Source organism: Cydia splendana, chromosome 13 (genome assembly GCF_910591565.1).
Source record: "Cydia splendana chromosome 13, ilCydSple1.2, whole genome shotgun sequence".
NCBI classification, from domain to species: Eukaryota; Metazoa; Arthropoda; class Insecta; order Lepidoptera; family Tortricidae; genus Cydia; species Cydia splendana.
Genome location: NC_085972.1, coordinates 14,992,221 through 15,246,151, shown reverse-complemented (window position 1 = coordinate 15,246,151; position 253,931 = coordinate 14,992,221). Strand labels below are relative to the sequence as shown.

The following is a 253,931-nucleotide window of genomic DNA, read 5'->3' as shown; positions in this document are numbered from 1 at the left end:
AAAAAAAAGTTGCGCACATAAGCTGTTATTTTTCATAATACGCTTGATATAATAAGTTGTAGATATAATGAACCTGCACTGTTGGACGAGTGTGAGAGGAAAAAAAAGTTGTTCTAGAGAACTATATATAATAATTACATGTTTGTAATTGTAACAGGATTTTTGGGTCATTTCATGAAAAAGTGCTTACGAAAAACGCTGCTCTTGAGCATTAAAAAGTTGAAGAAAACTATTAGTTACAACGTATTAATGTACCGTGCTCAATACTTTCGTTAAACAATAAGACAGTAAAAGCTGTAAAAACATTAAGATATCTAGAGCCTTGCTGAAACTTTAATTTTAGAATTAGTATGTTTACAATTTCCTTGTAGGTATGTTCAGTCACCTGCTATAATATGTTATTCTCCGAAGGCCGCAAAAATAATTGACGCGATCTTATTTGTAGAGCCATAAGAGCGTGTCACATATTTTTGCGGCCTTCGAAGAGTAACATATTATTGCAGGTGACAGTACAACAGAATTGTAAATGGTTATTTCAAGATGATAATTCTTTACTGTAAATATTCATTCAGGCTGGTTACCTTAATTATGACTGTTGGCAAGTTTTCCTTATTTTGTTTCCTCCGAAACGCTAAATATACATGACAGCATACAAAGGAAATTGACATATATTGGTCATGAATCATGATCGTGGTTATAAATTTGAAACTTATGTGTATGGATAAAATTAGCGATGTTCTACGAAAGCTGTGCTTGTATTGTTTAAATTGTTTGCTAAAATATAATTAGCCTGAAATGTATGAAAATGATGGAAATTTTCAATAATGTTTAACTGAACATACACAAAACAACAGTATATCTAGTTGATTTTTTTTTAAAGTGACCGTTTAGGACTATGAGAGTCATAGTTTTAAACAGTCAGCTTAAAAAAATTCAACTATAGTCATACATATTTCTTAGGCTGGATAGAATATGAGTGTCTTAATGTAAAATTGTGATAATGTTTGTAAACCATTCCTGTCTAACAAATGATCTGTTTTGTACCAATCATAACCTGTAAATATAGTTAAGTAATTGTTAATTATTAATTTTGGTAAATCCCAGTTCATTGATACTACATAACACAAATCTAAAATACCTTGCTGGAAAAAAATCTTCTGTATCCCAAATGTGTAGCAGGAGGTCCCGGGTTCGAATCCCGGTCAGGGCATTTATTTGTGTGTTTATCACGAATCTTTGTTCCTGAGTTATGGATGTTTTCTATGTATCTAAGTTTGTATTTATCTGTATGAGTATTTATATCGTCGCCGTAGGCTGGTACCCATAATACAATTTATGCTTAGTTTGAGGCTAGGTCGATCTATGTAAGACTAACCCCAAATTTAATTAATTTCTTTACTGTCATGGAAGTTGACTTTCCTATCAGCGTGCCTAGCCAAGGTGACAATCACTTGCGCTACGACAAGAAACTCTGTGTCTCTATAATATCACTTCCATATTAGTGCGACAGTGACAGCTGCGTTTCGTTCGCTACAGAGCGTAAACGATTGGCACGTTGACTACGCATCCTGAGGATCCTTATTATTGGAAACGTCATTGCCGTACGAGTAAGATAAATGTGCGAAAGATTGTTTGTGACTGTTTATCTTGTAAGGTTTAAATTACAATAGCTTTAATACCTACTATGTTTACGTGCTTGTTTTATTTCCTGTTTTAAATACGTAATTCTACATTTCCGTTTCTCATTTTCATATTCTCTCAATTATAGTCTGTATTTTTAAGTATTTAAATAAATGTAAACAAAATCTACCCTCAATTGGCTCCTTAAGTCATTTGAGGGTAGATGAAAACATTACACCATCAAATAATGTAGGTTAAAGTCAGGTCGTTCAGTGACAGATCCAGGCGGTTTTGTATTTGAAAATAACTACCCGAAAATGTACAAATTATTTGTTTACTTTTATTTGAATACCTAAAGATACAGAGTATGAGAGTATAGGAAAAAATATATACCTAAGGGTGGTATTCCACCTGCTGTCCAATTTATTTGTCCAATGTCAGTGCGTCTCACTCTCTCATTAAAGCAAAATGTGAGACGCAATACACATTGGACAAAGAAATGGGTGGTATTTCTTAGGCTAGAAAATAGGTCGAAAATCTTCTCGTTTTCTTGTTTCTGACTACTCACGCTTGTATTTGTGTATTCTATCAAAAAAAAAGGCCTGTGCCATCGTATATATTTCTAGCTGTAGAGATAATATTGTATATGAGAGGAATTGAAAACTAAATTTACAAAAAACTTCACTCTGATTTATTAGGGACAAAAAACAAAACAAGAAAAAAAATGTTAGTCTGTGCGGCAGTGGCGGGGCACGTCTAGATTGTTCGTAGGCAAGCCGTAGCTAAGTTGCCCTTCCATTTCTTCATAAGTTTAAAGAAAATGGCCCAAGAGCCTGAATATCAGACAAGCCGATGGGAATCGAGTTCTATGGACGCTCCGCCACTGCTGTGCGGAAAGAGAAGAGTCGTGGAATGTATTGGGCCCAATACATTCCACGACTCTTCTCTTCCCGAACAGACTCTAAGCTATAGTATGAAAAAACAGCAAAACGTTTCAAAAACTCGACTACGTAAAAACATCACCTCTTTCAAACATGGTTGAAAACGTACACAGCCTATGTCCCACGCGTCATAAAAAAACGAATCGATTGACGCCTCAATCAAAATAGACTCATAAGTTTCGACGATGGAATATGCACGTACATATATATTTGCCAAATTAAAATCATAATAGCTATAAGATTCGACATTATTGTCCTATAAATAAGACATAAACAATGAATATCCGGTTCGAAGGACCATTCAATTAATCCTTAATTAAAACCGTGAGTAATTTCATCAAAACTTGTCAACTCCTATAATTGGACGAAATCTAGCACACCTACCCTATTTATTCTTTAATTGTCTTTGCTTTAGATTAGACGAAGCCTAAAGGCGTTAGCTTTCTCAATTATTGGACGTTTTGATTGATTGCTTTTCTACAAGTTCCTTAATGTTGTCTCGCCATTATTAATACTGGCTCAAATTATAATTCGTAGTTCTAATAATACATGTTACCTAATTAATGCCATATACGCAATATTACGTAAAAGAAAAAAATATATATTTAATCGTGGTGATATTGTGGTAAACCCAACAACATAACGCTTCCGTAATTCAAACACTCTTCCAAACTAAACTCTAATGACGAAAGCGAAACTTATGGGCTCCCATAACCATCATGCTTATTTATTGCAACCGGCTAAGGACAGACGCCGCGTTTTTTACAGAGGGTAAAAATGGCGCGAAACAGAGACGCCAACTACCATACGTTCAAAAACGTTCTAAGCACCGTTGGAGTCGAACGTCTATACGACCTTTTCGAAGAGAAAATTCCAGAACCGGTAGTTAAGAGACGCAACGTTAAGCGTTCAAGCATGGACCCTTTTTTGTAGCCGCTTTGTATGAAGCTAGGCCAGCTAGGGGAACGTTTGCGGTAGGTTAGTAGGGGTTAATATCATTGCATAAATAACTCGATGATGTCAATACATTTGATACAATTCCATGCACCTTTAGATGCACATACGATTGAATAATGCGTATGGGGCATCCGAGTTTAATATAGGGAAGCACTGTGAGAAAGATCGTTGAATTTCTTCCCTTGAAAAAACGTTTGACCCAAAAGTTGGGTGCATGTAAAAAATTGGCGTCATTGAATTCCTGTTAATTTTGGACCGTTTAAGTTTTTAGATGCACAAAAAACTTTGGTCAAAATTATTAATAAGTAGTTAAGACTCGAGCGCTTGGAATGCCTGGTCTGTTTAGTAGAGTTTAAATTTACAACTTGTACTTATAGCTCGGACTTATAGCGTCCTTTAAACTTAGAACTTGAACATAATAATTATGAATATATTTACAGAAAATCATTAAATCACCACCACCATTTGCCCTTTGAAGGCAATTTTAGACAAGACATAGATACAGTCATCTGCAATAATATGTTACACAACAAAGGCCGCAAAAATATCTGACACGATCTTAATTATTTGTAGAGCCAGAGCGTGTCACATATTTTTGCGGCCTTCGAAGAGTAACATATTATTGCAGGTGACTGTACCTATTGTAGTACGGGCGATTTTTCCGCAACTCGACGACTGGCGCCTATTTTGCGTGACATTAGGTACCTATCATAAGTCTATCTTCATAAGTGTATGAAGATCATTACATTTAAAAAAATACTGCTTAATCTGAACAATATACTTAACTATATTTTTGATTACTGTAGGTATTATTGTCCAACATATATGTTCATTTTGGATGGTCTCCATTTGTACAGTTATCAAGTTACTCCCGTTACCCGACCAATATTAGAACCTTGTCATAATCAATTAAGAGGAAAAGGGACGTCGTAACGTGACCGCTTTTCCATACAAACGTACTTAACGTACTATTTCCAATTTTTGTCTCTGGATATCAACATTCTACATAATATTTTTACGCGATTTGATGTATTTATATTAACCGCACAGCTATACAGCTATGCCCCTTCAATTGATGTTTTTAATTTTTTTAAGTGAAAACTTCTTTAGCGGCGCTGAGCACTTTTTGAGGTGGGGAAAAAATGATAAACTCGAGACAGCGTAACGCGTAACGCGCTGACGTCATGTGTGACGGACAATGTTATTCACCAAAGAACTTTAGTCATAACGTATCATAATCAGGTCAATTATTTAAAACTTGACTTTTATATTAAGCAATAAAGCTCAATGTTCTAATCTTGTACGGGCTGAAATACGAGGATCTCACAGTTACATAACTTTATATCCCTCCAATATAATTCAATAAAGCTACATCTTAATGAAATCGCTAATAAAAGAGAAACTGTGAAGTGAGTACTGGTGAATAAAACTCAAAATATCATGACCAAATATATTTAGATGCGAGGTCTGCAAGGTAACTTTACAATTTCTATTCGAATTTTAAACAATTAACGCTACAAATTTAAGCTCACTGGCCGCAATTTCGGAACTAAAGTTTTTCAATAGAAAGGAGGATGGGTCAATTATACCTACATAGTGCTGCAGACATTTTGGACTAGTCATTGAGTTTTCACTTCTGTCGGCACTCCCGGAGTGCAACCCGTTGTTTTTTTTATTCCACTAACTCTTGAAGCTTATAATATATTTCTATGGAACTTGTTTTTCGCTCCTAACTCTTAGGGCAGATTTAGAGCGAACTCGGATGCGATTTTAGTTACATTGCGACTTGCGCAATTCAACCGACCGATCAAAACCCGCAATGTAATGAAACTAGCATGCGAGTTATCGCATCGTCTATATGCATGATCCCTTATAATACCTAATCAAAAATTCAAAATATCCAGGGAGGAAAATGGGGACTACGTTCCGAGGGCCTATTAGGCCTCATTCAGAAGCTAACTAAGGGACTCAACTAAATATTAATGCTCCGACACCAAAGGTAACCTCCCCAGTAGGTATTAAGGGGTCCTCTAAGCTAAGTAAACTAAATAAGTTTATTTTCTTAAAGCTTTTTTAGTTTACTTTATTAGTTTGTAAGACTAGTTTTTTTATTATTAAATAATTAAAGGTTTTTTGCATGTAGGTATATTTTTTGCCTAAAAAATAATGTAACTGAAGATAAAAGTAAAACCTCGTATCTCAAGAATCTCAAAGTTGCAACCTAGAGGCATGCCATAATAAGCTCTTTCAAACGCCTCAACTCGACACGGATTCGCTCAAGCAGGTAGTGTTTATTGTTATTCTCTTCCCGGTACATCACGAACGACCCTCGGGCCTTCGGGCCCTATAACGGCGCTACTTTGTCGTACACGTGGGAATAAGGGTGCGATATGCGGCGCATTGTCTTTACTGTAGAATAGTTAGACTATAACCTAGTACAGTGAAACCTGGTTAAGTGGGACCTGGATAAGTGAGAAACCTCTATAGCTGGGACTCATGGTGCGGTCCCGACACTTTAGCACTGAATTACCTCTATTAGTGAGATAAAACGAACCTCTACAGTGTGTGTCTTTCATAACGACGTTGGTTTTAAGTAACGATAGTTTAAAGTGCTGTTAACAGTTTTATCAAAAGAATATAACGATTACCTTTTATTATTAAGAGTAATTAATTTAAAAAAAAATCTCGAGCAGCAATGTAATGCAAACCGCATAACCATCCGTTATATAACTGGGATTAGTTGTTGTGATTTTATAGTCACATTTACCTCTATAATTGAGACAGAGAGTGTATTTTACCTCTTTTACTGAGACAATATTTATAAACTTACATTTTCCTAATTGCTTTTTAAGAATTTTATAGGAATTGACCTCTGTATCTGAGATAACGTCAACCTATGACCTCTCTAACTTGGACTTTATTGATCAATTTCCGTCTTCTTACTAACACTTGGTCTATCCACAAATTCTGCATTTGCTTAATTGTGTCTAAACGACTTCATGTTTCATTTAGTTACTTTATTATGTAGTTAAAACTATCGAAACGAAAGCTGAAATCTTGAAAGTAACACGAATAACAAATTTTCATTTAATAAATGTCTCCGACGCAATGAAGTCCGTATCAAATTTAATTGGAAAAAAAAACTATCCTTTGGAGAATCATTCAAAATAAATCCAAAGAAATATTTAAACAAACATAAAAAATGTTTAGGGACAAGGATTATTTTACCTTATTTATTTTTGAAGATAATTACAAAATACCTTATTAATTAACCACCTCTATAACTGAAATATCCTCTATTCTCACCTCTACTCTATTAATGGGACCCTCTGTAAATAAGACAGAAATTGATGTGTACCTGGCTAACTGAGAGCCTGGGTAAGTGGAATATCTCTTTAAGTGAGACAAATCTGCTTGTCCCTTGAAGTATCACTTATCCAGGTTTCACTGTACCAAAAAAAACATTAAAAAAAAACGTTTTCAGCCCGGGTATATAAATGTTAGGGGGGCGGTTCTTGAATTTCGATCGCTCGATTTCGTCACTCGAAAATTGGTGGAAAACGGCGAAATGCAAATTTTTGAAATACGAGCGATAGAAATTTGGAATCTAGTGGTATTGACCACTCGTTTTCAATTCTATTAGTAGAATTTAAATGCATAGTACTGGAGATATTATTTAACGAAATACACGAAATCGAGCGGTCGAATTTCAAAAATCGGCCCCCAGTGATCGTACATTTTCCAGCATTTTTGGTGCAGCAGAGTGGTGTTAACGGAATTGGTATAGATAATTTCATCTGAAATGGTAAATTAAGGTTAATATTAACGCTAATTAATCGTTAGGGTTGAAATTATTTATACCAATTCCGTAAACACCACTCCGCTGCACCAAATCGATTCGCGTGGTGTTAACGGAATTGGTATAGATAATTTCAACTGAAATGGTAAATTAAGGTTAATATCAACGTAATAAACGCTAATTAATAATTATATTGAAATAATTAGCACTATAGGTAGGACAGTGGGTCTTAGAGAAGGGTATAACCATTTCGAGGAGTACATACCTATACCCAATAAAGGTACACAATCGTGTAACTATAATTCGGTAGTATTCGGTACTCGGCGGGAAGTTGTTAACTCGAGATATATAATTGAAGAAATTTGAACCTAAAATAAAATTACATAAGGTTCAAATTTCTTTAATTTTTTTCCCGCCAGTTATCAACTGATTCCCGCCGTGTACGGAATTATTAGTAGCCTTTGAATAACAGCCCTAACCTGAAGCACTATCACGTCGAATTTTGTATATTGATCCGCCTGTTCCAATCTCTAGCGCACGCACACATACAGGGTGATTCAGTAAATTGTAAGCAACTGCTTCGTATCAGTATTAGTGAGGTACGCTAATTTTCTAGTCGTGTTAAAAGTTAGTGGCCCCGTTCTCAGGAACAGGCTGGTCAATGTACGAAATTCTTCTTAGTGTCCTTAACTTTAAGGTTCCGTCACACAGGCGCCTTTTCAGGGCGGGGCGTGAGCGTTTTATATGAAAAAGCGGCGCGCCCCGCTCACACGCCGCCCGCAAAACGCTCCTGTGTGACGAAGCCTTTATAATCAGTATGTTTTACTCTGTTGAGAATATTGAAATAAACAGTTTAATCTTCTAATTTCACTTTTATTCTTAAATGTATGCCTACATTTATTCTATGAATACAGTGAATACTTGAATCATAAAACATAGAAAAATACTTTCTCAAGTCAAAATAGAAATTTAATCAGTCTCAGAATTTAAAATTATAAAACATAACAACACAAATAATTTTCGACAAATGTGTATTAAAAACATAAAATAGTTGAAATCATAGATCTCATTTTTTTTTCAAATGTTTTTAACATTTACATAGAGTAGGTAAAGAAAATCTTATGGCAGTAGATAGGAAATCATAATCTTTTGTCTTATTAAGTAAAAGTTCTAAATACTTATTTTTGAACAATAAATAATCTTAAATCTAATTCAATACCTATCAAGCATAAACTACTGTAAGGGCTAAATTGGGCGATAAATGTTGAAGTAAAATGGTCATATTGGGTAAAATCTACTCATAATGTAACATACATTTTATATGATATTGTCATCCAAACTAAACACATACTTCAAGCCTATGTTATAATTCCTACAGTTTAGCCAAGAATTCGTCCTTGGAGAAAAGGCAGAGATTAAGGCCGCTTGTAGACGTCCGTTATTTTCGCCGGAAACCGGACTGTGTTATGCGACTACGTCCAGTTTTGTGTGTTACTACCGACAGCTACACCCAAGAAAACAAGACATCGTCGCCGAACCCGGACAATTGTCCGGCGAAAATAACGGACGTCTACAAGCGGCCTAATACTGTTTCTTATAACAGGCATTTTCTTTCTAATGTTACCAATAAATTGGACCAGCCAAACTATATACAAATAACACATGTGTGATACATTAAAATTCGGATGACTACACATATGCCTGGTTACATAGCAAATATATAGCTACCACAAGGATTTCCCTATCGTAATTACCACCTTATGAATATAATTTTGATTATATTTAATGTGATATTATAACTTAATGGTTTAGTATGCCACATAAACAGTTGTGTAATGCATTAAAAAAATACCATTGATTTTTATGCTTGAAAGAGAGCTATAAACTTGTAGTACCTATACATATCTAGGAGTGATTTTGCCAAATCAAAGCTTAGAGGCCAAGAAAGTCCTACACCTCCTGTCCAGTTACGCAGGAAGGACATATAGCAAGATGACAAACTTGGATAGTTGCCTACATTGCCTGTGATAGTAATCCACCCATGTTTACTTGAGCCTATCTTTTTATATTCAAATATTTCATATATTGACTACACATGAAGGATTTTTCATCACTTCCATGGTCCAAATTGATCAGTGATCACACATTTAACCAATATCACATTAACATGCCAACAAAGCAGAATATAATATTGAAGAGAGTACAAAAGAACTTTTTCACTGAAACAGGGCACTGCCAAATGTTTAACTATATTTCTGTCTTACGTTTGTTCCTGTCTGAAAATGGGTTTAGCACTGTTTTTGTTTGGGGGAACTTTCTTCTTTGGTGAGAACAGAGCAATATTCAATGCATTCATTTTTCTCAGGAAACAGGGATAGGATATTTCTTTGTCCTTAATTCCTTCTTTCGCCAAATACATTTTATATCCTAAATACACCTCTTTTCCTGAATTGAAGTTAATGTCAAGGTATTCTTTTTCAGATTTACCATGAAAGTAGTGCGAGGGCAGCTTAGGCAAATTCTTTAAATAAGTTTCAACATGTATCAACTTTTCTCTATTGTATCTTTCTTTGTTATTTTTTCGAACCGGTGTAGAAACAACACCATGTTCATTGGCTTTCTCGATCCAGCCCAAAACTGTTTTTTCCCCGAGACCGAGGGTGTTTAAGAACATCTTTTTACAAACCGGCCAGTGTTGATTATTTATCTTCAGTGAATATTTAATAGTTCTGTGTCTCCGAGACTCACCGTTCGGTACAGTTGTAGTTCTTGTATAATATATGTTTACTAAAGCACTAATGTATGCTTTTCTTTGGGCCCAAGTCATTTCAGACCAAAAGCTGTCAAAGCATTCCTGTCGGGATTCATCATCTAACTGGTCACATTTTCTCTTCGAGCTTTTGTGGCACACGCGTGACATGCAGGCCGGGCCCATGATCCTCTTCTTTCTTTCTTCATAACCTACTTTTACGCCTTTTATCCGTTTCTGGGTCAAATAAGGCTTACCTTGTTCCCTAGCTTTCTTCACCTTATTTATTTCCCAAGTCGACGTATCACGTATTTTTTTCCTAGATCTTTTGAGCTTGGGTAAGCCTGGAGTATCTTGCATAGCCTGCAAACGTTCTGAATCGAAGTATTTACTGTTTTTAACCAATGCCATCATGAGAGAGTAACCTCGATTTGGCTGCTGTTGTTGTATTTGTTGTGGTACTTGTTGTTGTGGTAATTGTTGTTGAGGTATTTGTTGTTGTTGTGGTGGTGGTGGTAAAACTTGCTGATGATGAGGAATTTGCTGAATTTGGGGATGTTGTAGCGGTGGTGGATGTGGATGCGGATTCATCATTTCTACAAAGAAAAACAATCACTTCTAATTAAACGAAACAAAAGACGAACGATATGAAATACGTCAGATTTACTTTGCAAAACTCACCTAAAAATCGTAAAAACAAATGAAAATATAGAGATATTCACGATTTCTCATGAAACACGGCTTTATTAGTATTATCGTCAAGCTACGAGCGTTTCGCGGAGCGACAAGCGACGTGGCGGTGAAAGGCTATGCTATCCCAAGACCGAGCGTCAGCCCGTACAGTCGACATAGTTACATTTTCTATACATTTACTTTGTGGATTCACCGCACCGGGCTGCGTCACCTCCGCTATCGCTTGCGCTCCAAAACCGCTTCGCTTAACTCCACCCCGCCCCCGCCCATACATGCGCTTGTTTTTCGATTCGATTAGCGTTTCCGCCGTCATTTGAAGTTCCATTCGCTGTCAAATGCAGACAATGTGCAGCAGACATGGAGACATGTCTATCTGTGAGTTCTGTGACATGTGTGAATGAGATACATAAAATTATATCTACGTGTCTTGCTCTAGTTTTAATCATAGACTGTTTTAATAGAAATTCAATATTTTCAAGGAATATCTCTGACCAAATCAGCGCCAAATTCAAAGAGTTTTCCTCAAATTGATTTTAATTACTATTCATGTTTTTAGTAAAACAACAACCGGTTCCAATGGTTCCAAAGAAGGAAGAGACCCCCGATTCGTCAAAATATTTTCATAATGCTTATTTTTAGGATTCCGTAATAAACTAGGAACAGAGGCCCTACCGCGAACCACGTTCGACGTGTTGCCTCTCTGTCGCACTTGTAAATTTGTACGTAAGTGTGACAGGGAGGCAACACTTCGAACGTGGTTCGCGGTAGGCCCTCAGGAACCCTAAGCCAAAACCCGCTCCACACTCGTGCACGAATCGAGGCGCGAAGCCGCGAACGCAAGACGCGAGTGTGGAGTCGAGTTCGCAAGATCTGCGAAATTGACTCCACACTCGCGTTCGCAGCTTCGCGCACGAGTGTGTAGGGGGCTTTATATAATTATGTATAGTTGGTCAAGCAGATCTTGTCAGTAGAAAAAGGCGGAAAATTTGAAAAATGTAGGCGCGCGAAAGGATATCGTCTCATAGAAAATTTTTCGCGCATTTTTCTACTGACAAGATTTGCTTGACCATCTTATAGTTTCGCCACGTTCGACGTTCGTATGTTTGTCTGTCCGTCCGACGCTTTGCTCCGTGATCATTATACTGCTAGAAAGAGTGAATAGAATCAGGCGTTACTTTGCGGAAATCCATACTAATTAAAACCAAAATATTACTTTGCTAATCCGCGAAAAGATAACGTGCTAGTCAATCAGTGCTAACCCGTTATACTTACTTGCGTATTTTTACATGCAATTAATATTCCCACCCTCCCACCGCAAAAATAAATACGCAAATAAATATAACAAACCACCACCAAAAGAATAAACCTCGACACGTGTTTCGCCTCTCTACGAGGCATCCTCAGGAGTTGTTGACGGTCTGACGCCCGGCAACGGAATGACCTGTCTAGAATGGTCGGCCATATTTATACCTTGACCACTCCCCCTACCGTGCAAGTGTGAGTGAGATGGAAAAATTCGTAATAAGGGGCTATTCATAAATTACGTCATTTCAAATTAGGGGGGGGGGGGGTCTGGACATCGGATGACGGTAGCATGAAGTAGGAGGAAATGGGGTCATTTGATGCATGATTTTTGGATGATTATAGGGGGGGGGGGTCCAAAATCGTCAAAAATCGATGACGTAATTTATGGACAGCCCCTAACGGCGATGACGCAACATTCAATTGTTCGTTAAGAATCATGCCCCTATTGTTGTACCTAATTATTTCCAGTTGTTCCAGAACACCCAAACGCAATCCCTTTTCGCAAACATGTAAAATATCAAAAGAATGATTCTCAGATAAAGTGTGACCTGTATCTAATAAGTGCTTTGCAAAATTGGACTTCTCTGGATGGTTATGTCTATATGACGCAACATGCTCTTTATACCTAGTAGTGAAACTACGGCCCGTTTGCCCCACATACACTTTATTACAATCGTCACAGGTAAGCTTATAAACTCCAGACTTTTTCCCATTCTCGATCTTATCTTTGCCATTGCAAAGCTTCGAGTGCAAAGTATTATTTGTCTTAAAGGCCACAGGAATGTCGTTAGACTTCAAAATTTTGTAAATTGCATCAGACAACTTGCCAACATAAGTTATGCTCGCTTTATATTTCTTAATCGGTTCAGAGGATCGTGCCGCATACAACATAGTGTTGACCATACTATTCCGCTTTTTCCTGATGATACCATCCACAACAGACTTATCGTAACCATTCGAAACTGCTAAGTGATAAATATTATTTAATTCAATCTGATAGTGTTCATCAGAAAGAGGCACAGTCAACATTCTGTGCACATAACAATGAAAAGCAGCCAACTTATGCTGCCACGGATGCGTGGAAGAAGCCGGGATAACTGTATCGGTATGTGTAGGCTTACGGTAAATTTTGAACTGATGCCTGTTGTTTACTTTAGTGATTGTTAAATCTAGAAAATTCAATGAGTTGTCTTGCTCTAGTTCCTTTTTAAACTTAATTTTTGGATGCTTACCATTAATTTCAGCAATAAATGCATCCAGCAGGCCCATACTACCCGTCCAACAAATAATCAAATCATCCACGTATCTAAAATAGTATAATATATTATTGTTGCCCACAATATGCTGGTTCTCAAAATGGTCCATAAAAATATCAGCCATCAAAGGACTTAGTGGTGAACCCATAGCCAAACCATCACTTTGCAAATAATACTGTCCCCCAAATCTGAAATAATTTTGTTTCATACAAATCGCTGTTAGATCTATCAATTCATCTACTTCCCCTGGATGTAAACGTTGCCTTTCAAAAAGACCCTTAATAATCTCCAAAGTCTCTCCATATGGCACATTTGTAAATAAACTGTCTTAACTGCTTGTCCAGGGTTCCAGAAAGATCTTAGACAAGCAGTTAAGAATTCTTCATTTGTTTTTGAAACCGAACATCAGAAGAGTATGGTTGTGCCTATGAATCCACGAGCTCCTATTCTTTATGGACTTCCCAAAATTCATAAGGATAATATCCCAGTTCGTCCAGTGGTCTCATATTTGGGTGCGCCAACTTATAATCTGGCAAAAAGGTTGAATTCCATTATAAGAGACAAGTCCCAGTTCCAGCCGAAATATTGCTTGAAAAATAGCTTGCAGTTAATAGAAAAGATCCAGGACATTAACATACCAGATAATGCTGTTCTTCTTTCATTGGATGTAGACAGTTTATTTACAAATGTGCCATATGGAGAGACTTTGGAGATTATTAAGGGTCTTTTTGAAAGGCAACGTTTACATCCAGGGGAAGTAGATGAATTGATAGATCTAACAGCGATTTGTATGAAACAAAATTATTTCAGATTTGGGGGACAGTATTATTTGCAAAGTGATGGTTTGGCTATGGGTTCACCACTAAGTCCTTTGATGGCTGATATTTTTATGGACCATTTTGAGAACCAGCATATTGTGGGCAACAATAATATATTATACTATTTTAGATACGTGGATGATTTGATTATTTGTTGGACGGGTAGTATGGGCCTGCTGGATGCATTTATTGCTGAAATTAATGGTAAGCATCCAAAAATTAAGTTTAAAAAGGAACTAGAGCAAGACAACTCATTGAATTTTCTAGATTTAACAATCACTAAAGTAAACAACAGGCATCAGTTCAAAATTTACCGTAAGCCTACACATACCGATACAGTTATCCCGGCTTCTTCCACGCATCCGTGGCAGCATAAGTTGGCTGCTTTTCATTGTTATGTGCACAGAATGTTGACTGTGCCTCTTTCTGATGAACACTATCAGATTGAATTAAATAATATTTATCACTTAGCAGTTTCGAATGGTTACGATAAGTCTGTTGTGGATGGTATCATCAGGAAAAAGCGGAATAGTATGGTCAACACTATGTTGTATGCGGCACGATCCTCTGAACCGATTAAGAAATATAAAGCGAGCATAACTTATGTTGGCAAGTTGTCTGATGCAATTTACAAAATTTTGAAGTCTAACGACATTCCTGTGGCCTTTAAGACAAATAATACTTTGCACTCGAAGCTTTGCAATGGCAAAGATAAGATCGAGAATGGGAAAAAGTCTGGAGTTTATAAGCTTACCTGTGACGATTGTAATAAAGTGTATGTGGGGCAAACGGGCCGTAGTTTCACTACTAGGTATAAAGAGCATGTTGCGTCATATAGACATAACCATCCAGAGAAGTCCAATTTTGCAAAGCACTTATTAGATACAGGTCACACTTTATCTGAGAATCATTCTTTTGATATTTTACATGTTTGCGAAAAGGGATTGCGTTTGGGTGTTCTGGAACAACTGGAAATAATTAGGTACAACAATAGGGGCATGATTCTTAACGAACAATTGAATGTTGCGTCATCGCCGTTATTACGAATTTTTCCATCTCACTCACACTTGCACGGTAGGGGGAGTGGTCAAGGTATAAATATGGCCGACCATTCTAGACAGGTCATTCCGTTGCCGGGCGTCAGACCGTCAACAACTCCTGAGGATGCCTCGTAGAGAGGCGAAACACGTGTCGAGGTTTATTCTTTTGGTGGTGGTTTGTTATATTTATTTGCGTATTTATTTTTGCGGTGGGAGGGTGGGAATATTAATTGCATGTAAAAATACGCAAGTAAGTATAACGGGTTAGCACTGATTGACTAGCACGTTATCTTTTCGCGGATTAGCAAAGTAATATTTTGGTTTTAACTGCTAGAAAGATGCAATTTGGCATCAGGGAAAAATATAGTCTGTCAAGCCATTTTCGTCAGTAGAAAAAAGCGGCAAATTTAAAAAATGTATGCGCGCGCGAAGTATTATCGTCTCATAGAAAATTAGAATTTCGCGCCTTTTTCTTCTGACAAAGTTGTTTGACCGGCTATACATAACCCAGAACACTATTTCAAGGCAGCTTTGGCGATCGAAAAGTAAGGAGAGTGAATCTAAACGAGGAAGACTGGAGGGAGGGTTAATTATGACCATGGGGCAAATGCGCTCTACTACAATACTAGTGATGAACATGAACACGGATAGATGCAATTCCAGCGAGGAAACTTTTTCCCTAGAGAATTGAAAAGACGTCGCGTACGTTTGTACACGACTGACTTTGCATAGGTAAAAAGGCAGAAACATGTTGAGGCCCCCAGTACACAAGGGGCCATCGCCGGCCACTCCAAGGGACGCATTTATGCGTTAGTTAGAGGGAGCAAGTGATATTGCTATCTCATTCTACGGCATGGCTGCGTCCCTTGGAGTGGCCGGCGATGGCCCATTGTGTACTGGGTGGGGCCTTTATGGGTTAATACCGGACTATCTTTCACGGATTTATTTAATAGGGACTTTTTGTCACAACATGTTTTTCTCTTCCATTAATTCTCCTCTATCTTTCGTCACCTCAGCACTCAGTCCTTTATTCTTTCTCATATCCTACTAAAATGGACGGACAAAAGGGGACCGTTCGATTAAGAATATTAAATCGCGTAGTATTCACGTGTCCGGACTTGCCTCCTAGACGATGTTTGTCGAGTAAACTAATTCCTCGGTTTAATCCCACTACACTGTAAGTCATGTCGCAATGTAATACTTTTGACTTTTTCAGTGAATAAAATCTCCTGATTGAGTTAATAATTGACAAGATTATTTTTATTGCCAGGGAGGTTTTGAGATTATACTGAGCAACTTTTGCTATGGAACCAACTTCGAAATCGCGAAAAAAAATTTGGCTCTTTCATACATTTTGGCTGGTCTATTTTCTATGGGAGGGTAATTTTTTAATTCGCGATTTCGGGGTTGGTCCCATATGGGTTGGTTTAGGTTGTACTTGTACCTACTTAGGCTACTTAAGAGCCGACGGGAGTGGTCATTTCTCCATACAAACGTACTCCTCGTTTTCCTCCGTGGTTTTTGAAGCAATGATTTTTTCAACACAGATTAATATTGTCAATATCTGTGTCGGACCGTTTTGCTTTTTTTGATATTTTTGTTTTTTAAGGCGCTAGAGCCCTTCAAAAATGGCCAAAATGGCCTAATTGACTATGCCACAATGAGAGGCGTGACATTCAAAACTGATATCAATTAGCAAAAAAAAGCAAAACGGTCCGACACAGATAATTTCATTATCATTTAGATTTCCAAATTTGGTTACGATTGGTTAAGTTTTGGAGGAGGAAACAGAGGAGTACGAAACCTCGATTTTTGAGATTTTTACGCAGGATTTTTCGCCTTGTCCTTATCGCACTACTTTTAGGTGCCGCTTCCGTTAGCGAGACGGGTATATTTACCTAAAATATTTAAAACTCAGCTCCTGTTTCGTCTTAAGCAAATGTAGTTCATACATAGGTACTTCTTTTCTACCGCAATGATGGTAAGCACACTAAAGCCTATTAGACATCTACAACCTCAGTCAGAGGTGTCACATGTGCGTCGATCCTTTATACGGAGGTTTCGGTGGATTTATATGAAAAATAAATTGTAAGAAATTAATCAATTCTCAATGAGACTTATCGTGGTCTATCTTGTCTTGTAACTTACGTAACTTAACTGTAACTAAAATGTAACTTATAATCCTAGATTCCTATCCTACTAGGAAATCCCAGAGGAGTCCAATGTCCAATCTCACCTAAGTGCTGAGATTGACAGAAACATTTAAACTTAAATGTCTTAAACTACAAGAGTTATAAATTTAATTCGAATACGATACGATACCACTTTGGGTAAACATTCGGCAAGTTAAGATAAGGCCGTAAATTTACAATTGTACGTTTGTATGGGTTTTCTCCATGTTTTCTCATATATCTAGGGCGATAATGCGTTGTCGTTACAGAATCTTGGAGTAAACCAATGTAGGTTACGTACACATTCATCGTAATGTATTACAAATACAACACCCTTATATGCGTTGAAATAAAAACTATTTCATGGTTCCTACGTTCCTACAAAATATCAAATCGTAAACAAACGCATCGCATCTGCCATTCAAGAGCTATGTTTTATTGGCATCTCTTTCTCACCACGTTTGCCGCGCTTTTGGTGTTTTCATAATAAACGTTGGCGGCATTTAAAATGAGGCGCGAGTTAATTTTGGTAGTATGCTGGTAAAGGGATACTCGAAGGACTGGGTCACTTTTTGATGTACTTATAATAATTTTGTTAGAAAAGTGTCAAGGAAAAAATAAATTGTATCGAGTTTCACTGATTCCTTTCGATTTTCGACCAATATAACGCTATATTCCTAACAAAAATGCAGAATAAAATTTCTGAAGTAAATGTATGAAGCACGTTTTGATTAACAATTTCCTGACTTATATGAACACAATAAGGTTGAAATTTCTTAAATCCTATTTTTAAGCCTATCACGGATATACGTAGTACACGATACAATGACGAGCGCGTGCAGTTGGCAGCATTGAATTCGTCAGCCAATCACAGGCGTTGTAGATGGCGCTGTACAGTGACGCGAGCCGACCCCCAAGCTGCCTTGCTCTGGGAACTTTGCTTCGAGCTCCATACATTTTCTTCTGGCTCTCTACAGTCTGCAGTTTGGTTGTGCACCAGTTCAAAAAATATTTCAAAATTTTTGCCATCAGGTAAGTTTAATTATTTTTCTAATCAAAGTTAAGTGTTTTACTATGTTTAGTAGTGTTTATAATCGCGTATTTCTTAAAATTAGATTTCGTTCCACGTTGGAATTCTCGTTCAAACATGGCTATAGGCTTCGCCATACTTTCTTAGTACGCGTGGGTACGGAGGACGCCTCATTTTCAATAATTTATTTCTCTCATCTTTTCCATTGAAGGTCCGAATCACTTCTTCTACAAGTTATAGCTTAATAGTGAATAGATTATTCGGTAATGATGTCATGTACAGTTATTGCGTACTTTCGACATAAAACGTGAAAACAAAATGGCTCGTTCGACCCAAGCTTAGGCCAGTGAACTCGTTATATGGGTGATAACCGATTCAGACGTTTTCTACATTAAATTGTTTAGTAATATAGTGCATTTTGTTGATTTTAGTCGTAATTATCGATTTCTCTCAATAGAGATTGTGTAATTACAGTAATATGAGCCCTTTAAGCGTTTCCCGCCAAAACGACGCCCTTACTGTACCGTGTATGAAGTCGTCGCGTATTTCGCCGCTCGGTTTGTGGAAGGCATGGCCCGGATAACCTGTTGCCTTTCATAAACGAGCCTTTTTTTCTTGATTTTCATTATTTATTTCTTTCTTCGCAGGAAAAAAAATAAAATGACGGACAAGCCCAAGCGTCCTATGTCAGCTTACATGCTGTGGCTCAACAGTGCCAGAGAATCTATTAAGTCCGAAAACCCCGGACTTAAGGTCACCGAAATCGCCAAAAAAGGTGGTGAAATATGGCGGGGGATGAAGGACAAGAGTGTAAGTTCACCTCAACAGTTTTCCATTGTCTCTATGCTTTATACCTAATTACGAATTCCGTTATTTATAATTCTTACTATTTTTTCATTCAGGTGTGGGAAGAGAAGGCGGCAAAGGCAAAGGAGCAGTACACAAAGGACCTAGAGTCATATAATGCGAACGGCGGCGGCGGTGAGGGTGGAGGCAAGAAGGCGCAGAAGCGAGGAAAGAAGGCCGGCAAAAAGGCGGCAGCACCCGTAAGTTAAATCCCTTGTGTTCTATTGAAATTTCCTTTATTTTTTTGTTTATTAAGGTGAAGCTTAATGAACTGTTTTTGTTTGTAGAAAACAAAGAAGAAGAAGGAGGAGTCCGAGGACGAGGATGGTGATGACGATGACGAGGAGGAAGAGGAAAGCGAATGATCTCCCTGCCGCTAAGACTTGTTCATAATGAGTAATTTACTTGGACTTAATTTATTACAAAGTAAAACTGGACTGATTTTCCAAAATCTGTGTTAACACTGATTTGGATTATGCACATGCATTTGTATTTGTCTGGATTATAAATTAGGAAACAAGTATGAATTGTCTTGTATCCTGCTATGTTCGTATGAATTTAAAAACATTGTGTTATAATTTCTAATTGACATTCTATCTTGACTTTAGATTAATTAAAGTGCATTGTAATGCAGAGTTTGGAAAATGTCCAATGGCTAAGGCAAATTTAGGTCTAAGCCTCACAAAAAAAAATAATGTTAAGTGTTAGCATGTATACACTGGGGAATTTGTACAGTTAGCCCTCCCTCGTTAAGTTCGCTGTGACTGGACACCTTTACTTGTACCTCAACTGGTTTTACCCAAACGTGACTTGTAATACTGACTGTAGCTGTGCTTCAATATTATGCCATAACTCAGTGTTAATGTAAATCTTTATTAATAAGTATACATGGACAAGTGGTTTTTGGTCAGATCTTACACAGAAAAGTAAATTTAGAGACTTATTTCATGGAAGGATGTGACAGCTTATTATTAATTAAAACCTACCTCTTCTCATTGTAAATTTCAATGCTGATAATGGTACCAAACTTAAGCTAAGAACAGAAAGCATGGGGCAAGCCTCCATGCCGAGCAATTTAAATAATTTAGGAAATCGATGTGTATGTTGTAATTTTAGTTAGTTAATAGGTAGGTTTTCAATGTGATTTGTCTCTCAAATTTTACATTTGTGTTATTTTGTAAATGAGAATTAGCATTCCTCATGTCAATACGGATTTTACATGTTCAATAAAGTAATTTCATATAAAATACTTCTATTTTTCAATTCGTCTTTTCATTCTTCATGTTCTTGGACCCGGTTTTGACATTTGGCGAGGTAAATTGCAGTCCATATATTACTGGTTTGCAAGTTACTTCGTCAACCTCATTCAGATAGTTGGCGGCATTTGCTTTGCTTGTAAACAGTAGACTCCTTTGGGGGAAGCCAACGGACCTTGTACGAAAACGATCTTGTACTCTTCGCAATAAGGTCGTGGTTTTGTGTGGATTCACCCAATGCCGTGTTCTACTGTAGTACAGTCTACAGCAAATGCCTGCACAGACGAGAGCTCGTCTCAAATATACCGAATTTCTTTTAATGTAACTAATGTTAGAAGGCATTACGCTCATTTTCTTTGTATTATCTGTTGTAAACTGTACATAACTGTTGGCCTACATAAGTCCTCGAAAGTGAATAAAAAATCGACACGATAATGCACCGACATTTATATGAAGCCAAGCCAATGAAACAAAATGGTGACCGCGTCCTCGAGTGATTATTATTACTACGAAGTCACGTGCTATCTTATTGATTATTTTTACGTGAGTGGTGCTCGTGTAGGTAGGCATACAATGATTTGTATTCATGCGTAATCCAATTATAAGATGTGTAGTTTGATTCGTAATAAAAATGTCGAATATGAAAGTTCGAATGCCTAAAATGTATAATAAATTAAAGACAAAGGGAGATATTGTCACGTCATCAAATATGACAAATCATTATATTCCGGATGTCTAGTTTGGCCCATGTTATTAATATTATAGGTTTACAGATATTATTTACATTATGTTTTGACCCAAATTATAAAAGCCATTATCGAATTTACATTATTAAAAAAATAGGGCAGGGCAGAGCAGCCATCTTGAATTAGTGTTGCCAGTAGTAAACCATATTTCTTTCGAGTTTTCATTTCAATCGATACTTTTTTTCTGGTTTTTAAAGGCCTGTCCAGACGAGAACAACTTTTGCCAATCTGAATCTAAATTGTTCGTTCTTTAATTTAATGGTGATATTCGAGCGCTCTAAATTAAAAAAAATGTCCCCAAACGCGAATACTAGCGTCACGAATTGGTATTCTTGCATCCGCACCCCATTTTATCGGTAATATTGGTCATAAACGGCGGTTGAATTCAGCGAGCCAAATTGACGGACTTTTGCGTCCGCACGGCCTGAATTGATCGGACAATTTAATCAGATTGGCGATAAATTGTTCCCGTCTAGACACGCCTTAACGTTATATCCATTCTCATTGTCTAAAATATTAGGAAACAAAGTGTAGTCTAGACCACATTAATATACTTATTATTCTGGATCACGAGAAAGTAATTTAGAAACTATAAACAACAAAACAAAATTAATTATTAAAGGGATAGTTCTTTGATACGGACCCAGCCACGACGATTATGACATTTGAAACGTCAGTTTGACAGCATACCCTGCTTGTCGAGCGTGTGTTTATACTGTTTATATTTTTTCGAAAATAAATATTTCCTTGATGAATAATAATTTACGTATTTACGTACATTCTAAACAAATTGACACTGTGTACATTTGGTTGAATAATTGTTAAAGACATTTTGATGCTCTTAATCTTAATAACCAATAAATAGTTGATTGAAGATGTCGGGAGATGCGGCGGCAGGCGCGTCGCAAGTAGTGCTGGTGACGGGCGGCTACGACCACACCATCAAGCTATGGCAGGCTCACAGCGGCGTTTGCTTGCGGACTATGCAACATCCGGACTCGGTATTTAATAACTATCTCTAATCTTATCTGTTTTCATTTCGCCTTTGTTTATCCACAATAACAAGTACAGACACCTGCAATAACATGTTACTCTTCGAAGACCGCAAAAATATGTGACACGCTCTTATGGCACTACAAATAAAATAAGATCGTGTCAGATATTTATGCGGCCTTCGTTGAGTAGCATATTATTGCAGGTGACTGTACATATGACATCTTTGAAATGTTGGTAAGTACTTCTTACATTTAATAATAGTAGAAAGCGTAAATTAAAATAAATTGCATTGTTTACATCTGTAAGCCTTATTATTTAACCTGGTTCCTGTACTTGTACTTACACCAAAAATGGTGTTGTCAGGTGATGATAATGTAAGTACTGAATGGCATTTTCCTCAGATTAACACATTCACTGCCCCCGACACACATGTGCGTCTACCGTCATACAAGATTGTTCCTAGGCCACGCCCCCTGGCAGTGAATGCGTTAAACATTATCTAATTGTCGTTGCTATAGCCCTGGCCCATAGTCCTCCATTTGACTTTACCCAGAGCTTTTTCATTTTTTACTTACTACCTGTTTTTATTTCCAGCAAATAAATGGCCTAGAAATAAGGCCCGATGGCCAGATGGTAGCCGCATGTGGGTACCAGCACATACGTATGTATGACCTCGCTAGCACTAACCCAGACCCTGTCATGAACTATGAGGGTGTAAGCAAAAATGTTTCTAGAGTTGGATTCTCGGTAAGTTATTAATTTGATCCTTAAATGCATGTAGGACATTGGTTCTAAATTTGGAATTAATTGCCACGTAGGAGGGTAACATTTTTTCATATGTATTAATATGGTGTCTAGATTTACTTGAAATATTTAAAATGGGGGATACAATCAGCCTGCCTATAAGTCTATAGGAAATGGCCTACAAAACAAAAAACTGAAGATTACGTAATGTAGGAATATTTAATTTGTTTTAAAATATGATTTCTCAATTCTATCAACTATAGTTTATGTAACCATTGTCCTTGCAGTCTAGCTATTGTGGGGCAAAATCATGTGAAAATGGAAGTATGTTATGTAGTATTTTCATCGGACTTCTCACTCACAGATGTGCTCTGAAGGCCTGCCATGAAAAACGAAAATTGCACAAATTTGGAAGTGTGATAGAGAGTGATAGAGAGATAACTAATTTTCATACTCATAAGAAAATTTGTCATTAAGAATGAGTATTTTTTGTTTCAGGATGATGGCAAATGGATGTATACGGGAGGTGAAGATTGTACAGCTAAAATTTGGGACATAAGGTAAGCTTGTGAGCATTAGTGGGTCTTCTTCTCAGCACATTTGCATCCACTGCTGAATATATGCCTTCCTCATGGATTGTTCTGTATGCGGCAGTTCTATGCCAATGTAGGCCGTCTTTTTAATGTTTAAAAAAAAAAAATGATATGACCAACTATACTATGTTGTTATTACTTTCATACATCATTTTGGACCGCACAGCATCTTGTTGATCTTTTACAATGCTCTATCTACTCTGAGCATGTGTAAATGGAACTCCTAAAATAATATGCCCATCATGCCATGGAAACCGCATATGTGTATGAAAAAGATAGAGGATGCATGTATAGTTTTCTTAACTTTTGACTCATCATTAATTGGTGTACAATTTTGTACTAAGGTCTTGAAGGGAAATGGTAGCAAGAAACAAATACTGTTTAATTATAAACAAACATATGTTTATTCAAGTTGAATATTAATCTCCACACAAATCCTCCCAGAAATTTAAAAAAAAGTTTAACATCTTATGGATTTTACGATGAACAAACATTCACACGATGTAGATTGTAGAATATAGACCAGTTGTAACAGCGACATCTACCGGGATAATGAGGTACCCGACCGTCGGTAGTCCTCCGACCGTTTTGTACTATTGATTAACCTTTTAACCGCCGTAGACTGATATTTAAGACATGAAAAAGTGGGCTCATTTCGCCGCGGTCTGATAAATAAGGCAAAACTTGGTACCGCCGGCGACACGAGCACGTTCGATGAAAAATTCTATGGCGGTTAAAAGCAGGGCTCGGAACCGCTTTTTATGACAAACCCGAAATAGCCGAATATTTTTAATTATTTTATGCTCTTTACATAGGACTGTATCATGTATTTAGGTAACAACTTTGTATAATTAGATTGTCCCATTAAAAATGAAATAATAAACCAAAGAACGAAAAAGAACATAATAATACCTGTATTTTTGTATGAAGAAAAAACCGGTTCTGAGCCTTGGTTTAAAGGTTAAGTAAATATGAACATTGCAGGGTTGGCCGACAGTTCCAATGCCAGCGAATCTTCCAAGTGCCGGCGCCGGTGAACGCCGTCATCATGCACCCCGACCAGACGCAGATCATGGTCGGCGACCAGAGTGGGATCATCCACGTGTGGGACCTGCGTACCGACCAGAATGAACAGTTGGTGTGTACTATTGCAGGCTAGGTTACTAGTGAAGTAGTCATCATCATCATTACTCGTAGTAGAAGAGATATCACAGTCTAGGAAAAAATCGTGCAGTTACTATACATTATGCGGTAACTAAGTGGCTTTATAGGTTAAGACATTTGGATTTTTCACTGCTGGACAAAGGCCAAGTCTGCAGTCATCTCCGTCTGGATGTATTTCGTTCACGCCTTTTTGTGGCATCCACTTGTGGGCTATGCAAGCCACCGACACCATCCATCCAATCCCTCCGTCCATGACCGTACATCACCGTACATGACGAACTCAGTGATAATTCAGCCCATGAGTTCTTTGGCCTACTTCAGCAAATGCGGATTTTAGCAATCGGTCTTTTTAAATTAAATCCAAAAATGCTACTAGGTTGAATTTAGAGCTTTATTCATTCAAAAATAATGAGACGAGTGTTTCAGATACCGGAAGCGGAAGCATCGATCCAGGACATCGCGATCGACCCGGAGGGCCGCATGATGGCGGCGGTGAACAACAAGGGCAGCTGCTACGTGTGGGCGCTGGGCGGCGCGCCGCCGCGGCCCGTGCCGCGCAAGCACCTCGTCGCGCACAACAAGTACGCGCTGCGCTGCCGGTTCAGCCCCGACTCCACGTGAGTACATAAACTACCTTACTTGCTGTTAGTCATATACTGCGACTAAAAGCATATGCGTTTAGTCGCAGTTGCGATTAGTTGCACTTGCAATAGGGAATATTACGCAAAACTCTGCGTAGGGGGCGCCACTACCACTATCCATCATAATCCGGGGGTCTACCGCGAAACACGAAAATTGAAATTTCATTATCTATTTTCTAATCTCTCTATGACTCTTGCATATTCGAGCGATAAAGAGTCAGATAACAAACCACCTTGATACATCAATGTCATATTTTATTGTCTGTGAAAACTTGTCAACAGTTTAAGGCACAGTATGTATAAGTTACTCTATGGTTTACTAGCTAGCTTAGTGCTGCACTCTGACGGAAGAACATTGCAGTAATACTCCCTATTAGTCGCAGTTTCTCAAGTACCTAATGGCGCACGACCGACTTCACGTGAGTACCTTACCTGCGGTCGGTCGGACCTTCGTTTAGTCTCACATGCGATTATTCTTATTTGCGATTAGTCGTAGTTACGATTATATACGATTTATGATTATCTACCTCATGTTTACCGGCCGTTTCCAGAATGCTGGTGACGACGAGCGGCGACTGCACGGCGCGCGTGTGGCGCACCAGCGACTGGGGGCTGCAGCGCGAGCTGCGCCACGACTCGCAGCGCTGGGTGTGGGACTGCGCCTTCAGCAACGACGAGCGCTACCTCTTCACCGGTAAACATCGGTTTTCCTAGGATAGCGGCCGTCTCCATACTAAATAATACGGCTAAATATGGATGTCGTAGTATTTGTACGACACATACCACGACACCATAATACCATAATGCTTTGTAGAGACCATAATGCTCTGATTTCCTAGGATAGCGGTGCCGTTATATAGCGGCCGTCTCCATACAAATACTTCGTCGTACTACGACATCCATCGTAGTATTTGTATGGAGACGGCCGCTATATGACGGCACCGCTATCCTAGGAAATCAGAGCATAAGCGGCTATACACCCCGTGCATGAACTAGGGGGCAGCATAGGAGCCGTCAGATTTTAGGCGGGAGGCGTAAATGTGTCGTTTATGCTTCCGATGTAGCCCACAAGATGGCAAAACCTACTGTGCACAAGGAAACGTACCGACGAGAACGGTAGATGGTACAGCACTTGCTTTGGCATATGTTTTCGATTCCGGCCAAAGATGGCAGACCCTCCAATGCAAACGGTCCCTATACGCATCCGCGATTGCGATGCTGCATATAGGTATTTACAGATGTAGTGCATAATTGTTTTCCATCGTATTTTCTCGGAAACGTTCGTATTTGTTATAGTTCAGTCAATGTCAGTACTAGTAGTAGTGCCGACACTAACTGAAATAGCAAGTTTCCGTGAAAATACGATGGAAAATAACACACACTACAGGAGTGTGTGGCGTACCAACTGTCGTTTTTAGGGTTCCGTACCCGTAAGGATAAAAACGGGACCCTATTACTAAGACTCCGCTGTCCGTCCGTCCGTCTGTCACCAGGCTGTTGTATCCCATGAACCGTGATAGCTAGGCAGTTGAAATTTTCACAGATGATGTATTTCTGTTGCCGCTATAACAACAAATACTAAAAAGTACGGAACTCTCGGTGGGCGAGTCCGACTCGCACTTGTCCGGTTTTTTTACAGATTAGAAATTTTATAACGTCAAAAATAGTGGTATTTTTTCCTCCAAAATTAAATCTGAGTAACTATGCACAGATTATAGGGTCGTTTACACATTATTGTACTGCAATATAGATATCATAGGAACTAGCATTTCGGAAGAAAAAGTTAATTACATACCACTATTTTTAAGGTTAAAAAAATTCTAATATTAAGTCTTACGGGGTATCTCATTTATGTATTTATTTATTTTAAACTTTATTGCACAATATAACAAATAAAGTACAAATGGCGGACTTAATGCCTAAATGCATTCTCTACCAGTCAACCATCAGTCAACTCATGTGTGTAATTATAATGTAACGTTGCAGGTTCATCGGACAGCTACGCGCGGCTGTGGGATCTCGAGAAGGGCACGCTGGAGCGCGAGTACTGCGGACACCAGAAACCCATCACCGCGCTCGCCTTCCGCGACCAAGCGGTCTAGAATCTAGATAGTCTAGCTAGTATCTAGACTATCCAGATTCTGGATAGTCCAGATACTTACCCGAAGTCTATGGAACGCACGCTCGACGCTGGGTTTCACCAATTTATGATAACTTGTGTAAAAATATGGGTGCACATGAGGGTTGTATTCCACCTATCTAATTTCTTTGTCCAATGTCATTGCGTCTCACTCTCTCATTAAGCAAAATGTGAAACGCAATACACATTGTACAAAGAATTTGGACAGGTGGAATAACCACACTTACACAAAAATATTATATGTCCCATTAGCTCTTATGTCGGCGACTTTACTACTACGCTCATGGACAAATTTAGAGAAACGCAAAAGGTGCTGTAATCCAGTAATTGGACCTTTTATTGCGTTCATCTAAATTTGTCCATGAGTATACAGTAGAGTCCGGTTATAACGACGCCCAAGGGACCGCTGATATTACGTCGTACTAACCGGACGTCGCACTAAACGAACTGCCAATTTTAATATATTTTTTTAATCAAAATAATTACATCATTTTCTATTTATTAATACTTTAAGCGACAATCAAAGAAAAAAAAAAACATTTCAACTAAAATATTTATTTACGTTAGTATTACAACACTTTCGGCGCGATTCGGAAAATGAATTAGATTTCTACTAGACTTCAACAAGTTACGATACGGATAATTTAAAGATATTTGTAAGATAGATATGTCAAATTTGACGTTTCCGCGATTCTGGAGGTCCTCTTGAACGATTTCGACAAGTTATGACTTAGATATCCAAGTCACATCTAGTCGATATCTAATGTAGATCTAGTTGATCTCTAAATCGTCTCAATCTTGTGATTATCTCGAAATCCGAATAGGCCTGCTCTTAAATGCAGAGACTTGTGTGTTTAGAAGAAGCCACTTTTGTAGCTAGGTACGCGTACTCACTCATCATCCGCAAATTACTCGAATATAAAATAAAAAGTCGTAATTCTTAGGGATCTAATTAAGACGACAATCGTACATCGACAATGAAAAAAAGAAATAAGTTTTTTGTCAAACATTTCAATTTTGAGTCAACTGTTACTTTTGTTTCAACAAACAACTTATGCCTACTCAATTGAGACAATTCTTACAAACCGAAACGTCACATGACTATTTCATCTTGCTGCGTATAGGCAAAGGGGGGAGGGAAGTTGGGTGCGCGGGACGGAGTAAGCTTCTTACTAACAATTTATTTGTAAAAACTACGTCGCTCGTCGTTGTAACCGGACTTGACGGACGGATTTTGTGTCAATTTCCGTCGTTAAAAGCGGTCGGTCGTTATAAGCGGAGTCGTAATAAACGGTTGTACTTTCATAGTAGCTAGTACTAAAACCAAACAAGTGCCTATACTTACGTCGCTATAAGCGGTTGGTTGTTATATGCGAAGTCGTACTAACTGGACTCTACTGTATATATAGAAAAAAAAGTATGAATATATAATAGTCTGATTTTTATAATGGAATCAATGAAATAAGATGAATATGAAACAATTGGTGTATTTAAAATTACAATGTAATACTATTTTTCAGTCGATTGTCCGTAGTCTTGTAATAATGTTATATTTGTGTTATTTGATTTCTCTATTTATGAAGTATAGCAAAGAAAGCTATCCACTGCCGATTATGGAAATAATTATGTTGTACAGTCAATGTACATAATTATTTAGATTATTGTGCCATGCACTGACATTGTACATATTTACAATAAGATTGAATTGTTAAGTTTTTTGTAAGTTCCTACATAATAAATGTAATTATCCAATAACACATCTTTGATTTACTATGAATTATTTATTTACAAGCGACCCGCCCGGAATTATACACCTATACTAAACCTTCCTCAAGAATCACTCTATTGATAGGTGAAACCGCATGAAAATTCGTTCAGTAGTTTTCGAGTTGATCTTGAACATACATACGCACAAACAGACAGACGCGGCGGAGGACTTTGTTTTATAAGGTGTAGTCATTAAAAGATTTAGCGGTGACAGTAAAATTAAAATTTAAGGATAAAAGGATAAAAAAAACTTAAGCCTATTTTAGTAAATTTTTTAAGACTGTAAAAGGCTATTTGTTTTCTAAATAAAAAAAATAATAATAATGAAAAAACAAATATATTTCAATACATTTATTTTAAATCAAGATATAATACAACTCACAGTCCACATTATATAAAACTGCTCAAACAATATATATTATACCTATAACCTCCAGCATATCACAAATATTCTTATTCAGACGGCACTAAAATAAATACCTTTGTGACAAAACAGAACATGTAGGGTAAACGCCTCTATTGTCGGCATCTCGGCAATGACTGGCACCTTCAACCATATTATTTTAAGGTAGGAGTGGTGGCTTTCCTGAAAATAAAGTTGCCAGGTACTTTTTAGTGCCAGTCATCGGGTAGTTTACCCTACATATTTAGTAAGATTAGAACACATTTATATTTGTCAATATAGGAATATAAGGAAAGTTCTAGACTAAGCATTATCTCTTTGTGTATATGTAGTTACTGAACAAAGTAATAACAGTTAAGAAACTGATTGACTGTAACTGTTGCTTCTGCGATATTGGTTATCAAAAGATGCAGCCTGGGTAACAGTATATTATCCACTGATTACGCGAAAGTTGTTTGGAAGAGATAATCTGATAACCCACAAGCATTATACTTATCCCAATTTAAAATGACTAAGAAAAAATGTAGGCACATTAATAAAACATTTTAGAAAGCTACAATTTTCTAGCGAAAATAAATATAACCAATAAGGTACTTATCTTAAATTAAATACTCATTTATTACACTAATCGAATACTGCTCCTTAAAGACTTGTGCACACCGGATGCGCGTGCGTAGGCGTGCACGTGCGCGTTGTAGTATACAGATTCTTATGAGAGACGGCACACCGCTTGCGTGACGTGTGCGGGTCCAACATTTTAGTGTATGTCACGTAACGCAGCCGGTATGCACAGGCCTTAAAAATAATTATAAAGCATATACATAAATGCTTCATGGAAAATAAAAACATAATAATTATAAGTACAAACTCATGTTTGGAATTTCATAAATGCATAATTTCAATGGAATTTCGACTAGAACAAAATATACGAATATTTTAAATATTCTCTCACTCAATAATAATATATGCCCCACAGAAATATGAATATATGCCCACTAAACACTAAGTACAGATGTAATGCATAATTCTTTCCATCGTATCAGTTTCTGGGAAACGTACGAACGTGTCTTGCTATTTCAGTCAGTCTCGGTACAAAAAGTACTGAGGTTGACTGAAGTAGCATGACAAATACGAACATTTCCGAGAATATACGATGGAAAACAATTATGCACTACATCTGTATTCGCTAGGCGCACGACGGGTGCTGTCCCCTTTTGTTTTGGTTTGATGAAGACCATCGATATTTAAACTTATAATAATTTGAGACCATAACATATTGCAAATGAAAAAGTTTTAAACACCGTAATTAAATAGAATAATATCTGGGAGACCGAGCTTTGCTCGGAAAACTTATAAAAACTCAAAAATACGCGTTTTCCCAGAGATTAGACCTAGCTAGATCGATTTTTCGCCCCCGAAAACCCCCATAGAGGAAACTTCATCGAAATCGTTAGAGCCGTTTCCGAGATCCCCGAAATCTATATATAAATACAAGAATTGCTCGTTCAAAGGTATAATATTAAGTCATCTCATAAATATGTTAAGCTTAGTTTAAACCATAATCAGATCTTTAATATCTTTATCATCAACTTTAAATAATGAAGCTTATCAAACAGTGTAACTGTTTGTTTTTATTTGCTTTTACTATAATAGGGGAACAAAATAATCTAAAAGCTGAACTTCGAATGCGTCATGGTCATGATCTTATTTCTCTCTCTGGTTTAGGGTGGTATTCCACCTATACAATTTCTATGTCCAATGTGTATTTTGCCTCACATTTTGCTCAATGAAAGAGTGAGACGCAACATTGGACAAAGATATTGGACAGATGGAATATCACGTTCAAGTACTTAATGGATCATTTATCTAGTCTAGAAGATAAACGCATTTCTACCAATACAAAAATGAAAGCACAGCGTTTTTATTTTTTTTTACGTCCATACACATATTTTGTCGTTCCTAGTACAGTCAGCAGCGGAAGTTGCCAAGCTGGCAAAGTGTTCAAATTCCAAATGATCATTGACGCGACTTTATTGTTAAGAGAATAAGAGCGTGTCAATGTAATGTTGAACACCTCACCCGCTTAGCAACTTCTGCTGCTGACTCTACCAAAGAGTTATAAATAAGCCTGAAGCGCAATCTGGCACGACCGTACGCTAAGGTATAATAAGGCCGCGTTAGCACTTGAGTTCTGAGCAAACATTGTTTTGAGCAAATGTATGCCCGTCCATTTACTATTGGAGCAAGTATTTCCATTAACTGGACGAACGAGCAATTAGGTAGGTAGGTAGGTAGCAGTAACTGGCCACTGTAATTGGCCACCCTAAACTAAAAATTAATTCTATTCACCTATAGGGATTTTTGGTTTGGGGTGGCCAGTTACTAAAAGTGGCCAGTTACTGGCGAATTACCCTCAACAGAATTCATTTTAGTATAAGGCGGCTAGTTATTGAGGGCTGGCCAGTTATTGAAACCTTGTACTAAAATGAATTCTGTTTATAGGTAAATAGAATTCATTTTTAGTTTAGGGTGGCCAATTACTAACAGTGGCCAGTTACTGGCGAATTACCCTACTCGCTCCAGAACACCAAGTGCAAATTCGGCTAAGGGCGGTAATTCCACCTGTCCAATTTCATTGTCCAATGTGCATTGCATCTCGCTGTCTCATTACGCAAAATGTGAGACGCAAATAAATATTGGACCAATACTTCGAGCAACACGGAAGGGAGGCGGTATTCGCACTATTTCCCCTCTGCCGAGGTACAAGATTAGCGCGTCAATCTAATCTAGCGCGGGTAATAAAACTAGTTGCACTTGGATTTTTCACTAGACCGAGTCCAGACGCGCGCGTGAACACTGCTGCACAAAAATGCCTGTTTGCTCGGTTTTTTGTTATAAAAAGAGGTCGGGGACATCAAATTTACAAAAAGAAAGTGTTACATTTCACATGTAATATTTTTTTTTACATAGTAGAGTCCGGTTAGTACGACGTCGCATATAACAACCAACCGCTTATTGCGACGTAAGTATAGGCACTTGTTTGGTTTTAGTACAAGCTACTATGAAAGTACAACCGTTTAGAACGACTCCGCTTATAACGACCGACCGCTTTTAACGACGGAAATTGACACAAAATCCGTCCGTCAAGTCCGGTTACAACGACGAGCGACGTAGTTTTTACAAATAAATTGTTGGTAAGAAACTTACTCCGTCCCGCGCACACAACTCCTCTCCCCCTTTGCCTATACGCAGCAAGATGAAATAGTCATGCGACTTTTCGTAATCTTGCAAACAAATTAAAACCCAATTCCCATGTAAGTTGGGTGACAATGCAATATTTCAGTACCTACGAGCTAATCTAATGATGGACTCAGGAGGTGGCCAATGGCCATAGGAACTGTGTGACAAAACGCATCCTAATTGAGTTTGGGATTGTAAGAATTGTCTCAATTGAGTATAAGTTGCTTGTTGAAAAAAAAAGTACACAGTCAGCGATAAGCTTGAGTGAAAATTGAAATATTTTTTGACTTTTTTGATTGTCGATGTACGATTGTCATCTTGATTAGATTCCCAAGAATTACGACTTTTTATTTTACGGGATTCGAGTAATTTGCGGATGATGAGTTTTACGCGTTGCCTACAAAAGTACCTTCTTCTAAACATACAAAAGTCTCTCCATTGAAGACAAAGGGTTGTAATACTAACGTAAATAAATATTTTATTTGAAATGTTTTTTTTTTCTTTGGTTATCGCATATGTATTAATAAATACAAAATGATGTATTATTTTGTTTCAAAAATATATTTAAATTGGCAGTTCGTTTAGTGCGACGTCCGGTTAGTACGACGTAATATCAGCGGTCCCTTGAACGTCGTTATAACCGGACTCTACTGTACGTTTAATTACATTCAAACACAATTATTATATTTTAGTCTCATGTAATTGTTGGATTTATCGATTTTGCTCGCTCAGTACAAATTGCGGATCGGTCGAGCGACAAATCCGACTTATCATCTCTCAGAATACAATAACATACTTCAACGAAAATGTGTTAGTGTGCGTGTTGTGACACTTGTCACTCGTCCGTACACAAAAAGAGATCGAGGTTTGCAAGATTTGTCTTTGACGTGTGTCATTTTCTATGTATGTGTCGTCATTACAGATTGGATTTTGTATGTAAGTGTGTGAGAAGTGCGACTGTGTGCACCTTTCCCCCCGCGAAAAATGGCAGAAAGATTTGTACGGTGAGATATCGCTTGGGCCCCTTCCGATGTGTCGGAAGCCGGTGTTGCTCGAAGGACCAATATATTGGACAGATGGAATACCACTCTAAGACGCGTAGTGCAAAATATGAATAACAGATGGCCCTATATTATGACCCCGTACATTACTGTAACGTAACTATGGGTGGTATTCCATCCGTACAATTTCTTTGTCCAATGTGTATTTTGTCTCACATTTTGCTTAAATGAGAGAGTGAGACGCAATGACATTGGACAGGTAGAATACCCTCCTAAGTTAAACTGCGCCATCAATATAATCTGTCAAAATTGCAGTTAAAACATTTTGCACTACTTTACACGACTCGACTACGTCATATTCGTTTGTCAATGGTTTAAAACTTTAAACTAAGGACCTTACATTCAAATGACATCCAGGCCATCCCGTTGAGGAGCGGAATACTTCCAGACGCGTCTTAGACCAGGGTCCCGTTTCTCAAAAGCTTGTAACTTGTAATACAAGTGGAAGTCCCTTTCTATCAAAAGCTGTCAAAAAGTGACATCCACTTGTATTACAAGTTACAAGCTTTTGAGAAACGGGCCCCAGGCCGCGACGCTCCGTAGCATCGAGATGCACAGTTCAGGAACCCCTGGTCTATATTGTCCAGTTTGATTGTATGGTCCCTAGTTTATATAAAGACCGAAACTATTATATCTCGTCAAGTGGCAACCTAGCGACCTCGCCGATCTCGGAGCAGGGCTCATCCTGAGAAGAGTAGGTGATGACGAACTTGAGGTTGACGGGCGGGTTGGAGGCGGGGCGAGCGATCAGCATGACTTGTTTTAAAGATGGCGTCTCGTACGGGTTGTAGCGGGGCAGAGACGTGCCGGTGGGTTGGAGGAGGCGGACCTTGCAACCCTGAAAATTAAATGTGTTATGATACAATATATGCTACATTTGATGGACGACAGAGAGGTATGAATAAAAACCGTGCTGTCAAAATGAATGACTTTATAACTCATGTAGTTACGTTTCTTTGAAGTTTCTTGCCTCATTACTATTAGCTAAAAAGGGACAAGATCAAGATTAAAATAAACTCGAATTTACCTCAGATGTTTCTAGCGCGACATTACGCCCATGTTATCGAAAACACACTGGCTTTAAATAGACTCCTGTGTTTTTAAAATTATTTACACTTTTTACGGTTCCGTACCCAAAGGGTAAAACGGGACCCTATTACTACTAAGACTCCGCTGTCCGTCCGTCTGTCACCAGACTGTATCTCACGAACCGTGATAGCCTAGAGTCCTAGACAGTTGAAATTTTCACAGATGATGTATTTCTGTTGCCGCTATAACGAATACTAAAAAGTACGGAACCCTCGGTGGACGAGTCCGACTCGCCCTTGTCCGGTTTTTTTATTAACTTTACTTCTATAGGAATACCTATAATCAATAGATTAGGTCGAGTAAACTGATAGCAGTTTACAAAAACATTTTTTTATTGAGCTTGTTTATGCCAAAATACGATTGAGAAGGCAAGGCCTCGCGAGCGTAAATAAAAAGTTATTAAAGTTTATTTAATACTCGATCAAGTCCCGTTTTCGTTACTAATATAACCGTACACGGCGGGAAGAAGTTGATAACTCGAGATATTTCATTAAAGAATTTTGTAACTTAAAATAAAATTACATAAAGTTAATTTCTCCAATTTTTTCTCGCCATTTATCAACTTCTTCCCGCCGTGTACGGATTATTTATTTTAATTAGTGTCAAAAGGGACACTAGGGACATTACCTTTGGCACCACAGGCTGGAACTTATAATCCTCAAACTCATGATGGCTGTTATTGGTAGTCACCACCACAACCACACTAACGTCTCTCCTCGGCTTGTCTTTACAGAACTCCAAAGTCACCGTCACTCCGGCATCCTCTTTATACGCCACCATCGAAGGCACCTGACTCGGTGTGACACTCCCCAAATCTACGTATACATCTGTTAACGGCTCTACCGTCATTGTATCTTTAGTTACTGGACTCTTTAATTCATGTGGTTTCTTAATTTCTACTTGAGCACAAGCAGTCTCTGATATATCTACCATAACATCGTCATTAGGACTTATAGGTTGGTTTTCTGTGCTATTTTTGATTTCTATAGGACTGGGTTTGTTTTCAGGTTTTTTGGTAAAGAAGTCTAAGTCGAAAACGCCGTTCTTTGGTAATTCGCTTTGCTTTGGTGAGAGCTTTTCTAATTCGTTCATTGGGACCTTTTTCACTGGTTTACTGGAACAGAAAAATTAATAAATTAAAGCCGGCGACAAAAAGTACAATTGACAATAACAATAATAAAAACTGAATACGAACTTAAATTATCTCTGCTTCATTTTCACCATTGAGATTAACCCCTCAACTAAAGTATCACTGACTCGATATTCCGTCAACAGAAAAGTTACCTCAATTCCCACGGACAAAATGTAGTGTAGCAAACCAAATTTTAGTGTTATACAAAATATATGAGAAGTCTAATACTGGGACTTAGAGGGTTTTTACGTTGTCTATGTCAGGGACTCGAGAAGTTAAACTATCTATCCCCCGTTACATGTTCATTGTAATGGGGTTGGCCGGTGGAAGTTTTTAGCAGATGGCGCCATCATAGGTTGCCCTGTCAATCCCTAGAATTGTATCAAATTTTTAGGGTTCCGTACCCAAAGGGTAAAACGGGACCCTATTACTAAGACTTCGCTGTCCGTCCGTCCGTCCGTCCGTCCGTCTGTCACCAGGCTGTATCTCACGAACCGTGATAGCTAGACAGTTGAAATTTTCACAGACGATGTATTTCTGTTGCCGCTATAACAACAAATACTAAAAACAGAATAAAATAAAGATTTAAATGGGGCTCCCATACAACAAACGTGATTTTTGACCAAAGTTAAGCAACGTCGGGAGTGGTCAGTACTTGGATGGGTGACCGTTTTTTTTTTGCTTTTTTTTTTATATGGTACGGAACCCTTTGTGCGCGAGTCCGACTCGCACTTGCCCGATTTTTTTGAACACCTCGCCCGCTTAGCAACTTCTGCTGCTGACTGTACGGGACAATAAGCTAGGATACCTGTTAAAATTGTCAACTCGTTTCGCGCTGTCGGGTAACGACTGTCGAAGGAGTTGCGCTCCGAGCGAGTCCAGTTCGTTCCATCCTTCCGTTTTGGCGGGTTTCTCTACGAGATCGACGTCGTCTAACAAACACATGTTATCATTAGTAAAGACGCCATCAGATATATCGGAGCGGCTAAGGGCCACTTGCTCCATTCACTAACCCGGGGTTAACTGGTTAAACCTGGAGTTTCCATGGTTACCAGTACAATTTGACACTGAGTTAACGGGTTAACCGGTTAACCCTGGGTTAGTGGTATGTTGCAAGTGGGCCTAAGGCGCTCACAAATATCTGAACACGCCTCTATTGTCAAGGCGTTAGAGTGCGTGTTCAGATATTGTGAACACCTTGGCCGCTCCGATATATCTGATGTGATGGCGACTGCATCTACAAAACTTTTGTATTCATACGATCAAGACAATGGGTGATAGCTTAAAACATTTGATAGGCTATAATTAAATAATAACCACAACGGAAGCAGATTGTGGAAATTAAATGAATGATAGTTGAGTTCCTTGTTTGTAAATCGCTTTTAATGACGTATGATTCTCGCTCTATGATAACTTAGAGCAGCCATACTCTAAGTGTGTTCCGCGGAACCCTAGGGTTCCGCGACACCCCTGCAGGGGTTCCACAAGAATTTAGAACACTATGCTTTAGAATTTAAAACACACTTCTAGAAACTATTGTTTTATTGTAGGGTTCCATCAAGTATTTCGCTTTCCAAAAGGGTTCCGTAAAAAAAAAAGATTGAGAACCGCTGACTTGTGTAGAGAAATTAGCCTTAATGTACTTTGATTCGAAAGGTTACTTTGATCAACGGTTTTTAACTAAAATACGTTTTGAACATGAGCTTAAGAATACAAAGGATATAGTAACTTTAACTTTAACAAAATACATTGTTAAATGTTAAGGCTCAGATACATGTTCCTTATAGTTAAATTAAACGATGATCAATGTTACCCCATGAATCGAAATAACCCGTTTACAGTACCCACTGCTGTACTTTCGTAGCGTTTGCAACGTATTTAACTTAAAAGACAGATAGTATAAAAAAATGGTAAATACTAACCCCCTTATTCATAAACGCGTTACAAACCTCAATTAGCTAATAATCGTTTGTCCTTATCTGTCATTTTGACTTATGTATTTGAAAGAAAGGGATAAAACATAATTTAACCAAATCAGGCCCGTAAAGGTTAATGTACATGTACATTTAGGTATTCAACTATTAATGTGTAGTAAGTAATAATTACATTTAAGAATACATTCCTATACTGTCTGTCACCGTTAAAGCATTCGCAATATTTTATTGTTTGGGAAGTTTCATAGATTTAGACCAAGAAAAGCCTGCAACGATTTTGCTAACAAGTGTTATTGTTATTTTAAAAAACGTCTATGAAATATGACGTGTAAATAACACTTGCACTGCGTATGCTATCAAAGTCGTTGCAGACTTTTCTTCTCTAGTTCACTGTTGAGTGACAGTCATGAGTCGGCTAATTGTGGTTGGTGCAACTAGCCCTTAGTAAGATACTCACCACTTTCCTTCCCATTAGACATAAGATTCACTGGTTTCAACGGCTCGACGATATTACTGGGTCCATCTTTGGCAGAAAATATATCTCCGAGCTCATCTATAGCCGGGCTTTGGACTATATTGGGCTTATCATCTGTTGGAGCCCCGGCGAAGTCTAGTAGACTGTCATTGGTGGGCTTGTCGTCTGGTTCTTTTTTGGTTTGTTGCTGCATGCATTGCTTGTATTGCTCGCCCACTTCGTCTAAGAGATCAATTGAACTTAGTATGTCATCTGTAACAAGAATTAAAAGATAAATATAAACGCAATTGCAAGTCGTGTTTCAGGGACACCAGTTATGTTTACTTCACCAGCCCTGGGTTTAGACTCTTAACCTTAGAGTCACTCGAAAGTTCCTCGCATTTTCCTTTACAAGGGAGTCGAAAAAATAATAATTAGAACATGTAAAGGGGGACTCCCTTCACATGTTCTAATTATTACTCCACTCACTATAACAAGTTTGAGAACTCTTGGTTTAGAATTTTATTTTTTATTTTATGATATAGGAGGCAAACGAGCAGACGGATTACCTGATGGTAAGCGATTACCGATGTGGTTAAGTCGACCCCATTCAGAGACTTCCTTTAGGGAAGTCTCAATTTCAGACACAAGTTTGTTCCGGCTCTCGATGACGTTTTCCCGAGAGATATTGGTGCGGCCGGTGTAAAAGGCATCACCTGTACTATCATCAGCATAACAATGAATGCCGCTGATTTGCAGCATGTCATTGATATGCAGAAGGAATAGCGTGGGTGATAGCACACAGCCTTGGGGGACACCAGCATTCACAGACATGGGGTCTGAGCATTCACCGTCAACTACGACCTTTATGCTTCTGTCTGCTAGAAAGCTACTGACCCATACACCACGGGCGTAGCCAGGTTTTAGTGTCGGGGGGGGGGGGTTTTCAAGAAAATAAAACGACTAAAAGTACATAAAATAACCCTTACACAAGAAAAATATTAGAGACTAGCTGTGCCCGCGGCTCCGCTCGCGTGGAATTCTGTCTGTGTCAGTAAGCGGCTAATTTCTAATCCTAATTTCTCTCCCTCTCCCCTGGAGGCGGAACTTGAAGTAAAGTTGACAGATGGATATGCTAGAGGACAGTAGACCAGATAAAATATTTTAGGTACCACTAAATAAAACTACACTCCAAAATCAATAGTTTTTTTCGCCCTTATTATAATTTTACACGTGATTTTAACGACAGAGTAGGTGTATATCGGACGATACAGTAAGGTATACGCACGCGAGCGAAAGCGAAGCGGCCTGCCTGGCTAGAGCGCCACTCACCGTGGTCTTCTTCAGACTCCTGAGGAAGAGCGCGTGCCGTTTGTAACCTCAATGCGTTGCGAGACTTTCGCGAATGATTCGATTTTTTTCGGAAAGGCATGGAAATGTGTATAAAATGCGAGTCCCAAATAGGGCTTGCAATTCGAATATTCGAATTTGTCGAATATTCGACCTGTTTTGATATTCGAATATTCGGCCGCTCAGGTTTCGAATATTCGAATATTTTTTATTAGTATAAAAAATCTATTTCATCCGCTGTAGTTACAGTTTCTGTGTATTTTCCGGGTATTTACAGTGAATGAGGAACGATAGGTACCCAAATACGAAGGAAATAATATTTTTACTGTATTCCTCTCGATAGACTTCGTGAATACAGTGAAACTTAACTCAATTTGAAAGAAAACGAAATCAAAAAGTATGTTATTTTTACGGTGCGTAAGTTTTAAGTTATAAAGGTCATTCTGTTTATTCAGTGCAAGCGTGCGTTAAGCGATTTTTTGAAGACTAAACCTTGCCCGCACTTATCGCAATTCTCAAATTTGAAAGAATATATCTTACAAACCTAGGTGTTTGGATGGTTAAAGTTATATTATTTCACGCAACGACGCATTTATAATAAAAGTTTTATCTAGAAATATTGAATACGTCTTATTTTGGCGATTTACTTGTTTTTATAAATGTGGGCATCTCATAGTAGGATGATAAAATCTAGTTAATTTCTGCAAAATATCATTAGTTTTAGCAATATGTGAAAAAAGCTTTTGAATAAAACGATAATAAACCGATTTCTCGTTCTTTTTCTTATTTTTTATAATATTCGAATAATTATTCGAATATTCGAATATGTCGTCAGAAAAAGTCGAATATTCGAATACCTGAAAGTTTCGAATATTTGCAAGCCCTCCCAAATCGTTTGACTCCGCAAACGACCAGTGCCGGATTAAGATATTTTGATGCCCTAAGCATTTCTAGACCATGGTGCCCCCTCGCCCTAGGGTCATCAAGATTACATTGAATTTTTTTGGTAAATTGAGTGACGTTCATTGCCGCATTACAGCTGAGAATGGAAATCAGTCATATCATTTTATCACGAAAATTGACAGTGCCGCAGCAGTAACTTTGCAACAGAGTACCTAATGCTGCTGCAGTCGCCATATCTTAGAATTGAAATGAAAACGCGAGCGGAGCGAGCGCGAAATTTTTTCGATATAAAAACGCAATTTGATAGACAGTTGTACATTTTTACTTTTAGTATGGAAATCAGTCACATAATTTTATCACGAAAATTGACAGTGCTCCAGCAGTAACGTAGCAACAGAGTAATGCTGATGCAGTCGCCACCCGAAAGTCACCTTTGTCATATCTTAGAAAGTAATTGAAAACGCGAGCGAAGCGAGCGCAAAAATTTTTCAATATAAAAAACGCAATTTGATAGACAGTTGTACATTTTTACTTTTAGTATGGAAATCAGTCACATCATTTTATCACGAAAATTGACAGTGCTGCAGCAGTAACGTAGCAACAGAGTAATGCTGCTGCAGTCGCCACCCGAATGTCACCTTTGTCATATCTTAGAAAGTAATTGAAAACGCGAGCGAAGCGAGCGCGAAAATTTATCGATATAAAAAACGCAATTTGATAGACAGTTTTACATTTTTACTTTTAGTATGGAAATCAGACACATCATTTTATCACGAAAATTGACAGTGCTGCAGCAGTAACATTGCAACAGAATAATGCTGCTGCAGTCGCCACACGAATGTCACCTTTATCATATCCAAAAAGAATAGATAGTATAGAGGGGTTCTGTCATTGTAAATTTTGTAGTTACTGTAAATTTACTGCCATCTATCGACACACGACTAAAACTCAAAATGAAAACGTATAAAGTTATCAAAAAATGTATATACATATATGGATAAATGATTTTATTATTTTTATATCATTTTGATCCATGTTCATTCACTGATATCTATGTGTTAAAATTGTTAAATATGAAACGGTGTCGTCACGCCATCTAGCCGAGGATAGGCTAAAGGTGTGTGCGGCATCTATTCGAGAATGACTTTTACTTGAATTCCGAGGCACGTTTTTTCCTTAGACTTTATTCGTCTTATACGAAGTTACATATGTCTTTGTCATATCTTAGAAAGTAATTGATGCGATCCGATAACCGACGATGGCGGAGAAATCCAAAATCCAAACCACCGTATACTATAGGTAATAGTTAGTAATCAATGAAATATGCCGCACGCCTGTTCTTATTGACCGAAGCGTAGCGAAGGTCTACGTTTTGACTCGAGCAATTTGCTTTCGTATGTCCGGATGTTCTCCTCTACAGGTCGCAATTCTTAACTGATTCTCATGAAATTTTGTGACCAGATTCTATGACTAAATAAAATTTTTTTGTCAATCCGGTTTTTGGAAATTTTTAAAAATGGCGGAGTCGTGATACCTGGCGCCTAAACAAATAGTTGTATCGATATCATAAGAGTTTTTTTCTTTTTGAGACATGTTTACAGAGTTAATAGCAAAAACTGCAGAAAAAAATTATCGCTGGTTTAGGCGGTATTTAGATATTTAGTTTTGTATTTCCGGATGTTCTCCTCTACAGGTCGCAATTCTTAACCGATTCTCATGAAATTTTGTGACCAGATTCTATGACTAAATAATTTTTTTTTGTCAATCCGGTTTTTGGAATTTTTTTAAAATGGCGGAGTCGTGATACCTGTCGCCTAAACAAATAGTCGTATCGATATCATAAGAGTTTTTTTCTTTTTGAGACATGTTTACAGAGTTAATAGCAAAAAATGCAGAAAAAAATTATCACTGGTTTAGGCGGTATTTAGATATTTAGTTTTGTATTTCCGGATGTTCTCCTCTACAGGTCGCAATTCTTAACCGATTCTCATGAAATTTTGTGACCAGATTCTATGACTAAATAAAATTTTTTTGTCAATCCGGTTTTTGGAATTTTTTTAAAATGGCGGAGTCGTGATACCTAGCGCTTAAACAAATAATCGTATCGATATCATAAGAGTTTTTTCTTTTTGATATATGTTTATAGATTAAATGTCCAAAAATTCAGAAAATTTGTATCGCTGGTTTTGGCGGTATTTAGATATTTCGTTTTTACTTGAGAATGAGTAGCTAAATTTCGTCAGCTTTAGTAAGAACTATCATGGCGCATTGTGCAAACGTTCGCTTTTTTTGTTTGCATAGGGAGGTCCCTGGTTCCATCCCCAGTAATTGTATGCTGCTACACAACTTTTTGTATTTTTTTATACTTAAATTTCGTATCAATTGTTGTTTTTTATTTTATTATTTTATTTCGAAAAAATGATAAAAATCGTATTTTTTATTTATCAAGCGCGGGCTAAGCGTATTCGTTTAATTTTTGCAAGAGATGATGGCTTTTTGCGCTTTAAAGAAAATTTGATTCTTGAATATACGGCGCCATACCTTTGGCCTCTATGCTCGTCTAGATGGCGACACCATCTTATATTTAACAATTTTTACTCATATCAGTAAAAGAACATGGGTCAAAATCATATGGCGTTCTAAAAATAAAAATAAATCATTTATCCATACATATATACATTTATTGATATTTTTTATTCATTTTCATTTTAATCCTGTATCGAAAGATGGCAGTAAATTTACAGCACTGATTTACAGTGACTACAAAATTTAGTACGACAATAACCCTCTACTATAGGGACCGTGCGCGTTGGAGGGTCTGCCATCTTGTGGTCTGAATCGGAAACATGTACATTGCCAAAGCAAGTTCTACCATCTACCGTTCTTGTAGGTACGTTTCCTTATGCATAGTATAGGTTCTGACATCTTGTGGGCTACATCGGAAGCATAAACGTCACATTTACGCCTCACGCCAAAAATCTGACGGCTCCTATGCCGCCCCCTATAGTTCACGCACGCCCCCTATAGGGACCGTGCGCGTTGGAGGGCCTGCCATCTTGTGGCCTGAATCGGAAACATATGTGCACATGTACATTGCCAAAGCAAGTGCTACCATCAACCGTTCTCGTAGGTACGTTTTCTTGTGCATAGTAGGTTCTGCCATCTTGTGGGCTACATCGGAATCATAAACTACACATCTACGCTTCGCGCCAAAGATCTGACGGCTCCTGTGCTGCCCCCTATAGTTCATGCATGTCCCCTATACAATCTATTCTCTTTAGAATTTAGATTAGTTAGATATTTAAATTCTTACTCGACTAAAATTAAAAGCATGAAACTCCTTCTATTGCGACTCGAGGAGGAACAAAGACTGAAAAGACTGGCAAACCAAACGCGCACGAAGCTTCTCAGTTGCAGTTTACAGGCTAATTAAAAGGTAATGTTGGTTCCCTAACATAAGTAGAGTTAGACCAAGAAAAGTCTGCAGAGATTTTGACACTGGCACAAATAACATTGGCACTGCATGTGCTGTCAAAATCTCTGCAGACTTTTCTTGGTCTAACTCTATCCACTTTTCTATACAATTAGTATGGCGACGTGGATACTTAAGTTGGGGCACCGACCGTACACTGACATCGGAATGATATTTTTATCACGTTATTTAGTAGTCATCGTGCGTCTCGCTTGCGCCAATACATGTACGGACAAGAACCAGCGAAATGCACGATAACTAAATTACATCAGTTAGACGTCATTCTGATATCAGTGTACGTTTGAATTGGCCTGTTAGCCAAAAATTGTTTCGTATGTCCATCTGTTCTACTCTACTGGTCGCATTTCTAAACCAATTCCCGAATTTTGTAAGCAGGTTCGATAGTTAAGGTTTTAATTGTCAAATTAGATTCTCTAAATTCTTCTAAACAACGAAGCCATACATTTACTCAGTTTTAAGCTCAGCTCGCGAGGTCTACAGCTCACAGAGCCACTAGTTTTAATTCTATGAATGTATAATTCTGAACTTTTCGGGGGGGGGGGGGGGGGGTTTGACCCCCAAACCCCCCCCCCCCTGGCTACGCCCGTGCGGCATACACATAATTTCTCGGGAAGCCCATAGGATGGTAGCTTCGAAAGAAGTACTTTCTGACATTGACATTTTAGACAATAGAAAAGGATTGGTTTAGGTGTTTAAATAAGATTGTTGAGAGTTGCTCTTGACTCGAGTCAAATACATACTAACATTTAAATAAGGGGGCGAGTGACTAAAAATACTCGAGTTAACCCGTAAAATTAGCTAAACCCATTACCAGGCTAAGGGATATATATTTCCCACATACGGCATTTCAAACATGTGTTTTATTTTTGATGAGTAAGACTGACATTCGATTGTCATTTTTGAAATGACAGCCTGGTAAAGGGTTAATGATATAGGGTAGATTTATCACGGAAATCAATATTAGGAAGGGATGTCTATTTGAATATGTTTAGATAGCAAGTTACCCAGGTTGTCCTGGCTAGTAGTGGCTGCCGCGAGGCGCTGCAGCGTCGGCCGCAGGCGGGCGCAGCGCGCGAACAGCTCGCGGATGAGCTGTAACTCGTCGGGCGTGGCGGCGTTAGCGTGCCGGAGCATGTCCCGCAGCAGTCCGGCGCTGTCCAGCGCGCACGCCACTTCGTGAGCGCGACGGAAGCTCGCCTCGGTGCGACGCTCCTCCTACAATATAAGGTAAAGCGTATAGGGTAGGGCAGTGGTGGGCAAACTTTCTTCATGGGGGGCCAAAAAGTTTAGAAAATTTAAGCGGATTAGCCAGAATTGTAGCCAAAATTTATTTAGATTTGTGATAAATTGATAATCGTGGGCCAATTCCATATACTAATTATTTCATAGGACCGGATAAAATCCATTCGCGGGCCGGAGATGGCCCGCGGGCCGTACTTTGCCCACCACTGGGGTAGGGCAAAGGGTAACCCATCTCATTATGACTAAGGTTGATGTGCTCTTTCTGTAGCAAGGGTGTATAGTATAGGGGAAGGGTAACTCATCAAATTCTTACCCCCTTATGCATAAACGCGCTACAAACCTCAATTAGCTAATAATCGTTTGTCCTTATCTGTCATTTTGACTTATGTATTTGTAAGAAAGGGATAAAACATAATTTAACTAAATAAGAAAACATAATTTAACTAAATAAGGCCTGTAAAGTTTTATGTTTTATAAGGGGGTTAAGGTTTATTTCTAATTGGTCTCCACAGTGAGCGATATTTTTAAGTGTGTTTGTTACTGTGACTCTCGACAACCATTCATTATAGAGTAATGGATTTCAACATACTTAATTTAAATTTTAGCCGCTATATCATTATTTCAATTTAATAATGTGAGTGTTATCTTATTACAAATATGTATTTGCCACCAGTGTGATAAAAAATACATTTTATTACAATTAAAATCAATGAATGTTTGCCTGTATGTTTGTCCATTAGGCAATTTTATCCAATTTTTATTAATTTCTCAAAAACATCTTTGAAATATGAGACTTTAATTTTTATTCACTTACTGACACTGACCCTTTTTGACTGCGAAATCAAGGTTTTAATCAGTTTATTTCCAAATATCGTCGTTGCGCTTTTCAAAGCTGATATGTGTTCGATTTTTGATTGACAAATTGTTGCCTAGAAACAAGATACATAAGATATTAATTCATTTGATGAAGATCTCGCACATATAAGATTTGGTAAGCGCAACAACGATATATGTTATTTCAATGCTTTGTAACATAGGGTTATTCAACTCAAAATGTTACTTATTTTGGAAAAAAATTTTAATATTTTTGGGGCTTTGTAAAATAGTTTTTAAGAGTTTGAAGGGGATCAATATAGTAGATCAGTTTTAAAGGTTTAAAAATAAAGTCATGGGTGTGGCCAGCTGATGGGTTAGGGGTGGGGCAGATGATTTGGCTGATGGGCTTGGGGGGGACAGTTGATATGGCCAATAGCCAAGGGGAAGGAAAGGGGCATACATTTCCCCTGCCACCCCCATGACACCCTTGAATAAACAACTTACTTCTCTGACCATACTCTTAATGAGCCTATTAGCATGCTGTAAATCCTCAGGCTTCTTGCTCTGCAGCAGCTTCTGTAGCAGCTTAGATTTCTCCTCATTCTCAAATATGGCATTCTTATTCCGAGGGCTAACCACCACATCTTCCGGGGGCAGGGGTGGAGGGGTCTCTTTTACCACCCCTTGGTTTTTCAACATTTCATACGCCACCTTAAATTTAGATTCTTTTGGGTATTCAATTGACCACGCATGAAGTAGCTGGAGTACCTAAAATATCATTTCTGTATGAGGATAATTCATTTCAACATTTATTTTCCTGTATCAGGAACTAATTTAATATATTGCCTTGGGATTTATCTGAGATAAAACATATAGGTATGCAATACTAGTTACATAATTACTCAAATATATAATATTATTTAAATATATTTAATGAAATGGCTCACCTTAGTTTGAACTTCAGGTGCTGTCCTATTAGCAAAGTATTTAGGCGACACTAGTTTTATCATTTCATTCAGGAACCTAAATTTACCAATTTCCGCATGAAAAGCCGGTCCGCATTTGCGCATGCAGCGGTCTACGGTTGAGAGCGCTAGCAGTGCCTCTCGGGCGTTTTGTGTGTGGATGCGATTTGATAGAGTCTGAGCTGCCAACTGCGGGCCCTCTGAGGAGTCCCGCATCACACTGCAGAATGCCTCCAATGCTGGATTGTCCGGACATGGCAGGGATTCGTGCGTAGCTTTTACTAAACAACAAATAAATATTGTAACTTATCTCATATGAATTACGTTAAGTTTGATAAGACGATCTTAGTATACTTACATAGTAATGCCTCCAAGCTCACTAGCGTTACATTCATCTTCAAACCATTACATTCAACACAAACAAAAATATAATAATTATTGAACTATTGCGAAAAACAATACAGTCGAATATTTTCGTTTTCGTTTTGTTGACAACTTGACATTTCGCTGCTTGCTGAAAAATAGTGCTTGACTAAAATTAACTTTAATTACCTTTCAAAAACCGATATTGATATTAATTAACATCGAAAAATTCAATCTACAGAAACAACACTATTGATATGTTTGTCTTGTCTGTGGGTTTTTGTTGTACTGTCATCTGTCATCATCACCATTGTCAATACTGTGTCAGGGAGAGAAGTGCTAAAAATATATCTCGTTTTCTTGCGAGAGACGGTCGGCTTTATTACGTCGCAAGCACGATGTATATCTCACGACTGTCCAGACTTCTCACACAGACCAAGAGTCTCTCGAAGCCAGAGCAGATAGTACAAAAAAGGACGGCAACGACCACCCCGACTGGTGCCATTCTTCCAGAGCCCGAGAAGACCCCATTTGGTCTTCTGGGTATTGTGTGTGCGGTAGTACCTGGTCTACTCATTGGAGCTGCCATTAGCAAAAATATAGCTAATTTCTTGGAAGAGAACGAGCTGTTCGTGCCATCTGACGACGACGACGATGACGACTAGTTTGCGATCGTGCGTGATGTATTTGGCTCGTAGGAATAACTTTTTGTACATACTATCTTCAATTTAATCTATAAACATATTCTCTTCCATTTATAAGTATATTACACCTAAAATGTTAGTGTATAGTAAAAATGCCTTTTAACAGTTTATTTACTTTATTAATAGATTTTTATGATACAATTGTTACAAAAGCTACATTAATTGGGTGATATAATTTGTGCTAAACTGCTTTATTTAAAACTGTTATTGCACATCAATCATGATATTTGAAATTTTACTCTTTAATAAATTAAATCTTATTTACATGATTACAGGATGAAAATTAATTTATATTCAATTCAAAAATATTCCTATGTACATCTAAATTAATTGTTAGAATTTGATACATATGTAAATGCATTATAACAAATGCATACTTGTCACAGAGTACACAAAAAGAAATCTCTTCTATGCTAGTCACTGTTACACCCAGTAGCATTAGGGTATAATCTCAATCTCATACTTGTGCTTAATATTTTAAGTGAAGATGACAAATAAAATGACTTTGTAAAATGGCATGATTCAGTCTTTCATTGCTATCAAATATCTGATTCCTTGCTAATGTCTTTTATGGAAGCCCAGTTGGACATCATAATTGAAAATTGTGCAAATCTCTCATGAAACTTTAAAAATGCTTATATATTATCATTATCAAGGCGATTGTTACATAAAATGAAATCTAATACTGATTCCCAATAAAGATCATAAACATTTGGACGGCAACAAATTCAGGCTTTGCTTTTTCTAGCCAGTCCTTGATAACCATCATGGTATAATAATATACTCCGCCTGGTACTCTATTCCCGTCTTTTCTAGGTCACCTAACTGACACAAGCCTACGTCATCATGCGACAGCGCTATATGATAATATGCGATAGCGCTATATATATAGCGGCCATGTTATTGTGACGTAGGCCTGTGTCACTCTGGGAATAGAAGACCATGTTTTATTAGACCATGATAACCATGATACAATAAAAGTGACCTGATTAGCCAAGTCCACACAGAGTGAGCATACGCACGAGGAAATTGCCTTATATAGCAGTGTTGGCCGAAACGTTAGTGCAATTGAATTTTCTTGACCATTAACCAGTATAAATTCCATCAACTGTAACCGTCTGTTACCGTTTACAGTTCAATTTGTACTGGTTAATGGTCAATTGCAATTAACGTTCGGCCAACACTGTTATATAGTCTAAAATTGTAAAATGACTATCATGAGGAATTAAGTAGTGTCAGTAGAGCATTTAACAAAAGAACTTCTGTGGTATCCTAGGCTGGACAATTGGCACTTTACACTCTGAATATAAGGAACAAGACCAGCTTTTACGATTATTAGGCATAACCAAGCAAAACTTAAAGTACCTAAACTACGAATCATAATATATTGTTGAAATAAATATACATAATGATGTGAAGGAATTAATTATGTGAAAACAAGTTAAAATAAATCGAATTATTTATTATATTCAGAAGGTGGGTTTTCAGGAATAGGGCGTGTAATGAGCCACTCATTTACTGGTTTAATCATTTAATGTCCCTTTCGCAAAACGCCCCACTTATAAAATATACCCCATTCTCAAGATGTCCGCTTTGACCCGTCTAACATTTTTGCTGTAAAATTTAGAAATAAGATAAATTTTAATAGGCATAATGTGAATGTATTGTAATTATTAGGATACAGCTTAATTTTCTTTATTTAAAGGAACAATTTTGAAGATGAGGCATTTAGCGAATGAGACTAAAAGTGAAAGGGATGAACAAAAGGATTCAAATTTGTTTTTCGAATCATCTTATAAGAGTCCTTTTTTTGGCTCTATAGTTCGTTTTTTTAGCATTAGAAATAAGGTAAACAATCTTGATGTGTCTTTTAATTGAAAAACACATTTTAAAAATAAGTTACGGCAAATATGTAACAATTATGAATCTAATACGATCATTTATATTCTTCTGCTTTCATAAGTATTAAATTTTGATTTTTAAAAAGCTTATTTCAATTAAAAGACTTGTCAAACTTACCTTCTTGCAAGTTCTTTCTAATGCTAAAAAAAAACGAACTAGAAGTCAGTAGAATATAATCAGGGAATGAATGGCTATTCAAAATCTTGAACGCCCACAATCATTATAGACCAGTGGTTCTTTACCCATGGCTCGTGGACCATTGATCATACATTACAGCAATCAGTATCTGCAAATTTATAATAAAAAAACCTAACATCATAGGTGTTTTAAAAGTAATTTTGTTGAGTGTTCTCTTATAAAGGTTAAGAACCACTGCTGTAGACCTATTTTGTGTTGTCTCGTACAATTTACTCAGGAGGCCTCTTGTGCTCGCCCCAGCCATGGAAGCACTTGGTGAACCGGCGAGACTCTTTGTTCTTGAGCGTTAGGAACAGCTTGCGCGGGTGCTCGGGCTGCAAGGTCTTCATGTGTTGGATGTATACCTGCCAACATAATGCTGTATCAAACCACAGGTCACTTGGGTCCTACCAGGTGGACTTATCTACAAGTGTAAGACAAATCGTCACTACTTTGAAAAAAATCTCGTATCTCACACTGCTACTCAAAGTTGAAACGCAGTAACTCTGTATGCAATATACATAGTTTTTTAATTATTTTTTATTAAACAAAACCACAGTTGCCACATTTTTATTTTTATTGACAGAATAAGTTACGCTTTTTTCAAAGTAGGTATTGACGAAATGCAAAGTTGCATGCTGCCTGCTTTGCTCCGCTATAACTTAAATGGATAGATTGCTATCACAGGCAGTAAAAATAGACATTTAATAAACACCATTCATTTAAGGATCGACGTGTCAGAAGAACGCTTATTTAATAAATAAATATTAGGGAATATCTTACACAGACTAATCTAGCCCCAAACTAAGCAAAGCTTGTACTATTGGTGGTAGGCGACGATATACATACGTATATAATTGATAAATACATAATACATAGAAAACATCCACGACTCAGGAAAAAAATATCTGTGCTCATCATACAAATACATGCCCTTACCGGGATTCGAACCCAGGACCATCGACTTCACAGGCAGGGTCACTATCACTACCCACTAGGCCAGACCGGTCGTCTCATTTACTTAATAATGTAAAAAATAGTAATAACATTTGTCGCTAGATGTCGCTTTATGCATCCTGAATCGCGCTATCGATGTGCTTCCACAAGTTACATAAAGTCTCTTGATTCCAATGCGCGATATTCGAAGGACCATGAGATTTTTGACGCGCTGTCTCGCAAATACCAGCCAGACGTATGCGTAGTTATACAATACATAACGGCCCGAGGCCCAAATATGACAGCAAAAAAACGATGTTAGTTTTATATTTAGATCTAGTTCTGCCCGCAACTTTGTATGCGTGGAATGATGTTGATGATGATTGATTTCCCCGGGACACTAATACGCGGTGGCTAAAAAATAACTGCATTCCGGTTACCGATTTCGGGGTTTGTCCCATAATAATAGTTGCTCAGTATAATCCCAAAACCTCCCTGGCAACGGGAATGCAGTTATTTTTTAGCCACCATGTACACGAAATTTTATAAAGAGTGAAGAGGTAACAGACAGAAAGAGTTACTTTTGCATTTATATTTGGCTGCTATTTAACTGATCACCAGATTTAGTATAATTTAATACCAAAAAAATCTATTTTACCACCCTAAAATAATGAATGATCACCAAAATTATAACACCATTTTAATGTGAAATGATTACCAATTTTATTACACTTTACTATCCTTTTAACGGAAATGACACCTAACTAATCATTATTAACCCAAAAATACTAAATGATTACCAAATTTCAAACCCCATTTTAATGTGAAATGATAACCAAATTTTTACATCTTGCTATTCTATTAAAGAAAATGACACCAAAATAATCATTGTAAACCCAAAAATAGTAAATGACCACCAAAATTAGAACTCCATTTTAATGTAAAATTATAACCAAATTTTTAAATCTTGATATCATATTAAAGCAAATGACTCCAAAATAATCATTGTAAACCCAAAATTAGTAAATGACCACCAAAATTTTAACCACATTTTAATTAAAAATGTGCAAATATTTAATATAATTATCGTTATCCTATTAAATTAATTAATCCACTTCGTCACCTTTTTCTAGTAGCATTTTATTTCTGTTACAGTCGCAGTTCTAACCTAACCTAACCCACTTTTCTAGTAGCATTTCGTTTCTGTAAGGGTCGCAGTTCAAACCTAACCTAACCTAACCCACTTTTCTAGTAGCATTTCTTTTCTGCAAGGGTCGCAGTTCAAACCTAACCTAACCCGCTTTTCTAGTAGCATTTCTTTTCTGCAAGGTTCGCAGTTCAAACCTAACGTAACCCACTTTTCTAGTAGCATTTCGTTTCTGTGTGGGTCGCAGTTCAAACCTAACCTAGCCCACTTTTGTAGTAGCATTTTTTTTCTGTAAGGGTCGCAGTTCAAACCTAACTTAACCCACTTTTCTAGTAGCATTTCTTTTCTGTAAGGGTCACAGTTCAAACCTAACCTAACCCACTTTTCTAGTAGCATTTCTTTTCTGTAAGGGTCGCAGTTCAAACCTAACCTAACCCACTTTTCTAGTAGCATTTCTTTTCTGTAAGGGTCGCATTTTAAACCCAACCTATCCCACTTTTCTAGTAGCATTTCTTTTCTGTAAGGGTCGCAGTTCAAACCTAACCTAACCCACTTTTCTAGTAGCATTTCTTTTCTGTAAGGGTCGCAGTTCAAACCTAACCTAACCCACTTTTCTAGTAGCATTTCTTTTCTGTAAGGGTCACAGTTCAAACCTAACCTAACCCACTTTTCTAGTAGCATTTCTTTTCTGCAAGGGTCGCAGTTCAAACCTAACCTAACCCACTTTTCTAGTAGCATTTCGTATCTGTATGGGTAGCAGTTGAAACTTAACCTAGCCCACTTTTTTAGTAGCATTTCGGTTCTGTGAGGATCGCAGTTCTAACCTAACCTAACCCACTTTTATAGTAGCATTTCGTTTCTGTAAAGGTCGCAGTTCAAACCTAACCTGACCTACTTTTCTAGTACCATTTCGTTTCTGTAAGGGTCGCAGTGCTAACCTAACCCACTTAACTGATAGCAGTTTGACTTACTTTTCTAGTAGCATAACGAAATGCTACTAGAAAAGTAGATTAGGTAAGGTAGGTATACGGTGCGGGGTACGGGGGGTTGAGCGGGAGGGGCTAGTAATTTTGGCATCAGTTTACTTTATTTGGTAATATGTATACATTTTTTGGTAATCATAGTGGTTTATTTAGGTGAAAATATCGCATTAATTTGGTCTTCAAGATTTGGTGATCATTAATGATTTTTGGTGATCATTCAATATATTTGGTATTTGAATACAATTTGAAGTGCAGTCGTAATTAAAATGGTGGTACTTTTGTATTTTTAGGTCTTATTTTTTTGGTGTTCAGTAATTTTTTTTGGTAAGCATGATTTTTTTATTTAGGGTACCAAAGTATTTTTTGGTGGTCATTATATTTGTAGCCTTCATATTTTGATATTATATAGTGTGGATTGAATATTAATTATTTTGCTGACCCGGTATCGCGTCGGTGGGAAAGCGAGGAGTTAAACTTAATTTAACTTATAACCTTGTTATTTCTACTCATTTTAATATGACAACTGCGCATTTGTTTGAAACATAGAAGGTAGCTATAGAAGTGGTATACGCGTGCCTCCGTGAGGGACAAAACATACGCAATGCGACACTATGATTGGTCGAATTTATTTGTTGCCCACCATAATCCATACTAAATTTACGGTGGGGACAAATAAAATGTGAGACTGTGACAAGGATGTTTGTCTATACACCTCTTTCGCTGCTACTCCTACTGAAAGATACATAAGACTATCCTGTTCGGTCACTTCCCCCCACCTTTCATGCCAGATTCAGTTATATACTAGATTCATGTATTGAAATTACCTGAGCGGACTTGTAGGCGAGCTTGATCTCCACCTCGGAGCACTTGGCGCCGAGCCACAGGAACACCTGGTCGCCGTTGTCCAGGATCATGATGTCGTCGTCCGCCAGGTCGTCCTGACACAACCAAACATAAGTACCATCGCCCACACTGTTAACTGCACATAGGTGGACCTTATGTATTTTGTAATAAGGGTTAAGGTCCACCGATGTACAGTTAGGAGTGTTGCTGTTTGTAAGGTGAATGGAGTTAAAGGTCAGAGCACACCGGCTTTGTGTGTGTATATGTTCACGTGCGCTAAAATGTTGGAGCCGTGCACGCACATGTCACGCAAGCAGTGTGCCGTCTATAATAATGATTGATTTTACCTTGGCATGTCACAGTCGTTGGGTATTGAGGAAGAAGGTATTAGACGGTCGGTGAAGGAGCGCTTTTTCAGTCGGCTCACAAAAGTCCTTAACAGTCTTTTGTCAGGAGGCAACAAAGTGCGCGCCTTCAACGCCTGGGTAATGCCCCTACTCACATACTCCTTTGGCATACTAAGGTGGACTCAGACCGAGCTGGACGCCCTGGATCGGAGGGTCCGGTCACTGCTCACCACACATCGCATGCTACACCCACGCTCGTCAGTTATGAGATTGTACATCCCACGGAAGTGTGGAGGCCGAGGCTTCCTAAACGCCAAGGATCTCCACAACCGCGAGGTGTACAATCTCAGGAATTATTTCCTTAACAACGAGTGTGGGATGCATCGTGATGTGGTGGCAGTAGACAGGAACCTCACGCCGCTCTCCTTGGCAAACGAGAACTGGCGCAAACCTGTGGTACTAAGTACTGCGGATCGCAAGGCGGCATGGGAGAGTAAGGTGCTACACGGGCGGTTCTACAAGGCCCTCACGGGACCCGATGTGGACCTGCTCGCGTCGGTGAACTGGTTACGATTCGGGGACCTCTTCGGAGAAACCGAGGGTTTTGCCTGTGCAATTGCGGACGAAGTGATGATGACGAACAACTATCGGAAATATATCCTGAAGGACGGTACGGTCGACATTTGTCGGGCATGCCGCCGTCCCGGAGAGTCACTCAGGCATATTATCTCCGGTTGTTCTCATCTTGCTAACGGCGAGTACTTGCACAGACATAACCTCGTAGCCAGAATTATTCACCAGCAACTTGCCCTCCTATACGACCTTGTGGACCGCGAAGTGCCGTACTACAAGTACTCACCTGCGCCAGTTCTCGAAAATGGTCGTGCCACGCTCTATTGGGATCGATCTATCATCACTGACAGGACTATTGTAGCCAATAAGCCTGACATCGTGCTGATAGATCGATCGCAGCGCCGGACCGTGCTCGTCGACGTCACCATCCCCCATGATGAGAATCTCGTGAAGGCCGAGAAGGACAAGTCCAGCAAGTACCTAGACTTAGCCCACGAGATAACCGCTATGTGGGATGTTGACTCGACGATCATTGTTCCTATAGTCGTGTCAGCGAACGGTCTCATAGCGAAGAGTCTCGACCAACACCTAGAGAGACTCTCGCTGGGTGGTTGGATCAAGGGTCAGATGCAGAAGGCGGTAATTTTGGACACGGCGCGTATAGTACGTCGATTCCTCACTCTGCGGCCCTGACCACCGGCAGCTTGGACCCTGCCCCGCTGCCGGCGGCACCCTAGGTTAGGTTTTTTATAATGTGTTTATATATTTTTGTTATGTTTTGTAAGTGTTTTTATATTTTACTTTTATACTCACATTGTAAAACCCTAACCTAAGACCCTAATTGAATAAAGAGAATAATTGATTAGTACAACTTACACGTGCACGTCTACGTACACGATTTCGGTGTGCACTGGCCTTAAGAATATAGCCAAAAAATGCTAATGTTTTTGCCTTGAAAAAAATGTTAAGTTTAATTGTACAGAAGTAAAATCTTTGTGAATGTAAAAATGTTGATGTAGAATTCAAGATGCGAAAATTGATAGACACTACGTAGTATATGTATACTACGTAATATTTGTGTCAATGACTTGTAAAATGTATTTTATTTACCAATAAAGATCTGTATAGGTATCTGTAATGGTATATTGTGGAAGATTTGGAAGATTGTACTACAAATCCATTTGTGTTATGTGACTGTTTGTGTTCTAAAAAAAAAAGATCTCACCTGGCAGAAATCAGTGCACTTCTCAGACACCGTGAAGTATCCCTTCTCGTTGGAGCAGCGGAACAGTCTCGTGTAGTTGAGGAAGTCTGCATCCGTATCGTATTCTTTACGGCCTCCAAGCGCCACCCAGAAGAAGTTGTCCGGCTCGCTGCCCTCGGTCAACACCTTCAAAACAACAAGGGGTTAAACAGTGGCGTAGCTAGGGGGGGCGGCGGGGGCGGACCGCCCCGGGTGTCACCCATTTAGGGGTGACACCCGACCGTGAACATCAGTAGTGCCACCTATAAAAATTGGTAAAATGAAAGCGATGGAGTAAATCCTGAGCTATTTAACATAAATTACAATTACTCTTTTTACATTTTTTTATTTTGGGGTGACACACACAATTTCCGCCCAGGGTGCCACACATGCTAGCTACGCCACTGGGGTTAAATAACATGTATAAACTATTATAGATCGTGTCATTCACGAAGACGCGTGCCTTGGTTCGTATTGTCATGCCGTTTAAGGGGCTAACCGAGGTTTTCGTCGATTTTTGACAAGTTTTGAATCGTATCACCTTATTTGCACTACAGATAGAATTATAAGACAAACGGCTATCGGTTCTTTAATATTTTATCTCCGGTTTTGTCTACCGGATTTTGAAAGAAATTAATAATATTTATTTAAGTTTTTTTTAAACATTGTCTAAAAAACACTTTTTTCGTATCTAGTTTGCTGTGAAGGATCTTACATGTACGAAATCTACATATTTGGATTCGTCTTTGACGTCTCGAAAAACGTGTCTAGGGTTTTAATTTTAAACTAATTAACACAAAAGTTATGGCCAGAAAACCAGTTTTTCACCTAAAAAATTTCAACTTTGATGCCAAATATCACGAAGACAATGAACTTTGAAGTAAATATGGGATTCTATATTGCTTAAAGCTGTTGCTGTTAATATAATAAGCTACAAAAAACATTAGAAAACTAAGGGATTCAGATCGAAGGTCATTGGCGTGGGGTAGCCCCTTAAGGTTAGATTTGTCAAATTCGCGCGTCATCGTGAAAAACACTAATACTAATGACACTCCTAAAATATGATTAGGGCGAATTAACTTTTTCTTGTTATCCATTGTCATGGTCGCCTGGGTCACTGTTAAACTCCTAGTTTTATGGTATTAAAAATAACCAACCATACATTTTTATTGCAGTTATAACTTTATAAGCTCTTTCTGTAAGGGGTCATCTTTCATCTACTTTGCATATTACTAGAACGTAGTTTAACGTGTCTTCTAACAAACTATGCTACGGTTGTCGCCTGGCTGACGGGACATAATAACAAAAAAAAGTTGACGAGCCGATAATAATCGTTTGTCCCTTTCCGACGTATTGGTATGATGGAAAGGGACAAACGATTATTATCGGCTTGTCAACTTTAGTAAACGTTTCTGAGTAGGTAAGGGGGTTAGTGTGCAATAAGTAATAACATTTGTCGCTAGATGTCGTTGTTTGCATCCTGAATCGCGCTATTGGTTTGTTCTCTCAAACTAAGTATATATTTTGACTATTTTGAGTCAATTCATCTCATCTCAATCATCTCATACATTCATTTCACGTAAGAATAGAGAAGAACCGATAATATTTTTGATACGCAATCTCGCAAATACCAGCGAGATGTATGCGTGATGATTCTTTAATACCAAACATATTAAATTTAACTAACGTAGTGGTCGTTGTAAATAGTTGTGAAGATTGAAAGCTTGTAGTTGAACTATATCATAGAGAAAAAAATACATAGATTGTTCACTCCATACATCAGTTTTGGTACCAAAAAGACTATTATTTTCATAGTCGACATCTAGCATCGAGTAGCGGAATTATCAGTACTTTAAGTAGCAGTAGTAGTACTGTCAAGTGACAATAGATGTAGCACCGACCGGAAAGTCTTATGTTGTTGAGCATTAGACTTTCCGGTCGGTGCTACATCTATTGTCACTTGACACCAAAACTGATGTATGGAGTGAGCACTCTTGTCTTACTATATTTCTCTATATTTAAAGTTGACGTCAAAGATGTGTTCACATTTTTCGCCTTATTTTATAGGAGTACAGATGTAGTGCATAATTATTTTCCATCGTATTTACACGGAAACTTACGAACGTGTCCTGCTATTTCAGTCAGTCTCGGTACAAAAAGTCCTGACAATTACGGTTGTCCAGTAGTTGTGCTGTGTGGTCCTGGTAATTAGGGTGATATTCCACCTGTCCAATTTCTTTGTCCAATATGTATTTTGTCTCACATATATTTAAATGAGAGATTGAGACGCAATGATATTGAACCAACATATTGGACAGATGGAATACCACCCTGAACCAACATGACAAATACGGACGTTTCCGAGCAAATACGATGGAAAACAAGTATGCACTACATGTGTAAACAAATCTTTGACACCTACTGTACATAACCAAACTTTATAAACCTGTGTATGTGTGATTACCTGCAGGCTGACCCAGGGACTGTTGAACTTGTGTTCGGCGATGTGCTCGATGAGACGGGCGGAGTCCGCGTCGGCTTTGCTGCCGATCCACGCGTATACTATGGCTGATGAAGTGTCGTTAGCGCCCTCTAGCGACACTTTACTGTTGTGATTACCTGCAGGCTGACCCAGGGACTGTTGAACTTTTACTCGGCGATATGCTCGATGAGACGGGCGGAGTCCGCGTCCGCTTTGCTGCCGATCCACGCGTACACTATGGCTGACGAAGTGTCGTTGGAGCCCTCTAGCGGCACGTTACTGTTGTGATTACCTGCAAGCTGACCCAAGGACTGTTGAACTTTTGCTCGGCGATATGCTCGATGAGACGGGCGGAGTCCGCGTCCGCTTTGCTGCCGATCCACGCGTACACTATGGCTGACGAAGTGTCGTTGGAGCCCTCTAGCGGCACGTTACTGTTGTGATTACCTGCAAGCTGACCCAAGGACTGTTGAACTTTTGCTCGGCGATATGCTCGATGAGACGGGCGGAGTCCGCGTCCGCTTTGCTGCCGATCCACGCGTACACTATGGCTGACGAAGTGTCGTCGGAGCCCTCTAGCGGCACGTTTAAGATGTAACTGCCAAACAATATATACGACATTAATAAAATTCTACAGCTGAAAGTTTTAAAGGTTGTAAAATAGGTAAGGAAAACAAGTCGGTAACTGACGTTGATAACAGAGGCCTTCCTTATTGCGATTCTGTTTAGGACCTAAACTGAATTGCTAAAGGACGGAGCTATAGTCGCATAACTCCGTCCCTTAGTAATTCAGTTTAAGTTCTAAACAGAATCGCAATAAGTACATCATGGTAAGGCCCCAAGTGAAAGAAGACATTAAGACAATCCCCAATCCAACATGTAGATCAGTGGGTAGGCCTTTTAGAGATTAGCATCGATTTTCAGTGACTAATTAAAAAAAAATTGTAAGTAAGTGAAATTAATTAGTAAGTGTATTGAAGAAAAACTGTGTCGAATAAAGTCACCACAGGGTTTTTCTGTGCTATCGGGGCCATAGGTTAGGAATTACTGGGAGAAAGGGATGAGTAATGGTGAAAATAAAACAAGTTACCAGAAAGCGCTGTTCAGCTGCGCCGCATCGGCCTTCACTTGGACGAGGCGCGTGCACAGCGCGGACCCGTTACTACGCAGCTCGAACAGTTCCACTGGCTGCTTGCCGCCCTCCTACAGCAAACGGTTACATTAACCCCTTTACTTTTTATAATTCGATGAAATGCTATGGAATGTCAAAATTCTGAAATCAATTGTAATTTCAATATTATTCTATCTATCTATTATCTATCTATTTGGCTTGGCGCGCACGGCTGCAGAACCTTTGCCGACTTTTACACACCAACAGTCGTCTGTTAATCTGTTCACTTTTTGATATTGTTTACCACGTAACTAGTTTACCGCGATCTAAAGCGCCGCGTTCGCCGTTGCGCGTAATGTAGACCCAACGTAAACGTGTAACAATTACTTCTCTAAGACTAGCGAGGAAAAGAATGATTTGATTTGCCATCCTATGTGTAATTAATCGTATTTTGTTTGCCTCAATTTGCCAGAAATTAAATAAATCAATCAGTTGACTCACCGGCGGCGTATTCCTCTTGCCGTCCCGTATGATGAACCGGCGGTGGAAGTGCGACATGAACTTGAGGCTCTCCTGCTGCTGGTGCGTCCGCACCACTTCCAGCCGCTTGCAGAGCTGCTTGAACTTGCGCTCGAGACCGAACGTGAATGTCAGCCAGCCCATGTTGGGCGCTCGGCGGCCCTGAAATTATTTAAAGTTTAGAAGTTGCGTGATACGACAAAATGGCGCGAAAAAATATAGTTTCTTCCCTAGCAGTGAGATATTCTTTGTCAGTCAGTTGCTAAAATAAAGTAATAAGGGTGCAAAATAATACGGAAAAAATGCCGACCTGTCCAAGATATCTACAAATTCAAACAGAACACCGCCATTTTGTTGGATAATTTGACGAAAACTTACATTGGCTTGTACATATCCGTCTTTATTTTCAGACATTCGATGCTGCTTTTAGTATATCAATCTAAATAGAGATTTAGGCGATATTTTTAGCTTCAGCGAATTATTGATTACTTTGCGATGGAATAAAAGATCAATGATATTCATGGCCGTGCAGTCCATCGATTAACAGTGCCACCTACCTGCCAGAAGTACACCACCCACGTGACCGCGTCCGCGTCTCCTTCTTCGTCGCCGTTGGAGCTCTCGCTTTCGTCTTCCGGCTGTGAAACAGAAATAGGCATAAAACGCTACATTCTATTACCAGTAGCAGACCCGTATTTAGAGGCATAGGGCCTGTACACTCTAGTTCCTCATATTAATGAAATAAGAATTGAGACGCCATTTGCAACACAATTAAATTATATTATATTTTAACATGTTTACAGTTCAAAGAATATTGCAAAAATAAAAAGCTTGACAGGCCGCTGCTTTATATAGGTTGCAGGAAACTCGCGTCGCGCGATGTGTGCCGAGCGGCGCCATCTACCAGGAAATAGGGTTTTCGTGCTTGCCGCAACAGGGCCCCTAGGCACTTTGGTATGGCACTTAGAATTTAGGGGAGCCCGGAGCCCTAGGCCCGGGCCTCGTGGGCCTTAGAGAAAATCCGGCCCTGACCAGTACTCATTAAAAACCAAATTGTAATACGTATGTCAAGCATCTGACAATAAAGTTCACTCATTTTAGTCTCTTTGTCTGAATCTATGTTCAGTGGGTGAAGCGGCCCCTCATACTTGGGAACACTTATTGAAAGAAAAGGGCATTCGCTTACGGCTCTAAATCTTTGGTACTACGCCACAATTAATAGTATTGGTTTTATTTATACCAACCGCTGGCAGGATGTACCGGCACAGGAACACGTAGCAGCCCTGCGAGTAGAACACGCCTAGCTCAGAGTCAGGCATGCGTACGAAGTGCCGTCCCTCTAGTACGAACGCCTCCATGGCCTCTTAAATCTTCGTTCCATTCGTCAACGGCTAGATGAGTACATGCTACGCCACTGTCGATATTATTCGATATTTTTTATACTAACCGCTGGCAGGATGTACCGGCACAGGAACACGTAGCAGCCCTGCGAGTAGAACACGCCTAGCTCAGAGTCGGGCAGGCGTACGAAGTGCCGACCCTCTAGTACGAACGCCTCCATGGCCTCTAAGTCTTCGTTCCATTCGTCAACGGCTAGATAAGTCCTTGCTACGCCACTGTCGATATTATTCGATATTTTTTATACTAACCGCTGGCAGGATGTACCGGCACAGGAACACGTAGCAGTCCTGCGAATGGAACACGCCTAGCTCAGAATCAGGTAAGCGTACGAAGTGCCGTCCCTCTAGAACGAACGCCTCCATGGCCTCTAAGTCTTCGTTCCATTCGTCGGCGAGCGTTTTGGCTTCGGTCGCTGGCATTGATGGTTGGCGCGGTGTAAAGAGCGCTGATAGGTCCGCTCTGGTAATACAAACATTTAAGAAAAATGAGAGAAGCTACATAGGTGAAAAACGAGTAAATAAATAGCTTAATGGGTATTTTGCTCTTCAAACAAAAAACCTATACAATATATATTTTTTGAAATCATCTATGGAATACGGATATTGCATAGAATAATTTTCCGGTGTAGACTCTCTTGTTTTTAGTCACTCGCGCGCGAAACATGTTGCGCGAGTGACTAAAACAAGTGAATCTAAACCGTAAAATTATTCAATGTTAGTATGTCTTACAACAGTTTAAATTCGATATTGCATAGGTTGCACGTAGGCTTTCGGTTCTCTCACTTACATTTCGTGGGCCGGATTGTGTATGACGTTTGGCGTTCCTACTTTCATTCCCAGGGTCAAAAGCTAAAGGCCTAAAGCTCGTGACATGACCAGTACAGTGCTAGAGATGAAGTCTATGAACGCGGGACGCCCAAGTTAATATAGTTATCGTTAATAAAGATGGGTTTTGTACAAAATAATCTAAAAATATGGATATAACACCAAAACCCGGTTTGACGGGAGCAAAAATGCACTTTTCCTAGTGCTTAATTAAATATCGACTATTCCATCGACATGCATGCGAAGTGCAGTAGTAATTCATCAACACTATGAATTATTTAGATTTGCCCCTATTACTACAGTAGATTTAGAACGGTCCTTTAGTTGGCTGAAATGGATTTTATCACCAAGGCGAAGGAGTTAAAATCGGAAAATTTAGAAAAAAATTGAATTGTATATTACGAAAATTATATAAAAGAAAAAAAAATACAAACAGTTTATTTTAATTTTGTGTACAACTATAATATTTCTGAATTTCATAACGGTGGTACAGTATATCAAACATCGTGCTTTTTTATCGACATCGACTTATAAAATATGTGTCCTCGCACTATTGAGACGTCAGCACATAATTTCTCCCGTAAAACCGGGCTTTGTATATCACCAGAGACAGAGCGGACGCTCCTAGCGACGTCGTATGAGGAGAGCCGACTCTAAGTGAATGGGATAAGGCTAAGAAGAAGACTTACTTGGTTTCTTGTCGCTTGGCCCAGCTGGCGAGGTCGGCGCCGGTGCGCGCCACCGACTCGGCCGTGCGCGTGAAGTCTACTGCGATCACCTCCTCCCAACCCAAGAAATATGTCTTGAATATCTGCACAGAAATACTAACATTAAAAAACTGGCTACACCACATAAAACGGAAACGTTCGTATTTGTCATGCTACTTCAGTCAACCTCAGTAGTTTTTGTACCGAGAAAATACGATGGAAAATAATTATGCACTACATCTGTACATACTACATATGACATATAACACCGCTTGCATTGCGTGCCCCTACGTGTATGGACTTCTGACAGCAAGCAGGTTCAGCGAGAGCGTAGTACGTGCTTTGGTCGAGGGAAACAGGTCCACGATCGCGGTCGAGCCGTTCGCGGATTGGTTATTGGGTCTATAGTCTGTATCTTTAGGTATTTAAAAGAAACCAAAACAAATACAAAACTGCCTGGATCAGTCACTGAACGACCTCACTTTAACCTACATTATTTGATCATGTAATGTTTTCATCTACCCTCAACTGGCTTAAGGCGCCATTTGAATGTAGATTTTGTTTACTTTTTTTAAATACCTAAAGATACAGAATATAGCTCAAATCTGTTTTCCACGTTCAGTATTGACAAGTAAAGACATAGTTTCGTGGCAACCTCAGATGTCTTTACACATTTTTCTACACAGCTTGAAACTCTATTTCTGAAATGTTAAACCGCTAGTGTACACGAGTCTCAGTCCTATTGCACATTTTGTTATACGACTTTGAACTCTATTTCTTAACCGTTAATCCGCTGTTGTACCTGAGTCTCGGTGCCTTCTTGCAGGCGCGTGACGAGAGCGTACTCCACACGCTCCACCATGTTGAATAACTCCTGCGCTAGCTTGACAGCCGCCGCGCGCACTAATCGGGAAGACTTCTTGCCGAACCTGGTAGGATATTTGTTAAGCTTTAGTAAAATTGCAACACAGATCACCTCAACGACTATCCGGAGCACATAAGACGACAATCGAGGTCACCACACATAAGCGCTCCATCACAAAAGGTTATAGGTCAAAATGTTCTCATAATTAATACTTTCCAAGTCGTTTTATTTCGCATTCTTTTTATTTCTTAGGCGATAATATTACCATGGTCCCACCGCACTGTTTCTTATCAAAAAACATTTAGTTCACAACTTAGCTAAACGGAGCCCCGCTTCGTTTTTTGGGCGATTTGCCCTTCAAGCATCTGAAGCTACCTAACGAACCTAACCTACCTTACCAAGTGGCCCTTAGTTCAACTCACCACACGAACACGTGCATCGTGGCGTCCAGTATGTACTCATTGCGAGTAGCTAGAACGCCTCGCGCCAGTGGAGCTGCCTCGGGTTGGGGTAACTCCAGGTAGCCTATACCGAGCTCAACGCGGTATAGGCGAGGGGGGAGCCAGCTGAAGTCTACTGTCAACTCACCACACGAACACGTGCATCGTGGCGTCCAGTATGTACTCATTGCGAGTAGCTAGAACGCCTCGCGCCAGTGGAGCTGCCTCGGGTTGGGGTAACTCCAGGTAGCCTATACCGAGCTCAACGCGGTATAGGCGAGGGGGGAGCCAGCTGAAGTCTACTGTCAACTCACCACACGAACACGTCGCGATGCGCGTCCAGTATGTACACATTGCGCGTCGCTAGAACGCCTCGCGCTAGCGGAGCTGCCTCGGGTTGGGGTAACTCCAGGTAGCACATACCGTCTCAACGCGGTATAGGCGAGGGGGGAGCCAGCTGAAGTCTACTGTCAACTCACCACACGAACACGTCGCGATGCGCGTCCAGTATGTACACATTGCGAGTAGCTAGAACGCCTCGCGCCAGCGGAGCAGCTGCCTCGGGTTGGGGTAACTCGAGGTAGCCCATACCGAGCTCAACGCGATATAGGCGAGGGGGGAGCCAGCTGAAGTCTACTGTCAACTCACCACACGAACACGTCGCGATGCGCGTCCAGTATGTACACATTGCGAGTAGCTAGAACGCCTCGCGCCAGTGGAGCTGCCTCGGGTTGCGGTAACTCCAAATAGCCCATACCGAGCTCGACGCGGTACAGGCGAGGGGGGAGCCAGCTGAAGTCTACTGGCACGTGCTCCTGTCATCAAAGAGAACTTATATCCCCTGAACAGTATTTAATAAATCTACAAGTTCCAAAAAATATATTCTCCACATTGACCTCAGATATTTTTAGGGTTCCGTACCCAAAGGGTAAAAACGGGACTCTATGACTAAGCCTCCACTATCCGTCTGTCTGTCACCAGGCTGTATCTCATGAGCCGTTATAGCTACACAAGCACGCAGTTGAAATTGACGTATTCCTTTTGCCGCTATAACAACAAATACTAAAAAGTACGGAACCCTCGGGCGGCGGTCCGACTCGAACTTGTCCCTTTTTTTTAAGTGCGCGAATAATACGCATTACTACTATTACTACTATTGTATCTTCAAATTATGTTCAAAGAAAAAAATACTGAAAATCGTAATTCAAGACCAAAAAAAGTAAGACATGTTGCCACTTTTTACTAGCGCGTCTTGTATTTATGTAAAAATAAGTATATAAAAGTAATTTTATAAATCGTAGGAGTAAAATTACCAATAAATAAATTATCTTAGCGTGTTTATTTATAAAAAGGAATTTACTATTTTGCAAACAATGTATTGCAGTGGTAACATTGTCTTACTTTTTTTGGTCTTGAATTACGATTTTCAGTATAGTAGAGAGAATCATCTGGTTTCCTCATACGTATGAGAGATGAAAGCTATCCTACAAAAGCATTATGCGACCAACATCTAAACAAATTAGAAGGCCCTTTACCTTTTAAAGAAAAAGTAGGGGTCGTCTCGTATCAAAAAGTCAAAGACCTGGCGCAAATGAGGGAAAGCTGGAAGATACTCCACCGACAAGAGATTCTTAAGCCCTATCTAAATAGGGCGGTGCGAGAACTCGCATACGAGTTTCATCGTCGGTTGAATTGGACGTAACCAACAGTCCGCAATGTAACTAAAATCGCATACGAGTTCGCGCGCCGTCTAAATCAGCCCTTAAGAATGATGATTAGCTTACCTCTGGTACAAACGCGTCGCCCTCATATCCTAAAGTCTGCCAGAAGGATTTAGGTTCCTTGCCCGGCGGCTCCGCTATCAGCTCGGCTTTGTTCTTCCTCTCTTCTTTGTTTATCTTCTCTGCGAACAGGCGCGCCTTCGACTTGAGGGTGTTCTTCGCTTTTTTACCGTACCTAGGGAAAATACGGTCAAATTAGCGGGTTTATGTCTTCTAGAACATAACACTAAACGTGACTAAACCTTAATCCTTCGTGAAATCAGACTTAATTTTTCTTTTTTAATTGACCATATTTTTGTGCAAATCACTATAAAACAAAGTCCCCAGCCGCGTCTGTCTGTTTGTGTGTATGTATATTCGCCGTAAACTCACAAACTACTGAACGGATTTTTATGCGGTTTTCACCTATTAATAGAGTGATTATTGAGGAAGGTTTAGGTGAATAATTTGTTACGGTTTTGTGATGCGTGCGAAGCCGGGGCGGGTCGCTAGTTAATTACTACATTAGCCTGTTTTGCCTAAACACATATGTGAATTTCCTTGTTTTCTACGTCAAAAAAATAACATACACACAAGGCATGTTAACAAAAGCTAGTTACAAATCTTCGCTCGCTTCCTTCGGGTTTGATTTGGTTGACAGAGCTTCATTGATAGTTACCACAGATATATAATCGAGCGAGGCGGCGGACACTTCGACAGGAACCAAGTGGACGCCGCTGCCGTGCGCGTGCACTCGGTATAGACGGGTCACGTAGCGTCTGGCTTGAGTAGTGACAGTAGTGATAGTTACCACAGGTATATAATGAGGCCGGTGTCCAGTATGAACACGTGGCGAGGATCGAGCGAGGCGGCGGATACTTCGACAGGAACCAAGTGGACGCCGCTGCCGTGCGCGTGCACTCGGTATAGACGGGTCACGTAACGTCTGGCTTGAGTAGTGACAGTAGTGATAGTTACCACAGGTATATAATGAGGCCGGTGTCCAGTATGAACACGTGGCGAGGATCGAGCGAGGCGGCGGATACTTCGACAGGAACCAAGTGGACGCCGCTGCCGTGCGCGTGCACTCGGTATAGACGGGTCACGTAACGTCTGGCTTGAGTAGTGACAGTAGTGATAGTTACCACAGGTATATAATGAGGCCGGTGTCCAGTATGAACACGTGGCGAGGATCGAGCGAGGCGGCGGATACTTCGACAGGAACCAAGTGGACGCCGCTGCCGTGCGCGTGCACTCGGTATAGACGGGTCACGTAACGTCTGGCTTGAGTAGTGACAGTAGTGATAGTTACCACAGGTATATAATGAGGCCGGTGTCCAGTATGAACACGTGGCGAGGATCGAGCGAGGCGGCGGATACTTCGACAGGAACCAAGTGGACGCCGCTGCCGTGCGCGTGCACTCGGTATAGACGGGTCACGTAACGTCTGGCTTGAGTAGTGACAGTAGTGATAGTTACCACAGGTATATAATGAGGCCGGTGTCCAGTATGAACACGTGGCGAGGATCGAGCGAGGCGGCGGATACTTCGACAGGAACCAAGTGGACGCCGCTGCCGTGCGCGTGCACTCGGTATAGACGGGTCACGTAACGTCTGGCTTGAGTAGTGACAGTAGTGATAGTTACCACAGGTATATAATGAGGCCGGTGTCCAGTATGAACACGTGGCGAGGATCGAGCGAGGCGGCGGATACTTCGACAGGAACCAAGTGGACGCCGCTGCCGTGCGCGTGCACTCGGTATAGACGGGTCACGTAACGTCTGGCTTGAGTAGTGACAGTAGTGATAGTTACCACAGGTATATAATGAGGCCGGTGTCCAGTATGAACACGTGGCGAGGATCGAGCGAGGCGGCGGATACTTCGACAGGAACCAAGTGGACGCCGCTGCCGTGCGCGTGCACTCGGTATAGACGGGTCACGTAACGTCTGGCTTGAGTAGTGACAGTAGTGATAGTTACCACAGGTATATAATGAGGCCGGTGTCCAGTATGAACACGTGGCGAGGATCGAGCGAGGCGGCGGATACTTCGACAGGAACCAAGTGGACGCCGCTGCCGTGCGCGTGCACTCGGTATAGACGGGTCACGTAACGTCTGGCTTGAGTAGTGACAGTAGTGATAGTTACCACAGGTATATAATGAGGCCGGTGTCCAGTATGAACACGTGGCGAGGATCGAGCGAGGCGGCGGATACTTCGACAGGAACCAAGTGGACGCCGCTGCCGTGCGCGTGCACTCGGTATAGACGGGTCACGTAGCGTCTGTCCTTGAGTAGTGACAGTAGTGATAGTTACCACAGGTATATAATGAGGCCGGTGTCCAGTATGAACACGTGGCGAGGATCGAGCGAGGCGGCGGATACTTCGACAGGAACCAAGTGGACGCCGCTGCCGTGCGCGTGCACTCGGTATAGACGGGTCACGTAACGTCTGGCTTGAGTAGTGACAGTAGTGATAGTTACCACAGGTATATAATGAGGCCGGTGTCCAGTATGAACACGTGGCGAGGATCGAGCGAGGCGGCGGATACTTCGACAGGAACCAAGTGGACGCCGCTGCCGTGCGCGTGCACTCGGTATAGACGGGTCACGTAACGTCTGGCTTGAGTAGTGACAGTAGTGATAGTTACCACAGGTATATAATGAGGCCGGTGTCCAGTATGAACACGTGGCGAGGATCGAGCGAGGCGGCGGATACTTCGACAGGAACCAAGTGGACGCCGCTGCCGTGCGCGTGCACTCGGTATAGACGGGTCACGTAACGTCTGGCTTGAGTAGTGACAGTAGTGATAGTTACCACAGGTATATAATGAGGCCGGTGTCCAGTATGAACACGTGGCGAGGATCGAGCGAGGCGGCGGATACTTCGACAGGAACCAAGTGGACGCCGCTGCCGTGCGCGTGCACTCGGTATAGACGGGTCACGTAGCGTCTGTCCTTGAGTAGTGACAGTAGTGATAGTTACCACAGGTATATAATGAGGCCGGTGTCCAGTATGAACACGTGGCGAGGATCGAGCGAGGCGGCGGATACTTCGACAGGAACCAAGTGGACGCCGCTGCCGTGCGCGTGCACTCGGTATAGACGGGTCACGTAACGTCTGGCTTGAGTAGTGACAGTAGTGATAGTTACCACAGGTATATAATGAGGCCGGTGTCCAGTATGAACACGTGGCGAGGATCGAGCGAGGCGGCGGATACTTCGACAGGAACCAAGTGGACGCCGCTGCCGTGCGCGTGCACTCGGTATAGACGGGTCACGTAACGTCTGGCTTGAGTAGTGACAGTAGTGATAGTTACCACAGGTATATAATGAGGCCGGTGTCCAGTATGAACACGTGGCGAGGATCGAGCGAGGCGGCGGATACTTCGACAGGAACCAAGTGGACGCCGCTGCCGTGCGCGTGCACTCGGTATAGACGGGTCACGTAGCGTCTGTCCTTGAGTAGTGACAGTAGTGATAGTTACCACAGGTATATAATGAGGCCGGTGTCCAGTATGAACACGTGGCGAGGATCGAGCGAGGCGGCGGATACTTCGACAGGAACCAAGTGGACGCCGCTGCCGTGCGCGTGCACTCGGTATAGACGGGTCACGTAGCGTCTGTCCTTGAGTAGTGACAGTAGTGATAGTTACCACAGGTATATAATGAGGCCGGTGTCCAGTATGAACACGTGGCGAGGATCGAGCGAGGCGGCGGATACTTCGACAGGAACCAAGTGGACGCCGCTGCCGTGCGCGTGCACTCGGTATAGACGGGTCACGTAGCGTCTGTCCTTGAGTAGTGACAGTAGTGATAGTTACCACAGGTATATAATGAGGCCGGTGTCCAGTATGAACACGTGGCGAGGATCGAGCGAGGCGGCGGATACTTCGACAGGAACCAAGTGGACGCCGCTGCCGTGCGCGTGCACTCGGTATAGACGGGTCACGTAACGTCTGGCTTGAGTAGTGACAGTAGTGATAGTTACCACAGGTATATAATGAGGCCGGTGTCCAGTATGAACACGTGGCGAGGATCGAGCGAGGCGGCGGATACTTCGACAGGAACCAAGTGGACGCCGCTGCCGTGCGCGTGCACTCGGTATAGACGGGTCACGTAACGTCTGGCTTGAGTAGTGACAGTAGTGATAGTTACCACAGGTATATAATGAGGCCGGTGTCCAGTATGAACACGTGGCGAGGATCGAGCGAGGCGGCGGATACTTCGACAGGAACCAAGTGGACGCCGCTGCCGTGCGCGTGCACTCGGTATAGACGGGTCACGTAACGTCTGGCTTGAGTAGTGACAGTAGTGATAGTTACCACAGGTATATAATGAGGCCGGTGTCCAGTATGAACACGTGGCGAGGATCGAGCGAGGCGGCGGATACTTCGACAGGAACCAAGTGGACGCCGCTGCCGTGCGCGTGCACTCGGTATAGACGGGTCACGTAACGTCTGGCTTGAGTAGTGACAGTAGTGATAGTTACCACAGGTATATAATGAGGCCGGTGTCCAGTATGAACACGTGGCGAGGATCGAGCGAGGCGGCGGATACTTCGACAGGAACCAAGTGGACGCCGCTGCCGTGCGCGTGCACTCGGTATAGACGGGTCACGTAACGTCTGGCTTGAGTAGTGACAGTAGTGATAGTTACCACAGGTATATAATGAGGCCGGTGTCCAGTATGAACACGTGGCGAGGATCGAGCGAGGCGGCGGATACTTCGACAGGAACCAAGTGGACGCCGCTGCCGTGCGCGTGCACTCGGTATAGACGGGTCACGTAGCGTCTGGCTTGAGTAGTGACAGTAGTGATAGTTACCACAGGTATATAATGAGGCCGGTGTCCAGTATGAACACGTGGCGAGGATCGAGCGAGGCGGCGGATACTTCGACAGGAACCAAGTGGACGCCGCTGCCGTGCGCGTGCACTCGGTATAGACGGGTCACGTAACGTCTGGCTTGAGTAGTGACAGTAGTGATAGTTACCACAGGTATATAATGAGGCCGGTGTCCAGTATGAACACGTGGCGAGGATCGAGCGAGGCGGCGGATACTTCGACAGGAACCAAGTGGACGCCGCTGCCGTGCGCGTGCACTCGGTATAGACGGGTCACGTAACGCTGTAGACAAGCAAGAAAATCAGAACAGGTAGACACCTGTTTAGACTTATGGGACACAATCCATACTAATATTATAAAGGCGAAAGTGTGTATGTCTGTCTGTCTGTTACCTCTTCACGCTTAAGCCGCTGAACCGATTTAGTTGAAATTTGGTATAGAGATAGTTTGAGTCCCGGGGAAAGACATAGGATAGTATTTTATGTCGGAAATCATCCCTGAAGAGAGTGCAAAGGGGGGTGTTGGAATTGAAAGAGTTTGATAATTGCCTAATAATTGAAGTAAGCAATGCGCGAATTGAATGATTGCTATTAGCATTATCCAGGCGCTATACCTACTTTAGCTGCTGTCACTAATTCCACGCAGACGAAGTCGCGGGCAAAAGCTAGTATTTCTTATATGATATATCTTATATCACATGGCGACCCTGTGAATCGTGTTTATACGGCTTCCTCCTTCCTCTGATATCCTTTACCATCTTTGAAGCTTACTCTCGACACAGGAAATTGTAGCGATTCTACTTTGACGCGTGTCAAATTAACTTACCGGTATGGGCGTTTCAAACGCGTTTTGTGGTGTTATTTCAGACCTGTATGAACACGTGTTCATAGGATACGGTGCTTCGGCAAGGTTAAGAATTAAATGTATGTTCACTGACCGGCTCGTCCACGGTGAAGAAGCCGGAAGCGGTGTGCGCGCCCTGGATGTAGACGGGCGGTGTGGGAAAGAGAGCGAGGAACTCCTCGGACTCGTCGCCCTGCTCGTGGCGCTGCGTGCGCTTGGCGCCGAGCAGGTTGCGCAGGTTCACGGCGTGCATGGCGGCGCATGCCCCCTTGTCCAGCTGGATCGAAAAAAAATCGTTAAAAAACCGGATCAGTGTTTTTTAATCCGGCTATAGAACCGTATGAACAAAGGCCTCCTTTTTTGGCCCGTGCCTAAATAGTGGCCTCTAACCTCCTAAGGCCCAAGGTCCTACCTATAGTTTGAAATTTAAATCCTATTCAAATGGAACAGAGTCGCTTTTGCTTTGTTTCGTTCAATTTCGTCCAACAACGAAAAGTCAACTCTATTTCCTACACTGTAGGTTCAAATTTCAGAGGCAAATTTTGGATCTTTCATTGGTATGGCTGGCCCTTAGGAGGCTATAACGCAAGGACTTTAAACGTCTTACGCAACGTTTAAACTGTGGTTTTCCATCACAGAAGGGTCCTTATGCTTCAAGTGCAATAATGACGTTTCCGTCTGAAATTCCAACAGAAATTCTGCTAGAAACTTCTTTATTGCAGATGAAGCATAAATACCCTTCTCTAATGGAAAGCCACAGTTTAAGTAGCTAGTACTAGTACTTTTTCTTACCGTGGCCTTAGATCCAATCCAAAAATGAATATCCCATGTGAGCTGCCCTTGCTCCTCCAACGCGGTCTTCAGAATGATATAACACTCGCCTTCGAAGAACTTGCCTTGCGCCACCTACAACAATGGATGTTGTCACAAGTTGATATCATTATTACGTACGTTACGGCATTACAATAAGTTTTTGGCAAAAATTTCATTTTTGGTACAAGCTTTTATCGCTAACTGTACTTTTCTTACGACAGACAACTAATACTCATCGAGACAATTCTAAAAACCCCTAACACAATTAGGTTGCGTTGTTACATCACAGAGTTCCTATGGCCACCTCCTGTCTCCATCATCAGATCAGTTCGACAGTACCATATTATTGTATTGTCATCAGAACTACATACAGCTGCCAATTTTCATGACGCTACGATCCTTGGAAGATGGTTAAATTAGTTACCTTAGATTCCATTACAGTTAGTTACATTACATACAGGTCGAGAGTTCCTATGGCCACCTCCTGTCTCCATCATCAGATCAGTTCGACAGTACCAAATTATTGTATTGTTATCAGAACTACATACAGCTGCCAATTTTCATGACGCTACGATCCTTGGAAGATGGTTAAATTAGTTACCTTAGATTCCATTACAGTTAGTTACATTACATACAGGTCGAGAGTTCCTATGGCCACCTCCTGTCTCCATCATCAGATCAGTTCGACAGTACCATATTATTGTATTGTCATCAGAACTACATACAGCTGCCAATTTTCATGACGCTATGATCCTTGGAAGATGGTTAAATTAGTTACCTTAGATTCCATTACATAGTTAGTTACATACAGGTCGACCTAATAAAAGCTTGGTAAAAACGAACTGTAGAAAGACATTAGACAGACAGACGGACAGACTGACGGTATGGGTCACTGTTAATACTCGTATCGAATGTTTCCTGTATTTTTCTATGCTTTACAAGCACAATAGCATATGTATGCATAGGACTAATTACAGAGCTTCAAGTATTCGGTAGTTACCTAATTGCTAGAATTGGTGTTAGGTAAAGTTAGTACAGCAAACCGTGCTTTCGGGGCCGCCGGTAGCAGTGCGTTCTTACAACTTCAGACTGTATAATTTGGTTATTTTTGCAATTTATATAGGTTAGGTACGCACATTTCGATGTGATTTTCGCAAAATGTGACAATGACACTTAATGTCTTGGTACCTAACGTCAAATTTAACAAATTATATTTTATAATCTATGTAATTGGTCACATCTTAAACTTTAAGCGCCATCTGACAAGACTAATTGTCAATAATTGGCTGGGTAAAAAGCTACGCTAACGTGGTGAACGCATGTGAATTCCAAACGCAAAACGCAAATCCAAAAGGACGTAACTCCACAAAAAAGAACTACTAGGGTCATCTAGTGAACTGAAAGCAAAGTTAGATTAGAAGCAAACAATCAGTAATGTAGTGTTCGATCGTAGTATCGTACTATAAACAGTTGACGAAATTTCAAATGGCAAAAACTATTTATGTATTATTGTATTTTGAGTATGGATTGTTTAAACTTTTTGTTATGTAGACTTGTACAGTAATCCATAAATGTTAGGAGTGCAAATGCCAAAATATTCGTTTTAAACTTTGTTTGCCAAAGACCTCAACATACGCGCGCGGCTATAGCGCAATAGGCTAGATGACAAATTTTAATTTATGGTATCAATCAATCAGGCGGCTTAGCACGGTCGCGTTTTTATCCCTTGTCACCATGCCTGTCACGTTCTAACAAGTATGTAAGTGCGAAAGGGACGCGCATAGTGATAGTCGATAAAAATGGAACCGTGCTGAGCCCGCTGGTTTGTTTTTAGGATCAAATGTTTATATGGGACCCATTGCATTAAAGTAATACAAAAGTCATAAATGATAGTCAAAGTCCGACAGTGGTATTTCACTCGCGAAACGCCCCTAACAAAACGATAAGTGAACGTGACGTCAAGGTCACTGAGAGTCCATCTTGAAGTATGAACAAAACAAGAAAATTGCGTTTTTATCGGTGAAATATTGCGTTTATGTATATAATTGCAATACAATTTTTTTTGGATAAAATGTGAGGAATCGAATGGTATCCTTATTTATTTAGTTTTTGGAAGTTAAAAAAAAAACTTAAACTTTGAAACTTTCAGGTGCTGTATTTTTGTATTATTTCCATATATTGTTTTAACTTCCTCAATATTGTGATAAATTGCTCATTTGCTATCTATTTTACTAGATTTTGTTATACAATTCAACATGTGTCATCATCCCTATACCAACCTTCGTGCATTCCGACAAAGTTCACGATGACGCGCCGCGCACGATAGGCGTGGGCGGCGTGGCATTCAAAGGGTTATTCCAAGATGGCAATAATTTTCTTTTGTGGAAAATGACAATTCGCTTAACGCTGCGTTTACCTAATGTAAAATGTCATTTTTCCTACAATCCCTTGATAAAGCTTGAACGCATGCGGTTCAACGCTGCGTCTATCGCATAAACCAACCGCGCGCTTTAGGAAGTAACGAAAAAAAATTCAGTTTATAAAATTCCGACTGATGAAAAAACGAAGATCCAAATAGACTTACGGCTCTGAAACGTGGTCTTTCACTATCGGCCTCATCTCAAAACTCAAAGTCGCTCAACGAGCTATGGAGAGGGCTATGCTCGGAGTTTCTCTACGTGATCGAATCAGAAATGAGGAGATCCGTAGACGAACTAAAGTCACCGACATAGCCCACCGGATTAGCAAACTGAAGTGGCAATGGGCAGGCCACATTGCACGCAGAGAAGATGGCCGATGGGGTCGAAAAAGTGCTCGAGTGGAGACCACGGACTAGCAAGCGCAGCGTAGGACGTCCACCCACAAGATGGACAGACGATCTTGTTAAGGTCGCCGGAAGACGCTGGATGCGGGTCGCTTCCAACCGGCACGTATGGAGGTCCAAGGGGGAGGCCTATGTTCAGCAGTGGACGTCTTATGGCTGAGATGATGGTGATCATGATGAAATAGACTTGCTCGAAATAACTATAGTAGTTTGTGTTACAAGGGATCAAAATGATATATTTCCGTCAAGGGCGTACATTGAATCCTGAGCGTAATGAGGGATTCAAGTGTTAACGCCCAAGACGAAATCATTTAAATATCGTGTGACACATACTGCTTTTCACATCAACTATGAGGAAAATAAAAAAATCTTAGTGTTGACACAATTATTATGTTTCAAAATATTATTCAAGCTAAAAAAAGAATGCAAAAAATAACAATAACAGTGTCCTAGAACAGAAAAGTGCCACTTTGATCCGCCCTAGCAGGGAGGAAAAGTGCCACTTTGATCCCTCCTAGCGGGGAAGAAAAAGCCCTTTTCCAAATAGGTGATGTGAAAAATAGTTTAAAAGGCGGCCCATTTTTGTACAATCACAATCGGTACATAACATTACCTCTTCCACGGGCGCGGGTATGAAGTTTTCGATCTCCCAGACCTGCAGCCCGGGCGTCTGTCCCGTATCTTCGTCGAAGAACTCCGAGTAGTCCAGCGGCGGCTTTTCTAAACTCTCGTCCCAGCGTTTAGGCCTAAAATCATACACTCATTATAGGACATAAGATAGGTGTCGTTTTTAGGGTTCCGTACCCAAAGGGTAAAAACGGGACCCTATTACTAAGACTCCACTATCCGTCTGTCTGTCTGTCGGTCACCAGGCTGTATCTCATGAACCGTGATAGCAGACAGTTGAAATTTTCACAGATGATGTATTTCTGTTATCGCTATAATTTTTGAAAAATCGTGGGCTTTTTAGATGATAAATACGGTTGCCAAAAAATATAATAGCAATCTTGGGGCCTTTCTCAAGTAACTTAATCCATTCGAAAAAGACTTCTAAAAATGCATATTTTTTTTTATGTTTCCGCGTCCCAGGCCCGCACGGCTGTCCGCTCAGTGCGCAGCGAGCTGCGTTTGGAGAAGGACCTAAACTCCCGGCGCCTTCGGGGTAAGGGACTGATAATGGCACTCACTTGAGCTCGCTATTGGGAGGTAACTCGACATTGGCTTGTGTGTTAGCCTGCTCCTGCATTCCACGGAGTATCATAGCGGATTCGCGCTCGCCCCCCGTGGCCTCGGTGCGGCCGCGACGCAAACGAAGCTTGCGCGCGATCGGGTCCGATTTTACACCTGGATAAAAATGGATTGTTAAAATATATGGCAGGCAGGCAAACAAAATTGTTCTTCAAAAGTAAATTATTGTACACACTGTATGAGTACCCACTTAAAATGTATGTAAAGTTTGACCAAAAGAAGTACGTAGAGAGTGTATATTATAATAAGCTAAGCCGCCTTCGCGGACTCGCTCGACAGGCTTAGGCGGCATGACCACTACTGGGTTCCTATATATTCACAGGTTCTGATGGTATCTGGTCTTCTCTTCCCAGAGTGACACAGGCCTACGTCACAATAACATTGCCACTTTATTTCAACATAACATGTTACATGGGTACATTATCGCTATGGTTAATAAGTTAAAATATTTCTTTATAATTTTCATTTATATGTATTTTATCTTAAATTTTACAATAACACGTCATTTTTAATTATTCGTTAGCAATATCTTCCGATTCACGAAAGAAATTTCAGACGTTCGGGTAATTCTGTTTACACTACTGGCAACACAGGATAGCGCTGTCACATTTGACAATTCGCCATTTTGTCCCTGACCCACGGATCTAGATAACTTCATGCCCTGACCGTCATCCTTGTCGAACGCGTGTTAATTGTTATTTCCTTCTCGCTCAGTGTCAGCAGTCGCAGTGTTTTCCAAACTTTTCACGTCGTAAGCTTGGTAATTAATGTGTAACTGTGAATTAGTTTTTCAAACGTTTGTCTTGCATAGATAAATAAAGTTTAGTTTAATACATTAGATTTGTTTTATTTTACTATGTTTCTACATGAATAACATAAAATTAATGCCGTTAAAATAATTGTCACCGTTGGTTAAAATTCTCCCACATTTTAAAGTCTGAGAACCTGTAAACAGCATGATGACGTAGGCCTGTGTCAGTTAGGTCATTCGCGAATCTCGGAAGAGAGTACCAGGCGGAGTATATTATTATACCATGTCAACTATAAAACTCACTGCTAGGTGTGACAGGCTCTGACGTAGCGGCCCCGGCCAACTGCAACTTCGCTTGCAGTGACTATATTATAATTATAACAAGCTATATATCCAGAGGTTCTGGTGGTATATCAAGTATAAAACTCACTGCTAGGTGTGACAGGCTCTGACGTAGCCGCCCCGGGCAACTGCAACTGCGCTTGCAGTGAAAAGTCAATGTTGTAATAAGGTAACCCGGACCCGCGGACTCACTCGACAGGCTTGGGCGGCATGACCACTGGGTTCCTATATATCCAGAGGTTCTAATGGTATCTCAAGTATAAAACTCACTGCTAGGTGTGACAGGCTCTGACGTAGCGGCCCCGGCCAACTGCAACTGCGCTTGCAGTGAAAAGTCTATGTTGTAATAAGCTAGCCCGGACCCACGGACTCGCTCGACGGGCTTAGGCGGCATGACCACTGGGTTCCTATATATCCAGAGGTTCTGAAGGTATCTCAATGAAAACTATAACAAAACTCACTGCTAGGTGTGACAGGCTGTGACGTAGCCGCCCCGGCCAACTGCAACTGCGCTTGCAGTGAAAAGTCGATGTTGTAATAAGCTAGCCCGGACCCGCGGACTCGCTCGACGGGCTTGGGCGGCATGACCACTGGGTTCCTATATATCCAGAGGTTCTGAAGGTATCTCAATGAAGACTATAACAAAACTCTATGAAGACTATAACAAAACTCACTGCTAGGTGTGACAGGCTCTGACGTAGCGGCCCCGGCCAACTGCAACTGCGCTTGCAGTGAAAAGTCGATGTTGTAATAAGCTAGCCCGAACCCGCGGACTCGCTCTACGGGCTTGGGCGGCATGACCACTGGGTTCCTATATATCCAGAGGTTCTGAAGGTATCTCAATGAAGACTATAACAAAACTCTATGAAGACTATAACAAAACTCACTGCTAGGTGTGACAGGCTCTGACGTAGCGGCCCCGGCCAACTGCAACTGCGCTTGCAGTGAAAAGTCGATGTTGTAATAAGCTAGCCCGAACCCGCGGACTCGCTCTACGGGCTTAGGCGGCATGACCACTGGGTTCCTATATATCCAGAGGTTCTGAAGGTATCTCAATGAAAACTATAACAAAACTCACTGCTAGGTGTGACAGGCTGTGACGTAGCCGCCCCGGCCAACTGCAACTGCGCTTGCAGTGAAAAGTCGATGTTGTAATAAGCTAGCCCGGACCCGCGGACTCGCTCGACGGGCTTGGGCGGCATGACCACTGGGTTCCTATATATCCAGAGGTTCTGAAGGTATCTCAATGAAGACTATAACAAAACTCTATGAAGACTATAACAAAACTCACTGCTAGGTGTGACAGGCTCTGACGTAGCGGCCCCGGCCAACTGCAACTGCGCTTGCAGTGAAAAGTCGATGTTGTAATAAGCTAGCCCGAACCCGCGGACTCGCTCTACGGGCTTAGGCGGCATGACCACTGCGTTCCTATATATCCAGAGGTCCTGATGGTATCTCAAGTATGAAGACTATAAACAAAACTCACTGCTAGGTGTGACAGGCTCTGACGTAGCCGCCCCGGCCAACTGCAACTGCGCTTGCAGTGAAAAGTCGATGTTGTAATAAGCTAGCCCGGACCCGCGGACTCGCTCGACAGGCTTGGGCGGCATGACCAGGTCTGGGTTCCCGTGGAGCTGGAGGCTTTCGAGGTCGCTGAGGAGGTGGATGGCGTCGGGGAGCGTGATGAGCTTGTTGCAGCTGAGGTTTAGTTTCTTGAGGGAGCCGCATCTGTGGGAAATAAATAATATTTAAGTAAGCATTCGATGAAGTATTAAAAGTAAAAGTGAATAACGGGTTTAAATACAGCGAAATATAAAAACTTGCACGAAGCCACAGTCAAGCCAGCCAAGCTGGGTGGACACTGTAAAGAAGGCCTGGCAGGGATCTACACAGGCGCCTATTATTAGAAAGGCGGAAAATCGTGCAGAATGGAGAGCCTTGGTGCACAAAATAACGACCTCATGTGATCGCAACGAATCGAGGAAGAAGAAGAAGATAAAAACTTCAAATACGAGTTATACCCTTAAATAAATTCAGCGCAATTAATCAAAATTCAGTCGGTATTACGCGTTTGACACTATTTACATGGCCATTTCAATCTTCCAATCCAGTGGTTGGTCGACCAACCACGATTATGTTTTTTATTAAGAATTCATTAGTTTACGATCAATAGAGATAGTCCGATTTACAGCCGGTATTGTGTTTTTCATAACTGTTAAATCGTAGGATGCTAGTTTTTAAAAAGTTATTATTTTGACTATCATTTCAAAATACGAGTATTTAAGTACTCTGCTACACCAAGTGTACTTCTATATGAGAGTAAAACATTACATGTTACGAACGCAATGACCAATATTATTGAGTGACCATTCATTTGTGAAATCATAATATCTTCTTTACGCATCATTGGGCGTACCAACCGGCAAGCGTAACTTTTTATAAGTGTGTGTGGTTTTCCCACTGTTTTTATGCAACATACTGTCGCTGTTATTACTTTATTACGCGATTATTCATCTGTCTTGTCTATTGTGAAAATATAAATCGAATTTTTACTCGTATTATTTATGTTTAATAGATCTCTCCAAGCGATATTAATGCTTTTTGCGCATTCTACTCAATAAGAAAACAAAATGTACATTATCAGATTATCACGAGGGGCAGAGCTGGAGGTACAGAATATGTTTTAAGGGGTCAGATCTCGTACTGCCATGCAAAATTATACTCGTATATACTCGATACTGGTAATATTCGGTGACTGTTCAACAATATTCGATGTATCCCACAGCGGCGCACACTGCGCACGTAGGTCAATGTTTAAAACATACGTATGTCGTATAGGTACTATATAGGCGGCTGATATTTATAAAAAAAAATGAACATTTAAAGTAACTGGGTAGCTCAGTAATGCTCCGAAGTTAATCACCACAGATGGTCACTTAAACATTACTGATAGGTAGCAATTTTTTTGAGCCCTTACTTAAAATCTTACAATTTTTCGATATACTCGTAATGTGGAACTCTAAACGTTTCTTCAGTCACATCCATTAGAAAACCGTTGAAACGAAAAGTGTTTTATAACTTAGCATTATAAATGAGTTAGCGGGAACGCATCGAACTCAATATAGAGCACTAACAGACGTTCAGTGGAGAGAATTCATTGGATATTATGAATTTAAAAAATGCTTTCTTGGGAATCGGAGAACGTACTTTCTTGAATTTTATTGCTTCGTGTTACAATTATGTTTGCATAAATATGTAGTGTAGAATTTCATCAAATGATTATTTACATTATTTTCATCATAGTTTGTGGGATGCGGTTCGGAAACTGCACGCATGTATTACGTGCTAAAGGATGCCTTCCTTACGATGTTTTTTTTTACAAAATGATGTTTAGTATATAAGTTTCGGGAAACTCATGATGATTGGATTAGTCTGATCATTAAAAAAAATATATCTACCGAGTGGCAAGTAAGCAATTACATTGGACGAGCAAATTGGACAGGCGGAATACCACCCTAAGACACGGATGACATTGGGGCATGGGTTTGGTCTGATTTGATAAATTTAACCAATAGAGTGAATCAATTTTGTCTTGTCACTCGTTGCCGTGGTTACCGTCTCCTGGGTCACTTTTAACTGACTTAACTCTAGTTTTTTCGTATTTAAATTAACCGAACATGCGTATTTGTGGTTGTTAAAAGGCCTTTCCAACAGTTCTTCTAACAAACTGTGCTCCATTGTCCTCTGGCTGATGAGATATACTCATAATAACAACAAGAAATAGTTGATCAATACAATAAAATAAACAATGCTATACTATAATATACCTGAATAATCCTTCAGGGATCATCTCCAACAGGTTGTTAGCGGCGGAGAAGACCTATACTAGAGTCTGTGTGGAAAGAGAAGAGTCGTGGAATGTATGGGGCCTAATACATTCCACGAGTTCCACGACTCTTCTCTTTTCGAACAGACTCTACACAGCTTGCCTATTCCCGAAGATATGCACTCGAAGTCCAGTTGGTTGCCACATACAGTCAGTTCAGAGCCGTTTACAGTCTAAGGTTACAACATACCTGCATAATCCTTCAGGGATCATCTCCAACAAGTTGTTAGCGGCGGAGAAGACCTCCATACTACACAGCTTGCCAATTCCCGATGGTATGCCCTCAAAGTCCAGTTGGTTGTCATCTACAGTCACTTCAGAAGAACAGTTTACAGTATGGTTACAACAAACCTGCATAATCCTTCAGGGATCATCTCCAACAAGTTGTTAGCGGCGGAGAACACCTCCATACTACACAGCTTGCCTATTCCCGATGGTATGCCCTCGAAGTCCAGCTGGTTGTCATCCACATGCAATCGCTTTAGATTGAGGAGTTTGCACAGAGTGGCCGGGAGGCTTGTCAGTTTGTTGCGGGATAGGTTCAGGCTTTCTAGCTTCTGCCAGTTGTCGATGGCTGGAAGGAAATTGTTGATGTGAATTTAAAAATGGCGGCAGGCAATAAATAAATTCTACTACCATTGAAAATTATGGGACAAGCTTTTATAAAGCAACTTAATCCCACAGGAAGTTCAGTAAGGCTTGGTTTGCGGGTACTAGTCGACGATATCCTTACTAATATTATGTATGCGCAAGTAACTTTCAGTCTGTCTGTCTGTTACCTCTTCAGGCTTAAACGGCTGAACCTAATTAGATAAATCGTAATTTATAGGAACTGTCTTGTGTAGGTAGTTTTTTTATCATTCAATATACTTTGTCACTTTATTATAAAATAATAACTAAACAATGTTATAAAATTGAATACGTATCAAGGTACCTATTAAAGTAGGCTTTAAAGAAGCGAAGGTCAAGTTTATTTATAGTGTTATTGTAATGTTATCATTCATACTCCAGTTCCTGTCGCGGTTTTCCTGTACAGTTCACAAGCCAATGTTCCAAAATAGTACATTACGATAAAAGTGTGAAAAGTAGGAAATTCGCAACGCGTTGCGATAAATTGAAACACGACCGAAGGGAGTTTAAATCGACACGAGTTGCGAATTACCTTTTCGCACGTGTATTGTACAACGTTTTACAGTACTTATGGCCCTTTAAATGTTTGACATGGGCGCGTATTGTCTTTAATCCGTAGCACAACATGTACTGTAAATATATTTACACGCCTCTAAGCCACTGACAGTAATGTTGTGTAAATATATTATTGGAACGTTGGCTTGTAAAGATGTTTGTGAGTTCAACCGTACGCTCAATAGACCTTATATCTTTGCAATAAGGTTTACGCAGTGTAGACGAAGGTACTACGAGGCTTGCGCTTTTATAACTATGTCTGAGATCCCTCTAAAAGCCAACATTACATCTTTTTAGGGTTCCATACCCAAAGGGTAAACACGGGACCCTATTACTGAGACTCCACTGTCCGTCTGTCTGTCTGCCTGTCACCAGGGTGTATTTCATGAACCGTGATAGCTAGGCAGTTGAAATTTTCACAGATGATGTATTTCTGTTGCCGCTATAACAACAAATACTAAAAACAAAATAAAATAAATATTTAAGTGGAGACTTCCATACAACAAAGGTGGTTTTATGCCGTTTTTTGCGTAATGGTACGAAACCCTTCGTGCGCGAGTTCGACTCGCATTTGGGCGGTTTTTATTCAATAGTTTCACACTGCACATCTTATTCTTTCACTTGACCTTATTTGCTGTAATCTTCAACCACTCTTCATGACCAACCTTTGTTACAAATATTGACAATCTTTATTCTGTACTCGTCTCTAATAGTCAGGGAATAGCATGCGACACGCGCCATATAAATAGTGGCTTGGAGAGAAATTGCTTACATAAGTGTGAAGAATATGTTATCATCCGCACCATCTGTTATGCCGCTTATGATTCTAATGAGCTGGTTGAATCATCATTTATTTTCAAGTGCACTCGCTACTTTTTATGCATGTTTATATATTTTTATAACTGGGTATTTGTATAATTGTATAATCAAAAATCAGTACTACAGTCGACTCTCGTTAATTCGAAACTCAAGGGCCTTTAAAAATATTACGAATTATCGAGAGTTTGAAATATCAAATACATATATGCTTGCCTATACCACTCGTATTTAGTTCACTCTCGACGGACCTTTTCAACTGTTTGGATCCACAAAAATACACCAACATTTTAGTCACTTCACCTGGTAAGGCCTGAAAGGGCTAGATGTAAAATGTTTGAGAACAGTACCTTTTCTCAATTTTTTTTTCAGACATTTAATAGGTGGTGTGGTAAGAAAAGTATTCCCAGGGCTGGTTTATAAAATTTATATTTTCTTACCTTGTGACACCTCTGTGATTTCATTGTCGCTAAGATTAAGCCTTTTCAGCCCAAGCAACGAGTACAGCGCATCGGGTACTTTTGTAAGGGCGTTTTTAGAGAGATCCACGTCAGAGAGGTTTGATAGTGTGTCCAGTGAGGTTGGGAGATTGGCTAGTGTACGCTGCGTGTTCCGCATGTGTAGGGTCTCCAAGCTTTGGAGGGAAGGGAGTTGCCTGTAGAAAAATAAAACGATTTAGATATAAAAACGGAGATTTTTTTTGTTGATAGTAGTTGCACAACAATTAAATTAAAACAAAAATCTAATTCAGGTAATTCAACTAGAATACTCTAGGAGGATAACAAAACTTTAGGAATGAAATGAGGGAAATTTTAAGTCAATAAATAGTAATGTCTAAAGGTAATGTCCATATCTGGCAAATGCATCTAGAAGTTACAGTATTAAAAATGAAAATTTTGAGATATATGCTTAGTGATCAAATAGACTAATTACCGTAGTTGGAAGAGCCCCAATGGGTTGTCGTTAAGTATCAGAGTCTGCAGATTCGCCAGCCTCCTCGTCTGTGGTGGCAGGGTCTCCAGTAAGTTGTCAGATAAGTCAAGAAATAGAAGATCTGTCAGTTGGACAAAAAGTGTAGGCGGTATGCTTTCAATCCTGAAATAAAAATTATATCCTGACAGACTTACTAGGTAGAAAATATGTGTTATAAAATGCTGGGTGAATGATTTAATTATTTTTATACAGTTGAAATACACGCACAGAAGCTATATATAAAATTACTTTATAATAAAATTAAAAACTAAACTAATCTAAATTAAAATACATCTAAATAAGGCCCCCGTGGCATTGTGCCAAAGATGCTGGCAGCATTCCCTTGCTGAATGGCAATACTAATGCGCAGCGAGAGAAAGCTGCCAGCTCTCTGGTCACCAGTAGTATCAACGAGCTTTTTGCACAGTTCTTTAATAGAACATGTGTGCTTGGACCCCACGGCCTCAGTGTCTCGACACTGAATGCCACAAAATAGTATTGAGGGTCGAGTCCTTGATATTTAGAAAACTTTTTGCTTTCAGCTGCCTCTGCAGCTGCCCCAGCCCTTAGCGAAGTTCTTGGTAGAGCCAGTGTATTGACACATGTCTTTTTATTTGCAACTTTACGCAATCTTGATACAACCCCCTAATAAGACAGTGTTAGTAGAGAAGTAGAAAATTATTGTAAGACAGTTGGTTGCTTAAGTTTACAGGCCCCTGAACATAATAAACAAGGCCTATTGTTCTTTTTAAGTTACATTCCCAGTTGTACAGTAAATAAAAAAAAACAATAAAAGTAAAAAAAGATTAAATATCAAAACAATAGTGACTCACTTATTATGGCTGAGATTCAGTACAAGTAATGATTTGGCTTTGTCCAGGCCTTCAGGTACAGCCTTCAGTCTGTTGTGGGACAAGTCCAGTGTAGTCAACTCCTCCAATCGGAACAGTTCCGCAGGAATTCCAGAACTTTTCACTCGGTTTCTCCTCACATTGAGAGATCTCAAACATTTCAACTCAGTCAGCTCACCAAATAACTTTTCCAGATTATTATTCTTCAATGAGAGATTCTCCTATAAATTCAAAAGATTTAAATTATATTTATCAACAAGATTTCAATTTAATAAGTTGATAAAATTGGATATAAAGCTGGACTATATTTATCACTTCATTCAATGATTAATTACCAATTTCATAAGTTTTCCTAATTCCTCCGGCACTTCAGTCAAATTTGTTTTATCTAGCCTCAACCACTGAAGCCCTGTCATATATCGAATAGCATCTGGGAATTTTTCATCCTGAAATAAAGAAGGAAATTAGGACAATAACAAAAATAGTAGGACATAGGTTAGAGATATGATATCATCTTTTTTGTGGACGGCGGTATTTGAAACGTTTAAGAAATACTTACGCTGAAATCATTACATGTGAAGTCTACACCACGTACAAATGGCAATAAGCCTGTATTAGCCATGGTTATTGTAATTTAAATCATGAAAAGACGAATTCAACTCCTTTCGTCCAATTCGAAAAAATAATTGAAAATAATGACTGACTGACATTAGTGACAGTTGACTTGAATGAGTGAGTGATTCATACTGAACGAATGTTTCTTTGAAACCATTCACTCTACCACAGACCTTGGTCGATGATTGAAACGGTAAAAGATTAATAATTAACGGTAATAAATTTGTGTAAAATATGTCTTACATTTTCAGTAGAAGTTTATTATCAAATGCAATAATTCATGTCAAAGATATATCGTCTTTTTATAATTACCATACAAAAATCGATAACAATTTTTTTAGGACATCTCTAGTGTTTTATTTTTCTGAGTTCATGGAGGCTTGGGATCAAAACTTATTCAGACACAAAATCGATTGTGTACAATCGATTCGTTTATATTAGAAGAAATGTTAATGTTACTACGACTATTCGGTTTCAGATTATTACACAATCTCCTGATATAATATAAGCGCATTAGTGCCTTTGTGTAGGTTTCTAGCCATTAGCTTTGCCATTAGTTAGGCCTCATTCGCTTTTTTAACCCATTCAGGGCCAGCGACTCAGCGTATGGGTCATGCTCAAACAGTTCCGCAGGGCCAGTGACTCACATGTGAGTCTTGAATAAATTCTGATTTAAACTTAAACGAAACGTAATTTGATGTAATAACGTAAGTATCATATAAGCTAACAACCATTTCTACAAGGTATATTAGGTTAAAAAATTATAAACACGTATTTTTTAATGAAAACAGGGTCTAGAATATTCAAGTTTGGTTTACCATCAGTGCAATATAGTAAATATACTGAAATTCTAGATACATATGCGATGCAAGCAAACAGAAAAATCCATATTTAAAAAATACAAAAAATATATATATTTCTGAAGTTATTGACATGGCTCAAGGTATGGGTCACCGTGGCCTGGCGCTACTTGTAAAAACTACTAATGTTTCCGTAGCAGGCTAAAATAAACTTTATTGGCTTGTTTTAAAGCTTATTTCATGTTGAAGCTATTTGATATTGTACCATTTTACAACCGATTACTGCTTGGATGATGGTAAGCCACATTTTGTAGGAACCAAACCGTAGTATAATAATATTTTGTTTTGTATAAGGGGTAAGGCAACTAGGATTTTCTCCCACTGTACTTTTATGTCATAATATTTGGTGATCGTTGTATTGTATCTTAGGCAATTACCTACTAACAATTATGTTAAGGTTAATTTTTTTTTCGTTTCAATATAAAACAAGGCGGTTGAAACAGTCATCACTAACTATTAATATGTATTGTATTACAAATAATTTGTGACAAATATTTACAAGTTCTTTAAAACGTCGTGGTTTCTACGGCAGATTAGAAAGTAAGTACTATAATACATTTTAAGTTCTCTATTGTTACTAATATAATGGCGTTTACCAAAACAAAGATAAATGACCGACCAGGTGTAAGCTTATCGGACACACTTGGACAATAAACAAGGAATGCATCCGAGCGGCGGCGGCGGTATTATTTTTCATGTGGTATTTGACGTATTTGTCACAAGAGTTCAAGAAGTGATTCATCCCATCCCCCCTATTAGAGATGTATTTTGGAGTAACATGGGAAATAAATATTATTTAGTCACGATTTATTCGTGGGCGACTTTATACTCCTCCTGTGCTGTTGTGATTTCGTATTTTGTGACCATGGCTATGGATTACCGGAATTTGAACCCGCCTAACCAAGCTGCAATAAGTAATTAGTTTTTTTTGATAGGCACAGAAAAACGGTGGTTAGTGTTTTATTTGTAAAGGAAAGACTTGAATATTAATTGGAGTTCTTTATTTTTAGGAAGCCATCTTCGATAACATTCTATTCCAAATTCTAAAACATATTCTAAACATAGACAATATATAAAAACTATAACACCATAGACAATATGGCCAGTATGAATCATGCCCCTTTTTTAATAAAAAATATAACATCTCGTTGACGTGACAGGTGACATCTGACATGACTGGTCATACTGTAACATAAATTTACAAGTTGTTTTTAATCGAAACAATCTTTATAATTAAATACATCTGTGAATAAATGTTAACACAAGTTAAGTTAAATATGACATCAGTGAAAAAGTGATAAGTGTAAATTGTACCATTGATATTGGACGACAAAGCAATGTTATAAGATGTACGGATTATAGAGTAACCTTGTATGGTTGTAATTCCTATTAAAGTTATAAATCTAATCGTTTTGGTTTAATTACTTGCCTTCCTGTTCTAGTAGTATAGTTACCAGTAGGCACTCTACGTATAACAGTGTCAGTTATAGGAATATTAGGAATATTGGGACTATTGGCACAATTAGGAATATTGGGACTGTTAGGTGCACAATTAGGTGGTGAAGATTGAAATGAATGTTGATTTTTGGAACTATTGGCGTTTGGTGTTGAACATAAAAACGAATGTTGATTTTGATCAGAATTAAAAGCATAAGAATCATGGTTATTATTTTCAAGATCTTTAGTATTATTGTAACTTATACACTCACTGTCAGAATCAAAAGGATAAGAATCATAGTTATCATCATTATTTTCAAAATCTCTAGTATTAGTGCGAGTTACACTTTGACTGTTCTGTGGACAATAAATATGTTGCTGATTGCGTCTATATAAAACATTATCACTATCTTTTATGACATATGAACGAGGATGATCAGCCTTAGATACTATTCTACCTTTATGCCATTTATTATCAGAAGGTTTTTTCTTGAAATAGACAAAATCATTATCATTCAAAGCAACAGACATCCTAGCATGTTGATTGTAGTAAGATCTCGTTTTATCTAAATTTACCTTCTTATGTTCCAAATGTTCTTTAAAGTTTACTATTTTAGGCTTTAAAATGGTGGCTTTAGCCGGTAGCTTTGTTCTTAATTGCCGCGACATTAGTAATTGAGCAGGAGAACTAAGATTTCCTCTCGGGGAATTCCTATACTGTAGTAAACCAATATAGGGATCTGTTCCTGATTCATCACATTTTCTGAATATATTTTTGACAATCCTAACACTAACTTCAGCGAGACCATTAGATCTTGGCAAGTATGGACTTGAGGTAATATGTTCAAATTCCCAATTGATTGAAAAAGCTTTGAAAGCTTGAGAGTTGAATGGTGGACCATTATCGGTAAGAAGTTGTAATGGAACACCATGGCGAGCAAAGATAGACTTTAAGTTAGTAATAACAATGTTACTATCACTGCCTTTCTGTAAATGAGCGACTTCAATGTAATTGGAGTAAAAATCCACAACAAGTAAGTACTTTTTGGACTTATAGTCAAAGAAATCTGCAGCTACCTTTTCCCAAGGATATATAGGTTGCTCATGCGACATCATTGGATCTTTAGGCTTATTATTCATGAACATAAGGCAATGTTCACATTGTTTTATCTTGGACTCTATATCACTATTGATGTTAGGCCAGTAGACTGTACCTCTAGCCTGACCTTTGGTTTTCTCAATACCTAAATGACCTTCATGTAAAATAGAGAGCATTTCAGATCTCAAAGACATGGGAATGACAACACTTTGACCTTTAAAAACTAAGTTATTAATGACATGAATCTCATCTCTGATGTTCCAATATGGGGAGACAATAGGATCAATTTCCTTTTTAGAATTAGGCCATCCATTTTTGAAATAAAGTTTCAGTTTTTGTAAAGATTCATCTTTATTAGTGTGTTCAAGGATTTTATTCAACTTGTCTTTAGTAATAGCCAAATGAGAAGTTAATAAATTGACATGAATTTCTACATCTTTTTCTAAATCATTGAAATTGAATTCACAATTAGACTCATATTATTGATTCATACTGGCCATATTGTCTATGGTGTTATAGTTTTTATATATTGTCTATGTTTAGAATATGTTTTAGAATTTGGAATAGAATGTTGTCGAAGATGGCTTCCTAAAAAATAAAGAACTCCAATTAATATTCAAGTCTTTCCTTTACAAATAAAACATGGTGTCAGAAGATGAGAAGTCGGATAATGAAGAAGATGAACGCCATGCCAAAGATATTTCAATAATTGGATCAATAAAACCTTTGAAAATCGACAGTCAAGTCCCGGAAAGATGGAGAATATGGAAACAAAAATTTGAAATTTACACGGAAGCAAACAAGCTCGACGACTTCCCAGAAAATAGAAAAGTAGCCATATTACTCAACCTACTTGGAGATGAAGGACTCACTATATTTAATTCTTTCTCCATAGATAGAAAAACAGCCACTCTAAAAGAAGTGATAGAAAAATTCGACGGCAAATTCAATCCTCTTAAAAACCTAACCGTGGAAAGGTATAACTTCTTCTCACGACAGCAAAATTCCGACGAGGATTTCGAAGAGTATGTCACGGTAATAACCAACTTGAGTAACTATTGTGAATTTGACAGATTAAAAGATAGTCTCATAAAAGACAAATTTGTAATTGGGATATCGGATAAAAAAGTAAAACAAAGACTGCTACAAGAAGACAACTTAACAATCGAAAAATGCCTCAAAATTGCAAAGAGTATGAAATTATCACAGGAACGATCATCTAAGATAAACAGTAATGAAAATCAAACAGTTGATGCAGTTTCAAAATCATACCGTCAGCAGCATCGTCGTAATAGCTCAACTGGAAGAAGCATGTCACAGTCTCGAAGAACGTCAACGTCAAACGGCAACAACTACCGTCGTGATAACAGAAGTCCCAGCAACAACTACCGTCGTGAAAACAGAAGTCCCAGCAACTCGCGTACGAGCACATGCACACGCTGTGGGCAAATACATCGTTTTAGGTGTCCAGCCAAAGGAGTCACTTGCAGAATTTGCAAGCGAAGTAACCACTATCAAAAATGCTGTTTCTTCAACAAGAATGTCAACATGGTAAGCATCCGCAGGGATAATGATATTTATATCATAGCAAGCATTGATAACCCTTCCTATAAAAGTAAATGGACAATGAACTTAAAAGTAAACAACAAAACTGTGCCATGTAAGATTGACACAGGTGCTGAAATCAATGTTATTTCCAGATTTGTACTAGAAGACTTGGATAAAAATGTACCTATTATTAGTGCTAATCATAAACTTTATTCTTACACAGGTAACAAAATACCCATTGTTGGAGGATGCTACTTAAAATGCACATTTTCCAACAATGAAACAGCAACGGTCTATTTTGTGGTAGCAGATATTGTAAGTCGAACCATTATTGGACAACAAACCATTGATGAATTTGGGATAGTCAAAAGGGTATTAAACATTGAAGAACAAAAGGTCGGTCAAAATCCTAAAAAGTCATGTCTAAAATCTTCAAAATCAAGGTCAGTACCCAATGTCGTTGATAAATATCCAAATTTATTTGAAGGTCTAGGTTGTCTACCCGTAAAAGCTCATTTGGATGTGGATCCTAGTGTCAAACCTAAGATTAGTGCCACTAGAAGAATACCTTTTGCTTTGCAAACGCGTCTAAAAGATGAATTAAATAAAATGGAAAAATTAAATGTCATTGAAAAAATCGAAAAGCCCACTGATTGGGTCAACTCTATTGTCGTAGTCGAAAAAGCAAATGGTACCCTTCGTGTCTGTTTAGATCCACGTAGCTTGAATGAGGCTATAAAAAGACCTCACTATACGTTTCCTACTTTTAACGTTTTGCGATCAAATATAGCTGGAGCGACAGTTTTCAGCAAGTTAGATGCTAGCTCAGGATTCTGGACGATACCTTTAGACGAGGAAAGTAGCGATTTATGTACATTCAATACCCCATTTGGCAGGTACAAATTCCTTCGTTTACCTTTCGGAATTAATTCAAGTTCTGAAATCTTTCATAGAACTATGGTCCAATTATTTGGTGACTTACCTGGTGTTCAGATATTCATAGATGATTTATTAGTTTTTGGTAAAACGCAAGCTGAACATGACGAACGATTAGCCAATCTTTTAAAAAGAGCACAGGAAGTGAACATCAAGTTCAATAGGTCAAAATGTCAATTTAATATGTCTGAAGTGTATTATGTGGGTCATATGTTTAACAAACATGGCATTTCTCCTGATAAGTCAAAAATAAAAGCCATTACCGAAATGCCTAGTCCAACAAATGTCAAGGAACTGCAACGATTCCTAGGAATGGTAAATTACTTAGGTCAATACATTCCAAATTTAGCTGAGGAAACTAGTATTCTTAGAGATTTGGTAAAGAAAGAAAATATTTGGCAATGGTCACAATCTCATGAAAAACAATTTGGTAAGCTAAAGTCATTAATTTGTAAAGCACCAGTCCTTACTCATTTTGATTTAAAGAAGCCCATAAGAATGTCAGTTGATGCTTCAAAGTCTGCCGTCGGTGCTGTGATTTTTCATGGGAGAAATCCAATAGCTTATGCGTCTAAGTCCCTTACCAAGTCTCAAGAAAACTATGCACAAATAGAAAAAGAACTTTTTGCTATCTTATTTGGTGCTAAGAAATTCCATCAGTATTTGTATGGTAACATTGTTCATGTAGAGACTGATCACCAACCGCTGGTGACCTTATTCAAAAAACCATTAGCCGAGGTTCCTGCTAGACTACAACGCATGATGATTGCCTTACAAGCATATCATTTAGTAGTTTCTTATACTAAAGGGTCAGAAATGTATATCTCTGATACCTTATCTCGAGCTCCGGTACAAGATGAGTCTAATTGTGAATTCAATTTCAATGATTTAGAAAAAGATGTAGAAATTCATGTCAATTTATTAACTTCTCATTTGGCTATTACTAAAGACAAGTTGAATAAAATCCTTGAACACACTAATAAAGATGAATCTTTACAAAAACTGAAACTTTATTTCAAAAATGGATGGCCTAATTCTAAAAAGGAAATTGATCCTATTGTCTCCCCATATTGGAACATCAGAGATGAGATTCATGTCATTAATAACTTAGTTTTTAAAGGTCAAAGTGTTGTCATTCCCATGTCTTTGAGATCTGAAATGCTCTCTATTTTACATGAAGGTCATTTAGGTATTGAGAAAACCAAAGGTCAGGCTAGAGGTACAGTCTACTGGCCTAACATCAATAGTGATATAATAAAGAACTCCAATTAATATTCAAGTCTTTCCTTTACAAATAAAACATGGTGTCAGAAGTGGGATAATGAAGAAGATGAACGCCATGCCAAAGATATTTCAATAATTGGATCAATAAAACCTTTGAAAATCGACAGTCAAGTCCCGGAAAGATGGAGAATATGGAAACAAAAATTTGAAATTTACACGGAAGCAAACAAGCTCGACGACTTCCCAGAAAATAGAAAAGTAGCCATATTACTCAACCTACTTGGAGATGAAGGACTCACTATATTTAATTCTTTCTCCATAGATAGAAAAACAGCCACTCTAAAAGAAGTGATAGAAAAATTCGACGCCAAATTCAATCCTCTTAAAAACCTAACCGTGGAAAGGTATAACTTCTTCTCACGACAGCAAAATTCCGACGAGGATTTCGAAGAGTATGTCACGGTAATAACCAACTTGAGTAACTATTGTGAATTTGACAGATTAAAAGATAGTCTCATAAAAGACAAATTTGTAATTGGGATATCGGATAAAAAAGTAAAACAAAGACTGCTACAAGAAGACAACTTAACAATCGAAAAATGCCTCAAAATTGCAAAGAGTATGAAATTATCACAGGAACGATCATCTAAGATAAACAGTAATGAAAATCAAACAGTTGATGCAGTTTCAAAATCATACCGTCAGCAGCATCGTCGTAATAGCTCAACTGGAAGAAGCATGTCACAGTCTCGAAGAACGTCAACGTCAAACGGCAACAACTACCGTCGTGATAACAGAAGTCCCAGCAACAACTACCGTCGTGAAAACAGAAGTCCCAGCAACTCGCGTACGAGCACATGCACACGCTGTGGGCAAATACATCGTTTTAGGTGTCCAGCCAAAGGAGTCACTTGCAGAATTTGCAAGCGAAGTAACCACTACGAAAAATGCTGTTTCTTCAACAAGAATGTCAACATGGTAAGCATCCGCAGGGATAATGATATTTATATCATAGCAAGCATTGATAACCCTTCCTATAAAAGTAAATGGACAATGAACTTAAAAGTAAACAACAAAACTGTGCCATGTAAGATTGACACAGGTGCTGAAATCAATGTTATTTCCAGATTTGTACTAGAAGACTTGGATAAAAATGTACCTATTATTAGTGCTAATCATAAACTTTATTCTTACACAGGTAACAAAATTCCCCATATTGGAACATCAGAGATGAGATTCATGTCATTAATAACTTAGTTTTTAAAGGTCAAAGTGTTGTCATTCCCATGTCTTTGAGATCTGACATGCTCTCTATTTTACATGAAGGTCATTTAGGTATTGAGAAAACCAAAGTTCAGGCTAGAGGTACAGTCTACTGGCCTAACATCAATAGTGATATAGAGTCCAAGATAAAACAATGTGAACATTGCCTTATGTTCATGAATAATAAGCCTAAAGATCCAATGATGTCGCATGAACAACCTATATATCCTTGGGAAAAGGTAGCTGCAGATTTGTTTGACTATAAGTCCAAAAAGTACTTACTTGTTGTGGATTTTTACTCCAATTACATTGAAGTCGCTCATTTACAGAAAGGCAGTGATAGTAACATTGTTATTACTAACTTAAAGTCTATCTTTGCTCGCCATGGTGTTCCATTACAACTTCTTACCGATAATGGTCCACCATTCAACTCTCAAGCTTTCAAAGCTTTTTCAATCAATTGGGAATTTGAACATATTACCTCAAGTCCATACTTGCCAAGATCTAATGGTCTCGCTGAAGTTAGTGTTAGGATTGTCAAAAATATATTCAGAAAATGTGATGAATCAGGAACAGATCCCTATATTGGTTTACTACAGTATAGGAATTCCCCGAGAGGAAATCTTAGTTCTCCTGCTCAATTACTAATGTCGCGGCAATTAAGAACAAAGCTACCGGCTAAAGCCACCATTTTAAAGCCTAAAATAGTAAACTTTAAAGAACATTTGGAACATAAGAAGGTAAATTTAGATAAAACGAGATCTTACTACAATCAACATGCTAGGATGTCTGTTGCTTTGAATGATAATGATTTTGTCTATTTCAAGAAAAAACCTTCTGATAATAAATGGCATAAAGGTAGAATAGTATCTAAGGCTGATCATCCTCGTTCATATGTCATAAAAGATAGTGATAATGTTTTATATAGACGCAATCAGCAACATATTTATTGTCCACAGAACAGTCAAAGTGTAACTCGCACTAATACTAGAGATTTTGAAAATAATGATGATAACTATGATTCTTATCCTTTTGATTCTGACAGTGAGTGTATAAGTCACAATAATACTAAAGATCTTGAAAATAATAACCATGATTCTTATGCTTTTAATTCCGATCAAAATCAACATTCGTTTTTATGTTCAACACCAAACGCCAATAGTTCCAAAAATCAACATTCATTTCAATCTTCACCACCTAATTGTGCACCTAACAGTCCCAATATTCCTAATTGTGCCAATAGTCCCAATATTCCTAATATTCCTATAACTGACACTGTTATACGTAGAGTGCCTACTGGTAACTATACTACTAGAACAGGAAGGCAAGTAATTAAACCAAAACGATTAGATTTATAACTTTAATAGGAATTACAACCATACAGGGTTACTCTATTCGCTGGGTGCGCGATGACAGCGCCAACTAGCGGTTACGATTACGGCGGACTTTGAAATGTCAAATGGCTGGATGTCATTACAAAGAGTAAGTAAACAATCAAATAATTTCAATGAAATATCGTAATTTACATATATTCTATTCGATCATTGACATCTATAGTGTCGATAATAACGTTGACCTTTTTTATTTCCCGTCTAAAATGGCACAATCAATAAATTTCAGGTAGCACACACGGACTTTCTCATGGCGGACTTCACGAGAAGTAAGTGAAGAAATAAACAAATTTAATCGAATAACGCATATCATATATATTGCAGACGATCATTAATGATTGTAATGTCGTTAATAATGCATACTTTTTGTGTATTTTCAGTTAAACATGGCCAAATTAATTATAAAAACTGGATTTCGAGCAATCACTCACGACATCGCTTTCCAACCACAAACAACAATAAAAGGAAAACAATTAGTCTTGGCTCAACATGTGCAAGATGTAAAAGAAGTCAAATGTGAAGATCAAATGAACCACACCATCGGAGCTCGTGTAATTCGTCAAACTTCTGTGACATCGACGCCATACACAACATCCTTGAATGTAAGCTTTTTTTTTCTGTTTTTGCAATCTTTGACGTAGTTACATACATACTATGATGCATTTTAATGTAATAATGTAATAGAAAGTAAAGAAATCATTTATTTTTTACAGATTGATTCTAGTCGATATGTTACGAGCGGAAAGTGTGATTGTGTGTACAATCAGAGTGGCAGATGTAAGCATATTGCGGCTCTGATATATTACATCAACCATGAAGAAAGCTTCTCGAAAACTAGTGAAGAGCAGCAATGGGGTAGACCTAGTGCCAGACAGTTCGCCAAAGAAAAGTACTCAAAAGGGAAATACTTTGATGAAATGTATCCACCGGCAAAGAAAATTAGGTGTGATCCTTTGCCATTAGATGTTTCTGAATTGAAGGGAAAGTCATCATTAAAGCTAATAATGGAAGCTCATGCTTTGTGTTTTAATAAAGAAGAAAATGATGAATGCATTACCGAAGTTGTTAAAAATTTAGTTGACCAGATCGCCTATTCCACCTATCCCTACCGCGATATCCCCCCCAGTGGGGATATGTGGAATATTTTTCCATCTATTTCTACTAGTAGGGATACTTTTCCATCTATCCCTACTAATTGATGCCAAATGGATTTTTTTCCGCATATCCCTACCATTTTCCCCCTGGTAGGGATAAATGGATTTTTATCCTCCCGTCCCTACTGTTTCCCCCCCTGGGGGGGACAGGTGGTATTATTTCTATGTATACCCATTGGTTTCCCCCCCGGTGGGGATAGGTGGATTTTTTTTCACTTATCCCTACAACCTCGCTATTTGGTAGGGATACATGGAAACTTTTCCAATCATCTTAACCTGATTGTATTTTGGTAGGGATACATGGAAACTTTTCCAATCATCTTAACCTGATTGTATTTTGGGTGAAATACATGGAAACTTTTCCAATCATCTTTACCTGATTGTATTTTGATAGGGATACATGGAAGTTTTCTCCAATCATCTTTACCTAATTACATTGGAAAGACTGGCCAAAAAAATTGTGACGAGGCTATCTGAACATATATATGAAAAGGTGCAGGGGCGGGTGGAATAAGTCCATATTATATATCTACTAAACGCCTGTGCAAACCGGCGGAGCGCAGCGCAGATCACTTTAAATTTATCAATGTGTATTCTTCCCTATTTCAATTTCATTCAGGTATAAATTTGAATGCTCTGAGACATGGAGCATCTCGGAGCATCACGGAGGATTGTTACTCCGCGGCATCGAGGAGCACGTTAATCCTCCTGGGTGATCTGCGCTGCGGTCCGCCGGTTTGCGCAGGCCTTAAACAGCTAGGTAGCAGGGCGAGTGGATGAAATTCCATATATATCCCTACTAGGTAGCAGGGACGGGATGACTGGAAGAATTTCCATATATCCCTACTAAACAGCAAGGTAGCAGGGACGAATGGAAGAAATTCCATATAGCCCTACCAAACAGCAAGGTAGCAGGGACGAGTGGAAGAAATTCCATATATCCCTACCAAACAGCAAGGTGGCAGGGACGAGTGGAAAAAATTCCATATATCCCTACCAAACAGCAAGGTAGCAGGGACGAGTGGAAGAGATTCCATATATCCCTACCAAACAAAAAGGCAGTAGGGATAGGTAACATAAAATCCACCTGTCCCCACCTGGGGAGGAAAAAAGAGGTTAAAGTGGAAAAAAAGTTACTTATCCCCACCAGGGGGGAAATCAACAGGTACACGTGGAAAAAAATCCACCTATTTCTACCAGGGGGGAAAGTAGTTGGGAAAAGCGTAATAAATTCCATCTGGCCCTACCATTCAAAAATAGGGGGGATAGATGGACGACTTGATTCCATGTATCACTACCAGTAGAAATAGATGGAAAAATATTCCACATATCCCCACTGGGGGGGATATCGCGGTAGGGATAGGTGGAATAGGCGGACCAGATTGAGATTAATTTTCAAACAGAAGATTGCATTGAATGTTTCAATAACTTTTGTATTTTTAAAGAAGAGTTTGTAGTTTATAAAAGTGATAAGATAGAAATTAACCAAAATCTAAAAGAGTTTTATGAAGCAAATATTGTGATGGAAGATGAGAAAATTATTGATTTATGTTGTAAAACTATCGAACAGTCAAAGTGCAAAGAGTGGTATACTGCCAGGAGATTAAGAATCTCGTCCAGTATCAATGTACATCATATAAAAGTGCGAAAAACAAAATCAATTGATAGTTTAGTGCAAAATATGCTGTTCCCGAAATTAATTGATTGTGAGGCTACTAATTATGGTAAACGTAATGAAAGTCATGCGCTAGAACAATACCAAAAGGTTTACAACTGTCGTGTGATAACCGTAGGAGTAATTGTGAGTAAAATTCAGCCTTGGCTATGCACAAGCATAGACGGGGTTGTCATACACCATGGATGTATTACAAAGCTGGTAGAATTTAAATGTCCAATATCTTGCCAAAAAAAGGCTATTGTAGATTTTGTCAGTAAACTTTGTAATGTGCAATATCTGGAGTTTGTTAATGGTAACATAGAATTAAAGAAAAAACACTCATATTACACCCAAATACAAACACAGATGTATCTCACTGGTATGACAATATGCGATCTTTTTGTTTATTCTCCAGTCGAAAACGGTAGTTGCACAGTAAGAGTAGATAGAGATGAACATTTTATAAAAGATGCCATTTTGAAAAGTGAAGAATTTTATTTTAATCATTATTTACCACGTTTGTATGTGTCGATTGGTAATGAGGAACTAAACGATAAAAATAATAATAACCAAATTCTGCCAAAGCGTAGTTTTACTGGTAAGAACATAATTAATCTATGAAAAATTATAAACGTAGGGCCACTTTTACCATCCCACTAACCCGGGGTTAACCGCTTAAACCTGGAGTTACCATGGTTACCAGTACAATTTGACACTGGGTTAGCGGCTTAACCCCGGGTCAGTGGGATGGTGAAAGCGGGTCTTTAGGCCCACTTGCACCATCTCAATAACCCGGGGTTAAGCGGTTAAACCGTTAACCCAGTGTCAAATTGTCCTGGTAATCAAGATAATTCCAGGTTTAACCGGTTAACCCCAGGTTAGTGGAATGGTGCTAGTGGGCTTTAGGTGATTAATGTGGTTAAACATTCATAATTTATTAGTGTTTGTTACATATAATTAATAAGGGTAGGTAATGTTAATTGTTCACAATATTTATAATAAAACATTTTATTTACTGTTTATGCTATTGTTGTGTTATTAAATAAAAGTAAACTATGGTATGAAATTTTTTATTTAAATTCTATCCTTCATCATTATGAAAATGTAGAAAACAATCCCAAAAACATACATGGGTTTATTTGTTAGAAAATATTGAGGACTGCAAATTTACTAATACACAGCAAATATGCAAAATATCATCAATATGGCAAAACAAGTTTTGAGGAATTTTATTTAATATTTGATAGAGTCTCAGCCGTTGCATTATCCTCTCTACATGAATCCTGACCCGAGCTATACTGTAAGTAGCATCTGTCTCATCTCTTGAAAAATTCATATTATTCTTTAGAAAAGGTGGCATAACAAGTCCTATTTCTTTTCCACTTTCATCTAAAATTTTTTTGATTTGTGGAAATCCTTTGTCAGCCAAAACAATGTCTCCATTTTCTAAAAGATCAACCAATCCTGATTCAACTGTTATTTGCGAATCGCTTTTCCTCCCACCGGCCACTTTAGATTTAAATGAAATAAAGCCTCCTGGTGTAATACCTATGAGCACCTTTGCAGTAAAACCCTTTTTGTAATGTGAATAGCACCACACACGATTATCAACTGTAGATGGCACTTCTATTTGAAACTCTGTGCAATCAATAATCACTCGAGTGTTAGAGTAATTTGGATGAAAGCAGTCGGGCATTGTTCTTTGTACAACACTTTTACTGGGCCAAAAAATCAAATTAGATGTTGCCGATGCTAATTCTTCAAGATACAAATAAAATATTCTTGATACTGTTGTTCGATGTACACCAAACAAGACACTCAGAGCTGAAAATGTCACACCTAGTTTCATTTTCATCAAAAAAATGAGAAGTCTATCTTCTTTGGCAACCATATATTTGTGTTTGTCCACTGTTCGTTTTAATAAAAAACGAAAATTATCAAGAGTAACACCGGCAAGATCAATGAGTTCCTCATCTTCGCCAATTGATCGAAACCCAGTAAAATATTTATTCTCTGTTATGGTTGCTTGATGAGCGTAAATCTTTTCAATAGTATTACATCCTTGGTGTTTCGTCTTCTTGTCATACTTAATAATCTTCGAATTACTTGATATTTCAGTTTGAACTTCACAGTCACATATTTCTTTGTCACTATATATATACCTATTACAAATGAATGTTTTTCCTTCATTTTCAACACTCGAAAATATTTCAATTTGGCATTCTTTATCAATTTTTGTGCTAGGAGTATTTTCTATTATTTCAAATGTACTTGAATCAATATTGGGTACATTTGCTGTATTTCTTTCTTTCTTGTTACTGCGTTCCATATATCGTTGGTATCTTGACATGGCTAAATTTGCATTAACCGTTGCAGAGGTGTATGTAGCAGGAAATATTCTTGGGACGTAACTAGGACTGTTCTGTTCATCAGCTTTTTCGCCTCCAATGAAGTGCGCACTGCAAATCCTGTCATGTGGCTTTGGGTACCATGGCGATCCATCGGCACTGAAATAAAACAACAAATAAATTATAGTAACTTAACCATTGTAACGTGCTACTTTCTACAACATACAAAATATGTATAATATTAAAAATGTTGCTTTATAGGTTAGCTTACTTACTTTTTCCTCTTGACAGCGATTATCCATTTCATTCGTTGTTCTCGTTTCCAACTTGCTTGTGGAAATTTATAGAATTTGTGATCACTGTTTTTGCCGTTGTTCTTGCAGTTAACTACGCAGCAGGTTTCGTGACGCATGTTTATTTATTTTTACTTAAAATTCACCACAAATGCACGGATACGTAAATTTCGCTAGTAAAAAGTGACAGTCGGTCTGCCGAAAGTTCCTTTTTTGGCCACGGTGCGCGCTGCGATCGATTCTTGGTTCCCCCACCTCCTACTTCGCACCCAGCGAATAATCCGTACATCTTATAACATTGCTTTGTCGTCCAATATCAATGGTACAATTTACACTTATCACTTTTTCACTGATGTCATATTTAACTTAACTTGTTTTAACATTTATTCACAGATGTATTTAATTATAAAGATTGTTTCGATTAAAAACAACTTGTAAATTTATGTTACAGTATGACCAGTCATGTCAGATGTCACCTGTCACGTCAACGAGATGTTTTATTTTTTATTAAAAAAGGGGCATGATTCATACTGGCCATATTGTCTATGGTGTTATAGTTTTTATATATTGTCTATGTTTAGAATAGGTTTTAGAATTTGGAATAGAATGTAATCGAAGATGGCTTCCTAAAAATAAAGAACTCCAATTAATATCCAAGTCTTTCCTTTACAAATAAAACATGGTTTAGTAAAAATGTTGCATAATGCTGTTCAACTGGCCGGCTTCATAAGCGGCGATTTATTTACCGTGCGCGCCAGGCTCGAGACCCATAAGCTGAGTCATACGTTTTAGCTAAAAACGGTTTGTATGGTGGCCCGGCGTATTGTGTACGCTCAGCGGTTCGTGGCCATGAATGGGTTAACGCGCGTTGTAAAAGCGCTCGTCCGTATGAGCCCTTAAGCAAGGTCAGCTAATTAAATTAAGGGAAGAAATATATATTTCCTTGAACAATATTTTATTACTATAAGTATTGTTAACAAAACATTATCTACAAATGACTGAAAAAATCATATAACTACATCGATGTACCTAAATATATTAGATTTTATAGGAAATAGGGTATTCCATCAAACCAAAAACCTCTGTGTAGAACATTACTATACTAGTGCAATAACTGCATTTTGATTCACTTTATATGGGTAAATGCATAATTCGTTTCGAATTGTGACAATGACTGAAAAATTGAAAAATAAATACAATATTTATATACTTTTAAGTCAAATCAAAAGAAATTTTTGAAATTTACATAAAGGATTCCTATTTACTCTATTTATAACTAACAACCTAACATTAAAGCATTCAGGGTGACATTTTGACATTATGGATAGAACAATATAATATGACTGAATATTGTTTAGCTTGATTACAAGTATAGTTTATCGCGGCATCGGTGGCATATTTGGCATAGGCCCTGATAAGGCAGTATTGGTTCCCAGTAACACCTGTAAAACAAATAAAACAGATTACATTTTTAAAGAGAGAAACAATTAAAATGATACTTGATCTCTGACCTTAAGACAGAAGACGGCAAATAGTATTAATATATTGTGGTATTGTATTGTTAAGTGGTGGCATGGTGACTAGGGAATGATCCTATGTCTTCTAAATCTAGGACTATATTTTATGCAAGACTCACTTGTTTCTGTTGAGACTTTTGCATCTCCTCTACTTGAGCTCTCTCCACTTCAAAAATGACAGGTGCAAACAGTATTACAGATGAGCTGGCAACAATCCACACCAGTGAACGGGACAAACCATAGAATGCTTTAGCTCCGGACCTGGGCAATAAAGATTTACAATACATTAACATTTGCTTTAACAAATTATGAAATGAGAAGATGACTTAAAAGAAAATTAATTAACAATATTATTTACCACTGAGTGACATATTATGCCACAACATATTTATGATAATATAGGATACCTATATGTAATTTATAATTCATTTTATTTGCATAAGATAGTACAGGCAGGTTCATAGAGGTTTACACATAAGTAGGAATCAACTACCCCATGCTCGTACTTCATATGAAATTCAATAAGAGTGCAGGCATATTTCTGTACACATTGATAACTCGAGATATTTTATTGAAGAAATTTGAACTTAAAATAAAATTACATAAAGTTGAAATTTCTTCAATTTTTTCTCGCCATTTATCAACTTCTTCCCACCGTGTAGGGATTTATAGTTTAGTCTCATGGTAATTTATAGTATTTGTTGCTCAACTCCTGTTATGTCTCTATGGCAAATTAGTTTCATTGACTAAGAAAGATAAAATGATATTCAGAAGTAAAACTTCTTCCAATGCAACAAGTGGACAATTAACAATTAATAAAACGCTGAGCTTAGCCAGGGACAGACAGACAGACAGACATGGCGAAACTATATTATATTTCTGATTGATTACAGAACTCTAAAGTTATTCATATTATGAATTGGGTAGTTCAAATCTTATGAATTACTTACAATGTCTTGGTAGTTAAGGTGTATGTTCCATTTCTGACATATTGTGGAAACATTTCAGTCAGTCCCCATAGTCTTTCAGATAGGGTCTCATCTGGTTCCTAGAAAAAAACAATTAGAATTTTTATTTAAATTACACAATGTTAAGTTAATCAATCAACATAACCTTATGAAAAAATGCTATTCAGATAACGAAAATACTGGAAACATGACAACATGATGAATTACCATAAGGATTTTTTTACAGTAATATAAATATGTTGCGATAGACCAAATAAATATAATTATACTCACATCATCATATTCCTTCAATGCCCCTCCTAACTCTGGCGAAGATCCTAGCTGCAACGAGAAAGTAAACGAACATTAAAAAGTTTGCACACGCTAATTTCCCGATTAGAAATTACGTTTTTTCGTCACCACATACCACGGGCAGGCTGAAATTATCTTCAGGCTTACGCTCAGGGGTATCATCTTTACTTGCTGTCAAAGACTCCATACCGCTATCACTCTGCTCCAGTTCATCGGTCAATTCCATAAGCATGTTATGGATTTATTTCAGAATGAAATAATCGATTGAAATGATCCAGTGGAAGCTGTACACGGACTTTAGGACGGGAATTATATATATTTTACTATTTTTCCCCAGACAAAACCCTCGTGTTGCTACTCTACTTTTGGGTTCGCGTCATAGACAAGATAGATAATTGAGTGAATGTATATTGATGAATGAATAAATTTTATTGTATACAAGCCGTAACAGACTACTACACCGCAGCGTGACCTCTCGCTCTAACTTATAGCTGCATCCTTAACGCACGTACGGCAACGATTCGGGCACCGGCACCGCACCGCACCAAGGTCGCGGTGCGGTAGTCTGTTACGGCTATAACCATGGTATAACCGCGACAGATAAAGAAAATATTTGAACCTAAAGGCCCCAGTACACAATGGGCCATCGCCGGCCACTCCAAGGGACGCATTTATGCGTTAGAGGGAGCAAGTGATATTGCTATCTCATTCTACCGCATGGCTGCGTCCCTTGGAGTGGCCGGCGATGGCCCATTGTGTACTGGGGCCTTTAAGCGCAATTTTTTGAAATTAATGTTGCAGGGCCTCAAAATCCTGGCTTAGGGACTAGAAAAGCATTACTTCTTTCCAATTGTATACTCTACTTATAAGAAGGAGTGACAAATCTATCGTAAAATTACTTCTCAAGGTGACATCGACTAAAGCCCCCCATTCACACTCCTACCGTGTAGGCCGCCTCGTAGGCCGCCTCGTTGGGTAGGATTGTGTATGGGGGTTGCGGACTACGAGCCGTCCTACCGTTTAGCCGTTTGTAGGACGGCTCGTAGTCCGCAACCCCCATACACAATCCTACCCAACGAGGCGGACTACGAGGCGGCCTACACGGTAGGAGTGTGAATGGGGGGCTTAACTATCATTCAATATCAATACGCGCTGGCGTTCGCAACGAGTAGTATATGCACACAAGACTCTTTTGAATCATGAATTCGTGCACTTGAATAAATGGCCAAAATAAAAAATTCTAGTCTAATAATGTACAAGTTATCTGTAACAGGAACCTTAACACTTACCGTCGCTATTTGTTTTGATTTTTGCGCTAAGCATATCGTGGGAGAGCTACAGGCACAAGGACGCTCGATAGACATATTTTGAAATTTAATGGGTCATTTTAATACTCTCTAAAATAGCAGGATTCAATCAAATTTCACTAATATTACGTAGACAGATTCTTATTTCAAATGTGTTTGACAAATTTGACAAAAAATAATAATAATAATATGTTTAACACATAGATGGTAGGATCGTATAGAAGTGGTATAAGCGTGCCTCCGTGAGGGACAAAAGTGACAAAACATACGAAAATGCGACACTGTGATTGGTCGAATTCATTTGTTGCCCACCATAATCCATACTAATAAAAAGGTGGGGAACAAACAAAAAGTGAGACTGTGACAAGGACAAGCGCAATAATACCGCTTTCTCTGCTACTCCTACTGAAAGTTCCATAAGTGCATCTCGTTCGGTCGTTTGGCCCCTCCCCCGTTTCATCTCTATACTATTGTACCTCTATGGTTTAAGATGATTATTCTACTGTTGTATAGTTTGTCAAAGGACTGTCTCATTTCAAACATAGACAGAGAGAATCATACTATCTTTATCTTACACTAGTACATACTAGCACCCAAAAGAAAAGGATGAGTATAGTTTCTGAAGAGTATCTGTGATCCAATCCTACGGTCACGCAGTAGTCCTACGTAATGCGACACTATGATTGATCGAATTTACTTGTTGCCCACCATAATCCATTCTAAATTTATGGTGGGGAAAAAAAATGTGAGACTGTGACAAGGACAAACAATAATAGCGCTTTCGCTGATACTCCTACTGAAAGATACATAAGACTATCCCGTTCGGTTCATTCCCCCCCCCCCCCCCCTCAATCCTCATGCCTGATCCAGTTATATACTAGATTCATGACGGTAACCGAATGGAAATTCCGAACGTAGAGTCTGTTCGGAAAGAGAAGAGCCGTGGTATGTATTGGGCCCCATCCATATCCCACGACTCTTCTCTTTCCGCACAGACTCTATGCGGCCAGGGTTAAAGTCAGTAACACACTATCGCACCGCATCGCGACCCTGTTGCGTCGCAGTCATAAGTGAGAGCGAGTAAGAGATATCTGTTTCTCGCTCTCACTTATGGGTGCGATGCACCAAGGTCGCGGTGCGGTGCGATAGTGTGTTACCACCTTAAAATCTACTCTACTCTTTTTATCTATATTGTCTATGAATGATCGAGTAAAAAAAGGCACCTGTCTTAAATGGATCAAAAATTTGTACTTATTTCCCGAGTTTTATCTTGATTAAAATCCTATACTTTATATGAAATCAATTTATAATTCTCTACAATTCGTTTATGAAGTAAACATTTATAGCGAAACATCATCCGTGTGTTGAAAGAAAAATCCACCGTGAAGTTCTCCGTGTCACTTGTCATTCATATCATTGGTGTATGATAAGATAAAATTTTGAATGTTAAAAACTTTCTCAGCTGTTTGGAGTTTACCTTGAAGCCTACGTCAAATAAGGTAAGCTTTTTATTTTTTGGTTTGCTCTTGAAGTTAGACGTAGGCGCAAAAGAACATGAGGGTTGTTACTTTCATCAAGGGTCTGTTCTTTGGAGTGACTAAGAAGTGAAAATTTACTAGTTTTACGAAATTTACTACAAACAACACGTTATTTCAATGTAATACTAAGCAGATCAAATTTAATATTTTAGTGAAATTATCACTACTGTGTACTTTTAAAACTAAGGCATAAGCTAAGCTTATACTTATGCTTTTAGCTAAACTAACCAATTATGTATAAACATACCTACTCGACATTTAGGTATTATTACTAAAGTAATACTTCCATTCCACTGAAAGAAAAGGTTTAACTTAACCCTTGGGACGCCTAGTGCCATATCCGTACCAGTCCTGTCAACTGCCGGAGGGTCTTCAATTTTTGTACCCGTCAACTGCCTAGTCCCAGATCTGTACAAAGTGTCTCAACTGCCTTGTGCCTTATCAGTCACCAAATTTATTGTATTATATTTTTACAATTTTGAGATCTAAACACTTACAAATAGAGTTTTATATCATTTGCACAATATCACTTTTTTTTGATCGCGGCAGTTGACGGGTACAAAAATTGAAGACCCTCCGGCAGTTGAGGGGGATGGGACGGATCTGGCACTAGGCATCTGACGGGTACAAGTACGTTTGTCGGTTCGGCGTTCCAGGGGTTAAGGGGATCCCATGCCCCAATGACCTTCGATCTGAATCACTTAGTTTTCTAATGTTTTTGTAGCTTATCATATTAACAACAACGGTTTTTATGCAATATAGTATCCCATATTTACCTACTTTGAAGTTCATTGTTTTCTAGATATTTGGCATCAAAGTTGAACAATTTTAGGCCAAAAAACTGGTTTTCTGGCCATAACTTTTGTATTAATTAGTTTAAAATTAAAATGTTTTTAGAGACGTCAAAGACAAGCCCAAATATGGGGATTTCGTATTATGTTAGATCTTTCACAGCAATTGAGATATGAATTTTTTTTGACAATTTTTAAAAGAATCATATGAAAATAAGTATTCATTTCTTTCAAAATCCGGTAGACAAAGATTGGAGATAAAAGATTGACGAACCGATAGCCGTTCGCTTTACAATAATTAGTGCTATCTGCTATCTATCTATCTGTAGTCCAAAAGTAGGAGATACAATTCAAAACTTGTCAAAAATCAATGAAAACCTTGAGTAGCCCCTTAATTGAATGATAGAATGGTGTTCAAAGGCTACACTTTTTACAGTATAAATACCAATAAGACTGAAGAATTGTGAGAACAGTCTAGTCCTAAACCAAGTAAAGATTGTTATATTTTTATTCATTCTGGAATTTGGAAATGCATTATAAATTAATATTTATTGATACAATTTTGTAAAACTTGTAACAGTTAAATGAAAGTTATTATTGTAGATAAGATGAAGACAAGGTTCCTCCATAGGCTTCTGTTCCTCGCCAACTGCATGGCCTTGTGCAGTTTTAATTGCGGTGCAGTAATTTAAGCACACCATTTAGCAGGGGAAGGGCTTGAGGTTTCATGCCTTCAATTTTGCCCGTTATTATGACTCTCTCCAGGCTCCGGTGAGTGACATGAGATTGAGAGGTGTCCTGTCCTAAGTATACATATAAGTGTCTTGTAAAATAAGTTATAAATTTTAACTATAGACTTTAGAAGAATATGGCAAAATGCCCTTATATAGCAAGCAGCTTAATTTAAAGGACTTATTCCTGGTTTGTACTGCTTCTTTTTCCTTAATATGGCAAATGATAGTGACATAATCAGACTATGACCAAAACTACAAAATAAATTGTTGCTAAATATTACTATATATACAAACTATTAATAGCATAAAAGCATGGTTTATGTAGATGATCGGCTAAATGATTTAAAATAGGTACTTATCTCAACTAGCTCTACAATTTGTTAAAGCTAAGAATATGAGTAACCAAAATAACTCATCCCGTTGCCACTGTGAGGTTTAATTATAATCATCTGCAATGCCAAACATACTGGCTAGATTTCTTTGGAACAAACACAATTATTATTTTATTATACACTGGCTGTGTCTGCTGCTCTACTCATGTTAGATTTGATCTGTGATGTTTGCCCTCTTCTCCTGGATTGGATTTTCACAAATTAGGACTTCCCAGGACTTAAGCTCATCTGCATGCCCAATTTTTTCTTTGTTTTTATGTAAATTTCATTCAATAGCGTGACGAGTGTTCGCGTTTGCGTTATGTCTATTTTTGTAGGGGATTTTGAATTGAACAGCACGCCAAGCGGTACGTTCTGGAAACTCAAAATCCCATACAAAATGACACTTAATAGTTAGGGAGGCGAGGTAGCTAAATGGCGTAATTCAACGGCGCCGTCGAGACCTATCAAAATCGAAAGATAAAATAATTTCGAAAAGAAAAGCTCGTATGGCAAAAACCATTTTAGCGGTGGGTTTGGCGTGTACGGTTTTTCAAAAATGTTAAAAAAAACAGTTACTTGGGCATTCTCGAGCGCGTCAGATATTCATACTACGTATGCCCCGAGTGCCTCTGATAACAACGGTATACTAATCTGCCGGTTTGCGTGGTGGGGGTAGGCATATAAAGTAGTCAAAAATGCAAAAAAAAAAAATTTACTCGAGCGCGTCAGATTTTCGGAAGGGGTGTTAAGTAGGCCCCAAGGAAGCTTCCTTTAAAAAAACTGACGATTTCGGCGTGACGATAAGTTACGATGAATTTTTGAAAATGCAAATAAAAAAAGTTTTTTTGAAATACTCGAGCGCGTCAGATTTTCATAGGGGAGGTTTATCTCGGTATCCTGAAAGCATATTTTTTTAATCTGACAAAAATGTTGGTGGGTTCTCTTAATCTGACCGAAAAAAGTTTTTTGGTTTCTTTTTTTTCCTTTCTTTTTCCTTGATAAAACGGGGAATTTAAGAATGACAATAAAATTACCTTTTTTGTTTATTTAAACTTTTTTTTTGTAAAATGTATCGTTCGCGACTTATATGCCGCAACGCGTTCTTAGGAAGACGAAATGGCTCCTCCACACTTCCGGTCATGCGGAAACCGGCAGATTTTGTATTTTTAGTAAGTTTTAGATTATATTCTTCAAAATAAAAAATAAAAAAATCGCGCTCGAGATATGCTGGATTAACGTTTTTTTTTTACAAGTTCGCGACCCTATAACTCGGCGGCGTCAAGGACTTATCGTCAGATTAGTTAAATTTAGTCTTTAAACACTAAAATCAACCCCCAATATCTTAATCTGAGGCGCTCGAGTATTTCAGACTATCCATTTTTTTTTACTAATCTGATCGTCTATCCTAGGCGCGCGTCACTACATATAGAGCTAAATACTTTACAAGGTTGTTCTATTAGGTCTAAGGTATCTCTCATATCTTAAACTGCCACGCTCGAGTATTGCCGAAAATTCCCCTATTCGCCTCCCTAACTATAACGCAAACGCGTACTTCACGTCACGCTATCGAATGAAATTTACACTAGGGTTATGGATGTATTTCTAATACTAAAAGGGTGACTGTTCAAAATGGATCAGTCCAATACTTTTATCTTAAAAGAAGGTCTTCTCTTCTTGTTAAACTTATTCACAATAATATCTTGCAAAATGAGGCGCGCAAAACTGTTAACAGTACCTACACGATCTTATGTACAAAACCAAGAAAATTACTTTCGTACACTCTTTGTTGCATAAGATATTATAATAGCAAGACAACTGTTCTCTGCTACAAAACTTATATTCTCTTATAATCATAAAATTCTAATCTCATGATTAAGCGGAAAAATGTCATGTGTGATATTGATATGCTGTAAGTATATGTATGTATTTATTACTTATTGCGAAAGAGCTAAACTGGGTCATACCATACACACACACAGAAAACAAAAGATTTATTAGGGCGAGCGAAGCGAGCCCTATCACTATTCGACAAACTATGCATTCTTGTGGTACACTTTACGGAAAAACTATCGCACTGTTAGGTTTGAAATTTAACATAGTAATTTAAATGCATGTCTAGATGTGTTATCAAACATAAAAATATAATTTTATAAACCTAAAAAAATAAAATAATGGAATAACATTTTGTATTACTACTAGCGCCATCTGTTAGAAAATTTATGAATTAAAATTCGTGCTAATGTACTATGTGCTAACAACGATGAATACAAAAGTGGGTTAAAATTTTGGATTCTGACCCATATCGCTTCGCTCGGTTTGATTCCCAATTTAGCAATTAAGTTTTTGTAAATACTGGAACATTGAATCTTGCTGTATATTCACTGCGGAGGTCAATTTACTCATATGTTTTGTTCTGTGACGCCGATGAACTGATCAGTCATGTTGTTTTAGCAAACTTAAATCGGGTATTTTCAGTTCGAGAAACAGTTTAGGGCTGATTTACACGGCGCGCGAACTCTCATGCGGTTTTAGTTACATTGCGGACTGTTGGTTAGGTACGTCCAATTCAATCGACCGATCAAAAACCGCAATGTAATGAAATTCGCATACGAGTTCTCGCATCGTCTATATTAGCAAATATTAGGTAATACAAACTTCAGTGACTTAGGGCCGATACAGACGGACTACAACCCGACTGCAACTTGTATGGAAAGTGCACGCCGACTGCACGCCAATTGCAACGTCGGCGTGCAGTTCAACATAATGACCCAGAACCCTGGCAGTACCTAGTGGAACTCAGGTTTGATGCAACATAGGCACACGCTGTTTTAGTAGTTCGACACGTCTTGATGAGCACTTGGGACAGCAGTACCCAAGATAGAACTGATGCTGAACCGTGGCTGTACCTAGCGGAACTCAGGTGTGATGCAACATAGACACACGCTGGGTTGGACATCCGACTCGTCATGATGATTACTTGGTAGAGCAGTACCCAAGATAGCTGATGCTGAATCCTGGCAGTACCTAGTGGAGCTTGGGTTTAATACAACATAGGCACACGCTGTTTTGGTCATCCGACTCGTCTTGATGAGCACTTAGGAGAGTAGTACCCAAGATAGAGCTGATGCTGAACCCTGGTTATACCTAGTGGAACTCAGGTTTGGTGCAACATAGGCACTCGCTGTTTTAGTCATTTGACACGTCTTGATGAGCACTTAGGAGAGTATAGTACCCAAGATAGAGCTGATGCTGAACTCTGGCAGTAACTAGTGGAGCTCGGGTTTGGTGCAACATAGACACACGCTGTTTTGGACATCCGACTCGTCATGATGATCACTTGGTAGAGTAGTACCCAAGATAGCTGATGCTGAACCCTGGCAGTATCTAGTGGAGCTCAGGTTTTATACAACATAGGCACACGCTGTTTTGGTCATCCGACTCGTCTTTTTGAGCACTTGGGAGATACTCAAGATAGAGCTGTAGCTGAACCCTGGCAGTATATAGTGGAACTCACGTTTGTTGCAACATTAGGCACACGCTGTTTTGGGCATCTCACTCGTCTTGATGAGCATTTAAGAGAGCAAATCATACGTAAGTTTATTTGCGGAGCAGCATGATTACCGCCAGTAGGTGTACAGACAGGATAGTTTTACGCTCAATTGTGTGGTGTGGTCGCATAAATAAATTCAAGGGCATTGGCTCGGTGACCCAACATTATGTAGGAAAGCCAGTTGGCTTCCTTACAAAAAGTACTGGGTACTGGGCGACCGTGTAGGATGTAATAAGCGCTTATGAAATTGTATACCTATTACGTGTGGATGATATTGACAATTTGATTTTGTCGTCTGGACACGTTTTTGATGGACAAAGGAAAAGCTGTAACAGACAGGCGTACCGGATAGCGAACGGGGTCCGGTTAGTATATTTATTTCTTGCTCTCACTTATAGCTGCGTCCTTAACGGACTTATTACGTACCCACTCGATCGAACATGGAACAGGCCTCGGACTGGATCAAAGTCGCGGTCCGGTACGTTTAGGTAGAAAAACTGCCGCGACGCGAGCCCTTACAAAGCTCTGCTTTTTGCTAGTCTTATGTTCCCGGTAGTTAACGTATTCTCTGCCAAAGTTTTCGTAGCGCTACGCTCGTAGCCGATCCCAGCGTTTTCCCGCTTTGTAGAGGAAAGCGTCTAACGAACCGAGAACCCGCCAGGTGCCAGGCGGGTTCTCGGCACTCAATGTGTTGATGGTGCCTACTTTCTGGAATTTCTGGTTGAGACTAGAGAGAGCCTTAAACGGACACCGACATACTTTTGGGCTGTTGGGTATACTAAAACTGTGTCTATTTGTTTCACAAAAGTTGCCTTTTGGGTACCTAACACTAACACACACTACTACCCACTTTGTACGTCCCGCTAGTGGACGCAGATCTCAACTTATTTCTCATTTAATTTTTGGTAAAAAAAGCAACGAATTAGAATATAGATAAATCTGTGTATGACCCAACTCAATTTGTTAACTGTTTTGTTGTAGTATCTTGATGTCACGTTTTATACCACACACGGAAAAATAACATTCAAACAGCTGAGTTCAGAGCCCACAAATCCCAGATGGTGTATGTTTATTTACGATCACAATTCTGCGTAGATTTATAAATATACAATTTGTAGAACTAACTCACTCGTGCTATTGTTTTTCTAAATAGATTTCGTTTCTTCTTCGACGATTGAGCAGGTTCAGACTCCAAATTTGGGATTATAAAATGTAAAAGATGAATGAATATATAGGTACCTTACAGTTTCTGAGAAGATGAAACGGTGACATACGGATACGAGTATGAAATTATTATTGTCATTTTTTCCCCGTAATGTTTCCCCAAAATGTAACCCGTTTCTTTGCTGTCCTTTTAGTGAATTAATAGACTTTTCTATTATGTACCTAAAAAGGTACATTATTTAAACAATGTACTTATCAAGCATACAAAAATATTAGCAAATCAGGAATTTTGCCAGGAAATCCCAAATTTGGATCTGGTAACCTAGGCCTCTGAAGTTGGTATTTGGTTGTATTAAAATACTGTTAATTCCCTATCGTAGATTTCTGTTACCCATAATTTCCCTTGAAATTACATTACAGATTACAGTTTCCTTTAACCTTAAAGCCGCGTATTGTTGCTCTTTTCCTTTATGTTTTATTAAATAGATTGAACTTTCCTTCTATAACCAAGTGTGATTATGGATAGGTATATTGATTGTTTAGAACGTCACGATGTTGGATGTATAAAGTAAGATATAATATTTAATGTCGATACATTAACTACACAGGTTAGGTAGCTGGGTAGCGTCGATACCTACACTTGCTACTCTTCATAATACTATTTATACTTTCGCTTACGAAGCGGTAAACAAAGTCAAACCTGTCATTGTCATTGTTGTCATTAGCCGGTGTGGTGGAATGGAAAAGATATCGAAGAAAACTTTTCTTTTTGCTATTTTTAACCACCCTTCCCTAATACCGGCCTAGAGTACCGCGACGCGTAGTGTCGCCATCTAGTAGAATAACAACCTGAAACACCAAATGGAACTACACTCATCAGAGTGTATCGAAATTTGTATACTAAGTGACCGGTTCGATTTGGATACTGACCCATATTTGTTACCCTTGAGTGTAGTTAGAGGTCCCCAAGCAACGGTTTAAGATTAACGGAATTCGCGTACCTACTGTATTATTTATCCAACATGTCTAAAAACAAAGCTGTTGTACAGGTCGATAACACATGATAATGTTTTGATAATACACAAATAACCTACATAACAATAATGTTATTGTTTTTAAAGAATTTTAGGTGCTCGCACTTGGGCCATGACTGTCATGAGCTTTGTAAATAAATAGATATTCAGTAATCTGCTGACTCTTGAACGGAAAAAATTATAACCAAACAAATTTATATCTTTAAAACTCTAGTACCAAGACAATACAAAATGGCTAACCTAACAAGATAGGTAAAGTAGGTAAAGCATATACGTCAGCCCCTTTCAAAAAAGCTCATACCTAACTTGCATTTCGCTTGTTTTATAACTTTTATAAGTTACATGATTTGGTAAGATGGTCCCTAGTTTGTAAATCACAAATTACCTCCCGCAAGAAAATTTCCTTTCCTGGTGGAAGGCGTAACTAACTTATAAAGTAGACGTAAACTGTAGAGACATAAAATCTTAGAAATATTAAGAGCGCTATTACATTTCGGCGTTGAGCGAGTTTAGGTATTTTACGCGCTGCGGCAGGCCGTGCGAGCTCAGTATGCCGATCCCTTCTACCACACTCGCACTACAATGATGGATTAAACATTCTTGATCCTTCGCGAAGCATATTGAAATCAACCATAACAACACTAACTGTACTTAACTTTTAAAGTTCTAAAACTGTTATTTGGTAAGTACGAAAATACTAAATGCAGTGCAAATGTACATAGGGGCTGTTCATAAATTACGTCATCTATTTTTGACGATTTTTGACCCCCCCCCCCCCCCCTCAAATCATCCAAAAATCAAGCTTCGGATGAATCTGTTTCCTCCTACGTCATGTTACCATCATCCGATGTCCAGACCCCCCCCCCCACTCCTCCCATTTGAAACGACGTAATTTATGAATAGCCCCATACTCGTACTTATGAAGGTAATCGCCATCGAGTAATATTCGAAAGAAATTATAGGTACCTACTCGCTTATTTACATGTTTCGTCATTGCATTTGGTACCTATAGGTTGTAAAGTTTGTATCAACGAGGGTTTAAAAACGAACTGGTACTGAGGATCTGATGATGATTAAGGTGGTCACGGATACCAATCAACCATGTAGTAACATGATTAGGCTCGTTTGATTCGTCTCAACAAGATCTTTGACACTGAAGATACACAGGGTCTGATGATGGAGCTGGAAGGTGGCCACGGGTACCAGTCTATCATGTAACTAAACAACTTCGTGTTTGGGCTCGTTTGATTCGTCTCAACAAGATCTCTGACACAAGACAGTACTCAGGGTCTGATAATGGAGCTGGAAGGTACCATTACCAATCAACCATGCAACTAAACCACATCGTGTTTAGGATCGTTTGATTCGTCTCAACAAGATCTTTGACACTAGGTGATACTCAGAGTCTGATGATGGAGCTGGAAGGTGGTCACCGGTACCAATCAACCATGCAACTAAACCACTTCGTGTTTAGGCTCGTTTTATTCGTTTCAACAAGATCTTTGACACAAGATAGTACTCAGGGTCTGATGTTGGAGCCGGAAGGTGGTCACCGGTACCAATCAACCATTCAACTAAACCACTTCGTGTTTAGGCACGTTTTATTCATCTCAACAAGATCTTTGACACAAGGTAGTACTCAGGGTCTGACGATGGAGCGCGAAGGTGGCGACGGGTACCTGTCTATCATCATCAGCTCCATCATCAGACCCTGAGTAGTATCTTATGTCAAACATCTTATTGCGACGAATCAAACGAGCCCAAACACGAAGTGGTTCAGTTACATGGTAGACTGGTACCCGTGGCCACAGTCCAGCTCCATCATCAGACCCTGAGTACTAACTTGTGTCAAAGATCTTGTTGCGACGAATCGAACGAAGCCAAACACGAAGTGGTTTAGTTGCATGGTTGATTGGTACCGGTGACCACCTTCCGGATCCATCATCAGACCCTCAGTACTACCTTGTGTCAAAGATCTTGTTGAGCCGAATCAAACGAGCCCAAACACGAAGTGGTTTAGTTGCATGGTTGATTGGTACCGGTGACCACCTTCCGGCTCCATCATCAGACCCTGAGTACTATCTTGTGTCAAAGATCTTGTTGAGATGAATCAAACGAGCCTAAACACGAAGTGGTTTAGTTGCATGGTTGATTGGTACCGGTGACCACCTTCCGGCTCCATCATCAGACCCTGAGTATTATCTTGTGCCAAAGATCTTGTTGAGACGAATCAAACGAGCCCAAACACGAAGTGGTTTAGTTGCATGGTTGATTGGTACCGGTGACCACCTTCCGGCTCCATCATCAGACCCTGAGTACTATCTTAAGTCAAAGATCTTGTTGAGACGAATAAAACGAGCCTAAACACGAAGTGGTTTAGTTGCATTGTTGATTGGTACTGGTGACCACCTTCCGGCTGCATCATCAGACCCTGAGTACTATCTTAAGTCAAAGATCTTGTTGAGCCGAATCAAACGAGCCCAAACACGAAGTGGTTTAGTTGCATGGTTGATTGGTACCGGTGACCACCTTCCGGCTCCATCATCAGACCCTGAGTACTATCTTGTGTCAAAGATCTTGTTGAGATGAATAAAACGAGCCTAAACACGAAGTGGTTTAGTTGCATGGTTGATTGGTACCGGTGACCACCTTCCGGCTCCATCATCAGACCCTGAGTACTATCTTGAGTCAAATAAATACATATAGAATGTCAGGTCGTTTCAAATATTTTTAATCCTGTCCGGTAGTTTATTAAACTGTACCATTATAAATTATAATACTATAAAAACAGTGCTAGGATCAAAGTCTCTCGTTGCGGTTTACACGCACACAGTATAGCGTTTTACACGGCGCCCGCCGCACACAATGATAAAAAACCTCGTCGTCGCCGTTGAAAATGTGCGGAGCCGACCGACACACGTCCTGCCTCTACAAGCTCTGCCGCGGCACTGAGCTGGCGCAGCGCGCGTCATCGGTAATATAGAGTAGTTTTCAAAAAATTGCCAAAAAATTATAGTAGAATTTCATAAACACTAATGTATACCAACAGTATAAGCAAACGTTGCAGATTGCTTGAGTATGAAAATGACTTCGATATTAAGTAGATTTTCGTAGGAATTGACACTTGTTTCGGAGAGAAAATCGAGTTCGTTTTACTTTGATTTTCTCTTTCTCAAAGGTATGTAGGAAAAATATAGTTTGATATGCCTAAAGTACAGGGTATTAGTAATACAAAATAGCCAGGTTTAGCAGAGTAAAATTCTCAACATTTCCAAATAAGAGCTCGCCATTCAGTGCTTCACGGGGTTTTTCGGAAACGACCATCAGAAAAAAAATCATTACTAATTTAATAAGTCCTTTTTCTAATATTTACAACGATATTTATAAATATAAGAAGACGCTTTTACTGGAACAAGCACTCATTGTTTCTAATAATGAGCGCAAAGTCCTGAATTTCGTCGACTAGTATCATCAATTTTGCATTATTTCGACTTTTCTTGTAAGAGCGCTCTTAATGGCACACAGACATTATACATATACAATGCACCTTGATATTTAGTAGTTAACATATACATATTTACATACTTATAATCCCTTTAATTAAGTACATGTATTCAACCTTCGCCGTTAACGACACTAATCTAATTCTGATGATCACGATCAACGTAATTGAAGCCGTTAATTGCTCCACACGCTCGAGATCGTTAAAGTTGAGCCGTGTCGGTCCTGCAAGGTCTGGGAGGCTCTTCGATAATCGAAGCTTCGTTTACTTCCTTTTCTGTCACTTGCGAACTCAAGCGATAGAGAGGGAGAGAGTCGAAACTTCGCTTTTCGATGTTAGTGTTCATAGCTCTGGAGGGGATCACACCAAATCGAAACCATTTCTTGTTTAATTATTAGTATCTAAATATACAGAAAGGTTGCTAGTTATCAGGTATTTAGCAGATCCAGTATAGCTTGCCTGTCCGGCTATTTGTTAATGTTTTACTTTGAATATTGAGTAAAACAAAACAAAGTGTTTAACTTTGAATATTGAGTAAAACAGTGACCATACCATTTATCCCGAGCAGATCTATAGCTGCCTGCCTATAAGCAAGACCATGGTTACTAGGATTTAAATTTCATCACTCGTTCCCTAATACGCAAAATGTAGACCTGTGAAGTAGGTCTCCAGTTAAAACGCAAGGTTGCATCCTAACATTAGCACCTAATGCACCGCTCACTATTGCAAAAGTATAGACGAGATGCAGTGTGGGCTTACGTAAAGTCCACTTACTCAGTCAAAAACTCAAGATACTAGTAGATTAATAATTTATAATGCCCTTTCGATAACTCTATAGATTCCGTCTAAGCTAACTCTGCACTTACTTTGACAGAACAAAGTGTGAAAAGATTATACACGTGTATTTTCATAGAAATTTGACATTTATGATGACATTTCCACACTTTGTTATTACAAAGTCCGTGCAGAGTTAGCTTGGATTGGATTTTGGCCCGACTTTATCATCAAAAAACCTTTCTTGAAATATATTCCATGATGACGTACCATTCCATATGGTGGTAGGTACCTACTGGTATACAGATAAGTAAAAACTTGATGGATACTTGTTAGTTTTTTCTTCGTATTGCGTTGAATCACGCGATCTAGGTCTCTTTAAAGCAAGAGTGAATTGTTTATCATATACTGATCCTTCAGGCTTCATAATAGTAGGTCCTCGCTTTCCATCAGGTAAATTAATTAATACTCTTGTGAGAATAAGGTCAATTGCCTACTGGTCCGTTTGTAATAAAAAATAATATTAATACCACTAAGTAATCCTTTAAGAACGTTCATTCAAACCTTACGTCAGCTCAGTACCTACATTAACTCCATGGCATAAACAGCACTTGTAAGAATGCCTAGGCATTTCATTAAATTATCTACGTGCCTTACGCAACTTCCGCGTGCTGAATAACGTTTGTTGGCTTTGTTTACGCTCCTTTGTTACTAACAGAAAGGTTAAGGGTTCCTTTGTTACCATGTCAACTAACCCTGTCGATGCAGACAATCATTTTATTCATTCGGTAGTGTTAATGTTTGAGTCTCATTAACACTATCAAACTTTGAGATGCTGGCCTGACTACGAAAAATCCATTACTGTGCGTTTTTGTGCCACTAACTTGAGGAATCTGTGGAATACAGTGCAAGTATTAAATAATCACAATACTATGATTTCCACCCGAAAACCAATACTTACACAATACATAGTCTACGTAAATAGAAAAGACTGACAACCCCCACCCATCCCCATACAACGCCGAGAATCGTCATTGTTATAAGTAACTGAAACTGCTATTTATAATTTCAAAACGAAAAATGGGAGGTTGTCTTGAATTTACTATTAGTCTCTGGTCAAACGTAGTAAAATAGAGTAGTCGGCACTTTTGAATTTTACTTGTCTGAGATAAAAAACGACATCATGCAATTTAACAGAACCAGCAGCATGCAGATTGACGCGCTCTTAAATCGTGCAAGTCTCGACAACCGAGCGATATTCCGGAGCAACTTAATTCACATAGATCGATATAACTGTCATCTCCCCTACAGGGCCTTAAATAACCCGCTTTACTGGTCCACTGGGACAAGTCCGGCTTGGCATATCGCGGCAGTGTGAGGGTTAACGTTTGAATAAGATTTAATTGCTTCCTGCTTGTCAATTGAAGGTCTACGATTCGAAGTGCAGTAATATTCTCATTGAGACGTGTCCCCTCCTTCCATTAGTGGTGCAAGAGGTTGCTTAACATATTTTTCAATTGCTCAATATCGAACTGGTTTTGTTTGACGGCGCGGGGAATTACACAAAAGTGTGAGCGATAAGGGGATTTTATTGTTTTCACGAGCATTGCTGTGACTTATGTTAAATATTTAGGATCTATTCCAAAACAATGATGCCAGCCGTCTAGGAAACGCTTAAGAGTAGGTATAAACAGCAACATTCTTCAACTGTCCATCGGTGGACCGTGTGCCTTTTGTAATAAAGGTTTACAAGCTGTCACTGTCAGTTAACAGTGGGAGCGGTGGTACAACTTTCGAATCGATACGAATTTTCGAATCCTGGATAGTGCCTATACTCGTTTTAAGGGAACTGGTGGGCAACGGTCTCCCTCAAAGAGATTTACGACGACCGTTCTACTAGTCGCCCTTATCCAAAGGTTCTCCGCGATTACGATCGTCGGTCCGCCTTCCTAAGGCCCTTCTCACAGTGTCTCATGCCCTCTACTACCGCTTAAGTAGTTCAAATTAACTTCCCGGATGCTCTTCATTGATTTACAGTTAGTGTTCACCTTGTATTTTGCATAAACTTTACATTAGACATGTTTACCACTTTTCAATACATTTTATTACTACGGAACGTAAACGTGGCATATAGTCGTTTTATCATTCAATGATAACTTCCTCTTGCATTTGTTAGGTAACAGGTCGGTGGTATATGTATAGTCACAGTCAATGTAACCCATTTAAAAAGTTCTAGGAGAGTCTTTAGGCTGATAAGTGCACACTGAAGAGTTCAGTCTTTCGTACTACATATGTTTGGAGCGATATGCAAGTTCCAAATCTGAAAAGATGTTTAATTCTGCTCTTTCATCTTCACCTTGTGTCTGTGTCCTTTAATTTCCGATTCGGTATGCAATTTTGTCAGATGCTAAGAATCAATAGACGCATTGAGAAAACGTCCTATTTTTTCTTCGCCAGAAAATCTTGGAACCACTTTCAGAGCTCTCATGTTCGCGAATCTGTAAGCGACTTAAAAATCCGAGGCGCGGTAAAACCTCAGCTGTAGTGTCATTATACCTACTGTAGTGTCACTTGAACTTGACTTCTCATCACGTCTGTACCTACATTATATTATCAGTCGCCGTGGACGTGAACGCTGCACCAGTGCTTAGCCGTTGAGACTTGATCTGCTTTATCTTATCCACTTTTTACCGGTGTTCATTGCTTTGACAAATCGGGGGTCGACAACTATCAAAACTAATGAACCATATTATTGTTAAGATAACACTGAGAATGCAGTGGAGCGCTGGTGGTCTAGCGGTAAGAGCGTGCGACTTTCTATCTGGAGGTCGCGGGTTCGAACCCCGGCTCGTACCAATGAGTTTTTCGGAACTTATGTACGAAATATCATCTTATATTTAACTGCCGCCTTTCGGTGACGGAAAACATCGTGATGAAACCGGACTAATCTCAATAAGGCCTAGTTTACCCTCTGGGTTTGAAGGTCAGATGGCAGTCGCTTTCGTAAAAACTGGTGCCTACGCCAATTCTTGGGAATAGTTGCTAAGCGGACCGCAAGGCTCCCATCAGCCGTGGCAAAATGCCGGGGGACAACGCGAGGAAGATGATGATAAACTAACTAAAAGATGATGATGAACACTGAGAATGTAGTCATTTGTTTAAAAATAATGATTTTTTTAACATTTTTAACTCTATTATGTATGTTTATTGCCCTCGAAAAGTCAATGAGATTTTGTTTTGACTGAGTGCTAGTCCATAGTATAATTTGAGCTCTAAATCATGCTTACACTTATACTGTTTCTCCCGAAGCGATGTGCTTGACAAGTGTTGCGAACGCTGTGGAGGTTACACAGTCAATGAAATATTTTATGACTATTTACTATCACAAATTGATCGTTTGTCGACAAGAAAGTCATATAGGCGTCTTTCTACTACTTATTTCAGAGATTGCAATCTTAATGTGCGTGCCAAGAAGATAGCAAACAGTTTGCTCTGGCAAATATTTGTGAAATAAAACAGCAATCCTGTTGATGGACGTCAAAGCAAATTATTTTTAAGCACAACTGTATCATATACCCTAGTGCCAACTTTATTATGTTTTGTTTATTTTTATCCTCCTATAATTAAATAAGGATCGAAGACAGTATTTAGATTCTTTATAAACAATATATCATCGACTGCCATATATTATGCTACATTTATATGGTCAAACACTTGACAAGTGTAAGGTAAATGGAATTTCCTTCAACTCTCGTAAGGCGCAGCGCCAAGAAATGCATTCCTGCGACTGAGATATTATACTGAATCATTTCTCTTTGATAATGCCGAGTTGAGCAATCGAGGTCAGCCGATTCTCCGGAGATTCCAGTATTTTCTTGAGTAGTCTGATGAATAGTAATTTGGTAGGAATTCCATTTCAAATCCGTTGAAGGTTACATTTTATTCGTTACAATCAATATGAGTCAACTTGTTGTCCCAATCTTTCGAACGCTTTCCTTTGAATTTTCGCCTACTCGTCCATATTTTGGCGAGTAATCAAGAAATGTGTCCAGGAATCTTCAAGATGGAATTCGGATGCATAAATTTATGAAAGAAATAATTACTAAGCAATTATGGGGTTATCGTGTGCAATTAAAAGGCACGCCATGGCCTGATCTCGTGCTTTCCTCTCACTAATCATGCTGACATGACATGCGCCGTCTTTCCTGAGCTATTAGTTTTTTTTTTATGTTTAAAGGTTGATAGGGTTAATTTATTGCTGGCTAAAGACGAGCGTATGACGAAATGTAAAGTTTAATTGACTTAGATTATATCAGTTATTTCTTTTTAATCTGATTTATTTGAGATTTATATCCGAAATGTTGTACTTTAAAATCCCTTAGCCTTGGTCTTAGGTTAGCGGTGAGATGGTCACGGGCTTTGAGGTTTATTGCCTGTATATATCACAACCAATAAAGGGGCCCACAGATTACCAGTTCGCCGGACGATATCAGCCTGTCTGTTAAACGGTTCCCCTATCTTTGGCATATTTTTTTTGTAATAATTCTATTGTGCATAATAACTTTACGCATAATATACTGTTAGCATAAACTCACTTGGTATTGGTACTGGAGTGTTGCGCATACTTACTCTACGCATAATTTTTATGGATCGAAGTATCTTATGGCATAAATTTAATGTCCGAATAGAGACCTGGTATCTGTTTCATTTCGCATAATTTTATTTGTAATAATTTATTTTTGCATAATTCGCCATTAAGCATAAAGTACTACAAGCATAAAATCTTATGGCATAGAAATGTTTTGCATACTTGCAAGAATCATATATGTTCTAGGCCAAATATTTTTTGGCGGAAATTAATTCGCCGAATTTTTCCCAATTCGCAACTATTATTCTCTCATAATTTCATTTCTGGCAACAGCTTGTTTTCGTGGGGTCGCAGTTCTAACCTAACCTGTCCCACTTTTCTGGCAAGTTTGTTTTCGTGGTGTCGCAGTTCTAACCTAACCTAACCCACTTTTCAGGCGACAGTTTGTTTTCGTGGGGTCGCAGTTCTAACCTAACCTAACCCACTTTTCTGGCAACAGTTTGTTTTCGTGGGGTCGCAGTTCTAACCTAACCTAACCCACTTTTCAGGCAACAGTTCGTTTTCGTGGGGTTCCAGTTCTAACTTAACCTACCCCACTTTTCAGGCAACAGTTTGTTATTGTGGGGTCGCAGTTCTAACCTAACCTAACCCACTTTACTGGCAACAGTTCGTTTTCTTGGGGTTTTCGTTTGTTTTGTGAGCTAAAAATCTGTATACATCTAAAATGCCAATAATATGTTCCCACTCAAAGTTTCAAAAATACAATAATAATGTTTTTTTTACGAATTATAAACGTAGGCAGAGCTTTTAGTTACGGCTCTGCGTTAATGAGTCAGTCAGCCACATATTTAGGTGTTTTATGCATTATTAAATATAAATTAGACTTGGATTTTATACAATCGGACGCTTTCTTTAATTTTAACATTCGTCGAAAAACATTCTGCCAAATGTAGCTTATGACAGATGCGTTTTTGGTCATACAAGTTATACCAAATAGAAAGAATGTAAATACGTATTCTTCGATGTAAATATTCGTCTAAATCCTATTATGCTAAAAAGATTATGCAAATCACATTTCGGACATTTAAACAAACGCAAAATAAAATTATTCGTATCAAAATTCGGCCATGATAGTAGTAGTCTATTTAAGATTCGGACTTGCAAACATTCGGGCTATTGCATATTATACAAACTGAAGCTTTCTGCAAATTTAACATTCGTTGAATAACATTTCTGCCAAATAGGTTATGCCAGATGCGTTTCGGGTCACGGAAGTTATGCCAAATAGACGGAACCCCTGTTAAACGCAAAAGGTGACAATTCCGAACAACTGACAGGCTGACATCGTCTGACGAACTGGTAATCTGTGGGCCCCTTAAGGCTGCTGGGTCTTAACATGCGGGAACGGAAGAAACAACTTGTTTTTCTGCTGGTTGTTTGGTCATCCTTTATGGCTGATTTAGACGGCGCGCGCGATCGCATGTGATTTTAGTTACATTGCGGACTGTTGATTACGTCCATTTCAACCGACCGATCAAACCCCGCAATGTAATGAAACTCGCATCGTCTAAATAAGCCCTTATACTGGTTGAACGCTCACTTGTCCTCGGCATGCGACTGATTTACACTGCCAAGTATTTGATATTCCAGTTCTAGATCCATCATCTCTGAATTATTCATACGCTATCGACCAGTTTAGTTGGCGTCTGATTTGATTGAACGATCTCGAAATAACTGATGAGTTTATTTATCAACCAATTTCCGGATGAAATTGGCGTCCTATTGGCCACTATGGGCTATTACCGCCCTGTTGCTTCTCTAAATACGGTATACGTAGACAGGCAAATGACATTGATGACAGATAATATCTAATAAAAGATTTGGCCTTGGATTTCGACGATTATCTTGTGAAGTTTATTACCAGTTTTGATTTGACATGGCTATTTCAAGTAGCAGTAAAATTATGAAGCTTATTATAATTTGTCCGGAAATTCTAATTCTAAATTAGATTTTTGAATTATTCCCATACGTATTCATTTTTATACCAATATGTAGGTATTTACAATAAGTATGTACTTACGAAAGCAATGTCAGTATGATCCTTGTCACTGTTGAACAGCTATATTGTATTACATGAATTTGGTATTAAAGTAGGTTGTTTCTTGGATAAAGACATATTTATTTACGATAGTTTCAGGGATGAAATAGGGTAGGAATTTGTTCGGGACATTTGCAAAAATAATATAAGACTTAGAGCGTTTATTAAAAGTATACCTATAATAGTTTTGTTTCATAATATATTATATCTTCAAATATCACCAGTCTGAAAACATTATATGTATATGTATCCTCTTAAGTCCCTTTATGTAGGTTTCCGAAATTTTATTTGTACTACATTTATTACCTAAATAAGACAAGATCCCAAATTCAAAAACATAACTTTCTGGGACTTAGGAGGCTAAAAGTATATTAGGTATAATATTTATACATACCTAATATTTTCGTCGCGTTGTAATCAAACAATGGAAACAAAATTAATGTGATTGTCATTTGTTTTTGAATGAATTCTTATCTAAATTCGTTAATCATTTTAATCGTCGTTATCGTAACGGATTTTGTCATTTTGTTTATCACATCGATCAATCGGTTTTTAAGTAGGACATAATTGTTTATAAATTTAGCATTAACGGCGACAGTTTTGTTAAATATTTATACATTGATTGAAAATAATTTGCAACGAAGTATCACAAATTTACACATCATATAGGTACCCTGGTAGGTACCTATGTTCATTTTAGTGACCTTTTAGGGCACATCACCTGCAATGCAATCAAAAACTAATTACGGTAGTCGCCTTCATTAGGTTTAAAAACCTGACACCTCATAACTCATAAGCAACACTCACACGTGAGTATAGCTTATTTTATTATTATTACACTCATTAAATACACGTGGGCAATTTAACACTCGTATCTTCTACAGATGTAAATATCTCTCTATACTTTTTGCTCACGTGTCTGTAACTCTGTAGTCATAGACCACAGAGTGTCATAGACTGACGGCTATATTGGTCGTAAGTCGTAATTGTTATCGGCTCTTGTGGTTTCAACTAGTAAGCATTGGCTCTCGGAGCTTTATAACACAAATCGATCGACTAGGTATCTACTGTTAACCAGAAATTTTATAAATCTATACACATTTTGACATATCGCGACGATTTAAAAAAATCTTTCACATTTTTGTATTGAAATGAATGGCACAGAGTTAAAAATACGCATGTACTTCCAATTTGTCTTGGCCACACCTCACAGTATGAAATGACAGTTAAGTAATTTAAATCGAAGAGATTACTATGTACTATGCCTCAAGAGATAAAATGCTACTTAGCCCACTATTTCTGACGTGCCCAAAATGCGCTCGAGTATTTAGCAAGAAGATAGGGTACGTGAGCCACCTAAGAGCGCATCAGAGAGTGGATCAGCTACACTCTAATAACACGAGCTAAAAATTGCCTAGTCCAGAGCACACAGTCGCTGGGGCCGAAATCGGTCAGGAAAAGCATCATCATCAGCATCATCTAGCAGCATAAAAAAAAACTTTAGCTGTATACCCGAAACCATTGAAACGAGTATAATAATATTATACTATGTATTTATTTACTTGTTGACTTATAACCTTATAGTTCTGAAGGTACGATATACCTATTGATTGACTAAGCTATAGTTCGTTTTTTTTAGCATTAGAAAGAACTTGAAAGAAGGTAAGCGATCTTGACATGTCTTTTAATTGAAAAACGCGTTTGAAAAATCAATAACTATTACTTATGAAAGCAGAAGAATACAAATGATCGTATTAGATTCATAATTTTTACATATTTGTCGTGACTTAAAAAACGAACTATAGGATTGTCATAATAGTGTTCCCACAATGGCTCGAATCACATTGTTATTCACGGGGCCGGCGACAGGCTGGCTGCCATTGCGATCAATGTCGTCACTGTCGTGTCCAATCGTCTACCTCACACAAAAACATAATCAAATGATTAAAGATAATGAGGTTTTTTCCACTTGGATTCTGAATCACAGGATCCGAGTGGTCGAAACCTTGGCTCGAACTTGGAAGGTGATCTCAGAATCGGTCTTAAGACTTCTTAAGTTTTCCTTATGAAGTTATAAATTTCGGGTAAGCAAAAAAATGGCTTTATACATAAGGGTAGTCACTTATTACTCAGAAGTAACTGTAACTAGTTAGTTAGTAAGTTAATAGCTTGGCATGAGCGGTCATCATTGTAAGGTCACCATATTTATCTCATAGAAAATGAATATCTTAATGATTATTTAAATTTAGTCATTTTATAATGCATTTTAATTACATTAATTCGATCGACCCACTAAACAGACCCTATTATGCTGTTATGCAAGGGTGATTATCTTTTTTAATTCCAGTTGATTTATTTGATAGTTTCTCAATCAATGTTATAGGTATGTATTATCAATCATACATTTATCGACTTACCGTGTAATGACTATTAGGTATACATACAAATCAATAACATTACTGAGATCACTTACGTTTGAGCGTGGGCGAAGCTTTTGGCTTGTATTTATTTAATAAAGGTTTTGTCTGATGTTCCACTTGCGTGTCACTGTAGATGATGTCACCGACGCTTTTTCATTAACTATGCATTGTTTAATAAAATAATAAAGAGTTAATTGGTGTAGATATCGGATCCAGAGTTGTGATCACACACAACAACATATATTATTGTTATGACTACGAGTAATGGCAGCGGAATTTTTGAAATTAGTGTTCTTTTATCGATAGGAAGTTCACTCGTTCGTTCATTAGCTAATCTTTTTTTTTGCAATTAGTTTGTGTAAACATTAACCTGCCGACCTGTAGGTATACTTACGCAGTTAAAATTAACTATACACAGTTATTCTGTAATGGAACAATATTAACGAAAATCGGTACGTGAAGGAAGGTTGATGGTGTAGAGTGGTGTAGTGTAGTAACACGCACCCGTTTGACGCAATCGATAAAGTTTACTTAACTGATTGATAACATGATAACCGGTGATGTCCTGTTGCGTGGCGTGATAGCTGATTGATGTTATTCGTTACTGTAGTGATAACTTTGATTATCTACTTGTTTTTTAATAAACTTGATTCTAAGCGGTTTTGTTTGTTATTACGAGTATCATCGTTTCTAATATTAAATGTGTTATTCTGTTCTGGATGAGCTCTTCGGTACACGAGTATTGCTACAAAACAGACACAATTTTGTGTCCTAAATAAAATACGTTGGTTATGTGACAAGTCAGGTTGATGAGCGTCTCTCTACGTGTGGACATATGCATAAGCCCAGTGTTGCCATCTCTTAAAAATGTATCTGCAAAATATGCCTGACAAACGTCTTCAAATTAAAATCAGTTTAGAATGTTATGTGGACGATTTTTGAAAGTAGGAACCACTTAAATTAGATCGTTTTTTTTTGAATACTTACCCTTACTTAATTTACTAAGTTGGTAACACTGCATAAACGAACACATGTAAATCCCCAATCTGAAATCAGTATTATTGTAGGTGTAGGTACTTATGATACGATTAAAATTACTTACTCATGATAGTTAAATGTTCGTGTCGTCCGTGAACCAACCTTGTCCCTAAAGCGGTTAGGTATTTGACCACGTCGCGTGAGTAGGTTAAATTAATATTAGCCTATGTAATATTTGCTGCTAGGTTAGGTCCCTTAGCGATGCTTTGTTCGCCTTATTTGAGTAGGTAAGGTACGTAATTAAGTATTGACACGTGTCATTAATTTATACGCAGTTCGTGTGAGCGTTGTAGAGAATTTAAAGAAAGTCTTAATCAGTAAACATTTGCGTGTTGCATTGTTTGTAGATTGGTTGAGACATACATGGCCATAAAGTAGGTACTTATACATTGTTTGGTCTCGGTTTTTAACACTTAACAGTATGGATTTGATTCTCATACATAAAGTAACATAGGATGCTATACCGCTATATGTTCTTAGTGATTTCTTGTTCGTCTCGTTAGGTCTGTTTCTAGGGCTCGCAGGGAGGCAGGCTGCGAGAGCCGCCCTACTTGGCACAACTCCAAAGTAACGGCGTCGATAATTTGCCGCAGAATTCTATTTAAATTTCTTGCAACCGCTTAAGATGTCTCTGTCTTGCTCCGAAGCCCAGGCACACAACATTTTCTCTTTTACTTCGCACGATCTTAGACTTAGCGGGACCTAGCGTAGGTTGCATACACAAACGTGTGTTTCCTACGTCACATAATTTGCCGGCTTTCGTAAAACGTGACTACCAGTGAAGGCGACACTCTACCAAAATAACGTAGGTACGGACGGTAAATGGCTTAAGATAGTTAGTGATACGGCGTCGATAGCAAATCTATAAGTGGTTGTGTTTTGTTATGATGTCTCTTTAGTAAACATTCACCGGAATGGAATTAGGTGACGCATTGGCTTAAGGGCCACAAGGATACACTTGAAATACATGACTCTGCTAACTGAAATAGATCTAGAAGCAACAGTAGATAATACTTATTAATGTTTTAATTTGAAACAACTTCGACCCATCGGTATATTTTCTACAATGTTAATCTGATCCCTATATGTATTAGTTACTTCTCTGTATTATTGTCAGTCTAGGCCGTCTAGGGGATAGGTACTCGGGGTCGTTACGTAAGGATATGTACCTATTCTTAACGCACGTAGGAGCTTCTGGGTCGGACCTAGATTCGTGGGCGATCTCAATTCTCAATAATATTGTTAACTTGATTCCATGCTTGCCCATAATGTATGAAATGAATCTCTACATTATAGTAAAAATATTATAAAAGCAGGATTTGCTTTTGTGGAAATATTTTAGGACGTAGGTACATATTGGTGTTTATACTTACTTATTATTACTTTCTTCTACTACGAGTACTTACTTATTTTACTTACATTTTAATGGATTATGGTCAGGCCGCTCCGCTTAATATTCCTTTTATTGAAAACAAATGTTTTTATATTATTTTTTACAAATTCACTGCTAGCTGTTCGTAGGTGCTTTTCGCTACAGACCGGAAAATACGCGTTATTATCGGCTATAAGCGTAGCGTCTAGCTTGCGCTAACAGTGAGATTACAATACAAGTTTGATATTTTGGCCTTATTATGATTTTGCCTTTTTCGAACAATGAACTCGTTCCAGTAAACAAACCTAAAGTTATGATCTTATGATTCAGTAGTGCCCTTACACTCCACGTTTGTTGTCCACGTGTGCGCCATTGCAGTATTTGCAGAAGCAAACATTGCATTGTGATACACTTACAACATTATTGTATAATATTCTGCAGGTACCTGTACCTATGCGATTCGTCTTAATAATTATCCACTATGCAAGTTCATGTGATAATACGTTCCTAAGAATTGCAGTTAGCAACTGTTTATGTATGCGGGTGTTGTAATATGATATGTGTCATATTTAAACGCAAGCTTTACTATGTTTCTGCCAGTCAACGAATTAAAAAATAACATTAAATATATAAGCATGCGTCACGCATGAGACTCGTATATATCAAGAGAAGTATCTAATGTATCCTCTAGCCGCCCAGAGACCTATAAAAAGGTCTCCTGTTCCATTCTAATTTGAATCTTTGTTTTGACAAATCAAAATTGCATTGTTCTTGGCAAGTTTTGACGTCTGTTAAAGGATTATTAGAGACTGGGTAATCGGTAAAAATGCACTATTTCCGTCATAACGCTTGCGTTATAACTTTTATAACGGCGACCTGGCGCCCGATACAGCTATTTGTTACATTTCGTTGGACGCACTCCAACTATCTATCGTTCGCGACATCGACACATGCCAAAAGAAAGTCAAAGTTCGATGGCATGCTGCGTGAACGAATCTAATTGGTGCATTTGGGACGCTTATGCGACACTTCATTAAGAGCATGTTCGCCATACGTGCATTTGAAAAGTTGTTCTATTAAGTGACTTCTTACATGAGAACAAGGTGTACAATTGAATGATTTTTTCAAACGCATATACACTGGAAATGCTCAGCGCTGCAACATTTTGTCCATCGTTTGTAATCACCACACCAATACGTAATAAAAGCTTATTTATGGTGATATAAACATCCCACTATAAATCGACCAATTTGATTTACTGTTTAAAATTTGTAAAGCTGAAAAGAACATATCAGAATAAGTGGAGGCCTCATTGGACTTTAGATTTATTGAGTGTATTTATTGTATGCATCGTTGAATACATTGCCAAAAAGTACGGGAAAATCTTTACGAGACATTTTAAATCAAGAAAGAAGCAGATAATTTCAGTTGAGATAATTTACAGTAGCTTCACTGGTTTATTATGAAATCGTAATAATCGTAATGTTATGATGAGAAGTTTTGGAAACCTAGCGCAAGTACCATGTTTAATGTTGCTCGTGTGAGCATAATATTATTGAAACAAGATTCAGAGCTAAAGTTTCTGTAAATAGCGTATACGCTATTAACCAATGATATATCATTGGTTATGTCCAAAGTAAGATCAATTCAACGGAATTTATGTTTGTAACGCTAAGTGCTCCATGTTTTAGTTGCGAAGACCTTAGGTTTATGTTGCCGAGAAATAATGTTTACACGCGCAGTGCGTTCTAAAATAACCTTTAATTTTAATACAACACACTACGCGTTAGGTAACCATAAATAGTTTGGGCAAATCGGGGAATGAGACAGTTCGCAAGTTCGCAACTCGTAAAAGTGGAAGGAGGAGGATGTTAACAGAATGGTGGCCGCTTTCAAATGAAAGAAGCGCCTGGCGTCCGTTGGCTCGTTGGGTGGACGACATCCGGAAAATTGCGGGTCACTTCTGGATGAGATTAGCTCAGGACCGGGACAAGTGGCGTACTAGAAGAGAGGCCTATGCTCAGCAGTGGGCGATAAAGGGCTGATATGATGAAAAGAGGAAGCCACAAGGCTTGCAAGGCTTGGTGTTGGCAAGTGACAACACTTGTGCAGTCGTTTGGAACAGTGTAACAGTCGTGTGTCAAGGAAAACTGTTGACTTATTCCGTTAGCGGCATTGAGGAAGCTAGTGAATGCGGAAGAGGAGAGGTCAGGTCGCCTCCGCCGGCTCTATTATCGTTTAGTCATTCCGAAAAAAGAGGTTCTTAAATTCACGGTTTTGTTTGCGTGAATGAGGTGTCAACTCTTGTTTATGGATCGGGTGACCTAGCAAAGAGAATTTGAAGTAGAGAGTTACTGTCATGGTAAATTATGTAGCTACAGTTCATTTACTGCCATCTTTCGACAGAAGATTAACACTGTTTGAACGCCATTTGACTTTGATCTTTATTCTTTCACTGATATGTGTTACCTTGTTAAATATTAATATTAACGCCATCTACTCGAGCATAGGCTGAAGATTATGGCGCCATCGCTCGAAAACATTGCACCATACCTTTGGCCTATAGTCGAGTAGATGGAGTTAATATTAATATTTAATAAGTTAACACATATCAGTGAAAGAATAAGGATCAATGTCAAATGGCGTTCTAACAGTTTTTTGTTCTGTCGAAAGATGGCAGTAAATTTACAGTGGCTACATAATTTACTTTGACAATCCGTCTCTATAGACTCTATTCTCTTTGCCTAGGCTACATTTTTAACGTACCTACCACTAAAAATAAAAGGACTTCTACGAAAACATTCCGTAATTCATTTAAAGGTTTTAACTTGTTACTTATTGATATAATCTAAATTACCAAACTGGAGAGAACGGAATAGCTTATTCTCTGTTCTCACAAATTTGTTCGGTTTTATCAACTATCCAGTTTCTCGCACGATAAACTTCTTGAGCGTGTTTCAAACATCACGCGAGTAATCGCTGATCGCTCATGTTTGTTGGTAGTGTTGGTCCGAAAATTCATCCATAATAACTAGGTACATATTCCATAACTTTGCCCACTTGCATATTTTCAGTTTAAACCAGTAACTCACATGATTCAATTTATTTGGCGCAGTGTACAGCTGATTTAAAAATTACTCCCGCATGACGGGGACTATTTTTTTTTAATAATAAATTAATTGGAAGTCAACTACAGACTAAACAGCAGTGTTATAAAAGTAAGCTTCTTTCTTTTCTTATGCATATCTTATGCATCAAGTTTGTATGCGCATGTTATCGTACTGTATGTATAATTGGCTGTAAAGCAAGAGATACCTAACAAAATAAATACCAAACACTGGTAATCACCCTTCATCATCATCTTCCTCGCGTTGTCCCGGCATTTTGCCAGGGCTCATGGGAGCCTGGGGTCCGCTTGGCAACTAATCCCAAGAATTGGCGTAGGCACTAGTCTTTACGAAAGCGACTGCCATCTAACCTTGCAACCCAGAGGGTAAACTAGGCCTTATTGGAATTAGTCCGGTTTCCTCACGATGTTTTCCTTCACCGAAAAGCGACTGGTAAATAAATATCAAATGATATTTCGTACATAAGTTCCGAAAAACTCATTGGTACGAGCCGGTGTTCGAACCCGCGACCTCCAGATTGAAAGTCGCAGGCTCTTACCGCTAGGCCACCAGCGCTCCTTACTGGTAATCACCCTTATGTAAATAAATATACGATTTTATATTTATGTTATCATGTCTAGACGAATCCATTTTTCACACAGCCGAAATTGTTACAGCACTGAATGACTTAGGGAAAGCCTTTCAGTGTTGCGTAAGTGGTCCGTAAACATTCGTTATTGACGAAAACATCTTACGCCGGCAAGGTCGCGAGGTGCCCATACCCAAACCCCGCTCCCACAGTCTAGCGTTATCGTCTCCGGATTGAGGGTTCTCACGACCTTAAGGTCAAATTACAGTGGTCTTGCCCGTCAGCAAATCGGAAGGCCGAGGGCACCAGGGCTTTTTCATCTCATAGCTTAACGAGCGCATTGCTAACCACCCCAGCATATAATGACCTGCAGGTCCGTATCAGCTATGTGCAGCCGGATACTGGCTAGAGGTGGCGCGTGGCAAGTGGCCGGAATCACACCCCAGGGTGGAGTGACGTCATCGTCTGCGTGACGCCAGCCCGCCCCCTACGCACCCCTGTACAGGGCCAAGGCTTACCCGCATAGATAACTTATTCGATACTAAAACCTTGACAGTCAAGTGACTTTATTCATAAATAAAAGTGAATTCAATGTCTAAAGAAGCGACGTGAGCTCTTTACAAAACAGGCGATTTTTTGTTTAATTTTCATCACGTATTAATCATCACCTGTTCGCCCCATTGAGGGAAAACAAGCATCGATCGTGGCGACTAGGGCTTCCAATACCGGGATCCCGGGATGCCGCAATACCAGGATCCCGCCTATTTAAACGCATTTGTCAATACCGGTATGTTTTACTGCAATACCGGGATCCCGGTATTTTCAAAAACAAGGAAAATGTGCCGTAATCGGCATAATTACCGTGTAATATCCATTAAAATGATTAAATTCTGCTGTATCAAGAAGATTACTACACGTCAGACGTATTTAACTGGCATCATGACCACATTTAATTGAAACAAGATCTGTGCATTTGCGTTAGATAAATATTTGGTGATGAATTCTGATGTTCAGGATATGATATTATAATATAATTCGTTCTTAAATTTATATCAAAAAGTAAATCAAGGAATTGTAGTATGGCAAACGAATTTTTGGCGTCAAATTTGAATATAGTTGGCTGGTTTATTAGGTTGATCTAAAAATGTGACTGGTGAAGTCAACAAGGCGGATAAAAGATTGCCAACCTGGAGGGTGAAATGATAATTATTGCAGATGGCGATTATTGTTTCATATCCTAATTTAAGGACATACATATCTGGTGTTACAGTGAGCATTTTTTTAATAAAACTCAAAAAATTTAAGCGATTCATAGTCAATACCGGGATCCCGGTATTTATGAAGACAGTTTCGGTATTAATACCGGTATTGAAAGAAGTCCGGTATTTGGAAGCCCTAGTGGCGACCGTCGGCGTCGACGCAAATATCGGATAATTTTCGGATTAATTTTGGTTGGCAGTGTTACAGGACCTCCCTAATACGGACGTAACTTCCAGCAATGTTTAAAAAAAACCTGAATGGAGTACCTCGGGCTTAACGTAACTAGACTAGACCTTGTAGCAGATATCCCTACCGGGAACATAGAAAGTACGAAAGCGCCATATTTGGCGAATATGGATCTTTTATCTTAACTTTGGTCGCCTTGCAACAGCATTTTCTAAATATTATCTCAGTACACGGAACTAAATCGTTATTTGTAGTTATTTGAAGGGCACTACCTCCCGCACATGGTATGGCCTTGGAGTAGATTTATGAGAACCGAGGATACGCCATTTGCGGCGAAAATATCGGGTAATTTGGTTCACATCCAATCCAACAGAGGAATTTTAGTAATACTGATGTATATGAATACGTCGAGCAGAGCCACCATTTGTTAAGTTACTTGAAGGGCACAATCCCGGGAATATCGTAACATGACCTTGGAGCTTTATCGCGGGAGCCAGGGAATGAGGGAACGCAATGCGACACTCCGGGAGCAACCTTGAGTCTGGCCGGCGAGCAACATCCAAATATTTGTACCTACATATTACTCCAGTAAAGATACGGTTACGTTAAACATTAATTAGTAATAGGCAATTCTTTTTTTATTCCTGTTCTTTAGATCATTTTAAGATACTTTATTTTCGAATCCAACCAACTTTCTGTCCGGAAGTAGGTAAAAAAAATAGTTAAAAAAAAGAGCCGTTCTTGTTTGTTAAAAATAGTAATAGTATTTTTAGTTCGTAAACGTGACGAAAATAATATTTATAATGAGTCGACAATGGAATCAGTCAAAATATTAACACGGAAAATAACTCATTCAATAAATGGCGGGGCCTCACGGATATACGTCGTAACTTGATATAAAAAAAAAGTAATAATTAGGTCTTTGATTGAATTACCATAAAACTACCTCATTAAGCTATTTATCCGAGAATCCGACATCAATATTATTTGTATCACTTGTATATATATTTACGCCTTAAACATGCTAGAAAAAATGGTTATAGATATAATTTCTTGCAGACTTTGTTCTGATAACGTTCAAAGTGATATTCAATACATAATCACACAAAAATATGGTCAATGTAATAAATATGTGCATTTTAACAAATTCGCTAAATGAAACTACCAAATTTGAACTCTTTGCGCTAATGCTAAGGATTACATTTCCTTGCGGCGCGCGGGGACAGTTTCAATGCGGGCGGTGGCGGGAGTTCGGGCCAAGGACGCGTGGATAGTATGTACTTACCTACAAGTTGCTACAAGTGCTACAAGTGAGCCAATTCGAACGTGCGCGGGCGTCTCGCTCGCACCAAATATTTGTGCGGCCAAGTCTGAGCAAAATGAACGCGCGCGTGAATGATAGCTGATTAAAAATAACTGATATCATTTCCAATATTATTTTAATATTGGTTGATGTTCAAATTATATTCGTAATTATATACGTCAATTATGACCCAATACAAAAATAAAAATTGCGAATGACTATCTATCGTCTTATTTAATTTCAGAATGGCATAGTGTGGAGTGGCATTATAAAAGGAATACTTATTATCGTAGTCATTTGACAGTTTTGGTGACACTTTCACATTCTGTCACAGCGAAGTGTGTAGGCCCACTCTTTCATTTGATATTAACGTCTATCCAACAACTTTGTCAGTAGAAAAAGGCGCGAAATTCAAATTTTCTATGAGACAATAACCCTTCGCGCCTAAGCGTCTGTAGACTTTTTTTTTCAACAAACGTATTATATTGACTATTTCGTGCTCTTTCTATTCATAGTTTATGTTCCTAAGTTCCATAATAAGTATAACATAGCATAATAAGAGTCGACGTCAAATATATGTTTACACTTTTGCACCTTACTCCTTGCACCATATTCGGAACCTAAGAATAAATAATATTGAGAGTGGCAACACTGTCGTAGGGGGCTATTAATAAATTTAAGTCATTTCAAATTTTGGGGGGGGGGGCGGGTCTGGACATTGGATGATTGTAGCATGACGCAGGAGGAAACGGTGTCATTCGAAGCATGATTTTTGGATGATTTTAGGGGGGGGGGGGACGACAAAAATCGTCAAAAATAGATGACGTCATGTATGGACAGCCCCTAGGTCGTATTGTCTTTTTCTAGCATATACGTCCCTCTCTCCCCCACACTCCTACCGCACAGGCAGGTTGCTTTGTCAGTTATACAAGACAAATTTTCAAGTCATTGTCTCAAAATTATACATACATATTTGCACCATGCAGGATTAAAACTTTAGGTTCCGAATAGAGATGCACCGGATATTCGGTTACTATCCGGTATCCTATCTCGCCCTTATTTTAATATCCGGCCGGATACCGGATAGTAACTATATGCTTGATATCGGAATATAATCGTACTCGATTATTATTTTAAAACAATTTAAACGTTCCATTCACTAGCTCGCGCACTAATTTCGTACCTAGTGATAGACCTATATGAGTCCGCGCGAAAGTTCATTACGAAACAGGTCAAAACTTCCACAATGCGCACCTGAAAAACCGGAATGTAGGTATATTTCCGCCGGCCGAATATTCGGCGGCTGAATACCGAATATTCGGCCTATGGTCAGGCCGTACATCCGGTATCCTGAGGGCCTACCGCGAACCACGTCCGAAGTGTTGCCTCTTTGTCGCACTTATAAATTCGTACGTAAGTGTGACAGGGAGGCAACACGTTAAACGTGGTTCGCGGTAGGCCCTCTGTATGCGGCCAAACAACTATCCGTTGCATTTGTAGTTCCGGATATGATAAGTTATTTAATTAGCGTTTTATTTTTGTGTAAATGCTGTCATTAAACAGCTGTACCGATATTCGGAACCTACGAATAATATTGAAACATGTTTGTTATCGCCTGGTGGTGGGAAGACGCCAAACCAATGTGATTATACATAATATGTATAGGATATTATCCTATGATATACTTATTATGTGTATGTAATATAAAATTATATTATGAGTGTTTAATTAATTATGTAGTACGTACACCCTTTATTGTAACACCTGTGAGGAGAGAGATATTTAGTAAAGTATACAATTTGATAGGTACATTTTGTAAAATTAACATTTATTGTATTTATTTATTTATTTCAAATAACAAATTGCACCTTACAGCTAATGCCAAAACGGCACAATTTGGAACACATTAACAACATAAAGCATTTTTAACATTATTTATAACAATACAATATACAGCTAAGACACATGTATTCATTATGGTATGGTACTCTTAGGCATCTCTCTTTGTAATATCCTCTTGCACTTTCACATCACTATTCCGGATCGTTTTTATTTGCTAGATAATTTAACGGACAACTATAGTACATTGTAGGAGACGACGTAAAACCGCTAAAAGATGGACGAGTGAGTTTGAGGGCCGACACGTTGGTGGAGGCCCTCGAATAATACGACTCCATCTTTAGCGTTTCCGGCCGAGGCATTACATAGTGCTTTTCACGACTACTGCGAGGAAATAAGGAAACATTTGCATAACTATAAGTACTAGCCCGCGATTTCTCTGGTAGCAAATTACTAGCCACTGCCTGTGCTGTCTCTTGAGTTTCGGTAGGCGTCAGCGTAAGAATATCATTTTCTTCACTAGAAGAACTCATTTTTATAGCGAGCGTAGATACGTGTTTCTTATATTTTATAGTACTATCCAATTCAGTGAGAATTTTCCGATCCCGCCTTTTTTCTTTTTTATCACATTTAAGAGGCGTTTTTCTGTTGTTTGCTTCAAACCGACTCTAAACTTAGAAGCGTTTTTGCTAAAAAACCACAAACAGCTACAAAAGTAAAAAACGCCTTAAGCGTGAATCGAATGAACTGACTGAATGAATTAATAGTTTGACATTTCTTTTTTTTTTAACAAGATATTGGTCCTATAAATAACCTAAATTTATTTTTGAAGGAAAAAGTAGCGCCAAAAAAGACCTTTTATTGATTTTTATGTTTTAAATTATACTCATTGCTGTAGCGAACTGTCACCAATGACAGATGATGATAACAATGAAACATTGTAGTAGTGGTGGTTCAGGTGCTACAGCTATTGCCTACTTTCCAGCTTGGTTTTAGACCATCTATTGCCACATTTCCGAACAGTGGCGTGAAAAATTTAATTATTTATTTCGAGCGGCATAAGCCGTTAGAAACTGTTTTTCACCACACCAGCTCGGAAAGGCTTACTTTGCGCTTCAAAAACTGAGAGCAAAGTTTCATTTTATTCAAAAGTGAGGCAAAGGAATCAAATGCAAATTTTGAGTTGTTTTCTTATATTTGCTGGTAGAATTGACTTTTAAATCATAAATATTTAATAACATTCATTTGTATTTGATTTTGTATGATATTTTTACATTTAATATTTGCTTCGGGTTGGTATGGTGAAACATTTTGTGTTTCACTTGGGGCAAATTTTGTTTAACCCTCGTGCTTTGAAACCCTCGCAACGCTCAAGATTCCATGTTTCGAATGTTTTACTTGCTCAAGTATCAATATTAGCACGAGCGGTTAAACAACAACTTTGCCCCCTTGTAAAATAAATAACTATTTCAATATAGTCAGCTAAACTGAGGTACAAATTCAAAAACTCACCAGCAGTTTAGCTTCACGACCTTCCAGATGGAAAAACAGCAAGCCAATGACTTGAAAATTTGCCTTGTATAACTGACAAATCAACCTGCCTGTGTGGTGGGAGTGTAGGAGCGAGGGACGTATATGCTAGAAAAGGGCAATACGACCTACGACAGTGTTGCCACTCTCAATTAGAGATGCAAATGATGCAATGGATAGTTGTTTGGTCAGATACCGGATATTCGGCCTGACCGTCGGCCAAATATTCGGTATCCGACCGCCGAATCTTCGGCCGGCGGAACAATAAAAAAAATAAAAAATCATTTATTTCAGACCTTGGTTCATACACTTACACCAAAAAACTAATTAACTACAAACTAAATTTAACAATATCTACATTTCGGTTTTTAGGTGCGCATTGTGCAGGTTTTAACCTGTTTCGTGGTGAACGTTGGCGCGGACTCATTTCTATGTTCGAAATGAGTAGGTACCTACGCGTGCAAGTGAGTGGATGTTTAAATTGTTTTGAAATAATAAACGAGTAATGTACAATATGACAGTGACTGTTTCTTAAATCCAATTTGTTTACTCTGAAATCAAGCAAAGTTACTATCCGGTATCCGGCCGGGTATATTATTCTGAGGTTCCAAATATCGGTACAGTTGTTTAATTGTTGCTTAATTTGGAGATTGACCCCAATTTCATTTCTGATCAAATCGGTCGATTTGATCATCCCGTCTGGACTTCACTTAACAGCCGTAACACATTACCGCGCCGTTCAGGGTCACGGTGCGCCAAAGCCTGATGTCATGTATAATGTACTTAGTCCAAAATTATGTTATTTACTAATTATGTTATTTATATGCATTAAACGTTAAATCTGAACCAATTCGATTACTATTCTATAGTGAAACACATTCAGCTTGACTAGAAAAAGCGCGGCAAATTTAAAACATGTATAAGTAAAAAGCATTTAATGTTTCAATAGCGCTCAGAGACCTGACTTTTATCTCGATAGCGTAATTTTCTAGCGACAAATCCATTATCTATACAAAACTGTCGCAAAAATGTTATCTCTTGTATATCGTGGTACAGGATAGGATGGAGCCATATACTTTACTACTTGCTTACAAGTATCGTAATTAAACAGTGCTAAGTAGTTAAATACGCGCAATGTATTTTTATGTCATAAATAATGTATTTATTTAATGTTAATTTAGTATTAATTATAGTATGTATATTGTTTTATCCACAAATATGAATAATGGTAGTTAATTTACCAATAAAACATAATTTATACGGCCACAAATAAAATATTAAATGCTTCTAAAGTCTGTTTGGTTATTTCTACATGGAAACGAAGTCATTTCAATTTTAAAAACATTAACTGAACACCTTATTGCCGCCTGCAGTCATCGCTCGCCGCTCAGCTATCCGCTGACGTTAATACCACGGCCTTACGTTTTGTGACACTGAGTCGCGTCAGGGGAGCGACACGGTTCGGTGCGCTTGCGTTCAGTCGAGTTTTGGAATATTACTGCAAATTTTTGTTGTTTGTTAATTTGTTGGTTATTGTTGTTTGTTAATTTGTTGGTTATGGTGTCGACTTTTATTGCCCTAGTCGCCAAATGATGTTACTAGTGAAATTTTAACCGACACCACACGACGGTAAAAATAAGTTTAACAATAATTACTCAATTAATAATCGACTAAAAACGGTATTTCTAATACATAACTTATATTTTTTGCTATTCAATTAAAGAGTACTAACAAAATCCTAACTCAATTAATTAGTGCAAATATTTTAAGGTTTGCGATTCCTGCTCGGCCTTGCGTCGCAAGGTGCCCGGTACCACTGTATTGCAGCAATAACTAGAAATGCTTACTTTAGGGAACATTAGCAACTGTCGTTTTTGATAATTACATTTTAGTGGTGAGGGGTGGTACTTAAATGACCGCTATTGAACCTTAAATGGTTTAAACTTATAGGCGCGAAGATTTGATTTCCCTAAGAAAATTTTAATTTCGCGTCTTTTTCTGCTATCAAATTGGGTGTGTGTCAGTATAATAGCCCTATATAATTGGCCTATTATTGTATTAAATTTAACGCGCACGCAAAGACGGAAAGCCTGCAATTAGGTAAAATTTACTTTCTTATTTAAAGCACTCTTGCCCAGATTAAAGCTGATAATTAGTTCGGATCTAGTCTCCCATATTTTTTACGTTCACTGGTACATATATTTTGACCGAGTAAATAGCAAATATACTAAATACTTTTTTAAATATTCGCGCTCGGGGCGATGGAAGTTTCATCGTTCCGTCGCCCCGCTCCATGCAACGACCAATCGCGTCAGCTCGCTGGCTCGTGCGCGGCAACTTTAAAGCAACGATAATGTTTTTGATGGTTTTTTGTGTTACGAATCATATTTCAAGTCGATTTTTACAGTATTCGACGAAAGAGAACTCATAATGAAAATCCCATATGATATTGATCTATTACCATTTTTAACCAGGCAATTAATGCACAACCCCATAAAACCCACCATACGGTATTATTTAGTGTACGATTAAATTGCAACGCTTGTACTTATTGTAATTTGGAAATAATGAGAGAAAAAATAGCCTATTACCATTTTTGAGGACGGAAATATACTGAATTTAATAATAACCGTAGGTTACTTACTTTAAATGTAGGATACAGAGTTATTTTTTGTGTGATTCATGCTTAATGTCATAAAGCAAATATTTATCTATGAGTATAATTTAAAAAAATGTTATTAATATTTTTTACAAATTTTCTGTGATTTTTTATATTTTTACATTTTTTTTAAAATACCTAAATGTAATATATTTATTTGGATTATGTGTCGACGTAATCACTAGATTTATTATCTGTCCCGTACACCGAAAATTTCAGCTATTACTAATTATTTCCATTCCGCCATACTAGCCGAGCGTACCTTTCTTGGCCTATATGTCTGGGTCCGAGTTACAGCAATCAATATTTACGGTGTTATGAATAAAACCTTTAGAAGCAAAAAAGAGATTCTGGGATGGTACTCTACTCGGATCGGAAGTCTACCAAAACCTCAGTATTTTAATTGAATACGTTCATGGCAACATTTATATTTACATACCTAATTCAACATAAAAGGCTCATATTTCTAAGAATTGAAAAGAAAACGAGAAGAAAATTATATTTGAGGAAAATGCACACATAAATCAATCTAATAAGAATGTCCAGAATGACCTACCATGTCCTGCAGCATCCAAACATATTATGGAAGGCATCATAAAAAATTTTGTTAGTTCAGAAAGAGGTATTTTCTCCTGCATTATCTGGCATGGCGCGTGGTACAAAAGAAACTACTATTCAGTTTAATGGCAAATAAAACTTAAGATCTGAAGCAGGTTTAAACAAATTAATTTATGGGCAATTATTCTTGACTTCAAGTTCAATTCTAAAATAAGAAATATTTGGAATGCTTTAACCCGACCGAAATACCCAATGAGAAGTTCAGTGAACTGACCAAAATAAATCTTTTGTGCCTAAGTAAAGTAAATCAATAATTGAATCGGAACGGTGAAATTGATGAATTGAGCGAGGGACTTGTTTACTTTTACATCAATTTCCGTCGGATTTTCAATAATCCGGCGTCCGTCGAGGAAATTGCTGATAAAAAACGATGCTGACGAATTGAGAACCATCTATCTCGTGAAATCGTTTAATAAACTGGCTAGCTTTTTTAATAAGGAAAATGTCAAGAATTTTAGTCTATTGTTGTATATGTAATGGAAAAACCGGCCAAGTGCGAGTCGGACTCGGGCACAAAGGGTTCCGTACCATTATACAAAAAACGGCAAAAAAAATCACGTTTGTTGTATACTTGTATGGGAGCCTGAGAGCCCCACTTAAATATCTATTTTATTGTGTTTTTGTATTTGTTGTTATAGCGGCAACAGAAATACATCATCTGTAAAATTTCTACTGCCTAGCTATCACGGTTCATGAGATACAGCCTGGTGACAGACAGACGGACAGCGAAGTCTTAGTAATAGCAAAGACATATGTAACTTCGTATAAGACGAATAAAGTCTAAGGAAAAAACGTGCCTCGGAATTCAAGTAAAAGTCATTCTCGAATAGATGGCGCACACACCTTTAGCCTATCCTCGGCTAGATGGCGTGACGACACCGTTTCATATTTAACAATTTTAACACATAGATATCAGTGAATGAACATGGATCAAAATGATATAAAAATAATAAAATCATTCATCCATATATATAAATTTTTTGATAACTCTATACGTTTTCATTTTGAGTTTTAGTCGTGTGTCGATAGATGGCAGTAAATTTACAGTGACTACAAAATTTACAATGACAGGACCCCTCTATACTATCTATTCTTTTTGGTAATAGGGTCCCGTTTTTACTCTTTGGGTACGGAACCCTAAAAATGCATCGTGATCATAGCAAATTGACTGTTACACGAGATCTGTTTTACTAACTTTAATTAAAAAAAAAGTATATGTTTTATAAACAGTAGCTTATTTGAAATGTTATGACTGACTACTAAGCCTGGGCGTTATAAATTTAGTTTATTTTTATGCCAAATTGCGTCATATCCGTGATAATCCGTCGCCTAGACTAATTAGATATAAAAAGGCCAGTAGAGCCCTGGGACGTGCCAGGAATTTAGAATGAAAGCGTGGGTAGTAGAGTAGGGGTGAGCGCGGCCGTGGGCGGCCGGATGGCTCGGCGAGCCGTGGGAGGCTCTGGCGGCATCCCTCGCAATTTAACCCTTGATAAAGTTAGATAGCGCAATTTATGCACCGAATAAAACATCGGCTACCTGCTTTTTGTAAAATGTACGTAAACGCTGTCCGCCATGTAAAAGGATTTGATGTACCCCTCCCCTTACAACATTACGGTCTTTCGTTTAACCTTAGATTTACGAGTTTCAAACAGTAATCATGTAATCAAATGTTTGTTTATTCTTAATTGCAGACAAATTAATCGTAGAAGAATCGGAGAAGGTAGTCTTTATTTTGCGTAATAGCTACACTATAAGTATTTCTTGTCAACCCAAAATATAAAACAACGGGATTCGCCGGCTACCCTGGCAGAAAATTTAAACTTCACTACGGGCGTCAAATAACTAAGTAATATCTCAGATAGCGTTTCTTAATCCGTCCTACAGTCAGTACAGTAGGTACGTAACTTATTCTACAAAAAACTTGAATAACTATCTCCCTAAACCATGAAAACCTCATAAAACTTAAATGTATTCCGTCTCCGTCCCACGCTCTAAGCGCTCGCTGAAATATTTAGGTCTCTCGGGTAAGTGGCGCTTTCAAACTTGCTTTTACACTGCTTATTCAACAAGGGATGCGATATGAAGGTCACGTAGGTAGTAGGTAGTACCTATCCCGGGCCCTGTATGTAATTTTAGCATCGTTGTCGTGTAAACAGTTTTAAATTTTACACCTGTATACCTAACCATTTTCTTGTTGTTGACGATGTTTTGCCTTTAGTGTTGTTAGATTTTGACACCATTGGCCATAAAAGTAAAAAGAGTATGACAGTTTTGAATTCTCGATCAATCCAAAGGACGCATGACTCTTTATAAATTATACTTTAGGTATATTGCTTATAGTAGCAGGTACTTTTTATAAAAACGGAAGCGTTGACGTCAAAGTTGATAAACTTTGAAAATGCGGCGACTGAAATATTGCGCCCGTTTAAAATTACTCCCACACGTACATAAGTCCTGTAAAAACATACAAATCAACAGCAGGGCATTTCTGAAAACAATTTATAACCCCCGGTTGATGACCGCATTATTCGCTAAATATATTTACGTTCAAGGATCTGGAGCTCCAAGCTCCAAATGCTTGGTATATTGTTATTAAAGGGTTTTACAGAGAAAGCTCCTTTATATTGAAACAAAGCGCTCAGTTCTCAACTTCTTAGAATAATTTTATAAATTATCGCGTCACCTTTTCTAACAATGAGTTCACGTGGTCGGGGACACTTTAATTGGTGATTCAAGAGATCTCTGGCAAATCGCCAGCTTGAGAGATTCGCTTCAGGGTTCGGCTTTTGTCAACGGCCTCAATTATTTTAATGGAAGTCAAGCGTTTAGTTAACGCTGATATACCTTTTATCAATGTTACAAATACCTACCTAAGTACTTGGTATTACTTCATTGTTTCCTTACGGTATTCATGCTTCACTGTGTTTTCTTACTATATTTTTTCAAGTTTTTTTCCCTTCAGAGTTTTGAGTAGGTATCTATACATATCGTAAGTTGAGGTATCTATCATGCTTCCATTTTATGCCCAACATAATATCAAAAGTAAATCAAATGTAATGTATTATCAATTTATCAGGTATGAGCATACACTCTGGTTTTAAAAAGGGCCTCAAGCCTCAACGAAACAGAACAATTTTGTACACTTAGGGCCACTTGCACCATTCCCTAAACTGGGGTTAACCGGTTAAACCTGTAGTTACCTTGGGGGCTGTCCATAAATTACGTCATCGATTTTTGACGATTTTGGACCACCCCCCCCCCCTAAAAATCATCCAAAAATCATCCTTCGAATGACCCCATTTCCTCCTACTTCATGCTACCGTCATCCGATGTCCAGACCCCCCCCCCCTAATTTGAAATGACGTAATTTATGAATAGCCCCTTGGTTACAATTTGACACTGGGTTAACGGTTTAACCGGTCATCCCCGGGTTAGTGGGATGGTGCAAGTGGCGCTTAGTTCTTTTTTAACAATATTATATACTTATCTATAATCGTAAAAAGCAAAAGAAACCTGTTCTACAGCGCAGCGTGCCCAAGCGTAATCAACAAGAAATAACAAATAACAAAATAAGCTGTAAATACCACTAGGTATTTCATGTGTTTTGATAAGGACGCAGCACGGCGCGGCGCGCACGCCATTCTATATTTGGTGCTTACTGCTTAGCTTAGCCGATAAGGTGAAGGTTAATTGTATCATTATTATTATTAGGATTTAAGTTGCTATTAACGTCCGCTATGACTGATGACTGACTGCATTCTGACCTTCAAAACTAGACTTCAACTTGAACTTTAGATTTTTTTTCACTGTCATTGTACTGTACTGTTTCATTGTACATTGTAATTCCTGAAGAGGAATCATATGTTGATGATGAAATTGATGAATTAAAATAAGAATAAAAAGAATAAATTTTATTACCAATAAAAACACATAACAGAATATGTCAGGGGACTCAGGGGTCTCCGCACTAGGCTAAAAAAAATCATACATCTTTAGATAACTTAAATATTATATGGCGTATCGTATTATGGGTATAGGTAATAATTATAGATGGTCAAGCAAATCTTGTCAGTAGAAAAAGGCGCGAAATTCAAATTTTCTATGGGACGATAACGTTTCGCGCCTACATTTTTCAAATTTGCCGCCTTTTTCTACTGACAAGATCTGCTTGACCCAGTATATTATGAACTTTAACTAAATTGTCAATGGCAACTATAATACGCATAAAAAAAACTACGTTCTTGAAGAGTTTCTTACTAGCTACATCTGTATCAAAAGTAGCAAATTTACTTTATTTTGCCGGATATAAACACACTAGACTATATATAGACTTCCAAAAATCATGTTGCAAAAGTACATTCGAGGATTAATTTGTCTTCACACAAAAGCCATAACAATATGATTTCCTTTTGTAAAATAGGTATATGAGTTGATACTGTTGATTGATCATTTTATCGACACTCTTCGATGCATTAACAGGTAAGAGGATTACTTTAAACAAATATTTATAAAACTATGGTTTGATTTATAATGGAAATTTTCTTAATCCATCCTGTTATCGTAGGTTGTTGTAGATAACTGGTAATCTAAGCAAAGAGTCGTGTTAACGTAGTGAGAGAAATATTAGCCAGGTTATTCTTGAATAATATACGGTTGCGCTAATATTAGCTTTACGTAGCGTAGGACTAATTTAAACTGCAAACATTTATTAACTTACCACTATGTACATGTCCCCATTCGACGAGGAAAAATAATGTTTAAATAGGGAAAAAGATAGATCGCTAACTGGAATGTTATCAAAGTAGAAATGCCGTGAATTTCCTAATAAGTATATATATAATTAAATTTTGAAATCTTATGAAATCTCAAATATATAGAAAATAATAGATTAATAATAGATGTATTTATAATACACAGAAAACATCCACAACACAGGAACATATCCGTGTCAAACACACAAATAAATGGTAGAGAATGTCTTTAGGCACGAAGTCCGCCATTCGTATTTAATTTTATAGTGCAATGAAGTTTAAATAAATAAATGCCTTTACCAGGATCCTCCTGCTTCGTAGGAAGGATCACTACCGACTACGCCGTTAGGATTATGTAGTCTCAAGTAAATTACTGAAAAAAAAAAATCAATACATAAAATAATTAGATTGTTTCCGAATTATTTTTTTTTATCAAGGATTAACTTGTGGTTTGATTAATTTTATTTATTACTAAGTTCTATATTTATATTTTCTCATAATTTAAAGGGGATTGATAAAATGATAAATTATGTTACTCGTTTGTACTATGAAAAATACTTCAGTAACATGGTTAATTTTCCTTAAACACATTGAAAAGCTCAGGGAAACATACTGGTAAATCTCATTAAATTGTCAATGTATCGGAGCAATGCACTCGAATTAACAGTGGTAACAAAAACAATGTTAGTATTATTCCGTTACAGAAGCTGTCTGTGTATTTTTCACTGAGCGCAAATTCCTCGCGTATTGATAAACAATTAGCCACTCGCCTGCTATACTTATTGTTATCACCAATCAATACTCGGAGGTTGTTTCAGGCCTGCACAGTGTACACAAAGCGTTATCTTATCTGTTAAGTAAGGCTGCAGCGGAGTTTGATGTCATTCTGTAATATGTTGGTCTCAGGTGCGCGCTCGTTCGTGGCTCCGGACAGCCTTGGCTTCGCATCGATCCAGAGCTTCGACGAGGTGAGAACAAAAACAATACTTTCGCCGCCCGCCCTGTAGGATATTTTTTGGCTCATTGAGCTTTTGGTAGATTGTAGCTGTGTTAATTGATTATTCACCTCAGCAGCTAGTAAAAGCTTTTTTTGTAATGTTTTACGGCTACTAATTTCCTCGCGTTGTTGTGGTGAAAATGTTTATTACACTTGTAGCAAAGTTTGTTTGTTTAACCTCGTGCTTTTTCTCTACTCGCTGCCCTCGTGGTGTCTTCTTCTTCTTCTTTGAATATTTCACTTGCTGGGGTATCAATATTAGCACAAGGAGTTAAACAACAACTTAGCCCAAGTATAGGCAAGTGCCCAAGTGGGGGTTATACAAGTGTATAACAACTACTTATTACGTACTCCAAGAAGACTTTTGTCTATGATTCGTCTATTTAATAAGTAGACATGAATCGGAAATCTCAGAATGTACCGATAATCTACCACTGCAGAAAAAAAAGGTTCTTCAAATATTTAGGTTCTATATTCTCGTTACAGGTGATCAGTTATTTGGAAACCTCATTATTAATTCTTGAAAAGTTTCTAATGAGGAGTTTGGTAGGAAGCTTAAGGCAGTAGGAAGAGTTCGTTTATTGCTCGGTATGAAATATATAACGAACGACATACCTACTGTGTTTCTTGTGTTTTGCCGTATGTGTGCCATTCTTGCGTTAAGAGCTTAATTGAGGTGAGATTGAAGGCAAAGAGTATAACAAGCAGGAAATGATTTCTTTTGGCGAAGAAAAACAAATCGCAGGTTGAAAGATAGGTACATCAAAATACAACAGTGAAATATGATCAAAATTAAGTTATTAGAGTCCGTCCGGTCTATCTGCGCCGACATTGACGTGAGAAACTGTGGAAGTGGTATAATAAATAAACGTCATCATAATATAGTCTAACAAGTAACACTTCCACACTTGCACTGTAAAGTTTAATGCAGAGTAAAGGGGCCCACTGATTACCAGTCCGCCGGACGATATCGGCCTGTCAGTTAAACGTAAAATTTGACAGCTACGAACAACGGACAGGCCGATAACGTCCGGCGAACTGGTAATCTGTGGGCCCCTTTAGCTTGGTCCGACTCTACCATAATAATATATTATAGGTAATTGGACCATGTGTAACATCCAATTTTTCCAGAAATCTGGATTTTACCAGAACCATCAGATAATGCTTAATAATAAACTTTGGCCCGCCTATTAACTCATTGTCGACAACAACCACTGACGTCAGAGTCATTATTTTCTCTACCAATATCAGCGTTTAACCAATTTCACGCTTCAATTGGTTTGACTGTTCCAGTCTTCGCTGGTTGACATTTGTTTTTCTCAGATTGGAGCTCTTGCGTCAGAGAGTTTGCTGCATCTCTGTAAACATGAAATTGAGGTTGTTAAGTTGTTATTGTTAGGTTGTTACCTCCTTAACACATCCGGATTATTAGATTGTTTTCTATTGATTTCATAACAGGGAAGAGGCGAGTCATCAACATATTTTTTTTTCAGTAAGATATATTATATGCACCCACACCCACAGGGATGTGTCAAGTAAGAAATGTTTCTGAGACACATTCATGTCCATTACTTTTAAAGGAAAGATCATGTAAAACAAAGTTTTATGAGGTGTACACGTAGTTGACGTAGTGCTTGACTCGTAAAATATGTATTATCTTAATACATTTTTTACAATGGTAATTGTTTGTTTTTTTGTTGTTGAATGATAACAACCTTTTTACTATTGTTTCGACAAACAATGAGTTTGATTGTTACTGAGGCCTAAACGATTTACTTATTGTAAATGTTCTAAAATATCCTTGGAACTTGTGAAGCTCAGTGATGTGTTCAATATCATTGGTCGAGTTTAGGGGTCACTTGAGTAGGGTTCATTCACTGGATGGAACAGGTATGAGGAGCGGGTGAGGTAGGTCCCAGGACAGGACAATGCGTGCCCCGCGGGACTCGCGGGAGTGGGCCTTGTGTGCGCGTCGCTCACAGGCGCAGCGCCGTCCGACGGGCTACGCCGCCGGCACACACGCCCGCGCGCGCAACATTGATTTACTCGCTGGTCGCGCGATCGCGAGACTCGCGAGAGCTCAGTCACTAGTGCGCAACGCTAACAGATACAAGTGTTTCAGCGCTCCAGAGCGCTACTTTTATTTTGCGTTCATTTAGTTCTGCTTCAAACAACAAAAACCTGTTTTGAATTGCCCGTGTTATCTTCTGTGAATATTACTAAAGATCTACGTGTTTTAATTATAAGTTCAGTGTGTTACGCTTGTGGTCTACCTACTTCGGTTCCTGTGTTGAGTAATTCTGTGTCAGTTGTAGTGACTGTGATTGAAGAATCTGAAGATTTCATCGCTAACGTGTGCCCATTTAGGATTTCACCACGAGCGGGCTCAAGGAAGTGTATAGTCAAGTAAGCAGATTAATAATATCTTCTCAAATTCTCAGTTGACCGAGATCCAATCCAACTGTAATTTGACTAATTTGAAAGCCTTGACTTCTTTTACAGCTGGGTGCAGGCGATTTTGATTAACATAAAGTTTTATAATCATATTTAAATATTGTGAAACAGTGGTCATCTAAAATAAGGTTGGTGCCAGAATTCTCCCGGCGTGTCGACTCGACGTATGGTTATTTCATGCATTTTGATGCCGCCGTGTAGAGCTGCCTGTGCCCGCCGACACCACGTCATCTCTACTGACTGCTGATCGCAGACTGGCTCCCGTCGTTCTCAAATCGCTTATCTCGCTCTTACATTTTATCCCCGTTTCAAACGAATTATTGTGTTCTCAAAACTTTTACGTATTTCACTGTTTATATTTGTTTAACATTGTTTATTTGGAAGAAGCACCCATTGTTGCTTCGACCTCGGCACTCGGCAGTAAGGCCTGCGTAGTAACACCTCCATTCAGTCGAATAGGTACTAAGGACAAGTGTTGGAATGTCGACTTCAGTGTCATTTTAAAAAAAATTCTTCCCATTTGCATCTATTTTTATTTCATAAATATTTCTTAATTTTGTCGGTATTCCTTATTAATCATTTAATGATTCAGAAGAGTTATCGTCTGATCACTTTTATTGGTGTTTATTATTAATGTAATGATATGATATCATTTGAATCCGATTTGCGTCATAATTTTGCGTGAAATTCTACAACTCTACAAAAAAATAAATAATATGTATTGGGCATAGGTACCCATTTCAGGCACCTAGCACCTGGGACCAACATATAATTTCAGTAGAAATAAAAATTCCCTAATTCGTACTTGATAACTAAGATTCGTTCGCATCAAAAAACTGATAACAATTAAAAGCCCCTTGAAAAACTTTAGTGGGTTTTATCCTTTGATAAATTTCAAGCAAGTTAGGCCATCCTAGGCTCCTGAAATTTGGCACAAAGATCTACTTTGAACTTTTGAATAGCAGTGGGACTTAATGAGACTAGTCTCAAAACCACCTCAAAATTTACCACAATTTGCCTTCGATTGGATGAAATGGTCTGGTCTGACGGTTAACTGATTACAGCTTGATATTCTGAATGCACTCCAAACTGGATTGGTCGAAAGTGTTAAGGTCGTAACGCATCGTATTATTGTTAACGGTTGCTAACCGAAGCGTTATCGTGCGTAGTGAAAGTGCGTTTGGTTGCAAGATCCGATACGTTGCCCAACGAAAAAGGCGTTATCAGTGTATAAGACCCATACATTTTACTGTCTTTTACTTTTGGTGTTATTGCCACCGCACCACGCCACCGGCAATGCATGTCGCAAGCACACTTGCTTCTAGAAAGCTTTGGAATTTTCCATTGTAAATTGGTCTGCGTTAAATTGAAAACTGTAAACCGTATCTATGCAATGTTATTGGTTGTTTGTATACCGTATTATTTGTTGTTAAATTTAATTAGATGCAAAGTTTCAAATCAATGAATAGTATTGAGTATAACAATCAGTCCAGTCTACATCGAGTCTGTTACTTATAATAGTTTACTTGAATCTACACGGTCTAGATTCAGTATGCTATATTTATTGTTCGCATACTTAAGTAATATAACATTTACTCTATTTATTATCACTTACTTACTAAAATATTTATGAATCAATCTTCCGCCTGCCTCTGTTGTATTACATTGTTCTGTACACTACTTAGTCAATACCTTGTGTGGTAAACAAAGATACTTAGGTACATATCTAGTAGCCATATGCATGAAGTGCCAGTTGGATTTTTTGTAACCATCAATCAATTTAATAATAGTGTGGTATGGTAATTACTGTTAGCTTCCATATTGCAGTTGGCGTGAGTTGTTGCACTGCGTCTTGATCGCTTGCAGCGTCACATGACCATACCTACCTCCTCAAAACTAAGCGTCTGATGACTAAACGCACGTGTAATAAGACTATAACTCTGAATGACTGATTTTACTATCTTTATAGATCTTTGTGAACAGATTTACTGCAAAAAATCTAAACGAGACGTAACATATATGAACATCTTAGACAAATAGCTGTAATTATGATTCGCATTCGAGTTACGTAATCGTTTGTTCGCCAATAGACTGTATTGTTTTGTTATTTGGCTGTTGTCAGGTCAAGCTCAAGGTAAATAAAGTGCCCACTTAGTTTAATCCCCATTGCCGGGTGTGAGTCGTCGCTCGCTCTATAACAGAATCTTCTCCTTGACAGTTACTCCCGATAAATTAGACTTCAGCCTTGATTCTAAATCCAAGACGTTACACTCATTTTATTCACAAAGGTTATTGTCTTACCCTTATTCGACATGACCCTGGGTGCTCTTGGAAACGTTTATGAATGAAAACGGTGAATCAACTTTTTGGCTCTCGTCTAATTTCATTGAGGACTTTCCTATCGCATCATACTCGTGTTCGCCCTTGATGTATAATGATGTTTTCATACATAAAGTTAATAAACCAGATTGACAAATGATAAATGGATTCGTGATTTTACGCATACGCATATTTTTATTTTAGCTCGACCAAGAGTTGTTTTCGCGAAAGCAAAAATAACACAGATTTATAAATGTCTGGCGCCATCATCATGTGACAGCGAAGTGCGAGCAATTTCACGTGAATCATAGTTATTGCATGTTTGGAACGATCCCGGATGCGATGCGGTATATGGGTTGTGATTTGGAATAAATTCGTGTTTAATGAGCAGCGACAGTTGGCAGGCGGTAGTGGGGAGGAGTGATGTAATTAGAAGAGCCTAGAGACTTGGAACGGTCTATGGTTGGCTAGCCGTAAGACGGTGCAGATAGCGAGTGGCACGCACTGCATCCGACCCACTGACCCACTTGATACTAACCCACATTGGACTAATCCGCTCCCTCTCTGGGGTGTCCAGCAAGCTTTATTGTGATATTCCGCATTCTACAGGTTCTACAATAACCTTCTCGCCGTCGCCTAACTGTTCCAACTTGATTGCTACGATATTAGCGCAATTTGCTTTATTTTTAAATGTGCGACACGTCCAATACCTAATTTACAACCGCTAGCGTGCAGAATGCTAGTTCCAGTTACTAACTTGCGTGTAATTTTTCATTTGTATTGCATTGCATGTATCCGCATTCCAGTAACATCTGTTTAGTCTCCGGTCGTCCATAACGAATTTAAAGTACCTATCCTTCTCAAATCCATTTTGTGAATAATGTATACTTAACTATTAGGGCTCTAGGTCACGTTTCGGATAATTAGTTTAACATTGATAGTAGATTTATTTCCTTTGTCGTTTCCTCTTCCGGATAATGTTTTTACGTGCTTCATTTCATTTACTTTGTGCTCGTTGTCTTCGCCGTTGTTATTCACGTGAACATTGTGGTTTGTGTATTCACAGAGCACATGTGGTGTGTAGTGTATCACTACGCAGTTGTAAAGTCAAATGATAAATTTAACTGTTTGGCGATGTCGACTTGTAGCGCTCGTCTTCTTGAAACCGGTTGTGCCCGGTTACCATTTGAGCACGACCTTATTATCTAACATCTCTGCAATCATTCTCTATCGTACTTTGGATTGGAGTGATTTCTCCGTGTAGAGTCGATGATTCATTGACATTGAGTTATACTTAAATGTTATTCTTATCACTAGTTTCAAGGTACCCTCGACTTGAGGAGTTTGTTTGTGCTAACAAATATTTATATTCATTGGTTTCTATAATTAAGTATTCTGCACAATTCGTTGTGTATTCTTGAACAAAATTAGTATATCTAGTTGTTTATATCTGAGCAAAATGTACTACTACATACAAACTGAATTATTTTGGGGTCTTCAGCTTCCTGGCGTATTTTCGCGGCACTTTATTTTAGTCCAGCTCTGTTTTGACGTACGATTGTCGTGTAGATCTGTGGTTCGCTAAAGACGGGCCGATGCTCGATAAAGGCGGGGCTTGCGCGTCACCCAGATTCCCCGCGATGCGCCGGCGACTCGGGGATCGCGTCTAATTTGGTGACGCCGCTCCGCGCCGGTGGCCGCGCGACGCAATCGCCGACGCGCCGCGCCTCTACGGTCTCTACGTCACTATAGGCACTTCGATGAGAGAAAAACATTTCGCGCGATATTGGCAATGAACCTGAAACTCCATGTGTTTGTTGTCCTTTGTCTTCTTCTGAAATAACAAGCGGAAGAAGTGGGCGCGACGCTATCTTTTAAACAAACAGTAAACAATTGCACATATTGATAGAAGCATTAACGTTTAAATAAGCACAGCCATCACTTTGGCATTAGGCATACGTTTCAATTTCAATCGAATCGACATGTTCTCTTTTAAATTCGCATTTCTGTTTATCGTCTTAACTTACTTAAGCCCTCCTTAATTTTGTACAATATTGCTCATATTGCAATTTGCATAATATTGCAAGATTTAGTGCTAAGTATTATTGCATCTACCTACTTGTTAGAGTTGGACTTGATGATACTGAATTGCTGATGCTCTTAAAATGCAACAGCTCATTCATCTTTTTATTTTCATTTCATACTTAACATGCAAACGTGATCGCCTTAAGGTAAAACTGAAGCAAATCAAGAGGCGGGCTCAGTCGATTATCTCGAAGAGCGTGAGGGCATGGACCGGTCAAATGGGTTCCACTCGCGCGCATCAGTTCCTCGAACTCGCGTGCATTGTACCGACTAAAACTAGAACAGGTTGAACACAGTACTGGTGAGACACTGCCTTAAACCACTTAGTCTCTTTGTCATTACTAGATACCAACTGTCCACGCTCTTGAACCCGATATATCTCGTACAAATTCCTACGACCGATAACTGAATTATCAAAAGTTTACCGGTCTTGAATAGATCTTGGTCAGTCGACTAACCGCGTGAAATATTACTCGGTTCTTGCGTCACGCTATCACTGTAGATACGAGTAATTACAGTCGGTAAGGTCGGAGGGGTTTTGTCAATTAATTTGTTTACTAGCTGCTATCTTTACATTTAATGTGACACTATGCTCTACCATGATTATATGTAGGTCAATCAAGTAATGTTTCTTCGACGACTCTACTACTCTATTATTTAAAGTACTTAAAGGGTTTTATGTAATGGTAGCTATATTTTGCTTTGCTAAATATTTGCTGAAACATATTGCTTTGCTAGTAGGTATACATAAGTTATGTCAGTTGCATGTTCTTGTTTACTGACTGCTGATTGAATATGTATTATCGCTTGCAGCACAAATAGATTTACTTTATTTTACTATGTCACCTGACTCATTGTTTTAAACAAAAGCTAAAGACCTTTTGTTGATTCGGAATTATCACTTCAACTAAAAATAGTACAAACGAGTCGTGACAATCTTGTGTCACTGTCACTGCAATCTTGCTCTACAAACAAACCGAACATTTACAATATATTTCTTACTATTCTCTGCTTATCTCTAGTTACGCAAAGATCTACGTAAGATCCATTATAGCCATATAATAGATATCTCGTTTGCGACGATGGCATTACGCAATGAGAATAGATTCGTCCATTAGTGACTAGTGACGTCGTTCCAGATCACTTTGTAATGTTTGTAATGGACTTCTGTGATGGATAGGAAATTAGTCGGAAAATGTTTTGGCAAACGAACGCGGCGTAGCTTTTCAATCTTTGTTTACTTGTGTTCCTTCTAGTCTATAGCAATGCTTTTATTTATTAAGTAGGTACATGATTATACAGTTTGGTCGTCTAACAGGCCTATTCGGATTTCGAGATAATCACAAGATCTTGAGACGATTTAGAGATCAACTAGATCTACATTAGATATCGACTAGATGTGACTTGGATATCTAAATCATAACTTGTCGAAATCGTTCAAGAGGACCTCCAGAATCGCGGAAACGTCAAATTTGACATATCTATCTTACAAATATCTTTAAATAATCGTAACTTGTTGAAGTCTAGTAGAAATCTAATTCATTATCCGAATCGAGCCGATAGTGACGGTTATTTTATGAGAAGATTGGTGTCGCGGCCGAAAGGGCCAGCACATTACCACCCAAGACGAAAAGGAAAGAAAAGTGACAGGAATAAGGATAGACAAAACCAAGAATAGAGAAGAGAAGTTAATATACTTAGAGTCTATATATGCTGTATACTGTGATGAGATGTGCATACCTGTTAGCAACTATATTCCATTTCCAATTGGTATGAGATTATGACGTATAAATATGAAGGAAAAGGCCTAATATATTATGAATGTTTGTGACATTTATTACGAAAGTTACATAATTCAGTTATCAGATATACAGCAGGTATTTTAAGTTATCTTACGTTTACATTATCCGTGCCATATCTATGTTATGCATCAATTTGGTTTAATTGCTGAATTGATTCGGCGACGATGATCAATATTTCAATTTATAAAAATGGATGCGATATTATGGTAGCACCTTAAAAAAACTTTATCCATAATACTTACGCGGGTTGAATTTTGTAGCGTAAACATGAATTTACCAAGTGTTTGTTTGTTACAGGTGGACAGCGGCGGCGGTGGCTCGGCCGAAGTGATGGTGTACTCTCTTGGCTGGGGGATGGGCGAGCCGGAGCGGCGCGGCGCGGACCGCAAGCGCTCGCAGCCCGCGGCGGCGCTGTCGCCCGACGACGGTCACGAGGTGGACGTGTTACCGCTCAACAATCAGGTAAACGTCCGCACTAAACATTACTAATATTTTAGTCGTAAGGCGGCCAAGATACGCATCACAATGTTGATGTTTTAACCACATGTGCCAATCGACACAGCTATAGCTATGTCGGATAAAATGTTGATTTTTAACAAAACTGAATAAGAAATAGTAGGTACTGAATATCCAGAAATAGACGGACTTAGGCACTTATCATCAACAACAATGCGCAGCTTACACAATCAAATCCAGTATGTTCCAGATTTGAACAAAAGGATAGGTAGTCGTGATTGTAATCGAACTGGATCGATACCCTCGACGACTTCGACGAACAACGGTTATGTAAAGAGGACAGAGCTAGCTCATTATGTCGTTAGATAGAAACCAATTATACGTAAATACACACGAATTGTACCTATTCAGTAGATATTAGGTCATTACCTATGAAATTGGCGTTTTGTTCGGAGAATTTCAACGAAACACGAATTTCCATACAATTAATTTTGCGGATATTTTTTTGATGGCTAATTCAAACCAAACAAAATTTTTCCAGTAATTTTTGACACCTTTAAGGTATGTTTTCAATATCTCCATTTCTTGAAAATTGGTACCATTAGAAAAATATAAGTAATTTTAATACTCGAACCGACAGCACATGAAAAGACCTATTTTCAAGGCTTAATTCTGAACACTTAACAATAAAAAATAACAATTAATTGTATGTAAAATCGTTGTTTATTGAGTGCACTGTAGTTTTATTGTAATTGTGTATGTACTTTTGTAAAAAAAAAAAACTAGGATCAGACTTATATCTATGAACAAAAACGCCAATTTCATAGGTAAGGACCCAATATTTTGATGATATTATTGTTATTAATAATCCCCGGGCGGCGAATTCCCACAATACTACCAAGACTAAGGCTACGAAAATGGACACCGATTTGCTTTCTGTTTTGACATACAATGTCCGAACGTTGATGAGGGAAGAACGTCTCGTAGAGTTGGAGCACGCTCTGAAAGACATCAAGTGGGATGTTGTTGGCTTGTCGGAAGTACGAAGAGAGGGAGAACAGACTGTGGAAAGAGATCATAATGTGTTTTACCACTTCGGAACAGCAGGCGGGCTGTACGGAGTAGGTTTTCTGGTAAACAAGAAGTGGATAAACAACATAATTGAATTCAGGGGTTATTCCGAGAGAATTGCTGTATTGAAACTCCGTATAACCAAAAACCACACCATAACCGTTGTCCAAGTTTACGCTCCCACATCTTCCCATTGTAACGGCGAAGTAGAGAGCGTGTGAAGAAAACCGAGGAACGTGGAACATGGTCCTCGGCGACTTCAACGCAAAGGTCGGTATAAAGAGAGAACTGGATAACGACGATGTTATTGGTCAACACCTGTGGTCCACACGGACTTGGTAGTCGGAACGAGTGTACCACTCGCCTTATTCAGTTCGCTTTTGGGCAAACCTTAAAAATCTGCAACACATTCTTTTACAAAAAACCACATCGTCGTTGGACATGGGTTGCACCCGCCGGAAACATTCACAATGAAATAGATTACATTTTATCACCCAATAGTCACATAGTCAAAGACGTATCCGTTCTCAATCAAATACAGTTCAGTTCCGACCACAAACCGTTAAGAGTAAAACTAAGATTCAACGTGAAAATTTACAGACAACAGCTCTTCAAAAAACAAATAAGACACCTTGACAAAGATACCCTTATTTCAAACAAAGACCAATTTAATTTAGAACTAAGAAATCAGTATAGCCTTCTCGATAAAGTCGCAGATGTACATTTGTACAGGCAAGTACTAAAATAAAACAACCCAAACGACACAACAATAAACTAAGACAATCCACTATAAAATTAATAGAGAAAAGAGAAAGGAACAAGCACAATAGCAATCAATACGTAATATTTTCTTTTGTATCTGTTAGGGAGACCTGTTATTGGCTTTATGATTGTATCCTAGTTATAAGTTTACATTGTTTGTTAACGCTGTTGGTCTTCTAATAAAATAAAATAAAATAAAATACTCATTCCTAGATAGACAAGTAAAACGGAACATACGAAAAGATATAAGAGACTTCAATACAAAATTAGTTAAAATTGCCATAGAAACTCATACTTCCCTCAGATCCGGTTAAAAAATGGAAAATCATGGATTATGAGTTTACGAGATGTGGATGGAAGAAAATACAGCAGCAGAGACAAAGTGACCGAAATCTGCACTAACTTTTATTCATCGCTGTATTCGAATCCATCTGCCTCGTACACGAGTGATAACTATTTATGTCCTAGCAACATCCCTCCCATAACAGGTTATGAGGTCAATGCTGCTCTCAAAAGCTTAAAATATATACCAGAGAAGCCCAGGAGAAGATGGTGTAACGACTGAAGCCCTGAAAACGGGAAAAAATACACTAATACCCCACTTGACAAATCTATTTAACTCCATTTTGCACACCGGCGAATTTCCTCAAGATTTCTGTCACTCTAATATTATCCTTCTCCATAAAAAAGGCGACAAATCCGGCATCGGAAACTATAGACCAATTAGCTTAATTTCACATATTTATAAATTATTTATCAAAGTCATCGAAAACCGCATTGCCCCGCACTGCTGGACAAACACCAACCCCCAGAACAAGCAGGCTTCCGACCTAGCTTCTCGACAACAGACCACCTGCAAACCATCAATCAAATAATAGAGAAGTCCAATGAGTTCAAAATAACACTCTACTTTGCATTCGTGGAGGTAAGGCGTTTGACAGTGTTAAACACTCTGCCGTATTTTCTGCTATGCGTGAACAACAAATCGATAATACTTATGTTGAACTCATTGAGACCATTTACCGCAATAGTACCGCAAGTATCAAACTGCATGTTCCCGGCCCTAAATTCCGCATCCAAAAAGGAGTTAAACAACCCGCTGTCTCCAACGTTGTTTACCTCTTGCCTACAAGAAATCTTCCAGAAGCTGGCGACCAAGTGGGAAAAATGGGCATTGACGTCGGCGGAAAAAGGTTGACAAACCTACGTTTCGCTGACGACATTGTATTATTCTCCCACACAGCACCCCATCTACAGAAAATGCTACAAGACCTTAGCACGGCAAGTCTTGAAGTCGGACTCGAAATGAACAGGACGAAAACCCAAATAATGACCAATGGCGCGAAACGTAGGGTCACGGTAGATGGGCAGGATATACAGTATGTTGACGAATACACCTATCTGGGCCAGATAGCATCCTTCGATAACAGGCAGTCCAAGGAAAACGATCGACGCATCGAAAACGCCTGGAAGAGCTTCTGGTTCATGAAGGCGTAAATGACAACACACACCTTCAACCTTCCACTAGCACTAAAACGCAAACTCGTCGACATGTGTATTCTGCCTATCCTAACCTACGGTGCCCAAACTTGGTCATTAACAGAAGCTCAAAAGTCCCGACTCAAGATTTGCCAGCGAGCAATGGAGCGCAGTATACTCGGAGTCCGTAGAATCGATCGGGTAAGGAACACAGAGCTGCGCTCCAAAACTGGAATCGCAGATGTGGGTGTGAAGGCCGCCAAGCTCAAGTGGGATTGGGCGGGACATATCTGTCGGATGCACCCGGACAGATGAGCCAAAATAGCGACCGAATGGGCACCACAGATCACCCGAGGCAGAGGCAGACCAAAAATGAGATGGCGAAACGACCTGGACTCATTCTGTGGCGACTGGCGGGAGCATGCACAAAGCCGTGACGAGTGGCGAAAGACAGCGGAGGCCTTTGCCCAGCAGTGGGACACAACATTGGCTATAAAAAAAAACCATTGATAGAACGCAGCAAAAGTGCAATGCCCTGCTTACGAGTTCCATAAAATAATTTTCTGCAGAGCGGTTGCCAATATGCATAAAGGAAACGTGACTTGCTACATGCAGAGCCCAGTGCTCATAGAATCTGACCGCAATGGAGCTAATATGCACCATTGTATATCGTGTTATATGATCGCTCGCGGAACAAAGAAAAACCGAACCAGTACAACGCAATTACTCTCGATCGTATACATTGTTCAAGCGCGTTGCGGTTGCCACGCGGAAAAAACCATTTGAGCGGAAAATACCTGTATAGCAGAGCAGATACTACACCCTATAGAGCTTTACGGGACATTAGGTTCATACGGTACTATAAATGTTGATTATTCATTCGCGATGTAAGTACGCTCCTTCCCTGTTCGCCCGTTTTAAAGTAGGTACAAATGGTCTTGGTCGGCGCAGTGAAATAAGAGCTTGAATGTGAAACGACCGCGTTCCACCGGCCTTGGTGTAAAGTGTGTGTTGCCACTGTTGCCAGTATTGGATTGGCGAACCTTTTCGGTCGAACTCGTGCTTTATCGGAATCTGAGACTTTACACAAACAAAGCAATAATTACCTCAGTAATAGTTCCTTTTTTTTTAGCATTAGAAAAAAGGTAAACAATCTTGATGTGTCTTTGAATTGAAAAACACGTTTTAAAAATAAGTCACGGCAAATATGTAACAATTATGATTATTATGAATCTAATACGATCATTTATATTCTTCTGCTTTCATAAGTAATAGTTACTGATGTTTAAAAAGCGTTTTTCAATTAAAAGACACGTCAAGATCGCTTACCTTCTTTCTAATGCTAAAAAAAAACGAACTATAGTTGGTTTAATTTGCCTAAATCTTTGTGTTGCATAGCTTTCGCTAGTACATCAATGAGTTGCAGGACCATATTTGCACTGAAATTTCGAGGGGAGTTTCTGGCCCACTTAAATACAGTAAATACCTGCCAAACACTTCATAGACCTAAATCATACACCTGTCACTCTTAATATCCAACACACGTCATTCGTTGTTTAGGAGTTGTCGATCAGGTCGCAAGTAGAAAATTGCTTCTTCGGTCCATTAAATAATTGAAGTAGATTAAAGATTAGCTAGCGGCTCGTGCCCTAAGACTAGGGTTACCAGACGTCTAGATTGTTCCCGAGTGCTCAGGGAGTTTGATATTTTTTTAGGACTGCGGCCGGATTACAAAAGTATACCGGAAAAGTCTAAATTTTTCAAAGATTAAAATAAATACTGTGTTTTTAGAAATACTACACAGTACACTTAACTAAAAAGACTGTGTAAATTGTTTAGTGTGTAGGTTTCGAATTCGAGCGCCTTGCTGCGTGAGAGCCATTGTTTTTGATTGTTTCAAAATAGAAAGTTTGTCAAAACTTTCCAAATGTGAACCCGTGGTAACCCTATTTGAGACTGCGGTCAGCTGCGAGGGTCAACGCCACAGCCCCACGTTTTTTACTTATTGTGCCGCCGCTAGGTGTACGTATATCGGCATCGCGTGTCTGCTTTTATATTGCCTTTTGTGTGCTATATGCGACCTGTTTTGTGACAAAGACGGCATTTATAAAACGCTCACGATTAATGCAGTCGGGTGGTCGAAGGTTGGACATTAAAACAAGATTTAAAGAAAACTGCCTTTGTTTGCTGACAATACCTATTTATCGTGCGTGTTTAGCTGTATTTGGCTGTATAAAGGAAAAACGGCTGTCTAGATTGACAGATAGCAGACGTTAGTACGTAATCCTAACAAGTAACAACCTTATTTGCCGGTGCATCTCATGCATGCCTGACCATAAATGTAGAAAATAGTTATTAGCTACCTACTCTTAAATACCAGATTTATTTTAATGTCGCTCAAAAACGATGCTCTTTCCGATGTTGCGTTAGTTTTATGACGCAATCACCACGTGCATTTGTAGCCCGGTTCTACGGATTAATTATACCTCGTCGTCGCTATTTCTGAATCAGCTCTTTTACCGTTATACATCAAACATGTTTCGCTTTCCTACTAACCTTAGCAGTGGAAAGTTTACTTTGAGATAAGCTAATACTGATTCAGTGCTAGCTCGTAAAAAAGTGGACTGTTTTTAGCACATTGTTCTGTTATCAGATAGAGAATGTTTGGCAACGTTTGAATGGCTCAAGGCTCGCGGATATCAGTCAATACGTATAAATCTATTGTACTAGCAATATTATCGGGTGACGTCACAAATGACGACGAATAAAATTTGGACTAAATCAACAATATCATTGTTATTCTCATTCAAAAGTGAATGAACCAATTGTTTGTAAGACCGAAATAGATACCTAGTTGAAAATACGTTCTAGAGATTAAATAAACACTTGGTAGTGTACGCTAATATTTCAGCACGTACTCGTATGATTCGCTGTCATGGAAAATACCGGCGTTGCACGTTATAATGAGAATTCTAATAATATTTGGCTGCGTGCCTTTGAGGTGTCTGTCGTCAGATGAGGGTGAGGGAAAATTCAATAAGGTTGAGTTAATTATTTTACAGACGATGGGCTATATGAAGGTATGCCTTCCTACCTCAGGTCAGGATCTAACTATTTTTTTTTATCAAATAATGGATTATAGAAAAGTCGAGTAGGTACCTATAACCTTTTACGTGCTGCGCCTTTTCATAATCCATCATAGCGGATTAACTCGCATATAGGTATTCTATTAATGTCATGTTCTTATAGACGAACCGTCTGTGCTCTTTATCGATAAAGGTTAGGTATTAGCCGCATTCATAAAGCTGCACTGTCTCGTGCATAGCATGCTGATTATCACGTATTGATGTGTGTGTAAGTGTGTGTTGTGTGCGCAGGTGGGCGGGCACACGCGGCTGCTGGTGCTCAACGACAGCACCGTCATCAAGCCCCTCAACATCCGCGAACTGCATTTCTACATGAACATTCCCGAGGACATCCAGAGCTTCGTCCCCCGCTACAAAGGTGAGCATCCCCACGATTGACCCATAGACCTGTAATGCCCGGAACGCTTTTAAGATTCGCTGAATGCATCATTATCATTCATTGCATTTCACTTTTTTTTTAATTAATATTAATCAAAACGTTTTGTCTATGCCTCGTTTTTGTTTATACTTCGAATTGTGTTGTTTGATGTTATTTCATTTTGGAGCACTAAGGAAGATATTTTAAAGAGTCGTTCGCAGCTTTACGAGTGCATGATCGGGTCGCGAGTCTCTAGAATTAATCGGGATTCATATTTGAGACGCAATTCGAACATAGCGAATCTAAATATGTTAGTACAAGTGTTCGAATTCTTAGAATTATTTGATTGTCTATTACTGTGTCACGCATTCCGTTTGTGGTATTGCTACAATAGAGTTTAATTTTAATTATTCACAACTGAAGGTGTTCCACTTAAACAGTATTCCCGATGATAATCTAACCTTCGCAATTCGATAGCACCGGAGAGCTGTGAAATAAAGACCGACTACAATATTGTGATTTTTCTTTCCTTATTGCTCGCCTGATCGTGACCATCATTATAAAATGAGTATGAGTCTGAAAGAAGTGCGTGTATGTTGATATAAGCAAACCCGCCACCGCATTATTTTTTCCTAACGACTACTACATTTTTTTATTAATTAAGTTATCAATTTTTATGTTATCGCTAAAGAGTACCTACAGTAGGTATGTAATTTAATTTGTGTATTTTGATTAAAAACAGGTTAGGCACACGTCATGTGGATATGATTAGTTTTTAATGGGGTTTTACATTATTTTATCGTAATGAGTTAGGTTCGATTTTATTCTACATAAATGTAATTTAATGAGTAGGTCGTTAATTATGAATCACTAATAACATAGTGGTTTTATGTAATGACTTATAAACTCGCTAAGGCTAGCCAGCACAAATGTCATAGAAATACCTACGTATAAACATAACTTCGTAGTATTGGCAACTAAGATACGATATAATATAACGTCGTTGATTTTAATACGAATTTGCATGTGTACGAAACGTCATAATAGATATTGACGTCGCAGCGATGAATTGCTGCGATTGAACGATTAAAGGAATCTTGTATGGCTGGCTATGGCTTAGTTAGGGAATGCAATAAACCGGCCAAACTTCATAACCGGTTTCGGTTACGGTTATGCCCGAAAAATAACCGAAAATCTGTTATAATCGGTTACGGTTATTTTCGACAAAAAATGATAAATTTACAATTAAGTAATTTAAAAAATACGAAAATAAAGGTACCTACAGTATTAGGGAATGTGAGTATACAGTCTTCGTTTTTAAATAAAACACACAAAATACAGTAAAGTAGAATATGACCTTGGACGTGGTACACGAATCCAACCAATAACCGAAAATAACCGTAACCGGTTATTCGAGTTTCCAATAATCGGTTATGAAATTTTGTCAAAATAATCGGTTATAACCGAATATTTCGGTTACGGTTATAACCGATTTGCATTCCCTACTATGGCTAGGCGAGCGCGGGCGGGCGGGTTTGCGCGCGAGAGCGGGAGCGTCAGCGGGACTGGGGTCAGGAACACAATATTAGTTTCCTTGTTGTCGCAAGGGCTGCGGCGCAGCGGCGGACGGCGCGGCTCCGGCGGCACTCCACACTACCGCCCCTAATAGCGCCCTATAGCGGTAAATTTACATTTTGGGTTTGTAAACCTTTACTTAAACTACACCCACACACACAACCGACACACCATCACAATATAATAAGTAAACTAAATAACTGTAACGCCAAAAGTTAAGAAATGTCCAATGTTTCGTTAACTAAGCAAACCAGTACGAGGGTTGTTCCGAAAGTTGTTAGCTGCTCTGGCTCTACAGAGATAATACGATCCGCAGCAGCTAACAACTTTCGGACCAACACTCGTATACCTAGTATGCACCAATAAACACACTGTTTTGTGTGGTGGTTGGTTACAATCCATTTTACATGGCTTTTATTTGTTATATTATAACGTTTGGCACTCGGGTGTCGCTGTCGATGCTATTAGATATGTATTTGAGCAGGTTTTAAACGATTGTTACTATGCATTACTTATAATATTTTTGATGCTACACACACCATGTCACACACATCTATATCAAACACCACTTTAATAAAAAACAACTACACTAGACAAGCAAACCACAAAAGATATACAAACCCTTTTTAAAATGTAACCTTTGTACCTTCACTGTTTCATTAAAATGTTTGCTGTCAACTTGCACAGTAAGTTTAATGTTGCCTTTACAATATTGTTTATAAAAAAATATAAAATGTTGCTACGATCCCAATACGTCCGAGAGACGCCTTTTAAGCCAGGTCAACCTGGTAGATTTGAGAAGAATATAAAACACATGGTTTCATATTCCTTTCCATTAGATCTGATCCTTGTTGAATTCATGAATTTCTTGTTCCTGTCGTCACAGTAATTGCTGTTTATAAATAGTCTAGTTAGCGTCTGTTTCCAATGCTGATGGCCAGCTGTTTGTTGCAGGGGTGATGCAGGCCTCCATAGCCGGAGGCTCGAAGCCGGAGAAGCGGTACTCGCCATGTTTCCGCGAGGAGAACGGCCGCAAGGCGTCGCTCGGCGGCAAGCGCAAGCGCGACGACGTGTTCAAGTGCGTATCCGCGCGACGGAGCCGCGACCCAATCCTTGACACTTGTCATGTGTCCTTTATCATATTTCAGAATTCTGGCGACCGTCGGCTGCCGTCGCCATTATTTCATATTACATATCCCACTAACGTCGGTCACTCCGCGCCCGTGACTGTGACCCGCGTCGCTCGCTAGTGGTAATGATATTTGATTGAAATCAATTACATATAACAAATTACACCATCAATGTGTTTCATTGTTTTATTATTTATTTATATTTACGAATGCTGAGAATGTTGGTGGAAAGCTACAATGTGACCTTTTGCTGTTGCAGATTTAAAGTTCACCGAAATGGCAATGCTAGCGAAGTGCTTAAGAGCATAGCCCACATGGACAATTCTAATAAACAATGTAAGTATTATCTTGGTATTTCATTGTTTGGTCGCCTTAATATAAAGTGGACGTGTCACATAATGTTTATTGAATTGAAATAAACATACCTTTGAAATTATGGTTTTAATAAGTAAATTAGTGTCGCAGTTTCTTTCTTTGACATGAGAAGCTCTATCGCTGGGAAATATTCTAACATCTGTCTGTCCTACTGTAGATAGGTATAAATAAATGAGCGATTCTTTCGTTTTAAATGCGAACAATGGGTAACATATCACGCGATCAGCATTCCTACGAGCAGTTTCATGCAGTATTATCGATCTCTTGTTTAAAATAACTGTGACGGTCAGCCGGATCAGCTGAGTTCAGTAATCTTTGTTGTAAAACGTGGAATCGCGTAATCGGATGACGAAACACGATAACACGCCTATTTTTATCTTCGCATGAAGGTGCTTATATGTGCTCTATGGCTATGTTAATAAAGAAGGAATCGAGACACACATAACACGTGTGATTAGCGCGGTTTACAAATGCGTGTGGCGGCAGAAACTGGGTTACAGTTCTAATTTTGGTAATTGTTAGAGTATCGCGTTTATCCTATATACGTTTTTGGTATCGAAATATTAACGTACGGTTGCAGTACGTATCTCTACCTAATCAAAACCAGATGATTCATCTGATTCATCTCAGCTTAAAAAAGACTTGTCAACGGACGGCCATATTGCTCAGCTTACTTGTCGGCTCAAGTCAAACGAAATGGGATCCTAGGGAAGTCTATTTAGACGAATATGCCTAAAGTTAAGAGCGCTCTTACAAGAAAAGTCGAAATAATGCAAAATTGATGATACTAGTCGACGAAATTCAGGACTTTGCGCTCATTATTAGAAACAATGAGTACTTGTTCCAGTAAAAGCGTCTTCTTATCTTTATAAATATCGTTGTAAATATTAGAAAAAGGACTTATTAAATTAGTAATGATTTTTTTTCTGATGGTCGTTTCCGAAAAACCCCGTGAAGCACTGAATGGCGAGCTCTTATTTGGAAATGTTGAGAATTTTACTCTGCTAAACCTGGCTATTTTGTATTACTAATACCCTGTACTTTAGGCATATCAAACTATATTTTTCCTACATACCTTTGAGAAAGAGAAAATCAAAGTAAAACGAACTCGATTTTCTCTCCGAAACAAGTGTCAATTCCTACGAAAATCTACTTAATATCGAAGTCATTTTCATACTCAAGCAATCTGCAACGTTTGCTTATACTGTTGGTATACATTAGTGTTTATGAAATTCTACTATAATTTTTTGGCAATTTTTTGAAAACTACTCTATATTACCGATGACGCGCGCTGCGCCAGCTCAGTGCCGCGGCAGAGCTTGTAGAGGCAGGACGTGTGTCGGTCGGCTCCGCACATTTTCAACGGCGACGACGAGGTTTTTTATCATTGTGTGCGGCGGGCGCCGTGTAAAACGCTATACTGTGTGCGTGTAAACCGCAACGAGAGACTTTGATCCTAGCACTGTTTTTATAGTATTATAATTTATAATGGTACAGTTTAATAAACTACCGGACAGGATTAAAAATATTTGAAACGACCTGACATTCTATATGTATTTATTTGACTCAAGATAGTACTCAGGGTCTGATGATGGAGCCGGAAGGTGGTCACCGGTACCAATCAACCATGCAACTAAACCACTTCGTGTTTAGGCTCGTTTTATTCATCTCAACAAGATCTTTGACACAAGATAGTACTCAGGGTCTGATGATGGAGCCGGAAGGTGGTCACCGGTACCAATCAACCATGCAACTAAACCACTTCGTGTTTGGGCTCGTTTGATTCGGCTCAACAAGATCTTTGACTTAAGATAGTACTCAGGGTCTGATGATGGAGCCGGAAGGTGGTCACCAGTACCAATCAACAATGCAACTAAACCACTTCGTGTTTAGGCTCGTTTTATTCGTCTCAACAAGATCTTTGACTTAAGATAGTACTCAGGGTCTGATGATGGAGCCGGAAGGTGGTCACCGGTACCAATCAACCATGCAACTAAACCACTTCGTGTTTGGGCTCGTTTGATTCGTCTCAACAAGATCTTTGGCACAAGATAATACTCAGGGTCTGATGATGGAGCCGGAAGGTGGTCACCGGTACCAATCAACCATGCAACTAAACCACTTCGTGTTTAGGCTCGTTTGATTCGTCTCAACAAGATCTTTGACACAAGATAGTACTCAGGGTCTGATGATGGAGCCGGCAGGTGGTCACCGGTACCAATCAACCATGCCACTAAACCACTTCGTGTTTAGGCTCGTTTTATTCGTTTCTATAAGATCTTTGACACAAGATAGTACTCAGGGTCTGATGTTGGAGCCGGAAGGTGGTCACCGGTACCAATCAACCATGCAACTAAACCACTTCGTGTTTAGGCTCGTTTGATTCGTCTCAACAAGACCTTGGACACAAGATAGTACTCAGGATCTGATGATGGAGCTGGAAGGTGGCCACGGGTACCAGTCTACCATGTAACCCGAACCGGGATCCCTTTGTTTCCCATAAACTTATTGTTTCGAATTTCGATAGTCAGAAATTGATATCCATATAATTTATGGACATAAACATCAATAGTCATAATTTTTGTTAAGTATAACGTTTCATAGTTCTAATGTTAAACATCTATAATAGTAAACGCTATAATCACAAAAGTTATAAAATTGTTGAGTATAACATTCAAAGGTATATCAATAATTATTAAGAAATATTTTAAGGCATATATTTTATCGGACTAATGGTCGTTAATCATATCGTTTTAATGTCGTCTCTTTGTTTCCCATAAACTTACTGTTTCGAATTTCGATAGTCATAAAATGATATCCTCTAATATTCTAATATTTAGGATATTAGAGGATATAATATTAAACATTATGACTTTCAATAATTATGTCAAACAAAGGGCCATTTTAATGACATCCTTCATATAAAGAAAAATGAAATCTGTTTCCTCAGGTAGGTTCGTTAGTTACCTTGTGTCCCTTAGAGCGGAAATAGGAGCCCCGCTAAGCGGGGCTCCGTCGACTCGTTGGCGGGATGAAATGGCTTAATAAACTACATGAAAAATAAGAAATGGCGGGAAATCAGTAAACCAAACAATAAAACATCTGATTCCTCAGGTAGGTTCGTTAGTTACCTTGTGTCCCTCAGAGCGGAAATAGGAGCCCCGCGAAGCGGGGCTCCGTCGACTCGTTGGCGGGATGAAATGGCTTAATAAACTACATGAAAAATAAGAAATGGAGGGGAAATCAGTAAGCCAAATAAAAAAAATCCCCAGGTAGGTAGACAAGCATGCAATTTGTTTTGTTTAATTTTATAACTATTGACAATATGACTAATAAAAATTGTGATGGAAAACGATATGGTCTAAAAAAAATCGGAACTTAAAATTTAGAGAATTCAATAGATCCCCTACTTATCATTATAACCTGCAATAAAAGACCTTACAACGATTATTGTAAGCAAGTTTATTGCCTTCAATATTATGTAGTGGTATACCTTCTGGACTTTGAATATTATGAGTAACAAATTTTATGACTAACAATAATAGTGACCTGCAAAAATCGGAACTGCAATTTATATTGTTAAAATTTATGACTATTGACAATATGACTAATAAAAATTATGATGGAAAACGTTATGGACTGAATAAATCGGAACAAAAAAATTATGGGAACCAATAGAGACCCAACTGAACCACTTCGTGTTTGGGCTCGTTTGATTTGTCGCAACAAGATCTTTGACACAAGGTAGTACTGAGGGTCTGATGATGGATCCGGAAGGTGGTGACCGGTACCAATCAACCATGCAACTAAACCACTTCGTGTTTGGCTTCGTTCGATTTGTCGCAACAAGATGTTTGACACAAGGTAGTACTGAGGGTCTGATGATGGATCCGGAAGGTGGTCACCGGTACCAATCAACCATGCAACTAAACCACTTCGTGTTTGGCTTCGTTCGATTCGTCGCAACAAGATCTTTGACACAAGTTAGTACTCAGAGTCTGATGATGGAGCTGGACTGTGGCCACGGGTACCAGTCTACCATGTAACTGAACTACTTCGTGTTTGGGCTCGTTTGATTCGTCGCAATAAGATGTTTGACACAAGATACTACTCAGGGTCTGATGATGGAGCTGATGATGATAGACAGGTACCCGTCGCCACCTTCGCGCTCCATCATCAGACCCTGAGTACTACCTTGTGTCAAAGATCTTGTTGAGATGAATAAAACGTGCCTAAACACGAAGTGGTTTAGTTGCATGGTTGATTGGTACCGGTGACCACCTTCCGGCTCCAACATCAGACCCTGAGTACTATCTTGTGTCAAAGATCTTGTTGAAACGAATAAAACGAGCCTAAACACGAAGTGGTTTAGTTGCATGGTTGATTGGTACCGGTGACCACCTTCCAGCTCCATCATCAGACTCTGAGTATCACCTAGTGTCAAAGATCTTGTTGAGACGAATCAAACGAGCCCAAACACGAAGTAGTAGTAGTAGTAGTAGTAGTAAACTCTTTATTGTACAAAAAGACATATCAAAAATAACATACAATTAGTAAGAAGTACAAAGGCGAACTTGTCCCTTTGAGGGATCTCTTCCAGTTAACCTTTGAGTAGATGAGAGGAGAAAGTGAAAAGAGGGTGACAAATGCAGCAAAATGTACAACAAGGTACCAGAAAGAAGTTGTTTAGTTACATGATAGACTGGTACCCGTGGCCACCTTCCAGCTCCATCATCAGACCCTGTGTATCTTCAGTGTCAAAGATCTTGTTGAGACGAATCAAACGAGCCTAATCATGTTACTACATGGTTGATTGGTATCCGTGACCACCTTAATCATCATCAGATCCTCAGTACCAGTTCGTTTTTAAACCCTCGTTGATACAAACTTTACAACCTATAGGTACCAAATGCAATGACGAAACATGTAAATAAGCGAGTAGGTACCTATAATTTCTTTCGAGTAATATACCTTCATAAGTACGAGTATGGGGCTATTCATAAATTACGTCGTTTCAAATGGGAGGAGTGGGGGGGGGGGGTCTGGACATCGGATGATGGTAACATGACGTAGGAGGAAACAGATTCATCCGAAGCTTGATTTTTGGATGATTTGAGGGGTGGGGAAGGTCAAAAATCGTCAAAAATAGATGACGTAATTTATGAACAGCCCCTATGTACATTTGCACTGCATTTAGTATTTTCGTACTTACCAAATAACAGTTTTAGAACTTTAAAAGTTAAGTACAGTTAGTGTTGTTATGGTTGATTTCAATATGCTTCGCGAAGGATCAAGAATGTTTAATCCATCATTGTAGTGCGAGTGTGGTAGAAGGGATCGGCATACTGAGCTCGCACGGCCTGCCGCAGCGCGTAAAATACCTAAACTCGCTCAACGCCGAAATGTAATAGCGCTCTTAAGATGATGGAGAACAAACCTTAAATCAAGCTTGTATATTTTTATTTAATACTAGCGAGTCCGCACAATGCCCATTTTTACTGACCTTGACTTGGGCCACTTGGATACACGCCAGATTCACCAATATTAGGTACGAATGGCAGGAGTGCCCAATGTCCACCCACGGAGAGTTGTCTGCGACCAGTTTTGTCAATGTGTGAGCACAATTTACACATAGTTACAACTCGTTGCAGCATTCTTAGCTTGTTATTCCTTTCAGGGTAGACGTCGAACAATTGTACAGGGTTTGTCTTTAGCCCAACAATTGAAGGCTGTACGCCTTGATCTGGTTAATCGAACACTTAGAGAGGGGTTCTTGAATATGTGGCCGGAATGTCCGAGAATACTATAACGAATTAAGGATTAATCCTAAATCTGGTCTCACCAACCGACCATACCATACCATCGGAGGCCCATGGCAAATTCATTGAATGGAGGCAAAAGTGGCCTGTGCTCACGACCTCTCGGTCAAATTCCCTTTCGGGTCCGATGCCCGCGGCATTTTGAGCGCATTGCCGCCCTACTGTTCCGTCACTGTTCGTACTAATATCGAATGCCATTGTTGCAGATTTCCTGATGATGGAGAATATAACATCATCGTACCGGCGGCCGTGCATCCTGGACCTGAAGATGGGCACGCGGCAACACGGAGACGATGCCAGCGCGGAGAAGCGATCCAAGCAGATCGCGAAGTGTGCAGCGTCCACCTCCGCTTCGCTCGGCGTCAGACTCTGCGGCATGCAGGTGTGTACCAATCCAACCATACTTAGGGCCGGTTGCACCAAACCGCCTGTCACCGTTATGGGTAATTTCATAATTCACTGCATCAGCCCTTCGATCGCGGTTACTGACCCTTACCCGCGGCCATTTTGATAAAGGGTACGTCCTCGCACCTTCACAACATGTCGACTCCATATACCAAGCGCGGCATCCACACACCAGGAACATGATGTCCTAAGTGGAGTTATTATTAGGAAACATGTTTTTTTTTCTCCCAAACCTTTTAGGAGTATTATAACACCCTATCTAAGGAATTGCGTCAGAGTATTTGTTGTTTCTTTTATAGTGTTTATAGGTTTACAACAATGTAAATCGGTCAAACTTAGTAAGTCGTAAATAAGAGTTTTTGTGGTTTAATTTGTATCTTACAACAATCACCTGAGTTAATGAGGTCCGATGCCGCTTCACGAAGTGATTTACTGAAACTTAAGTATTTCGGGCCCTCGAGTTCAAGGTCGTGATTAGTTATTAAGGCTTCTTAGGAGTAACGACCGATAATTACGTTTCGTTCGTTGTAGTTAATGACACGCATTAACGAAACTTTGTAGGGCATATTTAGACAATGACAATGTACATAATTATATTGTTATACAGGTTTGTTAGAGATAGGGTGAAGGTAAAACAATTATCTAGACCAGCGGTCGGCAACCTTTTAGCAGCCAAGAGCCACATAGTAGTTAAGGAAGTTGACGCGGGCCGCACTTAGTTAATATGTTTGACTTTATCAGACATTGTTGTTTGACAATATTACACACAAAATAGCCAGGGGGGCTCGCGGGCCGCAAGTGAGAGGTTCGCGGGCCGCCTGTTGCCGACCGCTGATCTTAGTCTAATAGGTACCTAAAAGTCATGGTCTAATAAAACATGGTCTTCTATTCCCAGAGTGACACGGGCCTACGTCACAATAACATTGCCACTTTATTTCAACATAACATGTTACATGGGTACATTATACCTATGGTTAATAAGTTAAAATATTTCTTTATAATTTTATAATTTTCATTTATATGTATTTTATCTTAAATTTTACAATAACACGTCATTTTTAATTATTCGTTAGCAATATCTTCCGATTCACGACAGAAATTTCAGACGTTCGGGTAATTCTGTTTACACTACTGACAACACAGGATAGCGCTGTCACATTTGACAATTCGGATCTAGATAACTTCATGCCCTGACCGTCATCCTTGTCGAACGCGTGTTAATTGTTATTTCCTTCTCGCTCAGTGTCAGCAGTCGCAGTGTGCCGTAAGCTTGGTAATTAATGTGTAACTGTGAATTAGTTTTTCAAACGTTTGTCTTGTATAGATAAATAAAGTTTAATTTAATACATTAGATTTGTTTTATTTTACTATGTTTCTACATGAATAACTTAAAATTAATGCCGTTAAAATAATTTTCACCGTTGGTTAAAATTCTCCCACATTTTAAAGTTTGAGAACCTGTAAACAGCATGATGACGTAGGCCCGTGTCAGTTAGGTCATACGCGAATCTCGGAATAGAGTACCAGGCGGAGTATATTATTATACCATGCCTAAAAGTAATGCACTTCACATCTAGCTCAGCTAATTGGAACTGGAATGTATTAAAATACATATTTTGGATATTTCTAGAGTGTTCGATTCATCAGTTATCGCATTACACATGCTCTTATATCTTATCTTATTCAGTATTCAACTTAAATTAATACCTATTGTGTGTTATCGTCCGTTGTTAGGTATCAATCCAGTTTCAGCCAGTTCGATATTGTTAGTTATTGAATTACAAAACAGTGGTGGTTTGGAAAAAGGTCGAGTGTCAAAGTCAGAAGTTTAATAATATGGAAACTATAATATTCCACTCGTATACCTGATACCTACGACTATCTTACTGAAATGGAAATTTCCACTGATGTCGAGAGAGAGAGAGAACAGTTTATTTAATAAGTGGCATTGGGTTTAAACTTATGAACCTTGTGGAAAAGTGGACGACCACGACTGACAATCCATTGAGTTGCGTAGACAACGCAGCCTAGAAACGCAACACAAGAAGTAGATACTACCTATAGGTAGTATTTTACCTGCAGTTTATTTTAATATTGCAACTATACTGTCAGTCTTAAAGCGTTCACGATCTTAGAATTGAAAAGTTACTGCTTTGTGGGGTTGGCGCGGTTTACGATTGCATAAAGTATCCGCGACGACCGTGCAATGCACCAGACGTTTCTGAGCGATCTATACCTAAAGTGGCTGTGTGTTGTGATGGAATATTTTACTGCCAACCAAAGACAATATATCTAAGCAAACACTCGACGACAGTGACTCAGACGGTTTTCCATTTCGTTCTATGATTTTATGACGGTTGTAAACTAGATTTTAAAATGCTACGGCATTAAGTAGTACTACCTAAAACAGGCGACCGAAACGGATGTAATTCATGTAATGTCACGTTTTAGGCAGCCATTAATGGTGTTATCTATTGCTTTAGTTTTAATTTATCGCTTATTGTGTTATTATATTCGCACTCGCGCATCGGTATTTGATATTTGAAATTAACAGTAGAATATCAAAATTTATTCATAAGCATGTATTCATACATTTAAAATTTAGATTAACAACCGGAACTGCATAGCAATGTAAATTATAGCTTATCAGCAGGTGGATTAATTACTTATGATAATCATACATTATTTATCAAGTGCTCGACCAAAAACTCTTTCTGTTACTGATTTGTTCTGACGACTAAGTCCGTTGGGGGCCATTAAAAAGACTCGTGGAATGAAAATAAATAGATGTTAAAGCCTTAAAAATAGTTTCAAGACAGTGGTTTTTATCGCATAGTTTTAAATGCTCGGTTGGCTACAATAATTATGAGCGCTGCCCATAATGTATACGACCACTTCAAGCGATGTTTAAAGTTGCTTTTTAATAGCTCTAAATTTAATAGATGACGTCAGTCCGACTATGACACCCTACCATCTTGAATAACAATAACACGTCCTCGTGTGTTAGTCGGCTCGGTAAATAAATTCATGCTCATTTTTGTTCGTATATGCACGAGTATGTATTCTTCTTTAAGCATTTTACAGGTCTACGACGTAAATTCAAAAACATTAATTTGCAACAATAAGGGTCGGCAGTACCGAACCGTTTGTCACAGATGAAACGATTCATATTCAGTGTCAAATGTGGTCGGTACAACTGGCCCTAAAACTCCAAAACAGTTTGATATTCTACAAGGACTACAAATGTGTTGTATTGTTGTAGGTGTACGGCGAAACCGGCGCTTGCGTCCGCCGCGACAAGTACTGGGGCCGCGCGCTGTCGGAGACGGGGCTGCGCGAGGCGCTGCGGCACTTCTTCGCCGCCGGCGCCGCGCCGCGCGCGCAGGTCGTGCGCCGCGCGCTGCGCCGCCTCGAGGCGCTGCGCCGCGCCATCGCCAAGCAGACCAGCTATCGCTTCTACTCCTGGTGAGTGTTCTTGCCTTTAGGCCTACAAGTAGTACAGGCTCACGTTTCGCGGCAGCGACGCAGAGGCGGTTTCATAGAAGAGCGGATCACACGTTCACCGCTGCGCCGTTGTTAATGATTCCATTGAAGGTGAACACACATTGACAGTAGTAATATACGATCAATTCGCTTTTCGTCTGCTAGGTACATATGTGTGTAGCCGCCGTACAGGTCAGGATCTCGACGACTCAAATAAAAAGCTTCAATTCTTAGTGAACTGATATAATTTTCCAAAATAAGTACTGGTTTACAATGGCTTTCTTGATGAAACGGTTAAATGCAGAACTGGTGTGTTATTGGTATGGAGGCTGATGAGAGAGTGATTTGCAATATTTGATCAGTACAAAAGGTGGTTTAAACTTGGGTGCCTCTAATTGGCCGCGATACAGAGTATGTGGAGCGCTCCTATTGGTGCTTTAGAAAAGCTTCCAAATACTAGCCGAGCTCGACGGCTGCGTTTAGCTACTGCATTAGGAATGTATTAAGAGTTTATACAAATAAAAAGTTGCGTTCGCAACATGTGTATTGTCTTGAGAATAACCACTCGCAAAGTAAGTTGTGAAAAACATTTCAAGTCGAAATATTATCATCTGTATTTTAAAAATGGCAGAGGAATCTCCAATACCTATTTGGGATATTATCTTTATACCAGATTTTCAAACGAAACATCATATTAATCCGATGTCGTTTTATTCTAGCTCCTTACTGATAGTATACGAAGGCGACACGGAAGAGCCCGACACCCCCTGCGCGGCGCAGTACGACGCGGACGCGGACGCGTCCAGCAGCTCGGCCGAGCAGCTGCCACCCTCACACTTCGACATGTCCACGCTGCACGCCGGCATCCCCGACCGCGAGCGCGAGCCCTTCCAGCCGCACTCGGAGGTTAGTCACTGATGTCTTCTTCTTATTCTTGCTTCCTACGCGTTCGGATCGTTTCTTAGAATCAAGCCATACCACATACCATATTCTAAGAAATAAACATTTGTAATCATGTCCGAACAAAATACATATACTCGTACACACTCCTAATTATGGAAACCTGTATTTGGTTTGGCAATGTTCAAGATAAAAGTTTAGTAGTTAGAGTTAGACATGAATCGTGTTACCCGTGTGTATTTCGGGACGCAAAATCGGGATCGTCCATTTATTAAAAATCCTCATTTGTGTCTCTCTTTTGTGTCAGAAAGATCTCGTACAACAGGGTGTCCTTATTATTTTACTTTGGAATATATATCGATTTTTTGTTTATTTTCAGGAAACAATGGGCGGGTACGAGGAGGGCTCGGTGGGCGGGGCGACGGCGGGGCACTCGCCGCGCCGGCAGCCGCCCAGCCCCGACTCCACGGACAGCTGGATGGCGTACTCCTCCACCTCCAGCGAGTCCTGGCGCGGCGAGCCCGAGCCCGCGCCGGAGCCCGAGCCGGGCAAGCGCGCGCGCCCCGCGCCGCCCGCCGCGCCCGCGCCCGCGCGAGCGCACGAGCCGCCGCCCGACGAGCGCGTCGACATCCGCATGATCGACTTCGCGCACACCGCCTACGCCGACGCCGCCGCCTCCTCCCCGCTGGCCACGGCCACGCCGCACCACGGGCCCGACGGCGGCTTCCTCACCGGCATCGACTCGCTCACCCGCCTGCTCACGGAGATCCTGCAGCCGGACAGTTAATGAGCGGCCGGGCCGAGCGCCCGCCCCGCCCCGCCCCGCCGCCGGCCGGACGGCGGTCTCCCTCGGTGAACGCTGCCGGTCCGGCCTACGTTTATTTAATCTAAAGGAGTACTATAATTTTAAAGTGGGACCCAGTAGGTAAACTCGATACGTTCGTATTTTTAAGTATTACGTTTTAAGTTATTCCAGAATGTTGTGCTTTTGATTTGTTCCCTTTAAATTGATCTGTCCATTGCGTGTTTCGCTCGAGGCGGCCGTATTTGGTGGACGTTCCCGTTCGCGTTAGTTCCTACCTAGTGTGATCGCCGGATTACCGTGTTCTACCCTCTTGTTGTTGTGCATTTAGTTCCAAAAAATGTATTGTAACGAGCACCCAAAATGTAGTTTAACTGAATGTTTTAAATAAATAACCCAGTCGCTGAAACCAAAGCCGAAGTTGCAGGTGACCGGAAATACTTGATTCTAAATTTAAGGAAATTATAAAACTCAAAATAAACATTGTATAGTATTTAATTGACGACAGACCGCTATAATTATAACATACATAAGTGTTTAGTGTTCTTATAGAATTTCATTGAATGTGTCGATCGTCCGTAACGGATACTTGAAACTAATTATATATTTTTTGCAACAGTATTACGAATGTTTTATAAATAGTGAGAATGAGTGTAAGATTCGGATTGGAGAATTTGTGAATATTATCCTGAACGGTGATGCTGTGCCAATGGTTAGCTATTTACACTGTAAATGAATGACATAAGTTGTATGTAACTGTATGTAATGTGTAAATAGGGGTGAGTGTCAGTGTAAACAGCTACGCACAAAGGCGTACCACTAGCGTTAGTTAGCCAACATTCCTTTGTGCTGCATTCGTCATTGCCCTTGTTTTTAGTGGGATAAATTTATGAAAAGTACCTGGTTTAATTAGGATGCTAGGTTGTATTGCAAATTATCATTTATGTCTGTTATTTTTAATAACCGTATGACACTATTTTGTTAAATAAATTTTAGGTATTTTAATGCTGGTTTTATTGTTGAATTTCCCTTGCTAATGTTAGATAGGACATAAGGACGATAAAACTCATAAATGAGGATAAACGTGCAGACTCCGGAGTGCTTTCTTGACCTAGGCGCGAAATTGGAACGCGTATAACCATATATTATTATACTCTTTGGTATAATCCAAGTATAATAGTTATAGTATCATATAAATATGTGACGTTCCACGGGAAAAGGTACCTTATGAGGGTTTCTAGTTTCGGAGATATGAAATGTTTTGTAAAGAGGTGAAAAAATGCTCAATTTTTTTTTATTGTGTGATCTGAAACCTTAATGCGTAACGTTTGTTTACCTGTTTTTATTTTTGTTATAAGTTAGTTATAAGCCTAGTAATGTCGTCTCAGAGTTTAGTAGAAAAGGTACCTTATGGAAAAAAGATTGAAAATTCCCAAAAAAACTAGTCAATACGGGAAAAGAAGTTTGGTAGAGAACTGTATTAGCATTCTGCAAAACTAATTTGATAATTTCAGTTCTGGTTGGGGCGCCTCGCAAATATTATAACCGTACATAGACCGACATCACAAATCCAAGTAGACTGCTATTATACCAAAGTTACTCTCGTCAAGTCTTTCTTAACTAGAATAATCTTCATTTGGTTTGGTCGCATGCAGTAAATCAGCCATTGGTTTGCTGAAAAATGCCAATACCCGACGCATTACCTTATGGAATATCTGAGGTCATTGAACCTCAATGCCGCTTATCTTCAATAGCAACCGAAATATATTATTGATAAGAAATAAACGATTTATACCATCTTAACCCCAAAATATTATTAGTTTATCCTAACTGTTCCATCATCATCATGCCTCATCATGTAACTTGACCACAAGGTACCTTTTCATTACATACAAATTATTGGTCTTTTTTAAGATTATTATGACGAAGAACTAATTAAATTTGGGGCAGTTTAATGTAAATTAATATTTTCTATTCATAAAAGATAAACTGTAATATGATTGATATTTTGTAGTGATGTATTATTAGATTTATTTCCATAAGGTACCTTTTCGTAAATGTATGGAGCAAATACTGTTATTGTTATGTAAGTTTAAAGTGGCATAAGGGGTTAAATATAGTATTTAGTTGGGGTTTTAGGATTTATTTCATTTGAATGACAGAATTTCTTTCATATGTGCTCAGAAAAATTGATTGTGTGTCACATTAAAAGTAAAAATATTCAATTTTGTGATTTTATATGAAAAAGTCAGAAAATACATTTTCACCTCTAAATCGGTATTGTTTTTTGCTTAAACTGTCTGTCAGTGTAGTTTTCTAATAGATAAAATTTAAATCTTGAGAGCTCATTGCAATCAATCGTGAAAATGAAATAAAACTTTATTTTCAAGAGATTGGTTAGTATACACATAAATCAGTCGATATCAAAAGTTTCTATTTGCATTACAGAACAAGTCGCAATATTTTTTTAATCTCAGATATATAAGGTATTATTATTTGTAGTCAACTATGTAACTTACTTCAGGAACATAGTTTTTTAGGCGGCTAAACTTAAAACTTCTCTATCGTAAAGTTGCTCATTTCACAACATTATTTTCAAAAAATCATATCTCTGTAACTACGCAACCTAGAAGGTTGATCTTTTGTGTTATCGATAGCTTATTTATTGTAGATTACTGGGGTATGCATAACTCCATACCCGCCATAAGGTACCTTTGACCGTGGGACGTCACATATTGTCATAGCACAGTTGACATCATGTCACAAAATAACATATAGCCGGCCCATAGAGTTATATATTTGACAGAGGGAATGTCACTTAAGACAAATTGTGACACTGCAATGGCGGACGGTTTGAAAGTGTGCGTGTAGACGAGTGATACCATGTAACACAAATTGTTCCCTAATGGTGAAACAATTATTTTCAATATCGTCCTTGTTTTCAAATATGAAAGTAGGACAGTTTTACGTTAGACAATAAAAAAGTGTGTAGCTAACTGATTTTATAGGTCTTGAAAATGCGCATTACTTGCAAATTACATGCAAATTACTTTGTGCAAAAATTATTTGCAATACCTAATGATATTTAACTTGTAACACATCTGATTTTATACAAAAAATAAATATAAGGTAAATGTACTAGTGCTCGACATGTTAATGTCCAATAGATGACACCTTGCTGTCACCTCTATTGACAATGGTTTAAGTTTCAAGATGACATGTACTGGACTGGGACCGCGTCGAGCACCATGAGTATGTTTACCTTACATACGTTAACTATCAAACATTATTCATGTAAACGTCTTTAATTTCCTTTAGTTTAAAAATGCAAAATCAATAATTTAGCTATTTACCTAAATATCCTAAATTATCTCTTATATACATAATGATATAATAAGAAGGGCATCAATTACCCTACTTTCGGGAAATTACCCTATTCAACTTACTGGTCACATTCCTGTTTCGCATTTATAAACAATGAAATATGGAGATTTTATGTACTATACCGTGATAATTGATAAAATTAGCTATGAAAGTTATTCCGTCACTTTTTTTCTTTCGATCGGTACAATTCTTGCAGGATTTAACTACGCATGCCGGCATATTTTACATTTTTCGTGGACAAATTTACTTCACTGACGTTTCGATCCGTCTGACGGCAAATTGGTGGATGAGGGCATTGAGATAACTGTCAATGTGTGTGTGTCACGCGTAAATACAAGGAAATTGGTGGATGATGGAATCACAGTTTTTGTCTTAGCAAAACTACGTCCGTAGTATTCTAGGTCCATGAGCCGGCCAAACAACGTCAGTAGAAAAAGGCGCACAATTTTATTTTCTATGGGACGATTTCCCTTTGTGCCTGTTGTTTGACAAACTAAAGTTGGTCAAGCAGATCTTGTCAGTAGAAAAAGGCGGCAAATTTGAAAAATGTAGGCGCGAAGGGATATCGTATCATAGAAAATAAAATTGTGCGCCTTTTTCTACTGACGTTGTTTGGCCGGCTATATGTTATTTTGTGACATGATGTCAACTGTGCTATGACTGTGTTATATCGTATCATAAGATTTGCTTGACCATCTACATTAAGGCCGTAGCACGCGGGCGTACCGGACCGCGACGTAGGTCCGGTCACCTACCACACGATCTAACAGGTCTCGGATCGGACCAAGGTCGCCGTCCGGTATAAAGCCCGTCTTTTAGGCCAAGCGCGCACCACGATTTTAATTTTTGCGACACGATTTTAGAATCGCGCTGTAAAGCCCCCTCCAGACTATGCGCGTGAATCGCGGGCGAAGCCGCGAACGCAAGTGTGGAGTCGATTTTCGCAGACAGCGAAATCGACTCCACACTCGCGTTCGCGGCTTCGCCCGCGATTCACGCGCATAGTCTGGAGGGGGCTTAATATATCGCAGAAAATTCACTGCGCGCACTGCGATGAAAAAGTCGGCGATTTGTTCATTCTCAACATGGATTTCGCACCAGTCGTTTGTCATGAAACGTGTCTTTAATATGCGATCGCTGTATGACTTTGAGCATTTGGTGATCCCCGTCTATTTCCATAATTAAATGGTCAACATCTAGCGTCTCATTTTGTGACTCCATTGGAGAAGCAGGTGCCGATATGTTGAGGCTTGGAGAGCGAAATGCCGACTGAGGTCCGTGTTAGGATTAGGGCTCCAAGCAGGAAAGAAAAAGCTTTTAAACACCAAATTAAGTTTATTACTCTCAAAACAAGACTACATACTATAATGGCGTCTCATACAAGAAGAACACCTACATTTGTTTTTTTAGATTGACAACCGAATAATTCAAATACCTATCATAGACTATACTCTTTATTTTTTGTTGACATTAACACCCTTCCTCAACAAAAGAAGCTAGGTACCGACAGCAGAAAAAACTATAAATTGAAGGAATATTTAGAAGTCCTTCAAACATAGATCGTCAGCAACTAAAACACTACGACCACATAGCGAAAGCGAACACAACACAATTAACCACTTTAAATAAAAGAACACTTTATGGGTCTGTCTGGTACCATTTACATACTTTTAAGGGTAAGTTAAAAATTACCACTCAAACCTATTTGAGAACACAGGTCTCGAAAAATCAAAAAGCAGCAATAGACCTTCAGTCACCTTTTGTTTCACAAAATGGTACTTTAGATCTATATGTTTAAGTCTTTTGTTGTCTACATTATTTGCAACATGAATGGCCGACTGATTATCAATATATATTTTAAAATTTTGAAAATGCAGCCCTAACTCCAGAAGGAGGTTACGTATCCAGCACGCCTCCATTACCCCCTTCCCCAAAGCTACGTATTCCGATTCGGTTGAAGAAAGGGAGATACATTGTTGTTTTGAACAACCCCATGACGCTGTACAACCGAAAACCTTCATAACGTATCCTGACGTAGACTTTCTATCCGCCTTGTCTCCCGCCCAGTCAGCGTCCGTGTATCCCAATAGTGGAGCTTCTTCAGTAGCTTTGTAAATAAGTTTAGCATCTATGGTGCCTTTCAAGTATCTAAGAATTCTTTTAAGTGCTTTCCATAATCCAGAAGATCCCATCGACTGATATCTTGAAAGATAGTTTAGAGCGAAACATATATCCGGTCTTGTGCCCAGCATTACATACATGAGGCTTCCTATGAGTCCTCTGCATTTCCTTGTCATCTCCTCATCATTTGACGGTTCCGAATTTAGTTCAAGACCCACTTCAATAGGTGTCGCTATGATGTTGCATTCTTCCATTTTGTACTTCTTTAAAATGTTTTCTATGTATCTCTTTTGGTTTAGTTGGTAGTCTAGCCACTGGTGCATAAATCTCTGTGTGATCAAATCTATCTTCCTGCTGAAAGCCTATAACCACCAGTCTTGCCTTATATTGTTGCTTCCCATTCTCACCTTTCTTTATTTAAAAGACCCATTTGGTGTCAATAGCCTTCTTTCCCGCTGGTAAATCAGTCTCTATCCTTGTGTCATTCCGTTCTAGTGCATCAAATTCTGCTTGTATGGCCTCATTCCACTTGTTTTTGTCAGTTCCTTCTATTGCATTTTTATATGTGAGTTGACTTTCGTCATTAACTGCTGTAAATCCCAAAACGTAGTCATCCAAACGCTTAGGCTTGGTTATCTGTCTAGTCCTTGTTCCTCTACCTGTTGCATTATTTTGATGTCCCGTATCAGGTCCGATTTCTGTATTTTCATCTTCCACAATTTGGTTTTCATCTTCCACAATTTGGTTTTCGTCTTCCACAATTTGGTTTTCATTTTCCACAATTTGGTTTTCATCTTCAACAGGTTCGTCTGGGGTTTCATATCCAGAAATATCATGCAACTGTTCAGGAGCTGAAGACTCCTTTTCTTCTTCTTCACTCATGCACGTCTGGAAAATACAATCACTCTTTGTTCCTTCTTCTATTGTCTTGGTCTTCTTCTTTCCGCCAGACTTCTCTGTAACATCTTTTATAAATGTAACATCTCTGTATGTATCAACCATAGTTGTATTAGGTTCCCAAATCCTATACCCCTTACTGTACTCTCCATATCCCACAAAAATACCATGCTTACTTTTAGCGTCCCATTAAAGACGTCTCTGTTTTGGTATATGGATGTACACCTCTGAACCAAATTTGTGCAATGTATTTATGTCAAATTCTTTGTTATACATCAGTTCGTATGGTGTCTTATTAGGTACCTTACTTGGTCCAGTCCGGTTGATCACATATGCAGCTGTATTCACTGCCTCTGCCCAAAGTTCTTTTCCTAGTGCAGCTTCCTGTAACATTGTCCTTCCTGCTTCTACTAAAGTTCGCATGTCTCTTTCAGCCCGCGAATTTTGCTCTGGCGTGTAGCTGACAGATGTTTGATGAGTGATGCCTTTCCTGTTAAACAAATCCATAACATCTTTATTCACAAACTCTGTCCCACGGTCACTCCTAACAGTTTTGATTCTATGACCCGTCTCATTTTCAAACTTGTTAACTAGTGTTTCGATCCTCTCTTTTGTCTCTGACTTCTGTTTCAAAAAATATACAAAGCGATAGCTACTGTAGTCATCCTTACACAACAAGAAATATAGAGACCCACCTATGGACCTCTCCTCCATTGGTCCACACAAATCCATATGAATCAACTCCCCAGGGGCACTTGCCCGATTTGTACTGCTGCTGAATGGTAACCTATGCTGCTTTCCTTTAATACAAGGTACACATTGCTCAGTCAGCCCTTCAAGTTTTACATTATTTTTACTCAATACTTCTTTTACCTGGTTAAGATTCTGGTGAGCCAAGATACTATGCCATTCATTAACGCTTCTAGTGGTAGCCAAAGCTACTGCTTCATTAAACTCGAAATCCATTAAAAATAGATTTTCCTTGCGATATGAAGTGCATGTTACTTGGCCCCATCTAACTAACTTACATAGCTTACTACCTGCAATCAACTTATACCCTTTGTCAAATGCACAAATTAATGAGAATAAGTTTACTTTAAGTTCTGGCACATACAAAACGTCAAACAATACTGAGTCTGTATATTCACAGCCATTGTTTGCTTTCAATTCTATAGAGCCAACACCACATACCTTTAATTGGTTGCCGTTACCAACCGTAACCCATCTATTTTCCACCTCTGTGAGTTTAGAGAAGAGCTCCCTGGATTTGCACATGTGCTCGCTGGCTCCCGAGTCCATCACAAATGCACGTCCAGTCCAAGAGCTCTCCATGATGTAGGCATTTGGAGCCCTCGATACTCTTGGGTGTTGTCTTGCCCTGCAATCTTTATAAAGGTGCCCTACCTTTCCACAATAATTACATTTTCTATTTCTACAGTCATTCTTATAATGTCGGGCTTTTCCACACTCAAAACATTTCACACTATCATTTTTATCACCCTTCTTGAAGACTCTTGCGTTGTTATGCTTGCCTAGCTCCGTTGCGTTCCTCCTCTACCAATAGCCGTGCTTGAAGATTCTTCAAAGTCCGCTCCCCTTCTGCAACTGACTCCCATGCAGAAGTAAGGTGCTTGTAGCACTCTGGTAGGGTCATGAGAATCTTCGTTATAACCATCTTCTCTGAAACTACTTCCTTCAACGTCTTGAGTTTATTGACAATTTCATCAACCGTTGACAGATATTTTGTCATGGGTGCTTCATATTTAAGGCTATAAAACTTCTGCTGTAGTAAATGAATGCCCACCTTCGACTTAGAATCGTAAACAGTGACCAACTTGTCCCACATCTCCTTTGCAGTCTCGCATGTCGCTAAATAATGTAAAACTCCCTCTTCCACTCTTAAAACAATAACTTCCTGGGCTTTTCTGTCTAAATCATCCCATTTTTGTTTCTCCGCTGTATTTGTCTCCGTACATACCTCTGTCACTACTTTATATAGGTTTCTCGCTTTCAACACAATACGAGTTTGTAGCTGCCATGCTGGCCAATTATTTTCGCCGAGTATTACGGCCCTGCTGCTCTCCACTCTCTCCACTTTCTCCATTACGACTTACTTCCTCCAGTTCGGCCTGTTAGAGCCGACGACACCAATGTGCGTAAAATTTGTCGCAATTACTTCTCTACTGTTAACTTTCCGTGCCTGGGCCCATAACCTGTTAGGATTAGGGTTCCAAGCAGGAAAGAAAAAGCTTTTAAACACCAAATTAAGTTTATTACTCTCAAAACAAGACTACATACTATAATGGCGTCTCATACAAGAAGAACACCTACATTTGTTTTTTTTAGATTGACAACCGAATAATTCAAATACCTATCATAGACTATAAGTACTCTTTATTTTTTGTTGACATTAACAGTCCGGCCGGGGTGCGATTTTATTATCGCAGTGCGCGCGGGGCCATACAACTCCGCATGCTGCAATTCACTTTGCGACAATCGCGTCGCGAGCAGTCGCGGAAAAATGTGACAAATCACAATTTTAAAATCGCTGCGATTTTTTTGTCGCATATGCGCGCACTGCCATATAAACACATACGTTACATTTCTGCGACTAAATTATCGCGCGACAAAAAGTCGTGGTGCGCGCTTGGCCTTACAGCTTTAAGTTTATAGTCAGTAGAAAAAGGCACGAAATTATTTTTTTTTGTGGCAAAGTCAACTATTTGCGCCTACATTTTTTAAATTTACCGCCTTTTTCAGTAGACAAGGTCGCTGTGGCAGACGCGGTAATCCGCCAGTGAGGCCAGTCCAGACGGGATGATCAAATCGACCGACTTGATCAGAAAAGAAATTGGCGTCAAACTAATTTAGGATTTATGGTGTGTTTGAGTTCTCTAAATAATAAAAATGCCCCTAAACGAAAATACTAACGTCACAAATTAGTATTCTTGCGTCCGCACCAAAGAATATAATACTCACTAGGAGGTCCGCACCAAAGAGAACATAATCACTACGTTTGTCCGCACCTCCATTTTATTGGTCATAATCAGCGAGCCAAATTGGCGTTTGCTCCCGCACCACCTGATTTGATCAGAAAATTTTATCAGATTGTCGCGAAATTATATCCGTCTGGACTGGCCTGTATGTGCTGAACCAGTGTGTTCGTACCCTAAGAAATATCCATAGACTATAGAATTTTAAATGAAAAAAAATATTTCCCGCCGATTTCACTTATTTTTCAGTCGAGCTGAATGAATATCTACTTGATCCTTTGTAATTTTCGTTTAAGTACAAAATAATTAAGTAAGTAAATAAATATGGCGGAACCAAATGATGTAAGAGCCATTGAAAGTATTTCAGCTGCAGTCGGAGAATCTCAAATTAAGATTCTTCTCTCGAATCAATGCATGAAGGGTAAGTACTTACCAGTGTTTATTGAAACTTAAACAGATACAATGATGTAGTTATAAAACTATACACGCAATTGATCAAAAAGCATAGGAAAGGCTGCAATAAATTTTTTGCACTTTTGTCATTTCTGTACTCTTTACGCCAACAAAACTTGGACTTTTAGATACTTAGGTACACATTATTATTAAACAGCGGTGACAAATTTTTATTTCAGCGCAAGCATTTCTAGTGAATAGGCTCACAAAGCAATTTACCCGCCAGAAAGAAATATCCAAATTTATTAGCAGCGACAACTTGAAACTTGAAGCTGAAATAAAAAATGCCGAACAAGAGATAAAAAGGTAAGGTTCATGATAATCAGGATTATGGTTGAAAAATTTGTAGGCTTAGCAGCGTATTAAAGTATACGAAGGTTGTTAGGATAAACTTAGGTACCTACGTAACGTCGGCAAACCCTGTCAATATCGGCCGCCTCTTTTTCATAGTTGTGGCGACTGGCGAGCGCCATTAGGTCAGTTTAACTACCTATACCTAATGTATTATGTGTACAGTGAGTGAATTGCAAAAATTGCAAATAGTTAAGCACCTGTAATTAGTCTAAAGTTAATTGATTCCATTGTGTTACCACAGTTAAGCCATTTCTATTCAAGTTAGATGCATGAAAGTGTGTAGCGTATGCTATTAGACTTATATGTGTACGAATTAAGTACAATAAATACAATACAATAGAATTATTATTTATTTATTTATTTTAGTTATTTATTATACAAGAAGTTACAACTTTTTTGTTAAGGGCAATGCCCCACAAAACTACATTTTGTTTGACTGTGGAGTCTCACTATACTATACTTAATAAAATATAAATATTATAATAGGTTTACATTGGGAGTTAAAATACTTAGGTAAGTATGTCATGAATACTCTGTAGGGTAACACATTCCCTATAGAGTATTCAGGGATACCTTTTTAGACTATTTTTAAATCTACTTTTTTGGGCTCTTTGACTATGTCCGCGGGCAAAGTACCTATTCAGTAAATAGGGTAAACGCTTCTTAAGTGTCTTATCGCCGTAATAATTATACACCCGGCAAGTACTTCATATTTGCCCGCAGTTAGTGCTCTGGTATTATGACTATGTTTGACTAGATCCCTGTGTTCCTAATAGCTGCCATGACTGTTTACAGCTAACATATATTTAAGTTTTATTCCCACTGGTAAAACACGCACCACTGGTGGTTGGTGGTGGTTTACATAAATAATTTTCGTAACACAAATGAATCAATTAAGTTACTAAGACTAATCACAGCTTCTTAACTGCGCTTAATTACGTAATTTTTTTTTTGCAATTCACTCGTGTGTCGATACTGTCGATCGGTTGTTGCCGTGTCTATCACCGTAATTTTATAAATGTGTAGTTATTAGCTTAGACGGATTCTACGTTAATCAAGCCACTTCAGTCGATTGTTGGTTGGTGGAACTACCTATAGTACATATCTTAAGGTATTTAAATAAAAGTAAACAATTTGTAAATTTTCAGGTAGTTATAACATTTATTGGTAAACCAACCAAATACAAACCATAGGGTCTCTATTGTTTCCCAAATAGTTTTAAGTCATAATGTATTGTTTGCCCGAATTTTCGTTAGTCATAATTGGCTTTTCTCAGAAACGCGTAACTTTTCAGGATTGCCATAAAACAAACCTAACCTAACCTATCTATAGAATAACCTTACGAAAGTCCTGAAAAGTTAACGGTGTCAGTTTTATGACTAACGATAATATGACAAACAATACATTATGACTTAAAACTTTATGGGAAACAAAGGGACCCCGGAGCCATATCGTCCCCATACAACCATTTCCAGTCGCCGTTACGACGCGGTGTTGACACATCTTGTGTCGACACCGTCTGTTTCGGTCACAATTCCAGTCGCAGAGTCGTCGCCGTGTCGACACAGTTACCAGAAATGGGGAAGGGTCGACACATGACACAAAGTGACATAAAGTGTGGTCGCCGTGTGCACACATTGTTTCGAGTTTGCGACTACTTTATGCCAAAATCATTCGTTCATTTTGTTCCTGTCAAATGGAAACTGTCAGATGGAAAAATACTTAAATAAAAATAAGTGACATTAATACACCATCTCTAAAACGGATTACAAGACGTAATTATATATTGTTTGCATTTATATTACAATAGGACTTAAATTATTATGGGGAATTAAACTGCTCGAGTGATTTGATAAACTAAGTGTAATATAATCAACGCGCCACCACATTGTTTTAGTTTAGCCGGAAATGAAATTGTTTACTTCTCAGTGCCTGTGTTCATAACTATATTATTTGAAGCATTTTTAGTACTTCGATGCGTATACTATACTTAAATAACAGAAATAACGCTTTACATACTACGAAACTTGTTAATTATGATGTATAAATATGGTTTAAGGCTGAGAAATATTGCAGTCACAAAGTAGTCGCAATGTTTCGACTTTGTTTCGACTCTGTGTTGACACATGACACGCGCTGTCAAAAGTAATAACAAAGTTACTGGTATGTTACTGGATTTGCAAAATGGCTCCCTGTGTTGATTTGTTTTCAGATATTCTCAAAGTGTAAAAATGCCGTGGTCAGAGATGGGCATTAATCGATTAACTGTTTATTCGACTAATTAATGGAATAAAAAAAGTTAATTCTCAAATTTTAATCGCGATTAGTTTAGTCGACCTAACATAGATTGAAATTGAATTAATCTGAATATTAATCGAATAAATTATCGATTAAATTTCGATTGAAAGTTGACAGGGGGCCATTTTTGTACGTAAAAATAATAGAAATGTCTTGCATGCAGATGGTAACAAAACACTTTGTCATAAAAGTCGAGATGGGTGTCGATATTTAGGTTTTAGGGAGTGCCGATTTCGAAAATAATGACCATTTTGGAATCCGAAATGGCGGCCATGCACTGTGTCATAAAAGTCGTCATGGATGTCGTTTTATACGTTTTAGGGGGCCCCAATTTTGAAAATGATGACCATTTTGGAATCCAAAATGGCGGGCATGCACTATGCCATAAAAGTCGTCATGGATGTCGTTTTATAGGTTTTAGGGGGCCCCGGTTTCGAAAATGATGACCATTTTGACATCCAAAATGGCGGCCATGCACTATGTCATAAAAGTCGTCATGGGTGTCGTTTTATAGGTTTTGGGGGGCGCAGATTTAGAAAATGATAACCATTTTGGATTCCAAAATGGCGGCCATGCACTATGTCATAAAAGTCGTCATGGGTGTCGTTTTATAGGTTTTAGGGGGCGCAGATTTCGAAAATGATGACCATTTTAGATTCCAAGATGGCGGCCATGCACTATGTCATAAAAGTCGTCATGGATGTCGTTTTATAGGTTTTAGGGGGCCCCGGTTTAGAAAAAGATGACCATTTTGACATCCAAAATGGCGGCCATGCACTATGTCATAAACGTCGTCATGGGTGTCGTTTTATAGGTTTTGGGGGGCGCAGATTTAGAAAATGATGACCATTTTGGATTCCAAAATGGCGGCCATGCACTTTATCATTAAAGTCGTCATGGGTGTCGTTTTATAGGTTTTAGGGGGCGCAGATTTCGAAAATGATGACCATTTTAGATTCCAAGATGGCGGCCATGCACTATGTCAAGTCGTCATGGATGTCGTTTTATAGGTTTTAGGGGGCCCCGGTTTAGAAAATGATGACCATTTTGACATCCAAAATGGCGGCCATGCACTATGTCATAAACTACTTATTTCTATACCAAATTTCAACGAAATCGGTTCAGCGGTTAAGCGTCAAGAGGAGTTTCAAAAAAAACCGGCCAAGTGCGAGTCGGACTCGCGTATTAAGGGTTCCGTACATTAAGTGCGACTCGCGCTTGACTGCACATTTCTAATAGGTTTTCCTGTCATCTATAGGTAAAGAACTATTTTGTGTATTCAGACGGACATACATACAGACGCACGAGTGATCCTATAAGGGTTCCGTTTTTTCCTTTTGAGGTACGGAACCCTAAAAATATTTTTTTTTATTTTGTGGAATGGTGTCAATGTGATACCTTAAATGGATTCAGCACCCCAGATTTATACGAAAACGATACCAAACACGGCCTAGCACCTTCACTGATATAGATATATCAAGATAAAATTGAGAGCCCTAAATAAACTTTCAAGAGCGGATATCTCAAAAACTATTCAACATATCGAAAAAATTGACTGAATAAACTTGTAACAAATTAAATTAACTTTCATTTTGTATAAGTGGCCATGTCGGTGAGATGCATAGTTTCCGAGATATAATCGAAAAACCGGAAAATGGGACCTTCAAAGCCCCCTCTCTCCCCCCCGCTCAAGGGCTACGGCCGGGGACTTTTGATATGTTCACCTCCTAACTTGTCAAACCGAGTTACGGAGTCAAAAATTGTGTTCCGAGCATTTCCCTCTACAACTTTTGGAGCATTCGTTGCCTGACCTAAGTAGCTTATTGCATTTCTTTAAAAACTATTCTGTAAAAGGTTGACGGGTGTTGGGTGTTTATATGGTTTCGGTCGATTATTATCATTTGCATTGCCCATGATGACTTACTAGAATTACGAGCACACGAGACACTAATGGTAGTTTGACAAACCTTGGTTTTCAAGAGGTATTTTATATTGACATTTGCTGTCACAAATTTGCTGTCAGATTTAGTCGCAAACCGCACGCAAAGTGCACACAAATGTGTCGACACCTTGTTACGGAAAAGTGTAGACACGGCGACGACACTTTGTTTCGAAACAATTCTAGACACATTGTGTGGACTCTGTTACGACACATCTGACATTTAGTTACCACTTTGTGATTCTGCGACTGGAATGGTTATATGGGTCGGGTGACAAGCTAAACTCCCTAATTACCACCACAAGTTCATAGCCTTAGTGAACCATATTAGTACTAAAAGAAGGTCGTATTTTGTTTAAATTTTTTTTAGTAATTAGTGACTTTTGCTTGTCACCTGACGATATGAGGGTAGATATTGTTTGCTTACTATTATTTAAATACCTAAAGATACAGACTATAGTCCTAAGCTAAGGGTCCCTATCATTTGATTCCAGCTTAATGCTGGCTCATGAAAGCATAAAATCGGCAAATGTAGAACTTAAAAAAGAGTGGCAGTTGGCCAAGGAAAGGACTCGAGAAACGGCGGAGCGCATACAGATTGGAGAAAAAAAATACGACGAGCTTTGGGAACAATGCAAAAGCAGATACGAAAGTATTTGCTTTGTACAAAAGTGGCTGCAAGCTACTAAAAAGAAGGAAGCTTTACAGGAAAACATTAATGTCCTTGAAAAAGAAACCAAAGGTCTTCTTGATGAAATTAAAAATAAAGAAAACATGATATCGGAATTAACCAAGAAGCGAATAATAGAATTAGCAGAATATTTTGTACACGAAAAACCGAAAGTTGAACAGGATATCTTGGCTCTATCAAAGGAAATTAAAGAACTGAATGCTCAAATAGACGTGCTGATGAAGAACCAAGAAAGTCAAAATATTCAAAACAAAGAGAAAGCGGAGAGTGCGGAGGCCAATCTTCGAACACAATCTCAGAAATTGAACGAAATGAAAATTGATGACGGCTGGCTAAATTTGAACAAGAATACAGCCAGCAATGTGACCTTGGTATGTTGTTTAAGACCAGACAAATAAATAATTTTATTATGACTGACAATCCCAATACAAAGTTGCGTTCCCGTTTCCCGTGTCACTACAAGTGACACTAGATGGCGTGAGAATATAAGAGCTCAGCAGCTTTAATATGTGAAATGGAATGGGTTCTGAGATACGCAACTAGGTATTGAGATTATCATCGTCAGTAAATAATGTACCTACTCAATAAAAACACACCAAAGTCTAAACAAGTTGCTAGGTAAAGTTAGACCAAGATAAGTCTGCAACGATTTTGACAGCACACGTAGTGCAAACCTGTGTTATTTATACGTCATAAATTTTTAGAAGTTTGACGTTTAAAATAACACTTGCGCTGCGTGGTTATCTTATCTTGGTTAAACTCTTATGCAGATTTTTTTATTGATTGACATTTGCATGCATTTCAGATGCCGAAGCTGCAGCTTATGAATATCGACTTGGACGTCATGAGTGTGAAATTGGACCAGGTCACCTAGAATAGTTTAATTATTCCGTATCTTATATCTATACTATTTTGTTTCCCAAATTAACTTACAAAAATTTACGTTAATTCTAAAATCACTAATACCTAAACAATTTTCAGATTAAAAAGAGCGACTTAATTACACCAAGTCCCGTAAAAGAAGTTACAACAGGACATCAAACCTTAGACATTGGATCGAAAACTCCTGAAAAAGCATCACGTTTATCTTTATATTTTCAAAATTCGGAAACCGCCGATTCGACTGATGGAAGTAACCGTCACAATTACTCAAAACGCAAACTGATAAACATACTGGAAGATATCAGGCTTGACAAAAGTGATACTTATAATATTGTGTCAAAGGTTAACGTAAATCATTTGCAAGGCGTTTCGGAAATAACCGCTCATCCGAATAAGAATAAAGATATACCCACTGAACCTCCGAAACAAAAGGTTTGCAAAGTCTCATGAACAGTTAACGTTTTGAACATAATTTTTTGGTATCTAAACATTTGTTACTTTTTAGATTCAAACTCAACCCCAAGAAGCCGAAATAGAAGAACTGGATTTAACTTCTTCAAACGTGGAACACATTATACTGCCACCAACCGGGTTTTTAGACCAACTTAGGGTAGCTATTAATTATTTATATAACATTTAATTCAATTGACCTTCATTATATCTTTTTTTAATACCCCATCGGTGGCAAACAAGCAACGGCCCGCCTGATGGTAAGCAGTCACCGTAGCCTATGGACGCCTGCAACTCCAGAGATATCTACATAATTAAAGTCAATATTATAAGACGAAGTCGCGGGCAGAGGCTAATAGTAACTTAAAAATACATTAGAGGCACGCTAGCACGAACGTTGATACGAACTTAGTCATTTAAAAAAAGGAAATAAAGATGACACAAACTTCCGCAAACACCCTATAGTAATTAGTAACCATCTACTGTAAGTACTTATCCTTTATGTATTTTAGAGTTCTCAGGAGAAGAAGAAAACAGTAACATTTGATTTACCATCCGCCGAGCAAAAAATATCGTTGGATTCGAAGAAGTGTAGCCAAAGTCAAAGAGATGAAACAGATATTGAAAACGAGGCAAATGCAACAATAAATGACAGTCCGATGAACGAAAGCGCGGGCAGCGAAGAGAGCTTCACCAAAATGAAAGACATGATTTTGAAGAAACACAACTTGGATTTGTCCCCACCGTTTGTTTACGGCAAGAATACAATCACGCCTCAGGTAACCCCCTTCTCGCCTTAGCCATTTCATGGCCGTACCCTAAACCATCCTAAGATCTGCTTGATACACCTCCCGTGGTGCTCATACTGGGTTTTACGGCTGCAACTACCATTTAAACTGCACACCCAGAGGGAAAACTAAACCGAGTTAGTTGTTCCAAATGTACCTACTTATCGTCCGTTAATTTTAAATCGAATGCCCTTTAAAGTTATCCACCACCTACAGGGGTGTATGGGAAGTCTGATAGTTCTCCACGTGAGAGCTCATAGTCCTAAACGGTCAGCTTAAAACATTTCAACATAGGCACTGTGTTTAACTTCCTGGTCCGCTAAATTTAATGTAACCGGCACTTCATATTTAATTATATTTTATAGAAACACGAGGAGGTTGTGAAATCCAGTTATTTCAAACTGAGTTGTGAAGAAATTCCTTCTATTTCTGGAATACAGTCGGGCACAGTGGAACCTACCAACGATGTAGATGCAATGGACGGCGCTGAACCGGAAGCGGCCGACGGCCGACGCGTAGAAATGGAAGTTGGTGAAAATGTCCTCTCTAGTGTGAAGGTACATTGTTTGTTTTTCTAACCCTGAAATTCACTTCGTGGCTAGTTATCGGATTGCACTATTTGTACCTCTTTCTGAAATATTATGACTATTTATGACAAATTCATAATTAATAGGCATTATTATGATAATGAAATTGCAGGCAAAAAGGGGGCATATCGCAAGGCCTATAACTGGACTTCTATTTAATCACGGCACAGGCCTCCCTGACTCTCTGGATATTTCGATCAGCACAACCGGCTTCGAAGATGGCGATGCAGACTACCCTCAATGTAATGTTCCTCTATTTAATAAAGTTTATACAGTCATTACATACCTACCGACGATTATGATTATGACTAATGACATTGAATAAATAATAGTACTAGGTACAGAAGACTCACTCTCTAACAAAACGCGTCTGTTACGATCAGGACAGATATGGCCGCTAGGTGGCGACAGCACCACTACACGCGCGGCTTATGGCTAGCCACCAAAATTGGTGTGGAACGGATGTACTTTTAGCTACCTGTAGCAAAGCGACGAAATCGCGGAGTGAGCCACGCCTGCTAATGAGTAGGTACCAGAGACGAGTAAAAAACAAAGACATCAAAAATGACATACATGACTCCAAAAATACGAATATAAGATTGAAATAATGTACAGTTAATGTAATGTCAGTTTCGCTATGTTATGGACCTTTTCACGCACTATTTGACACATTCACTGCCAACGACCCGCTAGGCGGGTTCTCTCTCGGACGCTTTTCGCTACATATAGTACATATGGTTTTTCCCGTGTTAACGGCTACGTAGCGCGTAGCTTGCGCTAAATGCGCTGGCACTGAATGTGTTATTAATCAGCGAATGTATGCAATTTGCGTGAAGACTTAAGAATTTTAGTCTTTAATGTTTACTTGCTTGTGTTAGTACCTAGATTATTACCAGAACGACAACTTAATTACTTTGATTATGTGAAACCAATAGGACAGTACCCAAAAGCCGCCAAGAGGACAAAACACATTAAACATTGTTTCAGATTCAAGTCTTCTTCTGTCTCCTAAGGCTGACTTGCCAATGCCTTCAACCAATGACAAAGCTGATGTTGTTAGCCAGGATGTACCAAACTTCCTCTCAGGTAAGTTTCTTTTATACTGCTGAAAAATTCATTTTTATCTTCGTACCTATAAATGATTGCCATTGGATTCCATTGTTAATTAAAAAACTAAATTGACCAAACAATTTTAATGTTTTGTTTTAATTATGTAGGCATCATTTTTCTTTTTAATAATATATACTTATTTATATTTAAAAATATATCATAAATATGTATCAGGCAACAAATAAACTATTTGATATTGTAATAATATTTGTTTACATTATAGGATTGCGGAAAACAGGACTATCCTTTTTTGGAAATTTGGCAGGAGCAAGTGCTAACACAGAAGACACCAGTGCACCAACTGGCAACAATTTTAATTTTGCATTTGGAGGTGATGATAAGAAAAAGAAACGTGGACTATTTAATATGTTTAATTAAATGACATCTAACAGATCAGGCAACTGCTATGTTATTAAGTTTTCAAATCTCTTATCTAATTTTATTACTTTGTTCCTTAACAAAATTACAATAAAAACATGTAAAATTCGTTTAAATGTAGGCTGAATCTATAGTCATTACATTATACTATTATATTCATGCCATTGGTCAAAATGTTAACATTACATGATTATTACCATGCTACAAAATAAAAAATTACTTATTGACATAAAACTTACTGTTTATTTTAAAGAAAAGTTATAAATATTTTTTATTAAAGTAACTATTACTGATGGAGTTGACATGCTCTTACAGCTATTAATTGTAACAAAATAAACAAAGGAGCGAACACTTCACTATACTCTATGGCAGAATCACCTTGCAACTTCCTACACAAGAGAAATTTAAATACAAATGTTAGTCCCAGAAATATTGCACTCCAAGATGCTCTGTACAATGAAGCCTTATATGAACTTTCTAAATTCATTCTTATACACACTATGCAACAAAAGTATGCATTCATTGCATCACTAACAAACAGCGGGGCAAATATGGTCCACCAAGCACTGTTCACTATACCATCAATCTTTAAGGCTAGCAGCACTGAGAATATTGTGATTGTTATCAAGTTTATCCATATCTCGAACACAGTCAGTCCTATCCACTGCACAATCTCATTGAGTGTGAAAAACATGCTGATTACTGGTTGGCTCCAAGCATTGCAGTTCTGAACACACGGATGTGAATGGAAGAGGAATGCCTCACTTGAGCACCAAAATCCAAGTCATCAGTTAGTGGCTCCAAGTCATCTGCACAAAATATTGTTACAGTATTCATTGCCTAAGACATGTCATTATTAAAAAGGGCGAGCTCATCGCCAACAAACTGCCCCGCAGTTCGCGATTCTTTGTATTGTGGTAAACATATTTTATATTTCCATTTTATTATCAAAAATAGAAACGAAAACAAAAAAAATTGTTCTGTAATAGCAGTGGCTACATTGCAAAATGTGGCGCTCTTGTGTTGGAGGCCAAGACGCATTTTGGATTTGTCGCACCAGCTAAGTAAGTACATTACAAAATAAATTCTAGTAAAAATAAGAGGTAAGCTGACCAGCTTAACAGTGACCACTGCTCCCTATTTTTAACATGATTTTACTATTGAGTGTATAATAATAGATAAAATCATTAAACCATATGTGAATACTCACCAACCACATCCACAGTACCAGTGTTAACTTCAATTTGACATGTGCCTGAGAATAATATCTCCAACTGCAGGGCTAAGTTGCAGCAACGTTGAATAGCGGCTCCTAAGCCATGCAATATTATTTCCTTTTCGCCTTTCGTAAGAAGATCGTAACACTTGTCAAGTTGAGCCTGAAAAGTACACGTTTTCATTATTTATAAATAGAGTTATTGTCATATATTGATACAGACCAAACGTAATAAATTATCAATTTTAAAACCTAGAATTACCTTAAAATTAGTCTTTTTAGTTATGAACACAATATTGTCACCATCAATTGGGCGCACAGGCAATCTCTTCTTGATAGCATAGTTCTTATTTGAATTACGCTTAAACTTTTTCTTTGTTTCTTCCTTATTCACTACGTTTCCATCTGCCATTATATAGTAAATTCAGTCATTTTATTCTAACCTAATTTTGATGACAGCGTTTTACACAAAAATAAAACGCTAATTAAATAACTTACCATATTCGAAACCTAAGAATAATATTGAGAATGGCAACATTGTGTTGTCGGTCGTATTGTCCTTTTCTAGCATATACGTCCCTCTCTCTCTCTCACATTCCCACCACAGAGCAGTTGGTTTTGACAGGTGTTTGACAGTTACCGCCAAACCAAATTTCCAAGTCATTGTCTCAAAATTATACATATTTACACCAGGCAGGATTAAAACTTTAGGTTTCGAATATGGTAAGTTATTTAATTAGAGTTTTATTTTTGTGTAAAACGCTGTCATTAAACAACTGGGGCCCTACCGTGAAAATCGAACGATAGAGCGCCATCCGCACGTAAATTAGTTCGAACGAACCAACTGAAGCCTACCGGGAAACTCTTTCGTTTTGGCTTACGTCTTTCGAATCCATAGAATTGACCGACGTGAATGGAATGAACGAACCTAACGTTAAGTGTGCATCACACTTCACATCCTACGCTGGGACATAAAACCGGTAAATTAATAATTTACTTAAAACTGAGTTAGATATACTTAAATAATTAGTTTTACGTACTTATAACGTACAATGATACTAAAAACCTTCGTAGAATAAGTTTTAATACCAATTTAACATTTTTTGCTGTTTGTCGAATATAATTTTAATAGATTAAGCAGTAGTGTCAAGACTGTCAATGTCAAATTCATTGTTTACTGTCTCATGGCTGTCTTGATGTCGCCGATGTTTGTCTGTTGTACCACATATTTTAATATTATAAAATTTGTATTTACATTGAAAAGGTAAGAAAATCTTTATCTTGTCTTTAAAAAAAACTTTCTAAGCAGAAGAAATTACCGTTATAATTGAAGTACTTGACGACTTTTTGAAACTATGTATCACAATGTACCTACTTTTGATTATTTTAGTTGCTTTTAAACATATAAATTACTTCCTAGTACCCGATAACTTTCGAAACTACATAGTTTCGTTGCATACTTTTGGTTACTCTCGCTCGACTTATGAAACAAATAAGAATAAGATACTTGTTAAACAGTGAACAGTTGTAGTTTTTACATAAAATAATTATTTTAGCAGTTTAAAGGATAATTTTCAATCTACCTATTATTAATATTTTCTCAAAAGTAATTTATTTTATTACTTTGTAAGTTCTTAAGGTCAAATAGTCTATTGATTGTCCGAAGCTCCTGTAGTGGTTATTTTAGAAAAATATGCTCTAATTCATGTGTTTTTTTAGTTCCAGACTAGTGGGAATCACAATGGACCTACAGTGAGCACCCTGGCAAGGAATATGTTCAAGCTTATAGCTTCCAGCTATTGCTGGAAAATGGAAATTTCTATAATGATATGGAGGCCAACAAAGGTAGGCATTTTTACTGATTTCGATCACAGTAACGTTTCGTACTCATGAAACTATCCTGATTGTGTATGAGATAATCTACGATTTTCTTTCACTTTCATACTTTCTTTGAAATAAAAGTGTCTGCCCAACGCCAACTAGGTACATGGGTACCTACTTACCTAGATGCCAAGTAGGCTGGCTACATACTTATATATCCTATACGTCATGCTTTAAAGGTCTACAAATGTCTAAATTATAATAAATAAGAATAATTAGATTTGACATATAAACTTAATTTCAATTTCACACCGTTCACTGGAGTATGGTTTAATACAATAATTTGTATATATCTAAACATAATTCTTGTTTTTATTAACATTTCCACAGACTCCAGAGCATGTCTGGCAGCGCCTCATAGGGCTATCCTGCCCTCGACTCCCAGTCTACCAGCCGCGCCGGTCCGTCGCCTAATCACAACTCCAACCCGGTCAACCGCAACAGGAGCCACAACAATGTGAGGTGGTGCTGGAGATGAAGGTGATCGAAGCCAACTTATACACCCGCGAACTGATGCGGTGGAAAAAACTTTGGTCTTTTTTTAACATTAATTTTATAACTTTATTTGCTTAGACTGATTTGAAATATTCTTTATTGAAAGTGTATAATGTATATAGAGATTTGTCCGATTTTTGTTAAAATAAAAATAATAAAATTATACGCAAAGTATATTTTATTGAATTTAGCTATTTTTATCAGTACACGGAAGCGTCGCGACTATATCTCGCAGATCGTCGGGCAGTGGTCGAACACGTAGTTGGGAGATTTTCAATAAAAAGTTTGTCTTCACATTAACAATGTTTTATTTATTAATTTGTGTAAAAAATTTAACAATTTTACCAGGCTAAGGGTTAAGGGTTATATTTCCCACGTATGGCACTTCAAACATCTGTTCTATTTTTGATGAGTAAAACATTCAATTGTCATTTTCGAAATGTCAGCCTGGTAAAGGGTTAAAATTGTATAATTATATTTTAAATATTAATATAATAAAATTCGGGACTAACACATTCAGCACATGCACAAACAGGCGGCAAATGGGCAGAAGCTTCCTCCTCCTCCCTTATTGTCTACATTCGAAAAGAGTTAGTCAGACCAGGATATTAAGCGATTTTTATAGCACAGACGCGCAAATATTATTTAAATACATAATTTCATAGAAATTTGGAATTTAAAATACACTTGCACGTTTGTGCTATAAAAATCGCTGCATACTTATCTTGGTCTCACTCTAATGTCATTTACATATTATTGACTAATCATTGACTATGTTTATTTGCACATACAAGAGTAAGAAATAAAATAGCCTACCTAACCTTATAAAATTATTTATCATAGGTACATTTATAACCGTTTCGGTGCGGTTGGCACGACAGGCGTGTCATCAATGATTTCAACGTGTGGCGCATGACACGACAGGCGTGCGATCATATTGTATGGCGTAAGGCACGCCTGCCGTGTCATGAAATAATTGTTCGCCGCCACAGCCAAAAGTTTTCGAAGTTTACACAACTCAGATATAATATAACATTTAGATTTTTACATTACAAGTCTTATATATTTCGTTCGTGTGTTCCTTTACGAGTAACATGTTTGCTTATCGTTATATACTATACTACTACACTGATTGTTTTGTAACAAAATTCTGCCATGTAATTTTGAAAAATAAACACACGTATTATACATCTTTAAATTTTAAAGTATTCTATCTATCTATCTTTGTATATCTACATCATTTATATCGATGGTCAAATATTCAGAACTATGCTACGGGTAGGCGGTGAGAATAAATAAAACTGTAGTTTTTAAAATAACGAACTAAATTTATTCTCCCTTAACTTCCGCCGCAAGCACACGATTACGTCGTAGGGTAGGGTACGTTCTAGGCCGGTACTGATTTTGCTCCGAGGACAGTTCCACCACGCAAGTACTCCCCTGAAGCTGCCGGAGCCACTGCGGGTTGGGAGACGGACGAGCTGAGGGACGTCAGCTGGGGCCGCTCAGGAACTGCCGGGCTGTCTTCACGGCTACGGTTCTAGCCGTAACTAGGCTCCCTGGAATTTATTTCCATTGTGTGAGGAAAAGCTCTTAATAAGTCTCCGCTGACTGTACCCGGCACGGCAAGAAGCAAAGCAAGAAGCAGTACTGCGTGATGATGATGGTGAAAGTTTGGTGAAGTGCGGAATGGTACAGTCAGACGGAGTTTACACTTTACACTGATGCTAAGTTTAAATGAACAAGCTTTAAAACAAAACTGAGTATAGAATGTAACGGTCAAATTTTGAATTATAAATTACTGGAAAATAAACTAACTCATAGACTTTAAAGAAACACAATTTAGCAATTAAAACGAGATGTAATAAGAGTGGAATGAATGCAAGAGTACTTGAATTAAGTGGCAAGCAAAATCACACAAAGAAGTAGCATAGCGAAATAGCCGTTAGCAATAACATTTAAATCTACCTGCTTAGAATAAGCGTAAGAAATGTTCAACACTTACCCAAAGGGGATTTTAAACACTAAAAAAATAATTCCATTTGCACTAAATGAGTGCAGGAACGGAATGAATAAATACAATCGAACAAATTAATTCTCGCCGGGCACGACAGACGTCGCTGCGCGAGGGCAAGCGAGCGTGCGCCGGCGACGAAAGCTAGATCTGTCCTGACACTCCTGACTCTGATCGACTCGCGCGCGGGCCCGCGCGGAGAGAGGGTCCGCGGGACGGGGACGCCGCTAGCCGGTTTACTTCGAACAAAAGAGTGTTGCACGAAGTACAGTGAGTCGCAATAAGAAGGAACAGTTTTGTAAACATAATATTAAAGTGTTATAAGTTATTTATCAATCTAATTTAATTTTATAAATGTAACCTAGGTTACGTAACGTATCTACGTTACAACTATACTAGACAAAGTTATGCAATCATAGTTAATAACACAATTGGCACAATCTGTGTCTGGTTAAGACACATATTTTAAATCCCCCAGAAACAAATGTAATTTATTGTACCTGCTAGGTATATTACTCCGTAGTCAACTTGGCCAATACAACTCTTAGTGCTGCTAATCGTGTATTAGTTTAACTAGCAGGTACAATAAATTACACAATTTATTCCTGTAAAGGAGGCGATTCAAATATATGTGCCTTATTATCCTTATGCCTTACATTAGCTTTCTAAGGTGAATTTAATAATTACCACAGCATGGCCTCATAGGAAATAAGACTAGTTTGCTAGCCTCTGCTTACATAGGGGCTGTCCATAAATTACGTCATCGATTTTTGACGATCTTGGACCCCCCCCCCCCCCTATAATCATCCAAAAATCATGCATCAAATGACCCCATTTCCTCCTACTTCATGCTACCGTCATCCGATGTCCAGACCCCCCCCCCCCTAATTTGAAATGACGTAATTTATGAATAGCCCCATAGTAGATAAGTCTTAGTCTTCTTCTATACTACGTAGGTACGGGGCATTGGGTAATAGTTGCATTATCAGCTGGTAATGTAGCTCCTTGAAAAGCCGGCAGTGTTATTTTCATCGCCGTCGTCGGGAGTACGGTCATCGCGTATAGGCACAGCACGGATCACAGATCAGACAGTAGTGGCCATGGTGGTGGTGTAACTGAAACATCATAAGAACTGGTATTAGAATTATTACTATACTTACTATGTACTAATATTACTGTTTGACATCTTCATTACATTACTAGGAATTTCATTATTATTTAGAACAGCGGTAGGCAACAGGCGGCCCGTGAACCTCTCACTTGCGACCCGCGAGCCCCCTTGGCTATTTTGTATGTAATATTGATAAACGACAATGTTTGATAAAGTAACACATATTAACAAAGTGCGGCCCGCTTCAACTTTTTAACTACTATGTGGCCCTTGGCTGCTAAAATGATGCCGACCGCTGATTTAGAATACTAATTTTATGATTCTTATTTTCTTTAGACGCTAGTTTACAATGACTTCGCCATTTTGAAAGTTTTCGACGTGTAATAGTTACATGTCGTTGAAGTGTCGCCGGGAAACAGACACACACCAACAATGCGCGTGCTATCCCTGGGGAAAGCGTATCTAAGTATAAGCCTACAGTAGGACCTATGCCGATGGTTGTTGGATCTGTCGGCGAATGAAACAGCTTTCTCGTCACCCCCCAATGCAAATCTACACAATGGATGGTTAACTTCATAGCTACAGTCCAAAACGCAGACATATTCGCAGACAAGTGGCCGTCCCTACAACGTAGTATCAGGATTTTTTTTTAACTCTGCCTATGTTACTTAATATCAGTTTTTTTTAAATGTCTAGGTAACTTAGTAATACATAATATGTATGTTAGAGATAGTTCGAAAAGTGTATACATATTTATGAATTTTATGATACTGACTATGTATTATTAACAGTATAAGTGTCTTGGCATCTTGCAGCTGTAAACTTATACTTAGTGTTTGCCTGAATAAATAAAAAATAATAAAGAACTGCAAATCAGTGTCCATAACACTAAGTTACCTTTTAATATCCCAAATGTTAGCTCTATAGTGGAGCGCGCCTTATTTTATATGGCGTTATAGCCTCGGGGATTCTTCTGCGGCGCCGGTTGCAGAAATCATAAGGTGTCCCGTGTTCCCGCAGTGGATGCCCGGAGTCTTCTAAAATTATAATAAGCACATTATATTAATAGTGGGTTAATATCTGCCTAAAAACCATCGCTGGTGTTACGGAACCTTTCCTGAAGGCCGCAATGGAAACATTTATTTGTAACTAACACAAACAAACGAAGAGTCTCTCACCCTAAATGCATATACAATAAGCGGCAATTATTGCCGTTCTGTCAGGGATAATAATATAAAATAAGACACAATTATATTCCTATTATTTCCGTCCTCCACATTTTGCAACTAGAATTAGACCAAGATAAGGCTGCAACGATATTGATAGCATGCACAGTGTAGGTAAGTGTTATTTATGCGTCATAATTTCATAGAAGTTTGACGTTTAAAATAACAGTTGCACTGCGTGTGCTATCAGAATCATTGCAGTCTTCTCTTGGTCTAACTCTAGGGTCATTCGAAATATTTCGTAAATAGTTTCCGTGATGAGCTAAACCTTTTAGCAGCCAAGGGCCACATAAGTACATAGTTGTTAACAATGTTGAAGTGGGCCGCACTTTATTAATATTTGTGAATTTATCAGATATTGTCGTTTGTCAATATTACATACAAAATAGCCAGCAAGGCTCGCGGGCCGGGCTGCAAGCGAAAAATTAGCAGGCCGCATGCAGCCCGCGGGCCGCCTGTTGCCGACCGCTGCGTTAAACCATTAATGAACCCCTGACGTAACATGTGCATCTATGTCTGTCTGTAGTACGTAGCCCCCAACACACACATACACTCACTCACACAGGCTCATTGATCTTACTGTAGGATCGTTTAGTGTATGATTAAGAACACAATATATATTTATATAAATTATTAAGTTATAACATACCTACCTACCTAATGTGCGCTATTTCGCTGGTACCACATGCCCGCTGCTCGAAGTAGTCTTGACTAATGCTAATGCTACATATGAAGGCGTCGTGGGTTGCCCTGCCGTACGACGCGTCCATGTTAATGATGTAGTTGACTTGTTCCCATATCTGAAAACCGAACGTTACATAATGTTAATTTATATTTTACCATAGTACGAATTTAGTTAGCTTAGCTCCCTTTTGCTTGTATTGTACAATTCTAATTTATTCCTATTTTTTCAGTCATCCACATTTTACATCTAGCGTCATTCGACAATTTTGTAAATCATTTTTTCCATGATGCGCTAACTAAACGATTAATTAATTGTGTGTGTGTGTGTGTGTGTGTGTGTGTGTGTGAATTAATAAAAATGAACACACACACACACACACACACACACACATGCTTATTAATATTACTGTGGTATCGTAGTGCGTGATTAGAAACACCAAATATATTTATATAAATTATAACACATACCTACCTAATGTACACTATTTCGCTGGTGCCACACACTGTCATGCCAGCTGCTCGAAGTAATATCGACTAACGCTGTTGCTCCATATAAAGGTGTCGTAGGTTGTCCCACCATACGACTTGTCCACGTAATTGATATGATCCCGTATCTGAAAACCAAACGTCAGTTGTTGTTAATTTCTGTTTCACTTTAGTACGAAGTTACAAAAAAAGGAAGTCAAATTCAAATCATGAATATTTTAGAGTAGGTATACAGTAGTATACACATCTTCTATAAAGTCTGAAAATAAGTAATGTAAGGCTTAGTAAATTAAATAAATTAACAATCCATACTTTCATACTAATATTATAAATGCGCGTAAAAGTGTGTCTGTCTGTTACCTCTTGACGCTTAAACCCCTGAACCGATTTGGACTAAATTTGGTATGGATATAGTTTGGGCCCCGAGAAAGGGTTAGTTTTTTTCAATCATCGTCATCATCCCACGCAGACGATGTCGCGGGCAGAAGCTAGTAATTAATAAATATCTTGGACACGGCGCGTATAGTACCTACGTCGATTCCTCTCACTGCGGCCTTGACCACCGGCAGCTTGGGCCTTGCCCCGCTGCTGGCGGCATTCTAGGTTAGTTTTTTTAATAATATGTTTATATATTTTTTATTGTTTTGTGATTTTTTTATATTCTACTTATATATTCAAATCGTAAAAACCTAAAAGCTAAGACACAAATCGACCTAGTCCAATAGAAAGCTAAATAAAGCTTGTATTGTGAGTACTAAATGAAGATATAATTATACAATAGATAGAATAATATAAAACATTCATAACTCCGGATCATATATCTGTGATAAACACAGAAATAAATACCTTTACCAGGATTCGAGCTCGAAAATTCCTGTTTTATTGACGGGGTCACTACCGACTGGGCTAAGAGCCAGTTTAAAATTAAAATATTTTGGGATTAGAATAAACTGGTTAAGATTATTATTTCACAAAATTATTTTTACACACATGGAAAACATGAAATATACTGATCAATATATCAACCTCCTAACAGGATAAAGAGGCAATCTTTTTTTTATAAGGTACACTAAAGAAACAACTTTCAAAACATTATTACAATAGTAAACAGTAGTATACATAAGAGGTAGGTTTTTTTATAAAATTGCCCTTCAAAACAAGCACAGAAATAGACAAACTGTTTTAGCTGCTTCTATTAGACTAATAATAATAATATATCTGCCGGAAATAAAATTGCGTATCATTTTATTAGGCAGTCGTCCGTTTTATACCATTTATATCCCTTAGCTCAGTACTTATCATCACCATCGCTTGCACGCATTAGCCTAGTTAATTTTAGATACCATCAACTCTCAATAGTCCTTACACCCTGGCGGATGCTGCCTCTGCGTGTGTTCCATGACGCGGGCAAGGGCAGCATCCGCTCGGTTTACCCCTTACATTTCATTAAGTGTCAAAAGGGACTCACGTGTTGCCTACGGCTCCGCGCACGCCTCCCAAAGGTCCGGAACACCATTGTTCCGTGATGGAAAAGATATACAAGAAGCGGTCTTCATATTCCTATGGCCCATGAAGGGTCACATGTGTGCATCGAAAACCCCTGGAATTCAGAATGAAATTATTAGTACTTAATTTATGAAATATGATATAAGATTAATGTGCATTACTTCTAATGTACAATGTATGTATAACTATTTTTTTGAGAAGAGCCCTGCTAAGTATTTACTGAAATACTGGTTAAGTACTACTTAGCATCAATTATGTATATATGTAAACTTCTTTTAGAATTGGCTAGATACGTAATTATTGTATGTAGGTAAGATTACCTACATATAAGGAACACTGTGTATAGATAGAGTGGGGGCTAGAACAACCTTAACTGTAAATGTTTTATGTATTTATTTATTTTAACATTTCAATCAGGTAAGAAGACCCATATATTACAAATACAATTTGACTGGACAATTCTTCTTTTTAAACCCAAGATTTTTTTTAACAATATCTATCAGTATATTTTATAAATTCATATTCATTCATGGTATATTAAGTAGTGTGTGCCAGGTACTCACAGTATTATTTTATCTGATATGAGGTTATTATAAATAATGTAAACAAATTTCACTTACCCGGCTTTAATGATAGCCCATACTGATAAGACCGGGGTAATTTAGCAGTTGGACACCGCTTGCTGAGAAACAGGCATCTATTTGGTCCCGGCCCACTTCATGTTGATAATCTGCCTGCCATAAAAGTTTAAATGGAAAAATAACGTAGAAGTACACTACTTTGCGAACAACTCAGTTTGAATCTCGGCATTATTTATTTATGTGATTAGCACAGATATCTGTTCCTGAGTCATTTGGTGTGTGTTTTCCATGTGTGTATTTATTATATATCATAACATAAGCCTTCTTGAGCTTATTGTGGGGCTTTGTCAATTTGGGTAAGATTGTCCCATAACATTTATATACATATATTATTAAATTAATATCTTCTGTATAATACAAAAATACATTCTATCAAATGGTATATTATTTTAATTAGATACTGACAGACACTACATAGCTTCCCATGAAGGTAGAACTTTGAATACTTGAAACATACATCTTGCAATGCTCTAGACCTTTTATTGTGAATGTTCAATGTTTTGACTATTTGATTAATGACTTACGAAATAATCTAAAACGTATACCTTATTGAACAGGGTCCTACAGCTATTTCGTCGTGGATGTGGAAATATGCAGCGTGGTATTTACAAACTCCGCGTCCAGAACATTCACTTAGCGGAATTTTTATCGCATTAGGCACCTATAGAAGCGGCTTGTTGCCGGATTTCTTCAGCCAGGTTCTCTTGCGACAGAAACATCTTTGTAATGGTTTACAAACAAACAGTACAATTTCACGCAGCACGACACAATCAACTATAATAATAAGATACACGAAGGGCATGATACCCTATTATGACAGAATGAAATTGCCAGGTCATGAAATTGAAAAAACAGGAGCACTGCTTTGAAACTGCGAGTTGATCGAGCATAATCCCCAAATATCTATTTATTCATCCCGCTGCAGTGCTCAAAAACCGAGGACATTCAAAATATTTGCAAAACAATGCGCGGATTCACTGCCACAAAAACGGGATAAAAAGCTGAAAGGTGAGTTATCTGGCAGCACTGTGATAAACGAAAGAACAACGTTAGCTCTTGAGGTAACGTGTGTTTTGACAGTTCTTTACGAATTTCGTGCTGTCAAAAACTCCGAAAATTGCGTTTCGCGGTAGGTCTATGGAACGATATTCGTCCATAATCGTCTTTCGAACGGGCCGCTCGATGACGGCTGTCTTCGCGGTAGCAAACCGTGTTTTATCTGTCAGAATTGCCCGCAATTGACGATTTTCGGTATTCGCGGTAGCCCCACTGTACCGATATTCGAAACCTAAGAATAATATTGAGACGTGTTTGTTATCGCCTGGTGGTGGGAAGACGCCAAGCCAATGTGATTATACATGTACTTATTATGTATATGTAATATTATTATATTACGAGTGTTTAATTAATTATGTAGTACACCCTTTATTTTAACATCTGTGAGGAGAGAGGTATTATAGTTCAGTGAAATTAGCTAAAATTACGGCATAATTAATAGAAGACTTTTTTTAATTGGGATATGTACGTTGACGACCGAAGTAATTTTTCATCAACCCTCCCCTCCCCCCTCTGCGTCACCCCCCCACACCCCCGCAAAGCGTCCAAAACCCAGTTTTTCTGAATTTTTAAGAAAACCGTTCAAGATACAGAAAAACGGTGTAGGAACGAAGTGATCCTTATTAAATTTTCTATTAATCTCTTATACACACTATATTGCTATCACTTATAGTTTTTGCGCAATACGTCACGGAAGATGCTATTTTTAGCATTTTCAGTGTTATTTTTCTTCTAATGACTTTTCTCAAATATCACTTACGATATCATCCACGTTTTTAGGGCTCCGTACCTCAAAAGGAAAAAACGGAACCCTTATAAGATCACTCGTGCGTCTGTCTGTCTGTCCGACCATTCCCCCCCCCCCCCCCCCCCTTTATCTCTAAAAATACTGGGCCTAACATTTTGAAAAAAATACACAAGATAGTACTTTACCTATAGATAATAGGAAAACCTATTAGAAATGTGCAGTCAAGCGTGAGTCGGACTTATGTACGGAACCCTTGGAACGCGAGTTCAACTCGCACTAGACCGGTTTTTTTTAATTAAGTAAATAGTTATTTAAAATGGGTATTATTTAATGAAAGAGTTTGTGTTTGTGGGACGGTAAGCATGATAAAGACATTGAAAGGAGAGTAAATGCTGGAAATCGTGTGAATGGGGCACTTAACGCTTTTATGAGCAGCCAGAAGCTGTCGCAAAAAGCACGGTTGGCTGTTCATAGAGGGGTGTTGGTGCCTACACTTATGTATGGTAGTGAAGAGGCATCAGAGCCAAGTGAATGCAGTGGAAATGAGAGCGCTGAGAAGTGGTGTGGTGTGAGACTGCAAGATAGGATTAGGAACAGTGTGATAAGGGAAAAGTGTGGACTGAATGTAGATGTAGTGACTAAAATTTTCTCTGATCAGATCGGGGAAATCCTGAAGAAAGGCTAGGTCAAGAGCACCCTAAACCGGCGAGCGTGTATGAGGAATGTAATGAAAGTGAAGGAAGCGAAAGAGGTATGTCAGGATCATAGCAAGTGGAAATCCGTGGTCTCTGCCTACTCCTCCGGGAAATAGGCGTGATTGTATGTATGTAATTATATGTTATTTATTATTAAACTACTGCATTTGACGATGCTATGCCATTTTTTAAATACATCGCCTTCAAATATTTTTAATGTCAGCTAATATCGTTATTAACCACTTGTCTGTATATGAAACGGATCCTGACCGAAATTTATAGGTATAGCACAACCGAGGGTGAACCCACGATTTTTGATCACCACACACATCTTCTTCCTCGCGTTAGTTGTCGCTTTTCGGTGAAGGAAAACATCGTGAGGAAACCGGACTAATCCCAGTAAGGCCTAGTTTCCCCTCTGGGTTGGAAGGTCAGATGGCAGTCGCTTTCGTAAAAACTAGTGTCTACGTCAAATCATGGGATTAGTTGCCAGCGGACCCCAGGCTCCCATGAGCCGTGGCAAAATGCCGGGAACAACGCGAAGAAGATGATGAACTTTTCATGTGTGTGGTGGTCAAAAATCGTGGGTTCACCCTCGTTTGTGTTGTACAAAATTCGGTCAGCGGGCGCAGCACGGTTCCAATTTTATCGCCTATCACTATGCGCGTCCCTTTCCCACTTACATACTTGTTAGAGCGTGACAGGCATGGTGAGGCAACATAGAGGTACAATAATAGAGAGGAAACGGGGGAGGGGCCAAATGACCGAACGAGATACACTTATAGAACTTTCAGTAGGAGTAGCAAGAAAGCGGTACTATTGCTTTGTCCTTGTCACAGTCTCACTTTTTGTTTATTCCCCACCATACATTTAGTATTATACCTCTTAAGGCGGCATAGTCGACAAGGTAGAAGCGAGGCAGCAGTCAAAGAGAGTGACCAGGAAATGCGTAGGCTGTCTCGACAAATTAAGGACAGATGGTGGCGTGACAAAGCTTGTCAGATACAGTGGCTTGCTGACACCAACCAGCTTGGAGAGTTCTATTGCGAGGTGCGGAAACTGATTGGTATGTCTTTCAGAGCTAAGGTACCTCTGCGGGCTGTAGATGGCAACAGCTTGCTGACTAGCAAAGAGGACGTACTGCAGCGTTGGGCAGAACATCTCAACGTAGATCGATCTGCTGATCTACTACACATCAGTTTAATGCCCGAACTCCCCGAAGCCATCGAGCTGGATGAGCCCCTGACGCGTGACGAGGTTGTCACAGCCATCAGACAGCAGAAAAATAAGCGGGCAGTTGGCATAGACCTTATACCGGGAGAACTGTTAAAATACGGTGGTGAGGAGTTGCATTCCTTTGTGTGGGAGCTGTTTGTTCGTATGTGGGAGGAAGAGCGAGTCCCGGATAGCTTTAAAGTGTCTCGCATACAGGCTCTCTATAAAAACAAAGGTGACCGTTCGGATTGCGACTCTTACCGCGGTATTTCGCTTTTGACAGCATCTGGAAAGGTCTTTGCCAGAACACTGCTAAATCGCCTAACGGATTTGTCAGAAAAAATCCTGCCTGAAACCCAATTTGGCTTCCGACCTGACCGAGGCACCTGCGAAGCTATCTTCAGCGTCCGTCAACTACAAGAAAAAAGCAGAGAACAAGGCCGTCAGTTGTACCTCTGTTTTGTTGACCTGGAGAAAGCGTTTGATAGTGTGCCTCGCGAAGCCCTTTGGTTGGTACTCAAGAAGCTGGGATGCACGGAGAAGTTTGTGAGACTTGTGAGACTCCTGCATGACGACATGCAGTGCTGCGTAGCCGTAGACGGTGAGCAGTCAGATTTCTTCCCCGTTACCTGTGGGGTGAAACAAGGGTGTGTCCTAGCCCCTACACTGTTCGCTTTATACTTTGCAGTTGTAGTCAAGGAAGTCTTACAAACAGTATCCGAAGGTGTCCGCATACGCTTCCGTACCGATGGCAGTGTTTTTAACTTGGCCAGATTTAGGGCGAGAACGAAGGTTTCACATGCATTGATCACAGATATCATGTATGCTGACGACCTGTGCTTTCTTGCAGAATCCCCAGATGGCCTGCAACAGTTGATGTCTGTTTTTCACCAAGCCTGCTGCAAGTTCGGCCTCAAAATTAGTGTTAAAAAGACGGAGGTGTTGTCTTTGGACTCACATGGTCACGAGACACTAGCCGTACAGCTTGGTGAGGACGTGCTGAAGCAGATCAACAAATTCCGGTATCTGGGAAGCACTATAACGTCGAAGTGTGACCTTGACGCTGAGATCAACAGCAGGATTGGCGCTGCAGCTGCAGCGTTTGGAAAACTGTGTTCCAAGGTCTTCTGCTCGCACGACCTAAAACTGGCCACCAAAATTTCGGTCTACATGGCGATCGTGCTGCCAAACCTTTTATATTCTTCCGAGACGTGGTGCGTGTACCGTCATCACATTCGTACCTTAGACCAGTTCCACCTCAAATGCCTACGTAAGATTATGAACATCAAGTGGTCTGACCGAGTGCGAAATACCGAAGTTCTGCGACGCGCCAAGGTCGGTGGACTAGAGGCTTACCTAATGCGTCGACAGCTTCGGTGGTGCGGTCACGTATCGCGTATGGCGGAGGAGAGAGTGGCGAAGCGCATCTTTTTTTCTGAACTAGAGGAGGGTAAGCGGAAACTTGGCGGGCAACTCCTCCGATACAAAGATGTTCAGAAACGGCACATGAAAAGATGCAACATCGAGCCCTCTCAGTGGGAAGGTTTGGCAGCACAGCGTCCTGAGTGGCGCAGGCTGGTGCATGACAAAGTGCGCGATTTCGAGGAGCAACGTAAAGTTGACCTCGACGTTAAACGCGATGAGCTGAAAGCACGCCAGCCTGCTTCCATTCACTACCACTATGTGGCTGGTGTTCTCACGTGCCCTCAATGTGCGCGGGGGTTCACCTCAAAGATCGGCTACGTCAGCCATATTCGGGCGCACGAGCGCCGAGCTAACTAGGAGTCGAAGTGGTCGCCTTGGTCGAAACCGGCCGGAAGGATCACATTTAGTATGGGTTATGGTGGGCAACAAATAACCTACCTACCTTCTATGTGAGGCAAGCTATAAAAACGCGACCGTGCGGTCTGTTTCACAGTCAAGTGGTTAATAGTAACGATGTTCGGTGAGCTTAAAAATGTTTGAAGACGATGTATTTTCAAAATGGCATAGCATCGTCAAATGAAGGAGTTTAATAATAAATAATACACCATTTTAAAGAACATATTAACTATTTATTTAAATTAAACAAAATTTGGCGATATCGTAAGTATATTTTGAGAAAAGTTATCTTACAAAAGAAAAAAAACGTAAATTCTAAAAAAGTTGCATATATGGTGACAGATTTCACAAAAACTATAAGTGATAGCACTATAGTGTTTATAAGAGATAAATAGCAAATTTGCTAAGGATCACTTCGTTCCTACACACTTTTTCTATATCTTGAACGGTTTTCTTAAAAATTTAGAAAAACCGCGTTTCGGGCCCTTTGCGGGCGTGTGGGGGGGTGACGCAGAGGGGGGAGGGTTGGGGAGGGTTGATGAAAAATAATTTCGGTCCATAACGTACATATCCCAATTGAAAAAAGTCTTCTATTAATTATGCCAAGTTTTCCATATATTTTTTTCCAGAAGCAACGTACTATTATGTAAAGCATACAATTTGATATACCATTATATTATGTTACTAACTTTATGAAGTTTGTTTCACTGCGGTGCAGGAGACTTCTTCATGTATATGGAAATACAGTTTAATACGTAAATTAAAAGCTTGTTTAATTCATAACAATACTTTACTATATCGAGTCAACTGACAAAAGACATGTAAACACCATTGCTAAGCAACTACCAATAAATCATCAAACCAAACAAGTAGGTATGTAAAGATTCTAAAGGAGGTCAACATATCATCTTCACATCCACAATACTTTTTTTGTCTTTTAGAATTGAGGCAAGTCTTGAAGTCCTATTCTTTTGCTTAACGTTGTCTTGGTCCAAACAATGGCTTGGTAAACATGTCCGCTAATTGAAGTTCAGATGAGACTTGCTTTAGAACGAAGTCGCCATTCTGTAGGCACTCTCTAATAAAGAAGTGTTTAATTCTTATATGTTTTGTCCTCTTGTGGAACTCATAAGGCGGATTCTCGGAAAGCTTGATAGTTGATTCATTGTCAACATAAATGGTTGGTTTTTCAATAAATCCGGTCAACTCCTCTAGGAGTTCTTTAAGCCATAACGCTTCTCTCGCAGTTTCCGTTAATGCTACCAGTTCTGATTCTGTTGACGAGATAGCGACGGTCGGCTGCTTCTGGCTTTTCCACATTACTGGACCGTTGAATAGGAAAACCATCCCTGATGTTGAGTGGCCCGTAGACGAGTCGCCACCGAAATCAGCATCGCTGAAGCATATCAACTTCTTGTCCCGGCTGGTTGAAAAAACCAATCCTTTATTTACTGTACCTTTGAGGTACCTAAGAATCCGTTTTACTCTCATTACGTCGAGACTAGTAGGTTTTTCCAAGTTTCTCGAGGCAACACTAACTGCATAGCTTATATCTGGCCTTGTAGCGACCATTAGATACGCTAGAGCTCCCACAGCTTGACGGTAAGGAAAAACTATATTGTTATCTTCTTCTTCGTCTTTATTCATTTTTACTGCCGGGGTTGGCATTGCTTTGCAGTTATCCATTCCGAATTTATGGAGTATTTTTTTCGTGTATTTACTCTGGTTTAGCGTGATATTACCTTCTTTGGTTTTGTTAATCTCCAGCCCCAGAAAGTAAGACGCCGGTTTAGTAGTTATTTTAAATCTATTTCTTAACTCTTCAATAAATTTTCTTCCAGATGTTTCATTGGCTGAAGCCACTAAACCGTCATCTACGTAAAGTGCAATCAAAACTTTATCACGCATGTACAGGCAGGGATCTTTCTTGCTCTGGGTAAAACCTGAGTTTATGAGGTATTCCGATATGCAAGCGTTCCAGCATAGTGGAGCCTGTTTTAGTCCGTACAAGCTTCTTTTAAGTTTGCAGACTTTATTTGTACCATCAGTGAATCCTTCTGGTTGCTTCATAAATATGTCTTCTTTGACATCACCATTCAGGAATGCAGTTGATACATCAAACTGTTGAAGAACCAGGTTTTCTTGAGCTGCCATCCCTAAAACAGCTCTTATGGTACTGAGGCGAGCGACTGGACTAAAGGTCTTTTGGTAATCTATGCCTGGTTTCTGCAAAAAACCTTTTACTACCAGCCTAGCCTTGTAACGTTCAATAGTGCCGTCTGGATTGTTTTTAATTTTGTAGACCCATTTGCACGAAAGTGGTTTGCGATTTTTGGGCGGATCGACGAGTTCCCAAGTTCGCATTTCATCCAGCGATTGCATTTCACTTTGCATGGCCTCTAACCATTTCGCTTTATCTTTGCTGATCATAGCATCTTTAAATGTTTGAGGTTCTGTTTCGTTATCGATATTCATAGCTGCCAAAACATAATCCTCTAATACTCTTGGTGTTTCTATGCGCGATCTATCACGAAGATTGTATGTCCTTCGTGCTTCTACTTCCTCTGGTGCATGGACTGATGCATCGACATCCACAACAAGTTCTGGTTCTGCCTCATGATAGTCATGATTTACTACAATATCATCTGCCTCGTTGTCAAATCCATTTACATTTGCTCCGTTCTCTTCGATCTCAACGGTATCGTAAAATGGTTCATTTTCATTCAGGTCATCAGGATTTTCTATAGTATCACTATGGACATCATTTTCGAAGTCATAGAATAACTCGTGTTTGTTTTGTCCATGTAAAGGTGAGAGGTTAGGAGGATCTTGTCCATTTTCGTAGAACATTTTGTTCAGAATACGAACATCTTTGGATATCATTGTTCTCTTCTTTGACGGAACATAGATTCTGAACGCTTTAGAAACTTCAGAATAGCCTGCGAACATTCCAGGTAATGCCTTAGAAGAAAATTTGCTGTCACGTTTCCCTTTCTTAAGGGCAAAAGCTTTAGCACCAAAGATATATAGATGGTGTACACAGGGTTTCCTTCCTACCCATCTTTCAAATGGTGTTTGGTTATCGATACTTTGATTTATGCTCCGGTTAGACAAATAATTTGCTGTATATACTGCCTCTGCCCATAGACACATGGGCGCTTTAGATTCCAACATCATGCATCTTGCTTTTTCGATTAGAGTTCTATTTTTTCTTTCAGCAATTCCATTCTGGTGAGCAGTATATGGAGCGGATAACCTTCTTGCTATACCGTGTTTCTTCAAAAATGAGTCGAATTTTTGGTTCCGGTATTCAGTACCATTATCGCTCTGTAGGCATTTTATTTTGTTTTCTGTGTAGTTCTCGACTTCTGCTTTATATTCTTCAAATTTCTGCAGCACTTCGCTTTTATTTTTAATGAAATATACTCGGCAATATCTACTATAGTCATCGATGAAGGTTACAATGTATTTATTGCCGTTCAGCGAAGGTTGTTTGAATGGACCGCAAACGTCACTATGGACGATTTCAAGACGTTGAGTCGTACGTGACATTTTTTTATCACTTGGCTTGCTGGGAGTTCTGGTAAGTTTTCCTTGTACGCATATTTCACATTCATCCAAAGAGCTATTGCTGTCAAAATGTAATCCAACCAGGCTTTCATTCTTTAAAGCTAGCTTCAGGTCTTTTTCATTCATGTGTCCCATTTTGCAGTGCCATTTCATGATATCTGTAGACTCATCTTGTTTTCGATCATTATTATTGTCATCAGATTCTGCAGCATTGTTGGCTCTGGCAACATCATTGTTTTTAGTTTTCAAATAGTACAGGCCATCATCGTCTCTGATCGCCATCATTTGTACTCTTCGCTTGTGATCTTTAATTATTGCTTTCGTCTTTGTAAATAAGACAGTTAATCCCTTATCAGTCATTTTTCCAACAGATAGGAGGTTAGCGCACAGGCTTGGTACATATAGTGCATCAGTTAAGGCAATTTTTCCTTCCTTAATTTCAATCAAAGCAGGCCCAGATCCTTTTATCTCTGCAGTTTGGTCTTTTGACGCCAATCGTAATGTTTTTGAAGTATTTTTAATATTGGTAAAGGGCTTGTCCGAATATGTCATGTGTGATGTGCATCCACTGTCTAGAATCCAACTTGTTTTTGTTTTTTCATTAATGAAGTAGCAACTGTAGAGGTTCGTTTCGCTTTTATTAGATTTGCAGGAACTGTTCTTAGGTTTTTTATTTTTCTTGCTAGTATTATTTTTATTTTTCGACCAGCATTTTGACGTATCGTGGCCTTTCTTTTTACAGATCTTGCAAAATGCGTAGAATGCTTCTTCAGTGCTGTTGGAATTACTAGTACTGGGGACATCACGTCGACGAGCTTCACTCTCTTCAATTATTTTAATTTTTAGCTTTTCAGGAGTAGGCAATGAGTCTTGAGACTCTATAGCAGTTCTGAAGTTTTCGTAATCGGAAGAAAGGCTGTACAGCATCATAATTGAAAGTAAGTCACTGTTGATGTCAATATCCATATCTTTTAGTTTATCAACTGTGTTCATTATTTTCTTTAGGTGTTCTCGTACGTCATCACCTTCTTCAAGTTTCGCTAGTATTAATTGTTTTAGGAGAGTAGCCTTCCTGGCGGGACCCTTACTCGCATATATGGATTCGAGGGTGGTCCAGACATCTTTAGCAAATTTGCAGTTTTTTACTTGTCTAAGCTCCGATGGTGCTATTAATAGCATTAATTCTGACTTCGCCAGTTCATCTGCGTCGAGTTCGGCTTGTGTAGCGTCTGCTTTAAGAGTTTCCGATACATGCTTCCATAATTTATTTTTAATTAAGTACGCCTTGGCGTGTATGCGCCATGTATCATAATTTTCTTTGTCTAGAGCTTCTAAGCCCACTTTAATACGTATAGTTGACATACCCTTTTTCGTATTTCCGTTTTTCGTGGAGATTTTACATTTCCCTTTTTCACTCTGCTACCATATGAAGTTTGTTTCACTGCGGTGCAGGAGACTTCTTCATGTATATGGAAATACAGTTTAATACGTAAATTAAAAGCTTGTTTAATTCATAACAATACTTTACTATATCGAGTCAACTGACAAAAGACATGTAAACACCATTGCTAAGCAACTACCAATAAATCATCAAACCAAACAAGTAGGTATGTAAAGATTCTAAAGGAGGTCAACATATCATCTTCACAAACTTTACATTTCATATACGTACTTAATGTACTTATAAATGTTCAAAGAGAAAAAATGAGTCACCCCAATGGTGCTATACTTAATTATATGTATATGAAAACTAGGTAAAAGAAGATGAGATAAGTCAGTCTACTCTTCAAGGAGCATACAACATCTGTGACAAGGAGTGATGTAATTCAAGTATGAAAAGAATAAAATCATAAAGTACTCGAGTAGTTTTTATTTATAACTCCCAATTATTAACAAATTTGATAATAATTATCTAGTAAAGTAAGCAGTTGCAGGAATATAACAAGGACAAGACCTTTCTTATTTCCAGAATCCCTCGGGATTAAGTAGACGAATATTTTAAATATTCGTTATAATTCACTATCACTACCCACAAAGTTAATATTGGGTACCTACTTACTAAAATGTCATAGGGAATTACTGAATTCCTTTAATGACCGTGAGTCAGTGTGAGCTATATACTTGGTTATAGCTATAAAATGCATTTAATCATTTGTACGCTTTACTAACGCGAACGCGAGCTAATGTACCTAAACAAACCTTACTTAAAATTGTGAAGGTTACTTTGAGAGCTTAAACACTCATGTGGGCACGCCTAGTTATGACGCTTTTTGGTGCTCTTGGCGTTCAAATGGTTAATATAGAAATGCCACAGAACCTTATTAATTATATTTGTAAAGGTGCAGGCTCATTCTGCTTATATTCATGTTTAGCTATCATCAAGTGACCTTAATTGTACTCATTAATTTCTATATATGCAGTAAGAGTAGTTTACCTTATCTGGTGCCTACTAGTAGGCATAAGCTTGATTGGTTCTGAACGCTAAAGTGGTTTAATTTATGTAAACCATTCATAGCATTGCTTAATTCTGAATATTCAGTTTCCTCTTTCCAGTGTGTAAATTATTAAGAATAAGGTACTTAATTCGAAACCTTAGCTCATCGCATATGTGTTTTTAACCAAAATGCAAATTTGTGTGTTTATTTAGTGATCATACATTATTTGCAATAACTGTGCGGACCATGGGGTCCCCGACCTTTTGCCGGGCACCCGTGGGCCCAAAGCTAACAGCGCAGAGGCCCTTTAAGAGGGACCTATTTCATCCAATGCTAGAGTCAACACTTTGTCGAATCTATTTGATATTTATGTATACTTATCCTCCTTATGAACTAAGGATAATTGTAACTTTTTGATATCAGATATACGCCGAATTGTCAATTATTTTATATTTTGAAATAAATATAATATTACTGGATTTGGACCAGTGTGCTTTTGAATACTATATCTCTGGTCTACTATATAGGCTAGTCTATTAGCATCCCGCCTCCTGGAAGGCAGTCTACAGACTTTTTAGATATATATTCACAGTAGCGCTAAGTGTGTGGACCTAGTTTTCCGACACTTGACTGCATGAGATTATACTGAACATTTTTTCAGGTCTCGGGCAAGAAGGGTACCTAGATAGGTTGAGGTCCTTAACTTGTGGATTTGGTAAGAGCAAGACACAGGCGGAGTGTAAATTAATTAATCCACCATGTTTCAAGAGATTCATGTGCATTGATGCCTTCAGGTTACGCTGTACAGACAGACTAACACTTTGGCAGAGTTTTGCCAACATATAATAAATGACTGCATTTGTTTGGGTGTACATGTTCCACACCAAAGACATATTTATATATTTCAATCCATTTTTGAAAGTTTGGCGTTTCAAAATAGCTTCGCATTTTCGCAAGGCGTGATCCTGTTTCTCTATTTTATTGTGCAAGCGAACAGTATCACAATGCTATAATTTTGTATAAATTGAGAACTAGAGGGTCATGCCCTAGGCGTGACCGCCCAGAAGTTGTGCTAGAACCTTTCGTGCAAACCATTCAGTCACTGTTTTTAAAAACCTTTTGTAGTGGGTACATTCCACGTTCTTAAATTTGTTAAACGTGTAGTATCAAACTATGACAAGTCATGATAAGTGAATTAAGTGGTAACAGTATCTGGTCCGTGCATAGAAGCACTTGCCCTTGAGGTTAGGGCATGGGTAGTTTATAATAAACTTAATCCGTGTATGGGAGCACTTACGATACAGGTGGTTTAATACTTCCAGGGTCACAATACAGACATAAGGGTGTAAAATACATAATTCATAAACGCCCGTTAGGCCACTTTTGTATATTTTATTTCAAACATGCTTGTGCAGCACCGCCAGCACATAATAATTTCCCATACCATGGCAGTCAGAGATATAATAATTAAATAGGTAGGTAACCTTGGTCATATCGTGTACATAGGTAGGTACTCGTAAACATGTTAACTGAAAGACTAGTGCTCTCGAGGCAAATATAATTTACGCAACTGTGAGCTGCTCTTACATTGGGATCATATGTATTTATTTCTAGTCTGCCTTAGCAGGCCTAGACTTCAAAGGTTTTTAGATATTCATAGGGCCGTTAAACGGACCTTTTGTACACCTTGAGCAGGCTGTTTGTTTCACACTATGAGTAATATATATTGTAAACATAGCTTAGTTCAGAATGGAATCGTAAGCTCTGTCGTGTCGTGAGCTTACCGAGCCTGATTTAATTAGAGTCCACAGATTATCTGGACCTTGGAGGATTGACCACTCCTTATTCTAATTATCAATATTCTGCCTGGGCTTATAGTCGAAATTCAGCGACTAAATTTCTTAGTATTATCTATGCCGCCCAAGTTATGAAGCTTAGCGTCTCCAGACCACAATTTTATTTATATATTAGGTTGCAAAGTTTCTATCATCTTTAAAATAAAAATGAACCGAGATAGGCCTGGAATCTTAGGTTATTTTTTACCTTTTATGATTTTAGAAATGTTATTGTAAATAGTAAGTAGTTTTCACTTTTACCACAGTTAATTAGCCCAATTTTGGGTTTAGCCAACAGGGTGTTCGGGACCCTTAGAATAGATTGGTAAACAGAAATGAAAACTCTAATAACGAAGCCTTCCCTATTTCGACTGATTTTTACCCAAAAAATTATTTTAAACCCTTTTTACTTTCTCTAAGAGGAGATATTTACAAATTCATCTTTGTAATATTTTTCTGATTGTGGCCTACTCGCTCGCTTAATTGTGTTATAACCATATCATTTATATTTCTGTGAATATGTCTGACATGCCTTGCGCAGGCTTACATAGGTTATAATATCATCATCAATAACTTGACGTCAGTTTGTGAACGAATCAAAGATTCTTTGGCACACCTTACGCAGGTGGAAACATGGCAGCCTTGCGCAGGCTTAGATAGGTACATAATATATTGGTTTTATCACAAATAACATGACGTTAGTTTGTGAACGAATAAAAGATTCTCTTAGGCACACCTCACGCAGGTGGAACCATAACAGACGTAGGTTTAAGAATATCATTCAAATCAAATACCCTGTGGGTAATATTCCCTTAGTTGCGGGTTCCTTGCTCGACAAGGTGAAAGGCTTTAAGAAGTCTTTAACAGGCACTTTTAGAGAGTGTCATTCACGGTGACGCGCAGATTTGCCAAAACTAAACTTTAACTCTACAGTTAACTAATATAATTTGACAATATGAACCAAACCATGCGTCTTCGTCAATGAATCAATCTAAAGATTCCCGTATCGTTAATGCCCTTCCAAATCACAGGCTTCCGATATTATTTGAAACGTTTACAAGTGTACTATTTATGTAGGTAGGTAGGTAGGCTTAAGAATTGACCCTCTTGTATGTAGTTACGTATAGAATTAATAATCAAATTATTCAAATCCAAAATAACACAAGCACATATAGCAACTACATGCAAGAGTTCTTTCCTTAACCTTTTTAGGCTGTAAGTACCTGCTAAGTTATTTATTTAAGTAGGTACCTACCTACATTTTAACCAATTTTTTTTTTTTTTTTTTTTAATCAAAGATCTAGATATATAAGTTGGTAGATAAAGAGTGAAATACTTCACGATTTCGCATGTCATTCTTGCGCAGAGCCATGCTAATCTCTCTCTATGTCTAGTCAGATTTAAGTTTATGTACTGCCGAAGTACTCACTTTCCACAAAAATAAATGCAATGTTTGCGATGCAGGTTTGTTCGTTACCTTGTGTCCCTCAGAGCGGAAATAGAAGCCCCGCGAAGCGAGGCTTCGTCGACTCCTAAGCGGGTACACATTATTTATCAGCAAGTTTATTACCAAAAAATAAATTTTGCAATAAATATTATATTAACCCGGAACGGGAAAAAAAGACAAATTGCTGATAGATACTTGGACAGATAAAACCTACACGTCTATAAGCTTCTACCTTCATACGTAGGTTCTACGTAACACGTATTAACTATCCGATCCTTTCGTATTCGAAAACACAAATCACTTGAAAACTGAAGGGTATGCCTCCACAGATCACCATTTAAGTATTATAATTTCAACCGTTTTTATACACACACACAAAGATTTAAACTAACAAGACTCTGAAGAGACTTAATGTAGGTATAAAATTAAATTATAATGGTGACACGTGCACGCTTTACCAGCTCGATGTGTTTTCTAACATGTGTTTTAGTATTTTCATTGGCATAGCCACGGTGCGCGCAGGCAGCCTTTGAAAACACTGCACATCACTATTCCGGATCGTTTTTATTTGCTAGATAGTTTAACGGACAACTAAATTTAAATATTTATTTCGAACGGCAAAAGCCGTTAGAAACTGTTTTTCAATATAGTCAGCTAAACTGGGGTACAAATTCAAAAACTCACCAGCAGTTTAGCTTCACGACCTTCCAGATGGAAAAACAGCAAGCCAATGTCTTGGAAATTTGTTTTGGCGGTAACTGTCAAACACCTGTCAAAACCAACTGCTCTGTGGTGGGAATGTGAGAGAGAGAGGGACGTATATGCTAGAAAAGGACAATACGACCGACAACACAATGTTGCCATTCTCAATATTATTCTTAGGTTTCGAATATCGGTACAGTTGTTTAATGCGCAAATTAATTGAATTACGCTTAAACTTTTTCTTTGTTTCTTCCTTATTCACTACGTTTCCATCTGCCATTATATAGTAAATTCAGTCATTTTATTCTAACCTAATTTTGATGACAGCGTTTTACACAAAAATAAAACGCTAATTAAATAACTTCTCTAAGAGGAGATATTTACAAATTCATCTTTGTAATATTTTTCTGATTGTGGCCTACTCGCTCGCTTAATTGTGTTATAACCATATCATTTATATTTCTGTGAATATGTCTGACATGCCTTGCGCAGGCTTACATAGGTTATAATATCATCATCAATAACTTGACGTCAGTTTGTGAACGAATCAAAGATTCTTTGGCACACCTTACGCAGGTGGAAACATGGCAGCCTTGCGCAGGCTTAGATAGGTACATAATATATTGGTTTTATCACAAATAACATGACGTTAGTTTGTGAACGAATAAAAGATTCTCTTAGGCACACCTCACGCAGGTGGAACCATAACAGACGTAGGTTTAAGAATATCATTCAAATCAAATACCCTGTGGGTAATATTCCCTTAGTTGCGGGTTCCTTGCTCGACAAGGTGAAAGGCTTTAAGCAGGCTTTAACAGGCACTTTTAGAGAGTGTCATTCACGGTGACGCGCAGATTTGCCAAAACTAAACTTTAACTCTACAGTTAACTAATATAATTTGACAATATGAACCAAACCATGCGTCTTCGTCAATGAATCAATCTAAAGATTCCCGTATCGTTAATGCCCTTCTAAATCACAGGCTTCCGATTTTATTTGAAACGTTTACAAGTGTACTATTTATGTAGGTAGGTAGGCTTAAGAATTGACCATCTTGTATGTAGTTACGTATAGAATTAATAATCAAATTATTCAAATCCAAAATAACACAAGCACATATAGCAACTACATGCAATAGTTCTTTCCTTAACCTTTTTAGGCTGTAAGTACCTGCTAAGTAGGGCTTGCAATTCGAATATTCGAATATTCGAATATGTCGAATATTCGACCTGTTTTAATATTCGAATATTCGGCCGCTCAGGTTTCGAATATTTTTTATTACTAGGTAAAATCTATTTTCATCCGTTATAGTTACAGTTTCTGTGTATTTTGCCGGGTATTAACAGTGAATGAGGAACCGTAGGTACCCAAATGCGAAGGAAATAATGTTTTTACTGTATTCCTCTCAATAGGCTTCGTGAATACAGTTAAACCTAACTCAATTTCAAAGGAAACGAAATCAAAAAGTATGTTTTATTACGGTGCGGCTAATGCTTTTTCTAGGTACAAGTAAATTTACGTAAGTTTTAAGATAAAGGGTCATTTTGTTTATTGAGTAAAATCGTACCTTAAGCGAATATTCGAAGTCTAAACCTTGCCCTTTATCGCAATTCACAAATTTGATCATACCAAACCTACCGAACTAGTTCTAACCATGCACCTTTAGCTAACGAGTAATCCACCCCGTAGTCAGCCAACTTTTTCCCTTAAATATTCCAATACCAATTATATAACGTATTATATAACAGCCGACCATTAGGAATCAAAACTAAACTTGCCAAGACTAATAAAGTCAATAAAGATTCAAAATACAATGGAATTAAAGGCCATTTTACAGGCTTAACGACAAGAAGTTAATTTAAATCAGAAAATGATTAGTGATTAGTTGATTACCTACTAAAATGTTTTCTCTCTTACATACGTGTTTGGATGGTTAAAGTTATATTAATTCACGCAACGACGCATTTATAATAAAAAGTTTTATCAAGAAATATTGAAAATGACTAATTTTTGTGTTTTAGGTACTTACTTGCTTTTATAAACGTGGGGTATTTCAGAGTAGGATGATAAAATCTAGTCAATAAGTGGATTTCTGCAAAATATCATTAATTTTAGCAATATGTGGAAAAAGCTTTTGAATAAACCGATAATAAACCGATTTTTCGTACCTTTTCTTATTTTTTTTAAATATTCGAATAATTATTCGAATATTCGAATATCTCGTCAGAAAAAGTCGAATATTCGAATACCTGAAAGTTTCGAATATTTGCAAGCCCTACTGCTAAGTTATTTATTTAAGTAGGTACCTACCTACATTTTAACCACTTTTTTTTTTTTTTTTTTTTTTTTTATCAAAGATCTAGTTGGAGAGATATAAGTTGGTAGATAAGAGTGAAATACTTCACGATTTCGCATGTCATTCTTGCGCAGAGCCATGCTAATCTCTCTCTATGTCTAGTCAGATTTAAGTTTATGTACTGCCGAAGTACTCACTTTCCACAAAAATAAATGCAATGTTTGCGATGTAGGTTTGTTCGTTACCTTGTGTCCCTCAGAGCGGAAATAGAAGCCCCGCGAAGCGGGGCTTCGTCGACTCCTATAGCGGGTACACATTATTTATCAGCAAGTTTATTACCAAAAAATAAATTTTGCAATAAATATTATATTAACCCGGAACGGGATAAAAAGACAAATTGCTGATAGATACTTGGACAGATAAAACCTACACACACGTCTATAAGCTTCTACCTTCATACGTAGGTTCTACGTAACACGTATTAACTATCCGATCCTTTCGTATTCGAAAACACAAATCACTTGAAAACTGAAGGGTATGCCTCCACAGATCACCATTTAAGTATTATAATTTCAACCGTTATTATACACACACACACAAAGATTTAAACTAACAAGACTCTGAAGAGACTTAATGTAGGTATAAAATTAAATTATAATGGTGACACGTGCACGCTTTACCAGCTCGATATGTTTTCTAACATGTGTTTTAGTATTTTCATTGGCATAGCCACGGTGCGCGCAGGCAGCCTTTGAAAACACTTGCACATCACTATTCTGGATCGTTTTTATTTGCTAGATAGTTTAACGGACAACTAAATTTAAATATTTATTTCGAACGGCAAAAGCCGTTAGAAACTGTTTTTCAATATAGTCAGCTAAACTGGGATACAAATTCAAAAACTCACCAGCAGTTTAGCTTCACGACCTTCCAGATGGAAAAACAGCAAGCCAATGAGTTGGAAATTTGTTTTGGCGGTAACTGTCAAACACCTGTCAAAACCAACTGCTCTGTGGTGGGAATGTGAGAGAGAGAGACGGACGTATATGCTAGAAAAGGACAATACGACCGGCAACACAATGTTGCAATTCTCAATATTATTCTTAGGTTTCGAATATGGTAAGTTATTTAATTAGCGTTTTATTTTTGTGTAAAACGCTGTCATCAAAATTAGGTTAGAATAAAATGACTGAATTTACTATATAATGGCAGATGGAAACGTAGTGAATAAGGAAGAAACAAAGAAAAAGTTTAAGCGTAATTCAATTAATTTGCGCATTAAACAACTGTACCGATATTCGAAACCTAAGAATAATATTGAGAATGGCAACATTGTGTTGTCGGTCGTATTGTCCTTTTCTAGCATATACGTCCCTCTCTCTCTCACATTCCCACCACAGAGCAGTTGGTTTTGACAGGTGTTTGACAGTTACCGCCAAAACAAATTTCCAAGACATTGGCTTGCTGTTTTTCCATCTGGAAGGTCGTGAAGCTAAACTGCTGGTGAGTTTTTGAATTTGTACCCCAGTTTAGCTGACTATATTGAAAAACAGTTTCTAACGGCTTTTGCCGTTCGAAATAAATATTTAAATTTAGTTGTCCGTTAAACTATCTAGCAAATAAAAACGATCCGGAATAGTGATGTGCAGTGTTTTCAAAGGCTGCCTGCGCGCACCGTGGCTATGCCAATGAAAATACTAAAACACATGTTAGAAAACACATCGAGCTGGTAAAGCGTGCACGTGTCACCATTATAATTTAATTTTATACCTACATTAAGTCTCTTCAGAGTCTTGTTAGTTTAAATCTTTGTGTGTGTGTATAAAAACGGTTGAAATTATAATACTTAAATGGTGATCTGTGGAGGCATACCCTTCAGTTTTCAAGTGATTTGTGTTTTCGAATACGAAAGGATCGGATAGTTAATACGTGTTACGTAGAACCTACGTATGAAGGTAGAAGCTTATAGACGTGTAGGTTTTATCTGTCCAAGTATCTATCAGCAATTTGTCTTTTTTTCCCGTTCCGGGTTAATATAATATTTATTGCAAAATTTATTTTTTGGTAATAAACTTGCTGATAAATAATGTGTACCCGCTTAGGAGTCGACGAAGCCTCGCTTCGCGGGGCTTCTATTTCCGCTCTGAGGGACACAAGGTAACGAACAAACCTGCATCGCAAACATTGCATTTATTTTTGTGGAAAGTGAGTACTTCGGCAGTACATAAACTTAAATCTGACTAGACATAGAGAGAGATTAGCATGGCTCTGCGCAAGAATGACATGCGAAATCGTGAAGTATTTCACTCTTTATCTACCAACTTATATATCTAGATCTTTGATTAAAAAAAAAAAAAAAAAAAATTGGTTAAAATGTAGGTAGGTACCTACTTAAATAAATAACTTAGCAGGTACTTACAGCCTAAAAAGGTTAAGGAAAGAACTCTTGCATGTAGTTGCTATATGTGCTTGTGTTATTTTGGATTTGAATAATTTGATTATTAATTCTATACGTAACTACATACAAGAGGGTCAATTCTTAAGCCTACCTACCTACCTACATAAATAGTACACTTGTAAACGTTTCAAATAATATCGGAAGCCTGTGATTTGGAAGGGCATTAACGATACGGGAATCTTTAGATTGATTCATTGACGAAGACGCATGGTTTGGTTCATATTGTCAAATTATATTAGTTAACTGTAGAGTTAAAGTTTAGTTTTGGCAAATCTGCGCGTCACCGTGAATGACACTCTCTAAAAGTGCCTGTTAAAGACTTCTTAAAGCCTTTCACCTTGTCGAGCAAGGAACCCGCAACTAAGGGAATATTACCCACAGGGTATTTGATTTGAATGATATTCTTAAACCTACGTCTGTTATGGTTCCACCTGCGTGAGGTGTGCCTAAGAGAATCTTTTATTCGTTCACAAACTAACGTCATGTTATTTGTGATAAAACCAATATATTATGTACCTATCTAAGCCTGCGCAAGGCTGCCATGTTTCCACCTGCGTAAGGTGTGCCAAAGAATCTTTGATTCGTTCACAAACTGACGTCAAGTTATTGATGATGATATTATAACCTATGTAAGCCTGCGCAAGGCATGTCAGACATATTCACAGAAATATAAATGATATGGTTATAACACAATTAAGCGAGCGAGTAGGCCACAATCAGAAAAATATTACAAAGATGAATTTGTAAATATCTCCTCTTAGAGAAAGTAAAAAGGGTTTAAAATAATGTTTTGGGTAAAAATCAGTCGAAATAGGCAAGGCTTCGTTATTAGAGTTTTCATTTCTGTTTACCAATCTATTCTAAGGGTCCCGAACACCCTGTTGGCTAAACCCAAAATTGGGCTAATTAACTGTGGTAAAAGTGGAAACTACTTACTATTTACAATAACATTTCTAAAATCATAAAAAGTAAAAAATAACCTAAGATTCCAGGCCTATCTCGACTCATTTTTATTTTAAAGATGATAAAATCTTTGCAACCTAATATATAAATAAAATTGTGGTCTGGAGACGCTAAGCCTCATAACTTGGGCGGCATAGATAATACTAAGAAATTTAGTCGCTGAATTTCGACTATAAGCCCAGGCAGAATATTGATAATTAGAATAAGGAGTGCTCAATCCTCCAAGGTCCAGATAATCTGTGGACTCTAATTAAATCAGGCTCGGTAAGCTCACGACACGACAGAGCTTACAATTCCATTCTGAACTAAGCTATGTTTACAATATATATTACTCATAGTGTGAAACAAACAGCCTGCTCAAGGTGTACAAAAGGTCCGTTTAACGGCCCTATGAATATCTAAAACCTTTGAAGTCTAGGCCTGCTAAGGCAGACTAGAAATAAATACATATGATCCCAACGTAAGAGCAGCTCACAGTTGCATAAATTATATTTGCCTCGAGAGCACTAGTCTTTCAGTTAACATGTTTACGAGTACCTACCTATGTACACGATATGACCAAGGTTACCTACCTATTTAATTATTATATCCCTGGCTGCCATGGTATGGGAAATTATTATGTGCTGGCGGTGCTGCACAAGCATGTTTGAAATAAAATATACAAAAGTGGCCTAACGGGCGTTTATGAATTATGTATTTTACACCCTTATGTCTGTATTGTGACCCTGGAAGTTTTAAACCACCTGTATCGTAAGTGCTCCCATGCACGGATTAAGTTTATTATAAACTACCCATGCCCTAACCTCAAAGGCAAGTGCTTCTATGCACGGACCAGATACTGTTACCACTTAATTCACTTATCATGACTTGTCATAGTTTGATACTACACGTTTAACAAATTTAAGAACGTGGAATGTACCCACTACAAAAGGTTTTTAAAAACAGTGACTGAATGGTTTGTACGAAAGGTTCTAGCACAACTTCTGGGCGGTCACGCCTAGGGCATGACCCTCTAGTTCTCAATTTATACAAAACTATAGCATTGTGATACTGTTCGCTTGCACAATAAAATAGAGAAACAGGAGCACGCCTTGCGAAAAGGCGAAGCTATTTCGAAACGCCAAACTTTCAAAAATAGATTGAAATATATAAATGTCTTTGGTGTTGAACATGTACACCCAAACAAATGCAGTCATTTATTATATGTTGGCAAAACTCTGCCAAAGTGTTAGTCTGTCTGTACAGCGTAACCTGAAGGCATCAATGCACATGAATTTCTTGAAACATGGTGGATTAATTAATTTACACCCCGCCTGTGTCTTGCTCTTACCAAATCCACAAGTTAAGGACCTCAACCTATCTAGGTACCCTTCTTGCCCGAGACCTGAAAAAATGTTCACTATAATCTCATGCAGTCAAGTGTCGGAAAACTAGGTCCACACACTTAGCCCTACTGTGAATATATATCTAAAAAGTCTGTAGACTGCCTTCCAGGAGGCGGGATAGACTAGCTTATATAGTAGGCCAGAGATATAGTATTCAAAAGCACACTGATCCAAATCCAGTAATATTATATGTATTTCAAAATATAAAATAATTGACAATTCGGCGTATATTTGATATCAAAAAGTTACAATTATCCTTAGTTCATAAGGAGGATAAGTATACATAAATATCAAATAGATCGACAAAGTGTTGACTCTAGCATTGGATGAAATGCGTCTCTTTTAAAGGGCCTCTGCGCTGTTGGCTTTGGGCCCACGGGTGGCCGGCAAAAGGTCGGGGACCCCATGGTCCGCACAGTTATTGCAAATAATGTATGATCACTAAATAAACACACAAATTTGCACTTTGGTTAAAAACACATATGCGATGAGCTAAGGTTTCGAATTAAGTACCTTATTCTTAATAAATTACACACTGGAAAGAGGAAACTGAATATTCAGAATTAAACAATGCTATGAATGGTTTACATAAATTAAACCACTTTAGCGTTCAGAACCAATCAAGCTTATGCCTACTAGTAGGCACCAGATAAGGTAAACTACTCTTACTGCATATATAGAAATTAATGAGTACAATTAAGGTCACTTGATGATAGCTAAACATGAATATAAGCAGAATGAGCCTGCACCTTTACAAATATAATTAATAAGGTTCTGTGGCATTTCTATATTAACCATTTGAACGCCAAGAGCACCAAAAAGCGTCATAACTAGGCGTGCCCACATGAGTGTTATGTTATGGCTTAAGCTCTCAAAGTAACCTTCACAATTTTAAGTAAGGTTTGTTTAGGTACATTAGCTCGCGTTTGCGTTAGTAAAGCGTACAAAGGATTAAATGCATTTTATAGCTATAACCAAGTATATAGCTCACACTGACTCACAGTCATTAAAGGAATTCAGTAATTCCCTATGACATTTTAGTAAGTAGGTACCCAATATTAACTTTGTGGGTAGTGATAGTGAATTATAACGAATATTTAAAATATTCGTCTACTTAATCCCGAGGGATTCTGGAAATAAGAAAGGTCTTGTCCTTGTTATATCTCTGCAACTGCTTACTTTACTAGATAATTATTATCAAATTTGTTAATAATTGGGAGTTATAAATAAAAACTACTCGAGTACTTTATGATTTTATTCTTTTCATATTTGAATTACATCACTCCTTATCACAGATGTTGTATGCTCCTTGAAGAGTAGACTGACTTATCTCATCTTCTTTTACCTAGTTTTCACATACATATAATTAAGTATAGCGCCATTGTGGTGACTCATTTTTTCTCTTTGAACATTTATAAGTACATTAAGTACGTATATAAAATGTAAAGTTAGTAACATAATATAATGGTATTATGGTATATCAAATTGTATGCTTTACATAATACCTCTCTCCTCACAGGTGTTAAAATAAAGGGTGTACTACATAATTAATTAAACACTCGTAATATAATAATATTACATATACATAATAAGTACATGTATAATCACATTGGCTTGGCGTCTTCCCACCACCAGGCGATAACAAACACGTCTCAATATTATTCTTAGGTTTCGAATATCGGTACAGTTGTTTAATGACAGCGTTTTACACAAAAATAAAACGCTAATTAAATAACTTACCATATTCGAAACCTAAAGTTTTAATCCTGCCTGGTGTAAATATGTATAATTTTGAGACAATGACTTGGAAATTTGTTTTGGCGGTAACTGTCAAACACCTGTCAAAACCAACTGCTCTGTGGTGGGAATGTGAGAGAGAGAGAGGGACGTATATGCTAGAAAAGGACAATACGACCGACAACACAATGTTGCCATTCTCAATATTATTCTTAGGTTTCGAATATGGTAAGTTACTTAATTAGCGTTTTATTTTTGTGTAAAACGCTGTCATTCTGACAGCAATGACGTAGACGGCTGACGCCAATGACATTGACAACTCACACCACAGAATAAATATGGATGCACGAGCATAGGTTTTGCACGATCGGATAAGGGTTGAATTGGAAGTTTGAAATGGATGAGCACGTAAAGTGCGTCACTTTCGTTTGACATATTGAGGATAGAGATAAATAGCGCAACCCAGAAACAAACCACGAAGTGAAAGCTGTAACGACGGGCGTACCGGACCGAGAAATTGGTCCGATCCGAGGCCTGTTCGATGGTGTGAAAGGTGGTCCGTCGTACGTCCGTCAAGGACACACCTTATAAGTGGGAGCGAGAAAAAGATATGCTGACCGGACCAAGGTCGGGGTCCGGTACGCCCGTCTGTTATGGCTTTGAAATTGAAAATGCAGAGAGAAGAGTCAGACAATGTATTGTTTCTCTTATATTTCACATTCCACGACTCTTCTCTTTCCGAATTTCCGAACAGACTTACTTTTATGCAATGACACTATTAATCAGTCACTTTATATTTTAGTTTTAAATTATAACATGCTGAATTTTTAATGTTGTGAAATCGTACTGTAATCCAATGTAGCGTCACAAAAGCACTAAATTAAATCATTCTATTCAGTTACACGTTAAATTCAAAATTTCCCATAATGGGTTGTATGTGTTGTTCATTAGGTTCGTTTGTATCTGTTTGTCTAAATGCATTTGAGAGGTAACTATTGTTTTACATTACGAAATACTACTAATTAAAGCAGCGATAACTGATTTAACTCCTTAAATCGCCTACTCTCTTTGCTGCTTTTGTCGCATGAGATAATAATTAATCTAGCAAGGCTGGTCAAAACCTTTCATTTACTTAGTATAGTTTTGTGGCTTACGGTTCGGCCACGACATTGAGCGACTTGCGACTTGCGACGGCGACAGCGATAACCATAGGTTGGAGCGAGACACAGCGATCGGACCTCTCGTTCCCACCCATGGTTGTCGCTGCCGCCGTCGCCAGTCACGTAATGTTGTGGCTGAGCCGTTTTAGGGTATTCCAATTTCTTTGTCCAATATCAGTGCGTCTCTCGCATTAAAGCAAAATGTGAGACACAATACAGATTGGATAAAGAAATTGGATAGGTGGAATACTATACAACCCTTATTCGGTAGGAAATATAATGTTCTGAGTAGATATAGATGGTCAAGCAAATCTTGTCAGTAGAAAAAGGCGCGAAATCAAATTTTCTATGAGACGATATCCCTTCGCGCCTACATTTTTCAAATTTGCCGCCTTTTCTACTGACAAGATCTGCTTGACCAACTTAGATACCTACTAATTTATTATTTTTTCGGCAGAGCTACAGTGTGCACAGTGTGTGCAGTATTAACATTTTTTTTGCTATTAACAATATTAGCCGTTTTGGCTATCGGAGTCGGTATTGGATTTCACTATTGTTTTGTGACACAGACTGTGGATCAAATGTGTAAGTTGTGACTTTTAGTAGGTTATGTGATTATTAACAGGAACCGTCTTTACCATACGGGTACAAGCGTATAGGGCCTAGGCAGGCCCCCCTAACTCAAGGCCTGTCCGTGTAGGTCGATCTGTCTGCCAACTTCCGCGGGGGCGGGGTTCTCCTTTTTAATTTTGGGTTTCATAATTACTTTAAGGGCCTTAAGGGCTCCGTCTCTGACGGCCTTAAATTAAGGCCGTCACAGACGGAGCGATAATATACCGACAGTTACCGTAAAGCCCGCTCCACACTCGTGAGCGAATCGCGGCGCGAAGCCGCGAACGCGAGTATGGAGTCGATTACGCAGGTTATAAGTACACGAGTGGTCTAGACACCATCTCTATTACCGTAAATAAAGTAGGTTTAATTAATTATTACAGCCAAAGCCGCTAAACTAACTGCCAGTGCTGCCGAAGGTAGGAGATTAGCAGGTAGTGCAGGAGCACTGGGCGACTTAAGGCGTGCGAACGTGATGCGATCAGTGGAGCAGAGCGGAGCGGCGCGAGCCCTGAAGCGCCACCTGCAACGCCGGGAAATAGCTGACGTGCCACCGCTTAGCAACAACCAAACGGCTAATTTATCTGCCTTATTGTTGAAAGACGATTTAGTTAAGCAGAATGTGTCAAAATGTATCTATTGTTGAGTTGAGCCTGAAATGTACATGTTTTCATTATTTATAAATAGAGTTATTGTCATATATTGATACAGACCAAACGTAATAAAGAATTATCAATTTTAAAACCTAGAATTACCTTAAAAATTAGGCTTTTTAGTTATGAACACAACATTGTCACCATCGATTGGGCGCACAGGTAATCTCTTCTTGATAGCATAATTCTTATTTGGATTACGCTTAAACTTTTTCTTTGTTTCTTCCTTATTCACTACGTTTCCATTCTAACCTTGTTTTGATATGCGCATTCTGACAGCAATACCGTTGACGCCAATGACATTGAAGCGGTAACAGACTATCGCACCGCACCGCGACCTTGGAGCGGTTCTAGGAATAGCTCGTACTGGCGTGGGCTTCCACACTATAGCACCGAACCGTCAAAACGGTGCGATCCTAGCTTACAGACTGCCGCACACGTGCGCCAGTGTTGCCAAGTGTCCCATGTTTCCGTGTTTTTCAATGAATTTTTGCAATGGAATCCTTTAAGATTGAATTTCAATTAATGTAGTTCCGCTTTTTTAGAGGTAGATGAAGGGCGTGAGGTAATATAATGCACCTTTTTCCATGAAAATCTTAAAAAATGTGTGTCTTTTTAAAGCACTGCTTCCGCATTTTTGTTATTTCATCGGCTGGCTACATTGCCGTCCACTGTCATAATTTGAAAATGACAGCTGTCAATCGGTGCGATGGAGCTTACACACTAGGGAAATTGGTACGGAGCGCACCAGTATTATTATTCCACTGTCATAATTTGAAACTGACAGCTGTCAAACGGTGCGATGCAGCTTACACACTAGGGAAATTGGTGCGGAGCGCACCAGTATTATTATTACCTGTCAGTTGGTGCGATGTGCATGCCCACCGCACCGCTATTAATAATAATTATGTGCGATGGAAGCTTACACACTATCGATAAATGCTCCGCACCGCACCAAGGTCGCGGTGCGGTGCGATAGTCTGTTAACGCTAACTCACACCGCAGAATAAATATGGATGCACGACATGAATCTAGTATTAAACTGGATTGGGCATGAGTGGTGGGGATAACTGACAGAACGGGATAGTCTTATGTATCTTTCAGTAGGAGTAGCAGCGAAAGCGCTATTATTGTTTGTCCTTGTCACAGTCTCACATATTTTTTATTCCCCACCGTAAATTTAGTATGGATTATGGTGGGCAACAAATAAATTGGACCAATCATAGTGTCGCATTGCGTATGTCTTGTCCCTTACGGAGGCACGCGTATACCACTTCTATAGGATGCTACCTTCTATGATGCACGAGCATAGGTTTTGCACGATCGGATAAGGGTTGACCTGGAAGTTTGAAATGGATGAGCACGTAAAGTGCGTCACTTTCGTTTGACATATTGAGGATAGGGATAACCCAGGAACAAACCACGAAGTGAAAGCTGTAACGACCGGCGTACCGGACCGAGAAATTGGTCCGGTCCGAGGCCTGTTCGATCGTGTGAAAGGTGGTCCATCGTACGTCCGTCAAGGACACACTTTATAGGTGGGAGCGAGAAAAAAATATGCTAACCGGACCAAGGTCGGGGTCCGGTACGCCCGTCTGTTATGGCTTTGAAATTTAAAATGCAGAGAGAAGATAATGTAATGTTTGGGTTGCGTGGTCCTAGCAGGTGGTGTTGATTGGAATAAGACTCTTGTCGGAGAATACTGTATATTGCATGTGTGAGGGGGTTATGACACATAACTTACATGGTAGTTTCTTAGCGTACACGTACAGGTACAGGAGCGTAGTCTAATTACATTTCTATATGGAAGGCAGAGCAGAAAAAAGAGCTAGAGAGAATGGTTCTGGACAGCCCATCGACACCCCATACTATGATTTTTTATTATTATTATTTATTATTTATTTATTTTCAATCATGTCCGGCTCACAGCGGAAACCAAACGCCAGAACATGGAAAAAACATGTCAATTGACAAACATACGGATTAATATTTTACAAATACACAAGACAAGTAAAAAGACACAGACAAGTAAACAAAAAAGAAACAATTCATAATCATTAAACATAATAATATCTACATTTTATATTCTGGCATATCTCCCAACCGCTTGTCTAGAGACGTCCGATAAAAACTCGGAGTAAATATCTATGGAGTAGAGACGCGCACTAATTTCTATCTGAAAATTCTGTCGTTTTTGGCGCGGGGGACTCGGAGTAAATATCTATGGAGTAGAGACGCGCACTAATTTCTATCTGAAAAATTCTGTCGTTTTTGGCGCGGGGGACGAGGTAACGCACACAAATAATGTTAACACTAATGCATTTTTAGCATGCGTCGCTACACACGCACACGACAAAATTAACAAACACTAGCAAAAACTATATTCACACAAGTACAAGAACAAACACAGACAACCCTGTCCGTGAACGAGATGACGTCAGTTCTAAGTAAACCTAGATAGTGCGAGGGACGCGCCGATAATATTGTCGATAAAATTGACAATGAATTTTAATTTCTGATTTTATCAATTGTAATAATAATACAATATCAAGTCTTTGTACCAGCATTTTACTAACTTATGATGATTTAGATGTTATTTCTAATAGTTTGTCAATTTGTTTAGGGCGAATCTTGCAAGCTGATATAGAATGATTTTTTATTATCAGTTCATTAGTTAATATTTTACATGTTGGTTTACTTCTGAAAGCAATGCAATATACTATCGAGCATGCAGATCTGATGACAGAGATGGAACGCGGCCATAGGATGTCATTTAAGGGATATTGAGTAGGGGATAATTAGTATATATATCGGCGGTAGATCGTAAAATCGGGCATATCGAGATATTCCTAGGCATATCATGAAACGCCGCCATTTAATAATCTGCCTTTTGCATTTTTTGCCACGGCTAGTGCTGCATTCTATGTGGCATTTGGAGCAGAATGCGTAGGTACTAGGTAGGTACTAAAATCATACGCTACCCAAACACGTACTATAAGTAGGCTGTCAAGCCATTTCAATGGTTATCATTTGCTAAAATTAGGACATCCTGCTTATTCGATATGCCTAAATGTTGAGGTTTGAACGGTATGGCTGGTGGTCACTAGTCAGATCATGACATGCCGGCGTTTCACGATCTGCTTAGGAATATCACACCTTGAAGTTAGCACGATATGGCTGGTGGTCACTAGGCAGATCATCATCTGCCTAGGAATATCACTCCTTGAGGTTTGTACGATATGGCTGGTGTTCGCTAGGCATCATGGCCATCTGTATATTATTCATTATGTTTATATCGATTTTACCGATATTGGTTTTTATGGTGTCCCATCACTAATATTGGTACGGTGATACCAGAGTAATAAATTAAAAGTGCCTATTTATGGAAAGTGACAGCCGTAAATACCTTAAATTAATAAAATATTTGACATGTTAAATAAAAATATATAGCTGGTCAAGCAAATCTTGTCAGTAAAAAAGGCGCGAAATTCAAATTTTCTATGGGACGATATCCCTTCCCGCCTACATTTTTCAAATTTGCCGCCTTTTTCTACTGACAAGATCTGCTTGACCAGCTATAATGTAGAAACTAAAGGAAAATTTAAAAAAAAAAAGAGTATCGGTAATTTTACGTTATTTAGGGGTTGTGCACAAATCACGCGAGATGTTTTCGACTACTTTTTGATCCCCCGTCCCCCTTTTCTTTATTCTTATAGATCTATTTATTTGATTAAATAGATTAGGTTGATATGAAACTAAGGTGTTATATAAAAATAATGTGTTACATAAATTATATGTGACGTCCCACGGGTAAAGGTACCTTATGGGGGTTGGCGCTTACGCTATTATTAACACCGCTCCAATATTATTGCGGCGCCATGCGACGTAAGCGCCGGCCGCCATTAGGTACCTTTTTCCATGGAACGTCACATATAACAAAAAGCAACGCAAATAGGGCATATTACTGCAATGTTCTGCCGCCAGAGTGTAGCACTAAGCTAGCTAGTAAATTTTCTCTTTTCTCTTTATCGCTCAAATATGCAATAGTGATAGAGAGGTTAGATAACGAAATTTAAATTTTCTTGTTCCGCGGCGGACCCCCAGATTGTGATGGATTGTGGTAGTCGCGCCCCCTACGCAGAGTTTCGCATAATATTTCCTATTAGAAATTCTACTCGTACCTAATTAATATTTAGAAAGTCTTCTTTAGAATTACCCTAAAATAGATCTAATATCATATCACTGGTATCACTGTCAGATTGACAATGTTTTTTAGTTATTTGCAAAGTTAATGCACTATTTGATAATATTTAGATGTAATAGTACTTACATATGATAAGAAACGTGTTCTTTTTGTAGACTAGACGTTTCCCATCTCATTTTGCACGAGAAAACGCTGCAATTCGGCATTTTCGGCTCCTATCATTCCGCTTAGACTGACGTTTGCTGAATGGCGTATGACGTGTGGCAACTAGTTTTATATAACCTCCTTGACCGGCGGCCGCGATCTTTTTGCAGAGGGGAACGCCTGTTAATGGCCGCTCCAAAAGCCCCTGCTACACGGCAGCCGACAAGCCCCCAAACCGCGTGGCCTTGGTCTGTCCCGGACCGTGTAGACAGTTGTTACCAACAAAATTTCGTTTGACCTCCGGACGCCCTTGGCATGCGAGCGCGCACCAGCGACCGCGGTCTGAGCGGTCGGTCCGGAACCGTGTAGCCGCCCGACGCCGACCGCACTAGGCCATTTCGCTTGAAGGACGCGCCGTGTGCGCTCGTGTGGTTAATAGACATGCCATGGGTACTCAGTAGCATTTCTAATAATTTATCAAATACTTTCCTCTTCATTCTCAGAAAGTTATATATGTCCCCGTAGCGTAGTCCAGCGAATTCATTAAGTTGAAATGACTCAACAAATGCCGTTTTTTGAGCCAGCGTTTCATTCATATACCCTTTTCTTTTTTTACAAACTTTTTATTAACTTGCAATATACCTAATCGTAAGTATGTAAATATGTTTGTACGGGTCAAATCTTGCAAGTTAAATTAGACCCACTTTCTAGTTTCCGATGGAGCTGAAAATTTGCATACATATATAAGTCGGGTGACAATGCATTATTATGGTACCATAGAGCTGATCTGATGAGGGAGACAGGAGGTGGCCATAGGAACCCTGTGATAGAACAACGCGACCTAATTGTGTTTGGGGTTTTTAGAATTGTCTCGACGAGTATTAGTTGCCTCTGGAAAGAAAAGTACAGTCAGCGATAAAAGCTTGTACCAAAAATTATTTTTTTGTCATTGCACTAGTATGAGTAGGTAGGTTATGAAATTTGGCGCCGCGACCAATAAGTTTTGCTGCCCCAGAAGTGAAGGAAGAAAAACAAAATGCAATCCGCCAGGGGTGGCATACGCCGCCCTTAGGGCCATACGCCACTGAGTAGGTACTAATGCCACGCCAACTTTCTGAAAGGTTAGGGGCCATTTTGTGCGCTTGCAATACGTGTTGTCCGTCCGCGAGTTCTGAACACACTGTGGTTTGCCACCGTCTAGCCAGACAACTCAAACGGACCCACACACCAAGGACAGACCAAGGTCAGACGGTTAGTAGGCTTGTCGGCTGCCGTGTAGCAGGGGCTATAGATATTTACTCCGAGGCGGGGGACGAGGTAACGCACACAAATAATGTTAACACTAATGCATTTTTAGCATGCGTCGCTACACACGCACACGACAAAATTATCAAACACTAGCAAAAACTATAAGTAACACAAGTACAAGAACAAACACAGTGGGGCTACCGCGAATACCGAAAATCGTCAATTGCGGGCAATTCTGACAGATAAAACACGGTTTGCTACCGCGAAGACAGCCGTCATCGAGCGGCCCGTTCGAAAGACGATTATGGATCGAATAACGTTCCATAGACCTACCGCGAAACGCAATTTTCGGAGTTTTTGACAGCACGAAATTCGTAAAGAACTGTCAAAACCCACGTTACCTCAAGAGCTAACGTTGTTCTTTCGTTTATCACAGTGCTGCCAGATAACTCACCTTTCAGCTTTTTATCCCGTTTTTGTGGCAGTGAATCCGCGCATTGTTTTGCAAATATTTTGAATGTCCTCGGTTTTTGAGCACTGCAGCGGGATGAATAAATAGATATTTGGGGATTATGCTCGATCAACTCGCAGTTTCAAAGCAGTGCTCCTGTTTTTTCAATTTCATGACCTGGCAATTTCATTCTGTCATAATAGGGTATCATGCCCTTCGTGTATCTTATTATTATAGTTGATTGTGTCGTGCTGCGTGAAATTGTACTGTTTGTTTGTGAACTATTACAAAGATGTTTCTGTCGCAAGAGAACCTGGCTGAAGAAATCCGGCAACAAGCCGCTTCTATAGGTGCCTAATGCGATAAAAATTCCGCTAAGTGAAAGTTCTGGACGCGGAGTTTGTAAATACCACGCTGCATATTTCCACATCCACGACGAAATAGCTGTAGGACCCTGTTCAATAAGGTATACGTTTTAGATTATTTCGTAAGTCATTAATCAAATAGTCAAAACATTGAACATTCACAATAAAAGGTCTAGAGCATTGCAAGATGTATGTTTCAAGTATTCAAAGTTCTACCTTCATGGGAAGCTATGTAGTGTCTGTCAGTATCTAATTAAAATAATATACCATTTGATAGAATGTATTTTTGTATTATACAGAAGATATTAATTTAATAATATATGTATATAAATGTTATGGGACAATCTTACCCAAATTGACAAAGCCCCACAATAAGCTCAAGAAGGCTTATGTTGTGATATATAATAAATACACACATGGAAAACACACACCAAATGACTCGGGAACAGATATCTGTGCTCATCACATAAATAAATAATGCCGAGATTCAAACTGAGTTGTTCGCAAAGTAGTGTACTTCTACGTTATTTTTCCATTTAAACTTTTATGGCAGGCAGATTATCAACATGAAGTGGGCCGGGACCAAATGGATGCCTGTTTCTCAGCAAGCGGTGTCCAACTGCTAAATTACCCCGGTCTTATCAGTATGGGCTATCATTAAAGCCGGGTAAGTGAAATTTGTTTACATTATTTATAATAACCTCATATCAGATAAAATAATACTGTGAGTACCTGGCACACACTACTTAATATACCATGAATGAATATGAATTTATAAAATATACTGATAGATATTGTTAAAAAAAATCTTGGGTTTAAAAAGAAGAATTGTCCAGTCAAATTGTATTGTGAGAGGAATCGACGTAGGTACTATACGCGCCGTGTCCAAGATATTTATTAATTACTAGCTTCTGCCCGCGACATCGTCTGCGTGGGATGATGACGATGATTGAAAAAAACTAACCCTTTCTCGGGGCCCAAACTATATCCATACCAAATTTAGTCCAAATCGGTTCAGGGGTTTAAGCGTCAAGAGGTAACAGACAGACACACTTTTACGCGCATTTATAATATTAGTATGAAAGTATGGATTGTTAATTTATTTAATTTACTAAGCCTTACATTACTTATTTTCAGACTTTATAGAAGATGTGTATACTACTGTATACCTACTCTAAAATATTCATGATTTGAATTTGACTTCCTTTTTTTGTAACTTCGTACTAAAGTGAAACAGAAATTAACAACTACTGACGTTTGGTTTTCAGATACGGGATCATATCAATTACGTGGACAAGTCGTATGGTGGGACAACCTACGACACCTTTATATGGAGCAACAGCGTTAGTCGAGATTACTTCGAGCAGCTGGCATGACAGTGTGTGGCACCAGCGAAATAGTGTACATTAGGTAGGTATGTGTTATAATTTATATAAATATATTTGGTGTTTCTAATCACGCACTACGATACCACAGTAATATTAATAAGCATGTGTGTGTATGTGTGTGTGTGTGTTCATTTTTATTAATTCACACACACACACACACACACACACAATCAATTAATCGTTTAGTTAGCGCATCATGGAAAAAATGATTTACAAAATTGTCGAATGACGCTAGATGTAAAATGTGGATGACTGAAAAAATAGGAATAAATTAGAATTGTACAATACAAGCAAAAGGGAGCTAAGCTAACTAAATTCGTACTATGGTGAAATATAAATTAACATTATGTAACGTTCGGTTTTCAGATATGGGAACAAGTCAACTACATCATTAACATGGACGCGTCGTACGGCAGGGCAACCCACGACGCCTTCATATGTAGCATTAGCATTAGTCAAGACTACTTCGAGCAGCGGGCATGTGGTACCAGCGAAATAGCGCTCATTAGGTAGTTATAACATTAGTATGTTATAACTTAATAATTTATATAAATATATATTGTGTTCTTAATCATACACTAAACGATCCTACAGTAAGATCAATGAGCCTGTGTGAGTGTATGTGTGTGTTGGGGGCTACGTACTATAGACAGACATAGATGCACATGTTACGTCAGGGGTTCATTAATGGTTTAACGCAGCGGTCGGCAACAGGCGGCCCGCGGGCTGCATGCGGCCTGCTAAGTTTTCGCTTGCAGCCCGGCCCACGAGCTTTGCTGGCTATTTTGTATGTAATATTGACAAACGACAATATCTGATAAATTCACAAATATTAATAAAGTGCGGCCCACTTCAACATTGTTAACAACTATGTACTTATGTGGCCCTTGGCTGCTAAAAGGTTTAGCTCATCACGGAAACTATTTACGAAATATTTCGAATGACCCTAGAGTTAGACCAAGAGAAGACTGCAATGATTCTGATAGCACACGCAGTGCAACTGTTATTTTAAACGTCAAACTTCTATGAAATTATGACGCATAAATAACACTTACCTACACTGTGCATGCTATCAATATCGTTGCAGCCTTATCTTGGTCTAATTCTAGTTGCAAAATGTGGAGGACGGAAATAATAGGAATATAATTGTGTCTTATTTTATATTATTATCCCTGACAGAACGGCAATAATTGCCGCTTATTGTATATGCATTTAGGGTGAGAGACTCTTCGTTTGTTTGTGTTAGTTACAAATAAATGTTTCCATTGCGGCCTTCAGGAAAGGTTCCGTAACACCAGCGATGGTTTTTAGGCAGATATTAACCCACTATTAATATAATGTGCTTATTATAATTTTAGAAGACTCCGGGTATCCACTGCGGGAACACGGGACACCTTATGATTTCTGCAACCGGCGCCGCAGAAGAATCCCCGAGGCTATAACGCCATATAAAATAAGGCGCGCTCCACTATAGAGCTAACATTTGGGATATTAAAAGGTAACTTAGTGTTATGGACACTGATTTGCAGTTCTTTATTATTTTTTATTTATTCAGGCAAACACTAAGTATAAGTTTACAGCTGCAAGATGCCAAGACACTTATACTGTTAATAATACATAGTCAGTATCATAAAATTCATAAATATGTATACACTTTTCGAACTATCTCTAACATACTTATTATGTATTACTAAGTTACCTAGACATTTAAAAAAAACTGATATTAAGTAACATAGGCAGAGTTAAAAAAAATCCTGATACTACGTTGTAGGGACGGCCACTTGTCTGCGAATATGTCTGCGTTTTGGACTGTAGCTATGAAGTTAACCATCCATTGTGTAGATTTGTATTGGGGGGTGACGAGAAAGCTGTTTCATTCGCCGACAGATCCAACAACCATCGGCATAGGTCCTACTATAGGCTTATACTTAGATACGCTTTCCCCAGGGATAGCACGCGCATTGTTGGTGTGTGTCTGTTTCCCGGCGACACTTCAACGACATGTAACTATTACACGTCGAAAACTTTCAAAATGGCGAAGTCATTGTAAACTAGCGTCTAAAGAAAATAAGAATCATAAAATTAGTATTCTAAATCAGCGGTCGGCATCATTTTAGCAGCCAAGGGCCACATAGTAGTTAAAAAGTTGAAGCGGGCCGCACTTTGTTAATATGTGTTACTTTATCAAACATTGTCGTTTATCAATATTACATACAAAATAGCCAAGGGGGCTCGCGGGTCGCAAGTGAGAGGTTCACGGGCCGCCTGTTGCCTACCGCTGTTCTAAATAATAATGAAATTCCTAGTAATGTAATGAAGATGTCAAACAGTAATATTAGTACATAGTAAGTATAGTAATAATTCTAATACCAGTTCTTATGATGTTTCAGTTACACCACCACCATGGCCACTACTGTCTGATCTGTGATCCGTGCTGTGCCTATACGCGATGACCGTACTCCCGACGACGGCGATGAAAATAACACTGCCGGCTTTTCAAGGAGCTACATTACCAGCTGATAATGCAACTATTACCCAATGCCCCGTACCTACGTAGTATAGAAGAAGACTAAGACTTATCTACTATATAAGCAGAGGCTAGCAAACTAGTCTTATTTCCTATGAGGCCATGCTGTGGTAATTATTAAATTCACCTTAGAAAGCTAATGTAAGGCATAAGGATAATAAGGCACATATATTTGAATCGCTTCCTTTACAGGAATAAATTGTGTAATTTATTGTACCTGCTAGTTAAACTAATACACGATTAGCAGCACTAAGAGTTGTATTGGCCAAGTTGACTACGGAGTAATATACCTAGCAGGTACAATAAATTACATTTGTTTCTGGGGGATTTAAAATATGTGTCTTAACCTTAACCAGACACAGATTGTGCCGATTGTGTTATTAACTATGATTGCATAACTTTGTCTAGTATAGTTCTGAATATTTGACCATCGATATAAATGATGTAGCTATACAAAGATAGATAGATAGAATACTTTAAAATTTAAAGATGTATAATACGTGTGTTTATTTTTCAAAATTACATGGCAGAATTTTGTTACAAAACAATCAGTGTAGTAGTATAGTATATAACGATAAGCAAACATGTTACTCGTAATGAAATAATTACACACGAACGAAATATATAAGACTTGTAATGTAAAAATCTAAATGTTATATTATATCTGAGTTGTGTAAACTTCGAAAACTTTTGGCTGTGGCGGCGAACAATTATTTCATGACACGGCAGGCGTGCCTTACGCCATAGAATATGATCGCACGCCTGTCGTGTCATGCGCCACACGTTGAAATCATTGATGACACGCCTGTCGTGCCAACCGCACCGAAACGGTTATAAATGTACCTATGATAAATAATTTAAAAGGTTAGGTAGGCTATTTTATTTCTTACTCTTGTATGTGCAAATAAACATAGTCAATGATTAGTCAATAATATGTAAATGACATTAGAGTGAGACCAAGATAAGTATGCAGCGATTTTTATAGCACAAACGTGCAAGCATTTTAAATTCCAAATTTCTATGAAATTATGTATTTAAATAACATTTGCGCGTCTGTGCTATAAAAATCGCTTAATATCCTGGTCTGACTAACTCTTTTCGAATGTAGACAATAAGGGAGGAGGAGGAAGCTTCTGCCCATTTGCCGCCTGTTTGTGCATGTGCTGAATGTGTTAGTCCCGAATTTTATTATATTAATATTTAAAATATAATTATACAATTTTAACCCTTTACCAGGCTGACATTTCGAAAATGACAATTGAATGTTTTACTCATCAAAAATAGAACAGATGTTTGAAGTGCCATACGTGGGAAATATAACCCTTAACCCTTAGCCTGGTAAAATTGTTAATTTTTTTACACGAATTAATAAATAAAACAATGTTAATGTGAAGACAAACTTTTTATTGAAAATCTCCCAACTACGTGTTCGACCACTGCCCGACGATCTGCGAGATATAGTCGCGACGCTTCCGTGTACTGATAAAAATAGCTAAATTCAATAAAATATACTTTGCGTATAATTTTATTATTTTTATTTTAACAAAAATCGGACAAATCTCTATATACATTATACACTTTCAATAAAGAATATTTCAAATCAGTCTAAGCAAATGAAGTTATAAAATTAATGTTAAAAAAAGACCAAAGTTTTTTCCACCGCATCAGTTCGCGGGTGTATAAGTTGGCTTCGATCACCTTCATCTCCAGCACCACCTCACATTCTTGTGGCTCCTGTTGCGGTTGACTGGGTTGGAGTTGTGATTAGGCGACGGACCGGCGCGGCTGGTAGACTGGGAGTCGAGGGCAGGATAGCCCTATGAGGCGCTGCCAGACATGCTCTGGAGTCTGTGGAAATGTTAATAATAATAATAATAAATTTCATTTATTCAAGTAACATATGACTCATACAATTTGTTAGTATACAGATATTATAAATTCTTATGTCTAATGTTAGTACAAACTTAATTATTTACACAAATTAAATATAGTACAGGCTGCAAGAAACATGCTTCTCACAGCAGTGCCTCAAGTATGGACAGTCGAACCTGTCCGCGATAGAACGCAGGATGGGGTTGGGGCTGGCCCGCACCCGGCGCACCAGGGATGAGCATCGCTTGCGTATGGTCGCATAAAAGCAATCCATACGCGCCTCCGCAAACATCCCAGATGCGCTACAGAAGCGGGGCAGCCCCACCAGCACCCGGAACGCGTTGTTATATTGGACCCGGAGGGCTCCATATGCTCTCTGCGTATAATACTCCCATAAGCTGCATGTGTATAAGGATGTACAAAAGGCTCTAAACAATGTGACTTTAACTTCTCTTGTACATCGAGCAAACTTACGGGCGATCATGTTAGCCCTCACAGATAGAGCCCTCCGTTCCCGCTCTATATCCATATTATCCCTCATATCGGATGTCACAATATGGCCTAAATATTTAAAACTATTCACCCTCTCCAGTGGTGTGCCATTTAATTGTATTGAAGGTACCTCCCCTATCCTGTATCCTCTCGGCTCAAACACCATGTACTGCGTTTTGGTGACATTGTATCTAAGGCCATGCGCAGTCGCATACTTCTCACATACTAGAAGTAATTTACGTAGTCCGCAAGCCGACGCGCTGAGCAGAACCATGTCGTCTGCATAGCTTATGTTATTCACACATACTGAGTCAATATGACAGCCGACATGCATTCCGCCCAGCGCCTCGAGAAGCCCATTTATATACAAGTTAAAGAGTGTGGGCGAGGACAACCCTCCCTGCCTCACTCCACACTCCAACCTATACGGACTAGAGAGAATACCTGACCACCTAACGCGGTTGACCTGGTTTCCATACCAGTACCTTAGAATACGAACGGTTTCGGGTGGTATATTCGTCGCTCCTAATTTTTCCCACAAGATATTGTAGGAAACCAGGTCAAACGCCTTAGATAAATCTAAAAAGCAAGCGTAAACCGGGGTTCTCCTATCTACATAGTACCTGACAGTATGCTTAAGGCACAGTATGGCGCTTTCAGTGGATAACCCAGGTCGAAAACCAAACTGGTTATGATTAATACACACATACCTATTTAACTGCGCATTAAGGACACTGTCAAGAACCTTCGCCACTATAGTCGCAAGAGAGATGGGCCTATAGTTGCTAGAGTCCGACAGGTCTCCCGTTTTACTCTTGACTACAGGTATAACAATGGTTTTCATTAAGTCCTCGGGCAAATAACAATGTCTAACACATAGTGTATAGAACATTGCTAGCACCCTTGAGATGTGTGGCCCCGCATTCTGAAGATGCTCAATGCTGAGACCATCATGCCCCGGTGACTTGCCTCTCGACATAGATCGTATAGTAGAGGTTATTTGCTTAGCCGTGTATCCAGGCTCCACCAGGTCATTTTTGATCTCAGCATTGCTCACCTCAGTCTGCGATGGTCCTAGAGGGGACTTCACAAAGAAATGGTCTTTGAAGTGGTTAGCTATTTCGTACACATCACTCTTGCCATCAACGCTCACTGGGTTGCCAGGTTTAAGATTCATGTTATTGGTAGATTTCCAGAACGACCGGAAATCTTTTTTGGAATGCTGTGACGCTAAAATATCCATTTTAATTTGTGTTTGATGGTCTTGACACCACTTAAGGCGGGACTTAAAAATTTTTCGCGTTTCACACATTTCCTTAAACAAATCACCATACGCTGGTCTGCCCTGGAGCGTCCATTCTTGAAACTTTGACCTAGCCACCCTATGAGAGTCTTTGACATGCCTGTTCCACCCTGCTATTGGTTTTCTAGGCTTACGTTTAGTGCCATTACTACTTGCAATAGCGGCCGCGCATAGAACTGATACAATATTATTGTACAGGCTATCTAATATGTACCTATGCTTAGCGTCACTGCAGTACATATCAGAACAACGTCTTAGCTCCTGTGGAAAATCAATGCATTTTAAGCCTTCGTGACATTCCTTCGTATATCGGGCAACCTGCTCCGGCCCCCTTTCCCCCCAAATTACATGTTTATTTTGTATGTTAGGTATACTATTATTTGATCTAGGTGTCAATAAATTTAAATCACATTTTAACACAAGGGGAAAGTGGTCGGACCAAGTAACGTCGTAATTAACATATACATCTCGTACCGAAGACACTATGGATTTTGTTATTAGGCAATGATCCAACCAGCGTGTACACTGATGCGCGTCACTAATAAAAGTATACGTTTCTGAGTTCATACCTAATTTTTGTACATCAACACAACACCAATCCAGTTCCTCGCAGTAATTTAAATTTAATAAAAACAAGAATTATATTTAGATATATACAAATTATTGTATTAAACCATACTCCAGTGAACGGTGTGAAATTGAAATTAAGTTTATATGTCAAATCTAATTATTCTTATTTATTATAATTTAGACATTTGTAGACCTTTAAAGCATGACGTATAGGATATATAAGTATGTAGCCAGCCTACTTGGCATCTAGGTAAGTAGGTACCCATGTACCTAGTTGGCGTTGGGCAGACACTTTTATTTCAAAGAAAGTATGAAAGTGAAAGAAAATCGTAGATTATCTCATACACAATCAGGATAGTTTCATGAGTACGAAACGTTACTGTGATCCAAATCAGTAAAAATGCCTACCTTTGTTGGCCTCCATATCATTATAGAAATTTCCATTTTCCAGCAATAGCTGGAAGCTATAAGCTTGAACATATTCCTTGCCAGGGTGCTCACTGTAGGTCCATTGTGATTCCCACTAGTCTGGAACTAAAAAAACACATGAATTAGAGCATATTTTTCTAAAATAACCGGCTACAGGAGCTTCGGACAATCAATAGACTATTTGACCTTAAGAACTTACAAAGTAATAAAATAAATTACTTTTGAGAAAATGTTAATAATAGGTAGATTGAAAATTATCCTTTAAACTGCTAAAATAATTATTTTATGTAAAAACTACAACTGTTCACTGTTTAACAAGTATCTTATTCTTATTTGTTTCATAAGTCGAGCGAGAGTAACCAAAAGTATGCAATGAAACTACATATGTAGTTTCGAAAGTCATCGGGTACTAGGAAGTAATTTATATGTTTAAAAGCAACTAAAATAATCAAAAGTAGGTACATTGTGATACATAGTTTCAAAAAGTCGTCAAGTACTTCAATTATAACGGTAATTTCTTCTGCTTAGAAAGTTTTTTTTAAAGACAAGATAAAGATTTTCTTACATTTTCAATGTAAATACTAATTTTATAATATTAAAATATGTGGTACAACAGACAAACATCGGCGACATCAAGACAGCCATGAGACAGTAAACAATGAATTTGACATTGACAGTCTTGACACTACTGCTTAATCTATTAAAATTATATTCGACAAACAGCAAAAAATGTTAAATTGGTATTAAAACTTATTCTACGAAGGTTTTTAGTATCATTGTACGTTATAAGTACGTAAAACTAATTATTTAAGTATATCTAACTCAGTTTTAAGTAAATTATTAATTTACCGGTTTTATGTCCCAGCGTAGGATGTGAAGTGTGATGCACACTTAACGTTAGGTTCGTTCATTCCATTCACGTCGGTCAATTCTATGGATTCGAAAGACGTAAGCCAAAACGAAAGAGTTTCCCGGTAGGCTTCAGTTGGTTCGTTCGAACTAATTTACGTGCGGATGGCGCTCTATCGTTCGATTTTCACGGTAGGGCCCCTGGCAGCACTATGGTAAACGAAAGAACAACGTTAGCTCTTGAGGTAACGTGTGTTTTGACAGTTCTTTACGAATTTCGTGCTGTCAAAAACTCCGAAAATTCCGTTTCGCGGTAGGTCTATGGAACGATATTCGATCCATAATCGTCTTTCGAACGGGCCGTTCGATGACGGCTGTCTTCGCGGTTGCAAACCGTGTTTTATCTGTCAGAATTGCCCGCAATTGACGATTTTCGGTATTCGCGGTAGCCCCACAGTTCTAAGTAAACCTAGATAGTGCGAGGGAAGCGCCGATAATATTGTCGATATTTTA

At 38.7% G+C, this 253,931-nt stretch overlaps 12 protein-coding genes, 2 long non-coding RNA genes and 3 other non-coding genes across 22 annotated transcripts; 8 read left to right on the top strand and 9 right to left on the bottom strand.

The window, feature by feature from the left end:
• Positions 1–8,261: 8,261 nt before the first annotated feature.
• Positions 8,262–11,001, bottom strand: LOC134796161 (uncharacterized). Its single transcript, XM_063768135.1, has 2 exons — positions 10,748–11,001; positions 8,262–10,662 (listed from the first exon to the last, which is right to left on the bottom strand). Exon 2 carries the CDS (start codon positions 10,658–10,660, stop codon positions 9,578–9,580), a length of 1,083 nt encoding a protein of 360 aa, XP_063624205.1. The 5' UTR covers positions 10,661–10,662; positions 10,748–11,001; the 3' UTR covers positions 8,262–9,577.
• Positions 11,002–18,231: 7,230 nt separating this feature from the next.
• LOC134796234 (high mobility group protein D-like) lies at positions 18,232–20,488 on the top strand. Its single transcript, XM_063768279.1, has 4 exons — positions 18,232–18,381; positions 19,027–19,189; positions 19,282–19,425; positions 19,513–20,488. Exons 1-4 carry the CDS (start codon positions 18,233–18,235, stop codon positions 19,588–19,590), a joined length of 534 nt encoding a protein of 177 aa, XP_063624349.1. The 5' UTR covers position 18,232; the 3' UTR covers positions 19,591–20,488.
• Positions 20,489–21,929: 1,441 nt separating this feature from the next.
• LOC134796594 (target of rapamycin complex subunit lst8) lies at positions 21,930–27,793 on the top strand. The gene is made up of 7 exons (XM_063768766.1): positions 21,930–22,228; positions 22,818–22,970; positions 23,466–23,527; positions 24,545–24,698; positions 25,151–25,341; positions 25,917–26,059; positions 27,352–27,793. The coding sequence occupies exons 1-7, from the start codon at positions 22,103–22,105 to the stop codon at positions 27,465–27,467; spliced, it is 945 nt and encodes a 314-aa protein (XP_063624836.1). The 5' UTR covers positions 21,930–22,102; the 3' UTR covers positions 27,468–27,793.
• Positions 27,794–34,575: 6,782 nt separating this feature from the next.
• LOC134796247 (ADP-ribosylation factor-binding protein GGA1) lies at positions 34,576–47,846 on the bottom strand. Its single transcript, XM_063768295.1, has 8 exons — positions 47,713–47,846; positions 47,337–47,635; positions 46,894–47,157; positions 45,336–45,546; positions 38,589–38,858; positions 37,006–37,129; positions 35,693–36,179; positions 34,576–34,814 (listed from the first exon to the last, which is right to left on the bottom strand). Exons 1-8 carry the CDS (start codon positions 47,747–47,749, stop codon positions 34,605–34,607), a joined length of 1,902 nt encoding a protein of 633 aa, XP_063624365.1. The 5' UTR covers positions 47,750–47,846; the 3' UTR covers positions 34,576–34,604.
• Positions 47,847–48,010: 164 nt separating this feature from the next.
• LOC134796237 (essential MCU regulator, mitochondrial) lies at positions 48,011–48,939 on the top strand. The gene has a single exon (XM_063768284.1). The coding sequence runs from the start codon at positions 48,116–48,118 to the stop codon at positions 48,380–48,382; it is 267 nt and encodes an 88-aa protein (XP_063624354.1). The 5' UTR covers positions 48,011–48,115; the 3' UTR covers positions 48,383–48,939.
• Positions 48,519–86,755, bottom strand: LOC134796244 (protein flightless-1). The gene is made up of 25 exons (XM_063768290.1): positions 86,615–86,755; positions 86,391–86,501; positions 86,038–86,276; positions 85,166–85,327; positions 84,673–84,887; positions 82,583–82,805; positions 79,832–80,073; positions 77,192–77,348; positions 76,618–76,750; positions 73,160–73,273; positions 72,462–72,644; positions 71,673–71,806; positions 66,706–66,877; positions 65,570–65,736; positions 64,419–64,545; positions 63,599–63,720; positions 62,334–62,544; positions 61,242–61,322; positions 60,667–60,846; positions 60,145–60,257; positions 59,502–59,652; positions 56,555–56,719; positions 54,391–54,504; positions 49,378–50,865; positions 48,519–49,175 (listed from the first exon to the last, which is right to left on the bottom strand). Exons 1-24 carry the CDS (start codon positions 86,675–86,677, stop codon positions 50,731–50,733), a joined length of 3,714 nt encoding a protein of 1,237 aa, XP_063624360.1. The 5' UTR covers positions 86,678–86,755; the 3' UTR covers positions 48,519–49,175; positions 49,378–50,730.
• Positions 86,756–96,442: 9,687 nt separating this feature from the next.
• On the top strand, positions 96,443–97,627 carry LOC134796509 (uncharacterized). The gene is made up of 3 exons (XM_063768697.1): positions 96,443–96,697; positions 96,809–97,030; positions 97,142–97,627. The coding sequence occupies exons 2-3, from the start codon at positions 96,815–96,817 to the stop codon at positions 97,625–97,627; spliced, it is 702 nt and encodes a 233-aa protein (XP_063624767.1). The 5' UTR covers positions 96,443–96,697; positions 96,809–96,814.
• Positions 97,628–98,225: 598 nt separating this feature from the next.
• LOC134796508 (uncharacterized) lies at positions 98,226–100,082 on the top strand. Its single transcript, XM_063768696.1, has 2 exons — positions 98,226–98,280; positions 98,986–100,082. The coding sequence occupies exons 1-2, from the start codon at positions 98,226–98,228 to the stop codon at positions 99,858–99,860; spliced, it is 930 nt and encodes a 309-aa protein (XP_063624766.1). The 3' UTR covers positions 99,861–100,082.
• A 2,736-nt stretch (positions 100,083–102,818) lies between these two features.
• LOC134796160 (mitochondrial import receptor subunit TOM22 homolog) lies at positions 102,819–106,071 on the bottom strand. Of its 2 annotated transcripts, none has more exons than XM_063768133.1 (5): positions 105,946–106,071; positions 104,639–104,686; positions 104,348–104,445; positions 103,517–103,658; positions 102,819–103,322 (listed from the first exon to the last, which is right to left on the bottom strand). In XM_063768133.1, exons 1-5 carry the CDS (start codon positions 106,018–106,020, stop codon positions 103,257–103,259), a joined length of 429 nt encoding a protein of 142 aa, XP_063624203.1. In that variant the 5' UTR covers positions 106,021–106,071; the 3' UTR covers positions 102,819–103,256. The 2 variants fall into 2 exon arrangements, with proteins under 2 accessions (XP_063624203.1, XP_063624202.1); XM_063768132.1 differs by lacking the exon at positions 105,946–106,071 and adding an exon at positions 104,772–105,036.
• A 1,239-nt stretch (positions 106,072–107,310) lies between these two features.
• Positions 107,311–181,208, top strand: LOC134796210 (inositol hexakisphosphate kinase 3). 4 transcript variants are annotated; one of them, XM_063768242.1, is made up of 10 exons: positions 107,311–107,462; positions 149,692–149,753; positions 158,740–158,904; positions 165,588–165,714; positions 168,244–168,367; positions 168,679–168,755; positions 174,820–174,995; positions 178,281–178,483; positions 179,221–179,407; positions 179,781–181,208. In XM_063768242.1, exons 3-10 carry the CDS (start codon positions 158,773–158,775, stop codon positions 180,186–180,188), a joined length of 1,434 nt encoding a protein of 477 aa, XP_063624312.1. In that variant the 5' UTR covers positions 107,311–107,462; positions 149,692–149,753; positions 158,740–158,772; the 3' UTR covers positions 180,189–181,208. The 4 variants fall into 4 exon arrangements, with proteins under 4 accessions (XP_063624312.1, XP_063624313.1, XP_063624311.1 ...); XM_063768243.1 differs by lacking the exon at positions 149,692–149,753; XM_063768241.1 differs by lacking the exons at positions 107,311–107,462; positions 149,692–149,753 and adding an exon at positions 151,788–152,188.
• Positions 181,209–189,818: 8,610 nt separating this feature from the next.
• LOC134796159 (myosin heavy chain, striated muscle-like) lies at positions 189,819–199,625 on the top strand. The gene is made up of 11 exons (XM_063768131.1): positions 189,819–190,019; positions 190,231–190,357; positions 195,137–195,704; positions 196,139–196,198; positions 196,315–196,647; positions 196,721–196,825; positions 197,178–197,444; positions 197,819–198,010; positions 198,153–198,282; positions 199,028–199,126; positions 199,374–199,625. Exons 1-11 carry the CDS (start codon positions 189,923–189,925, stop codon positions 199,526–199,528), a joined length of 2,133 nt encoding a protein of 710 aa, XP_063624201.1. The 5' UTR covers positions 189,819–189,922; the 3' UTR covers positions 199,529–199,625.
• Positions 199,626–199,757: 132 nt separating this feature from the next.
• LOC134796157 (transmembrane protein 203-like) lies at positions 199,758–201,194 on the bottom strand. Of its 2 annotated transcripts, XM_063768129.1 has the most exons (3): positions 201,007–201,194; positions 200,739–200,907; positions 200,093–200,337 (listed from the first exon to the last, which is right to left on the bottom strand). In XM_063768129.1, exons 1-3 carry the CDS (start codon positions 201,154–201,156, stop codon positions 200,228–200,230), a joined length of 429 nt encoding a protein of 142 aa, XP_063624199.1. In that variant the 5' UTR covers positions 201,157–201,194; the 3' UTR covers positions 200,093–200,227. The 2 variants fall into 2 exon arrangements, with proteins under 2 accessions (XP_063624200.1, XP_063624199.1); XM_063768130.1 differs by lacking the exon at positions 201,007–201,194 and having other exon boundaries at positions 199,758–200,337; positions 200,739–200,880.
• A 331-nt stretch (positions 201,195–201,525) lies between these two features.
• On the bottom strand, positions 201,526–203,721 carry LOC134796593 (uncharacterized). The gene is made up of 3 exons (XR_010144966.1): positions 203,644–203,721; positions 203,466–203,514; positions 201,526–201,703 (listed from the first exon to the last, which is right to left on the bottom strand). It is a non-coding gene; the product is annotated as an uncharacterized LOC134796593 (long non-coding RNA).
• Positions 203,722–208,661: 4,940 nt separating this feature from the next.
• Positions 208,662–210,893, bottom strand: LOC134796610 (uncharacterized). Its single transcript, XR_010144972.1, has 3 exons — positions 210,768–210,893; positions 210,110–210,241; positions 208,662–208,769 (listed from the first exon to the last, which is right to left on the bottom strand). It is a non-coding gene; the product is annotated as an uncharacterized LOC134796610 (long non-coding RNA).
• A 14,591-nt stretch (positions 210,894–225,484) lies between these two features.
• On the bottom strand, positions 225,485–225,588 carry LOC134796616 (U6 spliceosomal RNA). Its single transcript, XR_010144979.1, has one exon. It is a non-coding gene; the product is annotated as a U6 spliceosomal RNA (small nuclear RNA).
• Positions 225,589–228,697: 3,109 nt separating this feature from the next.
• On the bottom strand, positions 228,698–228,801 carry LOC134796614 (U6 spliceosomal RNA). Its single transcript, XR_010144977.1, has one exon. It is a non-coding gene; the product is annotated as a U6 spliceosomal RNA (small nuclear RNA).
• A 2,016-nt stretch (positions 228,802–230,817) lies between these two features.
• On the top strand, positions 230,818–230,921 carry LOC134796615 (U6 spliceosomal RNA). The gene has a single exon (XR_010144978.1). It is a non-coding gene; the product is annotated as a U6 spliceosomal RNA (small nuclear RNA).
• The last annotated feature ends 23,010 nt before the right edge of the window (positions 230,922–253,931 follow it).

Excerpts from the sequence above, each read along its gene's own strand:
- LOC134796161 (XM_063768135.1), bottom strand. The coding sequence starts at position 10,660 with ATGATGAATCCGCATCCACATCCACCACCGCTACAACATCCCCAAATT.
- LOC134796234 (XM_063768279.1), top strand. The coding sequence starts at position 18,233 with ATGGCGCTGTACAGTGACGCGAGCCGACCCCCAAGCTGCCTTGCTCTG. Across the intron at positions 18,382-19,026 it reads TTCAAAATTTTTGCCATCAG|GAAAAAAAATAAAATGACGG; the intron begins GTAAGTTTAATT and ends CTTTCTTCGCAG. Across the intron at positions 19,190-19,281 it reads GGGGGATGAAGGACAAGAGT|GTGTGGGAAGAGAAGGCGGC; the intron begins GTAAGTTCACCT and ends TTTTTCATTCAG.
- LOC134796594 (XM_063768766.1), top strand. The coding sequence starts at position 22,103 with ATGTCGGGAGATGCGGCGGCAGGCGCGTCGCAAGTAGTGCTGGTGACG. Across the intron at positions 22,971-23,465 it reads TTTCTAGAGTTGGATTCTCG|GATGATGGCAAATGGATGTA; the intron begins GTAAGTTATTAA and ends TTTTTGTTTCAG. Across the intron at positions 24,699-25,150 it reads CCGACCAGAATGAACAGTTG|ATACCGGAAGCGGAAGCATC; the intron begins GTGTGTACTATT and ends CGAGTGTTTCAG.
- LOC134796247 (XM_063768295.1), bottom strand. The coding sequence starts at position 47,749 with ATGAATGTAACGCTAGTGAGCTTGGAGGCATTACTAT. Across the intron at positions 45,547-46,893 it reads TTAAGAGTATGGTCAGAGAA|GAGGAGCGTCGCACCGAGGC; the intron begins GTAAGTTGTTTA and ends CTTATATTGTAG. Across the intron at positions 36,180-37,005 it reads CGAGTTGACAATTTTAACAG|TAAACCAGTGAAAAAGGTCC; the intron begins GTATCCTAGCTT and ends TTTCTGTTCCAG.
- LOC134796237 (XM_063768284.1), top strand. The coding sequence starts at position 48,116 with ATGTATATCTCACGACTGTCCAGACTTCTCACACAGACCAAGAGTCTC.
- LOC134796244 (XM_063768290.1), bottom strand. The coding sequence starts at position 86,677 with ATGGCTAATACAGGCTTATTGCCATTTGTACGTGGTGTAGACTTCACA. Across the intron at positions 59,653-60,144 it reads CAGCTGAACAGCGCTTTCTG|TTACATCTTAAACGTGCCGC; the intron begins GTAACTTGTTTT and ends ATTGTTTGGCAG. Across the intron at positions 54,505-56,554 it reads AGTGCACTGATTTCTGCCAG|GACGACCTGGCGGACGACGA; the intron begins GTGAGATCTTTT and ends TGGTTGTGTCAG.
- LOC134796509 (XM_063768697.1), top strand. The coding sequence starts at position 96,815 with ATGGCCAAATTAATTATAAAAACTGGATTTCGAGCAATCACTCACGAC. Across the intron at positions 97,031-97,141 it reads CATACACAACATCCTTGAAT|ATTGATTCTAGTCGATATGT; the intron begins GTAAGCTTTTTT and ends TATTTTTTACAG.
- LOC134796508 (XM_063768696.1), top strand. The coding sequence starts at position 98,226 with ATGGAGCATCTCGGAGCATCACGGAGGATTGTTACTCCGCGGCATCGA. Across the intron at positions 98,281-98,985 it reads TCCGCGGCATCGAGGAGCAC|AAGATTGCATTGAATGTTTC; the intron begins GTTAATCCTCCT and ends ATTTTCAAACAG.
- LOC134796160 (XM_063768132.1), bottom strand. The coding sequence starts at position 104,888 with ATGCTTATGGAATTGACCGATGAACTGGAGCAGAGTGATAGCGGTATG. Across the intron at positions 104,446-104,638 it reads CATTGAAGGAATATGATGAT|GAACCAGATGAGACCCTATC; the intron begins GTGAGTATAATT and ends GTTTTTTTCTAG. Across the intron at positions 103,659-104,347 it reads ACCTTAACTACCAAGACATT|GTCCGGAGCTAAAGCATTCT; the intron begins GTAAGTAATTCA and ends TTTATTGCCCAG.
- LOC134796210 (XM_063768243.1), top strand. The coding sequence starts at position 158,773 with ATGGTGTACTCTCTTGGCTGGGGGATGGGCGAGCCGGAGCGGCGCGGC. Across the intron at positions 178,484-179,220 it reads AGCTATCGCTTCTACTCCTG|CTCCTTACTGATAGTATACG; the intron begins GTGAGTGTTCTT and ends GTTTTATTCTAG. Across the intron at positions 179,408-179,780 it reads CCTTCCAGCCGCACTCGGAG|GAAACAATGGGCGGGTACGA; the intron begins GTTAGTCACTGA and ends GTTTATTTTCAG.
- LOC134796159 (XM_063768131.1), top strand. The coding sequence starts at position 189,923 with ATGGCGGAACCAAATGATGTAAGAGCCATTGAAAGTATTTCAGCTGCA. Across the intron at positions 190,020-190,230 it reads CTCGAATCAATGCATGAAGG|CGCAAGCATTTCTAGTGAAT; the intron begins GTAAGTACTTAC and ends TTTTTATTTCAG. Across the intron at positions 198,011-198,152 it reads ATGTCCTCTCTAGTGTGAAG|GCAAAAAGGGGGCATATCGC; the intron begins GTACATTGTTTG and ends ATGAAATTGCAG.
- LOC134796157 (XM_063768129.1), bottom strand. The coding sequence starts at position 201,156 with ATGGCAGATGGAAACGTAGTGAATAAGGAAGAAACAAAGAAAAAGTTT. Across the intron at positions 200,908-201,006 it reads CTAAAAAGACTAATTTTAAG|GCTCAACTTGACAAGTGTTA; the intron begins GTAATTCTAGGT and ends TGTACTTTTCAG. Across the intron at positions 200,338-200,738 it reads TGGTACTGTGGATGTGGTTG|ATGACTTGGAGCCACTAACT; the intron begins GTGAGTATTCAC and ends TATTTTGTGCAG.